Source organism: Megalobrama amblycephala, linkage group LG5 (assembly GCF_018812025.1).
Source record: "Megalobrama amblycephala isolate DHTTF-2021 linkage group LG5, ASM1881202v1, whole genome shotgun sequence".
Taxonomy (NCBI): domain Eukaryota; kingdom Metazoa; phylum Chordata; class Actinopteri; order Cypriniformes; family Xenocyprididae; genus Megalobrama; species Megalobrama amblycephala.
Genome location: NC_063048.1, coordinates 23,867,769 through 24,142,578, shown reverse-complemented (window position 1 = coordinate 24,142,578; position 274,810 = coordinate 23,867,769). Strand labels below are relative to the sequence as shown.

The window sequence follows — 274,810 nt, the reverse complement described above, 5'->3', positions numbered from 1 at the left end:
GAGTATTTACGACAGTGTGATTCACTGAAGGAAACTGTAGGGGGAGCTTCGCAAATCTTACTGAGTTCCGCTTTAAAACACAAATGCAGCTACTTCCAATCACAGTAACCTAGACAACAAGCTACAACAACCCAATTTTCATCAAATATGCTTTATAATAAATTGGTCTCTATGAGCAAGCGGTGGATATACACGTCTGAAGGGACCGTCTGAAAAGTGCAAAACCCCAAACCCTTTTTCTCATTTTATATTATGAAAAATACTCAATAACTTCACTGTAACACACTGTACTGTCACCATATTCAGTTTATACGTCACTGCTCTCCTGCTGGTTGTACTGGAATGCATAGAAAATGCATATCTTTTATGATTAGCCTATTATTATTATTATTATTATTATTATTATTTTGTTTTTGTTGTTGTTGTTGTTAACAACTGTTTATTGAATTTTCCTCTGTGAACAGCAGTATAAAAACAAAAAGCAACTGTGCAAATTTAAAACCCATCCCACCCCCTGGTAGACTTAAGGGTAGAGAAGAAAAATAATAAATAAATACATAAAGTAAAATAAATAATAATAATAATAATAATAATAATAATAATCATAAATTAAGTAATGTTAATACATAAAATACAATAAAATATTTACAAAGATTTTAGAAAAGAGGACACAACATTAAAAGATGAATGCCATAAATTGACAGTTTTCACATTAGATCCATGCATGCGAGAAGTCGAGAGCTCCATTGAGACAATGTCCAACAAATACACCGCCCAGGTTCGTCTGTCCATTGTGTGAGGAGGATTCCAACGGTTGACTAGCAATTTTTTTGCTGCAGTGAGAGCAGCCAGCAGTAAACATCTTTGTTGGATGGACAAGGTGAGGTCCCAAAAGTCATTGATGAAAAAAATAACTTTTATGATTATTAAATAAAATCAATAACTTCACTGTTATTAGTAAAAATATTAAATAAATTGTAATGCCATCAAATCCAGTAAGCAATTATCATGCAAAAGCTGCTGTAAGTATGTAAGCTGTGTACCAACATCATTTGTGTAAAGAAGGTGCTAAAGTTTATGTGCTACTTGCCAAATTGTACTAATTAAGTGTAGTACCTAACCAGCTGGAGAGCAGTGATGTATGAACTAAATTTGAGGACAGTACAGTGTGTTATAGTGAAGTTATTGAGTATTTTTCATAATATAAAATGAGCAAAAGGGTTTTTGCACTTTTTTAAGACGGTCCCTTCAGACGTGTATCTCTGCCGCCTGCTCATAGAGACCAATTTATTATAAAGCATATTTGATGAAAAAGCAGCTGCGTTTGTGTTTTAACAACGTTTAGCTCACGAGTTATTGATCCGGGAACAGGGCCGGATTATCCATAGACGGGATTGGGCGAGTGCCCTGGGGCACCAGCCAATAGAGGGGCACCAAGCGATTGAGATAATGACTAGACTTTTTTTTTTAAATCATGTTTTGTATATTATTTAGCTGGAAGGATACAGATACAAAATTAACAGTTAATGATACAATATATATATATATACAGTACAGTCCAAAAGTTTGGAACCACTAAGATTTTTAATGTTTTTAAAAGAAGTTTCATCTGCTCACCAAGGCTACATTTATTTAATTAAAAATACAGTAAAAACAGTAATATTGTGAAATATTATTACAATTTAAAATAACTGTTTTCTATTTGAATATATTTCACAAAGTAATTTATTCCTGTGATGGCAAAGCTGAATTTTCAGCATCATTACTCCAGTCTTCAGTGTCACATGATCCTTCAGAAATCAATCTAATATGCTGATCTGCTGCTCAAGAAACATTTAATGTGCACAATTGTACAAAATATTTGTGTACAATATTTTTTTTTCAGGATTATTTGATGAATAGAAAGTTCAAAAGAACAGTGTTTATCTGAAATCTAATCTTTTGTAACATAAATGTCTTTACTGCCACTTTTGATTGATTTAATGCATCCTTGCTGAATAAAAGTATTCATTTCTTTAATTTCTTTTCAAAAAATAAAATAAAAATAAAAATTCTTACTGACCCCAAACTTTTGAACGGTAGTGTATAATGCTACAGAAGCTTTGTATTTCAGATAAATGCTGTTCTTTTGAACTTTCTATTCATCAAGGAATCCTGAAAAAAAAGTACACAACTGTTTTCAACATTGAAAATAATCATAAATGTTTATTGAGCAGCAAATCAGCATATTAGAATGATTTCTGAAGGATCATGTGACACTGAAGACTGGAGTAACGATGAGTAACACAGGAATAAATTACTTTGTCAAATATATTTAAATAGTACACAGTTATTTTAAATTGTAATAATATTTCACAATATTACTGTTTTATACTGTATTTTTAATTAAATAAACGTAGCCTTGGTGAGCAGACGAAACTTCTTTTAAAAACATTAAAAATCTTAGTGGTTCCAAACTTTTGGACTGTATATAGCCTATATATATATATATATATATATATATATATATATATATATATATATATATATATATATATATATATACAGAGAGAATATGCAATTTTGATCGCGAAAGTGAAAGTGCGCTTTGTGGTCCCATCGCGGTAGAGACCTGCACTCCCGGATCCGTGGGACCCAACGCAACAGAGCGCGGCGCGGGGGGGTAAGACACCACTCGCGTTGCGGGAGAATCAAATGATTCCTGCGGGAAGCGGGCGAGCGGGAGCGGAACTGAAAAATCCGTCCCATCCGATGTAGGTCTCTACGTCGCGGTGCCCCCGCGTTCCTATTTCTCCTCCCCCAGAACGCGATTTCGCCTCTGCCCTCACAGAGGTCTGTGCATGCCACTGCGTGGAGGAGGACACCAGGTTTATGCCTATTTATTGGGAAAATCTTAATAAATCCAAAATTATAGGCCTATGTAGTGTCCCATGCACTGACAGACATTCACGGTGCTATCTAGGTAGTCCGGTGGCTGACGATTCTGTCATTTCTGTCAAATGCAGGCAAATTTCGCTGTGTATAAAACATGCAATACGCTTCAAATGATTACACACAGGCCTATGTAAATGTTCATGTGCAATTTTTTTTTACCTAGGAAGCTCGTATTTACGATAATTCCAATATCACGTGAAGGCAGAATTAATTGACGATTTTACATGCACAAATTCTAGAAAAAAGATTGTCTGCTTAAGGCTTTTTTACCATTATTTCTCGGCATTACGCTGTTGACTATTTGAAATTTGTGGAACGGTTTTCTCTTTTAGATGGTTGCTTAGAAGCTTGTAAAGTTCAGTGTGTGTTTTTGCTGCTGCGCGCGTCTGTGGTGCTGAATTCAACTGTTAATATGATTGCTTGATTGCAACAGTCTTTCTGTCTTTCTTGGGCTTGCTTATGTATTCACTTAAAATGTGGTCATCCTAGGGCCTAGGGCACTACACTGTGTTAATCCGGGCCTGTCCGGGAAGCTCGAATCTGTGAATATATTGCCAACTTTACTGAACTGCTTGACATGAGCACTGACTGCGTTTCTTTATATTTGAGTCCAACAAGTTCAAACTCTAAGAGCTGCGCATTATTTGTGTGCATTATTATCATATGTTATTATCAACAGCTTAATTTTAAATGCTTGTTGTTACTACTGCATGAATCTCTACATGGACTTCAGGAAAATAAAAATAAATGTTCATTTTTGATAATCAATTTTAACAATTTTCAATTTAACACTAAACTCAAAATACTTACAGCACAACAGATTACATTAGCCAGGGAATTTTTCCTTATTCTGATGACTTGCGCTGAATAGAATCAGACAATTTTACATAATCTTTGTCGACAAAACACAGCTGCCAATGTCTAAACTGGTGTCAATCAACACTGACGGATCACATGCGATGGTCGGCAGTTCAAACGGATTCATTATTAAGTAAGGAGGAGGATGCTTTTCCCAACTTCCTTAATTATCACTGTATTATACACTAACAAGCTCTATGTGTGAAAATGCAGAACATGAAAGAGATCGTGGATGTGTTCATGAAAATCGTCTGCTCAATACATGCACGCTCACTTCAGAGACGGCTGTTTGTTTCGTGCGTATAGAGTACCCCAGGGATGACGTGTTTTTGTAGGCCAACCCGGAAGTTAGCGGCGCACGGGTTCCCTCGATTGAAAGCTTATGCATTTTTCCCATAGACTTTTGGAAAATCGCAGAAAATAAGCTCTGTGTTTAACAAAGGGATATGACACGTACACGTTTTGTCTATCAAGATAATCTTTACAAGTTAACACAACATTTATAGATTTTGAAGCCTAAATAAAGTCGTCAGATATAAAAGGCTAACAGTAGGCTATAAACGAACTACAGCACACCATGGTCGCGGATCAACGTCGTCACCATCAAGCTTCCTCAAACTTTATTTAGAAAACTTTATTTATAAACATGTTTGCTGATTATGATCTGTGCTGTTATTAATACTTATCCACTTTTTCATGAGAAATGCTGTCCATGTCCCGTTTTTAATGATGACGTCTAAAGTCCCCGCCAAAGGAAGTAGTCCCTTTTAGCAATTTGTTAGCAAACACCTATTTTAAGACGCAGTAAAAGTTTAAAAAATCACAAGTGGGTTATAACTGGTGAGTTTTATGTCATAGATCAAAACGTGAAAGTAGAGGCTTTGTTAAACACAGACCTTATTTTAGGCGATTTAGCAAAAACCCATTCAAAAAACCCATAGACTTTACGGCGTTGGAACCGGAAGTCCTAAAATGCTAACTCGCTTCGGGGTTTTGCCTACAAAAATGCGTCATCCCTGAGGCACTCTATAGAGGGTATGCACGTGACGTCACCGTCGACCGTTACGACTGCGGTCACACCCACTGAGTGGCAAAAGACTGAAAGGGGCTCGCACACCGGACGCGAAGCTCAGCGCCTCGCCACGTCTTTAAAATTCGAACGCATTGTTTTCTATGAGTGTACGCACACCGGCGGCGACATTCGGCGCCTGTCCGCTGCGCCCAGCTAGTATAAATCAATAATATAGACCTTATGTAGCCCCGCCCCTTTTCAGCGCTGCGCTCGTTGTCTTTTGACTTCCGGCTTGTATTTCCACAGCGATCTTATGTATTTATGAATGAACTGCTCATTTTAAAATCTTCCCGTTCTACTTACATTTGTTAAGACACCCGCTTTAAACATTACAATGCTCATGATAACTTTTGTTAACTCTACAACACGTAAATCCACTTCACCGGCTAATTATTCTTCAACAGCGATGCCATAGAAATATACAGGGCTACCGCGAAAACGGAAGTTCAAAGACAATATTCTAAAGATGGCGGCGCGCATGTTTCTCTGGAAAATAAGGTCTATAAAACAATGTGTTCGAATTTGAAAGACGTGTCGCAGCGCTGAGCTTCGAGTCCGGTGTGCGAGCCCCTTGAGCGGCAGCATTGGTTTTCAGCGTGAATGTCGTGAAAAACACACAAAACACATCCAAAACGGGAAAGAGCTTTGTGATTGACTGTACAAATGATGTTGACTTTCTTTGATGACGTTTGCAGGGCGTTCCAAATGAACGATTATTGTCAGCGAAGTCCACTTCAACTGATATACCGTGCTCAGGGAGTAGGGAGCACTGAACACTGCGTAGGGACCCTGTCGAATGGAACGCAGCTATACATAAGGCTATACATATACATTAACTTCAAGTCGCTGCAGCAGGCCCAGGTCTTTTTTTTTTTTACAGATGGATGGGTCCAGGACCTGGAGATTGTAAAAGTGGGGCAGAAAACCGTTGTCCGTTCAAAGGTATGCTAATGTTTTAAGCACCACACTCCTCGCTCTCTCTCATCTATCTGCGTGCAGTCAGAATTCAACAGCATGTGTGAGTTTGTGAGATTTTGGTTGGGTGGCAGTTGTAGGTTACAGTTTGACAAAAGCACAATGTTGTGTTTCATTGTGAGTGTACACAAATATAAGTAAACACTTTGCAGTTTGAAAGATGTCCTGTGTAAGGCCCGCCCAATCGGCCCAATGGCGGTTTCCCACCGGGCGGGGAAGGTTTCTTGCGCGTTCCGTCTTTTCAGCGTGGCAAAGTAGTTTAATTCCAAATAATCTCTTATCTGACTCCATGTTATTATGACCTTGAATTTAGTTTAGAATGTCAATTGATCATTGGTCATTTGTATAATAATTTAGCTTTACATTTGAATATTCTATTTAACTCTTTACTCTTACTGTACTCGTTCATTCGGTTCTCAGTGTCGCACAGGGTCCTCGCACTGGCCATTCATTAATATGCGGGCCCACGATCACAAACTCGCCAGTCTTGGTCACTAGACAGAGGTAATTGACTATACTAATAGAGTGCCGCTCTCATGCTTGCTTTCTCTAAAAGTATTTGTGTAGTCCCCATAGATCTGTGTACACTTGAATTAGAGTAACACTAACTCTAGTCAGAGGTCACAACCACTACTACAGTTACGCCGACCAATATTACTTCTCTTATAGTAGCTTTGGTTTGGTTATGCCATAGTTTCCCATGTACACTTAGCTAGAGTAACATTACAATAAACAGAGGTAAGGCTCACCCTATTTAGGTTGGTCGATTAGATGTCCTAAACGGAATTCCCTTTTTAGCCTTTACAGTCTACGTACACTTGAACTAATGCCAAGTGTTAGTCGGAGCTCTAAAATCACAGTTAGTGTGCCCTATGCTTCACTCAACTGGACTTTAGTCCGTTACTAACCTGACGCAGATTTGCGGTAACAATGGATACATCGTAATCTACTGAAGTCAATAATTTCAGAGTAAGTCAGAATAAATCAAATGTGACAATTTATTAGTCAGGTAAATGTATCAAGCCAATTGCATAATCAATTCAAAGGTGATCAATACCAAACATCAAATGCTCAGAAATAGAGTAAGATGCATACCTGACATTAGGAAAATACACACTGCTGAGTGTCTTTAGACACTCAGCAATGAGGGCACGTCTGAATACAGAAGGGCCCTGAGCCTTTTGCCACATTACTTTAAATACTCAGACCAAGACAAAACATCCCCCAATGTGGGGCATGAACTTACAATCAGAATTTGCCTAGGGTCACAGACCTTAGGGGTTTCGGCACCATCTGTAAGGGTGGGACTCCTACAGCGGTTCAGACTGTAAGGTTTGCCGAGCGACTGAAGAAACTTTATCAGTAAGATGTTAGAAAACTGTACATTTCTTGTCTATTACCACCCACTGCAACTTATACCAATGACGGAAATAAGCGCAGTTCTAATAGCAAAATATGTGGGAGAGCGTTGCTATAGTGTGACAATATTGTACTGCAATAGGGAGCACATTAATGTTACTAAATCAAAACTATTTAGCACATCATTTGTAATAGAAAGGGTTTAATGACAATATCTGATTATGGTTACACTTAAAATAATTACAAAATAGATGTATGAGATGATAAAATCATATACCATTAATTGTACACAGCATGTATGAAAAAAGTTACCTGAGAGAGAGAAAGAGAAATAGAGAGAGAGAGAGAGAGGGCAAGGGAGTGCCCGAGATCCAAGGAAGAAGAGCATAGAAAAGAGACCAGAGCAACAGTTAAAATCTTCTTTTATCCCTTCCTTGACCATGTGACTGAAACTCAAATGTGAGACATTCAAACTGACCAATCAGAAGATTAAAACTTCCCCCCACTGTACTAAAGGTGTGACCATTTTTAGACCCCCGATGTACACACATCTTGGCCTACAGGCCTTGATCACTATCACCTTTGTGCCTCCCAAATGGCCCTTGGCAAGAGAGAGGGGTGTGAAACAGTAAAGCAAATGTCTTTGTTCATTTTAAAATATCTTTGGATATTTTCAATTCTTACACCTGTATGAACAAAATGACGGAGTATGTTTTTATGTTTCCACTGTTCGATCGCGCCCGCGCCTCTCTCTCTCGTTGAATTCTGACTGTATGCAGATAGATGAGAGAGGGGGAGGAGTGTGGTGCTTAAAACATTAGCATGCCTTTGAACGGACGACAGTTTTCTGCCCCACTTTTACAATCTCCAGGCCCTGGACCCATCCATCTGTAAAAAAGACCTGGGCCTGCTGCAGCGACTTGAAGTTACTGAAAACTTTGTATGCACTAACACTTAAAGGTGCTAAAGAGGATCTTTTCGTCGACTGAGAAAAGACTTGTTACTGAGTTTTTGAAATGAGCGCATGCGTAAGAACAACCCTTAGGGAGAATCTTCTAACTCCTGACTGCTTTGTCAGACACAATGGCGGATTTGGCGTTCTGATTGGTTAGATTGCTTGTCAATCAAACTCTCTGCGAAGGGTCAATTGTAAATTTCAGTCAGAAAATCCTCCCTACCCCAGTGAAAAAACCTATACCACAATGAATTTAAAATACATTTATTTCATACTAAGTATATACTACAAATCCATTAACATATTTACTGACATCGCTCGAGACTTCAAGGTGAGAATCCTGACTGGTGCCCCAAAATATTGGAAGGAATCATCTGACTCAATATTAATATTAATACAAAATATTAATATTAATATTTAAGACCAAAATCACTATATTTGTGGTGCCCTCATTTGAGGCTAATCCAAAAATCACTACATAGTCGACTAGTCATTCACATTTAATGTTTTGCTTTATTTTTACAATGGCTATACTACATTTAAATTACAATCATGTTAATGTTACATTTTAAAATTAATATATTTTTAATATGTATTTTGAAAAGTTTATATTAATATATTATTTTGAAAAGTGTAAATTTTTCCCAGAACGTTTAGAGACGGTCACTATGTGGAGTACTTTTAAGGTTTGTGGGACATTATTCGGTGGGCCTTCAGGGAACATTCAGGACGTTCTGGGAATGTTTAGGGGACTATTACTATAGGACATTCTTCCCAAATGTCCTCTTTGTAACATTCTCGCTTGACCATAAAATAACCAAAATAGAACGTCCCCCTAAACTCATATCGGGAACGTTATTAAATGACCAACAGAGGACCATGTGGGAACGTTCTGTTAATGTCCCAAATGTCCTCTTTGTAACATTCTTATGTGACCATAAAATTAACCAAATTTGAATGTCCCCCTAAAGTCATATTAGGAACCTTGAACTGCGGCACTTTCATTACCAAAAGGGGACGTTTTATGTCCCAAATGTTTTGAAAAGGTTCACTTTTAGAGAACTTTTAGGCAAACTTCCGCAAGGTCACGAGAACGTCGCCTTCTATGTGAGTGTTTTATAGAAAATAATAAAGTTTGAAGTCACTGTTATGGAGGTGAGTGTTTGCTTTAGATGGGCTCTTGATTCTTGACATTTTAACATTAGATTATCTCTGGCTGCTTTAACTGTGAAAGTCTGAATTTGGTTATTTAATGATGGCACTTCAACCAGCATGGAGTGTCCTGATCATCACCAGAGACTAAATGCTGTATTAAGTTTTCTTTTTTTTTTTTTTTAAATTATAAAATTATACTGAGAGTTTGGAGCAGTATAATTTTGTAATTTATAGACTCACACAGACATCATGAATCAGCGTATGATCCTCAACAATGGTGACACTAAACAAAAATCTTTTTGTGACTTTAGTAGCTTGTTTTGTGATGCTCAGAGTTGATCTGTTTATCTGAAAATTTTGTCACCATTGTTGAGGATCATATGCAGAATCTTGATGTCTGTGTGAGTCTACATGAATAATTATCTGCACAATGATATCAAAGCCAGATTTTATGCACTTATACTACAACATGAAAAAAGTTCAATGTTCCAACATCAGTGATTAGGGCCACTGTATAATGATAAAATCATCAACAAATCAAGCAGCCAAATAGTGATCAGACTTTTTTTCTCACAACTTTTTTTTGGTAAAAAACATGCTTCAAAAACACATAACAATTGGAGAAAAAGTAATGTCAAAATGTCAAGGGTCAGGAGCCCAACTAAAGCAAGCGCTTACCTCTGTAACTGTGACATTTATCAATTTTAATAAAACATCAACACCTCATTAAGAAGATTTGCATGAAAGAAACAAAGTCAGAGTGGTTTGTAATAAGTGAAGATGCAGAGATCTAGAGAGATCTGTTAGTGTTTAATGTTCTGTTTCTGTTATCTGATTTTTGTAAGGTATATCATATCACTATTTGCACTTGTCTTAGTGTAAACCAGATGTTTTAAACAAAATGTTTCATACAACACAGTGTAAATATAATTTAACTTTCTTTTACGCTTAGTAGACTATCATTAGCTGCTGCAGCCAAAGATTTCTGAGAACTGGTGGAAAAAACAAATGCAAAGAAAGCAATTGCTATTGGTTGACTTTACATACAAAAAATAGCACATATTAATGTTTCTCTTTAATCAGAAAATTGCTAAGAAATCACTTTTATACTAAACCTGATGTAAACATTTTCAGTAGACCTAACACATTCAAACAAATTTGCCTCAACATCCTCAACAGTCAGTTTACTTTGTCTGTATCTCTGCAGTATACTGCTATATTGTTCAGATCTATGTTTTCATAAATGCTCAAACAACCACAAATGCATGCACATGTATGTTTATTTTGTTTTACTTGATTTAGCTTGCTTTACACATCGGCTCATTCAGGGTGAAGCCTCGTAAAAAAAAAAAACATTTAAGTGAAAAAATCAGTTTTTGCTGTTCAGGATGTTTGGATTATTCACGGTCCTCAGCTGACTCATGAGAGTCATCAGTAATGACTTCAGGTGAGTCTGAGGAATCTGGCTGATTGGAAACTTCGGGTGTAGCAGGCTCTTCATCACTGCTGAAACACACACAAATACAAGGTCATCTGTAAATTATATGTTTGCATTTCATAGGTCAAAATAATTCTTGAATTATTGCACAGAGCATTAGTGGTTCTTGAAAATGGCACATGCAAAACACAGATACATACTGTACACATTTCATTGATTTTAAAAATGGCATAAGAAAACTTTACAGCTGAATTTACATATTTCCTGTAAAGGTTGTTCAGGATTTTACATGGATGGTTCTTTAAGGCTCTCCGACATAATTCTCAGTGAAAGCTCCAAAGTCATCGTAGTAGATTTTAGGGGTGGTTTCAGTGGTGGATTCAGGTGGGAAGGTGCTGCCAAATATGTCCCAAAACCTTGCACAAAAAAACATAGTGTACTACAAGTGGTAACTAAATACATTTTTTTAATACAGAGATAGTATGTTAAAAGCACATTTTAGTTCATTTTTCATGGTGTCTCAAAATAGCACAGTTGAGTACACTTGGATGTTCTCAAGATTATCTTAAGAAGTGCTAAAGAAGAATTTTAGTAGGCTATATTAACTGCAAAATTAGTGCACGAAAATAGAGCACTTAAGGTACATTATAGAAGTGTATTTTTTTTAACCTGGGACAACAGATGATTCCCATGTCCCCACAGACACACGTTTCAGATTCGGTCTGCCATTCAGAGTCAAATTCATGGAGATTTCCATGATGGTCAGAACAACCTGATTAAATAATAGAAACATACTTCAAATATATATATATATTTTTCCAGGATAATAAATACACACAAATATAGAGATACTTTTTAACTTGATCTCATGAGAAACTCTTAACTGCAAATCAAGGTATCCAAAAATGTCCACTGGGTGGCGCCACAAACAGTTTTTTCTTTAGTAAATGTAATGCTTAAATAGGGATAAAAAGCAGCATATATCTTCAAACTACTGGTTTAGCCATGGACGGTCTTGGAACCCAATGGGTATTTAAGCCCACCCACCAGTTGGTGGACATTTCACCTTGAAATTGCAGCAGTTCGTACCTGCAGCCACATATTTAACATTTTGTAAAAATGTGGGAATAGTTATGTTTTTCCCAATAGAACAGGTAGTAACATCACCTGGACCGTCAGTGGTATATTGAAGGCCATCCATTCTTAATGTACAGGCATAACAGCAGACCACTGCTGTAAGCAACACAAACAGTCTCAACTGAAAGAGAGAAAATACAGACTGAGAGATTAACATGAACTTATTTGACATAGATTTGATGTAAATATGCTGCAAAATATATGTATAAAAAAAATCAACATAACACTGGCAATCCAAAATATATTGTTCAATTTTAAATAATCGCAAAACTGGAGATATATAAACTCTACTAAATACATGTACAACATCCCAGCTAACAAAATTTTGTTATAAGAACGTTATCTAAATATTCAGTGTTGGTTCTGGGAATGTAAAAAACGTCCAGTTTTCTTGACATTACAGGAACGTTTTTATAAGGTATAATGTTCTGCAAATGTTCTTTCAACTTAATTTTGATTTAAAATTCAACATTTTAGGAATGTTGATTTGTAACATTCCAAGAACATGATAATGTCCAGTTTCCTTAATGTTAGTAGAATGCTATTTAAAGGTTAGTGTGATGTTCCTGAAACATTCTTTCAATCATTCAAACACCTGCTGTGAACAAGCACTGAAATAAAAAGAAATGAGAACACAAACTACAACTTTCCTCAGCCACAGCCTTAGATGAACTGAAGATAAAAGACATTAAATCTCTGAAGATCTGATTAAACAACTCCACAAACAGCATTATCAGCTTCACTTATTACTAACCAGACTTTATTTCTGTCACATCTCTACAGAAGGTCTTACTGAGATTTAACAGAAGTTTAGATGTTTCATTTGAGGTCACCATAGAGATTGGTGGTTGCTTTAATTGAGCTCTTGACCCCTAACTATAATAGATCTGCTTCTTTATCAACAATCCCATGTTTTCAGAAAACATTTCTGCATTGATGAAGAAGATCATGTTTGTTTTAATAACTGTTTTTTTCTGTAATTGTTAACTTAAGAAATTTAAATGCTCTATCAAACTCAACCAATGTGAAAAATATCATTTCTAACCCTATCATCAATAACGTTTTGTTTAAAATATGATTTGGGTCATTCATACACTCACACAAATCAACATTCTGCATATGAAACACAACAATGGTGACATGCTTCATGCCAGCATACAAAACACATTCATGGTTCCCAGCATGCATTGTGGCATGAATAAATGCAGCTGATTTTTTTTTGTTGTCACCATTGTTGAGGTTTGTATGATGAGTGCTGATGTCTAAGTGTAATTTTTAACTTATAAATAGTTTTGGACAAAGTGTTAAATGATTTCTATCACATTTTTTGAGTTTACTATTTCCTTTTCGCATTACACTTCAATACCTAAAGAACATTACAAAAAAAAAAAAAAGTTTTTTTTTTCTTAAAACACTTGCAATTGCTGCTAAAGAAGCGACTCTAGCCAGGGGTCAAGAGCTCAACTAAAGCAACCACCAACCTCCACGAGGGTGACCTCAAATGAAACATCTATAACTTCTGTTAATTCTCAGTAAGAAATTCAGTAGACATGTGACAGAAATAATGTCAGTCTGGTTAGTAATAAGTGAAGCTGGTAATGCTGTTTGTGGAGTTGTTTAATCAGATCTTCAGAGATTTAATGTCTTTATCTTCAGTTCATCTAAGGCTATGGCTGAAGAAAGTTATTTTGTGTTTTTATTTCTCCTTCTTTCAGTGCTTGTTCACAGCAGGTGTTTGAATGATTGAAAGAATGTTTCAGGAACATCACACTAACCTTTAAATAACATTCTACTAACATTAAGGAAACTGTACATTTTCATGTTCTTGGAATGTTAAAGATCAACGTTCCTATGATGTTGAATTTTAGATCAAAATTAGGTTGAAAGAACATTTGAGGAACATTATACTAACCTTTAAATAACATTCTACTAACATTAAGGAAACTGGACATTTTCATGTTCTTGGAATGTTAAAGATCAACATTCCTCTGATGTTGAATTTTAGATCAAAATTAGGTTGAAAGAACATTTGAGGAACATTATACTAACCTTTAAATAACATTCTACTAACATTAAGGAAACTGGACATTTTCATGTTCTTGGAATGTTAAAGATCAATGTTCCTATGATGTTGAATTTTAGATCAAAATTAGGTTGAAAGAACGTTTGAGGAACATCATACTAACCTTTAAATAGCATTCTACTAACATTAAGGAAACTGGACAATTTATGTTCTTGGAATGTTACAAATCAACGTTCCTAAAATGTTGAATTTTACATCAAAATTAAGTTGAAAGAACATTTGCAGAACATTATACCTTATAAAAACGTTCCTGTAACATCAAGAAAACTGGAATTTTTTTTTACGTTCCCAGAACCAACACTGAATATTTAGAGAACGTTCTTATAACAAAATTCTGTTAGCTGGGATACTCCACATAAGACCCATGAATGAAATACTGTTTCTTCTCCATATAGGCTCCTTCTACTGTATGTTACAGAATCATTACATTATATAATATTACTAGGGGTGTGACGAGACCAGTATCTCACGAGACGAGACGAGACTCGAGATTGAGTTCACGAGACAAGATGGCGAAATACATGACTAGAAAAAATATTCTGCAGGTGTATTTGAAATGTTTTAACTAATCATTTTGTAATGAATGTCATTTCAGTTCTACTTTCTGAGACTGAATTATCATATGCAGTAAAAGACAACAATACTCAAGTAATGTAAAAGGTTTTGCCACTAACTCAACTGACTGACTTCTCTTCTGTATGATTTCAGTCTCTTCAGATCTTACTGTACATGATTTATAAGCTTCTACAGCTTTTTACCTCCTAACTGAACTCCTCTCCGCAAACTGATCACAGAAATAAAAACAGTATAAATAAAAATGGTAACACTTTACAATAAGGTCTCATTTATTAACATTAATGTATTAACCAACATCAACTAACAACGAGCAATATATTTGCTACAGTATTTATTAATCTTTGTTAGTTGATAAAAATAGTCATTCATTGTTAATTCATGATAGTTCACAGTGCATTAACTAATGTTAACAAATGAAACCTTATTGTTTGTACTAGTAAATAATAAGAAGAGAAAACTGTTATTCATTTTTATGGTAACACTTTACAATAAGTGCAACCATAATCGCACTCTCTCAATATTCAAAGATCAAATAAGACCAAATTTTTCTTTGATACAGAGCTGAGAGATGGTTACAACTACACTGCCCAGACTAAAATAGCTTTCATATTGAGAGATATCTGTATTCATCAGTGAGCCGCTTTCAAAATGCGGGGTATTGAAATCACGTTTGAATGCGTGCTCGCGTTTACTTTCACTTTCAACGGTCGCGCGTACTCTGTAAATATGGAGCGGCGGCGACCGTTATCCAACTGAATTAAATGTTTTTTTTTATTAAAATACAAAGCAAAACGACAGTGGAGGCATAAGGTAAACGTAGCGGTGGCATATTCTTTCCTAATCATCCTAACACTCTGTCATGGCAACATCACGAGACTACTTTTCGCCTCGACGAGAAATCTCGTCACAGTTTAGTCTCGCGAGATCTCGTGCCACGAGATCTAGTCACACCCCTAAATATTACAGAAGAAAACACATGCTGTACAGAATATGCAGTACCAGAAGAGACCCCAAAAACAGCATATTGTGAAAGAGACCCCATAAACCTGATTAGGATGAAAATGATACAGTACCATGGTAAGATGTGGTGAGCAATACGAGAAGACTGTTCAATCAAACACCAACAGGCACTTTAGGAACTCTCTTGAAATTCTGCAATAAATACTACCTCTAAATTCACATGCATGACTCTGACAGACTTTTCCTCCAATCAAAAGCAGCTGTATCGTGGCATTGTAAGGCTTGATTTTCCTGCTAAACGAAAACTGAGATCAAGCATCCTGCAATAAAGCAATAAAGCGTATCTGGAGAGAAGATCTTAAAAGAATAACATAGGACAACGCCTTGCCCCCACACATCTACAGTATGCAACGCCTCCCCCACCACACACACACACACACACACACACACACACACACACCTCCCCTTCCTCTGGCTCAAGTCACTGAAAGTTATTCAAAACATATAATGTAACTTGTGTATCTATTGTTTTTCCCTTTTCATATTTGGTATCATTTTAAAAGTCTCAGTGCGGTTGGTAAAACGGTCTCAATTTCACAGCAGTCACTAGAATTATGAAGAAGATGGAAAACTAAGGAAAATTCTGTCCTCTTTTTGGGTGGTGTCTCTTCTCCTCTCCCCCAAAACAGGTGTTGGTGTAATAAACATTTACGATCCTTTTGTTCTGGTTCTGGTATAAAAGGTAAAGAGCAAAGCAGTCATGGGGGATCATCTGTAGAAGAGGCCCCCCAGAGATGGGTGAATGCCTGAAGACATTCACCCATCACTGTGTATATATGCATTTCTTTGAGTAATCGATGTTATGCATTTATCATTTCTGAATTGGCTTTAATTGGTTATTTGTGTAATTGACACGATAAACTTTTACCTGACAAATAAAATGTTATATTTGATTTACTCTGGATTCTCCTGATATCATTATTACCAGTAAATTATGGGAGGCTAATGCTACCGTAAATCTGTGTCCAGGGTAAAACAAACTGAAGGCGCATGAATGAAGGAGCAGTAGGCACTTCATCTGAAGACCTTTTGATTTCTGTTTACCGCTGATTTAGCAAGTTGTATGGAAGTGGCTAAATTAAAATACACTTTTGTTCGAGTGAGCAGTAGGCAACCGACTAAAGGTATTAGCCAACTTATTACACCCTCTGACGAAGATCAGACTGGCGAGTTTATGTCCGTGAGTTTACCGCGAAATCCCGGGGCGAGTATCTCTGTGCGGCATCGGGTCCCTAATGACTGAACAATTGAAATATGGAATATCCAGAATCATCAAATATCTAAATTAATGCATAACTAATGATGAATTTCTAATTGGAAACACAAAATGTAAGAATCATTTGAAATTGGAGTCAGATTAAGCGAGTGAAATTAAGTGAACTTAATAGAGACGCTGAAAAGGCATACACGCGTTAACCTTCGCCCAACGCCGTCGGACACCGTTTTTGGGCCGATGGGGGGGTCCTTACAAAGTGGCATCTGTAAGGGTGGAACTCCTACAGCGGTTGAGACTGTAAGGTTTGCCGAGCGACTAAAGAAACTTTATCAGTAAGATGTTAGAAAACTGTACATTTCTTGTCTATTACCACCCACTGCAACTTATACCAACGACGGAAATAAGCGCAGTTATAATAGCAAAATATGTGGGAGAGCGTTGCTATAGTGTGACAATATTGTATTGCAATAGGGAGCACATTAATGTTACTAAATCAAAACTAGTTAGCACATCAATTGTAATTGAAAGGGTTTAATGACAATATCTGATTATGGTTACACTTAAAATAATCACAAAATAGATGTATGAGATGATAAAATCATATACCATTAATCGTACACAGCATGTATGAAAAAGTTACCTGAGAGAGAGAAAGAGAGAGAGAGAGAGAGAGAGAGAGAGAGAGAGAGAGAGAGGGCCAGAGAGTGCCCAAGAATCCAAGAAAGAAGAGCAAAGTATCAAAGAGCCCAGAGCAACAGTTACAATCTTCTTTTATGCCTTCCTTGACCATGTGACCAAAACTCAAATGTGAGACATTCAAACTGACCAATCAGAAGATTAAAACTTCCCCCCACTGTACTAAAGGTGTGACCATTTGTAGACCCCCAATGTCTTGGCCCCTCAGGGCTTGATCAATATCAGCACCTTTGTGCCTTCCAAATGGCCCTTGTAGCAAGAGAGAGGGGTTGAAACAGTAAAGCAAATGTCTTTGATTATTTTAAAATATCTTTAGATATTTTCAATCTTACAAAGGTTCAAGATAAACTGTTTTCCCTGTGTGTCTGTTTCCTTTTCAGGATTAACAGCTGCCATGTTAAGGGCCAGATTCCACAAGGTTCTGGTCCCACCTGTATTGAGCCATGACATACAACTTCACACGCAGGAGATGGGGGTGTAGAAACTTCAAGAGGCCATCTCATGACACTAATAGATACATGGCCTCCCAGTGTAAAACTGGAACTAAATTATGCAACACAAATTATGGTAGGATAGACACCACCCATCTTCTACACAAACATACAGAACACACACACTACAAACTCACAACATCTCTACCTGGCATTCACATAATGCAAACTTAACATACATCATTCACCTTCATGCATATAGGACAAAGGAAATTATTGTCATAATTTCTTTTCCTTTTTAACTGTGTCAATTTTGAGGTATAATGGAAACACTGTAATATGCAGGACATGTGCATGGCTTTAGTCACACATCAATTAATAGAATTTCTGATTATTCAAATTACAAATTCAAAATCTAAATGAGACCTATTCAGTAATGTAACTGGTCTCTTTCAGTCCTTGGCATTGTTGCAAACTAGGAGGGCCCCCTAGTTTCCAACATATGACTAATGACAAATTGAACTAAACAGTTAGAACTGAAATGAAGGCATTTCTATAAATCAGTTACTCAATTCCTAGACCTCTATTCTTGAGTGTGGCTTAGCCTGTACATCAAATGCACAGATGATGGTTGAAAAAGCTAAACAAAAGATTTTAAATCTCTGTTTCTGTAAATTCCATTCTCTAATTGACTTGAATGAAACCTTAGTTTTGCATTAAGGATGTGGAGTTAATACAACTATTATAGACCGTTTTATAATTGTAATTATGAAATTGTGTATTTCCATGTTTAAGTATGTGATATATTTAATTATGCATACCACTGGTAAATATACCTGTTATTTAGACTCTTTGTTATTTAGACTCTTTGCTACTTACCTTTAACTCATCCAGACCAAGTCTAAATTCCACTATCATATGTGATAGTGAAGAATCTGGTGATTAAATGAGACCTGCTCACTAAAGATAGGACTCTGAAAGGGAGACCTTCTTTACCACTCGCACTTTTGACATGTTCATCATGTGTTATTTTGTGTTATTCTGTTTTTTTTCCAACAACCCTTTTCCTCATCTTACAATAACACCAAGTTCATCAGTTTTCAAGTATTGAATGGTCACTCAGAGGTTGTTCAGGTGTCCTGCACGCAATGGAGCATCATCAGCTAAATGAATCCTTCACCCATGGAAATTTGACCTGCCCGGCAAACCAGACCTTCTACTTGAAGGTAACCGAGGATTTCTCACAGGATCAATTAAACCTGGGGCGGACAGGTGTTTCCGAAAAGTGCAATGAGACTTTCCTGACATGTTCTGCTCATGCTGACTGTTAGGTTTTTGCTCCTAATTCGTGCCTCATCCCAGACCTCTTATTTGGCAATTGAATGAGCAATCACTCAGCGCAGAGGGAGAATATAGTCTCATTTTATTGATAAGAAAAGAGAAAATATATAGAAAGAGTACAAGGGGTGTAGTATAGTTTCAGCCAATGAGAAAGAGAATACATCATATAGATCATGTTATAGGAATGTGATACATATAGAAAAACAAGTCTAAATATGGTCATCTATTGGTCAGGTACCCATGAGGTCCCTTAGCATCCCAAGGACCTTCTCCTAAGCAGGGACCATTCCCTGTTTCACATTCACTCCTAGTAGAGCCTTATATGGAAATGGTTCTGGTACATAGAAAACCATATGTTAAGACATAGTATACAACTTTGACAGAGGAAAAAAAAAGGAGCCTCAGTCCACATACTTTCAATGCTGAGACCAACATAAAATCTATCAATTGCCCCTTTTGGCAATAAAATTGCCACACCCAAGTCTCAGCATTACTTTTCTCATATCCAAATATAATCACTTTCTTTACTTTCAAAATCATAACATTCTTCAGCAAACATTTCCTTCATTTTCCTTCAAAATTATTAACATTTAACAGGTCTATTTGTGACTGTGTGTGTGTGTAGATGGAATAAATTCACATGGAGATCAGGTGGATGGTCACTCAGGGTTGCTTTACTGTATCTGTGACAAGACGACTGGGAAAACAGGACCAAATGGCTTATCAGCATACAGTATATAGCACATCGATGTCGCATACAACGTCAGCAGGACGAGCTATGAGATTCTGATTATATACATTTTCTCAAATTGAGCGTGAACATATAGTGGAAAAATTCTAAATAAAGCATACATCCATAAAAATAAAATATAAAACACTAATACAGACAATTAACATTAATACAGTGAAAATATAAACTCAAGTAACCATCATTTTACATATTTTATATAAATGAAATGGAGAGAGAATAACGCAGCCCTTAGATGGCGCAGTTACACAGCAGAGAGCACGTGCGAGACGATACAGCACGTGCTAAAAGCTAACATTCAGCTGAGGCTAATGTTTTAACATAGAACATGACAATAACTCGAATAAAACACATACCTGGGAAAACAGGACCAAATGGCTTATCAGCATACAGCATATAGCACATCGATGTCGCATACAACGTCTTAAATGAAATAAACAGTAGTTTGAAGATTACAATCAGGCCAGTTAACACACTGTTCATCGTATAGTCACAAATAATACATATTTGACTCGATTACACAACCAGGAGTTGACAGACAAAATGAGTAACCTTTTGTGAGGTTTATAATTCAAACTTGGGCCTGAAAATGATCCAAATGTAATTATTAAGACAGAGCAAACATTTATGCGACTTACCAGCAGGACGAGCTATGAGATTCTGATTATAGAGCTCCGCCCCGCAATATCATGTGCACTAACGCAAGTGATGTCACAGCCAATGGCGAGTTTCCCAATTTATGCTGAATTTAACTAACATTATTTTTAAACTCCGTTACATACACCCCCCTTAAATTCTGCTAAATTGGGCTAGAACCAGCATATGTAACAAATAGAATACACAGTAAAGATTGCAGAAAAAAAAATTAAAACAGATGTGAATATAAGAGCTTTACAATACAGTACGTCAGAAAATCATTCTCTTCCTAGGAAGTGCGTAAGAATGGAATGGTACCAGGTCCCATACTTAACACAGACTATAGGAGGTGCAGTCTACACACTCCAAGAGGCTACAATTGTATCTCTGCTCTTCAAATTTCAGTGCAACAATGCAAGAAACTCTTTTCAAAGTCAAACTCTTAACATTATAATTGACTCTTAGATATGAATCATCATTCACACTCTGACATATTAAACAAAAATGTTCCTTAACAACTCAACAAAGCTAGTTCCTTGAAAAATAACTTGAGCATCACTGCGTGAATCATTTCTGACAATTTGTTGATTATCAATTTCACAAATAAGTCTGTTAGGGGGCCTAACTAATCTCCCTAACCGTGTAGTGATGTGACTTGTTAGTGTGCTTGTGGGCTGTTCGCAAATAACAGGAACATCTCTGTTATCAGGTTCTTGCACACAACTGGAGGACTCATTGGGCTTAGATGCAGGTAAACTTTCTGCACTCTCAACAGGTTCAGGAACATGCTCAGTTTCTGGACTGTGCTGATCATTATCAGAACACTCTGAAGGAGTAATCTCATCAGGGATGTCCGAAGCTTCATCACAAGTGGCATCCTGCATAACATCACTGTTTTGCGTTCCATTCATCTGCAGTAACCATTCAGATGTCTTTGAAACAGGATCAGTATCGTCCACGAGAGCAGAATCAAGAGCACTGCCACGGGTAGCATCGGTGGAAGCTGATCGAACCGACTGCTCTTCATCATCACCATCCCAGGATAAGAAATTCACTGGAAGTAACAGGTTTCTGTGCACCACTCTTTCTTTGCCAGTCTGGACATCCTTAATTCTGTACACAATCTCTGGTCTGACTGATTGTACTTCATAAAGAACAGAGTCCCACTTGTCTGCAACTTTCCTCATTCCTTTCTCTCCACGGTTAGCCAGCAAAACTCGATCTCCCACTGCTAAGGGTGAACCTCTGACCTTTCGATTGTAAAGAATGGCATGGCGGTTCTGCTCTTTGAGACTGTGTTTGCGGGCAATTTCTGCAGCTGTGCTCAGATCTCTTCTCAGCGCAGAGACAAACTCATGGTGGCTGACCACCCTATCATCACAAAGGACGTGCTGGAACATGATGTCGATAGGTAGCCTCGGGATACGCCCAAACATAAGATAAAATGGGGCGAACCCGGTCGTTTCATGGACAGTGCAGTTGTAACTAAAGGTTAATGTCCTGAGCAGCTGTGGCCACCTCGCCTTGGATTTGACTGGAAGAGCTCTTATCATATTCCCCAGAGTCCTGTTAAACCGTTCAGCTAAACCATTACCCATAGGGTGGTACGGTGTGGTGTGTGATTTTTGAACACCAGCCTTATCAAGCAGGTTCTTAATGATCTTGCTTTCAAAGTTTGCACCCTGGTCTGAATGTATTCTCTTTGGAAATCCATAAATGCAGAAGAAATCATTCCAAAGGCGACGAGCAACTTGTTTAGCAGACTGGTTTTGACAAGGGAAGGCGTGTGCCATCTTAGAGAAATGATCCGTCACTACTAGGACATCAGTGACTTTTCCTGAATTCTGTTCAGCACTCCAAAAATCTATACAAATGAGCTCCATCGGCTCAGAGGTCCGAATGTGCTCAAGGGGCGCACGGGCATCTGGCTCCGGAGTTTTCCCGACAACACATCTCTGGCAGTTCTTTACGTAAAGCTTCACATCCTTGCTCATCCCTGGCCAAAAGAATCTTTCAGCTGCAAGGGAGAGAGTTCTTGCACACCCCTGGTGTCCGGCAGCATCATGAACACCACGGAGAACATCATGCTTTAGAGAATCAGGCACAACATACTGAAAGAGTTTCCTATTCATCAGCCGATCCTTCTTCACTCTGTACAGCACATGATGTAGCATATGCACACGTATCAGGATAATCAATAAACTTGGGAATGTTCAGAACGCTTTTAGCATGCTGGACTGGGTTGTAAAACCATCTCGGCTCCGCATAGTCTGCCATAAGATGAGCCCACTTGACACTTTTGTGGACAAGCGATGGTAAACAGTAAAGTCCAACTTCCTCTCTTTGGTGACTTCAAAAGGAGCACCCCCCCAGAGACTGACCAGATCCACATTCCAACACCCCACACACACAGGAACACACAAAAGCACACACACAGGCACATACAGAAACACACAATCATACATTTTTAACTGTATATGTGAACTACCACTATGCTGGAATATATATATGATATATTTTAGAGCCTATGCATGTTTCCTAGTGTTTAAATGAGTGTATTTGTGCTAGTGTGCATTTTAACGATATAATTTTGTCTGTAAACCATAACTTGGTTTCTATGCCTTTCTGACCTATCGAGTTTGATCTCGTTTCAAAGCTCCGGACTCGAGCTATTCATTGAGACATGTCACAAAATGGACAAATGCATTTTTCTATGTGTTTAATGATCCTGTGAAGAACCCACTCCATCTCGAAATCCGATCTGATGGGCATTAAGTATGCAAATTCAGCTAGGAGACCAAACAAAGCAACTTTGCCCGCCAAATAGTGCTGCGCCTCTATTGGCTGCTACAATTCAGGAGGTGTGTTAGCTTGGGTTTCCATAAAGACAACGACACACACCTTCGCACTCTCTTGTCTCTTCGCGCTGCTCTTCTTCTTCTCCTTTGTCTCCCGACTGACTCACGAGCACCTCGTGCACGGACGCCTCAGGTGACCACGCTTCCCAACCACGCGCGCAGTTCTGGAGGACCACTTCTTTAGACTCTCTCTCTCTCTTCGGCTAAGTTACTTAAGCTTAAACCTCTTTTGAAAACCCCGCCGGAGAAACCCTCTCTGAAAGGACCAACCCAGCCAGGCGCATTGAAACTGCTACACACGGACTTGAACCAATAAGCAAGTATTATCATTTATCTGAATTTGTCTAAACTGATTTCTGTGCTGGCTCTCTCTCTCTCAAAAGGGTTTACGTTAACTGTGTAATTTGCCATCCTTTGATCATCTTTCTTTCCATGTCTTTTCTTCATTCTCACTCGTGTATATATATGTGTATACTTCTGTATATATTTTTGACGTATAATCTCGGTAGCCGTAGCTGCATATATTAAACACATAATTCATGCTCGATTGTTCTGTTGTTCTTTCAACTGAAGACCAAGTCACTTTAACGTTTTTCGATCGCTTTATGCTTTAGTTATTTTCATGGCCAGAAAATAACTCTGTTTATAATATTCTGTGAGGGACTTAGTTTGCTGGACAAACGAACAGTTTCTCTAGATAATTATTAAACCAGAACTAATCATATATGTAATTGATTATAATTCGTTGTAATTGATTCACAATATATGTTTAATTCCCCGTTGGGTTGATATATGAATCATAATTTATTCATAACCTTATGAATTATTATATTCATATTTCATCCAGAAATTAATTAATAACTGTACGAACCGCTACATTCGTTACAATGATTACGGATCTTTAGCTTTTTCCAGTGCTTCAAAAGGTTTGTCACAGAGCTAGGTTCCTTCGCTCTCTCACTCCTTAAAGGACGTTTATGTCTGAGAACATAGTTGATGACTCTACCGACTATGTTGTCCTGCTCTTGAAGACTGGCGAGTCTGGAAAATGGGATTGCAACAGATGGATCTTCAACGGGGAGCTGGAGTGACGTTGGACTGGCTACGGGCAAAGGACTAACTCCACCATCGCAGTGAGCATCCAGGGCAGCAGAAACTTCAGCAGCATCAAAGGATCTGGGACATGAGTCATTTATGTCATCCTGCAGCTCATTCTCAGTTTCACCTCCACTGGCAGCTTGCACATTCTGACAGTTGTTAGTGACACGAAAGGCATCTTGCACAGTACCGGTAACAACACCATTGACTTCATCCAATAGAGAAACGTATGGTTCTTTCAACAGACGATGGCTGACACAAGACTTAACAAAGGGCTCTCTGCTCAAAGCATCTGCAACAACGTTCTTCGTGCCTGACACATACTTCAGGTCAAAGTCGTATGCAGCGAGCTTCGCCACCCATCGCTGTTCACACGCGTCCAATCTGGGTTTGGTTAGAATATAGGTCAAGGGGTTATTATCAGACCATGCTGTGAAATGTCTCCCTTTTAGCCAGTGGCTAAACTTATCACAAATAGCCCACTTTAAAGCCAGAAATTCGAGTCTGTGTGCTGGGTAGTTCATCTGAGACTTCGAGAGTGTTTTGCTTGCAAAAGCAACTGGGCGTGCAATTTTCTCATCAGGGGGTACCTGAGATAACACAGCTCCTATGCCATCAAATGAAGCATCAACAGAGAGAATGAAGGAATGGCTGAAATCTGGGTGAGTGAGAGTCACACTGTGCAGAAGTTCTTGCTTTAAGATTTCAAAAGCGTTTTGGCACTCACTAGTCCAATCTTCAGGCGAAAGCTTCACAACACTGAGTTGCTTCCTCATACGACCACACTTCCTCTGAACTTTATTCTGTGACCGATCTGATAGGAAATTGAACAGAGGTTTCGCCTTAGCAGAACAGTCCTGAATGAAGTGCTGGTAGTATAAAATCATACCCAGGAAAGATCTGATCTTCTTTTGAGAAGGGGTTATACCATCAGCTTCCATGAGATCGACGGTCTGGATGTCATTGATGACCTTAACTTTTTCTGGGTCAGTCTGAACACCATGCTCAGTGACAACGTGTCCTAAGAACTTAACAGATCTCCTGAGGAACATGCACTTCTTTGGAGCTAACTTTAAGTTGTGTTTAGACAGTCGAGAGAAAACCAGCTCCAGTCGATCAAGAGCTACCTGCTCACTTGGAGCGAAAACCATCAAATCGTCTAAGTAGCAGAGAAGGCTAGTGAAATTCTCATCACCGAAGATGGACATCATCATCCTCATAAAGGTTGCTGGGCTGTTGGTCAAACCCTGAGGTAGACGATTGTACTCGTGAAGCCCGAAAGGAGAGGAAAAGGCGGTGTACTTCTTATGCTCTTCAAATAAGGGAACATTATAAAAGCCAGAAGTTAAATCCATGGTTGAAAAGAAAACGTTTCCTCCCAGGGCTGCAAGTGCATCTGCTTGGTGTGGGAGTGGGTGGGCATCTTTTACTGTCTTCGCATTCAGCCATCTAAAATCTGTACAAATACGAAGGTCGCCATTCTTTTTCCACACCAAAACTAACGGAGATGCATATTCACTCTGGGATTTCCTTATAATGCCCTTCACTTCCATCTCATTCAAGACAGTACGCAGCTTTTCATAGTGGCAGGGGGCTACACGTCGATAAGGGAGTCGAAATAGCTTCTCGTCCACCAAATGAATTTTGTGGACAAAGTCGGTGGCTTCCCCACAGTCCATCTTTCCACGTGAGAAAGTCGACTCATACTTCTCAATGAGATTCAGAAGTCTATCCTTCCACTCATCTGAGACTTCACAAGCATCCAAATCCAGATCCTGCAGTCCTAACTTATTCAGAGCGTTTGTTCTCTCATCACTGGTCCGCACATGACTCGCTGGACTCACAGCACACTGAACATTACTTTCGAGGGACTCAGGAGTAGACCACTCTTCAACAGCTATACAAGTGAAAACATCCACAATCTTTGTGTTTTTCTTTAGAACGATTACTTTGTCTGTAGGGTTCACTATTTTGAACGGCACCCATCTACTGCCCCACATAGGTGTGATGACTCTCCCTATGATCACATTTCTTGGACGGCATTTACACAGGGTTGGTTCAACAATGACTGTGCTCCCCACAGAAACAGCTGTTGACTCAGGAAGCTGAGCCCAAGCAAGATGCTCATGGTGTGGTTCTAGAGTTATTCTCTCCTTTAACTTAGCTGTGCCCACCTTGTCAGGCATGTCCTCTCCCTTCCATCGTTCCACATTTCAAAGAAGAGACAGGAATTGGTGACATTCAATATCATCAGAGTTAGCTGGGCTGGACACAAGTCTCCAGTATCCATCAGTTTCCTTCATTTTTTGAATCAGCCACTTGATAGCGTTGCTACCGAGGATCAAATCGTCGGTCTGACCTGGAACGACTAAAACTGGAACAACCATCTTGCAGGCATAAACTGAGAGTTCAAGTTCATACATCACTTTTGGAGTAACACGCTGTCCACCACAGCCAATTATGACAACATCGCTGGCAGGGAGCTTTTGTAAATCAGGCTTGTGCTGCAATAAGCGATGTTCAGCAGCTTCACTTAACGTGCATGCCATGGAGCCGCTGTCAACCATAGCTTTCAGTTGAAGGTCGCCCCATACTGTTGCAGGTGTGTAAAACAGACTATCAATTCTCTGTACTCTGTGCATGTTCTGAAAGATGACAGTTTTTTCCGCAGGCTCAACAGAATTAGAAAGACTATAAACTGAGGTAGGATCATTCATACAACACTGGTTTGGAGGAATATTCTCATGATCTACACTGTCCTCCCTTGAGTGTAGATCTTCTAGTTTCCCAGCTCTTGAGAAGACGGAGACTTCACTCTCTCAGGACAAACAAAGCGTGAGTGGTCAGGAGAGTGACACTGGAAGCATAACTTTTTGTCACGACAATGCATGAGGCCAGAATGAATAGGGCTCGAACAGACAGTGCATGCCAGGTCATTAAGTCCTTTTATTCGAGGTAGACTTACGTTGGGCCTTGAGCGTCGACTTGGCTCTTTGCTAGTGGACTCTTTTATCAGAACTTTTTCCAACAGGCTCATGACTCGCTCTAATGCAGAAGCTTCCAAAGATTTAGACTGCTGGACATCAGAAGTAGATGGAAGTGCTGCTGTCGACAGTTCCACTTCAGCTCTGTTCACAGGAATTTTTGTAGGCGCAACATGACTCACTGCAGATACAAGACTGGTTTCGGAGTGATATTCATTCAAAATATCTTGAACTTCTCGCACAGACCATGCGTCCATTGTTTTAGATCGAAAAGTGATGGCAAGCTCTTTACATGGGCAGTGTCTGATGAACATGCGGGTTACCTCTGTACCTGGACAGTCCAAAACTTTACCCTGTTCTTTCAAACGTTCTGCGGCGACGTCAACTGCGCGGTTTAACCTGAGCCAGTACTCGTAAGCATCCTCATCTGGTCTGGGTAAGGTGGTATAGAAGTCAGCCAGTGGGAGAGAAGAGCATGGAGCTGCCTCAAAGTGTTTCCTGAGAATACTAAAGATAGCATCAGGGTTATGCACAATGTCAATGTCACTGTTTCTTATGCCAAACTTGACCACATCTCTTGCTTTGCCTCTTAGATGGATCAAAATTTCCTCCGCTTGTTGTTCTTTTTTCAAATTATTACGTTTTATGTAATCTCTCATGACATCAATCCATTCACTTAAGTCAATAGTATCAGAAACTTCACCTCTGAAGCTAGGTGGTTCTTTCACATTTCTGGAAATGGACAACTGGCTTTGTAGTAAGTCCAGCATTTGTGAAGCGGTTTCATCTGTCGTCACATTTTTGGAGGGACTACATACTGAGTTCATGTCAACTGTATGTGTGGGGCTCAGTCTGGTGACTATACTGTCAGCAATTTGCTGACCGACTTGGCTGATCATGTCAGCCATTGCAGTGATTACATCTGGAGGCTGTGCGTTAGGGAATGGAGTGGAAGAAAACACACCTTGGTGTACTACTGAAGCATCTGATTCATGACTAGTGGATGGGCCGTCACAAACTAATGGATCTGAATTGGAAGCATGACTGTCTATGAGCACATGCGCTTCACTCTGGGTATTGGGCACACTGAACTGTAATGACTTTGGTACTGTCAATAAACCCCATCCTCTACCTTTACTTCCACAGATTGGAGTGTTATAGTCATCAAAACCACTCATAGTGAATATCAGTACACATAAACAATGAATAAAATAGATAGAAGGGAAAAAAATAATTCTAGAAAGTGCTGTTGAAAAACTGTCCTTCATAAATGTCTCTGAATCTCAGATTCATCAAAGTCTCTCAGTGAATAAAAAAATGAATAAAGTTCCTCTTGTCTTCTTTAAAAAAAAAATTATCAGTGTCTGTACAAGATTGTGTCCACCTGACTCCAACGGAAACTTTAAGATGAACCCTCGGCCGCTTCAGATATCATCTTGATTGAAGAAACAACGAGTCACGGCACCAATGTGACTGTGTGTGTGTGTAGATGGAATAAATTCACATGGAGATCAGGTGGATGGTCACTCAGGGTTGCTTTACTGTATCTGTGACAAGACGACTGGGAAAACAGGACCAAATGGCTTATCAGCATACAGCATATAGCACATCGATGTCGCATACAACGTCAGCAGGACGAGCTATGAGATTCTGATTATATACATTTTCTCAAATTGAGCGTGAACATATAGTGGAAAAATTCTAAATAAAGCATACATCCATAAAAATAAAATATAAAACACTAATACAGACAATTAACATTAATACAGTGAAAATATAAACTCAAGTAACCATCATTTTACATATTTTATATAAATGAAATGGAGAGAGAATAACGCAGCCCTTAGATGGCGCAGTTACACAGCAGAGAGCACGTGCGAGACGATACAGCACATGTGCTAAAAGCTAACATTCAGCTGAGGCTAATGTTTTAACATAGAACATGACAATAACTCGAATAAAACACATACCTGGGAAAACAGGACCAAATGGCTTATCAGCATACAGCATATAGCACATCGATGTCGCATACAACGTCTTAAATGAAATAAACAGTAGTTTGAAGATTACAATCAGGCCAGTTAACACACTGTTCATCGTATAGTCACAAATAATACATATTTGACTCGATTACACAACCAGGAGTTGACAGACAAAATGAGTAACCTTTTGTGAGGTTTATAATTCAAACTTGGGCCTGAAAATGATCCAAATGTAATTATTAAGACAGAGCAAACATTTATGCGACTTACCAGCAGGACGAGCTATGAGATTCTGATTATAGAGCTCCGCCCCGCAATATCATGTGCACTAACGCAAGTGACGTCACAGCCAATGGCGAGTTTCCCAATTTATGCTGAATTTAACTAACATTATTTTTAAACTCCGTTACATATTCATCAAAGCATATTGAGAGGATACAAAGTTGTTCATGGCACGATTAATCAAAGCTCTAATAAATGGAATAATACAACAGATAATAAATGCCATAATTAATAGGATCACACCTATAGGAATCAAAGCAGATACAAGCATTTGTTGCCATCCTGTGAGCCATGCTAAGAACCCACTTTGATTATCAGTAACTTCTCGTTCTTGTAATTCTTGAGCAATTCTAGTCATATTTTTTAAACCTCTGAAATTAAATGACCATCTGCATAATTTTCAGGGATATAAGTACAACAAGAGGTACCAACAATAACACAAACTCCTCCTCCTGCCGCGGTTAATTGATCTAAAACTAGCCTGTTTTGCAGGGCAGTTAAACGGAGCCCTCGGAGTTCCTGTTGAACACCAGCCAATGTGTCTCTTGTAGTATTGATAAATGAAATTAGCTCATATCTTGTAACCTCAACTTCAATTTGAAGACTAGAGACACCTATTCCTGGAAACACTGCTTCAAAGAATCTTTCAGTACCAGTCCAGAGTCGATGTTGCATTGGTACTGGATTATCTCTACTCAAACTACTAGTTGAACCGCGACTAGAGAGGGAGCGTTTCTTTTTCTGTTTTTGTTTTGTCATAACGTGAGGTTTGTGTGGTCTAATAACCATGGAATATTCTTCCAAAGTTACTAGAGCACATCTTCCACTCCAATCTTCTGGAAGAGTAGTGTAGACTCTATGTCCACACAGCCAAAACCAATTTTTTACAGCTCTAGTTCCCCGTGAAGCAGGAGCATATCTGTAGCAATTTTGACCTGGCACAAGTGCACAATATTTAGAACACACATCTTGAATAAAAGGATTAGCCCATCCATAAGCAATCATAGTAGATATAGGATGTGGTGTTCTTTTAGAACACTCAGTCATATTAGCTTTTGGATAATGCAAAATACAACTCATACAACAAGACATATTTTCTATCTCACAATGATGGTATGTTCGATTACATTTACTTTTAGGAATTACCCCCAGTCTCACTGTTCCAGTTTCTCTTTCCATACATAACAGTGAGTCTGGAATAGAGTCAATGGTTGTCACTTTAGCATGTACTTGCGTTGCAAGCATCATTATTCTACTTTTTCCACAACTCCATATTGCACTTCTATGTGGAGCCATCATTCCAGTAATGCTAACAAAAATAGGGCATTCTAATTCTTCTTCTGTCCTTGGTGATTTAACCTCTACATGTGGTCCAGAAACAATATGTGGCATTTTGGTGCAAACATGACAGTCACCTGTTTTTCCTTCAGATTTAGCAGTGTAGTTGGCTAATCTCCACCACATGTTAGCTGCGAAGGCATGTGGTTCTTCTTCATAATGTACCCAAGTTTCATTACCAGTGCTAACAGCAGCTTGTATGTGAATAAACACATTTGTCAGCACAACCAGGTAAAATGTCAATTTAGCAATTATGGCTAGAGAGCTTCAATGATAATTATTGCTGGTTTTAGATCTCTAGCAATCTCTTTCTTCTTCTCCTCGTTGAACGTCTTGATTCACCTTCCTTCGGATCTTTCCTTGGCTCACTGGCTTCCTTCTCCTCATTGACCAGAATGTTCCCCTGGGATGGAGCTGCTTTCAGTCGACTGGCATGGATCCACTGCGGCTGGAAGTCAGTCAGCACTCCAGTTCTCGTCACAGCAATCCCCGTGGCGGGCCCCAGATATTTCGGCTCACCCAGTTTTGTGGGCTTCAGACACTTTATCAGCACCTGTTGTCCTGGAACGACAGGATGAGTGGGTTTTTCTGCAGGAAGAGGGAGAGAGAGAGACACATCACCATTGATGCTATTCAAAGTTTTAATTAGGGAATCCACATAATCCGTGATGATCACCTCCGTGTCACCTGTGGAAAAATTGCCAGCGCGACCTCTGACCCATGGGGTCGGGAAAGGTCTACCCATAAGGATTTCAAACGGAGACATCTTTGTTGTTGCTGATGGTGACATTCTAATTTCTGTCAATACAGCAGGCAGCAGATCAACCCAATTTCTGCCTGTATCAAGACACGCTTTATTGAGACGATCTTTGATAACCCTATTCATGTTCTCAACTTGTCCACTAGATGGAGCATGAAATGGGATATGCAATCTCCAGGTAATATTAAGCTCCTTGGCTAACAACTGCGTGACTTTGGAAGTGAACGGTGTTCCATTATCACTATCGATAACCATTGGTATACCAAAACGCGGTATAATGTCCTTAGCCAGAACTTTAACTACCGTCTGTGCATTTTCTTTTCCACACGGAAAAGCTTCAGGCCATTTAGAAAATCTGTCAACAATCACAAGCAAATATTTATTATTTCCGCAAGGAGGCATATGCGTAAAATCAATTTGCAAGTGTTGGAATGGTAGCTCAGGATGTGGTAAAGCGTCATGTTTAGTTGCCTTGTGCTTGTTAGTTTGAGCACACACCAGACAAGCATCCAATATCAACAGAGTATTTCTTTGAATATTTGCTATGCAATAAGATCAATTCAACATTTGTATCACTTTCTTTTTTGACACATGTGATACACCATGATAATGTCTACATAGCATAACAATCGCAGATGCAGGTAATGCAAGTCTACCCTGTTTGTCTCTCAAGATTCCAACTTGATCTGGTTTTACTTCATTGTCTGACCAGTAAGTCAAATCAGCTTGCGTAGGGTTAGCTTGTAATATTTTAATGTCCAAATCATTAGTCAATAATGAATTCATCATAGGCACATCTGTGCCCCTTTCGCTTACATGTGGACTTAACATTACTTCTTTAGCAGCCCATTTCGCTACTTCATCTACAAATCTATTTCCTTTGGCTTCATCTGTTTCTCCTGACGTATGTCCTGCTACTTTAATAACAGCGAGTTTTGATGGTTGTTGTGCTGCATTAATGAGCTCCGCTACAATACTATGGTGAGCAATTGGCTTTCCATCTGAGGTTTTAAAATTTCTTTCTTCCCACAATTTAGCAAAATCATGTACTATGCTATACGCATATTTAGAGTCAGTGTATATATTAACACACTGATCTTTTGCCAATTGACAAGCTCTCGTTAAAGCAATTAATTCTGCAACTTGCGCTGACTTGTATGGCAAAGAGTATGCCTCAATTACACAATCAGGTAATTCAACAATAGCATACCCACACAAGTATACATTATCATTTGGCTTGAAACAGGATCCATCAATATACCAATTCTTCCCCTCCTCCAGGACAGATGCAGAAACATCTGGCCTGCAGGCAGTCGAAATCTGGATTCTGTCCAGGCACTCGTGGTCATCACTCTCAAATTCACCTTGCGTCAGCAACCTGATGAGAGGTATGCACTATCAATTTATGTGATAACACAATTTTTTCAGCATCTTGCACCATGATCGCCGTGGCAGCCACTGCACGCAAACAAGCAGGAAGTCCCCTGGCTACTGAATCAAGAGTTTTAGACAAATAAGCTATGGGTCAAAAAGTACCCCCATGCTCCTGGGCCAGGATTGCGGCGGCTGTACCCCCACTTTCATGCACGTATAAGTGAAAGTCTTGAGAGTAATTTGGGAGGCCGAGTGCAGGAGGTTTCATGAGGGAGGATTTCAAATGTCTGAATGCTTGATCCATCTCAGCTGTCCATGTAATGTCCTCTGTGTCCCCCAGAGTAGCAGTTCGTAGGATTTTATCATACATGGAACAGTTGGGCACCCATATTCGGCAATAATTAACCAGTCCCAGGAAGCTTTGCATCTGCTTCCATGTCGATGGGTGCTTGAAAGTAGAAATAGCTTTCACTCTGTCAGCAGACAATTGCACTTTGCCCTGTGACAGTTCATGTCCAAGGTACTCGACCCTCCTCTGTACCCACTGTAATTTCTCTCTTGATGCTTTGAAACCAGCCTCTGCCAAAATATTGCAGACAATTTTAGAGGCAGCAGCACACATGTCCTCAGTTGCACCAGTGATGAGGATGTCATCTGCATATTGAAGCAGACAGGTGTTTGGAGGAAGTTTGGCATTTTTCAGCGTTGCGTGCACTACAGCAGAGAAAACAGCCGGAGAATCCCTGAACCCTTGTGGGAGTCTTGTCCACGTTAATTGTGAATTTTCCAAGGTAAAAGCAAACAATGGCTGTGTTTGGCGATCAACAGGAATGCTGAAGAAAGCACTGGAAATATCCAGAACTGTAAAAAATGAATGTTCAGAAGGAATAGAATTAATTATAGTTTGCACATCAGGTACAATAGGAGACAATGGTGTTACCAACTCATTAACTTTTCTCAAATCTTGAGTTAAACGCCAAGAACCATTTGCTTTCTTAATTGGATTAATTGGTGTATTATAAGGTGAATGAGTGTGCACCAGGATGCCTTGAGCCAGTAATTTATCAATAACAGGAAGAATACCCTCCACCTTTTCTTTTGAGAGGGGGTACTGTTTCTGATACACAGGCTTGTCTGTTATTAGTTTAGCAACATAGGGCTGGACATCAATGAATCCTGCGTCATCCTTATGGGCCGCCCACAACTTGGGGTTGACGCCCTCAATTTCCTGTTTGAGCTCAGTTGCAGAATCATCCTCAAGGAGAGCATTTCCTGTATCAACAGTGAGAGAAAAGGCTGCAGGAAAAATAAGTTGTAGAGAGTCAGCATTAAAATTAAGTTGAATACCTAATTTATGTAAGAGATCGCGTCCCAGAAGAGAAAATGGTGAACTCGGTATTATCGCAAAAGCATGCATTTTAAACAATGATGGGATATCATTAGAAGTAACCGGAAATGTTGGTGTCATTTCACATCTCACAGGTACACCATTGATTCCCACAGAGTTTACATGTTTTCCTGTAATCGAGCCCTCATAGACAAGAGAGGATAACGATGACATCGACGCCCCCGTATCTATGAGAAAAACAAAGGGTTTATGGTCAACATTTAACTCAATAAATGGCAAAACAGTTGACACATTCGGATAACTCAAAGAAATCAATGAAAAATTATCAGAAGAGGGCTCAGTCGAACTCAGTCATTGTTGCCAGGAAATGGGATACACTGGATTTTGTCTGTCAGTCTTTGCAGAAGGGAGCACAAGTGGGGGCTTTTGCTTCAAGCCACCACCAGAGCCCTTCTTCTTCTGCTTTCCTGACCTCTGCCTCAAATCCCAAGCCTTTTTCCTACAGTCACGTTCCAGATGTCCTGGCTTGCCACAATAAAAACAGCGTCTCACATTTCCAAATTGTTGTGGACGAGGATTCACAGCAGCATTCACTTGAAGCATTGCAGGAGTTTTGCCCCTGGAGACATCAAAAGCTCCAGCAGAGGAAAGCTCACGCAAGCGTCGTCCCAATTCATCAACAGAAATGGTAGTAATATTCGGAGTTGTTATACGAATTAACTGCGCAGTGTCTTTGTTCATATTATTTAGGAACGTATTTAAGAACAATGGACAATTTTGTTCAATAGGAATCGCAGATTCCTCAACCCATGCATGTTTAAATCTATTAAAGAATGCAACAGGGCTTCCACCAGTTCTCTGTTTGGTATTGGCTGCATGCGAGATGTCTTGTTTAGCAGAAGACACTTTTAACAAAAAAGCAGTCAATTGCTTGAAAAAATCTTTAAGTTTACCTGAGCTGGCCCAAATCCAATCATATTCCTCTTCTTCATCCTCCGAATCAGTAATTAGAAGCACTCGTGAAGGTTTAGACAAATCAAGGGGCTTCGAATCTCCAGCTTTCTGAGATACAACACGACGAACAGGCGGTGTATCGTAGATGGGGTTTAAGTAATCAACTTCTTCAATCATTTCCTCCTCTGTGATTTCCGCAGGCAGTGTTTTAGTCAAAATAAAACGATAATCTCGTCCCGTCAATTGACTGTAGGCAGTTAACCGTTGCAGCACTGCCACAAATTGATGTGGTGACTTAGCCGGATCAGGCAGATCTTTGCAAATAGCCACTGCCTCCGTAACACTCAGAGGAGTAATTTTGTAACCATCTGGAAGCTGTACAAACGGAAAAACTTCAGTTGTGGACGGCAACTGCGGATACAATCGATTGGTCAAGGGCTTTGGAATTTCAGCAGAAACAACGCATTCATATGGAGGAAGAGACGCATCAGGTTTCAGCTGAGACTGAGAGAGAGAGCTGTCTTGTTTTTTCAACTCTGGACCCTTATCCCAATAAGTTTTCATCTTCATCCAAACTTTATACGCATCTTTCATATAATCAATTGGCCATCCTGGGTCACCCCAAGAACCAAAGATCATATCTTTTGCAGCACGCATATCTTCATCTTTAAAAGAACCATCGCGGGGAAACGGATCTAATTGTATTTTCCCTTCTGACCATCCCGCGAGATTAGAGAGATAGGGTTCTGTAAAAAACGCTTTATTATTGCGATTCATGAAATCCCTCGGGGTTTCCCCCATCAACGGTCGACTAATCGTTTCACCCATTTAAAACAGCCAACAAAGATCTCTCCTTTGCTTAAAGAAAAGCCTTACAATTTCAGAAAATGGCCAAACAAAATACAAATTAAAGTCTGCAGCTTTATATTAACTTTTTAGTATTTTTGGCAAAAAGAAAAATTTTAAATTCAGTATTATTCATTCAACTGCCAACAAGGACCCGAGGATATCATCATGAAATGGACTAAGAGAGAGAGAAAAATTTTCAACTCAAACTCATCTATTCCCTTCCCACGTATATAATCCGTGAGGATAACACCAAAAAATGAAAGGGTGATCAATCCTCTTTCACTCTTCCCGCATTTATCAAAATATGAGGATATCCACTTTTAACAAATATGAAAAAGTGCGGCACAAAAATACAAGGATCAATTTCTCAACAGACAGTAAGATGCACTTAAGCATTTTATTTCTTACCTGTCTGGAGAAATCCCGACGAGCCCCCAAATTGTTAGGTTTTTGCTCCTAATTCGTGCCTCATCCCAGACCTCTTATTTGGCAATTGAATGAGCAATCACTCAGCGCTGAGGGAGAATATAGTCTCATTTTATTGATAAGAAAAGAGAAAATATATAGAAAGAGTACAAGGGGTGTAGTATAGTTTCAGCCAATGAGAAAGAGAATACATCATATAGATCATGTTATAGGAATGTGATACATATAGAAAAACAAGTCTAAATATGGTCATCTATTGGTCAGGTACCCATGAGGTCCCTTAGCATCCCAAGGACCTTCTCCTAAGCAGGGACCATTCCCTGTTTCACATTCACTCCTAGTAGAGCCTTATATGGAAATGGTTCTAGTACATAGAAAACCATATGTTAATACATAGTATACAACTTTGACAGAGGAAAAAAAAAGGAGCCTCAGTCCACATACTTTCAATGCTGAGACCAACATAAAATCTATCACTGACTAACACAACAGACTTGGTACAACCAGTCATTCTACAGACAGAATACCACCACAGCCAAGTGCAGGTGGAAGTAAACCTGACCAAGAGGATCACAGACATGTCCAGCGGCTGCAGCATCCAGTCAGCACAGTACACACCTAAAGAGACTGTGTGCCACAGAGATGCATCCTGCTGTACTTTCATCGATTTTCCTGCTAAACGAAAACTGAGATCAAGCATCCTGCAATAAAGCAATAAAGCGTATCTGGAGAGAAGATCTTAAAAGAATAACATAGGACAACGCCTTGCCCCCACACATCTACAGTATGCAACGCCTCCCCCACCACACACACACACACACACACACACACACACACACACACACACACACACACACACACACACACACCTCCCCTTCCTCTGGCTCAAGTCACTGAAAGTTATTCAAAACATATAATGTAACTTGTGTATCTATTGTTTTTCCCTTTCATATTTGGTATCATTTTAAAAGTCTCAGTGCGGTTGGTAAAACGGTCTCAATTTCACAGCAGTCACTAGAATTATGAAGAAGATGGAAAACTACGGAAAATTCTGTCCTCTTTTTGGGTGGTGTCTCTTCTCCTCTCCCCCAAAACAGGTGTTGGTGTAATAAACATTTACGATCCTTTTGTTCTGGTTCTGGTATAAAAGGTAAAGAGCAAAGCAGTCATGGGGGATCATCTGTAGAAGAGGCCCCCCAGAGATCTCATGACACTAATAGATACATGGCCTCCCAGTGTAAAACTGGAACTAAATTATGCAACACAAATTATGGTAGGATAGACACCACCCATCTTCTACACAAACATACAGAACACACACACTACAAACTCACAACATCTCTACCTGGCATTCACATAATGCAAACTTAACATACATCATTCACCTTCATGCATATAGGACAAAGGAAATTATTGTCATGATTTCTTTTCCTTTTTAACTGTGTCAATTTTGAGGTATAATGGAAACACTGTAATATGCAGGACATGTGCATGGCTTTAGTCACACATCAATTAATAGAATTTCTGATTATTCAAATTACAAATTCAAAATCTAAATGAGACCTATTCAGTAATGTAACTGGTCTCTTTCAGTCCTTGGCATTGTTGCAAACTAGGAGGGCCCCCTAGTTTCCAACATATGACTAATGACAAATTGAACTAAACAGTTAGAACTGAAATGAAGGCATTTCTATAAATCAGTTACTCAATTCCTAGACCTCTATTCTTGAGTGTGGCTTAGCCTGTACATCAAATGCACAGATGATGGTTGAAAAAGCTAAACAAAAGATTTTAAATCTCTGTTTCTGTAAATTCCATTCTCTAATTGACTTGAATGAAACCTTAGTTTTGCATTAAGGATGTGGAGTTAAAACAACTATTATAGACCGTTTTATAATTGTAATTATGAAATTGTGTATTTCCATGTTTAAGTATGTGATATATTTAATTATGCATACCACTGGTAAATATACCTGTTATTTAGACTCTTTGTTATTTAGACTCTTTGCTACTTACCTTTAACTCATCCAGACCAAGTCTAAATTCCACTATCATATGTGATAGTGAAGAATCTGGTGATTAAATGAGACCTGCTCACTAAAGATAGGACTCTGAAAGGGAGACCTTCTTTACCACTCGCACTTTTGACATGTTCATCATGTGTTATTTTGTGTTATTCTGTTTTTTTCCAACAACCCTTTTCCTCATCTTACAATTACACCAAGTTCATCAGTTTTCAAGTATTGAATGGTCACTCAGAGGTTGTTCAGGTGTCCTGCACGCAATGGAGCATCATCAGCTAAATGAATCCTTCACCCATGGAAATTTGACCTGCCCGGCAAACCAGACCTTCTACTTGAAGGTAACCGAGGATTTCTCACAGGATCAATTAAACCTGGGGCGGACAGGTGTTTCCGAAAAGTGCAATGAGACTTTCCTGACATGTTCTGCTCATGCTGACCAACACAACAGACTTGGTACAACCAGTCATTCTACAGACAGAATACCACCACAGCCAAGTGCAGGTGGAAGTAAACCTGACCAAGAGGATCACAGACATGTCCAGCGGCTGCAGCATCCAGTCAGCACAGTACACACCTAAAGAGACTGTGTGCCACAGAGATGCATCCTGCTGTACTTTCATCGATTTTCCTGCTAAACGAAAACTGAGATCAAGCATCCTGCAATAAAGCAATAAAGCAATAAAGCGTATCTGGAGAGAAGATCTTAAAAGAATAACATAGGACAACGCCTTGCCCCCACACATCTACAGTATGCAACGCCTCCCCCACCACACACACACACACACACACACACACACACACACACACACACACACCTCCCCTTCCTCTGGCTCAAGTCACTGAAAGTTATTCAAAACATATAATGTAACTTGTGTATCTATTGTTTTTCCCTTTTCATATTTGGTATCATTTTAAAAGTCTCAGTGCGGTTGGTAAAACGTTCTCAATTTCACAGCAGTCACTAGAATTATGAAGAAGATGGAAAACGAAGGAAAATTCTGTCCTCTTTTTGGGTGGTGTCTCTTCTCCTCTCCCCCAAAACAGGTGTTGGTGTAATAAACATTTACGATCCTTTTGTTCTGGTTCTGGTATAAAAGGTAAAGAGCAAAGCAGTCATGGGGGATCATCTGTAGAAGAGGCCCCCCAGAGATGGGTGAATGTCTGAAGACATTCACCCATCACTGTGTATATATGCATTTCTTTGAGTAATCGATGTTATGCATTTATCATTTCTGAATTGGCTTTAATTGGTTATTTGTGTAATTGACACGATAAACTTTTACCTGACAAATAAAATGTTATATTTGATTTACTCTGGATTCTCCTGATATCATTATTACCAGTAAATTATGGGAGGCTAATGCTACCGTAAATCTGTGTCCAGGGTAAAACAAACTGAAGGCGCATGAATGAAGGAGCAGTAGGCACTTCATCTGAAGACCTTTTGATTTCTGTTTACCGCTGATTTAGCAAGTTGTATGGAAGTGGCTAAATTAAAATACACTTTTGTTCGAGTGAGCAGTAGGCAACCGACTAAAGGTATTAGCCAACTTATTACACCCTCTGACGAAGATCAGACTGGCGAGTTTATGTCCGTGAGTTTACCGCGAAATCCCGGGGCGAGTATCTCTGTGCGGCATCGGGTCCCTAATGACTGAACAATTGAAATATGGAATATCCAGAATCATCAAATATCTAAATTAATGCATAACTAATGATGAATTTCTAATTGGAAACACAACCTAAGTGTAAGAATCATTTGAAATTGGAGTCAGATTAAGCGAGTGAAATTAAGTGAACTTAATAGAGACGCTGAAAAGGCATACACGCGTTAACCTTCGCCCAACGCCGTCGGACTCCGCTTTTGGGCCGATGGGGGGGTCCTTACAGCATGATTGATTAAATCCCACCCTCCTTTTCTGCTTCAACTAATTACTTTGTATCTGCTGTTGTTAGAAAACTACAGCACTTATCCAACACCAAATAATTTGCATTGGTGGGGTCAGTGTAGATATTAGATAAATTCCTCTTTGGTAATTTTCTTAAGAACTGGCAGAGGTGTAAAGTATTTGAGTAAATGCAATTAGTTACTATACTTATCTTTTTGGCCACTTTGTAGTTGTACTGAGTATCAAGATATTAGCAACTTACTTGACTACATTTATGAACAAGTAAATGTACTTTTTACTCCAATACATTTGTGATGAGTAATGCAATCACACATTACATTTTGCATGGCACCTAACTTTTTCTGCAGCAGATTATTTCTGCTTTAAAGAAGCAATATTGTCATCTAAGGGCATTGAAGGTACTATATCTTGTGCGTTTTGCCTTTACTCACCCAAACTTGTCAACAAGGCTACTTTACATGAATGTGAGTGCATTAGCAGGTAATTGTGAATCACAGGTGTTTGATTTATGAGATGAGGTCATGACTGTAGCCAGTGATGAGGCTGAAACCAGCACATCTAGTGCAAGTAGACTTTGACTTTTTAATTTTACTTAACATTATTTTATTTATGCTCTATATTGACAAGCTCTTTTTGACAGATATAGGTTTATTTATGGCCTTTTTGAGCAATTGAGCTTAACTGAGACGTGGGAGTTGTAGATGTTTAAGAGGCTGTTGTGTCGACCATGATTTATTGCAATATTGAGGTGTTTAGTTTTATTGTGATTTTAGAAAATAAACATGAGTTCTCATCTTACAAATCAATTGTTTCTTATTTTCACCGACATGTCTCTCAGGTGTTGAGGACTAGTGGATCTCTGAGCCTACATTCAGCACAAGTAAAATACTTAAGTACTGTTAAAATCAGATACTTTAAGACTTTTACTCAAGTCGTATTGGAATTGGTGACTTGTAACTTGTAATCGAGTAATTTTGCTGTAAGGTATCTGTGCATTTATTCAAGTATGGTTTTTAGGTACTCTTTACAACTCTGAGAACTGGTGGAGATTGTGAATGCATACACAATACATGAGCTAAACGATGTTAAAACACAAATGCAGCTACTTCCAATCATAGTAACCTAGACAACAAGCTACAACAACCCAATTTTCCTCAAATGTGCTTTATAATAAATTGTCCTCTATGAGCAGGCGGCGGAGATACACGCCTGAAGGGACCGTCTTGGGTGGTATAATGAGAAAAAATTAATCTGCCCCCTTTGTTATGTGTTGTCAGTTTGCAGAATATAAGTTAAGTATTTGTTGTAAATGATATGTATCTTTATATATTTAAATGTTTACTAAGTAAATATTAAACTAGAAGAACTGTGCACATTTATTTGAAGTTCTCGTTAATCAGATTAGGGATTCTGAGAATGTAACTCAGTCTCACGTCTCAGTCACATGGTAATTGTAACCATTAAAATGCTGAAGAAAGAATAAGAACTTCATTTTTTCATACAGATGATTTATATAACAAAAATCTATGAATATAATTTAATCTTAACACATTTACAAGGCTATCCAGATTGTGATTTTTGCATAAATATGGTTTCAGTTGTCCCTACATTTATTTTGTACGTTTAGAATACTTCATATTGTCTGGAATAAGTCCAGTTTGTAAATATTCTTATGAACTAGAAGAACGGTCTTTATCTTTAGTCAAATTAGAGATTCTCAGGAATTACGTTTTGAGTTCTTACACTGTCCTCAAAACACTGGACAGTGTGCATCGCCAAAAGAGGAAGACTTTCTTATACCTGAGCACCACTTATTAGCATGTCATGCACAAGACACTGCGCGCAATGGTCAAACACTACCACCCTGCCTATGTTTACATAGAAAAACAATAGAAAAGCAACGCAGTGGAATTCAAAAATGTGTTGTGTGTAAACAACCCCTGAAGCCAGTAACCTTTTAACTGCTAAAAATCTTTACATTCCGTGGGGAGAATACAACCAGGTCTTATTCAAAGACAAATCAGAACTATGGTCACAAGAAATGGCATTTCACGTCAAAACAGAGCACCACTTGAATTCTTTGGCCTTAGAAACCTTAGAATGCAACTAGGGTTATTATCTAAAACTAGAAATAATTTAAAAAAAAACTACAATTAAAAACAGAAACTTTGTTTCTTTGAGAAATAGTTAGATTTACTAACATCTACATAATAATGTTTGTAACTTGTGTAACTTGCTCTTCAAATTACTCCAGCATGTCATCATGACAAAATTATACCCCAATTCATTTCAATTCCTGTATACATTTAGTTCTTTCATTGGTGATCTCCTGGAATGTGATGTTTTATTTATTTATTTATTTTTACGTCAGCCAAGTCAAATAAAAGTTAACAATTAAGTAGGCCTAAAAATTATTAAAATTTCATTATTTTTTAAAGACAGTTGCCATACAATAATCATACACATGCAAAATCCTTGCTTTGCCACAAAACATAAAAACAGAGTGAAAAACTTTGCATTCACTTTTATAGCAAAAGCAACAAAGAAACAGAAAAAAACTTCAGTAATGCGCTTAAATAACATTCGTACAGTACATTTCAAATAAATGTCATGAATATTGATATAGAGCCGAAAAATACATTGTAGTGAATAGACCACAAACAACCTAAAAAAAATGTAAAAAGTCAATTCTATTTCTGAACTCAAGCTAGACACTTCAGAACCAGCAAAGAATACTTGCGAAGAAAAATATTTGCAAATTTATAGGTGAATAATTCTGCACATTTACAGTGTATTAAAATCCAGAGAAAGCCAGATAAATCATTTTATTGTGTAAGATTATAAAGTTAAGCCTTTATTGTATTTGTAAGTCTTTTCACCCAATCTGAGACTTATTCCACAGAAACGTGATTGCTTTCAGTTGTGTTAGGCAAATTCGCACGGTTTGCTGTGGTCTGAAACAAGTACTAGGGAGAAAGAGCAGGTTGTTTTGTCAACAACCATCTCGCATTCCTCAGGGTGTTCTATTCCTGTTGGGATCCTACACACACACACACACCCAATATCATACTGCATTATTACTGAATACAGAATGGTTATGAAAGGACTAAATATCATGCCCAACTACTAAACTTACTTGTTACAGCATCTAATGCCAGACTGCGTACAGAGACAGTTGTAACAGTCATTCTGCCACTCAGAGTCGAAGTCATGAGTTTCTCCCTCTGAGTCGACACAACCTAAAACAAGCATGCAGAGAACCATAGAAAAACTGAATGCAAATGTTGTTATTTATTATAATTGACAATCATTATTTAAAACAGGACACTAGATGGAGAGCTTACAAAAATGATCCTTTATAACAGCTGTGGTTTATCCTAATTTGTAAGATGGCACTATGCTCCTTGGTTATTTATAACCTGACATATTTTAATAATTAAAATATTAATCAAGTCAAATATTGTTTAAATGTTAAATATATATAATTCCAAAGTAATTATATAATTAAGAGAAACCTGTTGTATTTGCTGTTGTGAAAGCTCCTTGAAGAGACACCTGTTGTATCTGCTGTTGTGGCAGTGTATAATTTCCCCATTTTCAATGTTGCAGACGCAGTAGGGAGGTGGGTGCCCTTTTGTTTTTACTAACCCCTGTTTTCCCCTGTTTTTGGTTAGTGAGGCAGTCAGGTAAGAGATTTGTTGTTTATTTGATGTTTTGTTTTGATAGGTTATTTAGACTCCCTTACTCCAGTTAGCTTACTCCTTTTGTTTGTTATTTTGGCTTTAACCCCCTCCCGAAGCTAGAAGCGTCTTGTTAGTTATCCTTATTATTTTTGCCTTATCCTTGATTGTTATAAGAGACTTTATGTTAAATAAACCTTTTGAAGAGTTATTTTGTGTTCGTGTGCGTTCTGGGAGTGCAGACTGAACCAACTCTCTCTCATTTTTGCCCTGTGTTTTTGAAGGGACATATCTTTATTACTTTTTATTTCTATATGTTACTCTCCCACCACCCCTAGACAAAAGGGGGACGTAACATATTTGGGGGCTCGTCTCAAAGTTTTTCAAAGAGGCCATTTTCTTTACTCTACTTTGCTTGACTGTTTTCGTTTTTTTGGGGGTGAGAGGAGACGTCTTGGAGGGTGAGTATGGATTTTGATTTAACAGCATTCACTTTAGCTCCTACTATTGAGGTCTTTAATAAGTGTAGAAAGCAGGATTTGCTGTTGATAGCAGACTTTTTTAGCATCAGTGTTCCAAGAGAAGCTGCTAAAGGGGTAATTAAGGATAAGCTTTACTCAGAACTAGTTACTGCTGGAATTCTGCCGACTGATTCGGAAGATGCTTTGGAGGAGAATATTGGGATTGCAGATGAAGGCTCTTTTGCTCCTCTGCCACCCAGTATTGATCCTACCAGTCCGTGTTTTGACCCTGTACTCGCACTCAAATTTAAAGAATTAGATCTTGCCTTGAAAAAGCAGGAACAAGAGCTTCAGCTAGTACATCTTCGTACGGTAGAGGTACAGGCTCACCGAGATTGCGTTCTCTAGATCTAGAGGCAGAGTCTTTACGGCGAAAACCTGTCCCGGCAACGCGTGCTAGACTTCCTTCCTCCCCTTCTAGTGTGCAAACTGCTACTCCCTCAGAAACTCAAGAGTCTCACTCCACTTTTGATGTGACGAAGCACATAAAGCTTGTACCCCCATTTAAAGAAACGGAGGTGGATTCCTATTTTATAGCGTTCGAGCGTATAGCTGGTAAGCTGGGGTGGCCAAAAGATATGTGGGGGTTATTGCTCCAGTGTAATTTAACTGGCAAGGTACAGCAAGTGTGCTCTTCCCTGTCTGTTGAGCAGTGTTTAGACTATGACGTGGTTAAGGCTGCCGTTCTCAGAGCTTATGAGCTAGTGCCGGAAGCCTACTGGCAGCGTTATAGAAAATTAACGAAAACAGTCAATCAAACGTAATGGTGTTGTGCTAGTAAAATTTCGAGTCTTGAACAGCTTCAAGAGCTGATCCTATTGGAAGACTTTAAAAATTGTGTGCCAGAGAGTGTAGTTGTTCATTTGAATGACCAGAAGGTCATGACACTCTCTGAAGCAGCAGTAATTGCTAACGAATTTGTGCTCACCCATAAAAATGTTTTTCCGGTCAGACGTATGATCCCAAACCAGCGTCCTGTAAATGAAAATGGCACAAGGGAGAAGTTTCAAGAGTTATTTTTTGAAGAGTTATTTTGTGTTCGTGTGCATTCTGGGAGTGCAGACTGAACCAACTCTCTCTCATTTTTGCCCTGTGTTTTTGAAGGGACATATCTTTATTACTTTTTATTTCTATATGTTACTCTCCCACCACCCCTAGACAAAAGGGGGACGTAACAATATTCATTGTGATGTTATTCATCTGTTTATTGCAGACCACACAAACAAATACAAAGTAAAGATGAAAATTCTGAATCCTGTGATGTGTTTTTACTGACACTCTGGGGCGAGCACAATTTTCTGATCAGCACATACAGTAGCTTCAAACTCCTCTACAGTGATTATTTCACTTTTTGGATGGATTATCAGTTTTTTAAATGAAATATATTCTAATGGATTTTCACAGTTTAAGTTTGAATACAACAGGTCTTTGAAAAATAGAAAAAGAAAAAATGAAGGCCTAAAAAAGTTTCCAGATTATTTTAATGTGTGACCATCCAAAAATGTTAGGTTAAAGTACAATCCCTCTCCATGGCATAAAAGTACCTGTAACACCTGCACATGTGTTTTTGTGTGACGAAGAGAGGAAAAAAGGAAGAGTGATCTCTACCCTGCTTTACAACCGATATCCTTTTCTTTAATATCATCAAATGTTATTTTTCACCTGTGATAGGACTCAGAGGGTGAGAAGATCACATTATCCTCCTGCACTCTTTCTCTGTCAGTTTAATTCTTTTCGCTCCCTTTCATAATCATCCTAATCTCACATCCTCTCTCCATTCTTCTTCTACAGGCGTGGATTTTCATCTAGACAGTTTACATGTCATACTGACCAAACCGTAAAATACTACTCACTACTAAAATACTACTAAAATACAATGCACACACACATACTGACTGAACTATAATACAAAACCTGAGCTGTAGATTATGTAGTTGATATTAAAGCCTGGGGCATTCTGGGATTCTATGTGGTTTTAGCTATTTACTAAAATACTTTGTAGCCTACATGATTTTCATTTTCAGAACAAACACAGATGCTATTGTGCTGACTTCTTACCTCCTTTTGGTCGAGGGTAATTGTAAATTTCAGTCAGAAAATCCTCCTTACCCCAGTGAAAAAAAAACCTATATCACAATGAATTTAAAATACATTTATTTCAAGTATATACTACAAATGCATTAACATATTTACTGACATCGCTTGAGACTTACTGATATAAACTTTACTTGGAGTACTTCTCTAGTGCACAGTGCACATTTCTTAATATTATGCTTAAAATGTGTTTTAATATCACTGTTAGTAAGGATAGTATGATGACTTTATAATATCAGTCTTTATAAATGCAAGATATTTGAAGTGTACCTAAAGTATACTTGCAATAGTTCCACAATCAAATATACTTATTCTGGATAACAAAAGTACATTAAGAACAGGGGCGAAAGTAACGCGGGACGAAAGTAACAAAGCGATTTTTTCAGAGCCCCGACTACATTTGCATTTCAAGTTATGACAGCATGTTCAGCACGCAATGACGGAGCTGCCAAATATCATGTAATTTCGTCATCGTTTCCCGCGGTTAGGTCCGGAAAACAGTTTTCGAGTATGGTAAATAAATTGCTGAAGCGGTACTTTTTTTGGTAATTACAAGGTGTGTTTCTCGTTTCATGCGTCACCATAATGATCAATCTACAGGTTATTTAGTGCTGTAACACATCCTGAAGTTTGACTTGTCAGTATTTTTCAGTATGAAAGTAATTCGGGTTTAAATGTCAGATGTTCCTGTCGGGACGAAAGTAACACTTGTTACTTTCGTCCCACTCCAGTGACAACAAGCGTTTCTTTTGTCCCATTGCTAATGTGGTGGCTTTCTCTGCATTGCAGCATTTATTAAAACATGTTCATGTTGTATTATACTAGCAGAATATGCCTAGAGTGAGGGTCAGAAAGACAGACAGAGGTCTGATTCAGCCAAATGTTTATGAGAGGGCGTTTCTGGACATATCTGTTGCTGATTTCTGTAATGTCACCATTTATTCACTCAATCTGTTTACATTTACCTTAGTCACATTTAGTTTTTAGCCAAACCTTAGCTTTTCCACACCCACCTATGAATTTGCAGTGTTTCTATTCAGATGTTTTTATGCATATTTTGAATGTATGCATATAAACAGCTGGATTGGAAACATGACTATTGCTACATTATGTTGAGAATTTATATTATGCTAATTTAATTTAATTTTCATATTGTTCAAACTGTTGAAAAAATGTTTTATAAAATAAATTGACATTGCCCCCCAAAAATATTCTAAACAATTCAAGTTTGTACTGTTGGGTTACTTTTGAAACATTTGATGAAACTGAAATTCTCAATTTGAAATGAAAATGTAATTTAATATTTTTTTTTGCAAAGATAAAGGACAAAATATGTTTGCAATTACTTATGAACAAGGTCATGGTCAGGTATGTAGGAACTGTGGACGAACCAGACAAATGAATCATTCAGATGATTCTTTCAAAACGTAATTCTAATTCAGAATTGAGGTTCCGGCTCCGGCCCGTCTGCAGATAAAGCCAGGCTGATTACTTTTACGACACATGCTTCCTGATAGCAGAAGCGACATACCAAAGGGTCACCCAAGAAGACAGAGAGACAATCCAGACCCTTTTGTTTCCTTACTTCACAGGAAAGCCAAAGAGACTGTTGAACAAATAAATCTGCTTCAAAATTGTTCCAACAATTTTAACGGCCTTATCAAACATCTTTTAACTACATACATTTTGCATTATGTGTCCACAAGTACTACCTGTAAACAGTTAGGCTTTAGAACACTCACAAGTCATGTAAATGTGTTAACTCTTGACTGAATGACTGAAAGTATGCCTTATTTGGACTTAATTTGATTCTTTCCCCCTTTCCTATATCCTGACTTGAATGAAATCTGTTTAAAATGTATTGTATTCCATTTAATAGAAATCATGTTAATATGGCACTCTCTGCTGAAGCAGAAACAGGATGTAACACTTATGTTTTATTGGGGGCAGAGGAAGGCCCTCTTGAAACAGGACAATGTCTGATTGGCCAGGACTCCTCAGAGGGGTGACAAACAACTAAGTTTAAATGATCATATTGCAAGATAGTGAGGGGGAGAAGGTGGTTAGTAAACGAACAGGGAGTTGGTTCTGTTCTGGGAAAAGAAGCCAAGACAAGTACCAAGAACAATGGAGTGACAAGAAGAACAGACAAGCCGCTCATTCAAGCCATCCAACCTTCACTCACTTTTCTTTTCTTTACTTAATTTTCCTTTACCGCTGAAAGTCTTGTGTCCTAAGTTTCGCCGCAAAGTTCAACCAACGACTTTTGCCGCTTCAACTCCAGCGACAAAGAGACTTCGTTTCATTGTCCCACACGGACCTGATCTGGACCAATCATCGACTTGGGAAACCCTCCTCTGCACGACGAGGGAAATTCACCTTTAAGTCAACGCAAGCAAGTACCTCCAGATGAAAACTGAACTGGTGCATTTAAACGAATGATTCATGGTTCGTTCTGGTCTTTGAAATGCATTGATAGGAATTCGGTTAATCAGATCACTCTCTCTCTCCCTCTCTCTCTCTCTCTCTCTCTCTCTCTTTCAAAAGAGAGATATCTTTCTCTCTCATTTCCTTCTTACTGCAACGCGTATGAATGTGTGTGTGTGTGTGTGTATGTGCGTGCCTTTGTGTTAGATTAGTTTGTGTTAGAATAAATAAAATCTCTTGTAGATTTTAAAAGAAAGTGTCTTGTATTATGTGCTTTATGATTTAATGTCTTAAACTGTCGATTTCAAGTTACCGTGCTCTAATCAGTGTTTTCACGATTGTTGGATATTTATATCCGCTACAAGAGCTTATTACGGTTCGAGCAAATGAACGCTGGACGACTCAGTTGCTCGGTCGTAATCTAAACAACTCTTTATAATTCCCTATAAATATTTCATTTGAGCTAATTTTACTTCCTAGGGTGTTTTCCCTACAGGTATATTTAATAAAAACAAGACTAGCACAAAAAAAATGTAGCTTGTATTGTTGTGTTACTTTTGACCCACCTGTGTGTTACTTTCGTCCCACCTGACGGGGTCAAAAGTAACAATGTGCAACTTATGTTCAAAGTGAAATTATACTGAAGCCGTTCTACATTTGTACAAAATACCACCTGGTATTGATAGACCACACTTGTGAGTTATTGACCACAGCAAAAATATATCGCTGTCTAAAACATTACCTTTTAAAATTACATTTTTGTGAAAAATGTTACTTTCGTCCCTGATCTCCCCTACTTTAGCGGTTTATTCACATAAACACTGATGAAATCACATATGTAGCACATATCTTATATGGTCAACGGAAGCGCAAACGTGCGTACGTCACACGCAAAAACAAACCTCATTGGTTCTTGCGCGCACGTTTGAGCTTCTGACACAGCCGTAATCATATGGATGTTTTTTAATAAATGGACATAAATGATGAGAGAATATTAAAAATATCTTTATTTGTTATCCAAAGATGAATGAAAGTCTTATGGGTTTGGAACGACATGAGGGTGAGTGAATGACGGCAGAAATCTTAATTTTGAGTAAACTATCAATTTGAGTTTCTCGTCTGGTCGTTCTCTTTCATATTTGGTTTTCTTTTTTGTTTTCCTTATCCATCTTATGTTGTTTTCTGTGAAAACTTACCACGATATGTATTAACAAATAACGTGTCCATGGCAACAGTAGAATTTTATTACGGCAAAACGTCTCAGGTTACAGATGTAACCCTGGTTCCCTGAGTAGGGAACGAGACGCTGCGTGGTAACGCATTGGGAACCTTCTGCGTGATGTCGTCACTGAAGCACTCATGTATCTAGCCAATCGCGAAGCGAGACGTCAGAGACGGGTGACGTCACGGACCAGGAAACTATAAAGCACACTCGGATGCAGAGCACGCCAGCTTCTAAGTAAGTCTGAAGCAAGCACTTGCAAGTGTGCAGGGGTACGGCAAGAGACGCAGCGTCTCGTTCCCTACTCAGGGAACCAGGGTTACATCTGTAACCTGAGACGTTCCCTTTCGTGGGAACTATCGACGCTGCATGGTAACGCATTGGGAACGCAATCCCAACTGAGCCGTAGCTCAAGCACTTGCCACGGTTGTCTTGACAGGACAGAAGACCCCGGAGTGGAGCCAATATCAAGGTTATAATATTTAATAAATGTGTGCTGGCATGACCATCCAGCTGCATCACATATGTCACTCATGGAGACTCCTGACATCAGAGCTTTTGATGCCGCCATACCCCTGGTAGAATGGGCGCGAACATTCAAGGGAGAGGGCTGTCCGGCCGCTTCGTATGCAAGTGAGATGGCCTCGACCACCCACTTGCTCATTCTCTGTTTTGATGCTGGGCCCCCTTTTTTAGGGGACCCATAACAGACAAACAACTGATCTGACTTACGCCACAGGGCAGCTCTGTGGACATAAGTATCCAAAGCCCTTACCGGGCATAACAGATTCAATTTTTCCTGATCCGCAGATTCAAATGGAGGAGGATAGAAAGACTGAAGCACAATGGGGCCTGGGACATTGGTAGGGACCTTTGGGACATACCCCGGTTTAGGATACAGGAATGCTTTCACCATTCCTGGAGCAAATTCAAGGAAAGAGGGAGCAACAGAAAGTGCTTGTAAATCTCCTATCCGCTTCAGAGAAGTGATAGCTAATAAAAGAATCATTTTCAGAATGAGGAACCTCTCAGGAACTTCCTCTAATGGTTCAAAGGGAGCCTCAGCTAACCCTTGTAAGACCACAGCCAAGTCCCAGGTTGGCACCCTTGTGCGCACTGGAGGCCTCAACCTCAGTGTGCCACGGAGGAAGCGTGTGACGAGGGGGTCTCGACCTACCGAGATATTCCCCTCAAGAGGAGCATGATATGCTGAAATTGCTGCAACATAAACCTTTAAGGTTGAGTGAGATAGGCCCTCCGAGAATTTTTTCTGGAGGAATTTTAGCACAAAGCTAACAGAAGAAAGGACAGGGTCCGTATTATTGTGTCTACACCAGGTAGAAAACAAATTCCATTTGTAGGCATACAACTTCCTCGTGGCGGGAGCTCTGGAGTTAAGAATGGTCTCCACAACCTCGGTTGGGAGACCAGCATCTATGAGTCTGGCCCCCTCAGAGGCCAGGCCCATAGTTTCAGTCGTTCTGGGCAGGGATGTATAATCATGCCGCCCGCTTGAGACAGGAGGTCCTGTCTGAGAGGAAGCTCCATTGGGGAGCCGTTGAGTAACGACACTAGGTCTGAGAACCATATCCTGGTTGGCCAGAATGGGGCTACCAGTATTAGATTGGCCCCTTCTCGGCATACTTTTTCCAGAACTCCCGGGAGCAGGGCGATCGGGGGAAATGCGTACAGGCGCAGCCTCGGCCACGTCTGTACCATAGCATCCAGACCCAGAGGTGCTGGATGTGTTAGGGAGTACCAGAGCGGACACTGGGTTGACTCTCCCGAGGCAAACAGGTTGACTTCCGCTCGACCGAAATTTTTCCATAGGAGACTCACCACTTCTGGGTGGAGTCTCCACTCCCCGGGCCTTGGCCCCTGCCTCGACAGGGCATCTGCTCCCACATTTTGATGTCCCGGGATGTAAGCTGCCCTCAGCGAGAGCAGCTTCCCTTGGGACCACAGGAGGATCTGACGGGCCAAGTAATATAGTCGGCGAGACCGCAGACCCCCCTGATGATTTATATATGCAACCATTGCAGTGTTGTCCGTACGAACCAACACATGGTAACCTCTCAGGTCTGGGAGAAAGTGTTTCAGAGCTAGGAACACTGCCATCATCTCTAGCCGATTTATGTGCCAAGAGAGCTGATGGTCTTCCCAAAGACCCTGAGCTGAGCGACCACTCATGATCGCTCCCCAGCCCGTGAGGGAGGCGTCCGTCGTAAGCATTACTCGACGAGTAGGGGCCCCCAACACGGGTCCCTGGGACAGGAACCGGGGGTCTTTCCACATGGTCAGAGAACGAAGACATCGTTTTGAGACTTTGATTATGCGAAAGGGATTTCCCCTCGGGGAGAACCCCCTGGTCCTGAGCCACCACTGTAGGGGCCTCATGTGCAGAAGGCCAAAAGGTATCACGTTGGACGCAGCTGCCATCAGACCCAGCAGTTTCTGGAACTGTTTTACAGTGAGTGACTGGCCTAACTTCACCCCTTTCATAGCCATAAGAATGGCACTCACCCGAGCGGGAGACAAATGTGCCCGCATCGTGGTGGAGTCCCACACTACACCCAGATAGTTGGTGGATTGAGCTGGAACTAGCACACTCTTTTTGGCATTGAGCCTCAGCCCAAGCCTCTTCATATGGGACAGAACAGCATCTCGATGCTGAACTGCTAGTTGCTCTGACTGAGCTAGAATCAACCAATCGTCGATATAATTCAGTATGCGAATGCCCTGGATCCTCAGCGGAGCCAGAGCTGCGTCCACGCATTTCGTGAATGTGCGGGGTGATAATGATAGGCCGAACGGAAGAACCCTGTACTGGTAAGCTTCGCCCCCGAAAGCAAACCTGAGGAACTTCCTGTGAGAAGGATGGATGGACACATGAAAGTAAGCATCTTTCAGGTCTATTGCCACAAACCAGTCCTCGGACCTGATCTGTGGTATAATCTGTTTGAGTGTCAGCATCTTGAACTTGAGCTTTTGTATTGAGCGATTTAGCACACGTAAATCTATAATAGGTCGTAGACCTCCATCCTTCTTTGGAACAATGAAGTAACGGCTGTAGAACCCTGACTGATTGCTGGGAGAAGGAACCCTTTCTATAGCTCCTTTTCGCAAAAGTGTCGCAACTTCTTGTTCCATAACCAGAGACTGCTCGGGGGTTACCACTGTGGGAAGAACCCCGTTGAATCTGGGCGGGCGAGACCCGAACTGGATCTTGTAACCCTCTTTTATAGTGAGCAGCACCCATTTTGATATATTCGGAAGAAGTTTCCATTCTTCCTCGGAGGGTCGGTGGAGACCGCTGCGCCCTGACGCACACTGGTGGCAGGGTTGGCATAACAATCCCCTGAGGGCGCCGAAGGGGAGGGGCTTTTAGATGTATTTTTCGCCGGCTCCCTTCGGAGGGGGCCGCCCTCATCGGTTCCTGACCCACAGACATCAGGACCGCTTCGAAGCCTTCCGGGCCAGGATAACGGCGCGCAGGTCCGTTCTGCCCCTAGAAGGCTTCGGCTGAGCGGGCCGACCCGATCCCTAAGCTCTCTGCGGGGGAGCACGGGCGGCCACGCTGATCTTTTGTTGCGCTCTGTGGTGCGCTGAGGAGCTCGTTGACGGCCGAGGCTGATCCCGCTCATCAGCCTCGGGGGGAGGGATTCTTGGTTTGCGGGGGATGAACCTCTGGAACGCCGCAGATTGTTTCTTAGCCTCCTGGAACCTCTCGACGACTGTTGTAACGGCGTCGCCGAAGAGGCCCGCAGGAGACAGCGGCGCGTCCATAAGGGAGGATTTGTCACGCTCCCTTATGTCCGAGAGGTTCAGCCACAAGTGCCTCTCCGTAGCCACCAATGCTGCCATAGAGCGGCCGATTTCTTTTGCCGTCTCTTTGGTGGCACGGAGAGCCAGGTCAGTTGCCATCCTGATTTCCTGGATGCACTCATACGTGGCCTCCCCGCTATTCTCCACTTCCCCCAGCAGGTCGGCTTGATATGCCTGTAGGAGCGACATGGTATGTAGACATGCCGCTGCCTGACCTGCTGCCGCATAAGCCTTGCCCACCAAGCCTGATGTAGTTTTTAATGGCTTGGTGGGCAACGTCGGGGTTTTCAGCGACGATGCAGACTCGGGGGAGAGATAGCCCGCAAGCGTCTCTTCCACCCGAGGCATCGCCGCATAGCCTTGCTGCTTCAGCCCCACGATGTTACTATACATTGAGGTCTGGGGGCTGAAGACGCGATATGATGCCGGCTTCTTCCAAGACCTCGAGACCTCGGTGTGGAGGTCCGGAAAGAAGGGCAAACCCCGACGCTGAGGTAGTGACCGAGCGGGCAGAAAGCGCTCATCCAGCTTACTCTTTGGTCTAGTATCTGCCCGCTCTGCTGGCCAGTCAATTTTTAATTTGGCCACAGCCCTGGTCACTACCTCCAGGAGCTCCTTATGTGCTGGGGAAGAGGATGGCGGTTCCTCTTCCCCCACGCTCATCACATCAACCTCCTCAGAGGAAGAGAGATGAAGCGCGGGTGCCTCTCTCTGGGGGGAAGAAACCGCAGCGCGTGCTTCCGCCGCCTGAGAAGAGGCACTGGGGCTGGCAGGTAAAGGGCGAGATAAGGCTGGGCCCGTCTCAACCCCCTCTGCCAGCTCCATTTGCGAACCCCACGAATGAAGCCGCCGCTGCGCCTCAGCAACAGCGGGACCCAATCCGCGGGGAACGCCGACCGGAGCACCCTCTTTATCGTGAAAGAGTGCCCGGCGTGATCTTAAAACTCTGAGGGTGAGCTTCTCGCAATGAACACAGACAGCCCCCTCGAGAGCTGCCTGTTCATGCTCAACCCCCAGGCAGACAACACACATCTCGTGAGTGTCCCCATCTGGAATAAACCGTGTGCATGGGTGAACACACTTTTTAAATTGTCTGCCTTCCGCCATTTCACCCGTGTCTTATTCACTATATATATATATATATATATATATATGTGTGGTGCACAGTAACACTCTTGTCCTCAGACGAAGAGATAATGTTTTCCAAAAAAAATAAGCAGGACAAACAACACCAAATAAGACACACAAGATAACATAGAGCGCTTGCTGAAGACACAGAAGCTGGCGTGCTCTGCATCCGAGTGTGCTTTATAGTTTCCTGGTCCGTGACGTCACCCGTCTCTGACGTCTCGCTTCGCGATTGGCTAGATACATGAGTGCTTCAGTGACGACATCACGCAGAAGGTTCCCAATGCGTTACCACGCAGCGTCGATAGTTCCCATGAAAGGGAACCTGGGTTGCTGTCGTGAAACACTTAACGGTTTCCCTTACCTAAGTGAAAAGTTTAAGAGATTATATGCAACACCCTTAAGTCATTCCCTTAGTTGAGGGGAAATCACGCCTTAAGTGTCATACTTAAGGGAAAAACTTAAGGTGCTTTATGCAACCGGGCACTGGCCTTCACACTGTAAGCACAACCCTACATGATTGCATTGTGTTTACTGCCCACGTGTGACATGAACGATGTACGGCATCAGGTTCTTTTTGATACAATTATAAAACAAATTAAGGTCCCTTCAACACATATTTTCCTCAAAAAAAACAAGAAAATTAGATTTAAAAAATAAGACTAAACATGTTGAGGTATATAACAATAATTTGTTTTCTGTCTATAAATATATCAAAACAGTTGTTCCCTTGCCTATTAAAACATGTAAATATTAAAGTGTCTTTGGTGTTTCCATGGTTTCTACAAAATAAAACCGGAAACCAAGGGTAACGCGGGTATGACGTATTGACAGGCGACTCCTCACATGTCCCAGAGCCTTGGTTAAAACTGCAATTTTCTCACGATTTACTAATAGCTTGGGATATTGTAAGTACTCAAGTGAACAAAATATATAACACTGGCCTAGTGGTTTTTGGATATTTACTGCAAAATTCTTACATATTGCACATTTAATGGTAACCTATTATTTAGGCTACTGAAATGGACTTTTCTCATTTTCTTGTTCAATTCTTTTATGGCATAGGCTACAGCACGAATAAAAATTTAACTTAAATTAAAATTGTTTGTGCATGGGTAAATCATTTTGAAATGAGTAAACTGTTTCACCCTTTGTAGATGACATGACTTTTATTTACACACTGTGTAAATATCATCTATCACTATTTGCATTTGTCTTAGTGTAAACCAGATGTTTTTACACAAAATGCTTCATCTACAACACAGTGTAAATATAGTTTAACTTTCTTTTACACATAGTAGTCATTATAGCTGCTGCAGACAAAGATTTCTGAGAAGTGGTGGAAAATGCAAAGAAAGCAATTGCTATTGGGTGACTTTACATACAAAAATCACAGATATTAATTTTTATTATATAAATGTTTCTCTTTAATCGGGAACTTCTCCGCTTCTCTGTTCAGATCTAACTGTCAGGGTTCTGTCACTTCGGTCTAGTTTATTTTCTTGTCGTGTTTTTGTGTGAGCGTACGGTCTCGAGTGTTCTCGGGGCCGTGCGCTCTCTTGTCTGCGTGCCCTGTTTCATGTTGGGAGCGTGGCGTTCGGATCCCGGCACTCGTGTCTAGTTTGGTTTCGGTTTCGTGTCGGGATTCGGACACTCTGCGCTCCCAGTTCTGTCTTTATTGTGAGCGCATGGTTTGTGTGTAGGCTACTTTCACTTGCCGTGCGCTCTTGTCTCATGTTTTGTGTAGCACGCGGTTTATTCCACCTGCCGCGTGCTTTCATGTTGTGTTTTTGTCTTGTGTTGTGTTAGCACGCAGTCTGTGTTTCACAGACTGCGTGTTCTCATGTTGTCTTGTTTTGTGTGAACACGTGGCTTATGAGTTTTCATAGTCACGTGTTCGTGTCTCGTCTTGTGTAAGCACATGGCTTGTGATTTTGTCTTCATTGGCCATGTGCTTGTGTCTTTGTTTTGTTTGGTGTGAGCACATGGCTTGTCATGTGTTTCTTTGTGCCATGTGCTCTCATGTCTATTGTCTTGACCCCGCCCACCTTGTTACCTGATTATTGGTTGATTTGCCCCACCTGTCCTCCCTCGTTACCTGCCTTATTTGCTCTCCTATTTATTCTCCTTGTGTTTGCAGTCCTGTGCTGGTTCGTTGTCGTATTTTCTCTTGTGTGTCAAGTCTAGTCAAGTCCCAGTCTAGTCAGTCGAGTCAAGTTTTATTCTTGTCTGTTTTCCCCCACGGGGTAGTTTTTGTTGTGTTTTGTCTTATTTTTATTGTTTAATAAAAGCCCATCTACCTGCATATTGAGTCCTCACTTCATCCTTCCACCACCAAAACCTGACACTAACATGTTTTCATAAATGCTCAAACAACCACAGATGCTCAGGTATGTTTATTTATCAGTGTAAAGCCTCATTAAATTAAAAAAAAAAAAGTATATATGCAAGAGTATTTTTGCTGTTCAGGATGTTTAATTTATTCACTGTCTTCAGCTGACTCATGAGAGTCTTCAGCTGACTCATGAGAGTCTTCAGCTGGCTCATGAGAGTCTTCAGCTGGCTCATGAGAGTCTTTAGCTGACTCATGAGAGTCTTCAGCTGGCTCATGAGAGTCTTCAGCTGGCTCATGAGAGTCTTCAGATGGCTCATGAGAGTCTTCAGCTGACTCATGAGAGTCTTCAGCTGGCTCATGAGAGTCTTCAGATGGCTCATGAGAGTCTTCAGCTGACTCATGAGAGTCTTCAGCTGACTCATGAGAGTCTTCAGCTGACTCATGAGAGTCTTCAGCTGGCTCATGAGAGTCTTCAGCTGGCTCATGAGAGTCTTCAGCTGGCTCATGAGAGTCTTCAGCTGACTCATGAGAGTCTTCAGCTGACTCATGAGAGTCTTCAGCTGACTCATGAGAGTCTTCAGCAACGACTTCAGGAGCAGCAGGCTCTTCATCACTGCTGAAACATACACAAACACAAGGTCATCTATAAATTGTATGTTTACATTTTATAGGTCAAAATAATTCTCAAATTACTGCACAAAGCATTAGTGCTTCTTGAAAATGGCGCATGCAATGTACACACTGTAGCTACACATTTCATTGATTTTAAAAACTGGCATAATAATAAGAGACATGTTTTCTGTAAAGGTTGTTTGGGATTTTACCTGTGTTCTTCAGTCTCTACGACGTCATTCTCAGTGAAAGCTCCAAAGTAATCGAAGATGATTCCAGGGGTGGATTCAGGGGTGGGTGGGACAATGCCGTCCCCAAACCTTGCACAAAAAAACATAAAGACAAATTAATAGTGTCATAATTTTGGTCATATTCAGCAGAAATAAATTCCAGGGGCCGTATTCACAAAGCATTCACAAGAGGACAAGTCACTAAGACCAAATCACAAACAATCCTAATCCACCCAAAGACACAGTACACCATTGAGGCAATAGCGATAGAGCCTTAGGTGCTGGACTTTTTCTTCATAAATGCAATACATTTTGATTTATAGATTTGAATCTACGATGCGCTGCCAAAAAAAAAAAAAACTTTAACAAATAAATATTGTCTGATTACCTGTGGCAGTGATTTTCATGAGTTCACACTTTGAATAGAGTAATAAAATATATAATAAGCGTATTTGGTAGCTTAGCTTGGAATTTAGCTGAAACCCAAAGTTCTCCCATATCCCCAGCCGAGACTGAGGGACGGGGTGGTGGAAGGATGCAGAAGTAACTATAGGCGAGTCGACTCTCGTCTGTGTATTTATTCCTCCTCTCGAGCTGATTAGAAAGACCGTTTGAATGTGTTCCTCCCAAACTTTGTTTATAAAACATAATTTGTCGCGTGAATTCTGCATTCTCTTGAGATGAAGACATCCAAGAGGCGGTCCATAATTAACTGTATATACTAGTTTAATTAGTGACACTTAGCCTACATTTTAAAACCTTTATTTGAATATGGAAACATGACACCTTATTCTACAATATTTCTATGATTAAATCGCTGACTCCTCCCCCATCAGCCAATCACTGTGTCTATACTCCATAGCAATGAGGTCAACCCTGCCCTTACTCTTAGCTTAAGACTTCAGTCTAGTAAAACTCTTAGCTAAGAACTTTTACTGCTATTTAGGAGAACTCTTAGTGGTAAGATAAAATGTTTTGTGAATACGGCCCCAGATTTCTAAGAGAAAGTTGGAATTACATTTTCAGTAACACTTTAAGCTACAATAAGGTTCTAGTTAACTACATTAGTTAACATGAACTAATAATGAACTGCACTTATACAGCAATTATTAATCTTTGTTAATGTTAATTTCAACATTTACTAATACATCATTGAAATCTTGTTAACATTAGTTAATGCGCTGTGATGTGAACTGATATGAACAAAACAATGAACAACTGTATTTTCATTAACTAACGTTAACAAAGATTAGTAAATACAGTAACAAATGTATTTCTCATGGTTAGTTCATGTTAATTAATACATTAACTAATGTTTAACTAATGAACCTTATTGTAACGTGTTACCACATTTTCTCTATAAATGTGAAAGTGAGGTGGCCTATATTTAAATAAAGATAATTTAATATGCTGCCTTTCATGCACTTATGCCATTTTATGAAAACAAATATGAAAAAGATAATAGAACACAGTCATGCATCAGAGCATCACAATATAAATATTTTATAATAAACAAAAATTAACAAGGGGAAGTGAGGTGTGTGCAAGTAGGCAAATACTTTTCACAACAGATGATTCCAAATTCCACACAGACACATGTTTCAGGTCCATTCTCCCATTCAGAGTGAAATTCATGGAAATTTCCATCAGAGTCAGGACAACCTGAACAAATAATAGAAACGTGCTTCAAATATTATTACTTTGTTATCCGGGATAATAAACACACAAACAAACACGGATACAATTTTTACGGATATACTTATATCACGGATTTAACTTCATAACTGCAAATTACAGATGAAATGTTCACTGGATAATATGGAGCCCCTAAAGGGACGTGGTGGTGGGAAAAAATTGGGATGGGAGGATTTTTTATTTTTTTTCCCCCAAATCTTTTGCGTTCCCCTGAGAAACTTTGCGTCAATTCCTTCGAGAAACTTTGCGTTCCCTCGCAAAGATTATCGTTCCCTTGCTGTGAGCTCGGACAAACACTTAAGTGTCCCGCTGGCTGGCAGTAGTGTTTCAGTCAGCTCCATACGTTAATAATGCACACAAATAATGCGCGACTCATAAAGTTTGAACTTGTTTGAATCAAATATAAAGAAATGCAGTCAGTGCTTATGTCAAGCAGTTCAGTAAAGTTGGCAGTATATTCACAGATTCGAGCTTCCCAGATCAATAACTCTGGAGCTAAACGTTGTTAAAACACAAATGCAGCTATTTCCAATCATAGTAACCTAGACAACGAGCTACAACAACCCAATTTTCCTCAAATGCTTTATAATATATAAATTGGTCTCTATGAGCAGGCGGCGGAGATACACGTCTGAAAAGTGCAAAACCCAAAACCCTTTTGCTCATTTTATATTATGAAAAATACTCAATAACTTCACTGTAACACACTGTACTGTCACCAAATTCAGCTTATACACCACTGCTCTCCTGCTGGTTAGGTACTACAACAATTAGTTTGGCAAGTAGCACATAAAGGCCTTCTTTACACAATAATGTTATACAGTTTATGTTATAATGTTATAACATCAATAATGTTATACAGCTTACATACAACAGCTTTTACATGATAATTGCTTACTGAATTTGATGGCATTACAATTTATTTAATATTTTACTAATAACAGTGAAATTATTGATTTTATTTAATTAAATTTTTTTTTTATCAAACGAAGTGTTCCAGTACAACCAGCAGGAGAGCAGTGATGTATAAACTGAATTTGGTGACAGTACAGTGTGTTACAGTGAAGTTATTTGAGTATTTTTCATAATATAAAATGAGAAAAAGGGTTTGGGGTTTTGCACTTTCAGACGGTCCCTTCAGACGTGTATCTCCGCCGCTTGCGCATAGAGATCAATTTATTATAAAGCACATTTGAAGAAAATTGTGTTGTTGTAGCTCGTTGTCTAGGTTATATTACAATTAGGTATAATTGGAAGTAGCTGCATTTGTGTTTTAACAACGTTTAGCTCACGAGTTATTGATCCGGGAAGCTCGAATCTGTGAATATACTGCCAACTTTACTGAACTGCTTGACATAAGCACTGACTGCATTTCTTTATATTTGAGTCCAACAAGTTCAATGCTGCGCATTATTTTTGTGCACTGTTGACGTATAAGGCTAACTGAAACACTACTGCCAGCCAGCGGGACATTAAAGGGTAAGTGTTTGTCCGAGCTTGAAGCAAGGGAACGATATCTTTGCGAGGGAACGAAAAAGTTTTGCAAGGGAACGCAAAAGATTTGGGAAAAAAAAGAAATTCCTCTCATCCCAATTTTTTTCCACCGCCACATCCCTTTAGGGACTCCGTAGTATGGCGCCAAAACAGGTATTTCTTTAGTGAATTTAATGCTTAAACAGGGATACATCTTCAAACCACTGGTATAGCCATGCGCGGTCTCTGAACCCAATGGGCATTTAAGCACCCACAACAACATCATCTCACAGTGCCGTATATGAGAGGTGCAGTGACAAATTCTGAATCAATCAATCAATCAATCAATCAATCAATCAATCAATCAATCAATAGTAGAGCATAATGGAGATACATGGCGACCAACAATAAAGTTATTTATAATTTTCATCTGCCAAAACATGCATAGTCATGTTATATAGCACCAGTTGGTGGACATTTTTAACTGGAAATTGCAGCAGTTCATACCTGCAGCCACATATTTAACATTTTGCAAAAATGTGGGAATAGTTATGTTTTTCACAGCAGACCAGGGCTGCATTTCCCAAAAGCACTGTAAGCCTAAATTGATCCTAGAACCATTGCCACCAATGGAGCTATGATCAACTTAGGCTCATGATGCTTTTGGGAAATGCTGGTAGTAACATCACCTGGTTCTGCACTGCCAGTGGTATCTTGATTGTTCAACCTTTCGAGTCTGCAGGCATTGCAGCAGACCACTGCTGTAAGCAACACAAAGAGTCTCAACTGAAAGAGAGAGAAAATAGAGACTGAGAGATTCACATGAACTTATTTGACATTAGATTTGATGTAAATATCTGCTGCAAAGAATATACAAAAAAAATCAACATAACAAAGGCAATCTAAAAATATATAGTTGCATTTTAAAGAATTGCTTAACTGGAGACTACCAAATACATCTACAACATACTGCACATAAGACCCTTCCCCATATAGGTTCCTTGTATGTTACAAAAACATTATACATCATATTACAGAAGAAAACGCATACTATACAAAATACTCAGTACCAGAAGAGACCCCAAAACAGCATATTGTGAAAGAGACCCCATAAACCTGCTGTTTAGGATGAAAATGATACAGTACCATGGTGAGATGTGGTGAGCAATATGAGAAGACTGTTCAATCAAACACCAACAGGCACTTTAAAAACTCTCTTGAAATTCTGCAATAAATACTACCTCTAAATTCACATGCATGACTCTGACAGACTTTTCCTCCAACCAAAAGCAGCTGTATCGTTGCATGATTGGTTAACCCCCACCCCTCTTCTGCTTCAACTGGTCTACTTAATTATTTTGCATCTGCGATTATTGCACAATACAGCACTTATCCAAAACCAAATAATTTGCATTGGCGGGGTCATTGTTGAACTAAATTGCTCTTTGGTAAATATACTTAAGAACTGGTGGAGTGCATGAATGCTAAGTAATTAATTAATTTTAATTTTTTTAAAAACCTAAAATATCACTCCACGAATCTACAAACTTCCATCAACAAATTAGAAGCCAATTCATTGTAACTATAATTATTTTGCTTTGTACGGATCACATCCTCTGACTGAACTCTCCAATCATCTTCACTCTTCTGTACAGTATGTTCAGAGCAGTTTCTTGTTTTGAGGTGGCCTGAGCATACAAGACCTCACCCGTGCACGCGATGCACACACGTGGTTTAGGTCAAATTATCAAATGCTGTGTATATAATAAAATTTGTTTACTCAACTTGTTTACTTGTTTGACTCAAATATAAAGAAATGCAGTCAGTGCTTATGTCAAGCAGTTCAGTAAAGTTGGCAATATATTCTGGTTGTACTGGAACACTTAGTTTAACCCTTTCGCACGTAAGTTTAAAATATTCGTATTAGTACTCATGTGTATTTAAATGTCTGAACCTAAAATAAACATTATTTGGTTGAAAACACTGCATATATGTAATATATGAAAAGCGCTGCGCGCGTCCGTCTCTGGTTTAGCGCCAGCCAAAGCGCGCACGCACATTTGAATTTAGCAGTTGATTACGTGATGCACTGAACGTTCTAATCACACCGGTGTGATCGTATGCTCCTGGGGCCAGCCAAGATTGATCACACCGGTGTGATCGTACGCGTCAAAGGATGAAAAAAAAGCATAACTTTTATGATTATTAATTATAAATAAAATCAATAATTTCACTGTTATTAGTAAAAATATTAAATAAATTGTAATGCCATCTAATTCAGTAAGCAATTATCATGTAAAAGCTGTTGTATGTAAGCTGTATACCAACATTATTGTGTAAATGTGATACTTGCCAAACTAATTGTTGTAGAACCTATAACCAGCAGGAGAGCAGTGATGTATAAACTGAATTTGGTGACAGTACAGTGTGTTACAGTGAAGTTATTGAGTATTTTTCATAATATAAAATGAGAAAAAGGGTTTGGGGTTTTGCACTTTTCAGACGGTCCCTTCAGACGTGTATCTCCGCCGCTTGCGCATAGAGACCAATTTATATATTATAAAGCATTTGAGGAAAATTGGGTTGTTGTAACTCGTTGTCTAGGTTATATTACAATTAGGTATAATTGGAAGTAGCTGCATTTGTGTTTTAACAACGTTTAGCTCACGAGTTATTAATCCGGGAAGCTCGAATCTGTGAATATACTGCCAACTTTACTGAACTGCTTGGCATAAGCACTGACTGCATTTCTTTATATTTGAGTCCAGCAAGTTCAAACTCTAAGAGCTGCGCATTATTTGTGTGCATTGTTGACGTATAAGGCTAACTGAAACACTACTGCCAACCAGCGGGACATTAAAGAGGAAGTGTTTGTCCGAGTTCACAGCAAGGAACGATTATAACTTTGCGAGGGAACGCAAATATCTTTGCGAGGGAACGCAAAAGTTTTGCGAGGGAATGCAAATATCTTTGTGAGGGAACGCAAAAGATTTGAAAAAAACAATTTTTTTTTCCACCAGCACGTAAAATTTCTTCCCTTCCCAATTTTTTTCCACTACCACGTCCCTTTAGGGGCTCCGTACTAAAGGCACCTCAAAACAGCACTGAAGCACTGAAGAAAAAAAAAGTAGGCTTGACAACTTTTAAGTTTTTGCCTATTATACATAACAGTTTTGATTAAAAAAAGAACTATTGTAAAACTCACTCAATTTGAGTGGTATAAAGATACATTTAAACAATTAATTCTATTCTCTTCTAGTCTAGTCTCATCTCGTCTTGTCTAGTCTGTTCTGTTCTTCTGAGTCCACATCAGTTCAGTGTGCTGTCTCTCTAGAAACCACGCTGGTGGACTTAAATTTTACTGAAAATTACACTGTATCATATTGCAGGGGGAAAAAAGCACTAGCCAGTCTTTCTGAAGAGACCTCGAGACAGCATTGGAGCATATTGTTGAAGAGAACCAATAAAGCCCCCCTTTAAGATAAGTACCTTGTTGTGATGAGATATGGTGAGCAATAAGAAGACCAATCAAAATGTTTAATGAAACAACAAGTATTCTTTAAACTCTTTTTAATGGCTTTAAATAAACATTCAAAAGCACAGATGTGGCTGACACATTTTTCATCCAATCAGTATACTGCTTTTTTTTTGGGTGGTAAAATTAGAAAAAATTAATCTGCCCCCTTTTTCCTCTGTATAGTTATGTGTTGTCAGTTTGCAGAATATAAGTGAAGTATTGTTATTGTAAATGATATGTATCTATTTAAATGTTTACTAAGTAAATATTAAACTAGAAGAACTGTGCACATTTATTTGAAGTTCTCGTTAATCAGATTAGGGATTCTGAGAATGTAACTCAGTCTCACGTCTCAGTCACATGGTAATTGTAACCATTCAAATGCTGAAGAAAGAATAAGAACTTCATTTATTCATACAGATGATTTATATAACAAAAATCTATGAATATAATTTAATCTTAACACATTTACAAGGCTATCCAGATTGTGATTTTTGCGTAAATATGGTCTCAGTTGTCCCTACATTTATTTTGTACGTTTAGAATACTTTTTTTTTTTTTTTGTATGAAAGGTACTGATGAATCATGATTTGTTCATGAAAGTATTTTATGTAGATTTTACACATAAATTTGAGACAAACAGACATGGATATATCCAGATACATCATTTTTATTGTATTTTCTGTTTTATTACAGCTAAGCCTTTATTTTATTGTAGTGTGAAGTGACGTTGCAAAGTATGGTGTCTCATACTCCATGTGCTCTGCATTTCACCCATCCAAGTGCACACACACCCCCAAAGCAGTGGGCTTTTTCTTTTTTTTTCTTTTTTGTGGCACCAGGGGAGTGATTACTCCCCTGATTATGATTGCTGGTCTTTTGCTCAAGGGCACCTCAGTTGCTATGGTCTAAAACAAGCGCTATAGGGTGAAAGAAGAGGAGCTCATGGAGCTCTATTACTGTTGGGATCCTATGTTGTTGTTGTTGTGTAAAATGTTATCTATGAGAATTGACAATCATTATTTAAATGAATGCATTGTGTAGTCAATTGTGAGAAGAGAGAGCCTACATAAATCTTGTGGTTAAATCCTATGGTTTATCTTTATAAAGCAGCACTTTAAGCACATATGCTACATGGGTTAAAGCTAAATTATATAAGCTTGTCCTCCATTAATTAAACAGGAACTGGGTTTCCTCATGAAAGTAAGATTGGATCCTCATTTTCCATTTAAGCTTTCCAATTGATTCTCTGAAGGCTTGATCATGTCACTTCACTTCATTACATCACAGAATAATAATATATTGTCTGGAATAAGTCCAGTTTGTAAATATTCTTATGAACTGGAAGAACGGTCTTTATCTTTAGTCAAATTAGAGATTCTCAGGAATTACGTTTTGAGTTCTTACACTGTCCTGGTCCAAGGACAGTGTGCATCACCAAAAGAGGAAGAGTTTCTTATACCTGAGCACCACTTATTAGCATGTCATGCACAAGACACTGCGCGCAATGGTCAAACACTACCACCCTGCCTATGTTTACATAGAAAAACAATAGAAAAGCAACGCAGTGGAATTCAAAAACGTGTTGTGTGTAAACAACCCCTGAAGCCAATAACCTTTTAACTGCTAAAAATCTTTACATTCCGTGGGGAGAATACAACCAGGTCTCATTCAAAGACAAATCAGAACTATGGTCACAAGAAATGGCATTTCACGTCAAAACAGAGCACCACTTGAATTCTTTGGCCTTAGAAACCTTAGAATGCAACTAGGGTTATTATCTAAAACTAGAATGATAAAAAAAAAAAAAAAAACTACAACTAAAAACAAAAATTTTGATGCCCTTTAGACATTCTGTTGATTATAAGGAACATTGCACCTACATACCAACACTATACTATACACTATACTATACTAATGCTCTAGTGAAAGTTAGTTAACATGTAGGTACAATGTTTCTTATAGTCTAAAGGGACCATCAAAATAAAGTGTTACCAAACTTAATAATAACCATATACAGGTGCTGGTCATATAATTAGAATATTGTGAAAAAGTTCATTTTTTTATAGTAAATTATTTAAAAAAATGAAACTTTCATTTATACTAGATTCCCTACATGTAAAGTAAAACATTTCAAAAGATTTTTTTTTTTAATTTGTTGATTAGAGCGTACAGCTAATGAAAGTCCAAAATCCAGTATCTCAAAATATTAGAACCCTAGTGAAAAAAAAGTATACTAAGTATACTTGCAGCAAGACTAATTATTAGTATATTTCAAGTGTGTTAATGATTAGTTCATTTAAAGTGTGCTATTTTGAAACAACTAATTTTGTACTAAGTATATTTAAGTTGAAATTAAGTAGTATTAAAATACAACTTTAAGTATATTTAGTATACTTATGTGTACTAAATTGGAACAACTTCAAGTATACTTAGTACACTTTAAGTATATGTCTGTGTAGGGACTAATTACATGCTTGATTAGTGATATTAAAGTGTACTTAATTTGTGTTATAAGTATACTTTATTTGTGTTAAAAGTATAATTTTTTGTTATAATATACGTTGTATTATAAGTATACTTTATTTCTGTTATAAGTATACTTTTATTTGTGTTATAAGTATACTTTATTTCTGTTATGAGTACACTTTGTGTTATAAGTACACTTTATTTGTGATTTAAGTACATTACAAAATAATTACGAGTGTCTTCAGAAAACACAAGCAATATACAATGAATATATTATTTTACAGGTAATAGTACTGTATGCTCAGTACCTTTGGCTTATTCCAAATATTAAACATTACACACTTTGCAGTCAATAACAATACACTTTGTTATTACTTATACTTTGTATAATATAGTCAACATTTGAAGTGGATCAAAACCTTTAATCAAAGTTGTCCTAACTTTTTTGATCCACTTCAAATGTTGATTACTGTACTTTGAATTACATAATCTCACACAATACAGTTGTGCTACTATTTAAATACAGTTTAACACATTTTCCCAAAGTTGAATGAATTTGTTTTCAAGGCCATTAAAACAAATAAAATGTAACAACATCACTAATGAAGAGACATATTTCATTGACAAATCCAATAGTTTTTATTTAAACTTAGATTCAGCAAAACTTACCATGTTTTTCATTAAAGAACCCTAACCCTCTATACACAAATACAAATTACACATTATATTCCATTTTCTGATGAGCTTCTCATTGTGTCTGATGGCACAATGATGACCGCAGAGACTCGTGAAGAACAGCATCTGTTGACAGAATATACCAAAGATATAAGACAGCATGTTCAACTCTTTATTCACGTTTACAATAGTCTGTCTAAATCCTACATTGAACCAATACTATTTTTGAACAGTAAATGAGGATTAGCAGCAGGGAACTGTATCAGAATGGCATGTCGATATTGTTTTCGGTACATAGTCAAGCATAAAACACTTTATGAATTAATATCGTACAGAATACGGGCCGATATGACCAATCATATGAATGTTTTGGTGCTGCATACAAACGTGCCATAAACCACCACACAAAAACTCAAAAAGGAGATATCAAGCCGAAATATCGCTCTCCGTTTGTTAACGAAAATAAAATAAAGTTTGTTAACTGGTAGACTACAACTCACCTCCCAATAGCAGCACTTTTCTCCGGTTCTTTCAGGATCGCGTAGGCCATTAAATTCCCGGTTGTCGTCGCCATCACGGTCAGGCTGCGATGTCACTTGATTGAACTGGTCAGAATCCCCAAGATTGAGCGATGTATTGCGCTTTCAGTGTTTTATTAAATAAATTACACATTGCGACATTATACTTCACCTGACTGACTGAGTGAGGAGATTCAGACGACGACCGTGACGTCAGCAGCTCTGATTGGCTGAAGGCAGTGAGCAACAAAATCTGATTGGTCACAGACCAAGTTGAAGAGACATTTGAATTCCGATAAGTTTAACCACTCGACATATTTTTTTCGCATTACTTGTGCTGCTGGTGTGTTGTTTAATATAGATTTGTGTGTACGATTGTAAAATGATTCTGCCAGTGTAAACTTAATAAACATTTACACATAAATTGTATAGGCTACACTGCATATACTAAATGGGCTTGTAATGCATTCATACTGAAATAAATAGCACAAGTAATATAATGAATTCCAAGGATGAAGAAGTAAACTTAAAAAATATACTCAAATTTAACATTAGATACACTACAACTTCAGGATATTAAATAATGTATTTTTTAAATATACTTTCAGTGCATTGTTACAATGATCATTTCCAGCACACTGTTAAAATATACCTCAAATATATTTTTATAAAGTGCAAATAAATACACTTTTAAAAAATAAACTGAACTTACACTTCAAGTATATTTTTCTAAAATATATTTTTTAGAAAATATACTAAAGTACAATTATTTTAAAGTGTGTTAAAAGTTGCATTGTGAAAATATGATACTAATATACTTTTTATATATTTAATGATAGTACATTTTTTGTTAGTATATTTGCAGTGTACTATAGAAAAAGGGAATATATTTAAAATACAATAAAGTATACTTTTTTTTCACTAGGGAATATTTACATTTGAGTTTCATTAAATGACCATCCCTACAGTATAAATTCCGGGTATCTCTTGTTCTTTGAAACCACACTAATGGGGAAGACTGCTGACTTGGCAATGGTCCAGGAGACAATCATTGACACCCTCCACAAAGAGAGTAAGTCACAGATGGTCATTACTGAATGTGGTGGCTGTTTACAGAGTGATGTATCAAAGCATATTAAATGCGAAGTTGACTAGAAGAAAGAAATTGGGTAAGCAAAGGTGCACAAGCAACAGGGATGACCACAAGCTTGAGAATACTGTCAAGTAAAGCCGATTCAGACACTTGGGAGAGCTTCACAATGAGTCAAATGAAGCCGGAGTCAGCGCATCAAGAGTCACCACACTCAGACATCTTCAGGAAAAGGACTACCAAGCCACTTCTGAAACAGAAACAACATCAGAAGCATCTTACCTGGGCTAAGGAGAAAAAGAACTGGACAGTGAACAGTGGTCGAAAATCCTCTTTTCAGATAAAAGTAAATTTTGCATTTCATGTGAAATCATGGTCCCAGAGTCTGAAGGAAGACTGGAGAGGCACAGAATCCAAGCTGCTTGAAGTCTAGTGGGAAGTTTCTGAAGTCAGTAATGATTTGGGGGGCCGTGACATCTGCTGGTGTTGGTCCATTGTGTTTTATCAAGTGCAAAGTCAATGCAGCCATCTTCCAGGAGATTTTGGAGCACTTTATTCTTCCATCTGCTGACAAGCTTTATGGAGATGCTGATTTCCTTTTCCAGCAGGACTTTAGCACTTGCCCACAGTGCAAAAACCACTTCCAAGTGGTTTGCTGACCATGATATTACTGTGTTTTATTGGCCAGCCAATATGCCTGACCCCTGAATCTATGGGATATTTTCAAGAGAAAGATGAGAAACAGTCGATCCAACAATATGCAGATGATCTGAAGGCTCAATAGTGCCTCAGCAGTGCCACAGGCTGATCACTTCCATGCCACACTTGACTGATGCTGTAATTTGTGCTAGGAGCAAGTCATTTGCTGTAATATGTGCTGCCGACAAAGTATTGAGTGTACAAATGAACATACTTTAAAGAACTTGAACTTTTCTGTTTTGAAAATCCATTTTTTGATTGATCTTAGGAAATATTCTAATATTTTGAGATACTGGATTTTGGACTTTCATGAGCTGTATGCTCTAATCATCAAAATTAAAAAAAAAAAAAAAAAAAAACTTTTGAAATGTTTTACTTTACATGTAGGGAATCTAGAATATATGAAAGTTTCATTTTTAAAAATAATGTACAATAAAAAAATGAACTTTTTCACGATATTCTAATTATATGACCAGAACCTGTAGACATATTTAAAAATAAGACACAAAACTGACTAAAATTAAAATGTAAACAGAAAATATTATACTAATTCAAAATATTAACAAATGTATAATAATATATCTATGATGCTAAATTATTTTTTAAAATACATTTTTGTTTTTTGTTTCTTTGAGAAATAGTTAGATTTACTAACATCTACATAATAATGTTTGTAACTTGTGTAACTTGCTCTTCAAATTACTCCAGCATGTCATCATGACAAAATTATACCCCAATTCATTTCAATTCCTGTATACATTTAGTTCTTTCATTGGTGATCTCCTGGAATGTGATGTTTTATTTATTTATTTATTTATTTTTACATCAGCCAAGTCAAATAAAAGTTAACAATTAAGTAGGCCTAAAAATTGACAAAAAAGACAGTTGCCATACAATAATCATACACATGCAAAATCCTTGCTTTGCCACAAAACATAAAAACAGAGTGAAAAACTTTGCATTCACTTTTATAGCAAAAGCAACAAAGAAACAGAAAAAAACTTCAGTAATGCGCTTAAATAACATTCATACAGCACATTTCAAATAAATGTCATGAATATTGATATAGAGCCGAAAAATACATTGTAGTGAATAGACCACAAACAACCTAAAAAAAATGTAAAAAGTCAATTCTATTTCTGAACTCAAGCTAGACACTTCAGAACCAGCAAAGAATACTTGCGAAGAAAAATATTTGCAAATTTATAGGTGAATAATTCTGCACATTTACAGTGTATTAAAATCCAGAGAAAGCCAGATAAATCATTTTATTGTGTAAGATTATAAAGTTAAGCCTTTATTGTATTTGTAAGTCTTTTCACCCAATCTGAGACTTATTCCACAGAAACGTGATTGCTTTCAGTTGTGTTAGGCAAATTCGCACGGTTTGCTGTGGTCTGAAACAAGTACTAGGGAGAAAGAGCAGGTTGTTTTGTCAACAACCATCTCGCATTCCTCAGGGTGTTCTATTCCTGTTGGGATCCTACACACACACACACACCCAATATCATACTGCATTATTACTGAATACAGAATGGTTATGAAAGGACTAAATATCATGCCCAACTACTAAACTTACTTGTTACAGCATCTAATGCCAGACTGCGTACAGAGACAGTTGTAACAGTCATTCTGCCACTCAGAGTCGAAGTCATGAGTTTCTCCCTCTGAGTCGACACAACCTAAAACAAGCATGCAGAGAACCATAGAAAAACTGAATGCAAATGTTGTTATTTATTATAATTGACAATCATTATTTAAAACAGGACACTAGATGGAGAGCTTACAAAAATGATCCTTTATAACAGCTGTGGTTTATCCTAATTTGTAAGATGGCACTATGCTCCTTGGTTATAAATAAACCTGACATATTTTAATAATTAAAATATTAATCAAGTCAAATATTGTTTAAATGTTAAATATATATAATTCCAAAGTAATTATATAAATACTAGCAGAAACATATGTCAGAAAGAAAAGGCTTTGAACAGTTTTAGTCACCTTGTAGATGGTCTATTATGTCTTCGGGGGATAACAAATCAACTTCAGGTTTCTGAATGTAGCACTCGGCGCTACAGGAGACCACCATGAAGAGGAGAATACACACTCTCAACAAACACACCTGAGAAGATGAGAAGTTACTGGACAGTTAAACATGTATGTATTTTAAAAATGAATGTTCCAGCAATGAAATATGAATGTTATTTTTTGTGTAATTATTAATTACAGACACTCCCCGATTGTAAAAGAAGACAGAGCTAATACCATAAGTAGTATTTGCTTGTGGTAAAGACTTCTAAAAGGCTGTATTATACTGTACCATGTTGTAAATGTTTGCAATATCCAGCTAAAGCAGGTGCAGATGCAGGAAAGGTAAGGACTTGACCAGTGGCTGAACAGACAATCTTACACCTTTTTATATCATACCACTGCTGTAATAAATCAAAAAATGACAAGTTTGTCCTGGATTAATAAACAGGAACTGGTTTTCTCCTATGATGGGAAGGTAAGGTCATTAATCTAGAACAATTCATTAAAACTTTGAGCCTATGTTTGATCATGTCACTTCTTATGTGTTGGCATTAATCATAACTGCATAAAAAAATAAAGAGCCTTTTTGTTCCCTCTTCTGGATCATAATACAGTTTAGCCAAGAGAAATGTAATATTTTGATTGTACAACTGAGTTAAACAAGGCAACATTGTTATTATCTTTAAGTAATTTACATATGACTTTAAGTATTAAAATACTAAAAACAGAATAAATAAAAACATTTCATTTAAATCCTATAAAATGTTCATTAATGTCTTCATGTGAGGTTTCTTGGTTTATTTATAACATCTACAGTGATGCCAATGTCGTCTGGTTGCTCACAGGGTTCATTCACGAGTTAGTTTGCCCATATAATCTTTAAGCTATGGTTAAATGTATTTGGCTATAGCTGTCCGCAGTGGAGGGGTTCGAGGAAGCAGCTTCAACTCGAGCTTAGATATACCCCCAGTGGGTCTACTAATGCTTGGAAGACGAGTATGGTAGCAGGATGTCTAAATTATGTTGGTGGAGTTGGGGAGGTGGAGGAATGCCAAACAGCTCACTCCTCCCAAAATTACGTTTAGGAACTTCACTTGTTTTCTTGTCTCATCACAAAGATCCTCTATCCTCTTCCTCGTGATCAACATCCTGATGATACATGTTAAACAAGATATTATATTTCATGGAATGATTCCTGACACCAATATAAACAATACTGAAATTAAACTGCATTCTCTTCTAGTTCTCTTTAATTTGTAGTATGCTAGATTAAAACTAGTTGGTGTGACTCTTGTAATCTACATTACACACGTTGAACAGTTAAATCATTTAATCTTCAATCAAACAGTGCAGTTTATTCTAAGCTACTTTATATATCACACCTAACTGCATAAATAGAAACTGTCATAATACGCTAATATACAACACACTGGACATTTGTCATGCTGCTAGTTTGGTGTATAAAAACACACATAAAAGGGGTTAGTGAGTCTGTAAACTTTTATTTTTCCAGTAAGTATCCTCTGGGTACCCCAATTGATAAGGCAGAAGTCGAGTTACATTTAAATAAAACAACAAAAAAGAAACGGTACTAGAATTTTTTGTTACATTCACAAACACCACAACTCGACAATACAATAACTTAGTACAATTGGTACAATAACTTATTGTATGCACAAACATACAAAAAGAAATCATAAATGCCCTCCCTTTAAACAATAAAGTTCATATAAAAGTGCTGAATGTGTCTTTGATACTGATATTGGCAAAACATTTCATAGTAATCCATCCCTGGAATCACATAAAAAATTCAATCTATTTATACAGTCACATATTAATTACAAAATGTCAAAAAAACATGTTAGCAAAACAAGAATTATCTTTCTGTGGCTGTAAGACTTTAAATACGCACCATTATGACATAGAATAGGCAGCATGAGGCATAATTATTTAATAAGGACTGAATGTATACTAGCACTTTTCCTCTGTTAAACATACTGTTAGTGTTCAGGAGTTGAAATACTATGTGCTTAACGGTTAGAGTAACATAAATCTGCAATTGTAAGCACTCAAAACTGCTTTACCAAATAATAGAAAATATGATTCTGCAGATTAAGGTATCAAAAAAAGAAAAAAGAAAAAAAGCCTTTCGAGGTGTATATGTGCTTTATAGTTATTCAGGCAAACATAGTGAAATTATAAGAAGTTAAAGTCACCAAAACCATGTTCTGATTTAGAGAGAATACAGTATTACAAATAACGGTTTCAAGAAAGTGACCAAAAGCAATAAATAAAAAAAAAAATAATAATAATAATTTCCCCAAAACTCCAAATTTGAAGACTGTGGAACAAAAGTCTAAGCTAAACATAAACACAGACGGCCTATCCTAGAAGTTTCCTAATGAAGGCAGGTTTGGAGAAAGGCCAGCTATACTCGTTTGGAACCGGTCCGGTCACGTTGCACTCAAAGAAAGAGAAAAGAGGGAACCAGATACGCGCTCGCCGGCTGTGCTGATAGGCCTGCGTGTTTGCCAGCGTGTGGTAGTACAGGAAGAGTCTGGTGGTGATGTAGAACGCGATGAAGACGTCGATGGAGTAGTGTTCATGAGCCGCTAAGATGAAGAAGATTCCAAACAAGTTTAGGACCCAAGACATGGTGTGGACGAAGTTCCAGTTACGTGGTGTGTCTAAAAATCACAAAAAGACATTGATCAAACCACTGAATCACAGATGATAAAGTTTATATGCAAGTGCTAGATATATAAAATGAGCTATTTGTGTACACTCACATTCAGTGACAAAAAAGTTGAGCATGGTGAGAACAACAGTGTGTCCGCTGAACATGTAATCGCCACATGTTTGAACACCAGTTAAAGACATGCCGAGCCCGCTCCAGATGTCCAGTGCACGCTGCACTTTTGCCCATGTGTCACCGTACATCTGCAAAACACAGATATGCATGTTAAAGGCCACACACACTGCACAGATTGATGATCGTCAGGCTGAAGAGGAATATAAATAAAAGGGAGAAACAGAGAGTTTACATTTTTTAATAGAAAAATAAATTAAAATAATAAATTTTATTATTAAAAACGCAAACTGTAAAAAAAGGGAGAAACAGAGAGTTTACATTTTTTAATAGAAAAATAAATTAAAATAATAAATTGTATTATTAAAAATGCAAAATTAATTAAATTAAACTAATTAAGTTAAATTAAGTTAAATAAAACTAAAAAAAAAAAAACATTTCTGTTAACTGAAATTGAAATAAAGCTGAAATAAAATAAATAATAGCTGAAAAAAATTTAACTAAACAAAAATTAGAAATGTTGCCTTGGCAATAAGTTGAAATAAGTTTAAGCTGAAGCCCTAAAATTATTAACTGGAAATAAATAGAAACTATAACTAAATATTTTAACAAAAACTAATAAAATGACAAAAGCACATAATCAAATGAGTACAAATTAAACTAAAATTAACACGAAAATGATAAAATGATAAAAATGATAAATGATAAAAATAAAAGCTAATTATTTAAAGCTTTATTAATTATTTATTAATCATTTAAAGCTTTATTTGTAGCTAATTAATTAAAGCTAAAAATAACACTGGCTCAAGCAAGACGGTCCGATTAAGAAGGATTGTTTGTACATATTGATATTATACTGAAGTAATGACATAAAGACTTTCTTTGTACCTTGCAGATCAAATCAAGAGTGCATTGTTTAAATTATCAAGAAAAATTCTTGTAAAGAGATATGTAAAAGAGAGAATGTAAACAAGACTAGTACATGAAATGAGATCTCTAACATGACACAACATTTCAAATAATACCAGAGAATTGCACTAAACGCCTTGACTCAACATATTTCCACATCACCCTATTCCACAATGACGCATTCAATTGATCAAAAGTGACAGTGAAGATATTTGTAAAGTTACAAAAGATTTATTTCAAATAAATGCTTCTTTTGATCTTTTTATTCATGAAAAAATGCTGAACAAAAATGTATCACATTTTCCACAAAAATATCAAGCAGCACAAGCAGAAATATTTCTAGAGCAGCAAATTTAAAAATGTTTGATTACAATTTATTACAACAGAAATCAGTTATTTAATATTGTAATAATTTTTCACAATATTACTGTTTATGCTGTATTTTTGATCAAGTAAAAACATTAAAAAAAAAAAAAAATTCCATACATGATTTATAGGTAACACTTCACAAAAAAGGTCTCGTTTTATATTTCTACTGTCTATCCCTAAATGCTAAACCTATAAATACTTTCCAAGGAGCTCTAGAGTAACAGAGTGACCATCTACAAAAGTCTTGACTACAATACATGTCTGTTTATCTCTACAATCCAGAATGAATATCCTTAATTTGTGCATTGATTATGTTACAAACTGTATTATATTACATATAATATGACATATTTCAACTCTAATTCTGTCCAAAGCAATTTAGTCACCTGAGAAACAAGATTAATATGGTGCATTTGTCTTGTTTTCAAGAAATATTAAAGAATTTTGCAGGGGCTACCTACAGTAAAATAATTCTTACTTCATTAAAAGGGTAGTGAACCCAAAAATGAAAGTTTTGTCATCATTTACTCACCCTCATGTTGTTCCAAACCTGTACGAGTTTCTTTCTTTTGTTGAACACAAAAGAAGATATATTAAAGAATGTTGGTAACCAAACAGTTGATGGCACCTGTTGACTTCCATGTATTTTTTTCTTCTACTATGGAAATCAATGGTTACCATCAACTCTCTGGTTACCAAAGAAACTCATACAGATTTGGAACCACTTGCAGGTGGGTAAGTAGTGAAAACATTTAAATTTTTGGGTGAACTATCCCTTTAACCACCCCAGATGCACCTTCAAGACAGAGAATGGGAAAGACATATGCATACATGTGTCTATATATACATGTTCCTCACCTTGCCTGAACACTGTAGGTGATGACCAGGTACAGACAGTGAAGTGACAAACATTGTGACACAGCGGAGCAAGAATACAGTGCCTGTCAAATTACACAGCCTGCGAAACAGAATGGACCTAACACACACACACACACACACACACACAAAATGACAGAAGTTACAGTAAGATGGGAAAATGAAAGATCATGGGTCCACAATGAGCAAAATAACAATAATATGAAATTCACTGTTTTACCTCAATGAAAACAAAAACAAATCCAACTCTTAAATGTTACTGTAAACCCATCAGCCAAACACTATAGTCTACATAGTCAAATTACATCTAATAAAAGGCTCACTGTCTGATATTGACTACCTCCATCAAACATGACAATAACATTTACATGAGATTTTCATAGTAATGAAGCATTTTCAGTACCAGCAATAGGGTTGTCTATGAGAAGATTATAATACACACAATATGCAACAGTTGTGAGACACTTTATAAAGTGTCTCTAAGTTCTGGTTTGCATTTTCTGTTTGTTTACCTGTGTTTGTGCATCAACAACACCAGCATTAACATGGAACCCAACACCACTGCACATGCTTCAGCCATGGCGAAGGCCCAAGGAATTCTGGGAACACTGACACATAAAAAAATAAATAAAAAGAGTTAGAATGCTTCATGTTAACACTCTCAAACCATAAGAAAAACAAGGTACTGAGCATAAACACAGATTAAAATGAAAAATTTGAAATAGCCAAAAAAAAAAAAAAAAACAGATTAAAATGAAAAATTTAAAATGGTCAACCAAAGGCGTGATTTTTTTTCTTGGTCAGAAGAATCATCATTTTGACCTCTGTCGCTAAGCACATTCAAAATGTTTACTTAAAGAAGTAAAATAAAATAAAAAATAAATAAATTTAGAAGACAAAATTAAGCAAAATTTTCCATTTTTTCCACTAAATTAATGAATCATTTATCATTTAGATTTAATTTTGAAATTATTTGATAGAGTTCATTACTAACTGTTCGATCATTGCACAGTAACAGTTATATTTACATATGCAAATAGTATTACATATGTTTATTGTTTTATTTAAAGAATGTCTGATTCACAGTCATGGAAACAAAGTTTTGCAGACGAGGTTTAAATAAATGCTATTAAAATGTATGTCTTAAAGGGTTATGTGGGATTACAAATTTAATAATCTGTTTAAGATCTGTTGATCCTACATACTGACATCACCTCACATGAATTACTAAGGTGAAGTATATTGTATTTAGCATGTTATGGTAAAGATAATGACATTCTAAGGAGATCAAGGCAGGTAGCTCAGGGGTGTGTGACCTTTTGCACTTCCTGACCATGTGGCATGACCAGCTCAAGATACAGCTGTGCTTTTGTCTCTATGATAATGTAAAGGTATAGGTGATACTGACAGACTGATTGGATTAGCACCTATGCATTTGAATGACACAGTTATGCTGATTAGACCATGGCTGGGAAATGTAGGGAATGATCTGATTCCTGTACTGCATTTGCATCCTTTGTTTAGATGGTCTCCACCCCTACTCTATGTATCCCTCCCCCTTGAATGTATATGAACTGCCAAGTACAATGTCTTAGTCAGATTTGAGATGACCACAGCGTGTTTCTCAATAAAGAGTAACTTCTGCTTCAAGAGATCCCAAAGTCTCCTGGTCTATGCTTCTGAGATTTCCAACAGTTTTGGTGCCGTGACCCGGATAGAGCTTCTCACCTCAATCCAGATTGAAACTTCAAGCACAACAAAGATCTGACCCAAAAGAAGATCCAGGCTGAATTTTCCTGTACACCCAAGGGTTGGTGAGTGATACTCTATCCAAAAGGACCATTAAGACCAGTACAAAATTGTTATCCTCTGCGCCATCAGAGAAGAGTTAACAGACAGCTGTAGGGTTTGGTTAACTAAGTTATCCTCTAAAATGTTCTTTTAGAGATTAAGTTTATCCTCTGTTTAGGCAGGGAAGATTAGCATTAAGTGCTAATATTGGTAACCTCTGTTCAGGCAGGGAAGATTGGCATCACATGCTAATATTGGTTTATCCTCTGTAAAGTTAAGGAAGTTCTATCCTCTGCTTTATAAGGGAAGGTTGTTTGTCCTCTCTTTAATCAGGGAAGGTGCTGTGTTAACAGAATAGCCATCCTCTACTTTGCTAGAGAAGAAGGTTCATCCTCTGTTAATTCAGGGAAGGTTACAACTGTTACAGTGTGTTAGCAAGTTGGTTCTACTCTGCTCACCAGAGAAGGTTGAATACATTACGATGTGTATTAACTAGGTTAACCTCTGCTCTGTCAGGGAAGTGTTGAAGTGTATTGTTGTGCCAGAAAGACATTACAAAATGTTGAGAAAGAACGCTAGACTAATTTCAACAACTGAGAAAGGTGGACTAGCTACCCCTTTATGGACAGATAGTGAGTTCAAATCATTGTTAGGAAAGCACATGGACTCAATAGTGACTCAATAGAGTCAGTCAGATTGGATTTGACAAAGAAATTTGGGATTCATCCAGAAAAAGTTTGGTCCATTGAAGAATGCAAAAAGGTACTTGGTGCTTGTATTCGGAAGAAAAATATGAAGGGCATTATCTGCTGCCACAGAGAATTTACTCTATCCATTGCACAAGACCAAATTCAACGTATTGCTAAGTTAGAAGAGCAGAACAAACAGTTGCACACTCGAGTGTCTCGTCTCACTCAGAAGTTGGGCCTTAACAAAGCCTCAACCAAATGTGACTCAAAAGTCCAACAGTCAGATGAAAGCTACATCTGACTACAGTCTTTCTGTAGACTAGAGGGCAATAGCAATACTGGATTCATGGATAAAGATGTAAATGCAGTTGAAGTGTGTGGAGCGAGACAAAAGGCTCAGAGTAGGGCAAAAGGGGTTGACACAGTTACATCTGTAACCCCCATACTGCAGTTACAAGCAGTCAGTACTGCTATAGGTCCTGAAGACATAGAAAGAATTGCTGAGAATTTGCCATCAGTGCATAGAAACTTTTCTGAGTTTAGGACAGAGTTGTCCAGAAAAATGAAGCTCTATGATATGTCCCTAGCTGACGTCACCCAGCTAATGTCACAAATCCTGAAAGAGTCAGAATTCAATGATTTTGAAAGTGCTGTAAATAATTCTGAGTTTCAGCATTCCAGCAAAGGTGAATTGAGAGAAGGAGTTCTGAGAGTGTTACAGAACCTTGTTGGACCAAAGGTGGACTGGTCAAAGATCAGTAGTTGTGTACAGAAGAAGGATGAAACTGTAAGGGAGTACACTGAAAGATTTTGTCAGTCAGTGGCAGCATACAGTGGAATAGCTGACACTCCAGAGAAGGTGTTAGAGGATAATGGACCACTGGTCCGCATGTGGTTTGATGGGCTTTCATCAGAATACAGAAATGCATTGCCTTTCTTAGACCTCACATGGTCCAACAGAACTCTGCAAAACAACTTGGATAGGTTAGCTATTTGGGAAAGAGACTCAGATGTCAAGACAAGAGTAAAGATTGCAGCAGCATCCTTTAAGGTCAACACAGAGAATCGACAGAAACGTAAATGTCCTAAGAGAGAAGGTACTTGTCATTACTGTGGTAAATCTGGACATTGGATGAAAGAGTGTAGGAAAAACAAAAAGACATTAAAAGAAATGAACAGCTTTACTCAGCTCCTACTCTGTCTACTTGCTACATTGAAACTGCCCCTCCCCTCTTCTCCAAACTCTTGGAGCAGCAGCTTGCTGACATGCTAACCATTTGGGCTGTGAGTGCTTAATTTCCCCAGTCATTTACAAGAAAGCTGAAAGACTCATTCTGAACAAAACAAAGTTGACTGTCACTTCCACCATTCGGGGACACGGGTTAAGTACACTCACAGCCTTAAATGTTATTCTACAGCACACTCCATTCACTTATCCATCCTCTATGGGTTATGATGTCTGCTATGACTGATGTTTCAATGGAAGATGGAGATGTAGCACCTTAAATTTGGAAATGAACTACAGGGAGAGAATAGGACACACAGACCAGTGAGGAGCCCAGGGAAGAACCGAAGTGCATAAGGCCTCGGGGGCTAACCCTGTGGTGAAGACTTCCTCATAGGTTTCCCCCTCTCTCAGTTTATCCCCACCTTACTGGTCTATAGGTGTCAAATTGATTAAGACTAGGTTAAGAAAAAGAAGAACAAAACCACTATACGATCACTAGAAGTTTATGATGATCAGAGTTAGACAGAAAAACTATAGGATCATCAGAGGTGTAACGTACTAAAGTCTATGCATGAATACTGCTGGTCTGCTTTTTCTTTGTTTTCTTGTGTGCAGGTATGTGTATATGCCATGACGTCTCAAGCAGCACCTGGTGTAAAGCATCACCTCAGATAACCATGAACAACCTTCATGATGACAGAGTCATCTGAGCAACTCAGAGTTGCACAACGACAAAGAATCATCTTGGGACAAACATGGAAATGGACTCTACAGGGAACAGACTCCACAGCTATTCAGGCGCCATGGACTTTTAGGACTTCCACGCTTATGCTACATGGTTTTCTGTGTCATCATGTAGTTTATACAACATGTTACCACCCTGCGTTGTATATGTGTGTCAACAGTATACTCAAGTTAAAGAACAACACTTATGTAAATGTTGGACACGACACAGAATAAGATGTATGTGCCTGTAACTGTTACAAGTTGCATGACTGGAAGATGGAACTTATGTTAACAAACATATGTTATAGAAGGGATTTAAGAAGGTTTAAATTTGTATTATGTGAGAGTTATTAGAACTCTCAAAGGGGGAACTGTGGGATTACAAATTTAATAATCTGTTTAAGATCTGTTGATCCTACATAATGACATCACCTCACATGAATTACTAAGGTGAAGTATATTGTATTTAGCATGTTAAGGTAAAGATAATGACATTCTAAGGAGATCAAGGCAGGTAGCTCAGGGGTGTGTGACCTTTTGCACTTCCTGACCATGTGGCATGACCAGCTCAAGATACAGCTGTGCTTTTGTCTCTATGATAATGTAAAGGTATAGGTGATACTGACAGACTGATTGGATTAGCACCTATGCATTTGAATGACACAGTTATGCTGATTAGATCATGGCTGGGAAATGTAGGGAATGATCTGATTCCTGTACTGCATTTGCATCCTTTGTTTAGATGGTCTCCACCCCTACTCTATGTATCCCTCCCCCTTGAATGTATATGAACTGCCAAGTACAATGTCTTAATCAGATTTTGGATGACCACAGCGTGTTTCTCAATAAAGAGTAACTTCTGCTTCAAGAGATCCCAAAGTCTCCTGGTCTATGCTTCTGAGATTTCCAACAGTTAGTTCACACAAAAATGAAAATTCTGTCATTAATTACTCACCCTCATGTCATCCCAAACCCATTAGACCTTCGATCAACTTTGGAACACAAATTAAGATATTTTTGATGAAATCTGATAATATCTGAACCACACATAGGCATCAACGTCATTGCATTACCACTTTTCCTGGCAATAAAATATCTTAAACTGTGTTCTGAAGATGAACGCAGGTCTTACGGGTGTGGAACGACATGAGGGTGAGTAATAAATGACAGAAATTTCATTTCTGGGTTAACTAACCCTTTAACACTGGTGAAGGAATGTAACACACCTATCCCAAAAATACATCTACCCCACCCATCCAGATATAACTTGCCTGTCTAGAAATATGTCTGGAAGTGGCGGGTACGTCCTCATGTCAGGAACCCTCTCATGCACTAGCACCATGACGAATGATGTCACTCCGCACACCAGCATTGCGTAGAGTGCGCTGAGGGTGGTCTTCCAGTACTCCGGGTCGAACCGACCACAATACTGCTTACGCTTCCCGTTTGAGTAACTGTGTTCACCACCAACAGTAGTGACTGCCCCATTACAGTGTTGGAGGTCTCCTGACACTCGCTCTGTGAAGCCATTAGAGACGACGAGGTCTTTTCCGTCAGTGTGTATGGGAGACGATGCACTGACCTCTAACCCTGAATGCACGTGGACTGCGTGTTGTCTCTGTAGTCTCCGCACAGCCAGCATCAATCTCTTGATATCACCCAGCACCTTAAGCTCCAGCGGAGGAGACCGCAGGTCAGCCTCAGTAAGACACAGCAGGCTGGCACCATCTAAACGGTGTTTAGAGCACAAGAGATCCACATATTCACGAAACCCCTGTTCTCTGAGCCAGCCAGCTACCTGCTTACTGCTCCAACCCTCCACACTGACAAACCTGGAGCCTGGCATACCTGCAGAGACAGATATGAATACACATGTACAAGGATAAAATGTAGAAACACACAAACAAACATGAAGAATTTTCTTCGAACATTCTATAACTAAGTCTTTTATATCAAATAGAAATTCTGAATTCGTACTAAGGAAGGGTCCCAATGGTCGTCCAGTAGGTTTTAGATTTTTAATATTTTTAGCAGTGGTGTTTTCAGTTAAAGGGAGAGTTCACCCAGAAATGAAAATTCTGTCATCATTTACGCACTATCAAGTTGTTCCAAACATGTACAAGTTTCTTTCTTCTGCTGAACACAAAAGAAGAACAAACAGACAGTTGACGGTAACCATTGACTTCCATAGCATTTGAAGTCAATGGCTAATGTCAACTGTCTGGTTACAAACATTCTTTATTGTTCAACAGAACAAAGAAACTCAAACTTGAGGGTGAGTAAATGATGACTACATATTTAAGAACCATTACTCAACTAGTCATTCAGGAAAGTTGCTTTTGAAAATATGTAGTTTTGCACATCCCTAAACCAAACAGTGACGATAAATCCAACTGAATAAGCAGACACTCACTTTGTACACTCCTGGTCTCATTGAATCACTCTCTACAAGCTCAACAATTTTAACTTCTCTCTCGGACTCCAAAGGTCTGTGTACAATCAGTACTACTTTTATCCGAGTACATTCATGCAATCTTCAGTGCTAAATCCTGCTGATTCTAGGGCTTGAGTGCTAAAGTGCAGAGTTTCTAACAAACATAGGACATTTTCTTATCAGTGACTGTAACCTGTAATCAGTTGAAACAATGTCTGAAATGTGATCAGTGTGCTAGGCTAAATTATCAAACCTAATAACAGGTGCTTGCAGACTTGAATTACATTGTGACCTTTTAGTCACTTCATTTGCGTGATCTCACTAAATACTCATTTAAACAAGTACACGGAACTCAAGATCTTGATCTTATGGAGATAACATCTTAATTTGAGTTCAAATGTTTACACCTGTCATTGGGGCAAAACACTCGTACACAGATAGAAAGGATCTGATAGCACTGATGTTTTCTTAAACATGCTGAACTACATTACACAGACCCTTATTAGTTCTCTATGTTAGACCTATTGGCACAACAGGATGGGCTAAAAATAAACCAACATTTGTAGCTATGCTAAATAGATGATGATGACAAAATTTTAATTTTTGGTTGAACTATCCCTTTAAATGTTCAATAAGTAATGTGTATGACTGGTGTGTGCTGTGTGTACATGTTTAATGTCTGCTATTTACATTAGTGATCTCTTGTGAGCCTTAATGATGACAGACTGTCAAACATGTGACATTCCTGGAACTAGACTAAAACAATGTAACGACATTCAATGAGGAGCAACTTAAATCAATAATACTAAACTAAAACAGCCTCAGTCTATTTGAAATTAACAACAAAATGATTACAATCACTGGGTGTGAACACACACACACACACGAATACTGCCACTCTCCGTACCAAGAGCAATTATTGATTCAGGGACGCTACAGCTAAAACCAAGCATCTGTCCTCTTGCACAACACTGCATGAACAAACAGCTTGTTGTTACTAAATCCAGAGGAGTTTTATCTGATATACATCCACTGATGCACATCAGCAATTTTGGTTTGGTAACAAAGTATTATTCTAAGTGTATAAGAACATATACAATCCTGGAACTCACATCAGCAGAATTAAGTTAATAAATTAAATGTCAAAAGTTCATTTCGAGCACCTAACTATAAACAGAAAACTGTGTTAAATGCTTTCTGTATAACCTAATTAATATTCATGATATAATCCTTCGCCAGATTCATTTAGCAGAACAATATAAATTGGGCCAACATATGAATTTCTTCACAAAACTGAAAAAGTAGGCTACAAACAATATAACAAGCAAAACATTTTAATGAGTGATTCGGGCCAGATAGCGATGGAAAGGCAGCCAACAAGTTGGCATCATTCATGGAGACTCTGTTAATACAGTTTAAACTGCAAACACAAACAATGTTTTATCATTCAAGCAGGATTGCGCAAGACCACGAACCTCAGAGAGTGGCGTCATGAAAGTTACTAACAGACATTTAAATCTTCAAAACTGAAAAGCCATCACCGATTCCACTTTCCGAGCTGTGAAACTAAACCTGAAACTAAACTAAACATTTCAAAATAACATCAAATGGTTCTAAAATGGATACCTCACCAAACAATGAACACAAAAGGAGATGTCAGACAAAATGACAGTGTTAGTCACCATTCATTTTCATTCTATGGAAAAAGCTATGAAACTGAATGGTGACTGAGGCTGTCGGTTCCTAACATCTCCTTTGCGTTTCACGGGAGAAAGAAAATCATACAAGTTTGAAAGAACATGAAGGTGAGTAAATGATAACAGGAGTTTCATTTTTGGGTGAACTATTGCTGTGGAAAAGAATAGCAAATAACCCCATAGAGTAAAGAAGTAAAGCACTGCCCATTTTGTCTGTACGTAGGAGTTTGAATGAACGCATTTATTCTCATATGACCCCCGTATAAGAACCCAGACAACAAGAAATGCTCAAAAGACTCTACAAATAAATAAAGGGGGGAAAAAAGCATTGACAAATCTGACTTTGGTTCTCTGTCACAGTGGAAGAGTGTGTGTTGTAGGGATGGGAATTGCTTGTAATATGAGCTATGCGCCTGTCTTACCCTGTTTATCCGTGTGGTTATTTAAATGATCAAGTTGTTTAAAAATCCTCACCTTGCGATCTCGAGTCACATCAGCCTTCGGTTTCTGAGTCAGTGCCATGCTGTCAGTGACGCCCAAAAGCATGTAAACAGGAATCGTCGTCACTCATGACAAGCTCCTTGGGTGTGGCTATGGAACTCCATATATGGAATTGTTCGAGGAAGTTCATTGCTTTAACGATTCCGACCAAACCCTCATTACCTGGTGGTTAATACCCACATTTTCAATTGCTATACTGTTAGTTTGTCTTTTTTTTTTTTTTTTTTTTTTTTTTCCAATGAAAAAATAAAAATACAAAATGATATCATCCAGGAAGTGGCATCATTTATGGTGGGAAAACAACACCACTAACATCAATATTGATGCAAAATGAGAAAATGAGATCCAGGTAGTCCAGCAATGATTATGTCAGAGATTAAATTTAAAAAAAGTAATAACAAATTTATTTATTAGAAATTATAGAGACAAACAAATGCATTAAGTAATTAATAGTTAATAATAAAATTTAGAGTAGCCTATTGTAAAATCCAGAGTATTGTATCTAATAGATGAAGATCAGAATATACAGAAAGAAAGAACAATAATTAAGACATTTGCAGATAGGAGAGATGAAGCAGAAGAGCAAGGGAAAAAAGGCTCCACTATCAATGACTCAGTCCGTTTTATAATAAGAATAGGGAAATTTACATCCCACTCAAACTTATGTTTCAAATGGATTTACCCATTATGTCATAGACTGGTCAGATGTCAAAAATAGATGAAAATAGATATAGGGGTTGTTTTGACCCCCTTAGGTAATTTTGCAGATCTTACATTATCACATGTCAGCAGAAATAATATGAAAACATCACTTCTGCAGTACTTGGCAGGCGTCCAATATCTAACCACAAACGTGTCAGCATGACCTGTCACATTGGAACACTTGAAGAACAATTGAATTTAACAAGCATACATAGCCTACTCTTAAATATAAAAGAATAATGACCATAAGGGTACAATAAAGTGTAAATACTTGAAAATGTGATGAGAATTAATATATAAAGTAGGAGTACATATGAAAAGTAAAATTGATCAATCATAATCCATAAATGATTAACATAAATATGAATAAAAATGCATGAATATGAATATTGACCATTTTGGATCCACCAGTATTAACAGCAGAAGGATAGCCTTTGTGAAAAATAAAGCTATTAAAATCCTTGACCACTGCAAAGTGGTTAATAAAAATAAATTAAATGACAACACAGACATACTCATTTAAGATGCAGAGCTCAAAAAGATTTGCATAAAAGAACTGGGCTACATTTAATGCAGTAAACTTAATTTGAGGCTCAAAGTGTCCTGTGAAATAAGTTTGCAGTCAGTGGCGTCACTAGGTCCATTTTAAGAGGCTGTTAACCCCTAATCACACCTCCAGCGAAAACAGAGCGCTTTACACCCATGAAGGAAAAAGATCATGATGCTATTTTCATTTCAAAATTTAAAATTGGCAATTTAAAAATAAATGATTAAATAAATAATAAGCCTTTCCAGGGGACCTTCAAGACTGTGACTTTTTCTGCTCTTGCTTCATACTTAAAAAAATTGTTAAAATTTGTTATGATATTCATTTGATAATAAATCCAAAAGCAAAACACATGAAAAGAACTATAAAAGGGAGTGGAAATGGTTTAGAAAAGTTCTGTAGTGCCGCTCAAAAACTTTGTAGGGGGAGACCGGGGATGAAAGTAACACCTTTTGTTTGAGCATCAGTAACTCGGTGTTTGTTTGTGCTATATTTCTCAAAATTTGATACATGGTAGCTACATTTGTCTGGTACAAATATTTTTTTTGGGGGGGGGGGGGGGGTAACACTAGCTGGGGATAGATGTGCATAAATGTGCACAAAACAAACAAACAAAAAACCCCAATGTGCTCAATTGAGGTGGAGAATGTTCATATCCGGTAAGAAGTCATGCGCATAAAGGATGGAAACACATTTACCACATATATCCCTCAATGTCCAAACACAACAACAACAAAAATTCATGTGACTTAACAGGGGATGTGATTGATAACTGGAATCATCATAAGGGGTTGGTTGTAACATTTTTAATGAACATTGAACAACTGTCCCTACAATGAACATCCATAACATAGCAAACTGTTTTAGCATGTGGGTTTGAACTGTTAGCATGAATGTACATCATCAAATTAAACTAGAGAAAAGTCAAATAACTATCTACAATACAATGTTTGCTAGGCGAAAAAAATAATCATGATAAAAAAAATTGACTTTTCTTTCTGAAAATTTTTTTTTTTGGGTCATAAAATCTACAGTGTTGCTCACATTCACATGGCACTTCTCCTCCTGTGAGCTTAAAAAGATGATGGGAGTGTATGACACTGATGACATCACCACAGCTCTTTTTTCTGACTTGTCTGACAGTGTTACAACTGACCCTGTGTTACAACACTCCCCATCTCCTCCTGTACAAATGGCAGTAGTTCTGTTATTGTGAATCGGAAACATGGTGTAACCCACTTTTTTGAAGTTTCAAGGGGAATTAGGCAGGACTGTCCCATTTCGCCTTTTTGTTCTCACCGCTCAGCATCTTTAGGCCAGAACACACCAAGTTTTTCTTCGTTGGCCGACTAAGTTTTCTCAGTGTGTTCTGCACCGTTGGCTGAAGTTGGTCCTCGTCTACTTTTTTTCGGCCGATTCGAAATGTTGAATCGCCGTCGGAGCTTGTCGGTCCGTCGGGCCATCTGATCATTCTGATTGGCTGTTCAGATACTGCCACCTGCTGGTACAGAAAGCCATTTCATCTCACGCAGGCGCAGAACAGACGTGTTACTTGGCCGTCGGCTGTTTAGCGTTGGTTTGGTGTGTCAGGCCAACTTTGGACACAGACGCTGCCGACGTGAGCCAACCAAGCAGTCTGCTTTCGTCGCCACTAGTTCGTCGGCGTCGGCTTGGTGTGTTCTGGCCTTTTCACATAAAAGCCAGCAATCTGAAAGGAAGAGCTATTGTTAAAGGAGAGGTGATCATCAGTCAGCTTGCTGATGATTCAACCCTTTCTTAGGGATGCTATGCAGATCCCTCTGGCAATAAATATTACTGATTTTTTTTCTCCAGATCCTCAGGCCTGCATTTAAATATGCTAACATGTGAGATTTTGGCCATAAAAAATGTAAAAACAAATATGCAATGACTCCTTTATTCATGATACTCCAGTGAAAGAAAAGCACCGAAATAATAGTAATAATAAAAAAAAAAATTCTAATTTTCAACCCCTTATGGATAAAATTCAGATAAGGTTTAATCAGTGGCTACAAAGAGATCTTTAATAATAATAATAATAATAAGTTTTATTTATATAGCGCCTTTCCAGAGCTCAAGAACGCTTGAGCTTGATCTCTATTTGAGAAGGCCTCTCACGGCTTATTTATGCTGCACAATCTGTTCATTTGGAGCCAAAATTTGGTAAAATTATTGACCAGATAGTCTGAAAATCTGTTGTAGGGTCATTCTAAAGAAATATCCACTTTTGGTATGGCAAGGTCATGGTCTTAAATGGTCTTAAAATGTATTTCTTTTTCTAACATTTAAACTTAGACCACATTATTAGATTACCCTTTGACTTTATGAATACACATAAATGACACTTAATGAAGCTTAATGATTTTTTATGGTTTTTTTTGTGCATTTATTTAAGACCGCATTTTCCATTTTTTGTCACTGGTTATCTTACTTCTCTGGCGATTTTAAAGGTTTTTATGAAATATTATTTCTCAATTTTTCAGCACATGCAGCCAGAATTACAGAAAATTATGATAATGAAGAGATTATGTGTTATTTATTTTAATCAGGTTTGTTAAAAGTGTGATTGAATGATGTTAGTTCATTTGCATATTTGCTATAACAATAAAATATTTGAAAAACAGTAATAAACAAGTAATGATGAAATCCTTTAAATCTTAATTCTTGAGTGTAGCATAATTCAATGGATGTATCATGTCACAATGACACATTTTATTTAATGCGACAGACAAAAAACAGTAACACCAGTGACACAATGAATCACCAGTGACGTATACATAAGACCAAAGATCCTTATTCTTTAACTAAAATTAAGTAGATGGGACTAAATTTTTACATTTGGTATATATCAATCAACACTTAGTGACGGCAGACATTAAAAGATCATAAACAACATTTTAAAGTCGCTGCTTCTCAGCTGTACTCAGTATAGCCATACCTGCCCAAAAGAGGATTAACAGTGAGAAAGAACAGTTAGAATCACATAATCTCGGTGCTATTTTATGCAAAATAACTAAATGAACAGCTCTGAATAAAGTTTATCTATAAATGGGAGTCACTGGTGTTACTGTCTTTACTGGTGTTACCCATAAAAAGGTGACACCAGTGACAGTAACACCAGTGACAATTTTCATGAAAAATGCATTTTACAAAATGGCTGCTGCAAGGTATCAAACCACATGTTGTCAGTCATGGTACACTCACTAAATTAAGTAGTTCAATCCATTTGTATTCTATTTTAAATTCCCTAACAATAAAGTAGGTCATACCAATGAGTTCAACTAAAAGCTTCATATGAAATTATGATTTTCTGATTAAAATTTCTGATAACTGAAAAGAGATTGTGGACTTTCCATGGGCCTTTCTTCATAGATCTTCAAGAAATAGGAAAAGGGAAGTCAAGTGATGTCATCATTGTGATTTTTATTTCAAAATAAGAGATTTTTGTTAAATGGTAACACCAGTGACACAACTCCAGGGGTCCACTACATTCATTATATATTTTATAATATTTTTTTTATGTCATTTACATTATATATTTGATAGTTATGTATATTGTATATTAAATGGTAGAAAAACCTGTTTCTGGCCTCAAAATAAAGCACTTTCTCTCTGTACATGACTGTGGGGACGAGCACTTCTGTGGTGCTTGGAACTCTTATACTTAATAAAAAAACAAATTGCCACATTGATGGCTCAAGAAGGTGTAATTGTTCAAATAACATATTGTTTCATTTTAAAATATAAACAAATTGTAATCATAAAGTGTTTTTCGAGTGTAATATTTCTGTAAAGGCTGGGGACAGAAAAGTGTACGTTTCTGTAGAATGACCCTGTAATGAAAATTTCAAAGCTTCGAATCAAAACCAATTGCTTCTCAAAATGATTCAGTGTTTCGAAACGTTCGAAACGCTACACGCTGGTGACCCCTGCTGGTCAGAACAGTGTAAATGCAACAAAAAATCAGGCCGAACATGCATAAAACACCTTTTACAAACCCATTGCAAATGTTTTATTGAAAGTAAAATTTGTATATATATATTTGAAATAAAAGATATATATTGTACTTAATGTCAGCTTGCTTATTTTGCTCAATGCTTCTAACCAGAGCCGTTGAAAAAATTCATTTTGGGAGCGACGGCTGAATGTATTTTTAGTAAAATGCCTGTATATAAGATAAATATTGGCAAAGTTTAGACTCTGTCATATATGTGAATCAACTTACTTTGATGTGTATTTTCAATTTGAAAAATAACTTTTATATTGATGGATTAATTGCATTTTGCGGTGAAAAGGCAGTAGGAGTGCTGTTATCACTGAAATATCGAATGGCTATCAGCCAATCAGATTCGAGAACCAGACAGAACTGTTGTATAAAACTGAATTTTGGACAACTCAACTAATGTAGTAGTAAATTATACTTGACTGCATTAGGTCGTCACAAAGACATTAATGATACCAATGAGCCAATATTATTCTGGGGTCCTTGAGGACGGTTCTAAATATGACGGTGGTCCATTACTCAAAAAAGGTTGAGATGATTCACTGCTTCCAACCACACACGTTTGCGAATGTTCGTTTGAACTGTGGTTTCGGGAAACACCTGATCCCTGAACTATATGTTAGTTAGCTAATGATGCTTTTGGGAAACGCATCCCAGGCCAGTATGAGACTATTAACTACTATTACTCCTTTTAAATTATTCACATGTCTACAAAAATGTATAAAACTGATCAGAGATCAGGAAAAACCACAGACTTGTACAATGGTTCGCCGCTAGGGGGCGATCTCAGTCAATTCGCAATGACTCATGTGTTCAGAGTTTTTGATGCAACTGATTATAGATTCATGTGGTTATTTTATTATTTTTTTTATAAAAAAACAAAAAGGGAATGATTTAATATGGGACAGATAATACAATCGAGTAACATAAGGTTTGTATATATTCTTAATGAATATTAGCTGGTTATTTAAAATGATTTGAAATGAAATCAATATTTAAGGAATGACTTGATAGGTAGTGTAGAACCTACTGTATTGTTCATGCCTATCCTAGTATACAAATAAAATATAAAATAACTTTCTTAAATCATACCCTCATTCGGGGGCTGAGCTCCCCCTAATACTAAAATCCTAGAATTGCCCCTGCTTGCAGTTTAGACATATTCAGTGATTTAGTTTTGTTGCATTACTGATTGTGTAAATGGGGTGATATGTGAGATGCACAGTACTGATGTCTCAGTGTTATTGTTCAGCTCTAACAAGATTGTGACAGTTCACTTGGTCGCTAGGTTTAAAAATATATCCAAGTCTGCAAGTAACAAGAAAATAAAACTTTTTTTCTAAACAAACTACTCCTATGACTTGCATTTTTGCATATGCAATCTTAGAAATTATAACTAGAGCCTGACAAATACCACAACCAACCGCAAATTTCCTCCCTACTGCTTCACCATATTTATTTGCGAGCCATATGCTTTACTGTGGAAATGCAAAATCTTCCAACTGGTCCCAAACTCTCAATTATTATGATGGAACTGCATATGATCCATTAAGGGACATTTAGTAAACAAATCAACCTACTGGTTTCTCAACATATTTGACTTTTTAGTGGCTACAGTCTTGGTTGCCATTTTTAAAGCTCTGCAATTTGAAATATTGCCCTTTGTGAGGGCAGTTTTTGCACTCAAGACCAACACATCAAAGGGGCAGATAACAGTAGAGGATAACAGTAGTTATTAACCAAATGTATTTATTTCTGCAACAACACATTCTTGTCCTCCCCATTAGCACGCTCACACACACACACACACGCACATCCTTGCAAACTCCATTTAAATACATGACGTGAGAGCCAGCATTACCTCACTTTTTGCTGCACATGCTTTAATAAAATGATACACATATTTACAGAATCCACAATTTTTGAATTTCTCCTCATCCCCTCCCCAGCAAAGACAAAATATTCTTCCAAACTCGTAGTTCCCCTCTCCAAAAGAAAAAATATAACACTTAAGGGTGGATTTGAAAATTACCCACAATTAAAAATAAATTTAGCAGAGACAAAAAAAAAAAAAAAAAAAAAAAAAAAGAGGGGAAAAAGAGATGGAAACAAAAAGAGAGAGCAATGGATCTTTTGGCCAGTACAACACAGCAGTGCGTGGAGTTTAATAACAGCGCAGATATGGCAGTAACACTGAAATAGCTCATATAGTCTATGTACAAGGTCACGATAATGGCGGTCAAGCCTCCCGTGTCTGATTCGCTCACAGACGTGAGCGCGCCTCGTCGTACGAACTGCGAGGAAACGGAGGGGAAAGATGCCTTGGCTTCTGAAAAAGCCCCTACGAGAAGATAATGTGGAAAGGGCAGAGCAGAACATGTTTTACCTTTGCGTTTTCTCCCTCTGGTTTTCATACCTGTAGCTTTCTACATCTCTTGACTATTCTGTAGTAGACTTAAACGGAAATAAGGCACAATAACTACGCTGACTGTTTCATTAACAGGGGGGGAGTTGTGTTGACCGATGAGCAGACGAGCTGATCCAATTCAACTACCCTACTGATCTTCCCTTTTCATCCCAACCAGCCATTCAGATTCATACAATTCAAATAAAACAACAGTTTTATGGCGAGAATGCTAACGATATCCAACCCCCCACAAACATTTCCCATCCCTAATGTTTTACAATCACATTGTGACAAAAATCGCTACACACTAGTGGTGCACACAATACAAAAATTGCTAAGAGCACCCGCCCACCCCAGACCCTCCCAACCTTTGGATTGATTGGCTGATGGCAGACAATCTGGCTTTTGGATTGTTTACAATTTCCGTTCGACATTTACTTTGATTTAAAACGACAACGTTTCCACAGTCAACGAATAAGCATGAGATTTTAATGCTCCAGAAGTGTTTGAGACGTACGTTGTGGTACAATAACTACACGTACAACAACAAAACAAAAACAAAAAAACAAATGGAAAACAAAAAGAATTAAAAGAGACCCCAGTTGCAGTTTTTAACCTGTTGTGTACTGAACTCCAGGCATCTGCCCTGCTCTATGTACGTGACCTATGAGGTCATGAATGAAGTCCCCAAAGAAAATGAATGTGTATTGAGTGTTTCCTCCTTCCTCCTTTTTATTCATCTCTTCACATTGTCAGTCCAAGCCTGAACACACAAATGTGCAGGATGCTATAAAAGCCTCAGGCCGTTTCACTTTCCATTGGACTGTAGTGTAAATGACGGAGGATTTGGGGTTTATACTGCATGACTGATGATTTAGGTATACAGTAGTGTTTGATGGTATTTATGTTTTAAATTGATGCGACAGGAAGATGGAGGGGCAAGGACAAAGGAGCTGGATTAAGGAGAAGTATCAAGAGCAGACAAGAAGAGTACAGGAAACTCTGACAGGCTATTGGTCTGTTTTGGTAGAAGAACAGTCAGGACAGCAGGGGCTTTTAGACAGGCGCGTTTATCTCCGCTGTGATGGAGCAGTAGGGGGACACCGTACGACTGAGGTAAAGGGCAGATTCTGAGGGGGTTTTCTTGCTGGGGTTTAACAATTCTGGATGGTGGCCTTCTCAGTCCTGGGCTTCAGCTGCTGTAATAATTCAGCAGATCATTCGTGTTTTTGATGATCCTTCATGTCCTCCTCATCCGTGTATTCAGACGGCTCGTCTCCCGGCTTCAACAAACGGCCAACGTAGTCATATTTCTCTGGGAGAGACAGAGAGAGAATGAGAGGAAAAATAATTCATTAATGATGCCATTTTTAATATAAGATTGCATTCATGCCATTTCTTGTTCATGCATAGTGCATATTTTAACTTGTGCACACATTTTATCATTTTTGGAAGGATCTGTTAGCCCCTGTTGGCTGTAAAAAGATCATCTGGCTGCAGATCATCATTCTCCATCCATGGTGTTAATAACTAAAACCAAAACTAAAACTGAGATTTGTTTGTTATTTGAAATAAAGCTAAAATAAAAATATATATTAAAAAAAAAAAAAAAATACTAGATGTTCCAGAATGATTCCTCTGGTAGCAACAAGGCAAACAAACAGTTTGGTTTGGTTGAAAGTGTGAAAAAGTTGTGTGCTTTATCATCAGAGAACCTCATTTGTCAAACAGCATTAATCTGTCATATTACAGCCCTGCTTTTCCCCACAGGCGAGTGACAGGAGAGTCAAGCAGCTTATCACACATTCCCTCATCTCACATGGCAAAACAAACAGATATGAGACTGTGCTCGAATCATTCTAGATCAGCTCAATGTAAACTAGGGCTTGCTTGGCATTGACACATTTCACATTTAAATTTGATTTCAATTCACAAGCTTGCGATTTGATTCTATTTCAATTAAATTTGATTCAATATCAATTCATTGGGGACTATCAGGTACAGTACAAATTTTCACAAGGAAAAAAAAAATCTCTCAAATGCTGTAAACTGTACAGGGAACATCACTCATTTAATCTGCACATAAGACAACATTATAACAACAACATTATAATAATAATACATTTTTAATGACTTAATTAAAAAGATATTTTGAAGAATGTCAGTAAACAAACAGTTGATGGGCCCCAATTGACTTCCATAGTATTTTTTTTTTTTTCTCCATACTATGGAAGACAATGAGGCCCATCAACTGTTTGGTTACCCATATTCTTCAAAATATTCTTTGCCATGTTTTTTGTTCAGCAGAAGAAAGAAATTCATACAGGTTTGGAACAACTTTAGGTTGAGTAAATTATGACAATTTTCATTTTTGGGTGAACTCTCTCTAAGTATGAGCAGGTCAGCAACATGATTTGAGGTCTCGAGCAGTCACGTACGCTGCAGTATTTTTAAACCCGTTTGATACCACCACATGATCTTGTAGTGTATGCAATGCAATGACAAGATGGAACTAATCCAACCAATCAATGCAGATGGTATAAACAGAAAATGTTTTGAGAAATCTTTTTCTGCTATTGATCGGGACTGCCTCTTGACCAAATGTCTTGTAGTTTGTGAACCTCGTCACTGTTGTGTTGTGTAGTATGCACGCTGCTATGACAATGTTTTGTAGTGTGAGCACCACAGTCCTGTTGTGTGAGCTTGCCTTAAACAGTTGAGAAAGACAACGCATGTGTACAATATCAGCATTATAGATCCATACATTGCCTTAAAGTGACAGCAAAGTGCTGTGGTCTGTGTTTTTAATGGTAATCAAACAAAATAATTTTTTTTAAAAATGTTTTAACTTAATAACATGTTGAACAGATTGATTAATTAATCTATTTAAAGGCCAATTCACACCGCACAGACAACAGCCAACAAACGGCAACAAACTCGTCTGTTGGAGTTTGTTGGATCGGTGTGAAACCCCTGTTGGCGTCTGTTGGCGTTGGTCGGAGTGGGTTTTCACCCGACTGAACATGTTTAATCGGCGTTTGTCGGGTCGTGGAATGTCTGCGCGGTGTGAACAGTTTTCCAACAAACGGCAACAAACTCTGTCGTAATCTGACCTGGCTACGAACCAGGTCAGATTACGACAGGACTTGTCTCATGACGACGAGACAAGTCCCCAGCAAAGACAGCTGTTTGATCGCGCCCGCGCCTCACGCACACACAACAAAGTACTGGAAATGTGACATCGCAGCTTGTTCGTTATAAAAAATAAAATACAGTTAAAAAAAATAAAAATATACAAAAAGGTACAATAGTCCATAGTGCAATCCGTGCCATTCAGCAAGAGCAGCTGCTCCACTTCACCGAAAGAGAGAGGTAACGTTAACCACTATGAGAGCAACGCAGGTTTACCTTCAGTTTCGTTTTTAATAATTCGTTTTGGCTTGTTTAGCTACATGGTTGTATATGCTTATGGGTCTCGTTAATAAAAAGGGTCGCACTAAAAAAAAAAGTTTAAAAACCGGTGTATACCAACCAATAGGTTGCGATCAGGACGATGGCTACAGCGCTTCGGATTTCAGTTTAGTATTTTTGTTTTGCCTCAATACTTTAATACAATGAAAATATATATGATACTATATTATTAATTTAATAAACTTGCCTGACAATATTGTTAACATGGATGTGGAATTTTCCCAGTCAGACGTCACTCGTTTGTTGGTGTTTGTTGGGGCGGTGTAAACATGACAGTTTTTTCTCATAGAATTCTAAATCCAACGGCCAACTTGTTCGTTGGCGTTTGTTGGTGTTTGTTGGCGTTTGTCGGTGCGGTGTGAATTGGCCTTAACTGCACATCAAATTTGGCTAAGAAATTAGCCATATAATTTAAAGTCATTATTGTGTTAAATGAGAAGAGCATCAAATAGACATTACAAAAAGTAGTTTTAGAAATATTTAATTTGATGCAACAGACTATTACACAAACTTTGAGGGAGCAATGGCCATGATCTTTTTCAGAAGCTACATTTGAATTGGTATTTAGATATATTTACAGACCAAAACAGTTTGGTTACCAAGTTACCAACATTCTTTAAAATATCTTCTATGCTGTTCTGTAGAATAAAAGAAAGTCATACAGGTTTGAAACTACACAACGGTGAGTAAAAGGCATATAAACAGAATTTTCATTTTTGGGCAAAATCTCCACAAAATATGAAATTATTTTTAAATATAATCATACACCGATTGGTCTGTGGCTTCAAGTCGAACACACTTAATGGCTCTCTTTATAAATGGGCCATTGAATCATTGGTTTATCTAATTGATTTGCTCAAAATGTGGATTCATTCAGAAACTAAACACAGCTGCGTGCTGCTCTGAGACACAACAGTTCCGCTCTGGCTTTATCCACATTTTTCCTGCTGAGCCTACTGCGTTTTAGATTATAAGGAGGCACTTCTGTTTTGGGTTCCACTCAAAAAGAATAAAATCATTTCAAATCATATGGTTGCATTACAAATACTCTTTATCCGTCAGTTTGACTGAATGAGCTGTAAAATTTCCTTCATGTTCTATTTTCAGAAGTCAGGAGAATAGTGTAACGCTTTGTATTTTAATGCAGAATGGTGTAACAAGAATATCTATGGCAAGAGCTCTTTTCAAACACTGATTCTTTTCCTCCTGATTATTTTCTATTTTTCTTTTTCTCCCCTTTGTATTCTGCTGTAACAGTATGAAAAATACAATATACTGCGCATTCGTGGTCTGTTCTCCCGATTTAATTTACGATATATCCTATAAATGTTTCACTGGAATGCACTAAGGATCTCTTGTTTTCTCCTAAATCCTCACGTCTCTTTCCAGGTTTGTTTTCACACAGTTGCTTTAAAATGGTTCTAGTTAGGCCAGGTAAGGATCCCATTAAAAGTGATTGTTAAATAATCAGCCTATTTCACAGGAATTACTGAGGGAGGCAGACTGCTGTTTATACAGATGACAAAAAGCAGAGGGGATAAAAGACCCCCCTGGGGAACACCAGCTGGAATTGAATAGGAGTTAGACACACAAGATCGCCACTTCACTTTGCTCTATTACTCATATAACTCCTTACAATGAGCCAAAGGGGATGTGTGATATGCATGTCAACCAGAGCATGAAGCAATTGACAGTGCGTGTCAAAGGCTCGAGTCAAATCAACCAAAACAGCATGAATGTTCATTTTAGGGTGGCTATTAGTTGCTTCATGCCTGTATTGCAGAATCTGAATCAGAGCAGTGTCAGTTGATCTGTTCACCATAAAGCCATGCTGTGATGGTCCAATCTAGTGACTATATCCTCCAGAATTTAATCTCTGAGGATTGCTTCATATACTTTTCCAACACAGCTGATTAATGAGACCTGGCAGTGATCTACTGGAAAACTGGGCGTTTGTTTTTTTTTGGAACAGCTTTAAAATTTCCCGATAATTTACTCACGCCCATGTCATCCAAGATGTTCCTGTCTTTCTTTCTTCAGTTGAAAAGAAATTAGGGTTTTTGATGAAAACATTCCAGGATTTTTCTCCAAATAGTGGACTTCAATGGACCCCAAACGGTTAAAGGTCAAAATTACAGTTTCAGTGCATCTTCAAAGCGTTCTATCTAGAGAAACCATCACTCATTTTCTAAATTTTTTTTATACGTTTTAACCATAAATGCTCATCTTGAACTAGCTCTCTTCTTCTCTATTTGAATTTCAGCAGTGTAGACACTGCTAAGTGTATTACTGCCCTCCTCAGGTCAAAGTTTGAACTAAAATTTTCATATACAATATGCTAGTGCAAGTATATAACAATTAGTTTAAACTTTGACCTGTGGAGGGCAGTAATACACTTGGCAGTGTCTACACTGCCGGAATTCTAATAGAGAAGAAGAAGAGAGATAGTTCAAGATGAGCATTTATTGTTAAAACTTCTATAATTATTTAGAAAATGAGCGATGGTTTCTCTAGATAAGACCCTTATTCCTCGTCTAGGATCATGTAGAATGTTTTGAAGCTGCACTGAAACTGTAATTTTGACCTTCAACCGTTTGGGCTTCACTGAAGTCCACTATATGGAGAAAAATCCTGGAATGTTTATCAAAAACCTTAATTTCTTTTTGACTGAAAGAAAGACATGAACATCCTGGATGACATAGGGGAGAGTAAATTATCAGGAAATTTTAATTTGAAAGTGAACTAATCCTTTAACCATAGCCTACTTCCATTGTTTTGGGAAAATATTATGTTGAATGCATGTGTTAAAGATATCACAGAACACAGGTGCCAGTTCTTCATGAGAGGTCTTTAAGACCCAAGGAGGAATACAGTCGAGACCAGCAACCTTCGCTGCATTCATTTTGCGAAGTCTCACTTTAACACGCCCAATACTCAGGTGAGGTATTCTACCATTTGACAGCTTATGAGTAACATCTTCCTCAGAGGGAGAAGTGTAAATCATGTGATCCCACACAGAAGCAAAATGCTGAGCCAAGGTGTCACACTCATGTTGCAAGATGTTATAATCCTGAGACGCCACATCTCTCCTATCTCCTTCCATACCCATTAATGCCTTCACAGACTTAAACCACTGTTTTGGCTTAGTGCAGCGCAGTTCCTCCAGTGGAAATAAAGGCACTATCCTTAGCCTCAGGGTAAGTATGAATGAATGTGGGAAAAATCAGTAGTATTCAAGAGAAGGCCAATTTGTCGTTGTTTTCTACAAAATAAATAATGAGTGGGCTCGGATTTGGTCTCATTTACTCAAACTCAAGTTGTTTCAAACCTGTATGAATATCTGTATGTTTAGTTACAGAAATTCTTCAAAATATCTTTTGTAGTGAAGCTAGTTGATGCAACACAATGCAATAAATATAAGTTATTATTTTTGGCTTTATTTTGTGGTACCCACTAAACAGCCTTTTTTATCTCATCTCATTCATTTAGACTGTCTGGCATGCCACCTCTGAATAACGGTGCAGGAAACACTGATAAAATATTGCCATATATTTTCTCAAGCAATTAAATGTTACTGTCACTCTTTTAGAGAATTTATACTACAAATGCACCAGCTATCAGATTATAGTAAATATACAGGGATGTGACGATACACTTAGCTCACGAGACGAAACACGATATTAGGTTCATGAAAACAAGACAAGATTTTTAAGAAACACTATATTTAAGAAATCTTCAATGACAAATTTTGACTGGAAAAAAAAGTTAATCGACAAAGTCACATAATGAAAAAATGCAGATGCATTTTACTTATTTAACTAATCTAGGGCTGTCATTAAATTATTATTTTGGTAATCGAGTAATTGGTCAATTATTTTGACAATTAATGGAGTAATCGGATAATATTTTTTGTTGTAATAAAAAAATAAGTGAATACCCTTTAAAATAACCTAAAATACATATAATAAAAACAAGGCAATAATAATTGGTTTATATAAAGTATCAAAAGCAAGAAATTGTATGGTTTCATTGAACAGCACTGTTATAATACATAATGCATTATACATAATATTATAAACAATCAACTTATGTACATTATGTATTATAACAAATGCCTGCAGAGGGTGCCAACGGCCTGGCGATTGTTGTTGTTACCCTTTACAGCATGATAAAAACCTTGTTTAAAGCTGCAGTCCGTAACTTTTTTTGGTTAAAAATGATCCAAAATCAATATGAGCAAGTACATAAACAGCCAGTGTTCAAAACTATCTCCTTACTTTAGCCCAATTCACAACAGTAAGCTTGTAATAATGTTTTATAATAAAATTATACTGGTGGATTTCCGAGGGAAATTCGAGCATGCTGCAGTTCGTCTTTGCGTCATTATGGAAGGAGTACCAGCTAGACTATGCATATAGGATGCTGCTGATAGCGGATCATTTATAGCCTTTTCTCACAGCAGCTGAAATAATTAAACTTATTTTGATGGAGGACTGTAATCCAGAAAGGTCCAAATGACAATCATCAGTGACAACTGGAGATTCAGCCATGGTCAAAAAGCAAAAGACTTCTGACTGCGGAGTGGCTACATAAATTGAAATCTACAGGTAACGCTAATACACACTAAATAACACGTAGTCACACAATGCTGATGTTGTTAACATTAACAATTTGAGAACAAAGTATTACAACAATAATTTGTAGGGTTCGATGCGATATGAGCCAAGCGATCGTTAGATTTAAATCACCACTGGCAGCGCGATTTATTGTAGGCTAATGCTTTTCCCCTCAGTTGGACAGAACAAAAGTGGCAGACGTGTTACTTGTTCAGATGACATTTTCCAGTGAAAATTCCTACTTTGGTCATACTTCAAGATGTAGAATCTGTTTTTCAGAAGTACAGTATCCACACCGGTGCGGTGACTGACAGCAAACATAAGTTTCATCCACGCTGAGGAGCTGTGCCGATGCACAACGCATGTAAAGATAATTCCGCATATCACTGCGATTGCAGGTTGCAAACAGAGATGGTGACTAAGAGGCAAAACTTACAGACTGCAGCTTTAAAAACATGCAAATTCAGAGCGAGGGTTTAAACTTATATTTTAAAAATCACGATGAACAACAGTACGCATATTAAGAAACATACTGATGCATTCTCCTGTGTTAGTGTAGGTTTATAAATGAAAGCGCTATGCTATATTATGATATTATGATTTAATATATCATGCAGCCTTAGAAAATGATCTAATAATGTGGTTCATGGATTCTCATCCGTCGAATGCACCACTTCCACTATTTAATTTATATCTTGTAATGAATGTTACTTCAGTTCTACTTTCTGAGTATGAATTATCATATGCTGTAAAAGACAGAACATTATAATGCAAGCACTGTAAAAGATTTTGCCACAAACTCAACCCAGTCATGCTGATATCGCAAGACAGCTTTTCACCTCGACGAGAAATAGTCACATTTTAATATTGCAAGATCTCGTTCTCGTGGCACGAGAGCTCATCACATCACTAACATGTACAGACCAGCCCTAACCAGCACAACAGGTACAACATGCAAAGCTTGTGGACAAGGAGGAGTGAGAGATAACTACCAACATAACTGCATAACTGTCCAACCTCCATCTATCCTAGAGGCCCAAAAAAATTCAAGACATTGTTAAGATTTGATGACATGATTTCTTTCTGAATTTACAGAGGAATTCTTTTGCTTACCCATGAACTGCATCTCCCATTCTCGAACACTTTCCATCTGTACAGCATTCAGGTCTGAAAGGTCATCATACTCGTCCCGTAACGCATCCTTCTCTAGGCAGAATGTTGCCAAACCCCGAGAAGCATCACGTCCCGCAAAGATCCCGTAGGGGCCCTCTGGAATGACAGACATATGGCGGGTATAAAGATCAGCAAGACAAATTTAAGAACCTCTACCATTATAGGTACAGGGACCAGAAATGAAAGTGCAATACTGCCAGGGCTCCAACAATTATTGTTTGATCTGAAATTATTTTGTGAAACAAATCTGGGAAAAATACGGTAAAGCTAAGCTAAATGTTCCTCCCACATTAAAATATATCTTTATAAAGAATAAAGTAAATTAACTTACATTTAATAATTATTTTACTGTCTTTGCAATGAAGTATGTAAAGTGGTTAAAATATATGTATAATTAATTATTACTCATAATAAATCAATAATAAACATTAACAATAAGGATTATTAACACTACTAATCAGTAGTTGTATTGTAGTAGTTAGGGGTGTCGCAATATACCGGTATTGACAATAACCGTGATATTCAAAGCATGAAATATCGATATCATGTTAATTTAGGGTGTGACGATATACCGGTATTGACGATAACCACAATATTTAAAATGAATAGGACGCTTATGATATCATGACATGTACCAGCGCCAGTACCTGGTTGAGCTCTCAGGTGGCAGTATTGCACCTTAACGCTGACATCTGTCAAACAAGAAGAAGATGCAGCGCGCAGCTATTCCGAGCGGGAGAGTGAGAGGCTCTGTCCACAGTCCACACCCGAAAAAAGTAAATAAGCTCGACAGTATGGGAGTTTTTCGGCTCCTTAGATAGCTCAATCCGCAGGATTTGCCTAGCTACAGTCAGTGCGAAGGGTAGCAACACCACCAACCTTTTTACCCACCTCCGTGTCCATCACCCTGCCATTTTACAGAGAGTAAGTTGCGATTATTTTACTAGTCATGGAATGGGAAATGTTATATTTACCTTATATTTACCTGTTAACAGCAATTTTCTGTGTTCATATATTTAAATAAAGGGTGATTCCTTTAACGCGGTAGGCTTATTTTCTTTACTCGTCTTATTCAGCGTGATGTAGCTATGCATGCAGTTATATGCCCTCAAAATTCAAGATACACGGGCATTTTTTTGCCCCGACAATTTTTTGTCATTATATCATATTATAAGATGTAGTTATATTACAATATCGCACGAGCAAAAGCAGCACAAATGCAATGTTCCTTTAGCTTATTGTTAAATGAACAATGTGAGTTACATTTTAGACACAGTATTGTTAATATTGTTTTTTTTTTTCCCCTTTATTCCGCCAACGAACATTTCAAAATTATGAACAGTAGAACAGCCCCCGTGCGACGGAAATGTTTTTTGTTATTCTGACTGAATCAGTGTTTAGAGTGAATGAATCCTAGCTTCGTTCCTGAAGGAATCAGTCATCTGAACAAATCAGTTGAAAATTTAGTAAATTTATGTAGACAAATTGTAAATGCTGTGTAAATATATTAATGCCACTTCTCATTCTGTCTCACCTCTGTATTGCAGAGATGGATTTTGTTGATGATTTAATTTGACTGGCAACAGCCATAATGTATAGGCTACTATGCTAGTATTAAATTGTATTTCTTCAGGTCTTAAAAAGCCTTAAATTTGACTTTAAAAAAATGTGCAGCAACCCTGAAAGAGAAAAACTAAAAGTAAAAATTATTTAGACTGATAAATAATTTTATCTGTCTAAATTCTATAAATATCGCGATATATCGATATCATGATATTTTTTGGCCACAATAACCATGGTGTGAAAAATCTAATATCGTGACAGCCCTAGTAGTAGTATTAATAATAAAAAAAATTATAATTATTATTCAATAAGTCTGATAAAAAGTTAAAGACTCCAGCTGAATTTCAATCAAAACAAAACAAACAAAAAAAAAAGGTTTTTGAGTCAGTGGGTCAGACAATCCCAGACAAGCTGACACCAAAGCAGAGCGTTGCCTCAAAAACAACCATACAGCTGGGATGAATGGAGCTGCTCACGCAAACCAGAGGAATGCAGGTACACACAAAGGTACTTCAAAACAGATGTGAAAGACTCTGTAAATAACACAGCGCTGAATAAGGAAATGTATGTGAGGCGTCAAGACAATACACACCACCCCAACAAGAATCAACTCCAGGTGTGCAGACTGTTCAGGCCACACCTTTCTTCCCAAATCTGAGACATGAGAAAGCGGAGCACAACAGACTGATGAACTTCAGTCACCTAATCGAGATGAGATGATGTAATAAAAGACAACAAGAGGAAGTGCACGTCTCAAAGACTTGTTTTACTTCATATAAGCTCCTGAACAGGAACTAGAATCCATGATTTATAAATAATAAGACGGCCAAAGCCAGATCAGGCCTGACGATGACTTCTGTTTGCTTTCATTTCATTGTTTATTCAGAACAGAAGGCAATAGAAGAGGAAAAAGGCCTCTTTCGATACTTTTTTTTTGGTTCATCATCTGATCTTCATGTGCAAAAGCATGCTAGCTCTCTCTCTCTCTCTCTCTCTCTCTCTCTCTCTCCAGCAGTTGAGCAACAATAGTCTTACAAGGTACAAGAGGTCCAGCCAAACATTGACCAAAAAGATCAAGCTGCCCTATGGTCCAGTGATGATAACACCACATCTGCCTACAAAGTTCAAACCTTTGTCACAGTCTCATTAGGTTATAAATGAAAGCAGCAACAGGTAAATAAAACTGATATCATTTTCTGCCTGTGTGGAATGCTGCAAGACGACACAAGTGTCTATATGAATGACGCACTGGTCAGAGTCTTGTCTACTGCTGACACCACACCTTGAATGCCCCGCGCTGCTCCATAAACACCACAGATGGTCAGATAACATCTCGTATACAAATATAGCCGAGGGAGATGTGAAGCCCAATCACAGGCCCTGGCTTGGACTGTGAATCAAAACTTGGTAAATGCAATCAAAGGCCATGATAATCCAGATTTTATGTGCACTCTCAGTTTCACTTCTGAGCTGGCTCTCCAAATATAGACTCCAGACAGACAAAAGACTGCTGTTCTGGCATTGAGGGCAAAATATTTCAAATATCATTTGCAGCAGACAGCTGTTTTGCAAAGCAGCTGCAACTCTGCAAACCACGCTTAAAGCACAGGGGAAAGAAACACGCAGGGGAGGGAGAAAGGAATGAGGCTCAGTGCTTGATTTCTTAACCAAGGCTACTGCTAAACTTAGCTGACCTTATATCCATCATACCAAATCAAGCTGTTCACTTCACAGGTTTAAAATAAGCATATTGATTATTGTACAAATTAATGTTCTACCAGTACAGTACATACCTGTTGGGTGTGCCAGCACATGGCTCTCACCCTGTTTGTCCACATCACATATGGCTCTTGTTCAAAAATGCACTGACATGACAGGTTGATGCCTGGGAAAGAGTTCACCAAGGCAAAACAGAGCAGGATAAAGGTGACCGCAGATATGAATAAGACAGAAAGGACCCGTCAAGAGGTTGGCAAACTCCGATAAGACATCGGACCAAACTGTGCATCACAACAGAGGTCACTGGGAGAAAGAGGCTTTGTGTGAATTTACTCTGACCAGTATTTACCAGTATGAGCTGCTCATTAGCTTTCCTCTGACCAGAGTATTGGCAAATATAAGCTGGTTAACACACAAGCTCTTCACCAATGGCAAACTACTGTTTCTGAAAACCTACTAGTATTTACTTTTATGTTACCAATTCTATTTTCTAGTAAATAAGTATTATCAGTAATCTAATTGTATCTTTTATCATTTCACTTGTACCCACTGCAATATTGATAAGTATTTATTCAATATATTCCTTAAAGGGTTAGTTCACCCAAAAATGAAAATTACGTCATTAATGACTCACCCTCGTGTTGTTCCGCACCCGTAAGACATTCGTTCATTGTCGGAACACAAATTAAGATATTTGAATCAAAAGATTCGTTAAGCTTCATTAAGCAGTGTTTTGAAATCGCCAATCACTAGATATTGTTGAATTCGTTATTTAGTTTTTTTGGTGCACAAAAAGTATTCTCGTCGCTTCATAACATTAAGGTCAAACCACTGTAGTCACATGAACTGTTTTAAATATGTCTTTAGTAGCTTTCTGGGCATCTGAAAGTGTTAATTGTCTTGCTTGAAATGCAGGCCTCACTGAGGCAATGGATTTTATCAAAAATATCTTAATTTGTGTTCTGAAGATGAGCAAAGGTCTTACGAGTGTGGAACGACATGAGGGTGAGTAATAAATGAGAGAATTTTAATTTTTGGGTGAACCAACCATTTAAAACTAACTAGTATCAATTTTTGTTACTTGTACAATTTTTCTATAAGTAATCCGGTTACACTTTATTTAAGTACTGAGAAATATTAATTAACAACATGTACTTACAATAGGTTTATGATAGTTGTTTGTAATCATGCATAGTTTACTATTATTACTATAATAAGTACATGATTAGTAAGTAATCTAATGGCAACTTTCCCCATTTTACTAGTAACTAGTACTGCTCATTAGCTTTTAGTATATATTCCAGTAGTGACTAAGATCTATTGACTAGTGACTAACTGAATAGATACTGGAGTAAGTACTAGTATCCAAGCATTCTCTAGTACTTAATGGATACTACCAACTACCCCAGCTGTGAGATGTAACTATAGGATAGTTGCATGTTTACTATAGTTGCTTGTAATTATGCAAAATTTACTGTTAATACTATAAAAATTAAAATAAAGTGTTACCTTAAACATTAATAAGGTACGAATACTTGTTTAGTATTAACCATCCCAATAGATACTAACGTTAGTATGTATTACAGGTTTACTAGACTTTTGTTTACTGGATACTAGCATCTTCTCCACTGCTCAAGTTAAAAAACACACCGCTTGATTTGAGTGTGAGCATGAGCCCTGAGCTCTCCTTACCGCGTCCGTAAAACTTTTTACCGCTGGTCACATCGAAGACCTTGGTATTGACTGCCATGAGGATGCGCGGGTTCTGCACCCCGTCGTACTCGCGCAGCTGCTGCAGGGTGAAGTCGCGTCTCCTCATCTTGGGCAGCGGCGAGGCCTCGCTGCCCTGGCCCGCGTTCGCACCCGCCCTCCTCCACCACCGCGCGTAAAACACGTAACACGCGGCCAGCACGAGCACTAAAACGCTGAGATTGAGCATCATGCCGCTTATACCGAGACCGGCCCCCGCATCCAACTCCTCCGTCGTCCCCTGCTCGTCACTAGTGTCCGCCGCTGCACTCCTACCGTCCCCATCGTCCGCCATACTGCAACGATAGCGCCTTCCCACCGCACGCGCCCGCCCAGCTGGCACGTAGAATCACGTCTGATTGGCTGACCGTCGCCGGAACACCGCGTTGGCTCCTGGGATTTGTAGTTTTCTGTCAGCATGGCGCCTACAAGACGACCGAGCAGATGCGACCAGACAAAGGTTTCAGATAATGAAAAGGCGGTAACTGTTATGATTATGTTTATCATTAGCTAACCGCGATAAAACACAACGGTATTCACAAATATGCTTATTAATTAATCTGAAACTCAATTATGTTTTAAATTGAAAAATGTATCACACACATTAAAAAAATTAATGTGCATTAAATACGAAACTGCTTGAAATATTACATATAATATCACTTTTTAAAAAAGAAAAAAATAATCTAATTATAATTCAACAAAGATAACAGTATACCTTATCAGACCTTTGTCTTCACGACCTAATTTCCAAGCTTACACAATTTGTTTCCATGTCCCTTGACTCCCAGTTTCTGGATACTTGTTTTTTAAGTGTCTCAAGTAATTATTTACTGTGTATACTAAATGTATTTTTTTACAACAAAGCAGCTGCATTGCTCTCAGTGTGTTGTGTTCATAATGTCTTTTTAAGAAGGTTCCACAATCACAGAAAACCTGAAAATGCCATGGAGTTTTAAGAGGGCTTGCAGGCCTGGAAAATCTTCCAAATTCCTATAGCAAAAACACATGCTTCAGGTTATTCTTTGCTCTTCTTTTTGAGTGCAAATTATTATTATTGCTATTAATTTATTTTATTCTTTAAAAATCATTATCCAGTAATCCAAATAACTGGAAAAAGTTATGAAAATTCATCGTTGAAAAACTCTTACTCAATACTCAGTATAACAACATTACACTGCACACTTTGTCTTTGAATTGAACTTGACAAGAAATACAATATATATTATTTTGGGGTTTTATAAACAGATTTTAATATATTTTGTGTTTTTTTTACATTTTACAATTATGAGGAAAGAAAAAAAAATTAAACCGACATGCATACCAACACACAAGCGCACACAAACAAAAATATCACAATAAAATGAATCAATAAAAATGAATTGATTGATATTAGAAAATTGCTTCTAATATTTTTATGTACAGTTTTCATAAGCAAATATGATACAATCGGGACATCAATTCAGTGTCTGATTAATAATCATAAGTGAGAGAAAAAAACACTGATTTAAATGTTATCAGCAAAGTTCCAACCTGCAAAATAAAAATGAAAATAAAAGTATTCTCTGGGCCACCACGTTTGCGGTCATCTACACTCTGTCTGTAATTTCAATAAAAAAAGATTGTAATCAATTAAGTCTTCAAAAGAGAGTAAAACAATAAATTATCTCAAACTCAACTCCAATAGGATTCAAAATTTAAAAGGAAGGATAATTCCTCTCAAAAAAGATAACATTTCTTAGAAACTTAAAGTACACCGATGTTTTCCAATTTATGTCAAAATTAATAAAAAGTTCAAAGATGTTTTCTCTTCCTGTACTCTGCACCTAAACTAGAGATGTGGCGTCTTTGAGATCAGCACCTCCATGGCGTGAACGGCACAAAAAAAAAAAAAAAAAAAAGAAGAAGAAAAAAAAAAAAGCTTAAAAGCAGGATCATCGTGTATTTCCTGATGATGTTAACACTTTTTACAATCCCTCACCACTTTGGCTTGATATCTATGTACTTCTCTGATACTCAGCTCAGACACTCAGATAATCATAAAAGCATAAAGAACTTAGTATTCCATCACTGTCATATTTTCTACATAAGCTAAAAGAGCAAAAAATGTAAAAAGCTATATAGTGTGTTACCTTGTGTCAACCTCAGTTCAAGTTAGAGATTTTTTTTGTTTTTGTCTGATGAACTTTTTTTTTTTTTTGTGAGTTTTTAAAATAAATGAACTAAATATATGTGTGATGTGCAAGACATGCACACACACAAATTAAAAACACTTTTAAACACCAAGAGATTATTAATTATTTATGCTGACAATGCTTTAAAATATATATATATATTTTTGTTGCTTTTGAAATGTAAGGCATTTGCAAAGGTAAAATAAATTTTTAAAAGTGATAAAACTGCATTCGATGTAGGAATGCATCTTCTGTAAACTTTACATCAAAACAAGTTCACCATGCGTACTCGATTCTGAAACTATTAACTGCAGAAAAAAAAGGAAAAAAAGAAAAAAAAAAAATCTAATGAAAGTTAACCTGTCCAGAAAAAGTGTCTTGTACAACACAAAGACGTCTCTGGTTTACTCTTCAGTTTGTGAATGCAGCAGTCTGACAGTTGGTCTTTGCTCTAACGGTTTGACTGGCTCACTTCCGAGGTTACGGTGTAAAACGTAAGCCTGCACCAGCACTGAAAATCACAGCTCTAGAGTTAGAATCACACTCAAATACTGTATATAGTGTAGTAAGGGCCTCATTTCTTTGGCTGTTGGGCATCTTTGTTTTTGCTGGTCGCCGCCTCTCCTTTGCGAACATCTGATGAGGTATTCTTCTTCACATTCTCTTTGGGTGGGGCTTTTGTAGACGGGTCATTAGCCGAGCTGCTCTTGGCGGTTAGAGGTGCTGGTTTCTGATTGGTTGAGGCTGCCTTGGCTGATGGTTGACTGGTGGTTTTCGTTGTCGTTGGGGCAGTGGCCTGATCAGATGTGGCTGTTTTTGCCATCCCTCCAGAGGTTGGCTGATTGTCTGAAGATGTCTTGGAGACGGGGGTCTGTTTCGATGATGATGTCGAGTTGTGTCGCCTACGTTTCACTTCATCTCCTGTGGAGGACGAGTGTGCTTTCCTCCTTACTCCTTCCTCTGTCATTGGTGGCTAAGAACAGGGAAATTACATTTGATTTAGATTGCAATAGACTGATATTAATAGTTAGAAAGCAGTTCAATGCACATAGACTAATCCTATTAATATCATATTCTGGACTCAAAACCTCATTTCCCTTTGCAAGGGATGATGCCTATACTCACATCTACTCTGAAATCATCAATGCTCTTGAATTTGCTGAGGTATTCCTGGAGTTTGGGATCAATGGGCTGATTCTTCACCTTTGCGTATTTCAGGAAAGCCCAGAATTTCTCCAGTCCATACAGCTGACCTATATAAACCCCACAAAAACATCAGCATGTAGAGTGAAAAAACAACATCACATGACTAAATGATCAAGAAATATATTCAGAATTGGTTTTAGTGATTGACATTTGATGTAAACATTTAAAACAGAAATACAGACATTGCAGTCACGCAGAGATGGTGGTTCAAGAACAAGTTTCCACCAATGGGAAGTGAATTTCACCAGCAAAACACTAGAAACTGATTGTGGGTGATATGCAAAGTTGAAACGGCAAAAACATTTCTGCCTTTGCATGTTTTTTTTTAAGGTTTAGTGCACAAAAATGAAATTTCTGTCATTAATTCCCCACCCTCATGTTGTTCCAAACCCGTAAGACCTTCGTTTATCTTCTGAACACAAAGTTATTTTTGATGAAATCCAAGAGCTTTCTGACTCCCCAATAAACTGCAACATTATAACCACTTTCAAGGCCCAGAAGGTCTTACTGGTTTGGAACGACATTAAATTCATTTTGTCAAAAATTATGAGTGACTGACCTTTCTCATAGTCTTGCATTGTCTCCTCCTGGAAGTCCTTGAAGATGTCCTGTCTGAATCGCCGCTCTAGTCCATAACTATAGAACCGGAACAGACACTCCAGTCCATACCTGTGACAAATATTTGAACACACATTAGGAAACTAGTGTTGGGCATCCTTTACCAGTGTAATCATTTTCATGTCTAAGAAAAACTGAAAAATACTATAAATGCAGGAAGTCAGAGCAGGTAAAGTTTGAATTTGTCTTAAGGCCTGTTCACACAAAGTAATTTTTTTGTGCACAAAAAAAAAAAAAAAAACATGCACAAGATTCTATGAACTAATATTGTTCTGCAATGATCTGGGTTCCCAGACAATTTATCAAGATTTAATGTTATGAATGTTATAAATGTTTTGTTGCAGGGTTTCTGCAGTTTTTAAAATCAAATATAAGATAGAAGACCTAGGACCTACACAAATAAAATGAATACCACAGTATATTGTGTAACCAAATATAAATATCAACAATAACAAAAAAAAGAAAAAAAGAGGATTTTCTGGATAATGCAGGAGTTTTAATTATAAACTAGCTCATAATACAACGGGACTCTTATTTTGAAACTCTGAAACTCTAAGCCTGTAGAACTTGCATTTTTACTTTGAAATGGGGAGTTTTGAGGTTTAATAATCACATTAGGTCGTATCATGATTCATTTTCTGTCCCCAAATTTAGGACCTCTTAAAATGACAATTAAGACTTTTGATATACCATTTAAAATATTTAAGACTTAAGAAATTATTATTATTTATGGCCTTAAATTGGATCAAATTGAATTTATGACTTTTTAAGGACCCACTGAAACCCTGTGTTGGTAATGTGTTTAATGTGATATGCTCTTATTAAATAGTTTTTATTTTCATTTTGTTTTATTGCTTGAAACATGATGACCTTTATTGTTTGTGAATCTGCAAGATTTGTGAATTTGATAGCATTTGAAGTTCAAGTTCCTTTCGATATGGTGAATAATTTTAACTTTCCATTATGAGATTTGTTAATAACTTAGAAATAACTTAGTTCAATAGGAGTGCAACACCTCTGCATTCAGGACTTTCCCAACAACAACAACAAAAAAATCTAATTCCTCTAAAATTTCTTGCCTCTTTGATAAGAACCAGAACCGAAATCAAGAACAAAATGTGCATACCAATTCACATACTTATGAACTATTCTATGACATTTTGTAGTATAGTGTGAGTAGTGTGTACACACTGAGGGAAAAAAAACAAAAAACAAAAAGCATTTCAAAAGATGCACTTAACCAAAAAAATGAAGTGTGGAATGTTGGGCACTTAAAGCACTCAACTTTCACAACTTTAATCACGAACTGGAGGGGGATGGGCTAACAAACTGCAATGGTGGATGACAAAATAACAACCGTATAAAATTCATTCACTAGACAGTTGACTACACAGTGCATAGTGTAAGTGCATACTGTATAGTATGTCATTTGAGACATAACTAATGTTCAGACTTGGCAGCCATTTTGACGTGGGTTTGTATGTTGTGTAGGCTCATGAGAAACTGCTATTATATATATATATATTTCATCGTTATTTTTAATAGACATTAGCCATTTTCTCTTCTGAAGCTTATTCAGTGATACAACTCAAAATCAGGAGATTTTTTTAAGATTTAGAGAGAACTATAATACCTGTGGCTAATACCATTGGTTGTGTGTATAGTCACAAGGACTCAGCAGAAACCCTTTTTTATTTCGGGTATGTCATTTATGTACCCTCTTGCTAAACTGGGAGGCACTTGAGAAGGGGTCAAATGAACCTGGTTGACTTACTGCCTGCTTAAGCCTCTGATTTCTCAAACTTCTCCAGACAAGATCTGCAGATAAAACACAGAATTCAGGACCATGACTTACCTGTAGTTCTCCTTGGCGTCCTCCAAGGCAAACTGCTTGAACTCCTCATACATCTTTCTGTTAAAGTTGTCTCTGAGGAAGAAGGACCAGAATCTGAAGAGGGTGTTCATCTCCTGAGACTGACCCACACCTAATCGCTTCCTCTCTGAGGGGGAAAAAAAAAAAATATATACAAACATGAGAAATTCATTTAAAGCAAGTATAGTGTGGTATAAAAATAAAATAATCATTGTACCATTGAGGCAGCGTCGGCGGTATTTGTGGTAAACTTGCTGTGTAAAGCCATTTTCTTTCAAAAGCTCATGGGATGGATGCCAGAACTTGGGCAAGGACTGTGGGGTGCAGCCGTAACTGCCTGACAGTGCGGGGGCTCCTTCTGATGGAGACGCATTAGAGCTGCTGTACAGAGGACAAGGAAGAAAAAGAAGAAAGAGACACTGTTGAGCCAACTTTCACCTCAGTGCTGAGGGGTTGTGGAATAAAGAAGCCACAAACCTGATAGAGGAAGTGCGTGGTCTGTGTTCTCGTGAGTCCATTACCCAGCCTACATGGCATTCCAGAGGAGGGTTAGAACTGTGACGGGTTTTCCTCTTTCTGGGAGTCTAAAAGGGTGAGAGAGAAAAAAAATAATGCAGAAATAAGCACCTGGTTAGAATATACTGTATATATATATATATATATATATATATATATATATATATATATATATATATATATATATATATATATATATATATATATATATACACATACACACACAAGTCATCCTGAAAATCATGAAATCTGTTTGCCTGGTACAAACTTACTTTTCCATCAAGGTTGCCACTATCTTCTTTGATGACAGGGTAGAAGCGTGGGGTTTTGGTGGGGTCCTGTCTTCCAGGGGTGCGTGGTGTGCGTGGGGTACGGGGGACACTGGGGGATTCTGGGACATCCGTGGGGAGAGAATGAGCCATGCTGGAATCATCTACAGAAAGAACCAACATTAAAAAATTAAATATCTGGAAACATTTTTTATATATAAAATCTTGATTGATTTCCTGAACATGTCTGTACAAATGTGTGACATTACACAGAAAAAAATTTAAATGAGTAAAATTAAATAAATTACACTGAATAAATAATTTAAATAAAAATAAACAATTAAATAAATAAATGTATTTGTTTATTTAAATATTTGTTTAATTAATAAAACAAAGAGAAACAGACATTCCATAGTAGAACAGAGATTCCATAGTTATCTCATAGAGACATGAAGTGCACAATCACCTGTTTGACATGGTGGAGGGGGTGGGACCTCCTGGTTGGGGTCAATGGGAAGTTTAGGGGTCAGAGTTTCAAACTCATCTTGGCTGATCACGTTGAGTTTTTTAAAGTTCTCCACATCCTAAAAATGTGAACCATATTGACACATTATACACAGAGCAAGAACATTACTACAAGAACAAGATACAAGCGGAGCATCGCACTCTTCATTTAAAGACAAATGAGAGAGGAGGAAGACAAAGTGCCCTGATGGGCTTCCTGTTTCTGCCTGTATGAACAATGAAGTCATATAACTGCTCTGTATATGTGCAGGCAGTGCACTTGAACAGGTTTATCAGCGGCTATTACTTGCAGCAGTTTAGAAATGATAACTTTATTGTCCATCATAAAGACTTCAGTCCATTTGGCCGTTTGGCATAAAGTCAGACATAACGTAGTCAATCAGAAGTTTTCCAAGAACATATTTTGCAATAACTTTTCTTGATACAGATGACTGATATTATGTTCTTAAAGCTTAATGTCAAATTGATTTATACAAATCATTGGCCACCATGATACACAGAAAATAATAATGCAAAAATTCCACACTAACATCACAGCTCTCAAAAATGAGAAATTATTTTATTTGACTTCATTTCAGAGTGACATCACAAACTGATTTGAAGCAAACCACATGTGCTCATTTCTGTCATTTTGTGCAGCTGTTTATCAGGTGTCTGTACTATGAACTCCAGCCCACAGAGACCTTGGCACAGTTAACACAGGTGTTATGGCTCCCATGAGCAGGAACAGATGGGCAACCTCGATACCACTGTACAGTTTAAATGCACTCAGTGTCTGACTCATTCGATTTAAATTTAACAGCCAAATTCTTTTAGAGTTTGCTAAGGGCTCAGATACTGTTAGTATGAATGGACTCATACATCTAAATAAGTCATACTAAGTTTTTAAACCAGGAGGAGCCAATTGAGACCAGAACACTTCCTCTAAAAGACATACACATATTCTATCAGAGAGCTCTTGTCTGAATGGCTGACTGTAAAGGGTACATACAGGTATTTGTCACTGTACTGTTAAAAACAAATGATAACAATTATGGAGTCTAATTAACCAAATGCAATTTAATCCCAATACTGTGATAAAATTGTAATGTACTAAAAAGCTGAATATGATAATATTGATAATACAGATATTAGCACATATCAAACCCTAAAGAGGTCTGTGATCACATGTTGAATCCTCGAGTGCACAGGTTGTTTGGGAAATAAGTCAGCGAAGACAAAATGTGTGATCTTCAGCAAATATTTCAGCATATTTTTGGTAACCTCAAAGCAATTCAAACATTTGCAATGGGAAAATTCCCATGTTACTGCTGAGTATGGACATTTATCTGAAGCCAACAGCTGCTGAACTAACACCACACTCAGCACAATCTTCTGAGTTACTATTACTCACTCTTTAAAAGAAACTTTTTTGTTTGCACTACTGTTCAATCAGTAAGCGTTTTTAAGAAATTACTTTTATTCAGCCAGGATGCACTAAATTGGTCAAGCTACAGTAAAGACTTTTACATTGTTACAAAAAATATATATATATAATCAAGACATTTTAACATTAAGACATTACACAACATTTTAAAAAATAAATACATTTTTGAACGGAAGTGTATTTTAGGGAATGACGGGGGAAACACAATGACATAAGATGTCAATATATGGATCAACATGCACATTCCCAAATGTCTATATATCCTAATTATTGTTAATATGTAATTAATTATTTGCAGGAGCTCATTGCTTCTACCTTCAATTAAACTGCTAACAGTGATTGTAAATTAATTGCCTAAATTATTACATTATTAGCTAACTGCATTCTCTAAATTGTAATGTTGACATGCATTCTCTGTAAAGCTGCTTTGAAATGATATGTATCATGAAAAGCGCTATACAAATAAATGTGAATTGAATTGAATATGTCGAACTCACTTTGCTCATATGATGGCAACTCCACAGTACCATTGTAAAAAATAAAACTTTTCAACATAAGTTATATTCAGCATTCAAAATAAGGGGGAATGTTTATCAATTATGTAGTTAAAGGGAGACTCTCTTCCATACAACAAAAAAATGGATGCTGACCAGTGATAGCCGTGGTCACCTTTCACTTTCACTACATGGAAAAGAGTATCTTGTACATTTTATTAAACTTAATTATTAATTACATTAAAAGAATAATTCTCAAAGCACAGCCACTCTTACCTTGGCATTGGCACACTCTTGCAGTCCTTCTTCCTTTGTCCAAAGATCCTGTTCATAGTAGAACAGTCCATCGTTAATGGCTTTGGCGAGGTCAGCTGTAATTTTGGCACGTGACACACGGTTCCCCGTCCGATCGCCCCCAGGGTGTTTCCGCAGGTGAGGGGGGGTCTGTGTAACAATCAGGATCTTGTTAACGTCTCGATCATCGAGTTCATCATCAGAATCGTCATCTGACCAATCAGTAAAGGTGTTCTTGCGAGGCGCTGCGAGCCGTTCTATTTCTTCATCAAACAGAAAGTCCAGTTCTTCCTGGACTGCCTCAGGTGGCTGCTTTGGGCTGGACTGAACCAATTCTGTGCTCTCCTGAAGCAAACACAAAACAGGTCTTATTTCCTTATATAAATGCGAACAAAAAAAAAATTATGCAAACAGAAAGCAGTAAGCAGGACAAATACTCAACTGCACATGGGAACAACTCAAGAAGGGGAGGAGGAGGAGAAGGAGGAGGAGGAGGAGAAGGAGAAGAAGGAGAGCTAGGAGGAAGAGGAGTTACTGAGGTCTGCACACCCACAGGACAGGAGATGGAACAATGGATGGAGAGAGGAAATGATGGATGAAGAAATATGGAGGAGGAAAAGGAAAGAGGTGTTTGATCAAACTGTGCTAGAAATTCTCTAGCAGACTCATGAATTATAAAAGAACATGAAGTTTTATAAAATGATATATGGCCAAAAACAAGAAAAAGTTTTTTAGTTTTAATATATTCTACAGTTGTGATGACTTCACAATGAATTAAGCAAATTAATAGGGATGCACAACACATCGGTGTCATGCTGGCTATTGGCCAATACTGAGATTCAATGTCTGACGTCAAAAGTTGATCAAGTAGTATATATTTAATTGGGCATGCTCATTTCCCATAGTTTTTTCATCACCTCTGTGGTCATCTAACACTCCCTCAAACACTGACTATTGGATCTTTTTTTAAAACACTCTTTTAATCTAATTTAATAACACAGTAAAAGTATTAGTTCACCCAAAAAGAAAATTACCCCATGACCCTCAAGCCATCCTAAGTGTATATGACCATCTTCTTTCAGACAAACACAACAAGAGTTACACTATAAATTATCCCAGCTCTTCCAAGATTTATAATGGTAGTGAATAGCGCTCCTGATTTTGAAGCCCAAAAATCCATCATAAAATCAGGAGCGCCATTCACTACCATAATAAATCTTGGAAGAGCTGGGATATTTTATAGTATAACTCGTGTTCGTCTGAAAGAAGATAGTCATATACACCTAGGATGGCTTGAGGGTGAGTAAATCATGGGATAATTTTCACCAAATCTCTAAAATGAACATTAATTTTTCATACCTGTATGTTATAATGTTGTGTTTCCTAAATTAACTTGATTTAAAATGACTGATTGTAGATTTTTGTTCCATTTTTACTTTATTTAAACAAAATATTATTGCATTTTAATTTAAAATCAGCTATTACATATAAACTAATGTTGGCTTAATGTATCAGTAAAAATTCAGTGCATCCTTACAAAACACTCTGACATTTATCACTAGACTCTGAAACGGATCCGGAAGTACCTTATTTTTTCCAGAGGAGTTTCTGTGTCGTTTTTCCACCTGTATCCACGGCTGGGCATCTGGATCAGAGAGACTGCTGGAACGCTCTTTTGGGGTATTCCCATCTTCACTAGAGCTGCTTTTTGAGTCGGTATGAAAGGATTCTTTGGACTGAGGTTTAGCTGTGTCTGTGTCATCGCTAGTTTGGCCATTCACCAGAGCAGGTTCATCGATGTGCTGACTGACTGGGGAGGACGATACTGTGACACATGTAGAGAGAGAAAGTGTGAGTGTGAATGTTAAAGTCAGGGCAATGGTAACAGAATAATTCATCAATGCAAAACAACAGCAAGTACAATAAAAAAAGCTACAACAGTAGAACACATCAGAACCTGTGCTGATGGAGGTGAACGTCTGTCCTGGGACGAACTCGGGGCAGTGAATGAGCTGGGAGAAATCTGTGCGCGGGGAGTCTAGAGGGGGACCCGGGATGGGCCAATGCTCCGGCTCTTCTTTCCTACGGATCTGCTCATCAACTAGCTCCACGACATCACTGTTCTTCACCGCCTGCTCATACACATAAAAACCAGATATAACACAGACTAAAGATGTGTGTCCAGAAAAAGAGGTAGGTCAGAGGTCAGTGTCACCTCTTTAATGAGGTTGATATCAGTGGTGAGGGCCTGGACTCTGTGGAAACTGGCGATCAGGGAGATGGGCAAAAAGCCTTTTGAATCCATCTTTCTCCGCAGGAAGAAGTCACGCTCCAGGTTTGGGAGACTGAAGTAGTATTCACTGAAAACAAACAAAAACAGCAATCTGTAAACTCCAAAATAATAATTAACAGTAGAGTTTCACATTTTCTGCTTCTAATTATTGTGTATTAAAATAACAACCACAAAAATAGCTAGTGCATGTCACGTATGCATGCAAATAAGATATAATTATAAGAAAGTCCCTTTCAGGCAAGTCATTTCACTTGGCGGCCATCTTTGAAACACCTCTTGGGCAGCTATTTCAGTCATGCAAGTACAGCTATCTCTTTGAATGGGGAAACATCAAATTCTCCAAAGCTGTTCACCAAGCTTTCAGATTTTAAATTACCAATGAAATCTGACAACTACGGTCTCATAAATTTAGTATCAAAAATCTCAAATCATGACAAAAAACTAAATTTTTCAAGCTAGACCAGCCAATGTACATGCGCAGTCATAATCGAGTGTCTCAGAACATTGATTGTTTCTATAGCAACCAGAGCTTCTAATGGCAGCCGCAGTGATGCAATGACTTTACCAATTGGCTCTTTCTCCGATTCATAGTAATACGAGTGCACTGTCTTTCTGTATATAAAGTCTTTGATACAACTTAGATATCATTATTACACATCACATATTTAAAGCCATGTATTTAATACACATAAATATAAATAAATGACAATAAAAACCATAAATATTACCTCTGAAAAACAAATATATTAGATGTTCATTTAATTTATTAATTTGTTCTATTCACATCTGATATAATGGCAGTGAAATTTTTATTTTTTCTGCAATTATTTTCATGTGTACAAAAAAACCCATCAGAAAACATACGAATAAAACAAAGGTCTGAGATCACTAAAACAAATTTTGCATTTTACTAATTTAATACAAATATTTTTATTACAAATGTTAATAATTTGGCACGTGACACACGGTTCCCCGTCCGATCGCCCCCAGGGTGTTTCCGCAGGTGAGGGGGGGTCTGTGTAACAATCAGGATCTTGTTAACGTCTCGATCATCGAGTTCATCATCAGAATCGTCATCTGACCAATAATATCACCATAACAAATCAACTTAAATGTTGAACTGAAATATTAACATTTCAGAACATAGTATTTGATGCATCGCTCTTGCTTCAATGACATCAGCACTTTTGTTGGGTATTACAGTCTTGTTTTGTAACTGCTGCAGGCAAAGAGAGAACTGAATGGATGTCATGGGAATAAAAGACAGAAATCTCACATCCCTTTAGTTATCCATCTTTTTTCCAGCAACATATGCATTCACGGATCAGTACCCTTTCTCTGTCTGTCTCTGTCCTCTGGGTTTTGGGTTTTGTGTATTGTTTAAGGTGAGGAACAGAGCAGTCCCACTGCAGACGGCACTGAGTCGCCCTCTGGCTGGATTCCAATGAGACCAGGTGCAGCGAAACCAAACTGCAGACTAAACCTCCACTATCACAGATGAATTTCACAATTAAATATTGTACACTAAACATTTGGAGCCTCTGTGGACAAGCGGTTTGGAGAAAAGTTGATCAAATTTCTACTAACACAAGCAAGTTCCTAAAAAGTACCTTGATGAAGCAACTGAAGTTGGAACTTCAAAGACATAACTGATGATAAAATTCAACCAATCGAAAGCCTCCCATGCCCATTAAACACTTCTTTGCATACATGAAGATTTGTTAAATCCTCCCATATGCAGCAGATGTATTCTGGGAAGAACGGTGCGGCCTCCACCCAGAACACACCTTACATTCCAGCAGCTTTACTCAGCCGAGGTTGAGATGCCCCATAAGCCACGCTGCAAATGAATCTGGGGAGTTTCAGCCGAGGTGTTGTGCAAGTTTCACTCGCTGGTATATGCAGGTGTGAGGAAAAAACTGGTCTGGGACATCATACAGTAAAAGTAATTTAGAAATGTGACAAATGACGACACTTTACGCTTTCATATTTATATCCTCGTTTCAAGTGAACAAAATATATATATAGGCGATGATGTTGGGATGGAAAACCGTTGAAATAATACTTTTGTCCCATTTTGTCCCAAATTGTGAATGGGTAATAAACAGAAAGCAAAAGAAGAGGCTCCCTTTATAGCCACTGTGGCTGTCAATCTCTAAAGTGTTAGCTCACTAAATTCAGCACTCTTGCAAAAACTCCCCTTATAAGAAAAAAAAGCTGTCTTAATTGTACAATGAATCTCTTACATCGTGTTTACACTTTGTTGGTTAAAACCTTGTGTGTTTTCAGTTAGGCCTAAGCGGATTCTGTCTAACTTACTGACTAGTGTCTCTGATAGGCTATTGCGTTCATGCTTTCAACAGATAATATAATATAATATAATATAATATATATTTTTTTTAAATAAAGTGCTTTCCATCTCTTTCCAAAACAGACTCAACAACAGTTTTTATTTTACTAATCTATGAGCAGTTTTTTTAGTAAGCACAGATCTTCACTGTTTTTGAAAGACTTCACGGTTTCAGATCAGTGTTAAACAGTCAGTCATCAACCACATGTCTGTGTGTGTGTGTGTGTGTGTGTGTGTGTGTGTGTGTGTGTGTGTGTGTGTGTGTGTGTGTGTGTGTGTGTGTGTGTGTGTGTGTGTGTGTGTGTGTGTGTGTGTGTGCGCGCATGTGCTCCCTGTGGAATCTCAGCTCGTTACTTTCACAGTGTTGAGTGAAGTAAGCTTGGCTGAACTCTGTGAAAAAGATTACATGGGCAAGAACGCACACACACAAACAATAAACTCATGCTGGGTAGTAGAGAAAAAAACCTGAACACACAGACTTTGACTATATGCATACAATACACATTTTCTTTTCCACATGAAAAGCAAAAGTCATTATTTCTGACTAAAAATGAAGCCACACGCACAATGCACCTAGTGTCCTCTGCCCTAATCTTTCTGACCCAGATCATCTGACCCCTTCCACATCATCCATAAGGCAGAGGAGCTATATTAAGGACACACATAGACAGGCAGTGCCAGGCCGCCTGGTTCTGTAGCTGCTCCCCCTGCTGGTGTTAAAGCATTAAACACTTTAAAAAGACAGTGACCATATAATACTGAGGTGCCCAATCCTGCTCCGGGAGATTTACCTACCTGCAGAGTTCAGATGTAATGATCCAACACATCTCTCTGTAATTATCATGTGCTCCTGAACTTGAGGAAGGTAGATCTCAAGAAACAGCATTGGGCACACCTGATATAATACAACCATTCTCACCCTGTTCGGCTTATTTTACTAAACTAAAGATAAACTTTGAATGTACAAATTCATTAATGTGTCAAAATATGACCAATAAAAAAAGAAACCAAGTGGCACGCTGACAGCCGGAGGAGCTGGAAAAGCAAATGGTGTGCTGTATTTTGTTTAAATGCAAAGAGAAGAGAGATATGTAACTTACATTTGGCGTTTGATGTATTCTTTAAGCAAACTCTCTTCAATCGTATACATCTGCACACGATTACCGTCGTCATAGTAATAGATCATGTTAGTGCCGAACTCGGCTGGAACCGTGGACCTATCCAGGTAAGAGTCCCGGTAACTGTGGGAGTAATCATAGCGACCTGGAAAGAAAAAGATAAGATGTAAGATTATTACATGATGTATATTTTTATATAAAGTGCTTAACAAATTTATTAGACCACCACCCAATGTAAAGTTTGTGCCACACCTGCCCAAAACTAACAGTATTGGTGATCATGTTCATGTTGACCAAAATCATGTTATGTTTCTGTAATGGTTAATCCACACCAGTGTGTGTAAGCTCTTTACTCACAGTAGTGTTTCTAATGCTAAAATATAATTATTGTTGGAATTTAATGGATTCAAAGATAGATCACACAAAAGCAAGTCTTTGGGAACAACTAGAAACTATTTGGAAGTCAGTTACAATAGAGAATGTGGAAAAGTACATAAAAACAATGCCAGCAAGAATGCAAGCTGTTATCAAGGCCAAAGGAGGCCATACGAGGCCATACAAAATAAAAATAAAACATTTTTGGGGGGGTTATTATGTGTGATTAAAGACTATTTTGTTGTTTCAATTTGTTATCTGCCTAATAAATTACAATAAAATGTTTAGGTTTAAACAAGTTTGACAGATTCCCAACATATTTGTGTTTTCTCTTTATGACAGGTGGTCTAATAAATTTGTTAAGCACTGTATATATACTTGATTTTGAATAAGTGAAACCTACAGAGGGGGAAAAAAAAAAAAAAAAAAAAAAAAAAAACAGAGTTGAGGGCACCTTGTTCCATTTTAAAAATGTAACCCTATATGACAACAAACTCCCAAGAACGAGGGAGGAATGCGGAAGAACATGTAAAAGGTCAAATAATATTTATTACATTTACGAGCACCACAGTCTGAACAAACGACACACAGAAAGATTAAAGGCATAGTTACTTTTTTGTCCATTGCTCTTTGAATTTTCGGACAGTCTACATCTGTGTATACTTTTTTGTCCATTGTTCTTTGAATTTTCGGACAGTCTACATCTGTGCATCTACTTCTGTGTATCAGAATAATTCATCGTGTCATTGCTTTCATGATCGGACGTACGGCTGTATCAATGTCCTTATTTGCTCATATATTTCATTTGAAGAAGACGTGATTAAATATGTGTGCATACATGGTGCTGGTTCATGTTTAGAGCACTACAGTATATGAAATACGTCCGTAAAAACTTGAAACACGCTTATTCCAGTCCGTATATGATCTTTTATCTGCAGTGCGATCATTGATAAACTTATCGCAGTGTTCCAAGCATAAACCTCTCTCATGTTAGATTCATATTTTACCCCATGTGTTGGTAGTCAAACTCCAGCTCTGACAGCATCTTGCAGAAAATGAAACAACACTTTTGTGCTACTGTGCTGAGGAAACATACATTTAAGGCACATGTGTCTGCATGCAACGCTGAACAGGCAGAGGTGAAGAAACAGCGCTGAAATGGTCTTTCGTGATGTTTGAATTTTCTGCTGTGATGCAATCTCATGAATACTACAGTGCAGTGACTGGATTGAATGAGCGCTTTCTCATGAATAAATGCAGAAAAGCTCTCAAAACAGGATGATGTACATTCGTGCTCTCTAGCCCCGGCAGCCAATCACACACTCCGGATGCACGCTTCTACCAGAGACTTTGAAAAACGTCTCCGGCGTCTACCTCAGATTCAGTGACGTTGCTTTTCAAACTGGAAGAAAGAAATTGCTCTGAAAAACGCAAAAATTATTTTTTATTTTTAACCAAACTTAGTGATAAAATTTATGGAGGGCTTTTAGTGTTCTTTTAGTGATGTGCCGCCTGTACATATCTGTTGACATCTAAAAAAAAAAAAAAAAAATTATATATTTTTTTCCATGACCCTTTAAAGTTTAAGGTGACTCGGTTCCATTTAGCTTTGAGTGTGAACTTTAAAAATGTAAACACCACTCCAAATTCACTTTAATTTTACATGACATCTATAATTTCTATGTATAAAACTGATTTAACAGACAGTCTGACTGTGAGAAACTATGTTTAGGTTGTTTAGGGATGTTTATTGGTTACCTCGTCCACGACCTCTGCCCCGGCCGCGACCTTTGCCCCTGCCCCTCGGGCCTCCACGGACATTGCTGCCCTCGCTGCGAACACTTGCTGTGTCATCAAAGAAATCTCTCTCTCTTCTCCAGCCTGAGGGACACATGAAAGAAAAGTACAAAATAAGAGTTCAAATTAACACTCCAGGGTAAAACATTTCCAGAGGTCTGGAATTAAAAAAATTAACACTTATGTCTCACTGTTTGGTTTGTCCCTCTATTGCTTTAAATGGCAGCAGCACTTGAGCTGCATGATCATGTTTTCCATCAATGGGGAAGAAAGGTGACTTTGAAAATGGATGTTGGTGCCAGGCAGGCTGATCTGAGTATTTCAAATTTCAGGATTTTCACACACAACCATCTCTAGGGTTTACAGAGAATGATCAGAACAAGAGAAAATATCCAGTGAGCAGCAGTTTAGAGGAGAACATAGAAGAAAGGCAACATTAACTAAAAATATATCCACTTGCTACAGCAGGAGAAGACTACAACGGGTGCCACTCCGGTCAGTTAAGAAGAGGACACTGAGGCTACAATTAGCACTGGCTCACCTAAACTAGACAATAGAAGATTGGAAAAATGTGTCCTGTTCTGATGAGTCTTGATTTCTGCTGCAGCATTCAGATGCTAGGGTCAGAATTTGGTATAAACAACATGAAAGCATGGATCCTTACTGCACTGTATCAACGATTCAGGTTGATACATATTCATAATCATTACTTTTGCCGGTTCTTTATGGCAGGCGTTATGCGTGCGCTTGAGTGCATATAGCCTATATTACATAAACGCTCATTATTAGTTTATTCTCTCCAGTATTTAAGAAATTAAATTAATATAAATGTGATTAGTCAACTAATGGCTTAAATGAACAACTACTAGTCGACTAGAAAAACTTATTTCACATATTTTCGATCCAGCATGTCACATGTTTATCGCAGTAGATAGGACCTTCGAACCAGAAAGACACTGCTTACATTTGACTAAAATATTTTTGTCTATATGCTCAACTAAAGTGAAATAATGAGCATATTTCCACTTAGAGAAACTCGTCTTGCTCTCGCCTTGACTCGCCATGACTGCCGACTTACTTGAATAAACGGAAACACGCCCACAGTGCGTCTTCGTGTTTACAGTGGTTGGCATCCACCAATCCTACAATGCGTCGCTGCTGTAGGCTACTTCAGCCAAAATTAATTAATTTAAAAAAGTAACGGACAACGCACCATATGGTAACGGTAACGGAGTTAATTTATTTAAAAAGTAATGCGTTACAGTATTAGTTACTGTCAAAAGTAACTGCGTTACAGTAACTGCGTTACTGCCCAACACTGTTTAACGCACAGGTTATGCAAGAAACAGAAACAGAAAGAAGCTTTCCTAAACCAGTCTGAGGGCTTTTAGCAATGTCTTATATTCTCCTGCACATGTCCTGCCACAACATTTAGACAATAATTCATAACAAATTACCCCACACTAAAATTTAAAAAGATATAATATGAGATTTATGATTAAGGAACCATTTAATTAAGTAATCAGTTGTGTGTAATACTTCAAGGATTTTGTCTGAATGTGTGTAGCTGTGTGCATGTGTTAAGACATGCGTGTGAGATTTAAAGCATTTACGTGTCCAGGCATCATGAGAATTTCTAAGCTCTCAATCCTTTCAGTGAGTATTTTCTCTCTCTCTTTTTTTATCTGGAGGTTGCTACAGACACATGTGATCATGTTCAAGTTTACAATTGTTTGTTTGAGTGTTTGTAAGGTGTGCCAAGTAATTTTTTTTCACTTCTTGTGTAATGAAACGTGTAGTAATTTTGACAAGTTTGTATAACCCTTTGAATACAGCGGACAGATGTTTAAAAGCCATTTTTAACCACTCAGGGTTTTATGTTACATTCAATTCAACCTGGGTAATTACCTTTGACCCTTTACCCATAATTCTATATTACTGTCTGCTTTACATACCATTGTGTTTACGTTTTTTGCTTGTTTGATTAACAAAATACATAATTTTACAAACAAATTTAGGAATGATCTTAATCTTGTTTAATGAATTGTGTTATTAAGATTTATTAATATTAAGAAGTATAACTGATTTCAACATTGATAACAGTAATAAATGTTTCTTGATCACCAAATCAGCATGTTAAAATAATTTCTGAAGGATCATGTGACACTGAGGACTGGAGTAATGATGCTGAAAATTCAGCTTTGCCATCACAGGATTAATTTACATTTTAAAATATACTGTGGCTATACTAAAAAAAAATGGCTGTTCAAATTGCAATAATATTTTGCAATATTACCATTTAACTGTATTTTTGATCAAATAACTGGCATTACTTAGACATCTTTTATACTTTTGAACGGTAGTGTATATAGCATATAGTTCTTAAAATAATTTGATTAAAAAGGGAAAACAACTGAGTTTATTTCCAACAAGATAACTGGACAGTCTCAACCATGCAATGTGATGAGGTCATGACAAATGACTCTCTTCCTCTACTCTCTGAAATGTTTGTGTAAAACTGTCAACTGTTGTTTAAGTTTTTTTTTTACACAGTAACACAGTAAGTAGCACACACTACACAGCTTGGAGTAATTAGTAAGCTTGTATTCTATTATGAACACATCCATGGACATCAAATATGGATATGTAGCTGACTGTGTCAAGGCTGTCAGTCTGTCTCACCTCCTCTCCTGCGGGGGGCACTGCTGTGCGTTTCCTCTCCATCCTCTGTCTCTTTCTCATTCGACAGTCCAGTTATCGGATCCGGCTGTGCTTCCCTGTTCTCTTTACTGTCACTCCCGTCACTTCCACTCTCCTTCTCTCTCTTCTCTCCCCCATGATCCTTCTTCCTCTCCCTCCATCCGGATGTCCCTTTTCTCCCATGTGCATTTATCACATTCTGCTGCTGCTGAGGAGTGTAATAAAATCAATCTTAGTGAAATAAATCTTAACTCAGCATAGTAAATCCAGCAGTCCAGTGAGTGAAACCCAAGACAGATACATGATATGAACACTGTTCATGACGATGCTTAAAAGTTTCTTGATTTCATGAGATTGTAACTCTGAACCTGAACACTGACAGACAAAGAGAGATTCAAGATGCAGGAATAAGGCTGGTCTTAAAGGCATAGTTTATTTACTTTTCCTCATGACGTTTCAAAGATGCATGCTTTATTTTTTCTTCCAGGGAACATCAAAGATGACGTTTAGCTGAACCGACTGGTTCTTTTCCATACAAATGTAAATGAATGAGGATCTATATTATCATGATCAAAAAATTAGATGTTCAAAAATAGTATTATAAAAGTGGTCCATATTATTTGTGTGCTAAATTTCAAGTCTTCTGAAGAAATATATATATATATATATATATATATATATATATATATATATATATATATATATATATATATATTTCTGCTGTACTGACAAAGCTGCTTGTTTTAAAACAGTTTTTTTTTTTTTTTTTTTTTTTTTTTTTACAGAAACAAGGATGGGCAATATTTATAAAATAAATAAATAAATAAAAATCAAATAATAATTTTTTTTTTTTTACATTTTCACAATTCCAGACATTTCCCATCACCATATAGCAGTTCTTGCTTGATATAATTTTTCACATATTTCACCTGTTATTTCATATTCATTATAGATTTATTTAGTTATTAGTTTTTTATTTATTTTTGACTTTTCAGGTTTGGAAAAGTCTTTTAAAATTCCTTCAAATATAGTATCCAGGTTTTCTAAGACAGAGGGAACAAATTAAAGGGGACCTATAATGCCCCTTTTACAAGATGTAATATAAGTTTCTGGTGTCCCCAGAATGTGTCTGTGAAGTTTCAGCTCAAAATACCCCACAGATCATTTATTATAGCTTGTCAAATTTACCCCTATCTGGGTGTGAACAAAAACACACCATTTATGTGTGTGTCCCTTTTTATGCAAATGAGCTGCTGCTCCCGGCCCGCTTTCCAAAAGAGGGCGGAGCTTTAACAGCTCGCGTTTTGGTTGCTCAACAACAACAAAGCTGGAGAATCTCACGCAGCCAAAATGACGATTGTCAGTAACTGTGTTCGGCCTTCGGACATTCGGACATTGATGGGAGTCACTCAGGAAGAAGTTACAACTTTTAGAATGAAAATGGACATTTCTGAATGGTTAGTGGATAAATTTACATAGTTGCTGTGGAGTTGATTCAACTCATCGACTAGCATGTTTCATCATTTTTTGTGCAAATCCAGCATTGAACTGACGTAAAAATGACGGCATGGTAACAACACTCTATACAACAACTCTTCCACTTCTCTAAAGCAGCCTAGCATGGCCTCAACCCCTTTGTTGCGTGTTCTCGGGTGCGGGGTTTATGTAAATTTTAGGGTTAGTGATGTCACTAACCCAGGAAGAAGCTTGTTGTAGTCCCTACCAGCTGTTTATTGTAGTCCTTAAACAGAGAATTCTTTAAATTCTTTAATTCTTTGCATTGAACTTTGTAACTTTGCAGACATTGTTTATGCTCTAACAGCAACATTACACTAACTAAACTTAAAAAAAAGTGAAATAATAATCAACAACCCCTTTAAAATAAGAAATATGTCTTGATTTTTAGATGTTTCAGTTTTTGTTTTGTTTTTTTTTAAAAAAAAAGCTTGTTTTGTCTTATTTTAAACAATTTTAAGCCATTCTGAGGTCTCCTTGGAAGTGGGACGAGGACCCTTAGTGTGTCTCGGCCCTCTGGTTGAGAACCACTGCTTTAACATGTAACACACCCAATTTCAACTAAAACACAATTTCATTAATAAGAGACAATTTGTGACTGTAGAAAACATGCACAGCTGCCCTTTAAGCAGGACATATGGAAAAATTGTCATAATATGCCCTTCTAGGCAAAAAACGATAACAGTAAACCACATCAGAATCATATAGAAACTAAAGAATGTGACACTGTTTATAATATAGTCTTAAAACTAAACAAAATTCAATATCTATCAAGCTAAAACTAAATAAAGTGTCTGGATTTAAATTTAAATGCAATGTCTTCCTCACCTCCTTATTGGCGAGTTCTCCTGGGGTAGGCCAGTTTGTGATGTCACTGAAGTCACTTGACTGCAAACAGGAACGAAGGAAAGAGAAAAACAAAAGTTACATCTGAGTTGATATTAATCAAGTTCCCATCCTTTATCACGATCAACTTTCACTTCCTGTGCATGGACATAAGCGCAAAACGCACAAAACGAACAACCCCTTATTTGATTTGAACATACATGATAACTAACAAACAACATTATTCCCTAATGATTCTCAACTGAAAGGCGATGTGCAGATGCATGCCATCTCAACGCCCAGTTTGAATGATTTATGAACGGCAGCTGCTCCACTCCACTGACGTCTCCGTCTCAAATACTCCTCAAGTTGAGTTTCCAAACTACACATCAATTTTGTCACAATTTAACACAAAACATTATTCGGACACTGTGGGGGAAGTGTGTCTGTTTCTTTCTCAGAGATCATTTCACCTTCTATTATCGGAGGAACGTCAATCATTTCTCAAGCCGCAAAGCAAACCAGAATTCCAAGCAGCGTATCGGATTCCACTATCGCCTTGAAATGGGTCCTGGGTGTCCCAGATGCTAAAGCTAGACGGTACAAACTAAATTTGTAAAGGAGTGCCTTGAAATTAAATGGTGTAACCAACGTGAACTATCAAGGCATAAGCCAAACGTGTCACATTCTGCTCAAAAAACTAATACGTGAGGGATGAACACCAAATAACATGCTAGGGGTCACGAACATACAAGAGAACCTGTCAAGTGTTGTATGTGTGTGTAAGTAGAGACAAACTAACATGCCTTGGAGTCAGTCATGGGGACAACTCTACTGCCCCTGTTAGGACTGAACTTGAGCCCTCTCTGGAATGTCCCGCTGAGGTAAAAGTCAAAAACTCAAGTGCTGACTCTCTGTTGACTATCACCCACAAAAAACACAGAACACAGCGAACAAATATCCACTTAAATACAAACACAAGCTGAGCTGCCGAGCTATGAGTGGCTGCAGCTGACCCCTGATCCAGGACATCCAGAAGCTAGACTCTCTTACACAAACAGACTGGAGGAAAACACTGCCGATATACAGAAAAAGACAGACAAAATCTGTCCAAATAGATTAATGTAGCAGGGATTAAAGTTTATTATTTTTTCTTCATTAAACAGATAAAAGCATGTCACATTGCCTCAGCTGGCGATAAACTACATAAAAGAGTGCCTTACCTTACTGGTCTTCCTGGTTCTGGGTTTGCTGGCACGGACAACTTTGGCAGGACTCTGGGGTTCTGTTGACAAAGAATAAAAACAGGAGATTGTGATTTGATTATGTTTGATGTAGTTCATTAGATGAAGTAAAAGAAAAGACTTTTATTAAAATAATCTTATTTATATTGTTGCTTTTATTAATGTTATCATTATTATTACTACTACTACCATAACTTTCATGTTAGACTACTGCAAAGTTTAGAACAACTCTACATAAATGCAGAACAACACCAGTCAACCACCTGGCTGTGACGTCTGTCATAAATGCTTAAATGCTCAAACCACACTGTTATATATTACTATATTTAATTCATCTTTCAAAGGCAATTAGGATGCTTTCATTAAATTTAACTGCCATTGTATGAACACCTTAACCATTCATAAATAGAGTTAGCATTTTTCTGTACGGTATAATGACTTTATTGATCATTCATTCAATAACTGAAGACAACCACCCTTACTGTATACCTCCACAGCGGAGGAACTCTGGATTTTTGGTCAATATGGAGCTAGGTCCGTATTTGCCAGAGGACACGTGCAGTATGAACTGAACCTTCTAAGTTTAACTGAACTGATAATGAATCTTTAAAGGCATTTACACATTAAACCAACTCCTACTTATAATATGCATGCACCTGTACAGTAACCACCAGTTAAAATGACTTGCGCACTGACACAGCAATACCTTGTGACCAGGTCCTAAAATTAGCACTCGCCAAGCAGCAAATGCGAGTAAAAATCTGCGTTGACAAGCACATGAAACAGTGTCAATCACCAGTTGGACGGTAACATTTTTATGAATTCTAACATTGCAATGTTGCGAGAACATGAACTTGAAGAAATGTGAAAGATGCTCGGGACAGTTGACAGGCCAGTGCTGTCACGAACGTTTAAGACGGGAAAGGGAAGTTAATTCGTTACTCGTGCTGTGTGGGAAGTTTAAACATCTTAAGTGCGTTCCCAGAAAGCCATGTCTCAAACAGCGTATACTAAGTTGAGCTCTCTTTCGCGTCCTCTTGCACTTAAGCAGAAAAAAATTCACACAAAATTAAAAAAAAAAAAAAAAAAAAAAAAAAGCCTGTCTCGGTGAGTATCCTAGTAATAGTCATAGTCAGTCTTAAGTGAACGTTAACAGTTGAGAAAGAAAACATGTACATGTATCAGTATATTGAATCTGAGCGTGCATTAGATCTTTAAGTGACAGCATCCTAATAATCTTGCTGCTGTCTGCATTTTTAAAGGGTTAGTTCATCAATCTTTTGTTTCGAATCAGTAGTTCAGAGTGTGTATCAAACTGCCAAAGTCATACCCCCCAGTGGTGAACCATTGAAATTTCGAAACACTTATGATGTAACGAAGCCTCGTTTACTGAAATCACGTGACTTTGGCAGTTTGATACGCGCTTCGAACCACTGATTTGAAACAAATGATTCATTAAGCTTCGAAGCTTCATGAAGCAGTATGTTGAAATTGACCCATCACTAGATATTGTTGAATAAAGTCGTTATTAGTGTTTTTGTGGTGCACAAAAAGTATTCTTGTTTCTTCATAACATTAAGATTGAACCACTGTAGTCACATGAATGGTTTATATATAATTTTAGTACCTTTCTAGTAATTGAAAGCGTTAATTGTCTTGCCGGCAATGCAGGCCTCACTGAGCCATCGGATTTTATGAAAAATATCTTAATTTGTGTTCTGAAGATGAAAGAAGAACTTACGGGTGTGGAACGACATGAGGTTGAGTAATAAATGAGAGAATTTTCATTTTTGGGTGAACTAACCCTTTAATGTTGTTCAAACAACAAAGTGTGGGGGGGAGATGCTCACTGCTCTTGACTAATACTTATTGAAGTTACAAAAGTTATTCAATCTGTTTAATATATACAGTGAAGAGTGAAGACTATGCAGTGTTATTTTACATTTGATTTCTTTATTAAATTTCTGTACTTAAAAACTACTGTTAGAGCTGAAAAGGACTGTTAATTTCATTTGTATCTTTGCACTATTGTATTTATTTGCGCTATTGCTTGTAATTTGATTATTTGTACTTATTTTATTACTGACTGTTTACTTATCTTTAATAATGTTTTAAATGTATATTACTAAGGCTAGTAGTTTTAGCTTTTGGTGTCATAACTGCCTATTTTTGCAAAACCAGTTTAATGGCCAGTAGATTTTTACAGTAAAAGTCACCGGCCATTGGCAAAAAGTTTTAGGCCCTGCTTGTAACACTTTTTTCCCCAGGCATTTTACAAACTGCATTATTTCAAAACATCTTCTGAATACATGAGCACAGAGTCTAGATTATCTATAAAACACCTCCAGGATACAAAAACAATATAACTTGAGTTAATTAATAGCTCAAAGTATGACCATAAATGCTGCATTTCTTTATTCAAGTGACTCATGAATGAACACTGTATTTTGGTCCTCTGAATATCACAGATCTGCACTTAAAATCTACCAATATCTCTTATGGTGCGTCCAGTATGGCAGGTCAATACGGACTAAGTGCTGTGGTCAATTATCTGGGAACAGCTTCACTTAGATTGTAAAGCCACACGCCAGCACCTGCACAGCAAGGTCATGCATCCACACGTGTAAAACATTAACTTTCTCTTTGAGATGGAGCAGCAAACAACATTTCTATGAGAGCCAGTGAAAGTGGAGTCATCCGTGGTATTCAAATCCCCACCAACACAATGACATGGCCTCATATGGGTATTTGTACCGCTGTTCACACAACCAACAAAGCACTCTGCCTTTTCCTGACAAACTGCCCCTATCAACCCCACCAAAATAATAGCTCTAGAGAGTCACACAAGCAGATATAAAAAGCATTTTTTGTTGTTTTAAAATAGCAAAAGGAATAAGAGTGCTAAAAACATTAACCATGGTGTAGTCTAGCCAAATCTCTGGATTTTTAAAATACAAGAACATTCTCGCAAAGGGAGTTAGCACAATGTATGTGACAACCGTCTGTTTGCCTTTTGATGAACGTCTATCCATTCATTGCAACATCAGGGGCTTTACATTTGCACAAGACGAGATTCAAATTCTTTGTAGTTGTGGAAGAACAACCATAAAACAATTTGAGTGTGCCATTCTGGCATTAAATGATCATCAAACCAAACCAACTTTATTCTTCAGAAATACAGCAAGATTCAAAGCTTTTTCCTGTGGGAGAAACAAACACTACTTTATGTTATAATTGACAACAAAAGTTAACTTTTTTGGCACTGTTGGGATTAAACAGGCAAAAGAGAGGGACGCCCATTTCTGGGAGTGTCTGGGGTCCTTTATCATTACTGAAAGGATGGCCTGTATGATAAGGCACTGGGCGCTTGCCTTCAGTGTGGGGTGTGACCATACATACAGGCTTACTGATACTGTCCCGCCAACACCTTTCTGTCAGTAAGTGCTGCCTTGAGGCTGAATAAGTTACTTTGATGCAAACAATAATTTAAATCACAAAAATGTCAAGCCAGAAACATTAAGAAAAGCCAGTCGGACTGCTATTCAAATCAAAAGCTGCCACTGAATAAAAGAGGAGCAAAGGTAAAATAAGTTGCGTCACTGACATTTAAGATTGTTCACGATAAGAAAATAAAGTACATTTTAAAAATCTTTTAAAACACATTCAAGGCATATTCTTTGTATTCATGTTGGTTTCAAATGGTTTTGAAAAACTTACCATTTCAAGAAAAGTTCAAACTTTTTTTTTAGTTCACCCAGAAATGAAAATTCTGTCATCATTTACTCACACTAATGTCGTTCCAAAGACGTAAGACTTTTGTTCATCTTCGGAACACAAATGAAGATATTTTTAAAGGTGCCCTAGAACCAGTTTTTACAAGATGTAATATAAGTCTAAGGTGTCCCCTGAATGTGTCTGTGAAGTTTCAACTCAAAATACCCCATAGATTTTTTTTAATTAATTTTTTTAACTGCTTATTTTGGGGCATCAATAACTATGCACCGATTCAGGCTGCGCAGCCCCTTTAAATCGTGCGCTTCCTGCTCCCCCGAGCTCTCGACTATAATACAGTGCATTTACAAAGTTCACACAGCTAATATAACCCTTAAATGGATCTTTACAAGATATTTGTCATGCATACTGCATGCATGCGTCGGATCATGTGAGTATAGTATTTATTTGGATGTTTACATTTGATTCTGAATGAGTTTGATGGTGCTCCGTGGCTAAAGCTAACATTACACACTGTTGGAGAGATTTATAAAGAATGAAGTTGTGTTTATGAATTATACAGACTGCAAATGTTTAAAAATGAAAATAGCGACGGCTCTCGTCTTTGTGAATACAGTAAGAACGATGGTAACTTTAACCACATTTAACAGTGCTAACATGCTAACGAAACATTTATAAAGACAATTTACAAATATCACTAAAAATATCATGATATCATGGATCATGTCAATTATTATTGCTCCATCTGCCATTTTTCGCTATTGTTCTTGCTTGCTTACCTAGTCTGATGATTCAGCTGTGCGCATCCAGACGTTAATACTAGCTGCCCTTGTCTAGTGCCTTGAACATGGGCTGGCATATGCAAATATTGGGGGCATACATATTAATGATCCCGACTGTTACGTAACAGTCGGTGTTATGTTGAGATTCGCCTGTTTTTCGGAGGTCTTTTAAACAAATGAGATTTACATAAGGAGGAGGAAGCAATGGAGTTTGAAACTCAATGTATGTCTTTTCCATGTACTGAACTCTTGTTATTCAACTATGCCAAGGTAAATTCAATTTTTGATTCTAGGGCACCTTTAATAAAATCTGACCAATTTCCGTCCCTCCATTGACAGTCCACTCAACTACCACTTTGATGCTTCAAAAAGTTAATAATGAGATTGTAAAACTAATTCATATGAATTTAGCAGTCCAAATTTTCTGAAGAGACATGATCGCTTTATATGATGAACAAATTGAATTTAAGCTTTCATTCACTTATAAACTTTTATAAACTCACATATCAGTTATGGTAAATGTTATGTTCATCATATAACGTGATCGTGTCTCTCCAGAAAATTAAACCGCTTATTTCATATGGATTCATTTATGATCTCTTTGTGAACTTTTTGAAGAGTCAAAAAAGTGGTAGTTGCATGCTGTCAATGGAGAGTACAGGACTGGCTCAGATTTTCCTAAAAATATCTTCATTTGAGTTCCGAAGATGAACGAAAGTCTTACAGGTTTAGAATAACATGAGGGTGAGAAAATGATGACAGAGTTTTAATTTTTGGGTGAACTAACCTTTTAATTAGTCTAAAAATACTATCAACTAACTATCAATTAAAAAATATGTTTTCTATTCACCTTGAATAATTGTGTGTAAACATCTTAATTAAAAAAACATTTTAAGTGTATTTTTCAGTGTGTCTTTTTACAGATAATATTTATGAATTCATAACTGATAATATGTTTTTGGTGTCACACCACACATAAAGATACTGTCACAACAAAAACAGGGGACAGGGGAGCAGTCTATTCTGAAATGTCAGCCAAGAAGTCATGTGTACAGACTCTGGGAGCAGTGTTGTGGTTTTTAAAACACAGCCATCAGTCGATACATCATCTGACAGCATTCTGATCATTCAAATTGAAACACACATTCCTGATTTTCAACATGGATCACAAAGGATCATCCTGAGAGCTGCTTTAATATCACAGTCCTAAATACTTGGAATTATGACATATGTCCCACATTGCAGAAAGCACAAAGACCCTTGGCTTAACAAGGTCAGCAAGATCTACAGCTCTGTTCATTCATCAGAACAATGACATGTGCAATGCATATGGATTGACATAACTCACACAACAGACTGTATTGGTTTGGTCAAACCACAAAGGAGAAATGCTCATTTATGACATCTCCATTCATACTGAACACATATGTTTTTTTCATAAGGAAAAACAGGAACTTGATCATGTAATTCAGATGCCCAGATATTCAGTTGAAGGTTTTCATCATTCAAAGATTGAAACAGAGGAATTTAATCACCATTTACAACACTGATTGCCCTGGAGTAGTTTGAAAATATCTCTATTTGACAAGATGCCCATCACCCAAAACAGTTTCAACCAATAGTTTTGGATGGCCAAAATCATTGACCGAAACAGCAGCGTTTAATTAGCGTTTTTCCAATGACGTGGTTTTTTACTGTGTTAGTGCCCATTTCATGCCCACAATGTGAGAAGGCAATAAAAGACAAACATGTCAGCAGTGTAGATGCACTTCACCATCAACAAAAATGATGCCAGGGAAACAATATGTAGAATTTGTTTGGTTCAAATATCGAGAAGTGGCTCGTCTTAGTCTGGTTTAATTTATCACCTCAGAACACAGCACATTTAATTACAGAAAATTTATTTTCAATTTTTATATAAAAAAAGTACATTTCTACTGTACTTTAGGTATCAGATGGGAACCCATCCAACCAAACTCATACTAGTCCAGCTGGTAGCCAAAGATGCATTAAGGTGTGGTCACATTTACTATTACTCAGCTAAATTATCTGGGCAAAATCCAGTCATTCCAATAGGAAACATAAAAAAGACAAAAAAAATTCAATGCCGATGGCTCAGTGAGGCCTCCATAGCCAGCAATGACATTTCCTCTCTCAAGATCCATTAATGTACTAAAAACATATTTAAATCAGTTCATGTGAGTACAGTGGTTCAATATTAATATTATAAAGTGAAAATATTTTTGGTGCACCAAAAAACAAAATAACAACTTATATAGTGATGGCCGATTTCAAAAATATTTTCATCACTTTATAATATTAATATTGAACCACTGTACTCACACGAACTGATTTAAATATGTTTTTATTCCATTAATGGATCCTGAGAGAGGAAATGTCATTGCTGGCTATGGAGGCCTCACTGAGCCATCGGATTTCAACTAAAATATCTTAATTGTGTTCCGAAGATGAACGAAGGTCTTACATGTGTGGAACGGCATGAGGGTGAGTAATAAATTACATTATTTTCATTTTTGGGTGAACTAACCCTTTAAAGTAAACTGATGACCTAAAGAAATCAAATCTTTTTTCTGAGATGCACAATCTCAAAGTTGTTTTGACCAGACCCTGACATCCTCAACAACAATCATATTATGAACAAAATCTGTCTATCTGTGAATAAAAATCTTGCTCTTTTGGTTTGCAATATTTCAAGTGACTTTTAGCTATTTAAACCAAGTTATTTAAAGTGCACTTTTTTTGCATTAACATTACCTGTTTTCAAATAGGTTTCCTTAACGTTTCCCATGTTAACCATAGCCAGACAAACAAACAGTGTCATCAAAAATCTACACCAGTGTTGAAGCCAATCTATCTAAAATTAATTCAGTTTTAGGGAGTGGTCTAATATTACATATGTTACTATAAAACTACACCATACTGTCATAGTCAACTCAACAGGTGAGCTGCACACTACCACAAACACTATGAGGATCCAAGAACCAAAACACAATGCGTTTAGCAGCTGTATGAGGTTGAAAGTAACGTCAGTGTACGGTAGTGCCTGTGTAAAGGCCTCTCATGAGCTCCTGCTGGAGTTGCAGTGCTCAGCACTGCACGTGCTCCCGTGCAACTCGATCAGATGGGATGGGGTGGGGTGAGGAGGGGGGTTGAATTTGCCCACATCAGCAAGTCTGTCCAAATACACCCAAATGATCGAAGCACACACGAGTCTGTAGGTAGAATGATGTGGGAACGGGCGTTTTGATGGGCGTTTATTCCCACTACCACCATATTTGGTCACATCACAAATGGCAAAATGAGCTCCGGGCTTCCTGACAGCAACATGCAATGCGTTTAAACAATTAAAACAACTTGAACTAACCCAAAACCTATTAAAATACCATCTATAAATAAACATGAGTAAAAGAATATGGCCAGGGTCTCCTATATGTGTGTTTTATGTATTCTTTAACAACAGCAGTGTTTTTAATCAGGCGAGCCAGGACAGCAAAGCATATGTTAGCCAAACCGCAAACGCTCCAACACTAAAAGCATAAAACACCGTAGTGACAGCCACTTATAGAGCATTTTAAATGTGTGGATAAAGCAGAGCATTTTGATTCCCATTGTTTTCTACCGCTTTAGGGGATTAAACTAGCTCTGGGTTTAGCGAGGTGCTAAATAGTGGTGTCCGATTCGTGAATGAATCGTTCTTTAGAGTCGAATCTCTTCAATGAATCGGTTGAAGAGAACAAAGCGATCTCTGAAAGATTTGTTTACAACTCCGAATGTTACACATAAAACGTACTGGGCAGAGTTTCCCAAAAGCATCGTAAGCTTAAGTTGATCGTAGCTCCATTGAAACTACGATCAACTTAAGCTTACGATTGAAACCAATGGAGCTACGATCAACTTAGGCTTACGATGCTTTTGGGAAACGCTACCCTGGGGTGCGTTTCCCGAAAGCATCGTTGGTGAACCATGGTCGTAAGTCCCATTGAACTCTATTGGTAACGACGGAACTTGCGACCATAGTTCGCTTTGGGAAACGCACCCCTGGACAGTTTCTTTCCAACTTTACCTCACAACAGTTTTATGAACACGCATACGAAGAATAGTTGCTTTCAATAAACAGTGTTTTATTCGGTTATTATGAGCAAAGGCTGAATTATTAAAACTGGTTAATGTAAACGCTAATTATATTTAAGTTCCATATTAGCTAATAATAATAATAAATAAAATTACAATAAACTCCCTTATTAATAAAAGTACATTAAACAGCAATAAGTGCCCATGTTAAGTCTTTAATAAAAAGATTATAAGGGATAATTTCACGCCAGGTTGCCAAGGACGATGTCATAATTCACAAGACTGGCTGAATCAGTCCGAACTGTTCGAAAGAACCGACTCGCTAAAATGAGTCGGACGTCCCATCACTGGTGCTAAAGCTAACAGGCCACGCCCCCGTCTCTGATTGGCTCGTTTCTCTGACCATGTATGAAAAACACACTTTACGGATATGGGCACAAAGTTTATGAATTATCATTAAATGAGGGAATAGCCAATGTTACCGTATGTTTCAAAGCACAGGTGCACGAGAATGCAAAAAAGACTATTAAAGTGATCTGAAAGGAGTTTAATGGCCGCTCCTGACTGCAGTAGCACATGCGAGCTAACAGAGCACATGTGTGCATGAGAATAAATGCTGTTGGAGGTATAAATGTGTGTTGTGGGCATAAACTCTCTACCTGTTTGTAGCGAGCTGTTGGTGGCATTATTAGGAGGGCATGCGTTCCTCTTCGTCCATGGGTTCACTTTCGGCGGAGGAGCCTCGATCACTTTCTTCTTGGCAGTTTCTGCTTTCTGACTTGATGCATTCTGCTCGTTCTCCTTGTCGTTCGTGCTGTCCGTGCTTAACCCATCCGCTTTGCTTTCCATGTCCCCCTGTTTTTGATGTTTAGAGTCGACCTGAGGAGGATCCTGCTGCCCCTCCTCGTGGCTCGCTCGATCAGGTTTCTTGGGTCGATCCGCGTCCGACTTGTTTTGATTCCCTTCGCCCAAACAACTGACTGTCACGTCCAAGTCACTCGCAACTTCAGTGGTCATGGTTCAAAAGCGCAAACGCCCACGCGTTGTTATTTTTTCACTATCCCGCAATATTTGTTTTCCAGCGCAAATGAAGAGAAAGACTCGGTGAAAGCTGTTGCAGCTAGAGCGCAAGTTGACAGCCAGCAGCTTGAAACACGGCGGAGAGCTGCATCGGACTTTTTCGTGCTTTTAAATGTCAAAATGCTCGATCTCTTAAAGAAGCCATGTTGTGCGATCACACTAACTGATTATAGTAAGCCAAACGAAGGAAATAAAAACTTTGCAAATGTTTTCAACCCACTTCACGATTTGGCTGATCGGCAACTCACCTAAATAAAAGGAAATACTACGAACGGCCACGAGTCATTGGACGAGTGTGTGGGCTCTATGTCGCCCCTCGCGGTCACACAGCGGTACTGCAGGACAGTAGAACGTGGTTCATTAGAGTCAGTGTTGCCATGTCCACGTTTTTTGAACAAGGCTTGTTTTATTGCTTGTCGATAGGGGCAGTCGCCAGTGCATGATATGACTGACCATTAAAGGATTAGTCCACTTTTAAATAAACCTTTCCTGATAATTTACTCACCCCCATGTCATCCAAGATGTTCATGTCTTTCTTTCGTCAGTCGAAAAAGAAATTAAGGTTTTTGATGAAAACATTCCAGGATTATTCTCCTTATAGTGGACTTCAAATGGTTGAAGGTCAAATTATAGTTTCAATGCAGCTTCAAAGGGCTTTTCGTTCCGTAAGTAGAATAGGGAAGGCGTAGGACATACAGCGTAAGCGTTTTGAAGAATGCGGAAACCGGAAGTACGTTCAAGGCGATATTTTGTGTTTATAAAGCATACAGTTGTATTTTTTCCTAAAATGACCGATCGTTTTGCTAGATAAGACTCTTATTCCTCGTCTGGTATCGTTTAAAGCCTTTTGAAGCTGCACTGAAACTGTAATTTTGACCTACAACCGTCTGGAGGCCATTGAAGTCCACTATAAGGAGAATAATCCTGGAATGTTTTCATCAAAAAAATTAATTTCTTTTTGACTGACGAAAGAAAGACATGAACATCTTGGATGACATGGGGGTGAGTAAATTATCAGGAAAAGTTTATTTAAAAGTGGACTAATCCTTTAAGCTGTCTAATTTCTTTGTTTGTGTGCCTGTTTTGGGAAAGGTTGCATGCTGTTCAATGTTAGGCTATGTATAGGCTATACGATCAACTGCAAAGCAAACAAAAATTACAAAAAATCCACAGAGTATTCCTTACATAAATCCTTTCCCTTGTTTTCCTTTTTCCCCAATTACGTGTAAGTGCACATTTTTTTTTCGCTTTTCTATAAGTGGAAGAGTGAGATGTATCCTTTATTCTGATGATCTTTGTATATAATAGATACAAGATGAAGTTTTAGTTTATGTGTTATGCAAATTAATTGTACGATATATCAGATCAATGAATTAAAGCAATTTTACTTGCAATTCTAGTTAAGAGGTTTTATGCTTTTTTTGAGTTTGTTTTGTCAGGTTGCTGTTTTTTCTAGCGCGATCTGGCAACACTGATCAGAGGCAGTCTGACGTGGCCTTTCCCCCAGTCAACACAGTCTCTCAGACTGTTACAAAAACCGAAAAAACACTAAACGTAACATCGCATAGATTTAATCAGCTGGTTTAGAGCCTTTGCCAAAATAAAATGTGAACATGTTTACAGAACGGTATAAGTAGCACTGAATTGAGTTTGGTTGAGCATCACACCGAGGGCACACTGACAACTAAAGTTATTATTTATCTATCAGAACTCGTGCTATTATTGGAAGAAGTAACAATTATTTAAATTAATTATTTAAATCTCGTTTCCGACTCAACATTGGAAAAAGAACATAGTGGTTAGAAGAAGATGTCTTCCTTACATTTGTCAAAGTAAAGAAATTCGGAGATAATAATAATGCCTATGTAGCACCTTCAAATGACTGATGCGCCTCCAGCGGCCACACTCTGCAACTACAGTCTAAAATGTACAGGTGAAGTGTTTAATTTAATGAACATACGACTGTTAATCTACTGCTTTTTAAATAAAATAAGGTGACAGATGATATGAAAGATTATTTATTAAAAAATCTGAAACCACCAATACATTAAAGTACAATCATGTATTTAAAAAAGCAGTATATTAATAAGCTATAATTATGAGGTATTTACTGGATATAAAGCAGTTTCTTCAAAGATGTTCAAAGTGCTTTAATCATGAAACTTAACGTTAAATTAGTTACTCAGATTCTGCCATTTATTGTACACAACATGGTAAAGAACAAAAAAAGGTCCAATAAGCTTGAAGACAGCGTGCTGTTGACGACTCTTTGGATTTTTTGTTTATGTAAGAGTGATGATGTACCATGTTGTTCCAGAGTCTGCTCCTCGTGACATTTCACAGTGAAATGAAAAGAATTAGCTGTGAGGAAACTACTTACCCACCCCAAAGGTGCTGTTGGGTAATGACATGTTATGACATCAGTTCCAATTTCATACTTTTGAGACACATAGCAAACCCAAAAATTACAGTGACAAAGGTTTAAAAAAATGTTGAATAATTTTGGACATTTTGGATAAAAAATTTTATTCAATAAGCATGACAAAACCCCCAAAACTCTTCCTATCACCAACGATTTTATACCGTCTTACATTTCAGGCTCAAATCCAGCAATTCCTACAGCTCAGTTGTGGAAAAGTTTAGCATGGGGGAGATGGAAAAAAAAGGTGCAGTCTAAAGATCAATTTAAAGCACTGCAACAACCTCTTGGTATTTGAAGATAATCCTAATCTGAGGTCGTAAATTTGTAGGTCAGATCCAGGACACAGGACAGAGGGTATTGATGCCCTCTGCTGGCCAAATCAATCTGCTAATTGTAGCTGGCTTGAAACTTGTTCTAATTCTAGACTAACCTGGGCTGCGTTTCCCAAAAGCATCGTAAGCTTAAGTTGATCTTAGCTCCATTGAAACCAATGGAGCTACGATCATCTTAGGCTTACGATGCTTTTGGGAAACGCTACCCTGGCCTATACACCATGAAGCCAATTTAGGTGGCTAGCCAGGTAGGTTTCAGTTTAGTTTGCACCAGCCCTGGGTTTTATCGCCATAGCATACACTCTTAAGATCCATGTTCCAGGTAAGAGATCTCAAATGAATACAAAGTTAATATAAATAAGCTTCAGAATCAATAAAAATGACTACACGAGAGCTTAAATGTTCAATTCTCTCTATACCTATATCAACTAACTTCACAACTTGCACCGATTTTTTAGTTGTCCTCTTTCATAGACAGCTCTTTTCTTCTTGCTGTGTAAATTTGTTTAAATTCTTAATATTTTTCAATCTCTTAATATTCTGCAGAAGAGAACTGAATCGCAGTTTCACTGTTCCACAGCATGTGATGAGATGGGATGGGATGTTCGCTATTGATGTTTAACCTTAACTCAGGATCAAAGCCCAGGTTGACAGAGGAAGTTGATGATCAGCGTCATGGTACTAACAAAACCTGACTGAATTGGTTTGGATTTGGCAACTCGAAACTAATCCTGTAACCCTGAGTTTGTTCAAATACCATCATGGTACAGGCCCCAGGTCACTCAGCTAACTGAAACACTACGAACAAACCATGATAAACTCTCAAAACATTCAATTTAAAAGAAGACAGAAAGCTTAAAATGTAATCATTTATTCCCCAAATCATGGAAAAATACATTCAACAATACATAAAAATAAATAAAATCTGTTTTTTTTTTTTTTTTTGTTCTTTTGTTTAGCTCTTTTTCAGAGAGATTAGTTTCTCTTGGTTGGTGGTCAGCGATTTCTGATCTCCAGAGTATTATGGAAAAGGTTTGGATGGCTAGTCCTCCAGCAAGATGTCCACCTCCTCCATGGGCACTCTCAGACGCAACTCCTTCTCAGTCATAAGGTCTAAAAACTCTTCCACACGTTCAGGAAACAGCTGCACAGCATCCATGTACAAGCCCTGCAGATACACACACAGACAGATGCACTTAAACTGTAAATTAATTGTTAATTGTGGAGACATTTTCATAGTAACATACTTTGAATTGCCTGTGTGAGTATATTGAATCTTACCTTTACCCAGGGCACATCCTGTAGAGCCTTGTAGAAGATTCCACTGGCCCTCTCTGCATTCCCATCACATACCTGTGGAAAACACACAGGGCATCAAGCGGTTTATTGCTGGGTATTTCTGAACATTTCTAAATTGTCATGTTTATAACTTTACCATGAAATTCAGATACATCCTCCACAGCAGAGGACAATGGGCCCCATGTTCTGTTGCTGTAGCAGTTTCAAACAGACAGCGGATACGGTTGCTAAGACCATTCAATTGAAGGGTGGGCAGAGCTTCTCCAGAAAGACGAGACCTTTGGATAAAGAAGACATCAGTTTGTACTACTAAACCAGGGGTCAGTTGCATAAACTTAGCCACTATGTTAAGACCGTCTCTTAAGAACTAGTTTGACCAACTAGCAGTTAGCCAAGGGGTAATCAGTCTTACTTTTCTGATTCAATGTAGACCAAACTACCTTTTTATGTAACTGACTTTAAAAAGTTAGGACCAGTCTTGAAGAAAACAAAATCAGGTAACTAACTTACAGTACAAGGCTAGTCTTGGCAGTTTATGTAACCGGCCACAGATTATTGTAATTATTCAGGTAGCTAGCTATAAGCAAGTCGAGCAAGGCTAAAATTAAGTTGCGTTTCCACTGTCGGCCCAGTAGCCCAGATGCGCTACCCTAAATCCTGTCCTTAATACGCCTCCATAGAACGACGTCACACAACCTCACCATTTCACCAGCTGACTGAAAACTAGCAAGATCGCAAAACTTTTGGTCTTCACTTAAAAACTTTAGATTCCAGCATTGATATTTGATCAATGTTTTAAAATAAAAATAAGTTGCAGCGACAGAAATGTATTAATTTGTGTCAGGAGTGCACATCAATCATGCTAAATCACACTGGTATTTACCATTTCACATAAAAAGAGAACACTTACCTATTCAGCTGCATCTGCTTACATTTATTTATGCTCACAGGAATGCACAAAACAACCCCATTAAAGGATTTATTTCACTAATTCCATTCAAAAAGTGAAACTTGTATATTATATTCATTCATTACACACAGATATATTTCAAATGTTTATTTCTTTTAATTTTGATGATTATAACTGACAACTAAAGAAAATCCCAAATTCAGTATCTAAGAAAATTAGAATATTGTGAAAAGGTTCAATATTGAAGACACCTGGTGCCACACTCTAATCAGCTAATTAACTCAAAACACCTGCAAAGGCCTTTAAATGGTCTCTCAGACTAGTTCTTTAGGCTACACAAGTTGTCCAAAAAACGACCATTGACACCTTGCAACAAGGAGGACAAGACACAAAAGGTCATTGCAAAAGAGGCTGTCTGTTCACAGAGCTCTGTGTCCAAGTACATTAATAGAGAGGCAAAGGGAAGGAAAAGATGTGGTAGAAAAAAAAGTGTACAAGCAATAGGGATAACCGCACCCTGGAGAGGATTGTGAAACTAAACCCATTCAAAAATGTGGGGGAGATTCACAAAGAGTGGACTGCAGCTGGAGTCAGTGCTTCAAGAACCACTACGCACAGACGTATGCAAGACATGGGTTTCAGCTGTCGCATTCCGTGTGTCAAGCCACTCTTGAACAACAGACAGCGTCAGAAGCGTCTAAAGACAAAAAGGACTGGACTGCTGCTGAGTGGTCCAAAGTTATATTCTCTGATGAATGTAAATTTTGCATATCCTTTGGAAATCAGGGTCCCAGAGTCTGGCGGAAGAGAGGAGAGGCACACAATCCACGTTGCTTGAGGTCCAATGTAAAGTTTCCACAGTCAGTGATGGTTTGGGGTGCCATGTCATCTGCTGGTGTTGGTCCACTGTGTTTTCTGAGGTCCAAGGTCAACGCAGCCATATACCAGGAAGTTTTAGAGCACTTCATGCTTCCTGCTGCAGACAAACTTTATGGAGATGCAGATTTCATTTTCCAACAGGACTTGGCACCTGCACACAGTGCCAAAGCTACCAGTACCTGGTTTAAGGACCATGGTATCCCCGTTCTTAATTGGCCAGCAAACTCGCCTGACCTTAACCCCATAGAAAATCTATGGGGTATTGTGAAGAGGAAGATGCGACTCCATGCCATGCCGCATTGCTGCAGTAATTCAGGCAAAAGGAGCCCCAACTAAGTATTGAGTGCTGTACATGCTCATACTTTTCATATTCATACTCTTCAGTTGGCCAAGATTTCTAAAAATCCTTTGTATTGGTCTTAAGTAATATTCTAATTTTCTGAGATACTATTTGGGATTTTCCTTAGTTGTCAGTTATAATCATCAAAATGAAAAGAAATGAACATTTGAAATATATCAGTCTGTGTGTAATGAATGAATAGAATATACAAGTTTCACTTTTTGAATGGAAGTAGTGAAATAAATCAACTTTTTGATGATATTCTAATTATATGACCAGCACCTGTATATGTCTTATAATAAATATCCTGACTCATCTCAGCTTTATAAGGGCAGTGAACAGATCAACGAGTATGAAGCTCAAGAAATTGCATCCATCCAAAGCAAAACATTCCATGCGGCTCCGGGGGGGTTAATAAAGGCCTTCTGAAGCGAAGCGATGTGTTTGTGTAAGAAAAATATCCATATTTAACAAGTTATGACATAAAATAATCTTGCTTCCACCAGACCGCCTTCTGTATTCAACTTAGGAAGAAAGTGTAATGCCTCTCACAGTTCAAAACGCTTCATAGTCATTGTTTCCCTTCACCGCCATTATAAAGCTTGGACACGTCAGGATATTTAATAATAAATATAATTTATTAATTAAAAATAATTAATGAATTAATTTACATTTGAAAGTGAACTACTTTAAGGCTTTTAAGTTCAAAGGCTTACACATTTAGAAAAATGTTGACAAAATATCATATGTTTGTATCACATTTCTTTACAAAGAGTGAGCATTTCTATTAATTTTTCATGAAATTATGCGACCTGAGCCGAACGTGTTTTTTATGACATATATGCGGATGCTTTAGTCTGGTATCAAAGGCACAGTGAAGAGACACAAAACATGAAACTAAATAAATACACAATAATAATCACATATGTTTTGTCTACGTCATCTATGTTCTTCAAGCAGTCTCTGAATGGTCAGTACCGCATATATTTCTGCCTCATACGGTGATCAGAATCCCCATCAGATCGCGAGGAAATTATTTAAAACACTCGCTGGTGTCTGAAAGTGAGTTGAGCTGAAAATTGTTTAAATGTCTAAAATGTTTAAGTTAACTGGTAGCCTGATATAATAACAAGGGAATGAGCAGCGCTGTTGATCGTTTCCTGCCCCAAGGTATTTTGTGGGCCAAAAATCCCTGGCCGTTGACCCCAATGAGGCCCGATCAAGCCCCGGAAGTAACAGTGGAAACACGGCTACTGACTGTAGGAGAAAATATAAAAAAGGCTATAGTGGCCCTTGCTGCAACACTCAGAATGCAACACACTTGTGTTGTGTCACATTTTGAAATCCATTTCAACACATTAGCTACAATGTGTTAAATTGAGCATTGCGAGATGTGTACTAACAACACAACACCAAACAAAATCAAAACCAAATCAAAACATGAAAAAATGGAAATGGAACAAGAAAACAAAAATGAAAAGGGAACATAAAAAAGGAGGGAAAAAAAGTACAGAAAAGCTCACAAGAGCTTTTTTGTTCCTTACCTCTGCACAGAGTCAAGTTGCTGTTTGAGTTGTCGTTCTGCAGTGATGGCAAACAGATACGGCACAACACTGTCAGTTTTCTTTGCCACACTGTGGAAAAACCTTCGGGCACGGCTTGCACTGCAATAGCGATTCTCTGTTTGCAGGTAGAGATGCCATAACGAGGCACTGGAGGGCAGTAAGGAGATAGCATCCGTAAGTGCCAGTCTTAACCGGGAGAGAGGAAACACATTGGTGTTGGTGTGGTGGCGCAGCAGTGCTACATGCTGCATAGCAACAGACTCCCAGTCTGCAAAGACCTTGGATGTCCTCAGAGATACATCTGTCACTTCTGAATTCAAGTTGTTGGGAATCAGTTTTTGGATGGCATGACTGTACACGGCATCAGCTGCATCTATCCCCATTGTCAGGTACTGAAAAAGCCCAAAGCATCCAACCAGGCTGGATGTCCTGTGCAGTTTCTTTGGAGCTCCAGAATTGCTGCCTGTGCTCTGCTCAGGTAAAAAGTTTGACAGGGCCAGTTCATAGGCCTTTCTGGCCTTTAGTATGGCCACTGGGTTGATCTGGCCAGAGAAAGGAGTGTAAGCAGCACCCTCGGCTAATTTAGTGAGAATGTAGACAGCTTTGGAGGAAGTGGAGACTGTCCCACCATTTAAGGCCTGCTCAACCTCTAACTGGGCATAGAGAAAGCAGAGGTTGCAGAGAACAGGGTCATTAAGTCCTCTAGACATGCCCATGGCCAAGGCAGTGTCAAATACTTTGCGTGCCTCTTCCAGGTTACCCAGAAGCCACTCCAGATAGGCATACTCTCTCCAAAGTGCCAGACTGCCCCTGTTATCTGGCTCTTTTAGCAGCCGCTTAGCTAGTCGTTTACTACGCTTCCCCTGAGACTTCAGTTGCCTTTTATTTCTACTGCGTAAACATCTCAGCACCTACAACAGAAAAGCAATGAAGAAGGTTGACACAAACATTGAATTTAAGTAGTACAAATTATGGTAAATTTCACAATAATTTTTAAGAAATGTCAGGAATGTAAAATGACAATTTATATATTTATATTCATATAATTCAGATTAATCACATGATTATGATTATACATACATTATTCATTTTTTAATTGTCATGAACAGAGTTTTTTTTGTTGTTTGTTTTGTTTTTTAGATTTTGTATGTAATGTGACTTGGTCGATTCTTTCTGAGCTTGTATAATGACAAAAGTATATGAATGCAGAAATTATGGTTTTCTCACACATACAGACCTTGAGTTTCTCATACTGCAGCCAGCAGAGTGTAATAACAGCTTGATCCTTTGCAGAAACGAGCGGGAGAGTTTGCTGTAGAACGTTCTGGAGAAACTCCTCCCCTGCCTTACACAGCCCTGCCTGCCTCCTGCAGTCACCCAGAAATGTCATGTGACCTACTGCACAGATCCCAGCCATTGGGAGGTCATAACAGGTCAGAGGTCGCTCCGGGTCTGGGCCCTCTTCAAGGAAGGTCAGATCATCCAGTAGAATGTTTGAGGAAGAGGTTGTAGAGAACCTTCCTGAAGGTCCAGGCAGACCTAGGAACTGCAGGAATGACAGGATCAACTGCAGCTGGAGATCTGGTCTGTCCACACGAATCACAGATGGGCCGATATCATCAAACAAGACCTGCACGGAGAGAGGGAGAGATTTATGCACAATTAGAACATTTATTATATCTTGCAAATATTATGGCTAATTTTGACTGCATTAAACAATAAAAACAGAGTGTTAAAATCCACAGGTTAAAATCTATTTTGCAGAATTTTCCCTCAACAAAAATGCAAAAACATCCGCAGATTTTATTTGGGCCTACTCATCAGGTAGTCAACAAACAAACATCGCACCTGCCTGTCAGGATCCTCACAGTCCTCTTCTGATTGGCCCTTGGTTTTATCTGGTCTCCATGGCAACCAGTGATTTGCCTCACGGGACGCCTCTACATCTAACCAGATCTTCCATTTAGGCCTGGTTTTGTCTTTGATCTCAGAGTCCTCAGGCTCTTCTTCATCATCATCATCTGCAGGCCATAGATTTCAATGTAATTTTAGCTCTCAAAATCGATAAAAAACATCATATATTTTACTGATTTTTTTTTTTTGTTGGGGGGGGGGGGGGGGTGCTTTGATGTCTTGGAATTGAGCATCAGTTCCACAGTACACTATAGTACATTGGCAATTATCTACATCTATGTGTGTGTTTGGTTTGAACACCTGGCTCAGGTGGAATCACCCATCCTCCTCTCTCCTGCTGATGCATCCAAGCATTCCAACCCCGAGCCCCCCGCTCCCCTATCCTGGGCTCTCCACTGTCCCAAAATGGCTCAAAAAATTCCACCTGGACACACAAAGAAATAGAAAAGATTATAAATATCCTAAAAACACAAGTAGAACAACAAATAAAAGCAAACAATACATCAAATTTTACACATATTTAAACCAATGGATTTTCATGATTTGTCCATTCATTTAGAATTACTAGAATTTTTATAGAATTTATACCCTTTCTTTATGAAATATTTAGTGCTAAGCATATATAGAAAATTTAAATTTTCTACAAAAGGTTGGTTCATGCCTTTTTCGGTCTTGGATTTTAAAACACTGATACTTTCCGGGTTTTCACAGAGCGATCCATTTGTAGAATCACTAACAGCACCTCTCATTCACATAAAAGTGCAATAAAGTGTGTACTGAACAAGCTGAATGTTGTAATCTCATTTAATTTGCAGTTATCACCCACTAAAAAACTACCTCTTACTGCAGTACCAAACCTTACCAGCACTAAGAACTTACTCAACCAATCACAGAAAGAGACCAGGAGTGGTCAGCCCATCACAGGATGACAGGGTTATTAATACAAGAGTGATGTGCGTGTCACTGATTGATATCTCCTAAAGTTCAAGGATAAGAAGAAATGAAAAGGTACGAAGGTTCACAGTTATTTATCATGAGTAATAATGTAGGATGGGTATAATAGGAGAAATCAATCACAAATTGAAATGAAAATCATGTTTTTAATAAATCACCAACAATCAGATTCTGAGCATATCAAGTTCACATTAAAAGTGTCTGTGATCTGACTTTCTAGGAATATTTAGGTCTTGCTCAGCAGAATATGTACGTGTTTGTTGACAGGACAGATATTTCTGCTGTTAAAAAAAGTGTTTTAAAAAGCAACAGTGCATGTGAATATGCCTTTTCAGCAAATCCTGCGACCGAAAAAAAGAGGCCAGAACGGCCAAAGTTTCACATAAACATGCAAATACCTTCCTTTATTGTATACTGTGCAATATAGTATATATAGTTAGTCCTCTGTTCTATATCCTTGTATATTGTTAAATATTTTTTTACCACAGATCCCATGTTTATCTTAAACGAACTACAGGGTTACAGTTTCACTACACAGTAAAAGCAGCTACATGTTTTGATTTGGTGGGCTGCCTGAATAATTACTTGATTATTCTGTTTTTACCTGACCCCAACTGGACACATTTCTTGGGGGAATGTAACAGAATACCAAAGACGTTCATCTTAACTTTTATGTCTGTAGCGGCAGTGCTTCAAAGGGGATGAATTAAAAGGATGCAACTTTTACAACAGGGTTTTAATACTTTTGTATTTGTGTGAGTACCTGCTGTCTAGTGGGCAGATCTTTCACACTGTCTGGCTTGAAGAAAGTGAAGTCCAGCAGGGCTTGGAAGAGACACACAGCTTTCTCTGTGTGACCTGCTTGCCGCAGGAAATGGCACTGCTGTAGAAAGATATCTGCCAGACAAGAGAAAATACTTTATTTCTCTGTAAGTTTGATCATTTGATCATGGATATTAAATATATATATGAGAATAAATGAATCAAATGAGGATTTAACCTAAAAACACTGAAATACTTAATATTGCACTGCCACCTCTGAGCACAAGAGGGCAGCACAGAATCACAGAGTTGTTGGCTTCCAGGAATAATTTACCCCAAAATAATCTTTAATTCACCCTCATGCTGTTCTAAACCTGTAAGACTTTTTTTTTTTTACAGAGAAACAGAGAAAGGATTTAGAACATCATGAGGGTTAGTAAATGATGGTAGTTTTCCAGATAAACTATCCCTAAGATGTGCTAGTATTCCTAAATTATTGCCTAAATTATTACATTATTTGATAACTGCATTCTTTAAATTGTGATGTTGACATGCATTCTCTGTAAAGCTGCTTTGAAACGATATGTATCGTGAAAAGCGCTATACAAATAAATGTGAATTGAATTGAATAGTATTCAAGTATTCAACACTGGCCCCTCACATCAAAATGACAATGTCAGACCTTTATTTCTATTTCACTATAGACCTCATAATCAGTCTGGTTCATTCTGTGTAAAATTAATTGCAAAGTTTGAGTGTAAATTTCAGCTCAGCAAACGTGGGCCCTGGGACTGCTGATCCAGATACACGCTGCACATTGACCAGACCTATCAAGGTAATTGTTTAATTAGGCTAATTGAGAAGCCAGTGACAGAGAGCACAGAACAGCAAGGGGTCTGGCTCAAATTCTGATCATTCATCCACACACACAATGTCACAGAGATTTTAACGGCTGTTCATTTCGGCAAATCCCAGTGCGGGGAAACCCAGGACAGTGATGTTTGTGTTCTGACTCACTGTCTGTCTCTCTCTAAACAGACCCACACAATACACCCTCTAAACTAGCTGACAAACAACATGCCAATCCACTTCAAAAACACCACATCATCACCTTTTACTGTTGCTGCCCGCCAGTCGATCCCTGTCACACACACACACACACACACACACACACACACACACACACACAGAGGGCAGGCAGCCCAAACGTACTCCAAATTGTTCACTTGCACAAATTGTACATGAGCTGCTTAACTCTACAAATATTTATGCATGTAATCAAAACAAGTTTACAGTTTCCACACAACTGCTGTCACAGCAACATGAGGGGAGGGAGAGAAAAAAAAAAAAAACCCACGGCTGCAAAAAGAGGTGAAACCCAAACTATGACAATGCAAAATGATCTAAGGACACTAGGAGACATTAAGAAGATTGTGGTGGAAAATCTGGATAGTATTAAAATGCTAAATTTGGCAAGTATCTACAATTGACAAGTATAAAATATCACTGTACCCAAGAGGTCTTCCTGTGTGCCTGGAAGTGGAGGGTGAGACACCATACTGCCATCCTGGACTGCACTGAGCGTACTCAGACACTTTCCGAATACGCTGTTGACCTTTGACACAGAGAAAGTGCTGAAATGACTCTGTGTGAAAAGGAGGTACTTCCTCCATAAAGGGGCACTGTTTGGATGGACAAACACTAGTTTCTTCCACTCTTTCTGCAGGACGGCAGGCTCCCATAGTTCCTTGCACAGGCGGAGTTTCTCTAGTTTCAGGTCCACGTTGGCAGGGTTACTTTCCACCGCCTTGTCCACTATGGACAGCTTCTTCTCCAGCACAGCACGAAGAGACATTTTTCTCATGTCACTGTCACTGGCAACAGAGAAAGACCCAGAACCGAAGGCCAGCTCATCCTGATCAGAGACAAAGAGAGAAATGTAAGTTAGGTAAAAAGAAACAATAAAACTGATACATTTCACCTCTGGAGGCCTACCTGGAAGTGTATGAAGTCCAGCCACATCTGGATGTCTGTAGGATTCTCCCGTAGCTTCCTGTTAAACTCCTCCACTCGTGCGCTCAGAAGGGTGGTGCTACTTCCTTGAAACTCAACGTCCTGCTGATCTCCCTTGACCTCCGATTGACCCTTGCCTTCCAACCATAAAGACGTTCCAGGGTCATAGATGCCCAGCGGATTGACCCATGATACGGGTGCCTGGGCGGAAGAGCCCTGCTCTTCAGTGCAGGCTGGGAGCTTGATGTAGGAATCAGAGTTGGCAGCACTGCCCTCAGAGAGTACGGGCAAAGCCGGCAGACTATCTGAACGGAGACGCTGAAGGGTGGAAGGACAGAAATAGCGGTCAGGTTTCTTGACCATCCGCTTCTTCTCTGGGCCACTGTCGTCCCAGTTTACAGCCTGCATCCTATAGTCCAAACCTAGGCACGAGTTTCCTTTCCTCTTATACCTGAAAAGCAAAAGTTAACATAAGAAAAGTGATGAGTTTGAATTAAATTGGTGGAGAACTATGCTTTCCCCCCCAAAATCAGAGCAGAAAATATGAAGAAACTTTTTAGATTCCATCTGGGCCCGCTGACAGATGAAGGACAAAGTAAAAACAAGAGTTGGCAGGTGACTGAGGGAGTATGAGAACTTGAGAATGTGAAGGAAATAGATCGAAGATGAGGGATTCGTATCCTCTTCGGAGCAGCACTTGACCTTCTCAAGAAAAGAGTGCTGGGATGCACCTCTGTAGAACACACTCTTTGTGCGTGATACTGATCAGCTTTAGAGCAGTGTGTATGGGGGCGATGTCGGGAGAGAGGGACAGTGAGAGAGAATGTGAGTATTGATTGTGGTCTCTTAAGTTACAGATGGCAGCTCTGACACCAGATTAAAGCTGATAGAAGCTGGAGAACTGCCAGGCGTGAGATTTGTTGCCTCAGAGCAGCTAATAAACCTTGCACTCTAGCCAGCAGTGCCAGAACACCGGAGTAAATAAGACCCAGAATGACACTTATGGAGAGCAGGGGCGCAGAACTTTAACTACAGCTGCATGCTGACATCAAAGTAAAATAGATTTACATTTCCAGAAGGAAACATCAGTGCTTGCAAGGCAGCAAAACAAGTTTTAGGCTTCTGCACAAATTAAATGAGCCATCAGAGCCGCTTTGCCATTGTCACCGCACTCAGTACGCATCTTGATTTCTTACAGTTAAGTACAGGAATCAACACGTAAAGTGATATCACTTTTTCAGTGTAAAAGTGGCTATAGAAGTTTGAATAAATGCAAGACAGAGAAAACCAATAACAGTTTAGCATGTAAAATCACAAAGATTTTAAATGGCAAACATTTTAAAAGTGAGTGTATTTACACTGATAACTACCAAAACCTATGAAAAAAAAAAGCATAAAAACCAGACGATGCAAGAAAATGGCATTGAGCTTCATTTTTTCCAGGTTATAGCACCAAACCATAAACAGACATGCAAATTAACAGATTACCAGTAGAGGTGTTTACATGCAGCACAAAACTGGGGGAATAGGTAAAAAGCTCATCTCTTCCATGAGCACTTAACTGCAGCCTGCTAAAAGAAATAAAAATTCTATTCTACTTCACTATTCCTTCATCTATGCTCTCACCATTCCTTATTCCCTCCCTAATCTAACTTGTACTATTCTGAACAATGGCAGAAACTTTGTATTACTAGGACTTCTCGTGTTTATTGCCTCTTTAAGATCAATCGCTTGATGTATTCCTTAATTGTAATTCGCTTTGGATAAAAGCATCTGCTAAATGAATAAATGTCAAATGTAAAAATCTAGGTTTTACTCAGATCATTAAAAAACATTTACATAGCTTCACACGTCATCAAGTTATTTAGCATAATTGGTGTAAGATGTGCATGTAAACACTCTATGCACAACTTTAGTCTTAATTACAAAATAACTTATTATTATTAAAAAAAAATACAATTCAATTTAGCAGATATTCACAAGAAAACCACTTGTGTACATACAAGAAACTTGCATTTGCAAACAAGAAGTTTCCTGTACACATTTAGATGTTTTCCCCCTACAAATAACACACTTTAGAAATGTGTGCAAACCAGTGACGTTTCCTGTCCACATTTAGATGTTTTTTCCCCTGCAAATATCACACTTTTAAAATTTAGTAAGTAGAGGTGTAACAATATATTGTGTCACAATATATCGCAATACAAAAATGCAACAATCGTGGATAGTAACAATATGTGTTGTGTATAGTTCACCCAAAATGAAAATTACTGTGTGAGAAAAAAATTTAAAGTTTACAGAGTTTTAGTTTCAGTATTGCATTAATCTACTATATATAATGTTAAATATAATGCATAATAAAGCAATGGGGGAATATTTGTGGGTCCTGATAATGCAAAATGTCTTATGTGACCACTAAAAAGTGGCCTACATTATTTTAAATACATCTAGTCAGTGACAGAATGCAAACATATTCATCTAAAATAAATCTGTTTCAGTGTTAGAATCATGAATATTTTTATTCTGGTGTCACCATTGTCCTGTGCATTGGGTTACCAGCACCAAGTCCAAGACATAGGAGGCCATAAAGTGCTTTTGGAGTTGGAGTTGCAGACGATTTCATGTGGATTACAAAGGGTCTTTGCAAACAGAAGCTTGGTTATAAAAGCAATTGTAAGAGACACAATACACACTGCAGCTCGCTCGTATGCACAGTCGCAGTGCTCCCCTGGATTATGGAGAGTCTGGCACCTGCTGCTGCTGCCAAACAGCCAAACAGAAAGAATGAAAGAGGAGAGCATCTATGTGTGAGACAGACAGACACACAGAGATGGTGAGTAAAGTTACCTGGCTATGTCTCCTCTATAGAGGGATTTGTATTCCCAGTTGGCACGGTCAGCTCTCCTGTCGATACAGAAGGGGGAGTCAGTGGGGGTCTGGAGGTCATCCAACCACATAAAGGTCTCGCTCACCCGAACCTGAGCTTCCTCTCTGCAGCAAAGAGGATGGAAAACAAGGACATTAAAACACACACACACACCATTAGTCACAAATCCGGGGTTAAATGTGTCTCGGACTGTCTAGAAATGTGTCTGAAGTTTTGTACATTACAAAGTTCTAAAATACAATGCAAACACAACAACCTTTGTAAGGTACTTGCAAATCTTTTACATTTTGTTGGCTAGAAAACAGCTGAATTATCATTCTACTTTAATGTTTAATGGAAGAAAGTAAGGTGAGTATGAGAGTACATGACATCATTTTTATTTTCTGGTGAACTGTCCCTGTTAAACCGTTTATAGATATACATAGGATCAGAGACTAACTGTAGTAGATCAACATACTGCAGGATTTTTCTATGAACACACCTGTCAGCATTGTCCTTTTTTAGCAGGTCGCTGGGGTAAATGGTGTCTGATTCAGAACCACTGCTCTCCGAGTTATCTCTGCTCCTCTTCTTGTGTTTTTTCTTCTTTTTTTTCTTGCTCTTCTTTGATGTGCCATGGCTATCTTCTCTCTCTTTACGCTTCTGCCCACTAAATAGACATAGAAAAGAAAATTATCTTCACTGATAAAGACACTTTTTTTTTAAACATGAAAGTTAATACGATAATGTGTTTAAATGCATATATGTGTACATAATTATAAAATTGTGTGCTGCATTTAAAGCCTGGTCTGGCATATAGTACTTTAATAATGAACATGCATATTTAGTCATGAAGCTTAAAAAGCTATTAAAAGAAACATTATAATGTGGGAAGGACAATGAAATATGTAGCTCGGCTTCAGCTTTGGCTGAAAATTGTATTTTTGTTTAATACACATTTTATTTTATTTGTTTCACAAGATTTACTCTGAAATCAAATAATAATTGACATATCCCCTTTTGTAATCTATTATGCAAGTTGTTTAATCACACATGAAGTTCCACACAGGTGATAAAGTGAATATTGAGTCAATAACTGCACTGTGGTTTAAAGGATCAGATGACCTTGTGCCTGCTGGTTCCTCTGCTTGCACTCTTTCTGTGGCACGCCTTTGAGTCTTCAAAGCATCTTCTGTGAAGCTCTGATTACTCAGCCATTCCAGATCTGCTGGAGCTGAGAGAAGAAACATTCAGTCAAACCAAATTAGCTCTGCTGCCTCTTAAGAACTGAATAAATCAGTCAGTCATGACAGACTGCCTGTCCAAATGAAGCGAATCCTCAGAGGAGCGCATCTGATGTGATTTGCACGCAAAAAAACTGTCAGTTAAAGAGGGTTGATTCCCTTAAGCAGTGAGAAGGACAGAAGCATGATGCTATCTGTTACTCAGCCTGGGAAGGAGCCAGATGCATTGCTGACCTGGCCGATATTCTGCACAAATCCCCCACGGCAGCAGAGGTGATCTGCATGCAAGAGCAGTTTGTTCTTTTCTACTGTACTCAGTACGAAAATGGTCCTTTCTCAATAATTTGATATTGATTAGTTGGGATGTGCATCTTCATCTAGCTAACTGCTCAAAGATGGGAACCACTCATACAGAATGGCTGACTGATTAGTGTGTTGAACTATTGCCAAATCCATAATGGCCCAGTTTTCAGCATACAAGATCATTTGTTTGTGCAGAATATGTACTATCTAGTGGAGCGTCACTCCAACTATTGCTCACTTTGAACAAACCATACGCATTAAAATTTGCGGTGTAACTTGTCCAGAATGGTTGTGTATAGAGATGAACGACAGGTGTGTTTTGGCTGGAAAATGATAAAAAGTGAAATATCCCATTCACTTACATTGGTATATTGTCTGTACCCTGGCTGCCTGGCCATATCTGGGCACCCAAATATCACAGAGACATGGAGGAGGGAACTTTGACGTGGGTCAATGTACACAGGCCCTTTTGCACAGGCAAAATTGTTTTCAGAAAAAGTAAAAACCTAGTTTACATATTAACACTGCTAAAATTAAACAGGAGACAGATTTATTCTTAAAATGATGCATGTTTTTAGGTTTGAAATGGTTTACATTTTATAATAATCTATGTGATACTGTTTTATATTTGAAGAGGATCGAAGAGTAGAGATGCTTCATAAAGGATTAGTATCATCCAACAAATTCACCAAAAATCACTGATCTAGAAGTATAATAATACAGATGCTTGTATAATTAATTTAATATAAAGACTACTATAGGCTACTACATGTTATGACTGTTGGTAAACTGTAATGCAGTTGCACACTGCTATAGTAAATCAAGCAGAAGTTGTAGAGTAATCAACACAAATGTTAGGTTTCGTTTACAGGTTCTCTTTTGATAATGCAACATTAGGTACACCTGACCTGAAGTTGTATGAAGACTTAGAGCAGGTCATTGAAAGCTTACCTCTATCCTCAGCAGAGCTGTTACTGCCTGACAGTCCAGCGAAGGACGGAAAAAGAGCCATGTCGCTTCACTCAGATCAAAACAGACGCGCGCCGATTACGTCATCCATCTGCGACCTGGCAGGAAAGCATGCAGTGATGAGAAGTCCGACTCATTTTTGCGAATCGGTTCTTTCGAAGCAGTTCCAAAAATGATTCAGCAATTCTTTTATGCCATGACATAATTACAACATACTTGCATTCTTGATTCAGCTCATTTAGAACATAAAAATAGTTTACAATGATTAAAATTAGCAAACAATACTTAAGTTAATATCTTATCTGAAACAGTTTTTGCATGTTTTATTAAAATACTATTAGTTAAACACAACTCTATTTCTTATGCGTGTTGATAAAAATGTCACACATTATGTCATTTTTCGATTTAAGTCATATTAAGTCGTAAACGTATTTCCAGTTCGATTAAACTGCAACATTTTATGCCATTATAGTATTATAATAACCGTAATATCAATTAAATCCCATTACGAATCGGGCTCGAAAGAAACGGTCCTGGATTCAATGAATCGGTGACTAATGCTGAATTTTGGGGAATTCTTTTTCCATGGCGATTAGGACATTTTACGCACTTTTGTTTTGCAGTAGAATAAGAACAGAAGTTCGTCTATAATAGTAACTTAATAGTTTTTTGCATATATTTAGCAAAAGTTTGGTCCTAATAAGTATTACTCTTTAATTTTTTATCATAACAGATCGGTATTTATTTCCGCTGTCGCAGCCTTAATTTCATCCTGTTTAAACTGTTATTTATTTTTAAATCTACGACTGTATATAAATCGGTTTATGTACAAAGAGGACAGCGCTCTTGTGCTTACCACAGCTTTCTAGGAAAACTCAATTAAACCTTAACTTTTTTGATGTAAAGAAGGCTCACGGTGAGTCTATATTATGAGATCTGATCCCGGGAGAGAAATTTAAGCAGCCCTGTCTTGTCTAAACGAAGGGCTTGTTGGCCCGCCGGTTCCAGTGCTGCGTGATCCGGGACACACTGAGCGCAATGGCTTGACGCATTGCAGGTCTAACGTAACCAATCATAGACGCCGTTACAGTCACGAGCGGATTGCAGGTCTCAGCTGGCCAATCATAAAAGCTGTGACATGCTGAGCCGAAATCTCTCTAGCGTCAACAAAGACAGTGGACTTGATGCAATAAGTAATATTCCGACGAAAGAAACTAGTGCCGTTTAGAGAAGTAGTCCCTCAAGATGTAAAGTGTTCTTAAACCGTTAATTGTAATGTGATCATCATAAATTATTTTTACTAGTTGTCGACTTGTCCTTATTTTTTATTTATAGATTCGGTGATTTTTAATTAATAAGTAATTTTTAATTCGTATCCTATATTCCTAAATGTATTAAAAACACGTTATTTTAACTTGGTGTGATAAAGAACAGAAATAAAGTTAAGACAATAGTTATTTATAATATTATATTAATATAACTTTTAATTATTTTCATGTTTTATTTAAAATTTAACTGTTCACTTGGAATTATTTTAATTATTAAATTAATTAAGAGACCAAAGGAATCCTTTATGTAAGATGACTTTCTACTGTGACAATAAAAAAGGTCTTAATTCACAAAAAAAGCTAATTCTTGAAGTTCATTTTTGAATGTGAATGTTGAATGTGTTTATTCTTCTTGCTGTACATTTTGCCATAGTCTTGTCTTATGCATTACACTTAGGCCTATTTTTTGTGTATCACATTTATAGTTTTAATAGTGGCCCCTGCATTTTAAAGGGGCCACAGTATTCCTGTTGGTGTTATCCTCCTCATTACAAATGTAGGCTACTTGATGAATTTACTTTAGATTTTATTCAGGCCAACTTCTGTGTTTCTACACAACTTATAGAACATATTGATAGGTCATTTTGGGGAAGATTTTTGGGTCTGCGTAGAGATAAAAACCAGAATTATCAGCATATGAGAATGTACATGAGCTGTGAGATGTTTGTAAATAATCCCATATTTTTATCTGTAAAATATCTTTGTAGGCCCACATTATTTTTACAACAATGAAGTGAAAATTATATAGCCTACTGAATATGTGAACCTTTATGAGTGAGATGCATATTTTGTTCATATTATACTACATGTTAGTATAATTAGTTCCTACAATAGGACTAACAATAAGTGATCCAAGAAATAATTACATTACATCAAATACACATTATTGATCTGTATTGCGTGCTCATATATTTAAATTATTTTATAAGAAAATAATACATAATATTACTATTCTGATAAACTTGCTGGCTAACATAAAAAAAAAACATTTAGTAGGATGTAAATATGCTGTTTTCTTGCATCAGTGCTGAAAACTTTTTATACATATAAAATATGTACTACACACTTTTCCTTCTCGGGACTGGAGTGGTTATGATAATTAGATGGGCGGGGCTTGTGGCTGCACTATGCGGAAGTGAGTGATAGGGGTCCGTACGGCGGAGGAATACACCAATGTATATAGTACCGGATCACCTTCAATACTCTGCGAGCGACAGTCTCACGGTGGAGCTTTCAACTGAGAGCGGAGCATCACCGCAGTCTAGTGTAGATTAACAAACCTAGTCCACTCTCCACCCTCAGATATGGTACGTATAGGCGTTTGCCATACACTACTTGTTTATGAAACTGTGTTAATCTGTCTTGTATTTAACGCATTGCGATTAATATACACGTACAGGACTAACCACCTGCTTGCCTCTGTTGCGTTTTGCGCTCGTGCAACAGCAAATTTGATTTCATATGCATTAGAATCTGTTGTGTATTTCAGTGCACTTCGCAACGATGGTTGCGTCTGTCTATTATTTTGAACGTGTTGCAGTGTTATTGATGTCATAGTGCGGCAGGAAATGTGACATATGCGTTTTATTATGGTTGGTGTGATGTGCTGGACAGAAGCAGACAGATGATCAGTGCTGCTCAACACCTATTAAATAAGAACACCTTGTGCTTGCCTTCGTAATTGGCGTTTGAGACAATATTTGCTTTGCTTTAGCAAATTATTTAGACATAATTGACAGTGCCTGTGCAAATCAGGCCAGTCTGAATAGAGAGCAAGACGTAAAGGATTAATTCACCTAAAAAATGTAAATTAATTAATGCATACTCACCCTTATGTCGTTGCATTGCAAACCCGTAGGACTTTATTTCTTACCTGGAGCACAGACGGAGATTTTTAGAATGACTGGCTCAGTCACCATTCACTTTCGTTGTATGGAAAAAGATGCAATGAAAGTGAACGGTGACTAGGGCTATTAGCCTGTCAGCATCTCCTTTTGTGTTCTTGGAAAAAAAAAGAGAAGTCATAAATGATGACACAAGTTCCATATTTGGTTGAAATTTATTTCTTTAAATGTTCAGTCTAATGAAATTATTGAGATTTATTAAGCAGTTGTCATGTGAGTTGTGTTGCCTGTAGATGGTCATTGTTTCATCTTTGAAGATAAAGCATTATTACATGTATGTATTACCATGTTATTTATCTCAGCTGCTCTTTTTATTGAGCTTTTTTAAATTAAAGTTTGCATAACTGTCAGATCTGTCAAAATAAGCACAGTTAGAATCACACATTGGCTTTATTCATTGGTTTAGGTTGGCAAAAACATATTTGATTCATTTTGTGCTGTATTAACATGTTAATGCAACAGGTCTGTTTGTTATCTGTGCTCTGGACTTTCTTTTTTTTTCTCATAAGAGCTCAGAACGGAGTGCATAAATCATACAGCTGGATACCAAATGAGAAAATAAGCAATCCTTTGTTTAAATGGTGTATTTTAGCTCAAGAAAGCAAACATTGTTTGTGAAGCATGGAAAGAATGTCCTGAGTGAGTTCAACAAAAGTCAATACTGACTCAATGAGTCCATACAAACGTTTCTGCTTCAGCTTCTCCACAGCATGTTGTCAAAGGCGCAGTATAATTTTTTTCTGGGTGTTATTTAACCCTGTGATCTTTGGTGAGAATTATCTCAGTTCTGTGGTGAACTATGAATGGTAGTTGCTGTGTGAGGGGTCTGTTTCCTCTCTCAGTTGCGTCTTTAGGATCTTTCTGGCCCGGTTGCAGCTCTAATTTTGTTGTGCTGCCTGTACAGGCAGCCATGCCATGGGATTCATTGGGCACTTGTTGGGAAAATAATCATGTTTTTCTCACCCATCATGTAGAATGGTCTAGAAACAGTCTGCACTACTTCATATGGGCGTCTCTGGGTTGAAACTGCTTGAATGCTAGAACAATAACGACATGGTCTTTTACTGTGTGTATATATAAGCTGTCCAGTATTCTGTATTGGATTAAAACACTTTTAAAGTTATTCTAAGGATTTTTTTATTGGGAAACTTGGGAAATAGAATGGACAGATTAGCCTTAATAGTATGGCAATTTCAGGGCTCGCTGACTTGACGGCAAACAGTTGGTTTGGCGCTCACAAGGAAGCTGCCTTCACAGTTGTGGTCATGAGTTTATATTCAGCCATCTTCCTGTCTTGGGTGCTAAGTTGTGGGTATATAGTGGTGTTTGTTTTGTGCAGAAAGATAGTTACTGGAACTAGACTCTGAAGAGCATCTGTCTGGCGGCATGATGGTTCAGGGCTTTGGGGACTCCCATTTACATGGTGTGAAAGTGGCAATACCACACTTATTATCGTACACTGGGTGTCCTGAGTGCCAGGCCAGCCTTCTCTCAGCTGCTTCTGCCGCTTGGCAGCTCATAATTCAAGGCCAGATTCCAGGCAACGTTGCACAGCATTTCAAATCCAGGCCAGATTCCTGGCAGTGGTGTACGATGTTTGAAGCCTTGCTGGATGGCAAACAGCCTGGAAGACTTCCAGTAGAGGTGCAGGATCTTGTTCTCCCCTCAACAGCTCAAGAGAAGTTATCCTTTATGGGCAGGGCCAATGGGGAATCTGCGGACGGTGCATTTTTCATGTTGATTTTGGGGAGATAAATAAAGCTTGCCACACACTTGAAGGTTTTAAGCCCGATTTGCACCCCCGAACGATTGGGGTGGGGGGGGTGTTGGCCCGATTCTAGGCTTGTCGCAATTTTTTTTTTTTTGTCCAAAAAATCCTCCATTGTGTGGTGTCATTACGATTATTTAACTGCTCCTGATTGAGAAGGAGTGTCGCCGATCTCAAAATATGTTTGATATTTACGACTCTTGATTGGCTTCCTCTGACATGATGATAGCCAATGCAAGCGAGCAAGTGTCACCTACTGGATGTCGCATGCTTCTTTTAGCTGAAACTTGGCAGCCACAAACATGCCACGAAAATGGAGTATTGACAAAGAAGATCACTCATATATATAAATATTTAAACATTTAAATATATATATATATATATATATATATATATATATATATATATATATATATATATATATATATATATATATATATCTGTAAAACAACTCGCTCAAGGAGAAACCGCTGACAACGTCGATTGTCCTCCACTTGTTTTTCTTCTCAAGTCACGTTTGATCTTGTGAGTCTCATTGAGATCTCGTCTCACTCTGAAATCGTTCATGCATTCGACAGGTGTGTGGTCTCACAGTCCGGTCGAATATCTAATGTGTGCGTTTAGAGGTTTATAATGTAAAACTGTCATTTCGTCTTCAACAATTTTAAAATAGGTTAAGTTTTCGAAAATTGTCTAGTGTGTGCCTGGCCTGAAAAGAGTAGTACACTTTTATTGGTAGCTGAAAGCTTCAAGTAGCCGAAATGTTTATTAGATGAACACTCATATGGATATTGTTACAGATTTCTTTATTAGTTTTGATTAAATTTGATTAGACAATTCCAATTCTATTTGATATTGATTCATTTGGGTAGATTTGACATAAAATGTTCTTTCCCTCTCTAATAATGCTATAAATTATACAGGGCTGTGTTTGAGTGATTCAAACCAGTAACTATTTTTAACTATTCAATAAAGTCAAAATTTAATCAAAGTCGACCATTCCTTTTTTTAAGCATTGTTACTTTAAGCAGTGATTTTTATATAAATTATTTAGCCTTGCTCATCATCATCATCATCATTATTATTATTATTATTATTATTATTATTTAAAAGAAAAAAAGAAACAAACAAACATGTGACTTTTTGTAAACTTTCAATTGAAAATATTAACTCACCCGTCCCTCGTAAAAGTGTATATAACAGTGCCATTGCTGGGCAGTGAGGTTGTCCAAGAGCCAGAGGAGTTTCAATCCCTGCCCTCCAGCAATTAGGGCTGTCAAAATGGCAAATGGCTGAAAAACCAAATTCACATTTTTTTTTTTTTTTTTTCATTCGACAAGCCATATCACTTGAATATAGCCTATGTCTCAATAGGAAATAAAAGACAATCACAATTTCTGTTTCATGTTGACTTTAAAAGAATGGCCTCATAAGAATAATTTTGAGCAGTAAGCTACCAGAGCTTTTTTTTTTTTTTTTTTTTTTTTTTTTGCAGAACTCTGCAGGGATACTGCTGGTGCAACCAATAATTGAGTGGATTCATCACTCTTGCACATATCATATCACAGCGTTTGACAACAAAGTTTGTTGTTTAAAGGGATAGTTCACCCAAACATGAAAATTCTGTCATCATTTACACACCCTCAAGTTGTTCCAAACCTGTATGAATTTCTTTCTTCTTCTTAACACAGAAAAATATGGGTAACCAAAGAGTTGATGGGCCCCACTGACTTCCATAGAATGGGGGGAAAAATACTATGGAAGTCAATGGGGTCCATCAACTGTTTTGTTACCGACATTCTTTAAAATATCTTCTTTTGTGTTCAGAAGAAGAAAGAAATTCATACAGATTTGGATCAACTTGAGGGTGAGTAAATGATAACAACATTTTTTGGGTGAACTATCCCTTCAAGTCATTACAAAATGGAAATTCACCCTATTTATTTTCTAAATGCATGTTATCTTATTGTGAACTATTCATCCACGCATTTGTTTCATTTTTGTTGTTGTTGTTGTTGTTGACCTCATAATTTTTATCAGCATGTCGATTTTATTCTGAAACTTGATCTTCCCGTGAAATTATAGACTTTTCTGGTGACATGCGGGACATCAATCATCTCATCCTCATAAACCCCACCCCTTTTTTACAATTCTTCCAAGCTTATATTCAGATCTCTATCCAATCAACAACAGATGAATTGAACCCTGCACTGCTCTTTTTCCCCCCAATTATCTCTTTCACCCATGTACAATAAAGAAAAGATGTTACTACTTCTGTTAGATTGTGACTTTACTAGCCAAGGATTTAAGTAAGGATAAAAGATGTATGTTCATATTTAGGTTACATTTCAAGGGAGTTCGGATAGCACACTAATTGGAATAACATGTGCCAAGATCTCTTGCACAACAGCATAGTCATAATAGGGCAGGAAGGGACCTTTATAACTCTCCAGGTCATAGTTTGTCCCTACCTGGATTTGAACTCACAAAAACCCAGATTCTTAAACCTCAGGCTAAAGGACCCTTAGGGAGAGATGGGGGGGAGAAAAAATAAATTTGGTCACAAGGACATTGAGACAGATGAGATAATGCATCCACGCAGGGAAAGGTAAACCCTGCCGTTGTGCTTGCAGACAGAGAGGTGTTGGTACAATTAGCAGAGATGCGATGCCACTCAGATGATCAGAGATATAAACGTAAACCTACGGCTTGCTGTAAACTGAGATGACCACAGGAGCAGGTAAAGTGATGAGCCGCTTGATTTTGACAGACGGACCTTAATACCCTCCTTTGATTTAGCTGTCACTCTGTGTACCTGCCGATCTATCTCAGAATACGTCCTACTTTGCTTGAGTGACCCGATGGGACACCCATTTGTCTAATCTCAAATAATGGAAACAATCCCTGACCCTCGGCTTTGTAACCGTAGTGAGCTGCTGACGTTAAGCTTCTCAAAAAACAGCCCAATATCTTGCTGTACGATACCCAATGCGGCCCAGGAGGTTGGTACAGTAACATCGGCCTCAAGGGTCAGGTGAGCTCTCTCGGGGTCTGTTGTTCATCAGCCTGATCAGCCAGACTCACAGCTACGTGCTTCAGGTAACGTCTACTCAAAGAGACCAGAATGCCTCCAAAGAGACCCATCGTCTACCCTGAGGAGAACTCCGTATCGTTATCCATGGTCTACGATCTCCTTGACCAGCAGCAGTTCTTTTATAAAGAGCTGATCGAGCTACAGGAGAGAAACTACAAGTCATTCCTGCACATGCTGGTGGACTCCACCAACAGCCGCATTGACAGCGTGGTCCGAGATGTACAAGATTTGAAGAACTGTCTGCAGCAGTGTAGGACTGAGCTCGGAGATGTCAGGCGCCAGGGCGCACAAAACGCCAAGCGGGCCGAGTGTCTGGCAGAAGGACTGGTGATTGTTCGGGGAGCGGTGGATGGCCTGACCTCATTGAAAAGCCCTAACGCTGAGGTCAAACCCAGGAAAGCACCGGTAAAAATGGACAGGCAAGATGTAAAGACAACTTATGGCTGGGAAAACGCACCCAAGGCAAAGAGGCTGGTGGCTGACCTGACTGATATTCAGTTTGATGGCATAAAGGTTGCGATAGCATTAAGACATTTTGTGTGTGTGTGTGTGTGTCTCTGAATAAATGTAACTGTTTTCATTGTGGCCTTTAAGGGGATATTTATTCACCATTAGTTTTTGAATTAGAGGTCAAAGTGGTATTTTGTCTTGTATGCTGGAATTGATTGGTTAATCTGGGACCTTGAGATTCTAAGTGGAAGCTTTAGAAGTGACGGTAGATGAAAGGGTTAGTTCACCCAAAAATGAATTACTCGCCCTTATGTTGTTCCACACCCGTAAGAGTAAGGCCCCGTTTACACTAGTGCGTTTTCGGCCGTGTATCGTTTCTGAACCGCTGTGGAAACGCCAGTGTAGACGACGATCGTTTTCATTTTAAAACGCCGTGTAAATGGGGCCTAAGACCTTCGTTCATCTTCGGAACACAAATTAAGATATTTTTGATGAAATCCGAGAGGTATATGACTCGTCCATAGACAGCAATATAATCACCATTTTCAAGGTCCAGAAAGGTAGTAAAGACATCGTTAAAACTGTCGACTTGACTGCAGTGGTTCAATCTTATTTTTATCAAGCGACAAGAATACTTTTTGTGTGCAAAAATAATGACTTTATTCAACAATATCTTCTCTTCTGTGTCATTCTCATATGTTGTTTACATGCAGCGCTTCCAGGTTCTGCGTCAGAACGCCGACTCATTATTGGCTGGCTCCTGCGTCAGCATGCGTCATGCTGCTCACATGAACAGCGTCGGCCAATACGGAGTCAGCATTCGGACGTAAACACGGAAGCCTTCACCGTGCTTACTGCGTCAAACTACGTAAGGATAATGACAGGGAAGAGAAAAAATTGTTAAATAAAGTCTTTTACTTTTGTTTTGTTTTTGCGCACAAAAAGTATTCTCGTCGCTTCATAACATTAAGGTTGAACCACTGCAGTCACGTCGACTGTTTTAACGATGTCTTTAGTACCTTTCTGGAAGTTGAAAGTGTTGAATATATTACTTTCTATGGACAAGTCATATACCTCTCAGATTTCATCAAAAATATCTTAATTTGTGTTCCGAAGATGAACAAAGGTCTTAGGGTGTTAAGGGTGAGGAACAACATGAGGGTGAGTAATTAAGGATTATGGTGCTGTTTTTTTTTTATTTTTTCTTCTTATGTGTATATTCACATATATAGCTCTTCTATTGTTATTTTTTGATATCTTAGACTCTGGGTGTGCAGTGATTTGATCTTTCTTTTGTGACTTGTTTTTCTTGATGACAGGACATCTGTGGCATTAGGGTTTGCTCAGTTTCACAGTAAAGTGTACAATAAAAATAAAACGATGAGTTATATGTTTATGACACCTGTTTTCTCATCACTTTTTTTTCTTCTCTATTTCCAGGCTGACCAACTCACCGAGGAGCAAATTGCTGGTAAGCCAATCTGTAAGCTTGTGTTGTATACAAGCCCTGAATTAACATCAGTGCAGAGGATGAAAGTCACATATTAGCTACTTACTATCAGCACACCTGCTCTTCATTCAGCCAGACACTTGAGAAAGAACTGATCTTGTGAAAATAGTTTCAAACGGTCATATATGTGAAGTTTAAATACTGTTTTCATTAATTTCCTCACAGAGTTTAAGGAGGCTTTCTCCTTGTTTGATAAGGATGGTGACGGTACCATCACAACTAAAGAGCTGGGCACAGTGATGCGTTCGCTCGGTCAGAACCCCACGGAGGCCGAACTGCAGGACATGATCAACGAGGTGGATGCTGACGGTGAGTTGGATTAAGTTCAGACTTCAGAAATCCTTGATGGATCTGATAGCGACAAACCGTCATGCTATCAGGGTGTGCTACAGATGCTATACTGAGGTTTTTGTATCAGTGTAGTGTAGGCAAACAGCTAAAGGGCAATTTTTGCACTTAACTGATTTGGGGAAAAATCACAAAACTCGCATTTTATCGAAAACATTTTTAATGTTAATTTATATATTAAGTGTCTATCAGCAATATCAAGTTTTCAAGTAAACATCCAGATATACAAAAGATTTAAGTATAGTAGTTCTAGATCTTATTTTGACGCACATTTGATTTCTGTTTTATGTTTGACCTTACTTAAGACTACGTTTCCTTTTTGTTTGATTTTTAAAAAATATAATAATTCCTAACACCTCTGTAGATAGTATCTCACCTAACGTTCCTGCCTCGTAAGGTTGAACTTTGACCTGTCTCGCTCTGTCTCATTATCTTGTTATCTTTTGTAATTAGCTTGTGTGCAAGCAAGCTTTCAGATATCACCAAATGTACCGGTAATGTGCCTGTGATGCCTCTCTTGTTACAGAGCTGATGTAATTAGTGTTCCAGTATGCTATGGTGTCTTTAGAGTGTCTTTTAACGCTAGTATCATTTAAACGTGTTGTTAGATCACGCAGAGCGCGCTAGGTTTCTGATATACTGATTATTTGCAGATGGGATTGTGTGGTATGGAGTCATTTTTATAGGTCAGACAGCAGTAAAGCCCGTTGAATAACAGCAGGTAATAAAGACCTCATGGAATCCTTTATATAATCCACTTTGGCAGTGGCGGCGATGGAATCGAGAGTGTGTTTGTGAAGAGCTCCAGTAAGGAGAACATGTAATGTGAAGAAAAACACATACGCAAGCACGTGTCTACACCCACATTGTCAGATTACACACGCAGTGTGAACCCTCTGGGAATGGCTGTAGTGATCATTTTCACACACACATGCACACAGGAGGACGTCATATTTGTTCTGTGTAATGGAAATGTCCCACCTCAGCTTGGTGAAACCTCAAGGGAAGCAAAACACACATTTCAGCCTGAACTCCAGAACTGTTATTTTTCCTGTCTTGTTTAGATTCAAATTAGAAATGCTCCAATATTAAGATCCTGGCCAGAAAGGTTTTATAAATGGCTGATAGTAAAATTCTGCATTATTTTGTCTAAATAAATAAAACTTAAAAGTCTAAACACTAAATGGTACAAGTGAATTTAGGCATAACGTTATAATGTACAGTACAGCTAGTGGTTGAAATGGGTACTGCAGTCCGAATTCAGAATATTAGAGAGAGTTGTTTCCCCTGCCCCTTGCCTGGAAAATCCAGCCTCACCACTGTACCAGCGGATGAGTCTGGTCGGCCATTGAATCAATTCGATTTCTAGGGCAGAGCAAATCCGAGCAAACAGGAAGCGGAGTAAACCAATCAGAGAAGGGCGGATATGACGTTAGCAAAGCAACAAGAGATTCAACAGCGAAAAGTAAATACTTAATGTGTTTTTGGTCATTTAAAACTGATTTCACGGCTGAATAGAACAAACTCTCGGGTCTCCCGTGCGCAATCTTTGTTGATATCGAAGGGACTTCCGCCACATTAGAGTGACGCTGAAATAAACAAATCTGATTGCACGGTACAGTTTGGAGTTGACTCGAATCGCGACGGAGGGCGGACTGACCAGACTGATATATCTTGTAGAATATACCTTGCCAGGCAACCCTGCCCTCTCCTTCTCAGACACAATGCTCATGCGGGTTGCCAGATTGAGGACAGGCAGCAGGAATGAGCACAGTTGACAATAGAAAGCGACAAGCCATACACTGCAAGTTGATCAGCTAATGTGCATGTTTACAATGTTTTATTGCCGTTGCTTTTTAGGTCGGGTAGAATCTGCGATATCTGACCCAGTTTGTTTGCTGGCTTCCATGGTTGCAATACGCTGTGTTTTCCGCCAACTGGCAACCTGTGGTGTTGAAATACTATTGGGTAAATTGAGAGTGGGACAGTGGAACAGAAACATGTTCCAACACGGAACACACATTTAATGTAGAATAACTGGTTGTTGCATTGTTTTTCATAAAAAACAAGTATTCTGACTTAGAATGTTTCCTAAATCTCTGCAAACACATTTTTTATGCTTTAGGACAATAAAAAAAAAACTACATACAGCACCTTTAAATGAGTGTAAGATTACAGCAATGGTAATAAAAGTAAAGACAGAAGGAATGAACATGAACAATTAAAATATAGTCTTTATATATATATATAAACCTCTAATATTAATTTGTTGTGCATCCATAATATAATGATTTATCTCATAACATAAGATTATAAACATGACGTTCATTCCTGATACCTTGCCTACACAGTGTTTTGTGCATCCGGGAGAGTGTTTGCTGTGGTTCAACTAGACTCAAACACACGAAATATGTGCCATTAGACCTCATTACTCCTCATTATGCCCTGTTGAATTTCCCCCTTTTCCTCCAGCTCTCTGCTTCCTGGATACTTCATCCGAGTTTTCAAACATCTTGGACCAGATCTGATGATTTTTTTTTCTGTTTCTTTCAGGCAATGGAACCATTGACTTTCCTGAGTTTCTGACAATGATGGCCCGGAAAATGAAAGACACAGACAGCGAGGAGGAGATCCGCGAGGCTTTCCGAGTGTTTGACAAGGTCAGTGCTGAAAACAGGGAAAGATTATGTTTTTACATCCATGGAAAGTATGAGGATGCAGGGGAAAAAAAAAAAAAACCAAACTTGGAAAACTAAATAATAAGCCCTTATTCCACATAAAGTGGGTTTCAAGCGATTCATGGTGCAATCATTTCCACATTCAGACATATTTCCCTATAGGTTTGCAGGAACATTTGATTGTCAAACGTTTAAGAAAAATCACCATTGGCCTCTTTTGCTTCCATTTGTTGAATTTACCTGTGTTGCCCATTGTTCCTCTGCATTACACCTCCACGATACATTATTACTGATTTCAAAATCGCCAACTTTGGATTTAGTGCTTTAATATTTTAACAGCTTGACACGGCTGACTTATTGATCTTGTCTGTCTCTGTCAGGATGGGAACGGCTACATCAGCGCAGCAGAGCTTCGCCACGTCATGACAAACCTGGGCGAGAAGCTAACGGATGAAGAGGTGGATGAAATGATCAGAGAAGCTGACATCGATGGTGACGGTCAGGTCAATTACGAAGGTACATCGCAGCTTTGTGCTTTCCAGATTACCTGAAAAGGGGTGCCGTTTTATGCAGATTAAAGATTACTTTTATAAATTGCCAATTCAATTACAATAATGTAGTTTGGATTTGGATGACGCAAGGTTATTTGAGTGTGTGTGTGTATATACAAAAAAAAAAAAAATGGAGATTAATTTAAAGGGGCTGTCTGGAAGCTAGTAGGTTTTGTAATATTGTGTCATGTCTGATGTGTCCACTTCTTTCTGTCCACAGAATTTGTACAAATGATGACGGCAAAGTGAAGCTCTTCTGTTCTCTCCTGACCTCTTTAGAAGACAAAAAAAAAAATCAGTCAAATGTTTTACTTACCTCTTACGCAAAAATATTCATTTATTCATACTGTTTCTGTATAGAAAAAAAACTGAATGTTAAAAAAGGAAAATGTCCATATATAGAAAAAATATATGAAAAAACAAACAAACAAACAAAAAAAAAGACATAAACAAACATAAATGACCTGCATGTACTGGTTAGTGGTCCTGTTCCCAAAGAACTGCTTAGACATCTACAAAAAGATCAATCAATTAATCCTGATATCAAACCTTCAGAAACTAAAGTAAAAGCATCTGGTGAACTGCTTAACTGGTTCCATTTGCTAGTGGCGATGTTTGGGCTGGCCAATCATCTTCTACTTCCTGTTTCTGTTCTACATGCATGCAGCTTGAGTCCGGAGCCGCTATTGGGGCGGAAACCTCAGCGATGTCTGTCGGAGTGTTCTGGGGGTGAAATTAAAAGAGGGTTTAATATTGTTTGGGGGAGGTGGGCTCGGGAGGTGGGCTTGGGAAGTGGGCTCGGGTGGCGGGCGGGTTTTCAGAATCTGCATAGAGGACGAATGAATGGGACCTTTGCAGTTTGCTTCAATAACTAAATAAAGAGATATTTTTAAGAAAAATGAGCGGTTAAGAGATTTTAAACTATGTTTGGCATGTCAAGATATTTGGAGTTTTGTTTCTTTGTGCACTGTGCCCGATAGTAGGGGCGTTTAGCGGGAGGGAGTGGCTTTGGAGTTTCAGGGCGTGACCTTTCACCTTACATGGAAGCGTTTTTTGGGTAAGGGCAATGGTGACTGTATCATAAATGTTTTATCTTTTAGTTTTTCTCTGGGCTCTGACTGTGAGCATGTTGATTACTCTGGAGAGTGCAAAAGAGGGCTTTGGCCGCCAGGGGTTTGTTTCGACTGCCCACCTTCAGTTCTGTTTATGTTCATTCCAAGTTGTATATGCTCGTCTTTTTGATTTTTTTTCCAATAAAAGAACATGAACTTGAAGCTCTCAACCTTGTTTGTCCTTTTTGTCGTACTCTATTGAAATGCACATTTAGGGAAGCTTTTGCAGCCAGCCTACAAACATCACCATGGCAACCGCTCTCTTTTTCTGTATGTCTCAGTGTATATGTGTCATATTGCATGAGCACTGATCTATCCAAGCGCAGGCTTGAGCGCGTCTGTCTTTGGGGATTTTAGGGTTGCCTGGCAACCTGGATCTATGGCTCTGGTGGATGAGGGAGATATCAAAAACCATGTGGGAGCTGGAGAAGAGACCCTGGAGAGATGGAGAGAGAGAAAGAGAGTGTGTGTGAAAGTCTACAGCTGATTAGATCCACCTCCAGTAGTCAGGCAGAGTTTATTCCTGCAGCAGATCTACAGCATGTCCCTTCGTTATTGCAATTATTATTTTGCATTTCTCCAATCGATCACTTTACCACATCATTCGCATCAGATGTATTGTGAGTGTTTTGCGCACAAATTTCAGACTTGCTCTTAATTCACAGCTATTTAAAGTCTGAGCTCAGTGACAGTGTGCTTGGGGGGGGTGTGGAGATGATTGTGCGTCTACTATGTGAGAAACAGGATACAGTGACATGCGTGTGGGAGGAGAGAGAGAGAGAGAGAGAGAGAGAGTGCTAACAGCCCACGTCTCTCTGCCCTTCTGACTTATGAGCTGCACGTGGCTAAGAGTGTGTATGTGTATTAAATACATCACTTAATCCAAGAAGAATCAGAGAATGGTTAAGGCTTCAGAAAATCTTCAGCTGAGTATGCAGAATAGTCGTTTAGATGTGCCCTTCTCAGATATGGCAGAATGCCTTTTTGTCATTTGGTTGCAGGCGCTGTTTGGTCACCACGCAAAGATAAATCACACACATCATGTAGGCGGGTCCAAAAGTCTGAGACCACATTTGAAATTGTTTGTTTTCAATTTAAAAATATTTAGCATATCTTTAATATTTATTTTTAAAGGGTTAGTTCACCCAAAAATTTAAATTCTGTCATTAATTACTCACCCTCATGTGCACAAACCTGTAAGACCGCTTATCTTTGGAACACAAATTAAGATTTTTTTGATGAAATCCGTGAGCTATCTGGCCTCCGATAGACTGCAACACAACGACCACTTTCAAGGCCCAGAAAGGTAGTAAAGACATTGTTTAAAATAGTCGACATGACTAGGTTCAACCTTAAACCCTGGGTATACTTAGTTTTTTTACGTTTACGCTAGTGTACACGCACAGTCGAACGTACAGCGTTGCAAAGCATACTTCATTCAACTCGTATACATACACGTATACTCTTCTGATGACGAAATTCGCGGCATGCGCACACTGACCCTCGCGTACATGTAAAAAGTGAACTATACTTTAGGCTTTAATGTTATGAAGCAACAAGAATACTTTTTATGCGCAAAAAAAAATGAACAAAAAATAATGACTTTATTCAACAATTTCTTCTCCCATGTCAGTCTCCTGCGCTGTTTACGTTGCATAGACAGTGCAGAGCTTCCGTGTTCTACATCAGAATGCTGACTCATTATTGGCCAGCCCCTGCATCAGGGGAGAGAAGAAATGGTTGAATAAAGCCATTATTTTGTTTTATTTTTTGCACACAAAAGGTATTGAACCACTGCAGTCACGTGGACTATTTTAAATGATGTCTTTACTACCTTTCTGGGCCTTGAAAGTGGGCGTTGTGTTGCAGTCTTTCGGAGGCCAAATAGCTCACAGATTTCATCAAAAATATCTTAATTTGTGTTCTGAAGATGCACAAAGGTCTTATGGGTTTGGAGGTGAGTAATTAATGACAGAATTTTCATTTTTGGGTGAACACTTTAAGAATATATTTAAAATTCTACACAATTTCACTAATCAAATGTTATTTTTTCAAATAAACTTCTCTCTCCAGTTGTTATGTTGATAATATCATTTGTAAGACTTTTTTGCATTAAATTAGAAATACTCAAAAGATAAGCTTGCTCACTAGTGGTCGATGGCTTATTTTTCATTTTCTTAATTTGCATAATCTAACTGATTTTGGGGGATTTTTTTATTAATTTTGTGTAAAAGTCAAGTGTCAGCCCTTGGCATTTCAATCAAATGATGAGTTAAAAGAGATTTTCAAAATTGCAGCTGATGTTACTTCTGGTCCATTCATCCATTACATAACATGAGGTCAAACTGAGTGCATTGCATTGTGGGATATAGTATTACACACAACTAGCAAATACTAATTGCAAGTCATTCAAATATTCCATGCATATAGAAATTTGAATACTGCTGCACAATCCATGTATGAACATGCACGGAGGTGCAATTCTATACATAGTCACAGACACAAAACATTTGTAAAGAGCTTGTTAGTGGTGTACACATATGAAAGGTAATACTGAAAACACATTGATTCAGTTGCCTTCAGCAACGCAAGTGAGCTACAGTGTCCTGCTGTGACCTCAGCTGAGCACAGACAGTGAGACTCACAAACACATAGTGGATTAGGACATATAATGTGGTTCTATGTAGATTTAAGATGGCAATTAGAAGGTTATAGATTCAAACTCCGCTGTGATGCTGAAATTCCACACGGCTTTAACTCATGTTGCTCCAGGGGTCTTGTTGTGTGGCATTATCTATTCAAAAAACAAGCTTACTCATTTATGGGTGAACAGAATCCATCTAATGCTTTTTACCTCTTAGGACCCAGGCCCCTCCCCCTTAGCAGTGCTGAATATTGGTATCTGTCTAGTGTGCTACTTTAAACCACACGGATAGACGACAATCTAAAGACCTGTCATTCATTCATTTACTCTATATTCACACAGTGCCAATAAGGTCATATTATCCCAATGGCTTCCTCCCGACCCCTGAGCTGGCAAATCATCCAGCAGAGGATTTTTAATTTATAACTGATCGGGGGGTTCAGCACCTCCTCTGCAACATTAAAAGCACCTACAGTTGTCCAAAAAAAAAAAAAAAAAAAAGTACTGCAACCCTCCAGCTGTCCAGAGAGATGCATGAGAGAAATGTGTCACATGCCTGTTCTGAACAACTCACATTGCAACACAGCATGAAATGTATCAGGAGCATTTGTCATCTGTTAACACCCAAAACTACTCAGATGAAAAGAAAGGGATTTCAACCAGGGGTACATGGAGGTACCCCAGGGGCTCTGTAGAAAATCTGCAGTAGGAAAAAATATTTGGACACTTCAGTCACACTTAAAAATGCATGAATATCAATAAATTATATGACAAGTTATATAACAAGATATCAAACCAAACGGAAGTGTGGCGTAACAAGGCAGGGCCAAAAGCCGTGGGAGCGAAGCAAGACCGGTGAAGAGAATGTTAATCAATACCTGTGAGACACACCGGTCTCGAGTCCCACGTAGGAGCTCTGGAAGGATAAAAGGAGGAGTGACGACAGTGGAAGGTGAGAATGGACCAGGCCTAGGACATTTAAGTTGCTGTTTTGTTTACGTTTATGCGGCAGTCATCTGTGAGACTTTTGTTTTGTTGTTTGTTTATTTTGTGGTTAGGGAGGTTTATACTTCCCTTCTCTCACCACAGAAGTCCGTCATTTCACCAGAAGTTATGACATTCTGATTAAAAATTACAAGGTCAAACTATTTTTGTAAAAATGAAACATGCATGGATGACTTGTTCACAATAAGATAATAAAGATGCATGTTAGAAAACACATGAATTTCCATTTCATTTCATTCAATAAGCAGGTGATTGGTTAGATGTGACATTTGGGTCAAATCTGTCCAATCAGCTGCTGATCAAATCATATCAATAATTTTCATTTACGTCACTGTTATTGCTAGACTCCTGTATTGAGGCAAATGTCCGAAAGAAATTACGATAGTGGTTAAAAGAAGGTTAAAAGAACAACGTGAACAAGACATACTGAAAAAAATCCCAAATTGGCTTGATACTTCAAGGCATTGGATACAAGTCACGCAGTTCGTGAGGGAGAGATCGTTATCAGAAGGAAATCCAAATATTCGCCTATCATTCATCGACCTCAAATATGGCTTATCATTTGAAACATGTAAGTAGAAACTTTACAAGTCTGCTAATGTTAAAAACATTATCAATAAATTATTAAAATGTTTAGAAAGTCTCCTTGCTGTTTTTTCACTACATTCATAATAATAGAGTGCCCCAGGGATGACGCATTTTTGTAGGCAAAACCCGGAAGCGAGTTAGCATTTTAGGACTTCCGGTTCCAACGCCGTAAAGTCTAGGGGTTTTTTGAATGGGTTTTTGCTAAATCGCCTGAAATAAGGTCTGTGGTTAACAAAGCCTCTAAATACTTTCACGTTTTGATCTATGACATAAAACACACCAGTTATTACCCGCTTGTGATTTTTTTAAACTTTTACTGTGTCTTAAAATCGCCGGTTTCTAACAAGTTGCTAAAAGGGACTACTTCCTTTGGCGGGGACTTTAGACGTCATCACTAAAAACGGGACATTTGGACAGCATTTCTCATGAAACAGTGGATAAGTATTCATAACAGCACAGATCATATTCAGCGAGCATGTTTTTAAATAGAGTTGTTTTTTAAATAAAGTTTGAGGAAGCTTGATGGTGACGATGTTGATCCGCGACCATGGTGTGCTGTAGTCCGTTTATAGCCTACTGTTAGCTTTTTATATCTGACGTTTTTATTTAGGCTTCAAAATCTATAAACGTTGTGTTAACTTGTAAAGATTATCTTGATAGACAAACCGTGTAAGTGTCATAACCCTTTGTTAAACACAGAGCTTATTTTCTGCGATTTTCCAAAAGTCTATGGGAAAAATGCATAGGCTTTCAACCAGTGCCCAAGGAAGTCGACCGGAAGTTAAAGTCGGCCGCGTGCCGCCATCTTGTAGCAGAACTTCACTTGCGTTAGCATCCCATTGACTCCCATTCATTTTGGTGTCACTTTGACAGCGAATAACTTTACATCTGAGGCGTTTAAAGACTCCATTTGTCCATTATTTATTTCTAAAGATACACGACAATGTATAAATGGCTCCATTACCTTCTATGTTACATTATGGCCCCATAGAAACAGTTTTTGTAAAAATAGGCTAACGATTGCGTCATAACCACTCGACTCTCTGTCGCACAGTAGAGAAATTACCGTACAGACAGGAGGAGAAGCTCGCAGGCAATAGTATGCATTAACTTACTATGGCGTACTGGCGTTACATTTTAAAATACTATACAAAATAATTAATCAGAATACTTACTCCTGCTCACTCACGCCAAAGAACTCCCCGCTCAAGCTCGCCGTCTCTGCAAGATTAACGATGGCAGTTTGCACGCACAGCTACTAGAAGATTTACATCTGTCAGACAGGTTGCTGACGTCATCAAGCTTAGTTTGAGTCTGCGCATCAGAAACGGAAGTGCTAAAAATCGCTAAAAATGGGCTTCACTTGTCTCAATTGAGTTCCAATGGGGTCGCTGTGTCCATTTCTTTTACTGTCTATGCTTTCAACCGAGGGAACCCGTGCGCCGCTAACTTCCGGGTTGGCCTACAAAAACGCGTCATCCCTGGGGCACTCTATTACGTTTGCCGGTGCGCTGTGGCAAGTTTTATGTGTGCGCTTGAACGCTGATTAGGCCAGGTATTAAATATTGGTCTATTATATATGATTATGATTTTCAATTTCCCATTTTACCTATGTGGTGGTGGTAATTTTCTTACTGTGGTGGTCCACCAGTTGAAGGAATGTTGAAGAAAAACTGTAGTATTGGTTGTCTCAGTGTGTGTGTAGCCTATGCCAGTTAACCTTATTTGCGTGTGGACCATGTATGGCACTAAATACATTTTTCCAGTAAAGCATAATTATTAAGGGGGGGCCTCACACAAAGAGCAGCCTAGGGGCCCCTGACCACCTTAATCCGCCCCTGGATTCAGGGGATAAAAACGATCATTGTTTTGGCAGAACATAATAGAAAACTGGAACAAAATCACTTTCAAAGAGGTGCCCTATGCAGACTGCAAGGGTCACTTGTTTTGGACGTTTCCAAACCTCTAGCGAAACTTGGTAACACTGGTGGGATAATGTCTACTCTAGTCAGTCATGATCACAAAAATAAACCCAATATACACAATGTCTTGTTAGGCTCTGACCGGCCGACTGCCTTAAAACCTTTGTAAAAATGTATCTATGTCGCTCATAAAAAGATTTCATGTCAACTCAGTGACCTTGTGAATTTCCCAAAAACCATAATTTATTAGTCTATTTTGTGTCCTTTACCGCTTGTTTTTCTTTATCTGTCAGGGCACTCGCAGACACACTCATCGGTTCAGTTCGCGTGCGTTGCAGGTTCTGCTCTACGGAGCATCACTGTAGAGTTGAATAATCAGTCAGTGCACAGCGTGTATGAACGTTTGGCACATCTCCAGAGAGGTCTGGGAAAGCCGTGTGTGTGTGTGAGAGAGGTGGGGAAGCCCATATGGCGGAAGAAAAATGTACAGCGGGGGAACGAGATATGAGTGTATAGCGAGTGGGCAGTTTAAGAATGCAGCCATCAGCATTTGATCTGTTCCATCTCGCGCTTCAATGTCTGCCTGTGTTTGTGAGGGAGTCCCTGCCCTGCCCTGCCGCACCGCCAAAAACAGAGAGAGTGAGGTCATCCTACAGAAGGGACGGGGCTTATTGATTGACAGGCTGCTCTGTGGGGTTAAATGATGTTGAAGTGAAGTGAAACTGCATTAATATTTCACACACACATACACTGCAGGGCAACAACACACTGGCCACTGAAAGAATACTGGCTTGCATTACAGTAACACGAGAAACCGATAACAACCACGTAAACGCACACTATAAAGCAGCACAAAGGGTACTTTGCAGTTCACGCTTCAGGCTTCACACACACGCATACATGGCGAGTAAAGGCTGTGTGTTGTTGATTGATATTGTAAAACGCATCCACATTTAGGACAGGTCACATTGAACAGCACTGTTGTAGGATCTCAAAATAACTCGTGACAGGCTCATGCCATGACTGATCTGTATCTCTTCACCTTTAAAGAACTAATTAGGTTATAATTCAATCAAAAATGAACATTCTGTCATCAAATACTGGCACATTCATTGTTTATATCCATAAATATTTAGTTTTGTTATTTCATGACTAAAATTATTATTTGCCTATGTGCCGTCCATCCTCATCATGATAATTTTTTCTTATTTTAACCCATGCATACTAACACCAAAACACATTTGTTTGATATAATTATTATTTTTTATTTTAAAAAAAGCTTAATATGATTGATATTATATAGCCACAACCTTTGTTATCGATCATTCACCTCTGCTAAAGAGCCTCAGTGAAAACTCAAACACAGATTGGTCTCATGAATTTCTTCTGATGACCAGTATTCCCTGGAGTCTTTGGTCCCTCGGGACTACTGCACAGTGTCTCTTTGATCTATTCTCTCCATATTCAGCTCAAGCAGCTCTTGCCACGATGTATTCTTGTGTCAGCCTAAGTGCATTTCTTTGCTTGGTAGCTCACTTGGGCCTTTAGTCCTGCCACTTTTGTAAAGCTGCTTGGAGACAATCACCACTGTTATGTGTGCTATAAATAAAGTTAATTAACTTAAATTGAATTTTCATTTTTTTTAACAGAGTACAGCGAGTCCTTCCCGTAATCCCCTCTCCCTCTCCCCCTTCTCTCTCTCTCTCACTGGGTGTTCCTGCTATGTCCGTCTCTTTCCCCAGTCTCCATCTGTTCCTTCTCCTCCCACGCTCCCAGGCGAGGGATGGATGGATGGACTGATATATGGATGAGGAGATTGTGAGGGTTTCGATATGTGTATGTTTGTTTTTGTGTAGGAGGGACGTGCTGATAGGACAGTCATCTGCTGTAACAGTTTGCTACAGACTGAACACCCCTGTGGGAAATACATAATTTGTACCACCTTTGTCAGGAGTCTTGAGCAACTTCAGAATGGAACAGCAGGAAGAATTAGTGTGTGTATGTGTGTGTGTGGTCCTGGTAAACCTATCATTATGCGGACAAAATATCCCCACAAAGACAGCAATATCCGAAATTCTTGTCTTGGAACATTTTTAGTCCCCATGAGGAAAACAGCTTATAAATCATATTAAATGATGTTTTTTTTTTTTTTTTTTTTTTTTTAATCTAAAAACAATTGATGGGTAGGTTTAGGGTTAGGTGTAAAAGTAAAATTAATTTTATGAAATTTACAAATATTAGGATTACACAACTAATTGCAAAGTGAAAAAATACTGGCACATTCAGTGTTTATATCCCTAAATATTTTCTTAATTTAGTTATTTCATGACTAAAATTATTATTTGCATATGTGCCACCATCCTCAGTGTGATACAATTTTTTATTGTAAGCCATGCAGACTAACACCAAAACACATAGTGATAGAATATACAAATATAATATAGTTTGTACAGTAAAAAAAATCATTATGTCTATGGAATGTCCCCATAATTTTGCCAACTTTAGTCCAATTTCTAATTTACCATTTCTTTCAAAAAATATGGGAAAAGATTGTTGCAGCTCAGGTCCAAATTCAGTCTAGTTTCCATCCATTACATAGTCCAGAGACTGCCATGGTAAAAGTTACCAATGATCTCTTGATGGTGGCTGATTTTGGACTCTTGCTTGATCTGAATGCAGCCTTCAATACCATTTTTCATCAAGTTCTTTTAGATAGATTAATTTTTTTATTGGTATTACTGGAGTCCCCTCTCACTTGGTTTAGATCCTATTTCTCTGGTCGCAATCAATTTATCCAACTTAAAAATTTCAGATCATATTCCTCATCTGTTACCACTGGTGTTCCTCAAGGCCCTGACTTGGGTCCTTCTTTATTTATAATCTACTTATTACCTCTTGGTCATATTTTTAGGAAATTTGGTATTAATTTGCACTGCTATGTAGATGACACTCAGCTCTATTTGTCCTCTAAGCCTTCTACTCTTCTTTCTTCCCTCTTGGACTATTTAGATGAGATCAAATCCTGGTTCTCGTGCAATTTTCTCAAGCTAAATACTGATAAAACTGAGGTTCTTTTTGTTGGCACTAAATCCAATTTGGCTAAATTCGGCAGCGTCTTCTCAGGTTAAGTGTTTGGGTGTCATCTTTGATAGTAGCTTGTCTTTTGAAACGTAATAATAATGTCAGTCAGTCCACATAATTCCACTTCATCTTCATCCATTCCTTACACCCAATACCACAGCCATTCTTGTACATGCTCTAGTTACTTCACGCATTAATTACTGTAACTCTCTTCTATATGGGTTACCTTTCAAACTTCTCCATAAACTTCAGTTGGTCCAGAACTCAGCAGCAAAATTACTAGAACCTCTTCCATTGAGCACATCTCTCCTGTTCTTTATTAATTACACTGGCTTCCTGTTAAATATGACATAGAGTACAAGATTCAGCTTTTAAAGCTCCACACAATCTCTGACTTGCTTCACATTTATACTCCCACCTGCACTCTTAGATCTTCATCAGCTGTTTCCCTTGTAATATATCCAGAGCATTTAGCTGTGCTGCTTCTTGTCTCTGGAACTCTCTTCCGCAATTTGTACATGAAAGTGATTTTCCTGATTCATTTTAATTTATGGATGATCTTAATATTGAACAGATGTTGCTTTGATTGTATTGCTGTCTTGTATCTTATGTCATTCAGTTGTAAGGCGTCCTTCAATGTTTTGAAAGGTGTATCTAAAAAAAATGCATTATTATTATTAGTAGTAGTACATTTTAACCCATTTATGATGATTAATTAAATATTCAATAGTTATATTACAGAGTGCTATTAGTATGTATACAGTTAGTATGTAGCCTATGCTTTTTTTACTTTGAATTACATGTATATAAAAGAACATTATGAAATGTCTTTATATACATAGTATATGTACACATGCAGTTTACTTTTCTGTATTATGTAATGAGAAAATGTACTGAATTGGAAGACACAATAAAGTACCAAAGATAATTGTAAAATAATTTTTATCATATATGATAATTATTCATTATTATCCAATTTAAATTATTTGTTAACGCAGTTTTCACTTTGATATTGATGTTAACACATGGACAAAAGTCTCTCTCAGTAAATAAAGTGTCTCTGCTGTTTATTTTTTATTTATAAATCATACCCAAATGGGACATGTAACAAAAAGTTGGATTTGAGCTTGGGCTGAAAAAAAAAAAAAAAAAAAAAACAGAAAACAAACAAACAACAACAACAACAAAAAAACCCAGATTACAATTCTGTTTGGTGTCACCTTTAAGCCATCGAAAATCTCTGAAATAATGCCTAAAATCCTAAATATGAGGAAGACATTTGGTTAGGCCCTGTTGTAACAGTGATACTGATCCAAACGATAACACAAGACTGCATAGACCGCAGAACCCATGAAATGAGTGAAGGGTCACAACCTCCGAGAATGCTCAACGTGTGACACTGACACCATGTTACAAAACAATGAACAACATTTCTATGTCTCTCTTGCACACATCTACTGACTAATCTGCTGGTGATAGATGACACATCGCTATCAACACTCTAAGTCTGTGAAACAGCAGGAGTCATGGCTGGAGGTGTCACCTTACACATTTCACTAGCTCACAAACTTTCATTAAGACATGCTTTCCCTACATGTCCAAAAGCCAGTGCAAACTATGGGTACATTATATGCGAAGCTAATGCTGTTGGAACAAATAACAGTAAGTGTCCTTGTGCAATGTCAACACCCCTCACTGGGATAATCGCCAGCGAACATGTGGACGGGCATGTGAGGAGAGGGCATATGGATTCTTGGGCGATCACTATTTCAGATTTTCTTGAGAAATAACTGAATGTGCCAGAAACATCTGAGTATTGGCACCAAAATGAGGGGTTGTTAAGTCTGGTGTTCCACAGAATGAATAAAGCCATATAGGTTTGAAACAACACAAATTCATTTTTGAACCTTTAATGCTTCTAATGGTTCTGTATATGCTTCGACAGGCATATTTTCCCATTGCTGTGTGAGAATGTGAGCTCACCCTACAAAAATCAAACTCTCTGGAGTCTCTTGTATTGATTCAGTGTTCTCTGATGTGAGAATTGAGCTGAGCCGCCAATCAATGACAGGATCAGAGCAATAATACCAATGAAACACGAGCCACCGAGAACAGAGAGAGACCACTGCAGAGATGAGATTAAAATGAAAGCTTATTCTGGATCACATAAATGAAATTTATTTATAATCACTAGATATTCACAGTTTCTAAATACTTGCAGTGAACATTTACATTTTAGCTCACATTAAATCAAAGAAATTTAATGAACATCACATTGCAAAACTGGCTGCCACAATGCGAGGGTGTTCTGGGAGGTCACCAGGGTGTTGCTAAGCAGTGGCTAAGGCCTTCTAAGAAGTTTTTAGGTAAAGTGTTTGGTAGGACATTGCTAATTGTTTGTTAGGGTGTTTTTGGTGGTTGCCAGGGTGTCGCTAAGTGTTAGCTAGGATGATCTGTGTGGTTGCTAGGGCATTGCTAAGTGTTAAGACATTTTGAATGATTGCTAGGGTGTTGCTAAGGGTTTGTTAGGGTGTTCTGTGTGGTTTCTCTGGCATTGCATAGTGTTTCTTAGGTTGCTATTTGCTAGAGTGTTGCTATATGTTGGTTTGGGTATTTTGGGTGGCTTCTAGGGTGTTGCTAAGTGTATTACTAAGGATATTTTGAATGGCTAGGACTTTGAAATGTTTGTTAGGGATGAGTTACACAATGAAGTTTAAAATTTAAGGTTAAGGATGTGGACAAACCACAAGTATGTGCAGAAATAATAGCGATGGTTGCCTTAGTAAGCACTTCAAATTCAGTGTCTTGTTTGGGGGCCTGGTGTACAATCAGGTACCACATTACACAATGGTCAGTGAAATACAGCTCAAACCTCTGAACCATCCTTCAGGCCAAGTTGATGCTCTGCAGCTGAAAATGATCAAAGGAAAGCCCTCAGAGATACACTGGTCAGGAGGACTAGTTTGTAGTGTTTACAGAAGCCAGAGGAATAATGCTGTCACTGAAAGCTCATTAGGGTTCAACATGCTCCTGACCCAGATCAAAGATTCAGCATGCGGCCACGAAGGGCTGTTTACGAAGTTCGCCTCTTTACAGCAGGAATGAAGCAAAGAAGAGGTCTCAAGAGACATAAACACTTTGGCAGACACTAAAGCACACCTCTTTAATAACAACCAAACTCTTACTGAAGCTCTTTTTATGTCCCAGATTCCTCCTGGGAGTGCGGCCTGTCCCGGAAAGCAGCAAGCGGCAAGCACTCATTAGTATAAGGCAGGCCTGTAAGTGCATTAAATAATTCACCTTCTACATTTCCCACCTCCTTCTTTCTCCATCACTCCTTTTTTATTAGACCACATCATTCATTTGCTTTTCAGAGGCAGCTGCTCTCGCCCTTTCTCTCTCTGTATTATTCTTTTCTGCTTGTGAGCTTTTGGACCTTCATCAATCTTTGAGAGCTTTTTAAGGTATTCATCCGTACCACAAGTCTGGGAAACAGTGGGCTCATCTAACATGCATGAGCTGATGTCAGCAGAGCATGCAAGGAAACAGGCGTGAATGACAGGAAAATAAACTAAAAGGGAAAAGTAGGGTCCGACACATACACTAAGTTTTTAATACGCCAATGCAAAGGCGAGCTTGGTTTCCAGCGTCATTGCGTTTCGAAATGTTTCAAATGCAAGTCATAACGCAGTGTATGCACTACACGGCCACAAGGGACGCTATAGCGATATTAGCGCAAATAGAGGGTATGCATCGACGTCACTTTCCCGCCGAAAACGCGCTCCCTCAGCTAGACTGAGTGGCTAAAAAACCTGCCGCGTGACTGGATTTAATAGGGGAAACTGCGAAAACTCGAGTAAAACAAACGATTACACTAAAGGTTGGACTCGAAAGTGTTTCTTACAACTTGTCAAATAAACCTAATCCATGGATATTGACATGCAGCCAGGAATCGTGTTTCCTGACATTTATATGTGCCTGATTTCAACGCCGGGAAAATACATAAAGCAAATCTGCCTGTAAATATTTTAATATAGGTAGGTTTAAATCCGAGTAATCACTTCAGTGTTTCCCATACATATAGACTGTGGCGGCCCGCCACATTCTAATTTGTCCCGCCACAGTCTCAAAATGAAACGGAAATTATGTTTGTCGCGATATTTAAATTACCGTCTGATAATTGCGCTCTTTTATATGTCAAAAGTGGGAGTCATAGAGCAAAATAAGTAGAATAGCACCAATTAAGTTTTCGTGCACTATATTCAAAGTCATCTGAAGCCATTCCATAGCTTCATGTGAGGGACAGAAGGATATGTAACGTTACATCAATAAGATCACGGTCAGAAACTCGTCTTCCCTCCGCAGCAGCTGTCAATCATTCTCTGTTCAGCACTCAAACAGTGCGTCGCGTTTGGTAACGACAGTCAGCACGGTAAAACTCTCCAATATGATATATTCCCATTATAATACTTGTAGATGTAGATAAAGGGCTGCGGATTTGCATAAAATGACTTTATCTTGCTGGAGTTTATTGCTGTTTCTGAACGATGTCATCATATTGTCTACAGGGTGTCTGTTAGATCGCACAACAAAAGGACTATGAATTGGCGTCACACGCACAATAACTGAAATTTAAAAGTGAGAAGAAACATATGATTAATAAACTGTTAGATGCAGATATACACAGGGATTCTCTTTGAACTTTTCAATGCGCAATGAAACTGCGCGCTCTGACACGATATTGTTTCAAGCACATCATTCTGCACCCGGGATGCGAAAAGATTGAAAGATTATTAATAGTCTATTTTGTTCTGTCGTATCTATCATATCTTGTTGCCCCATTAAAAAGCTGCACAATACATTTAAAATAAGCATATTTTAATCTTAAATTAATATAAATACATATAATTATTTACATATAAATCTAATATAAATCGTTTTTTCATTTCATAAGAATACAAATAGTAATTTTAATTTTTTTTATTAACATTTGGATTTATAAAATTACTGTGCAAAGTCCCCCCCCCCCCAAGAATTAGGCTAGAATACTTTTTGCTGCTGAATTATACACTCACCTAGTTTACTTATTTATTGGTCAGCTTATGATTATGTATTTTTATTCATTTGTTATTTTTCATTTGCATTCTGGATTGGTTAACAAATCAAAGAGTGACCATTAGTTCCACAAATACAGATACAGGCTCCCACTAATAAATGAATTCAACAAAGGTAACCTCTTTTGCTACATATTTTTAATGGTTTAAATGGTTTAATGGTTTAAATGTAGCCTACTATATGTTGTGTACATGTGCCCTACCATCACCAATAAATAAATGACTTTTAGAGCACAAAATTGTTTACAAGAGAACAAATTTCTTCATTGATCTAGTCACTTAATTTTGCTCTCAGAATGCCCCAGATTTATGCATTTAAATTTAAAATGTACAAAATTTTCCTCCGGGGGGGCATGCCCCCGGACCCCCCTAGAGGAGCCGATGTCCGCCCACCACAGTGTCACAAAATCCTGTGGGAAACACTGCACTTATATCAATGTTATATCGTCATATTGTCCAGCCCTAAAACTTATATAGTTTTATAGAATAGTTTTTGTCAGTGTTGTTTATTTAAAAACACCCAATTATGCAGAATATAAGATGGAAAATATTTCATTGAGTCGTCAACATAATATATAACAATTCAATATGTATGATTTTACCTCAAAATCCAACAATTCCACACAAAATGATAACTGCAAATCCATGTTTCTCTGCTGGAGTCCAGCTGTTTCTGTGAATTGCAGTGATCCATTTGCTTCTTTTTTCTGTAGCTTTCGGCACTCTTTAAATATATACCTCGGGTTTTGTGTCAAAGCTATTTGTACAGTCAGTCGCAAAGCTCTTTCCCGTTTTGAATGTGTTTTGTGTGTTTTTCGCGACATTCACGCTGAAAACCAATGCTGTCACTCAGAGTGTGATGATGCCACTCAGTGGGCGTGACCGCAGTCGTAACGGTCAACGGTGACGTCACGTGGAGTACCCCAGGGATGACGTGTTTTTATAGGCCAACCCGGAAGTTAGTGGCACACGGGTTCCCTCGATTGAAAGCCTATGCATTTTTCCCCATAGACTTTTGGAAATCGCAGAAAATAAGCTCTGTGTTTAACAAAGGGTTATGACACTTACACGTTTTGTCTATCAAGATAATCTTTACAAGTTAACACAACATTTATAGATTTTGAAGCCTAAATAAAGTCGGCAGATATAAAAGGCTAACAGTAGGCTATAAACGGACTTCAGCACACCATGGTCGCGGATCAACATCACCACCACCACCAAGCTTCCTCAAACTTTATTTAGAAAACAACTTTATTTATAAACATGCTCGCTGATTATGATCTGTGCTGTTATGAATACTTATCCACTTTTTCATGAGAAATGCTGTCCAAATGTCCCGTTTTGACGTCTAAAGTCCCTGCCAAAAGAAGTAGGCCCTTTTAGCAATTTGTTAGCAACCGATTTTAAGACACAGTAAAAGTTTTAAAAAATCACAAGCGGGTTATAACTGGTTCGCTGTCATAGATCAAAACGTGAAAGTATTTAGAGGCTTTGTTAACCACAGACCTTATTTCAGGCGATTTAGCAAAAACCCATTCAAAAAAACCCATAGACTTTACGGCGTTGGAACCGGAAGTCCTAAAATGCTAACTCGCTTCCGGGGTTTGCCTACAAAAATGCGTTATCCCCGGTTATCCCTGAGGCGTCTGTTCCTAGGTCACACCTCTGTTTCAGGTCAGATAACGTTATGGCAGAGTTAGAGATAAGCCAAGGTGTGGTCACATTTACCATTCTTCAGCGAAATTTTGCAGGCAAAATATTTACAAACGCAAATTTCACTTCAGGTTCATGCAAATTTGCTGCGTTGACCAAAAGAAAGATGTTTGGTTTGAGCATGACTTGCGCGAGCTGTGCTTCATACATCGCTACAGTATTGACAATAGACAGGACCTAGATATGATAGATAGGACCCCTTTTTGCCCTTGAAACTTAGCTACTGCGAATGCACCTTCAGACTGTTGACATATTTATACCTAGTAGTTAGTTATCAGAATAATATATACAGCTTACTGGCACAGTCAAGAATGTATCTATATCACCTCCTTGAGGACAGACTGCGGTTTGTAGCGAAGTCAATTTCCACCTAAAATGACATTTTGAGATATGTAGTCGCAACTATGAAAAATATTCACAATTGTGAAATATAAATATGCAATTGTATGAAAGTCACAATTAGGAGGAAATTCTCTGATTGTCAAATCGATATTAGCTGTCCTCAAAAAATAGGGAATAACAAACAAAAACACAGACTTTTCACAATTTATCATTTATTGACATCATAAAACAGCTTTTCCAGTTGTGTTTGGCCCTGTGATTGACACTGCTAAGATTTCAAGTACACACATACAATCTTTCACTTTCTCTCTCTTACATGGCTGAAATCACTTTGACCATTATGAAGATAGTTTGCATATCTGAGAGTTCAACGTGTCTGTCCGTAACAGTCCAACACCCCTCATGTTGGTTTCTCAGGAACACACACACACACACACTCACACACACCCTTCACCCATCTAACACATGGCCACTGGGACACAGATAAATAAACATCTATTATAACACATCTCTGATAAATCAACCATATAAATCTTGACCTCTGAATCAGGATAAATGCGGAAAAACAAACCAACAAACAAAACGAAATGTCCAAAACTAGATTTATCTTCTCCTTTAATGAGAACCAAGATAAAATATTTGTTTTTAGAATAGTTGTTCTTTTGGCATCTGTTCCATTTACTCTAGGTGATTCTTTTGTACATACAGTATATAAACAATACAGTGTTTGATCAGAGGGGGATGTAATGTTTCTCTAGGAGTCATAACAAGGGTGACACGCCTGCCCTCAGGAACAACAGCATGGAAACACAATCTTTATTACGCATGTGTGTAACAGGGATCCACTGTCAAGTATTCCATTCAAAATAAACAAGCGCACACACCACATATTCTGGATAATAACAGATATAAAGGACACACACACACTCTGACCGTCCATTTAACTCTGCACAAACACACAGCACACGTATAGACACTTTTGACCGTCTCTGCATCAGTGTTATTACGGGTTCGTATGACACACAGCTACTAGAATCTCGAGATTGTATGTTTCTGGACATGTTTTAGGCAAAAAGGAAGCACTGTGGTTTGATGAAACCGCTGCATCAATCACCCGCTTCAATGTGACAACAGCTTGTACAGGTTTCTCATTGGTCCAGTCATACAGTGGAGTGAAACTGACCAATGAGGGTACTGAAGGGAGTGGAGATTTAAGATGGGCGGCACCACTACGATGTACAGAAGCAGGAGGACATTCTAGCAGAGAAAGAAGGAAGGAAGAGGGGAGGGGAAAAAAAACTAGAGTGTGAAGCAGTCTAGAAAAGTTCACACTGACAACTGTGTTAATCTGAGTTCTTTTTCTGCAGATCCACGTCTGAGAACAGATAAAAAGTTTAGAGGGGTGGGAAAGGCATTCCAGGATAGAAGAGAAGTTTCAAGTTGGGCGTTTGTGTGTGATTAAGGGCTGTGGTTCATGCACGACTCTCGGACAGAGGTGTTTGTTGGTGGTGAGCACGCGGAGTGTCTTAGAGGGTGCGGGGAATGATGGTGAAAGGTAAGATGGGGCAGCTGGCCTCCAGCTCCAGGGCAGTAAGGAAGCATTCGGTTGCGGCGGCGTCGTTGCCTTGGGCTTGCAGCACCTCGCCCAGACTGTTCCACACGTCATGTGCCGTGCTGTTCACCTGCACCGCATCACGCAAGATCTTCTCCGCAAGGCTGTACCTCTGTAGCTGATGCAATATCAGACCCTGCAAAAAGACAGACAAAGAGACAAATCAAAAGAGAAAGAGGGTTTTCAACTATTGTTGGTAAAAAAAAAAAAAAGTTACAGGTGCCAGGAAATATAAGATCAAGATCTGGATAAATTTAAAACTTAAAAATGAAAAAAAAAAAAAAAAAAAACTGCACATACCTTTTAGCCTCAAATTTGACCCACATTAAAAATCATTATAAATTCATGAATTAGAGTACATCATTGCCATTTCAGAAAAAGAGAAAATCAACATTATTTGATGATAGACAAATGACAAGGGCTATGAAAAAAACTCTAAAATAACTGTAAAATTGAAGTAAAATCACCAGCAACCTTGGGGTGATGGTCTCACAATCTGCTGTTCACAGGAGACTTCACCAACAGAATTACAGAGGATACACCGCAAGATCAAACATCTGATCAGTACCAAAAATAGGAAAGCCAATTTGAATTTGTGAAAACACACAGAGATGAGCCAGTAGAGTTTTAAAACAGTTTTATGGACAAATGGACACATATTAACCTTTATCAAAGTGGGAAAGCAAAAAGTGTGGAGAAAAAAAAAAGAAACTGCAAATGATCCAAGGCATACAAGCTCATCTGGAAAGCATGGTGGAAATAGTGTCATATCTGCCTCTGGAACAGATTCACTCATCTTTATTGATGACTTATTCGATGATGGCAGCAGAAGAATGAATTCAGAAGTGTACAAAAGAATCTTGCCTACCAGTGTTCAAGAAAATGCCACCAGACTCACTGGAAAGTGCTTCATATGGAAACCGGACAATGACCCAAAACACTAGTACTGCCAACTCAATCAAGACTATCATGGTAAAGAAATTTTGGGTCTTAGATTGGCCAAATCTACAGATTTAAATCCTATTGAACAAGCATTTCACCAGCTGAAGAGAAGACTAAAGGCAGAAACTGAATATACACGCATGTATAAACACACACACACACATATATATATGTATACATACGTGTATATTCAGATATTATATTATATATATATATATATATATATATATATATATATATATATATATATATATATATATATATATATATACACACATACATACATACATAAAGAAGGGTTAATGTTGTGTGAGCAGCTGTGCGAGTTCATATTGTCCTGCTGTTAGAACAGTGTCACACACACACACACACACACACACACACAGTCAGAGAGAGAGATTTGACAGAGAGAGGGGCAACAGTTTCTCTTGCTGATGTCTACTACAGGGGAGTTCTTTAATGAGACATGACATTTCTGCTTACTATTAAGACACACACACACACATCCAGAGACAGCTGCACACACATACACATTTTGTCTGACAAGTCTCAACATACTGGACTCACTGTTTGCTAAATACTGACACAGGATGAGATCTTGTCTCTCTCCTCAATCTCAGCATGCCAATCTCATACACACACACCAAACATTCCCACAAGAAGAGTAAAACCTGAAGTCATTGTGGGGAGAAGCCAATTAATGGCTAAATAAACATACTAAATCATGCCTTTACAAATATATAAAACTGCAAAATGGTTTGTGTTAGTGGATAGAAAATGTGCTCACCAGTCTCTGCATGGTCTTGACGTGGGTTGGGCTGATGGACAGCGCCTCCTCGTACCAGCGCTTGGCCTCGTCCACATTCCCCCGCAGCTCTGCCACCTGACCCTTCATAAACAACACGTTATGGGACATGGGGAACAGGTTGGCTGCTTCCTGCGTACACGCTGTCGCCTCTGCCGCCTTTCCCATTCCAATATACACCTCCGCTATGGAGAGACAGAGAAAGAAAAATAAGAGATAAAGAGGAAACGGAGAAAGAGGTATTGTTGGGGTGACCGATTGAATTTATATCTCGAGTCACACAAGAAATGGGATTCTCAGACAGGTTCAAGTTGTCAGCTACATTATCAGCCTCAACCGTTTATAGCTCATAAACAGTGATGAGACAGAGAAACTGATGGGCTGTCCTCACGGGGTGTGCTCTTCAGCCAACAAATTCAGGGAAAGTGACTACTAAGCATGCTTCACTCTTAACACCTTTCTCACCCTGCCAAGTCCCGCTAAGGCTCTCCTACTTGGCTCAGCGACAGTCAAGCTGATTAAAGAATAATCAGTCTTAGTAGTTGATTGCCTTATTCTGAGGAAACAAATTAAAGGATTTTTATTTGGGAGGTGTTTTTCCCAATTTTAGCATCTCAATTTCCCCCAAATTTAGTATTGTTTATATACTATTATATTATTTATTCATATTTTGACTTTTTATATTCTCAGTTTTCATTTTAAATTAGTTTGAATAATTTTGTTATATGCTTTTGAAATTGTATTAGTTTTTATTTTTAAATATTTGTTTAACTTTATTTTTATTTTAGTTTTCAATAATTTTTAGAACTTATTAACTTTAGCACTTCAGCATTTCAGTTAGTTGCCAAGGCGACATCTCTGCCTTGACCCATTCATAAAGACTGTGAGCTGCTTAATTTTCTTTTAATGAATCAACCATTCTTAACTAAATTGAATTTGAAGCAGTTGAATGATTCATTCAATGACTCACTCTTCGACAGTGATGTGCTGCCACCTACTGGTGATTTTAATTTCATTTTTAAATATTTGTGTGAGATGGGAGTTGCTAGCATCATCTCCATGAACATGCGTAACTTTCCTAAACTCTGTTGCATTTAATTCAGCCACAATCACAAATATGCACAAATGCTTGTCTATCTATAAATGCTGATTATAGACAGAAGGCAAAAGTATCCAGATGGGTAATTTGATCCTGCTGGAGGTGGTTTTCCTAATGTATTCATTTGGACAAAGAAAGCTATTAATAACAACACAAAGCAGTGAAGAATAAACTTTCTATATTTGAACACAGTGTACTCTTACAGTTTGTTAATAAATGATATAGGTATTCTATTGCAAGACTACAGCATATGCCGTTCATTAAACCTGGACCTTATACAGTGTAAAAAATATGATGCGGGAGGGGCTTATGTTAACAAGATGCAAATGAGGGCTGTGGGTGTGGTTTATACCTGCATGCAGCCAGATCTGGGCGAGGGTCATCCAAGGGTGGAGGGGTCCCTGTTTTGGAGCGCTGCTCTGGAGGGAGGAGGCCACCTCAGACAGCGCCTGTTCCACTCGTGATGCTGCTATGGAGGTGGCATGGACGGAACCTGCAGTGGAAATACAGACAGTCAGCAACGACGACATGTATATTGGAGCCTCTCTACATATATGGCCAGCCCATATATGCCATAAATCCACAACACACCAGCCTTTAGGGGTGATGCCTCTCAGAGTGAAAACATTGATCTAGTATTTTGTTTATATTCACATTTATATTCAAGGCCAAATAGCAGTTGATCGTAACTAAACTAAAGCGATTAAAAATTGTTAATTGAAACAAATAATAGATTGAAAAAAAAGAAAATGAGAACTGTTGTCTTGACAACTGAAATAAAATGTTTAAGCTGAAGTACTAAAATTACTAAAAATTATATAAAAATAAAGCTAAAAAATATATAATTAAAATGACACAAGCACATTACAAAATTACTACAACTTTAACCGAAAATAAATAAAACCAAATAAATAAAATAACAACCAATTCAAAATATCAATAAATACTATACAAATGTAGTAAAATAATAGTAAAATAACACTGGTTCTTATATGTTTAACACACAAGAGTCCAGATTTGAAAATATCTTGATTCCAATGGGATGCATATCAAGAGGATCATCTTTAACAGTGATTTGTCATTCTAAAAAAAAAAAAAATGGTTAAATGGACACCAGTCATGTCTAATCTCTAGACACGTCAGAATGAGAGGCCTTTAGGAAACACAAAGGGTAAAAAAACAGCATGACAAAGATTCAGAGACCCAACACTGTGGACTCAACTCTCAGGGTCCCAAAATGTGGACAAAAACAAATTTAAGGCCCTAACACACCAAGAAAGATAACTAATGTATATTAGCGTCCATACCAAAGTATGAGAAAGTTCTGTTTATTATAAGCACGTGCTGCAGTTTGGTCATCTGCTGCTTTAAATGCTCAGGTTCTTTAAAGCAGGATGGATTCTGATTGGCTGTCAATGTCTGTATCGTTCATCAGCTAGAAACAACTGTTTTGAAAGTCATTCCAAAAATATTGTTCCTCTGTGTATCGTTATAGTCGTGATGTGGACACTGCTATTCTTTTAAAATTAGAACAATTTGTAAAACTATATATTTATCGTTATAGTCCTTGGTGTGAATGGGCCTTTATACACACACACACCACTTAAAACACATACAAACAGCATAAGAAAATAATAAAGCACATTTGCTGCAACTTTCCACAAATTTACTCTACCCTGCATTTTAAAAGTGCTGGCTGCAACATACAAATTTCACACTAGAGCAACAGATCAACAGAAATGAGGTTGTTTCCTCCTGTCTGCGCCTTTAAAGGCCTTAAAGTGCCTTTAATTAAATGGATAGTTCACCCAAAATGACATTTCGATCATCTACAATCATTTTCAATTTGCGAATCTGATCAAATGTTTCTCTGAAACGATCAGACTCAAAAGAACAATCCATCCACAAAACAGTTATTCATAATTTTCAGTTCCCCACCTATAGGTATCATAAAGTAAGTTATATAGACCACTTCAAAAGTACCCATCATACTTTTATAGATTTTCTGATTAAAATTATTCATTTATTTCAAATAAATAAAAATTAAAAAATCTTACTGAACCCAAACTTTTGAACAGTAGTGTAAGCCATTTGGGTTTGTAAATGAACTTTCAGTTCTGGGTGAAGTATTCCTTTAACCGTTTTAACAATAAATTCCAGATTTGGCCTCAGTTCCTTTTCAATTTGCCAGATTCAGGAGATGAACTAAAGACACCACATCGGTTTCCTGAACTGTGAGAACTGAAATGAAATTGCCCCCCGCAGTTCAGCGATCACAGAGACCCTATTTGTCTGGATGTGCAGTGCCCTGGACATGCAGAGCTGTGGTCTGGGCATCAGTGTGGTCATTAAAGTCTCTGTCGGGGTTCAGAGGAACATATTAGGATCCTCAAGAGTCTCTATGAGTCATAGGCTGGACTTTATCGACCGGAGCAGCAGGACATAAAACACATTCATACTGAAATCGATTCCTGTACATCTCAGCTTCTTTCTCTTAAGCAATGAGCCTATTGAGTCAAAACCATAGCTGCTGCTCCTATGTTTAGCGTTTCTATGGTGACAGTGGACAAAGCCATGGATCACTGGAAAAAACACTAAGAATCTGACCCCATCTGTACTGAGTTTAAAAGGCTTCCAGGGGATCTCTTCATGAATGTCTTATACCACAGCCTTAAAAAACTCATGGAGGTCAAAAGAATAAACAAATTTAAACCGTGAAATAGAACATTTACTACATGAGCAAACGGCTGGCTCATTAAAGGGTTAGTTCACCCAAAAATTCTGTCATTAATTAGTCACCCTCATGTTGTTACAAACCCGTAAGACCTTCGTTCATCTTCTGAACACATATTTTTGATGATATTTCTGATGAAATCCAAGAGATTTTTTATCCCCCATAGAAAGCAAAATAATTACCACATTCAATATCCAGAAAAGTAATAAAGACATCGTTAAAATAGTCCACGTGACTACAGTGGTTCAACCTTAACCTGGAAGCCTGCACTGTCTATACAACGTAAACCTCATAGGTGACTGACAGGGGAGAGACGAAATTGTTGAATAAAGTCATTATTTTTGTTTTGTTTTTGCACACAAAAAGTATTCTCATCGCTTCATAACATTAAATTTGAACCACTGCAGTCATATTGACTATTTTAACGATGTCTTTACCACTTTTCTGGACCTTGAATGTGGTTTGCTTTATATGGGGGATAAAAAAACCTCTTGGATTTCATCAAAAATATCTTAATTTGTGTTCTGAAGATGAACGAAGGTCTTACGGATGAGGAACGACACGAGGGTGAGTAATTAATGACAGAAATTTCATTTTGGGGTGAACTAACCCTTTAATGGCTTTCCTAGGTTGTATTAATATACAAATCTCTTGTTAAAAGGTAGTTAGTTCACCCAAAAATGCTGATTCGAAGTGAGACTAAATATATTTATAATGTTACAAAAGATTTCCATTTCAGACAAATGCTGTTCTTTTGAATCGTGAAGAAATGTATCACAGTTTCCACAAAAAATATTAAGCAGCACAACTGTTTTCTACTTTGATAATATAATAAATGTTCCTTGAGCAGCAAATCAGCATATTAGAATGATTTCTGATGCATCATGTGACTGAGTGATGATGCTGACAATTCAGCTTTACCATCACAGGAATATGTTACACTTTAAATGATATTAAATTAGAAAGATTTTCTAAATGTAATAATTAAAAGGTCAAATGGACTACTTTTATCATGCTGTTGGAACTTGACAGCATCTGTCCCCATTCATTTTTATTTAATGGAAGAGCATCTTGGTCATTCAACTAAACTACTAATTTTGTTTTCTACAAAGTCATACAGGTTAGAACAACATGAGTAAATGAATTTCTGTGTGAACTATCCTTTCAAGTTTCTATTTAAATCATTCTTATACTTGACTGAAGTAGGGGAAGCTGTCAAGCCGTTGAGAGGTCAAAGAGCTGCCGTCACTCTGTAGGGCTGAAGCTGATGACTGACAAGTTTCCAGATAAACAGTCAACAACTTCGCATCTCTCTTAAGCACATGCGTGTGCACACGCAAACTCAAACAGACACCCATGATGCATCACACCAGGCTGCAGAAAGAGCGTGACCATGAAGCCACATGCTAAGAGTGAGAAAGCATCATCACAACCACACACACATAAAAAGCAGATATGTTTTTAAAGAGACAGTACTTTCTTCACCAGAACCTACTATAAATTACAGCAAGTCTATTTTGGTTTGTAATGCAACCCCCCTTTTTGCATTCCTAGAAGATTGCGATAACCTGTACACAGCATATGTCCGCTTTTTATTTTTTTTAAATTCATAATTAAGTTTATAATAATTTAACACTATGAATTCATTTCTGTTAAAAGAAAGTTTTTTCTCCATTAATTCAGCTAAAAAGTTAACTTTTCAATTCAAAATATTTTCTCCGGCAAATTGTCAAGCCCCTAAAAACAATGAATTACCTATCTTAGATTTTTACAGGCTACGATTCTTTCTGGATATTGTGTCCATCACAATTGGCTCTAAACGAGCAGCTCTCAGCACGATCATGACACTAGTGATCCCGTCCTCTTAAACGTTTCATCGCTCTGTTAACAGAGCCAGGAGTTTAGAAACAGCTGCTAAATGTGAGACACTAAATGAAATTAGAGCTCGTGATCTACGGTCCAGAGACCTGGGTGCTATTCCATCAGATACCTCACACACACTTTATATCAAATGACAAATAATCAATATTTAAATAATAACTGTTAAAATAATTAGAGGATCAGTAAAAGTCCCTTCAAAATGTGGTTGACTTCACTCAGGTTTCAAATAAAATGAAACAATAATCTTAAACTGGGATTAAACTGTGGACTATCAGATGGAATTAAAAGGGCTTAAATCTAATTTTAGATTAATGGTTAAAAAATTAGAACACATTTCAGACAAGGTCATTGCTCTCTCGAGGCACCAAATCTATTTAGAATAATTTATGAATTTTTAATCACAGAACCGTCACTTCATATTAAAATTAATGTTCTGCTTCAATGCAAATTAAACTGAAAAACAAATAGTGTTGATGTTGGACAACTGTTATAATGCTATTGTTATGATAAAGGACAAGTAGTGTGTGGACTTATACACTAATGTTCAAAGATTTGGGGTCAGTACATTTTTTTTTGCTTTGTTTTTTTGAATGAAAAGAATGTTTATTCATCAAGGATGCATTAAGTTGTTCAAAATTGATGGTAAAGACATTTATAATATTACAAAAGACTTCAAATAAATGCTGTTCTTAGCACTGTTCATAATACTAACACTAATTAATAATAGTAAAAATACTTGCCATACCATTAATAATAATAAATTCAAACAAAAAGTATCATTAAAACTATTAAGTCGTACCCATAAGTGTTTAGCTTTAAGCAGCTGTACAGTATGTGTTAAACCCTGTTTGAAAGGCCTGGAGGAACACAACTGTCTCTTTAATTATTAAGAACTGAGGCCAAACGAATGCACTTATGTCTCTCTCCAGCACAAAGAGGCCTGGGACACAAAACGGCAGGAGAGGACACACAATAAGAGGGCAAAACAAAAGGTAAGACGCAACGCGCCCATTGAACACATTATGCCGGAGTGTGTTGGAGTGTCGTAAGACAAGTGGTGGGTGCACTCTGCCAAGGGGGAGAAGGCCAGCGAGGCAAAAAAAGCAGGTGTGTGTTTAAAAGTGTGTGTAGAAGTAGAGCAGTAACAGCAAGAGCTACTTACAAACCCCAATAAATGAGTCAAAACCATGAAAGAAAGCATCTGGAAGGTTGCCTTGGAAACCAAAAAGAACAACAAAAAGGGGGCAATTATTCATAAAAATTTGGAAAAAAACAAAAACAACAACAACAACAAACACAACAACAGAAAGTTTACAGAAACACAGAGAGAAATATAATAGAAAAAAAAGAAACTGATTCCGTCTGACTTTCTATATACCACAAACCAAAGTGTCACGAGTCCTGAGCAGGTAATGGCCCTGTAAACCCTGTATCTGTGACACTGCGTGTCGGGCTATACGTGTGTTAATACAATTATTTCAATGCACAAACACTGCACAGTGAGAACAGTTGCAGCAGATCACATGCACAGCATTATAGAAGATAGGCGGAGAGAAATAAAGACCCTGTTTACACCTGGTAATGTCGCTCTCAGGTGGTCTGATCATATGTGGACAGTGCTGAATTTAGGCTTAAATGGAGTGCAAAACCAAAAGGTTATTCATCCTGCATACTGCGTCTTAAACAACAGTGAAGGACTGCCGATCGCCTGTCGGTTATCTGTTGGGCTGCAACATTTACACTTGTCGGTTATCTTTCACTATAAAATAACCAATTTTAGGCAGTTAAAGGGATAGTTCACCCAAAAATGAAAATTTGATGTTTATCTGCTTACCCCCAGAGCATCCAAGATGTAGGTGACTTTGTTTCTTCAGTAGAACACAAATGATGATTTTTAACTGCAACCGCTGCCGTCTGTCAGTGGTATAATGCAAGTCAGCGGGAACTTGGACTATAAGAGTAAATAAAACACGATAGACAAATCCAAATTAAACCCTGCGGCTCGTGACGACACATTGATGTCCTTAGACACGAAACGATTGGTTTGATGTCTCGCGCATACTTCAATGAGAGCGAGACATCACTGCCGTTGTCAGACCAAACGAATCGAGTGATGAATGCCGTTGGACATAGTGGTGTATTAGAGGTAAAAAATGATATAAATACTGTTCGGTTTCTCGCACAAACCGATCGTTTCGTGTCTTAGGACATCAATGTGTCGTCACGAGCCGCAGGGTTTAATTTGGATTTGTCTGTCATGTTTTATTTACTCTTATAGTCCAAGTTCCTGCTGACTTGCATTATACCACTGACAGACGGCAGCGGTTGCAGTTAAAAATCATCATTTGTGTTCTACTGAAGAAACAAAGTAACCTACATCTTGGATGCTCTGGGGGTAAGCAGATAAACATCAAATTTTCATTTTTGGGTGAACTATCCCTTTAATTTCAAACGTCTGAGTCCATTGGTTATTCTTCTAATTTAATAGACTTTTCAGGACAAATTATATTTTTAACATCAACTTGCATGAAAAGTTAACAGTTAACAGTCAATGTCACAAATTCAATTTTCGAAGTATATTTGGAACTATTTTTATTATTTTAAACCGTACAAAAGTTTGGGGCTGATAAGATGTAAACGTATGCTCACCAAGACTACATTTATTTGATCAAAAATACAGTAAAAACATTAATATTGTGAAATATTAATACAATTTCAAATAGTTTCGATTTCTCAAACAAATTTTCTATTAATTTATATGTTAAAATGTAATTTATTCCTATGATAACAAAGCTGAATTTTCAGCATCATTGCTTCAGTCTTCAGTGTCACAATCCTTCAGAAGTCATTCTAATATGCTGATTTGCTGCTCAAGAAACATTTATGATTATTATTAATGTTGAAAACAGATGTGCTCCTTAATATTTTTGTGGAAACACTGATACATTTTTTCTTCCTTGATTCTTTGATGAAAGTTAAAATAACAGCATTTATTTTAAATATAAATCTTTTGTTACATTATAAATGTCTTTACTGTCACTTCTGATCAATTAAATGTGTCCTTGCTGAATAGTAAGTATAAATTAATAATTAATATATTAATAACAAAAAAAATCTTACTGACACCACTGAATGGTGTATACCGCCACAAAACCAAAAACACTCGCATCAAAAATCTTATCAAAAGTGGTTACAAAAAATATGCATGTAATTACCAGATGTAAACAGCAATCTGTCTTGTCTGACTGGATCACCCAAAACAGATGTTTAGAAAAAATATAAACAGGGCCAGAAAAGGAAAGCATCTTAGATGAAGAGAAAGGTGACAAAACTCCAGTATGAGTGAGTTTGAGTAACATGAAATCTCCTGGTGAACTCTTTCTCTCTCTCTCTCTCTCTGATGATACAACTGTGGCTATGATTCCAGGTCTTAAACGGCTAGCCGATAGCAAGTGTCACTGCTTCTTTGTCTTTCGTTTTCCCCAGGAGACCGTGGAGATTAAGAGCTTAGTGTCAGTCTCACGGGCCACTGGATCTCTGAACCCACACCATCAACTCATCCTGCCAGTGGCATTTAGAGACTTATAACAGCACTGTACTCAATTAATGTCCTTTTACAGCTGATATAAGCCATAACTGGACACATCATAAAAATAGGGTGAGCTACTTCTAACTCCTCTGCAGATCTTGGAACAATAGTACAAGTACTTAAATAATTATTCACATAATAACTTGAGTATTTTCTTCTTCTACTTGCCATCAGTGCACTGTAGAAAAATGTAAAGTGGCCTGAAAATTGCTGGTAAAATTGCTTCTTAGAATGGTTAAAATCACATTACAAACCCATTAGTGCCTGATGGTCTTTAGAGACTGAAATCTTCAAAAAGAGGCCTCCATAAGGCAAACACTGCTTCAATACCAATTCAAACCGCAGCAACAAACAAGTTACCAAACACTTAACCAAATCCCAAATGAACTGGGCTGGAGGGTGGGGCTATTCAGGCGGAGCAGGGCAGTTAGTGGCAGGGGATTGGCTAGTGAGAAGACACTCATGCCAGGCTATTGGCCGAAAAACACACACAAGGTGCACAGTGCATTACTGGCAGAGGAGAAGCGTCGGCGGGGGGCGTGGTCACAGAAAGCATGGCTGCTGCGCCTCTGAGTGGATTCAATCTTGGGTGGAGGTGGAGAATAGAAGGATGGAAGAGGAAAAATAGGAGATACAGGTTCTGACCCCGAGAGGGAGGAAGAGGCATGAGAGGCTAGGAATAAAAATAAGAAAATGAAAAGGATGTGATATTTAAAAAAAAAAAAAAAAAAAAAAAAAAAAAAAAGAATACAGAAGGAAAAAGACATGAAATATTTAGGGCTGTCATAGGGAAGCGTTACTTCAACATGCATCTTAAATACATTAAACATCATGTTAAAAATAATCACAACTCCTATTCTGTATGTAAATTATAAATATTTAATTACATTTAATTCATTTAAAATGTTTAATTGATTGACAGCCCTAATATAATGGAAAAGATTAAAATAATGATAAAAAATGTAAAAAAAATAAATAACCAGAAATGAACAGCTGGAGCAGGAAGATCAGATTGTAAAGAAAATGGGTAACTGCTGAATCACGGAGACATGATGACATGTTTACTGTCTGCATACACAGCACAGAAACCCTCCGCCATCACTGCTGTGCAAACGCAGCAAATAAACACCTGCGCTCATCTCAGCCCTCTTTATCTAATTACTCTACTCACTGCACAAGGGAACCAAATTCATGTGAATTTAGCTGTAAACTGAAATGAGTCAAAGCAGTATAAAATGCAGTATGTTTTCATAGAAAATGCAAGTAATTCAATATGACCCATCTACAAGGATTAGAGCTTTAGAAATGAAAAAAGTAAAGAAATAAATAAACAAAATGTATTAACCCATCATCTCTTTAGGCCATTTATTCTAAATCTAAATTTGTGCATTTGAGAGAGAGAGAGAGAGAGAGAGAGAGAGAGAGAGAGACATATGCAGGAAAAACAGATAAAATGACAGCAAAGCTGATGTCCATTGTCATGGTTATGCAACTCACCATAAAAGGTGGGTAAAAATACTGTTACCAATTATAGAGATATAGATATGGGGACATTAATGTGTGTGTGTGCTCACCTGTCTCTGGATCACTGAAGTCAGGTAGTGTCATGGCGTTCAGCTGTCGACGGTCAGCAACAGCTCTGTCTAACAGACTGCTCCCCCTCCCAGAATCACTACACACACACGGACATACACACACAGAAGATATGAAGAGGCAATTAAGACAATAAAATTAGAGACTGAGTCAAGCACCCAGACAGGCAATGTGATACTTGCACATCAATACACACAGAATGATGAAACCCTCAGAAATTTCACTATGCATCTCATGGCACTGCAATAGCGCACACACAACCACAATGCTCCAGTAACACAGCTCATCTGAAAAGGAGCATAGAAATAAGAGAATAAATGAGAGAGAAAATCAGAAGAAAATGCGAGCTTGAGTAGACTTGGCAGCATGATGGTTATCAGGATGTTGCTATGTGGTTGCTTGTGTCTTCTGAATGGCTGCTAAGTGGTTGATTACTGGCCCAAAGTCATGATGATGACATGATCCCTAGATGTGAGATCATATGGGAATGTAAGTCTAATGAAATTTCACCCATTTTATAAAAATAAATAAATAAAAAATAAATAAATAAATAAATAAAACAGCCGAAAAGTTGATGTAGCGGGAAACCAAAGTTGCTTTAAGGCAAGTCAGTTGTCAGTTTACTCAGCGGCCATTTTGGAAAAAAACTATTCTGTCTGCTACTTTTTTTTATTTAACAAGATTCAAACAAGGAAAAGAAAACAAACTGTGAACACAGAATGGTCACCATAGGCAATATCTTATTTATCCCATATACAGTATATATTATACATTAAAGTATGTTTAAGTATTAGTTGTGTTTGTCAATCCAAGTTGTATTAATGGTTACATAATTATTAGTGTTTTTAAAGATTAACTTTAAGTGAGCGTTAGATGATGGCAATCTAAATAAAAAAAATTGTAAAGGAGCATGCACAATCAAATAACCAATTTCAACTAATACTAAATTAAATTAAAAAATAAAACCCAACTATCATCCAATAATGAAAATAGTACTAATATTTTGTGCATCCCAACTGTATATTCTATGTAGGAGTAAAGTTTTTGTCTGCTTCAATGGGAAAAGACCCAATCTCCAGGCAAATCTAGCGTTTCAATAACATATTTCAATTAATTCTGACAAGAATGATTTCAAAACATGCACACACACAAAAAAAGGTGAAAGGTGGGGCTTCTATTCCAACAGCTGTCAACAGCTGAGCATTAATGTGCGGTCACATTTACCAGCCAATAGGAACCCACGTGATCAGGAATTTTGTACAGATTTCGCAATAGGTTCAAGTTGGTTATGCGAGTTTACCGAGTTGACCAAAAGAAAGCTGTTTGGTTTGAAAAAGACTTTATTGTGAACTGTGCTTCATGCGTCGCTACACTACTGGCAATAATGAATGGACTTACAGTGCCCTCCACAATTATTGGCACCCTTAGTAAATATGACCAAAGGTGGATGTGAAAATAAATCTGCATTGTTTATCCTTTTGATCTTTCATTCAAAAAATTCACAAAATTCTAACCTTTCATTGAAGGAAAACAGTTGAGTGGGGGGAAACTCACATTATGAAATAAATGTTTTTCTCCAATACATGTTGGCCACAATTATTGGCACCCCTAGAAATTCTTATGAGTAAAATATCTCTGAAGTATATTCCCATTCATATTTACATTTGAGGAGAATGAAATTGTCCAGCCATGACTTCCTGTTCCACAGGAATATAAACATGAGGAAACACAAATGCCAAATTCCCGTAATCATTCATCACAATGAGTAAAACCAAAGAATATAGTTCTGATGTGCAGCAAAAGAACATTGAGCTTCACAAAAAAGAAAGTGGCTATAAGAAAATACCTAAAACATTGAAAATCCCCATTTCCACTATCAGGGCAATAATTAAGAAGTTCCAATCAACTAAACATGTAACAAATCTGCCTGGAAGAGGACATGTGTCTAAATCGTCCTAATGCGCGGTGAGGAGGAAAGTTTGAGTGGCCAAAGACTCTCCAAGGATCACAGCTGGAGAATTGCAGAGATTAGTTGAGTCTTGAGTCTCAGAAAGCCTAAACAGAATTGATCAAACAGCACCTACATCCCCACAAGTTGTTCGGGAGGGTTTCAAGAAAAATCCTCTGCTCTCATCCAGAAACAATCTCCAGCATATTCAGTTGTCAGACAAGACTGGAACTTCAAACAGGACCGGCTTCTATGGTCAGATGAAACTAAAAAAAAAAGAGCTTTTTGGCAGCAAACTCACCAGATGGGTTTGGTGCACACATGGATAAAAAGTACCCCATGCCCACGGTTAAATATACTGCTGGATCTTTAATGTTGTGGGCCTATTTTTCTGCTGGAAGTCCTGGACATCTTGTTCAGATAAATGGTATCATGGATTCTATCAAATACCAACAGATAAAAAATCAAAACCTGACCGCTTCTGCTAGAAACCCAATAATGGGCTGTGGTTGGATCTTCCATCAGGACAATGATCCAAAACAAACATCAAATCCAACACAAAAATGGGTCACAGCACAAAATAAAGCTTCTGCCATAGCCATCTCAGTCCTCTGACCTGAACCCTAAAGAAAATGAGTGGAGTGAACTGAAGAGAAGAAACACCAACATGGAGCTGGGAATCTGAAGGATCTGGATAGATTCTGTATGGAGGAATGGTCTCTGATCTCTTGTCAGGTGTTCTCCAAACTCATCAGGCATTATAGGTGAAGATTCAGAGCTGTTATCTTGGCAAAAGGAGGTTGCAAAAAGTTTTGAATAAAAGGGTGCCAATAATTGTGGCCAACGTGTTTTGGAGAAAAACATTTATTTCATAATGTAAGTTTCCCCTCACTTTCAATTATTTCCTTAAATGAAAGGTTATAATTTTGTGAATTTTTTTAATGAAAGATCAAAAGGATAAACAATGCAGATTTATTTTCACAGCTGCTTTTGCTCATAATTACTAAGGGTGCCAATAATTGTGGAGGGCACTGTATTTTCATGCTAAATTTTACTACATTTTTACAATTTCTCCAATCATATTTCTAGATGTGGTCCATCTCTTCCTCCTCCTCATCATACAGTCTCTGGAGTAGCAACTGTTCGGTGTTTAAGTATGTATTAGCTGTGAGGTTTAGGGTGGAAGAGCTTAAGTGGTCCTGACACAATGGCGCTACCCAGGGTTTGGAGGGAGGGACTCTGAATATGTGGCAGTGGCAGAGTTTGGTTACAGTGTCCGGACACTAATTGGTCTCTTGTGGATTGTCACCAGGTATGGAGTTCAGGACAGTTTGACAGGAAGAGCTGGAGTGTTCTGACAGCAGGGGGCTGGTATTTCAGCCATTAGAACGAGAGAGCGCACGAGAAAGCAGAACTGAATCATAGTATGCAGCACTGGTACGAGCTGTGCTTTTATTTATTTTTAATGAAGGTGTGGTTAGCTCCTCACAGTCAGAGAGACATGCTGTGCTGTCTTATGTGTGATGGTGAGTGCCGACACTTGAGCTTCTAGCATTCATGTGTCAACAGCTGGAGAGAGAGAGTGTGTGTGTGTACCTGGGGTTGGTGAGGTTGTAACAGGATTTCCAAATCTGCAGCATGCGTTTGCAGGAGAGTAACGCCTCCTCTGGGCCTCGACACAACGTCTCCAACTTCACCTTTGTGAATAAAAGACTACAAAGACAAATAAAAAAAGTTTATGTTCACTCTCCTTCCATCTGAAAAGTGTTTAATAAACAGAGAAGAGCAGAGTTTATTGAACACAGATAAAGATGAATCAGTGTAAATCTCCTTTGAAAGCCCCAATTAAATGCCAAACTTTAATCAGAGTCAAAATGATTCTACCCTTTCAGCTTGGATAACTTTCAAACATATCAAAAGAGCAGATCAATAGATTTCTCTCTATGATACAATAAACTGAATGATGAGAAAAAAATCAGAATAAGGAAAAAGTCTAAATTATGAATACTGTGTTCAACAGTACATTTGTGGAATATTGTGTGTTGTTTTGTATATTGTGAGTGTATGATGTATTGTGTTGCATATTGTATATATGCGTTATGCATTTGTTATATTGAGTGTTGTCTTGTATATTGTTCATATGTTTTGTGTATAGAGAAATCAATTCTGATTTCTGGTCAATATTGATCAGGCGATTTGTCAATCCATAATTAGTCGATTTTAAAATTGTACACAATTTTGTCTAAATACATTTAAAATAAAAACATTAAACAACAAGTCAATTATTTTAAATGCTTAAACTGAATTTAAGCATCACAAAATTAAAATGTACAGCCCACTACTGTTCAAAAGTTTGGGGACAGTAAGATTATTATTATTATTTTTTTTCAAATTTAATACTTTTATTTAGCAAGTACACATTAAATTGTGACTATTAGGACATTTATGTTAGAAAAGATTTCTATTTCAAATAAATGCTGTTCTTTTGAAGTTTCTATTCATCACAGAGGGATCATGTGACACTGAAGACTAGAGTAATGGCTGCTGAAAATTCAGCTTTGCCACCACAGGAATAAATTACATTTTAAAATAACAATTTAGAAAAAAGTTGGAAGTGAGCACAAGAAAACAGCAAAGATAATCTAAACATAAAAATAGGAGAAACCCACAATTAAATACCCAATATATCCAATAATCCATATGATGCGTCTGTGTTATATTGCGTGCTGTGTTGTAAATATGTGTAGGGGTGTTTGGGGTGTATTGTATCCTGCCTAGCGGTGCAAATCTCTGCTAATGAGTGCACACAGAATCTCTTGGTAACACCTGGATTTCACACACATTTCTGCAGATAGTAGATCTGCTCGCACTGAGTGAACGTCCCACCACTGAGAGTGCGATGGGCATTTCTATAATCAGATATGGCAGCGTGTGAGGAGATCCAGCTGGTGTGTGTGTGTGAAGCAGATACCATTTCTTGAGGCTGCTCTTCAACAGCTAGTTGTTGTTGCAGCCCGAACTGAGATCAGTTTGAGCTTTAAACATGCTCTGTGGTCTCTGAAGGCCACGCTGATCTGAGTTCAGCCAATTCAAAGAGCTGAAGGCACATTCTCATCAGCGGTTCTTTCATCTCTGCTGTATTTGCACACTACACCGCTAGGACACCCACACAAGCACTGAATTAATCCTGTCGCGTGTGTCTGTGTGTGTGGAATAAGGAGGGCTGGATGTTCTGGCGCATTTCCTTTCAAGGCAATGAAGCAAAATGCATGGAAACACACACACACACACACACACACACACACACACACACACACACACACACCCCCAAAACCCTTCAGGGAAAAACAGGGTGAAAAAGAGGGCCATAGGATTGAAGGAAAAAGAAAGCTGTTGTATTTTTTTCTATTATGTAAGTGGCTGAAGCACACACCCGGAAGGACGACAACACACACACACACATAAACACAGATATGGGGGGGGACTCTGATCAAATCGAATGCGAAAGGAATTTGCGTGGGGACTGCCCAGTGCCCCAAACATCCAGCACACACACGCATACTTCCAACTCGTCTAATTGAAGATGCCAGCAGCAGATATGTACCCATCTATCCCAGCTGCTACAGCGAACACAAACATTCTCATTAGGGTGGGCATTGTGGCATGCCTCTAAATGTCTAAACACTGCCTGCTGCTGTGTGTGCATTTGTGTGTGTGAGGCTTTAAAAATGCTGGGCAAAACAACGTGGAATCATCTGATTGGTCCTCTGATCCAACAAAAGCCTCCTTCCCCTTCTTTGATTGGCTGCTGACAACTGTATCGACTCAGTGCAGTCAAAAAACAAGGCTACATCCAACTATAAGCTTGAGAGGTTAAATAAAGTGTGACAGTGACTGTGAGTGTGTTGGACTCACATGAAGTTCTCAGGGTATTCGCTGAGGGCCATCTCGATGATGTTGAGAGCATCGTGGTAGTGTTTCTGAGCTGACAGCAGCAAGGCCAGCAGGTGCAGTGAATGAACATCATCGCCCTGCAGCTGTAACGCCTGGCGTACATAACCGAGAGCTTCTGGAATCTGACATACACACACACACAAGAGATGCTTTTATTAGATGATTGTTTAAACAGGGTGAGAGACAAATGAGAAGGAAAAATAACAGACTGACATCTGGGGAGAGAGACAGACAGAGGGAAACGAGGACAAAACAATCTTCTTTTGCTAAGAACTTGAAGAGTGTGATGTAGTTAGATGTGTACCAAGATCCATGTTTTAATTCATACAAGCTTGGTTGTAAAAATGCATTTTTGTTGTAAATTGATTGAAAATTAAAAGATTGGCTAAATTGTTATTTATGCAAGTTTACTTTGATTAGACACCATTTTTGATAATACATTTGTATAATACATCACAAAACTCAAAATTTGGGGAATAAAAGAGATTAAAATAAAATAAAATAGATTAAAGCCCTAAATTAAAAGGTAAAAGTTAGGTAAAAGCAGTAAAGTTATGTTTACATTCTTTCCTGAGGTCTAACAAACATGTGTACTGCACATTCTTCCTCATAAATGGTATTAAAATATTGTGATAAATATCAATATTGAATGATATGGAAAAAAATATTGTGATAATATTTTTGGCCACATTGGCCAGCTCTATGTGTGACTTGAAGCAGATGAATTTAGCCATATGGAAATGCTTATAGGTGTCACCTAGGTATCAAGAGCAAACTGGAGGAGAACTCTATCGTCACAACAACCAGTCTGACCAGATTTCCGTCATCTGAGTGTTGAGATGTTTTAATTCTCACAACCTGTGTGTAAGAAGCAGATGTTGATCCTCCTACCTGTCGAGATACAGCCAGCTGCAATGCCAGGTAGAAAACAGCCAGATGATCAGTGGGGGACAGACTCTGTGCCCTGAGAGAGAGAAACAGAGTGTTTCATCAGTGTGTGAGAGAGTGTGAGAGAGAGAGAGAGAGAGATAGAGAGAAATTTAGGACAGTCTGAAAATCACCTCTGGAAAGCGCTCAGTGCTTTTTTCTGATACTCTTCCTGCATTCCTCGAAGAGATGCTGTAAAGACAGATGACAGAGAGAAGATGGTTAGGACAAGATAAAGCAACTTATGAGAAATCTTTAAGGTTTCAGATACCTTAATATTAGAGAAAGGGTATCAAGGGATCATAGAGAGTATTAGAGGGAAGAGATAATGTATAGAGCATTATAGAGTGATTATAAAGAGATTATGTTGAGAGCATTATAAATTATGTAACTGTTACTTCAGAGATGTAAAGAGTGTGTTATGTAAGAAAAGAAAGCGGTTATAAAGTATAAATGGATTATAGAAAGGGTACATATAGAGCATGTTATAGAATGTAGAGAAAGCATATAGCACATTACAAAAGGCATTACAGAGAGGTACAGAGTGCTTCAACAATGTGTTATATAAGAACATAGAAAGAGAAAAGTACAAATCAACTGCAGAAAGAGTTTACAACAGTGGTTCTCAACCAGGGTCCCGGGCCACAAAAGGGCCACAGGATGACTTAAAATTATATATTCATATTAAAAAATTAATCAAGTCCTAATTAAAATGCTAAAACACACACACACATGAATCAATAAAAAAATATATTTCTTCCCTCAATAACCATTATTTTTATAAAAAAAAAAAAAAAATATGCAGAATCTTGAATCTTACAGAATCACAAACTGAACCTGGTTTAACTAATTTAATATATATCGACACTTATATAAATATAGGAATTATAGAGGGGTACAGCGCATATTATATAAGGTAGAGAAAAGGTACAGAACAAAAATACAGATTATTGAGAGAGTGTGTTATTGAGAAATTATTGAGAAAAAGTATAAAGCATTATAAAGAAATGCTATTAAAGAGAATAGAAACAGGGTATAAAGTATTAAAAATGGATTATAGAAAATATACAGAGTGTGTTATAAAGGATATAGTAAATATTACATTCTTGTAAGGTTATAGAAATGGTATATACAGTGTGTCCTAGTGCATGTATGCTCACCATCTGTGGCTTTCAGACTGTAGACGAGACCAATAGCTAGATAGCCTTTGGCCCTGAATTCAGCCGCCTTCTCACCCATATCAATCACTATTTTAGCGAAGCGCTCACCTTCTTCCAGCTAAAACACACAAATACACACCCCATGTCATCACCATCTCACTGTTCATGGATGGTCTAACAGTAATGGATTTACAGAGTCATAAACAGGTCAGTGTCAGCTCTCCGGTTGAGCCTGTGCATATTTCCCATGATTCCGCTTTCATTACCCAGTGCAGGTTTCCAATACACAGCTTGACGGCCAGCAGAGGGATGGTGGGATCGTCCGGTTTCAGTCTCATACACTCCTTCAGCACTTTTACTGCTCGAGCAGACTACACACAGACAAAAACACCAAGACTGCACTCATAAAGAGTCATTTCTGGCAGAAATATTTGATATTTTATAAAAATAGTATATAAGGCTGTGTTCAGACTACAAGCAAAAAGTCAGATTTTTTTTTTTTTTTTTTTGCATATCCAGATGGGCTTTTGAAAGTTTGGACAGCCAAAAAGCACACATTTTCAAATCTTATTAAAACCACATTTGGAGGTGGTTATTTGGAGAGTGAGATGATGCACCTCCATTTTTCCTGCTCCGTTTTGAAAGCCTCGTCACATACGTGGATACGCCTACATCGTTACCAAAGCAACCCATGCAGATAGACTGGGTATGTCTGGACACACATCTTTTTGGATTACTTGCAAATAATAGAGCATGAAAAGATCTGATTTTAGAAAAAAAAAATCTGATTTGCCTGCAGTCTGAACATAGCCTATTTTTGGGGTCAGTAAAATTTTTATTTTATTTTATTTTTTAAAGAAAACTGTACTTTTATTCAGCATTGACACTTATTTTCATCAAAAGTGATAGTAAAGACAATTATAATGTTACAAAAATTATATTTTAAATAAATCCTGCTCTTTTAAATCCTTTCTTTATACAAACTTAATATTTCAATAAAAATATTAAGCAGGACAATTGTTTTCAACAATAAGAAATGCTTCTTGAGCAACAAATCAGCATATTAGAATGATTTCTGAAGGATCATGTGACACTGAAGACTGGAGTAATGATGCTTAAAAAATTCAGCTTTTCCATCACAGGAATAAATTACACTTTGAAATATATAGAAAACAATTTGTGACATTATTTTGCAACATTACTGTTTTTACTGTATTTATGATCCAATAAATTGCGAGCATAAAAGACTTCTTTCAAAAACGTGACCAACCCCCTCCCCCAATATATATGAGATATTATTTTAAATCTTTATAAAAGAAATTTTCATTAATTTTCAACATTATTAATTTTCATGATTTTTATAGGCCTTGAAATGACAACTTTACAATTGCCTGATATGACCATGGAAACTTTGGGGTACACAGGAATTATAAAATGGAACACTAACCTTCCCAGCAGCCATCAGGGAGAGAGCGAGCTGGAACCAGAGATGAAACTCCTCAAAGGCAAACTTCATGGCTCTTTCGAGACACTGTGGAGAGGATACATTAAGATAACCTCAGATGAGATTTGAGAAGAATAATTATTACCCCAACAGATACACACTCAAAGGTCAAACACAGAGCCAGGCCATGTCGCCTGCTGTAGATTACCACAGGCTTTCAGCGTGTCTCTGAGGCTTTACAGTTAATCACACTAGGAGCTTAGCAGAGAGCAAATCATTGAACAATTAGATCTATATAACAAACAGCTACACAAACACACATGACCCTGCAGAGGGCACACACAATAAATATGACAGGCTCCTGGGGCTCTGCGGTAGCACAACCGCGAAATCCTTGAATACAAAAGACACAGCAAAAGTTAAGCTGAGTTCAACATTAACAACAACAGCAGGATCAACAGATGGAGATGGAAGAGAAAAATCTGTTCAGGTAAACTAATGAAAACATCAAACTGCAAACCACATACACACCAAAAATGTTTTTTTTTTCATCTGCCTGTTCTGTCCTAAATAAGCCAGGCTTCTGAAAACAATAATTTCAGGTTTGTATGTGGCTAAAATTAAACTAAGTAGAAAGTCGTTAAATAATTCTGTTTACTTAAAAGATTTGGACAAAACTGTGACATGCAGACTTCTGCTCTACTAAATCTGCATTAGTTCTGAATTCATAATATAATATAATATAATATAATATAATAGAATATAATATAATAGAAGCAGCATTCAGTTTTTTTTTATATGCTCACAAACTCAAATACACGTTGTGCATAACCTCTAGACCAGTCACAGACACACACACAGAGGGAGTGCAGTCTAGAGTGCATGTCTGGTCTCGTTACCACAGCAACCACACTAGGAGGTTTAACTCGTCCCGCTGAGGGAGTATTCCTGAACGATCCCATAGCGATGAGTGTGGGCAGGACCTCACCTCTGAGAGCATCTCATACTGTCCGCGTCTGCCAAGCGCAATGGTTAGCAGGTCGTAGACCAGCGAGGCGCTCTGGAGGCTGATGATTCTGTCGTTATTGTGTTCAGGGATTCGACTCAATACTGCGTCTCTGTTAGCCTATGATAAATAAAGAAATGAATATACGCATTCACACACACAAATCTTTTATGCTCACTAAGGCTGCATGTATTTGATCAAAATACGGTAAAAAGAGTAATACTGTGACATATTACAATATTAAAATATTTACAATATTTTCCTAAATTTTAAAATGATGTCATTACTCTAGTCTTCAGTGCCCTGTTGATATTTGTGACCCTGAACCATAAAACCCGGACCATAAAACATCATCTGAAATCTGAATAAATAAGCTTTCCATTGATGTATGGACAATATTTGGCCGAGATACAACTGTTTGAAAATCTGCAATCTGAGGGTGCAAAAAAATAAAAATATTGAGAAAATTGCCTTTAAAGTTGTCCAAATGAAATCCTTAGCAATGCATATCCACACACAAAAATACATTTTTGAGATATTTACGGTAGGAAATTTACAAAATATCTTCATGGAACATGATCTTTACTTAATATCCTAATGATTTTTGATGTAAAAGAAAAATCGATAATTTTGATCCATACAATGTATTGTTGGCTATTGCAACAAATATACTCGTGCGACTTATGACTGGTTTTGTGGTCCAGGGTCACATTTGTAATAATAAATGTCTTTAATGTCACTTTTGATACATTTAATGCATCCTTAATCAATAAAAAGGTATATATATATATATATATATACACCTTTTATAAAGTAATTCTTTCTTTCAAAAACCTGACCCCAAACTTTTGAACAGTAGTGTATACCAGAACTATCAATAATAGATGCCACTGATAATAAGGTCACTTTGCAGTTGTAAAACCTTATTTCTATGACATGAAACACTCGTATTCACACTGTGCCTAAGTAAAAACTAATTATAACTGAATACAGTCAATCCCTGAGCTGTTGAACGGTCAGTTTAAAGAAAATTAAAGAAAAAGCCACATGAAAAAGAGAGCTAATGGTTTAATTCTGCTGAGTTAAAGCTAAAGGCATTTCTGATTCTCCAGCTGTTTTTATTGCTATTATGATGTTCCAAGCTGAAAAACCTGCAGCAACAGACCACGCTAACTTCATTTACATGTTCTAGCTTCAGTGTTGGTGGTCAAACCACAGCAGTTCAGAGGGTCACAGAAGTTTTACTGCTACTTACCATGGACTCACTGATTAACAACAGAAGTAAGGCCTCCTCTGTGTTCTCCTGTGGACAAAACAAACTAGATAGAAAGAAAGAAAGAAAGAAAGAAAGAAAGGCCATCATGAACTTTTCTATCCATGACATCATGAATACAGTAACAAGAAACAAACTACCAGGATTCTGATCAATTAATTGTTCCCATTTTTTCATGCTACATCATAAAAATAAAAACAAAAAATTGTCCTAACCTGGCGAGATGCACAAGAGCAAGAAATCTAATGGCTCTGTCCACATCGAACATGAAACAGCTGTGCCAATCGCAACAAATCCAGTGTTTATTAAATATTATTTAAATGCTACTATTTAAATAGTATTTTTTTATTAGCTTTTATTTTTATATTTTCAGTTTTCATTTCAATATTAGTTGAAGTTTTTTTTGGCATTTTTATTAGTTTTTTTCTTTAAATATCTCTATTCAGCATTAATTCATTTTTATTTCAGTTTTAGAAATGAAAGGTGGTGCATTGGGCTGTACATTAAGTGTTTGCATCACAACTTAAGTATACTTCGGGCTTTAGGCATGCCACTATACAAATGGGAGGAGAGAAGCACAGGCTAGAAGAGCTGGAGATATGTCCTACTTCTCTCCTGAGTAGATGCGTGGGCGGCGGCTGAGGGCATAGTCCTTTGTGTGTGGGGTGTGTCTTAGAGGATCGTCCAGTGGGGAGTGGTGAGGGGGGTCTTCCAGTGGGTTCCAGTAACTCTGCTCACACATGCCCCTGAGCAGAATCTCTGCAAGCTGCCTGGCAATAGTCTAAACACAAACACACATAAACATATACCTTTAGTGTGGTTCTCAATCAGTGGGCCTCAGCAAACTTCCAAGATGACTTGGAAGGCCACATACACACTGTAAAATTTCAGGAATGACAACTACATTTAAATACATAAGTGAATCCCCTAAATTATTGTTTGCCGTGTCACATGTTTGGTATCCGCTATGGTATCTTCGCAGACTGCGCACATGAAGTGTTGCCATGTCCACTTATTATAAGCATTTTTGGGCTTGTTGTTTGAGCTTGACTCAAAAAGCGATCTAATTTATGAAGTTGATTAAGTAGGCAGTTGTGAGACGCTATATTTTGGTCATGTTTTCAATATTAAGCATTTGGATTTATCTCGGTTTATAATGGGCTTGTTCTTGCTCGCTGTTTTTTTCTTTCTAGGAAGATCTGGCAACATGAATGAGTCAAAGCTTGTACCGGTTCCCCTGTGATTTTCTTGCACTGCAAACATACAGAAGAGAGACACATCTCTGATGCACATTTAAAAATCTAGATGAAAACTGACATAAAATTTCTTATTTGTATTTGTTCCCTCAATACCTGTCATTTTTATTTAAGAACCAGGCTTCTCAAAGTCTTAGCAAACCTGGATATAAGAGATAATTAAATATATAATTAAATAATATATAAATATATATTTCTAATTAAGTCAAACTCTATGGAGAAATTGCCATATTTGTGAATTAAAAATAATTTAAAAAACCATGTCCCATAATCACAAACAAGTGGAAAAGTCAAATAAATATATTAATATTAATATCATTTTAATATAATTATTTTAATTATTAAAAAACATTGGCACTCCTGAATTCTGTAAATGAAAAAGTTTGAAAAGAAGCAGCTTTGTCATTATAGCAGAAGTACCAGAAATCTGCACAGGGACTCTATGTCATTGTCATGCATAATGAGAGGACTTGGGGTCCAAAAATGTTGTCAACCACTGTTCTAGATAGAGACAACAATACAAAGCCATAAACACACAAAACTCACCATACGTAGGTTCTGAGTGGTTCTGGTCTCAACGGCTCGGAGAATCTCTCGGAAGCGGCCGACACCACGGGTCAGGTTACTGCAGCACCGGGAAATAGAGAGAAAAATGACCCATTAATCACCTCTAGAGAGCCGAAGAAACCTGACGGCTGACGTCAACAAATTTCACATCGACTCAGGACAAACTTCATACACAGACACATGGAAACACACGCAAAGACACCCTCAGGACAAGTCAGACCTCTGCCATGATTTAATGAGCTCTAGCATCAAGCAGTCAGACTAAAGCAGTCACTTATCAGTGGACAGGAAGTTATCAGGGACTGTAGGGCACATCAGTTACAGCTGTTCTGGATACAGTGCAAGTCACAATTGACACCTATATGAATGCTGCAGAACCTGTAAATGTGTTAGAGCCTGTCGAATATCCTCCTCAGACTGCAATATTCCACACACCTGACAGCACACGAAAACACACACACACACACACACACACACACACACACACACACACACACACACACACACACACACACACACACACAATGAATGGACGTGTATGAAAAGAACAGAGAATATAGCTTGAGGCTGTGGAGGTATGAAGCATTGCAGAGGCGCACGTGAATACACAGGGAGACGCAGTACAGAGTGTCAAAATAGTGATAAGAGCGAGCCACATAGAGAGAAACAGAAATAACAGACTAATCGACTAGTCGATTTTAATGCTTTGCCATGAAGCTTTAAGCTTTACGTCGACTAGTCTCTGATCATGGCCTACAGAGGGCACAACAGGATAAGAAATCTTTGAAGTCCACATTTATGCTCCGTATCCAACAGTAAATGACAAATAAATGTATACTCCGAGAACGTTGCACAAGATATGTTTGATTATACCATCTAGATTCTCAGTATTGATTGGGTGAATGCATGTTTTAAACAGCTTATTGTACACGTAAGTTGATCGCTGTTCTAAACTAATGCACTGCTACATTGTAACACGCACGCACATACAAAAAGTAGCATGCACATCACGTGCAAATTGTGCACTCACAGAAACATTCAGTGTTCTGTGATTTATCAATAAAACAGCTTAGAAACTGAAAAGTTCTAGCATATATTTCTAACCCACGGCTTCACTATTAGAATAGAGAGATGCTGCCAGGTAGAATTATTTCATACACGCAATCACTCTCTCACTAATGCATTCATATAAATGTAATCTTTACTGTGCTACTTTATCTGTATCTGAATTAGAATGAGTAGAAATCTGTGAGAAATATGATGACACAAAAACAAAAGAACTGTTAAAAATAAGCTGTTATGTAGGAGCAATAGCCTTGTGGGCATCACATATGCCATAGCTGTGCACAAGGCAACCCGTGTTCGAGTTTCAGCTCGAGATTCAGGCTTATTTGTTCATTAATGACGTCATCAGCGACTAGTCGACATCGACTCAAATTTGATCACATACATGTAGACTTTAAAAAGTCGTTCAACCCCAAATAGGTGTATATATTGTTTGTTTCCAAATATCACAATTTCAGAGTTCACGTTAAACGTGAAGTCAAAGTTTGTCCAATCAATTCCCAATGGACAAAATCAAAACCCGCCCTACATTTTTTCTTCTTCAAGAAGCCGTTTCACTCGGATACACGCCACTATAGGGAAGAAAATACTATAGCAACTTTCATTTAAAATTAATCTTTAAAACACTAATAATTTAATAAACTATCTTTAAGAAATGAATATCCATTTTTATACTCTACATTAAAATTTTGTTATGCCTAAATTCACTTGAAGCATTTAAAATGACAGATTTTTCGTTTTTAGCAATTTGTCTTTTATTTATTCAAATTCTATCTAAATATCAGTTAGATCATATGAAAATAATAATAGGTAATAATCATCAGCTATAATTTTAATACCTTTAAACCAGTCTACAGAGTTTTTATAGCACACAGACTGAGCACTGAACATTTGTTGTCCTGTAAGTATTGAATGTTGCATGAGGTTTAAAGACACTGCTTTCAATCATTTATGAGCCTAACAGATACATTACCCACAATGCACTGCTGCAGCGGTCATATTTCACATAGATGCATTACAAGCACTGACAGATGCCCCACCTGCATCCATATGGTAGATCCTTCCCCAACCACACACTCACTGCACAATAATGACAGACATTCTCATAAACAAGCTCAAATTGGCATGTGTAAGGTCACCTCAGGTTTCACGCTAGTGCTGCAAATCACTAAAAGAAAGAAAAAAAAGATGTACCTCTGGTTAGAACGAAAGATTAGGTTATAGTATGAACTTGTCTCCTACTCCTTTCCCATGCCTTCTCTTCCCCTCCTACAACAGGAAGATCACTGACTAAATCTGTTACTCTCTGCAAAAGATCTTTTACTCTCTTAATCTCTCTGCAATCAGAAGGTCTATCGGAGTAAACAAAATCAAATTTTTCCTGACAGAGATTAATCCACCTGTGAGATGCTCCATGTTAAATTCAACTGGGCATCAAAGCAGCACTATCTAGACACTCTCTTTTTCATTTCCCTCTCTCTGTTTGATTCGTTTTGCTCCAAAAATAGTTGCCTACCTTGTTGTCACTGTGTGACTCAACTCACAATTGGTATCTATAAAGTTTAAAGTTAGCATGTTGCTAAGCTAACAGCTTTATACATTAATATGCAAAAAATAGACAAATGTTGAGTAACAACTGAAAAATCTACATTACTGTAGCTCAAACAGGTGATAGCAACTGCAATGTCATCATTTAGAATCTCAGGAAATGTACAGTGGCATGAAAAAGTATGTGAACCCCTTGCAGAATCTGTGAAAATGAGAATTATTTTAATAAAATATGAGGGATAATAAAAAATGCATGTTATTTTTTGTTTAGTACTGTCCTGAGTAAGATATTTTACATAAAAGATGTTTGCATTTAGTTCACAAGACAAAACAATAGCTGAATTTATTAAAATAACCCCATTCATAAGTATGTGAACCATTGATTCTCAATACTGTGTGTGGTTACCTGATGATCCACGACTGTTTTTTGTGTTTTGTGATGGTTGTTCATGAGTCTCTTGTTTGTTCTAAGCAGTTAAACTGAGCTCTGTTCTTCAGAAAAATCCTCCAGCTCCTGCAGATTCATCAGTTTTCAAGCATTTTTGCATATTTGAACCCTTTCCAGCAGTGACTGTATGATTTTGAGATTCATCTTTTCACACTGAGGACAAATGAGGGACTCAAACTCAACTATTAAAAAAGGTTCAAACATTCACTGATGCTCCAGAAGGAAACATGATGCATTAAGAGCCGAGGGGTGAAAACTTTTGAATTCAAATATCAAGGTAAACTGTAATTAATTTTTCTGCCGGGAAACATGCAAGTATCTTCTGTTGGTTCCGAAGGGCAGTACTAAATGAAAAACAATGATACTTAAACAAAATAAGAAAAATTGTGACATCTTCATCCTGTTCAAAAGTTTTCACACCCCAACTCTTAATGCATGGTGTTTCCTTCTGGAGCATATGTGAATGTTTGAACCTTTTTTAATAGTTGTGTTTGAGTCCCTCAGTTGTCCTCAGTATGAAAACACAGGTCTCAAAATCCTACAGTCACTGCTGGAAAGGGTTCAAATATGCAAAAATGCTTGAATCTGCAGGAGCTGGAGGATTTTTCTGAAGAACAGAGCTCAGTTTAGCTGCTCAGTATGAACTGATAAAATGTGTACCTTGAATGCAATGTAAGTTACATACAGTCAAAACAAAATTTATTCAGACACCTTGAACATTTCATTCATTATTACAGTTTATTCACTATAGTTTAAAAAAATGGTAATAAAATAAAAAAAATGGTAATAAAATATGACAAAATCTCAGAGTTAAACTGTGTCAGAAAAAAATAATCTTAATTATGTCAAAAAAACACTTAAGCAAAACATGGTCAGGTCAAAGTGTCTGAATAATTTTTGGTCCCAAATTTGTATCAATTTTACCGGTAGTCCACTGTATGAAGAATTTTTGTGTATAATATGTCACAGTTTACTTAATTTTGCTATCCTCACTTACATAAATGAACTATAGTGATATCTAGTGTCTGAATAATTTTTGGTTTGACTGTATGCCAAATACATATAATACTTTGTAACATTATAAATTTCCTTACTGTTTTTTTCTTGACGAATCTCGACGAAGCCATAAACGCACACAAACTTTTAAACAGTAGTGTATATTCTATTGTAATATTTATGAATAGATTTTATTTCCATTACATTTCATTAGACTTAATAGATTTTATTTTTAATAGCTTTATCAATTTGTTGATGCTTTTTGGCTTTGAATAAATAAGTATTTATAATCAACATGTTTTGCAATGTTTATCATCTTGGACAGTTTTTTTTTCCATTTGTTTCAATGCATTCTGGGATTTTCTTATCCATTAAGGATACATACGATGCTAACTTAAAATTAGAATATTGAATGCAGCGTAAATTGCAGCCTTCATGTTGAGAGCGTGCCTATGCTGCCTTAAAACACTGCTTATATAGGCAGCTCACTAGGTTTTTCACTAGGTTTTCTTCTGTGTGAAGCTCCTACAATAAAAGCAAGGCACTACTCTACATGAAGAACGTGTAGGTATACGTACGAGTAGTCGTCAAACACACAGCTCCATGGTGCAGAGGTCGTGGTGCAGGTGGAGAGTGTGGCATCAAAACACACATAAATAACATGAGACGCACAGACATACACAGGCTGATGATGTTAATGAGGCATTTGACACAAACAAACAAACAAAAAAGGCACAAAGACAGACAGGGAGTTAGTTGGCAGACAAAAAGCTCAGCAGATTCCTAGACCACTCACTGTAGCACATGTCTAAGGGAAAGAGGGGTGGAGAGAGAAAACAAGGGATGTACAAACTGAAGGATTGATAAATGAATGGACACCATTGTCTCAGGTGTCTCTAAAGGAAGCCTTTATGAGCCGTGAATCATAATGTGCTGTGTTACTGACAGGGCTGAGTGATATTTTGAATTCTATATAAACACAAAATATACATAACATATTTGAGATGATTTTGCAGTGATTTAAATCTACACTGATTATCACCATGCTTTTAAATTTTATTTGACTATTACGTTTCATCAAGAGTGTGTCATTGAACTAATTTTGCAAAACCGTGTTTATAGTTTGATTAATTTGTGTTAATCAGTTCAAACTGTAAGTTTCAATGATTTAATTCAAAACTCTGATTTTCTAAAAAAAAAACAAAAAAACAACAACAAAACTCTACCATTAAAAGGTTTTGGGTTGGATTTTTAAAATATTTGCTCACCGACGCCGAATTTCTGTATCAAAAATACAGTAAAACCGTAATATTTAAAAAGTTTTTTTTAATTGTAATAATGCTGAATTCAAAGCTGAATTTTCAGCAGCCATTACTCCAGTCTTCAGTGTCACACGATCCTTCAGAAATCATTCTAATATGCTGATTTACTGCTTAAGAAGCATTTTTATTATTATCAAAGTTGAAAACAGTTATGCTGACTAATATTTTTGTGGAAACAATGATCGATATTTTTCAGGATTCTTTGATGAAAAGAAAGATCAAGCATTTATTTGAAATACATATCTTTTGTAACATTACTGTCACTTATGATGCTTCCTTGCTGAATAAATTATTATTATTATTTTTTTTACTTTTAAACGGTAGTGTATACGTAAGTAAATGTTGTTTATTGTTTTATTAATGCATGTAACTTTATAATAAAAATATTTATTATACATTTTCATTTATAATACACTAGAGTGGGTGCCTTCATTTTTATTACTTCTTGCATTAAACAGTTTGAATCTAATTTGTTGTTTGTTCGAAATAATGATTCTTGAGACCCTTTTCAAAACAATATCAAATATTGTCAAAAGGATGAAAAAATGGAAATATCTATTTTAGTTACATATTTTCAGTTATATCACCCAGCCCTAGTTACTTAGAATATAAACACACACATATACTCACCCATTTTTGAAATGAATAACATGAGCCCTCTGAAGTCCAGTCTCTAGGAAGTAGCCAAGTTCCTGTTCCTGTGTGACCGGGCCAGGCTTTGGGCTGCGGTTCTGAATTCCTGCACTAAGAGCCTGAAGACAGTACATGACACATCATCAAATACTACTGTCAATCATAACTGAAACAAGCTCAAACTCTTTTTCTCGGTCACTTCCTGTTAGTTATTCAGCAAATTCAGACCATATCTTCAAAAGAAGCACAGAGTCATATTTGCTATATTTCCCCGGAGAACACTTTAGAGAGGACGGCGGTTAGGAGGAGTGTGCCATGCATGAAGGTCAACCGTAAAACTTCGGCTGCACCCAAAAAATGCAGCGTCAACACTGCAGCAGAACACAAGCTCTGCCGTTCTCCTCTCCTGCCATCATTCACTCTCTCTCCCTCCCTTCCCGACCAACACTAAATCACAAGCAGTAAATACTGAACACCGTGCAGAGGAATGAATCTGTGCGCTACTACTGCAACAGAATCAGTGCAAGAGAATGAACTTCGACCTGTAAAAGGCTTTGATTGTGATTTAAAGTTCACAAGTAGGACAGGAAGAGATTAGTCTCACGGATGGCTGACCCTCTGCAGCAGCACTGTCCTCAGCCACAAAATCAATGTACATTTGACTAAAAAACAAAACATGATAAAACAGTAGTGCAAACATTTGGAGATACCTTTTCTACCTCTTGAAGATAGAGCAGGGCAATGTCTCCAGACTTCTCATAGCAAGTGATGATCTCCTGGTCTCTGTCTGCGTTACGATTGGACAGTGATGGGGACGCCATGGGCACTTTCTCCAGACAAAGACCTACGAACAAACAGCAGATGGATGAGATGCCTTACACATGCCAGCAGCAAGAAAAGTACACAGAGCTGTCCTAGCACTCTGCCAGATTCAGAAGGATGTTTATGACTTATGACAGCTCATTTCAATAAAGATAATCTGATGGGTGAAAAAAGGCAGTAATTGATGCTAACTTTTGTTCCCTTTTAGGACTATATGGCATAGCTATACTACAAATGTATCATTGTACCATACCATCAGGATTTAAATACACTCAGGAATTAAATAAATTATTAAATATGATTTTTAACACATTTACCAAATTCAACACAACTATGGAGAACTAGAAGGGTCACTTAAAAGTAAAATGAAGGAATGCACTATCAATTATTTAGTGAAAAATAAAAATGTAAATATACATATTACATTATGCATCACTGCACTGTTCTGATCAGGTTGGAATGAAAAATAAAATTAAATAAAAAAAATAAAAAAAAGTTTTTTGAAAATAAATGTTTTAACTAGTTTTTGTTTATATATTATATATTGTTATATATAATATATAGAATTTATATTATTACAATTTATGGTCTGGTTAAAAAAAACCAACTCACTCCACACAGCTGTATATTGAACAACAATTTTGCATTCAGTAAGGTCAGAAAAACACTTGATTGCAGTTGGTGATTTAATTTTTCAATTATTTTCCAATTGAAAAACATTTAAAACCTTTTATTAATTAATGTTTATAATGTTAGTTAAATGTAATAATTAATATCTGTATTTCTATCTTATATGCACATCGTCCAAATCAACAGATTATGGATTGACAGCCCTTACATTTCATAGTTGTTTTTTTTGCTTGAGGCATCGATTTAGTTTTTGATATGTAGTTACCACAGGCTGGTAAAGTAACAAAGCCAAAGTTCTGGCATTAATCCAACCCTATTCCTTTCAAAATCCTAGTTCTATTCAATTTCTAATGAGCCACAGTATTCACTTGTGTGAAATTTAGTGATGCAGCATTAAACATCAACAGCAAAGCTTGAATTTCGCACAGCGTTTCTGTCAATTCTGATTATTGTTACCTTGAGGTTTGATATTCATTCAGAAAGGGTCAAACTGAACGTTGTTTGTTGCTGCAGGTCAGAGGAAGTAAGACTCTAAAATATACATGTGTGAGAAAATCAAAGACCTCAGACAAACCAGAAAAGCTTTAAATGTTTTAGCAGAAGCTGATGTCTGTTCCACTGCCGTATCTTCTTGCTACGTCTGGGTCAGCTGAGAGCCAAGTAACGCGGCAAAGATACAAGCACGGTTTCTTAGAGATGTCACACAATCTGTGGCCAATCTCTGTCTACTGGCTTCAACTTCCTAAGACACATCTTAAATCTCTCATAGCATGAGAAAAACAGGCCAGACCCGGCGCTCAGGTGGCCGGTGAACATAATGAGAGTTGTTTGTTTGGCTGCCGTTCGTATTGGGTTCTCCATGCAGATAAAGTTTTCATGACAGTATGGCTATGTGACAGGAAACAGAAACTGTAGCCCTCCTAACTACTTTTCAAACTGCTTCAATAATAGATAACGACTTATAAACGGATATCACTGGATAAAGAAAACGGTCTGGTACCGAGTCACAAAAAGATTCCAAAATGAAAACGGAGCCGAATAATCCATCACGAGCAAGAAAGTAATGATGAGACCCTGATTAAAAGTGCACTGACTGTGAAGTCTTAGTAAAACAGGAAGAGAACAAGAGTGGACTGATTGGAATTAAATTTATATTAAAGGTTTAATGCATCTGCACGACTGTTCAAAAGTTTGGGTACAGTAAAATTTGTTTTTAAAAAAATGAATACTGATCAAAAGTAACAGTAAAGACTTCCACATGGTTACAAAAAATCTTTTTCAAATTAATGCTGTTGTTATAAACTTTCTATTTATCAAAGAATCCTGAGAAAATATCATGGTTTCCACAGAAATTTTAAACTGTTTAACACTGCACAACACTGCTAATAATAAGAAATGTGTCTTAATCACAGAATCAGCATATTAGAATGATTTCTGAAGGATCATGTGACTCTGAAGACTGGAGTAATGGCTTCTAAAAATTCAGCTTTGCCATCACAGGAATAAATTACATTTTTAAATATTTTCAAATAGAAAACAATTATTTTAAAATGTAATAGATACTGTCTTTACTGTATTTTTGATCAAATAAAAGCAGCCTTAATGAGCACTTCTTATTGACCCGAAACATTTGAACGGTATTGTATGTAATCCTAAACATTATTAAAACATTTATTTATGTATTTATTTTAGCAGATATACACATTTTTAATGGTCAGTTTTTCTCTATTGAGAAAACCAACCAAAAGTATTGATTCATCTTGCATTAAAAAGCCACTAAGTGTTAGGGCTGGGTATTGACACAATTTTCACGATTCGATATCGATTATTTTGGATGTAGTATATCAGTTACAGTACATGGCAAATTTTCTAGAGGAAAAAAATCTCTCAACTAATGCTGTAAACTACACATGGGAGTCAGTTGGTACTACTTTACTATAATATTGAAGGTTAAAATTAACTTATTTATATACAAACAAGACTTAAGAATCGATATCGGTTCGTAAAAACGAGAATCGAATAAAATCAAGAAATCGATATTGTTTATCCAGCCCTACTAAGTGTCCAATTATTTTTTAATTAAATGCTCTCTAAAAGTAGTATGTTTTTAGAACAAAGCTAGGGTTGGGGACTTTTGAATATTGTTATTGACAATGGGGGCCTTGGAGCTAAAATAGTTAAAGAACCACTATCATATGGGCACAAAATTACACACCGTAGCTTTAAGGAGAAGTCATATTTTATTACAAATAAGGGCAAAGGGATTTTCTATGGCCTTGTTGTTCCACACTGATGCCCAAAGAGAAAAAGGGGTGAAAAAAAGAATAAGAGAGAAAGAGAGAGAGAGAGAGTGTGTTTACATGTTGTAAATCCCTTTGCCTTATATAGACCTGCTACACTGGAGACCAGACAAAGTCTGGAAAAGGCACATTGACTTCTGTTCTGATACAGATAAAAAATTAATCAGAAATCTATTCCTCTCGACTGCTGTGTTCCTCTAAACATGCACATATCCCCGTTCTCACAGGTTTAAAGGCCTGTTAAACTAGCCAGATCCAAGACAAGCCCCATTATCGTGATTGGGCTCTTTAATGACCTGCGTAACGGCCGCAGTAAATCTGACGCCTCAGTACAGTCTGTGACAAGCAGCTCACGGCGGCAAGAGGGAGATTTTTATAATTTAGGACGAGGGTTTAATATACACATGAGACGAGGCAGGAAGTGCCAGCAAGATGACACACACACGTGTGTTCGTGTGTGGTAGCCGGGGCTTGATGGATGATTAGGGTCAAGGGAGAAAGCTGCCCCCCTGTAAAGGCAGTTGTCAGTCACAGAGATGCTATGAGATGATTGGACGAGACAGGCTCTGTGCCACCCTGCAGTTTTCCCCCAGAGCCCCACAGTACCGCCGATCTGTCAGAACTCTGATCAAAGACCTCATGCTGCGGTCTTGGCAAACACATTCACTGTGCTCAGAATTAAAAGTGTGTGTGTTCAGAGCAAAGGATTTAGTTGCGAACACTTTTCTCTGCAGAGCATCACATAATAAATCAATGCTGCCACCCAAAGGTCAAAATGTGAAGCGCAGGATACCATCTTTACACTGATCTGGGGTGCGTTTCCCAAAGCGAACTATGGTCGCAAGTTCCGTCGTTACCAATAGAGTTCAATGGGACTTACGACCATGGTTCACCAACGATGCTTTCGGGAAACGCACCCCTGACCAGCTGAGCGTGAAAAATTCAGTAAAAATACAAAAGCATTAAAATGAAATAAATGTACAAAAATGTATAAATTAAATTATATATTTTAAAATTACATAACTGTGATTATATTATAATGAAATATGACTATATACACTTCCATTTAAAAGTTTGGGATTGGTAAGATGTTTTTAAATGAAAGAAGTCTCTCAGGGCTTGTTCACACAGAATGCGGTTTTGCTTTGAAAACTACGAGACGCGGGCTGTGTTTTTAGGACGGCATGTCATGTGTGAGAAGCTGCAAAAGACACAAGCGCAATGGTCATACACATCCGTCTAGCATGTGTTTGCATACAATACATAAAAACACGTCTGTGTTTTACCAAAGCTGAACTTTTTTGATTAAAAATAACAGTAATATTGTGAAATAAATATTATTACAATTTCAACAATCATACTGTATTTTTGATCAAAATAATGCAGTCTTATTTCAAGAATAATTTTAAATATCAACCCCAAACTTTTGAACGCTAGTGTATGTACTCCTAAACAATGACATTTTTTTTTTAACACATATACACAATCCAAATGTAATGCAGCCATTACTCCAGTCTTCAGTGTCACATGATCCCTCAGAAATCATTCTAATATGCTGATTTGCTGTTCAAGAAACATTTATTATTATTACTATCAATATAAAAAACAGTTGTTACTTAATATTTTTGTGGAAACTGATTTTTTTTTCTTTCAGAATTTTTTTTGTAACAGTATAAATGTGTTTACGGTTACATTTTATCAATTAATATGTCCTTGCTGAATAAGAGTATTCATTTCTTTAGAAAAAAAAAAATCTTTTGAACAGTAGTGTAATCTATAGAATTTACACTGTATGTATAATGAAATCTCACTGATCCACTCAAAAAACAAAAACAAAAGACAAAAAAACCCACTCCATATAGCTGTATATCAAGTAGCTTACTGCTGTGATTGCCTGTGATTTTGTCGTTTTGTGCAGCAGTTTACTTTCAGTGAGGACAGAAATATGCACTTGATTGCAGAAACTTGGAGTTTCGGTTATAGTTAGATGAAACTTCCTTACAGAAGCAAATCACAAGTCTGTTTCAGAGCAGTGTATGTGCTTCTATATTGATAGCATTTCTTCTGTGTAACAGACTCGTAGCTGTAAACAGATAATACTGTGATTTCTGGGTTACTACACTGATTATTTACCTTTGGTGGCGTAGGCCTCTGCGATCATGGAGAGTCTGTACACTGGAGCTCCCACCAGCTGCATCTCATCCAGATTCACACGGGCGTACTGATTCAGCGCTTCCCTGTAATCACCCTCCACATAGCACAGCTTAGCCATGATCAGACTGGCCTCCTGCATGTATTCAGGCTGGGAGAGAAAGAGAAATAAACAGACCACTACAATATCGTACACGCACTTTAAGTCATGACAACATATGTTTTTACATTACTTTAACTCATCAAAATAAGTTTTCATCAATTTTCAACTTCTTTTTCTTCAGTTTAATTTGATTGTACTTAATTTATAGCAGCAATTTTTGTTTTACAGTGAAATCAAATATATCTCCACAATCACCTCACATTTTTAGATACAGAACAAGAATATATTAACTACATTGCTTAACACTCATAACCACAGATAAAGACTTACGACACTGGAATGGCTCCAATGGACATGCATAGTTTCAAGTAAATCCGAGAATTAATTAGCACTTCATTAATCCATAATCTTAAACAAAGGCACTTGTCTTGTCCTTTTAACAGTTAAGGGGTTTTCCCGTGACTGACAGCGCAAGTCAAAGCATTTGTCAGTTGCGTCCTGTTCCGTGTTCACAACAATTCAGTCTTTTTAATCTAAAAGTCTTTGCTACTGACTGAAACACTCATAAAGACAGTCTTTGCTGCCATCTAATGGCATAATAATGTAACTTCTGTTGCTGTTCATGGTCAGGGACTATTTTTTCTGGCAGAAGGAAGGCTTTTAGTGAAAGTTTACTTCATGAAAGTTGCATTGATACATATTTTTGGCTTTAATATATTTGTATTGTGTGGTAACCGTTTTATAAAAGCCATAAGGTATTCGAGGCTAGTGCAGTATCATGAATAAGTCATGGCTAAAGGGGTTTCAACGCCCTTCAGCTGTGACTTATTCACGATACAGCACAGCCTCTTGTACCTTATTGCTTACATGTAGTTTTTATTCATTTTTATAGTAGTTCTGTTATTTTAGTACATCAAGTTCAATTAAATAAAAAATTTAATCCTTTTGCTAACTACCTGAAATAATTTTTATTTTATTTCAAGTAACAAAAAATGTTTTTGGGTAAAGAATTTATGGTCCTGACTGTGCAAGCTTACCTTTAAGTTACCCCGATCAAGCGCAGCCGTCAAGTGTTTCCGTACCTCCTGGAGGCGGGGCCGGGGCCCGCGGGGACTGGCTCCCTGTTTGATGGGGTTTTCTTTGAGGTACTGCTGGAGTTTGGCCTCCCCCAGCAGAAGTTCCCCGAGATCATCTACAAGAGAAGCAGAGATTCAGTTCTGCACCTGAATTCACTCAAATAAGCACACACAGAAAGCCAATGCCATAACAACTCATAAACCAGGGGTGCGTTTCCCGAAAGCATCGTTAGCTAACTATGGTCGTAAGTCCCATTGAACTCTATTGGTAACGACGGAACTTGCGACCATAGTTTGCTTTGGGAAACACACTCCTGGACTATACTGAGGAAATTTGTCACATGACATTGTCTAAACTTTATATTTCATCATAATGTCAGTCAGCGAGACCATGTCTGGCAGAAATTTCTTTTTTCTGTGAACTATCCCTTTCATCTTTCCCTTCTGACTGAAATAGTAACTGTGGAGATGTCACCTACACTATATCTGGACTGTAAGGTCAAAACACAAACACTGACTGTGAAGTGCTGATTGTGAAAATAGCATTACATAAAGCCCAGATATAATCCAGTCTTGCACCTGAACACATTCTTACAGGTCTTAACACACGCGCAGCTCTCAGAACAGTCACGTGTGTTTTAATCTGCTGCCTTACATGCACATCTTGAGTCTTTCATTAGTTTGTATGAGATAAATGAATAATGCTTATAAATATGTACCTTTTAATGAACGAGTCAAAATGTAGAGATGGCAACGAGCAATTTAATCCACAATTGTATCAGTGTAGATTCATTATAGACATTAAAACAACCTTTCGGACAGGCTCCTCGAATTCATAAATTATACCCAGTCAAATACATCTAATATTATATTGAGGTAAAATGTCCTTTTTGTGAAAACTTCCCTTAAACAATCCCTCACTTATTTTGGTCTTGACAATACTTAAGCATAATGAAAATAAAAATAATCATAATTTTTTTTTTTGCGTACTATATTTACAATAAAGATGGAACTTAAATGACTATGATTTATTACTTACAACTATTACAATTTTTTTTTTTGCAAATTTATTTCTTTGTAAACTTGAAGTTTACCCCTCTTAAAGTTTTTTTTTTTTTAAAGAAATGATTAGTTATAAAAATCTAATCATAGAAAGATTAATATAAAAATTAAATAATGTAAATTATAAATTATATTAAGATTAATATAGAAAAATTACTATAATATAAAAATCTCTCAACACAAAAAGCATTCAAAACTCTTTACTTTAAACTGATCTCTGGTGATATTTCTTAACCATCCTATTCCTACTCTTTATTATTTATTACTTTGTACATGTCTTTGTCTGTGTACGAGTTCATGAATTTTGTTTACGTTTGTATATGCAACATTTAACTGTATTTTTTTAACAAATATCTGAATCTGTGTTTTCAGTTAAAGCAACAGACTCCTATAAATTGATATTACACCTTCACATGATAATAAGCCAAATAGTGACTCTTCATAACATCATAGACTTGATAAAATAAGAATTATAGAAATTATGAAGATGAATGGACACAACTGTATGAGGAATCAGGAAGTGTACTGGACATATGAGCGGAATACTACCAAAAGGGCATTCATAACATATTTTATACCCCTGAAATGAAATATAAATTCAATGAATCGTTAAATGTATAGTTAAATGAACGAGAATAAATCAGATACGGGTCCTGCTATCAGGCCTGAGACACACACTGTCCGAGCTAACGCGTTAGCCGTGAGAATATATACAGAAAACACACACACCGTTTGAGATGAGTTTCGCAGACAGCTGTCGCACGAGTTCTGGTATCTTGTCCCATTGTGTTTCTGATCGACAGCGCTCTATTTCAGACTCTAATCGCGACCCGGACTTTCTGGCTGTCATCTTTCTACCTCCTGACCAAAACACGACCGGAGCCGGAGCACAGAAACATCAAAGACCTGGACAGGAGCATAAAAACATGAACTGGATTACTCTTCCGGGCCATGGCACTGAACTCTAATTGGACAGACGCCTAACATGTGACTATTTTTGTTTTGTTCTCATGTCGAAAACGTTTGAGGTATGACTTTATTTTAATTTATTTTATTTATATTTAATTTTTGTATTATTGAATTTTGACTGGTGGTCAATCATAAAGCGTTGTATATTTCTGAATAATGATGTCCAAGAATCGTGTGCTCTATGTTAAGTGGTCTAGACTCTACCAATAAGCCAACAACAAAATTAAACTCAAATCAATACTTAATTTCCATGTTTTGTATTGTAATAAGTTTGATAATGTAAAGTCAGAGACAGTCATTACAATTTTAAACAACCTTTATTAAACCTTTTCAAATAACAAACTGGCATTATCATTATACTGGGTTAACTGACCCAGAATAGGTCCAACTTCCAAGTAGCAAGCAGCATACATGATACTAGATTGATCTGATCAGGACTGAATGGGGAAATAAATCAGATTGAGTTACACTCTGCAGTCATTTAATAAAATCATTTAAACGCAACTCAAAATTTCATTTCTCATATTTATTATTATTTATGCAACAAGTCATGTAATTAGCCGTGTCTGTCGGGTATTAGTACACACTACACACACTGAACTGAGCAGCTCTATCCTTGTCTTAATCCTGACTAAATGAAGTTGCCCTTCCAGGTTTTTGTAGTTCATCTGCCAACAGAGCGCGTTGCACTGCAGCCTCCAGTGCTGTAGGTGGCGGTGCCACAAACGCACCACTCATATTCTGCATCAGTTGTGTTTCTGCGGCATGCTGGCCTCGGATTTGGAGAGAAGATCGTGTAAGTAAATAAATGTCTTAATTATTATTATTGTAAGGAGTGGACTGGTTGTAATCCTTAAGTATTTAGATTTATAAGCACATTTCGTTTTCGTCGTTGTTTTACGAATATAGTAGTGCGTTTTAATCGCTTACAACCTGCATGCAAGTCTATGATGTGATGCAAGAAACATTAAAATATGTTATTGTGAGTGTTTACATATCTTAGATGGACTAATAACATATAATTATTTGACGTTGCTCCATTTAAAATGCTGTTGATTTCATTTTAATGGCATTTTAAGTCAAGGTCAAATTGGTCTGTTTAGACTTAAAAGTTCAGGAGTACATTTACATCAGATACTTTCAGCACTTTATAGTTTATTAAAACAGTTTAGGATTTTAAAGTGATTCATTTTGAATTTGATCAATTCAAGATTCAAGTCTGAATATTCCCAGAGAATGTACATATACAGTACAGTCTTGTATTGTTTACATGTATGTCATTTTAATACAGTTTAAAAACAGTTTTTGCTTGATCTGTTATAATTAATAATTTTTTTCACTCATATCAGCATATTTACATGTAAATTTATAATTTTCTGATCTGACATCGGATCTGAACTGCTTGGGGATATTTTTCCACAGATTCACACTTGTAACCCGTCACTGGCTGCAGGATGTTCTTGACTCTGGCACTTTTGCGAAAAGGGATCCCAGGAAAGCAGTGGATCGGGAAGTACCGTCGACCACGAGCAGTCACCTGGCAGATGAAGCGGAATATGATTAAACGTCTGGAACAGGAAGCAGAGAATGAATACTGGATCAGCCGGCCGTTCATGACGCTGGAACAGGAGCGAGGCCACGCGGCGCAGAGGCGGGAGTGGATGTGGCAGCAAATCAAAGCTGCACGACAAGCCAAGTTTCCTGAACACAAATACATTGCAGACCATCTCAACCACCTGAAAATCACCAAAACCTGGCCCAGCTAACCGGAACGTCAAAGACTGGTGGATCTCAGAGTTTGGAGAGAAATATGTAAATGAAATGATAAAAACTCACTGTGTTTGATATGATACATTCTGCATTGTACATCTGTATGTGTTATGTCTATAAATGATTTCAATCATCACATCTGGCCCCTCTCCTTTTTCTGATTCAACTGTAACTAATGTGTAACTAATTAACTGTAATGTGATTAAATTATAGTTAACATGGTCAATTCAATCTAAGTGACTTCCAAACAAATTTGTTTTGTTAAAGGTAACAGAAGCAAAGACAAAATGGTATAAATAAGGTGAAAAAAGTGGTCACTCTTTCTCCATCAAGAAATTAGATTATTCTTTTGAATCAGATCTTAAATGATTCATTCACAAATCAGACATGCTGCCTGGCTCATGAGCATGCCACAGAGAGCTTGGGCAGGTGTCGAGATACTGTAACTGAGTAATATCTTAAAATGACTATGAAATGGATAGTTCTGGTCCTTGATTATGATTGGCTGAGCTGCACTGGAAGCCACTGTAAAATATTATTTACTAAACATTTCTGAAGAACTGCATTGCTTGGTGGAAGAATGAATATAATTATTATTTGTTATCAATAATTTATTATTATTGATATGTAACATTTTATAAAAGTGATAGTGATTATATCATATACATGGTAGAAAATGCAGACAATTATACATGCTATATATATATATATATATATATATATATATATATATATATATACACACACACACACACATACATCGCTTAAAATCTATAATATAATGGATTTTATAATTATATTATAATATAATATAATATAATATAATATAATATAATATAATATAATATAATATAGTACTCCCATGCACTAGAGAGCAGTGTACACGTCGTGACACGCAAACCACGTTGAAAACTACACTTCCCATAAAACAGTGAGCTCGAGCACCTCGGTCTCCATGACAGTCTTGTTATTGTTGTTTAGTAGATAATCATGGATGGATGAAGAATACAACTGCTTTTCTCTCCAATAAACCCTTCCTAATATATAAGTCGACGATATGGTGGAATAATCCAAATTTTCATGTTCTCGGACTCTTTTCTCTCATTCACACAAGGTTTGATAGATCAGGTTCGGCCCAGCTCAGTGCTGGAAACTGCACATTTTCTCACAGCTCAGTTGTGATCCAGTCCGTGTGGTTCCTGTTTATTTGTGAAGAATGAGAGAGGAGCGGCGGTGCAGCGGTCGGGTCCGGACACAGGAGGCTCGGAGTCGGATCACAGGCTTGATGGAGGAGATGCGCCTGTAACAGCATCAGGAGGATGATTTCACGATACAGCCGTCGGCCTGTATCTCACAACCTAGAGATGTGCGTATAAATTACACAAAAACGATCTTAGCTGCCTACTTAGACATGGTTTGGTTTAGTCGCATCGATAGCCAGCTCACAAGGTTACTGTGAACTGTTGTTTAAATACATCTGGTTTAATTGTTACTAAGTACAGTGTGTAAACACTCAGGGAATACTTTAAAAATCATTCATTTTTTCCTAGATTTATGTATAGAAAGACGTTTAGATAGATAGATATAGATTAGACACAGATAGATAGACATAGTCAGATGGTTGGACGGATAGACAGATCTTTGGATTGATCCTTGGATGGACAGACAGATAGATAATCTGATCGACAGACAGATAGATCAATAGACAGATTGATTGATTTGATTCATTGATTGATTGATAATCAAGCTGGCCTGTCATTGTCTAGTAAATCCTTCTCTCTCTCTCTCTCTCTCTCTCTCTCTCTCTCTCTCTGCTGGTTTTGGTAGTCGTGGTTTGTCCCGCAGTGGTCTGGACCAGCATCCTCTTCCAGAGGAGGCAGATGATGATACTGTGCATCCTCCCAGACTCCTGCATGATCTACGGGAGGACATGTCCTCATACAGCAGGTGAGAGGCAGGTTGAATGTGTCTGTACAGGTATATATTAAAAGGATAGGCTTTCATCAATGTTTATATCGTGTGAATTGTCAGATAATGTTTCTTCTTGTCTGTAATATTCACTCTTTCCAATCTGACATTTGAATTGATGAAATAATGACTGTCTTTCTCTCTTTCTAGGTCTGAGGAGTCCTCTGCATCATCCATCAGATCAGGATGTCAGACACTCACCACAGATGACACAGCTCAGTCTTGGTCTGGTATCCATAGTTACACAGGAACTGGCATCTCTACAGAACGCAGCTCTGTCTTTTCGTGGGGCTACGATGTGAGTCGTAGAATGATGACTGTGATTAGTGATTATTCTTGAATTCTACACCAGATGCATTCTTGTTTTTAGCTTTACACCGCATCTTTAAAATGGGGTGCTGACAGGTTCAAGTTCATGTCTTTGTTCCTTCTCCCCATTTCTTTTTCTCTTCTCTGGTAGGAATTTGATAAAGCCGCTTCCAGGCAGGTCCAGCAGATGTTTGAAGAGATTGAAGAACTGTTGTATGAGAGGAAATGTGAAACTCAGCTCAAAGGCCTGCAGGAAGAGTGTCAAGAGTGGGCTTCACGATTCCCTCATCTACGGTACGCACACGTATACATGCACACGCTCAGATCTATGAACATCAGTAATGCCTTAGCAGTCTCTGGTTAGGGCTGGATGATTAATCATATTTTAAATGCGATTTCTGCTTCTCTCAAATAAACATCTGCGATAGTGATCCACTGTTTTTTTTTTCCTGAAAATGTTCTCCACAGTAATACCAGATCATGTTCACAACACAGCTGGTGCTATTTGCTGTGACTAAATCTGTGAGGAAACCTCTGTGATGAACTGTAATAAATCCAACATGAATTTCGACTATATTGTTCGTGTTTGTGGTTGCTGAATAAATCTACTTATGCAACCTCTTTGTTACAGTCTTTGCTTTTGCTAAGTCTTTTTTGGCGTTTTAATAGAAAAAAGTATTAACATAATTGAAAATAATTGAAAATAACAGTTTTTTGCTTTTGAGAGAAGCTTCTCAAAGTCATCATGAAATCAAAATTGACTATCACTTGTATTTTTTTATGGAATATTGCAGTTTTTATTATATATTAATTATAAATGATTTATCCTTGGAGATCATTATTTTTGTAATTGGCCTCGTAATCTTTAAAGTGAATTCAGCGACATCTCTTCTTTTTCGGCATGAGGGCATGAAAATCTGTCACTCACATAAGATCACAGCAATACCAAACCACAACCATGCAATGATCCAATCCATTCCCAAAGAAAAATTTTTTTTTTCATGTTCGAGAAGCTTATGTATAAGCTCATGTTTCACTCGCTTATACATCACAATAGTTAAGAAGAGCCGATCGAGACAACTTCAGTTTTATTACCAGTAAATAATGTAGAGAGTGTGTTAATGTATATAATTAACTAGGAAACTTGATGAGGTAAAATACACCCTGCATATTAGTTGATGTTCTCTTGATATGTATGATTGTATCTTATATGTAGAATTCAGAAACACTTGTTATTAGCGACACCGGTGGCCGTTAAGTGAACTGCAGCCAACAACTTCGTGCGCACGTAATGCACTGAACGTGATTCATGGCGAAGTTCTTTTTCGTTCTTTGTTTAGAAGTAAACGAAGTTGGAAATACCTTTGCATCGATATACTGTTAACGAACATCCAGACCCTGTCTGCACTGCTGAGAGCAACATTTAGATGAATATGTAAATATGTGCTACACTCTTTCCTCTCAATAAAAAAAAACAACCAAAAAAAGAGAAACAAATATGACAGCAGTAAGAAAGCAGCAGTTAAGAAAGCATCTGATCATAGTGATGTTGATGTTTGTACAAGCTATGCAATTCACTGACATTATGTCGACAGATGAGATCATTAAAATGACACTTTTATGATAGTTTGATTATAAAGTATATTTGAGACTATATAGTGGGTATTTGAGACTATAGTTTGAATTAATCCCTTTTCTTTGCATGACACATTGACAGTACAGAATAGTTCTTTTGGCATTATTTTGAGCATAAGCATTTTTTCATGTGTCACAGAACGGCTTTCAGGAGCTCGCGTAAACATCACGTCCTTTTTATTTTCTCAGCAAAAATGAGTTTTTCACATAAATATCAGTCTGCATTCTTTCATAGACAACCAAGGAAGTTGGGAAAAGTCTTGTTTTTTTAAGTTTCATTACAAGCTGTTCACACATTGCCAATAAAAAAGTGATTACTAGATAAAAAATTCTTACATATAGCCCCTTTAAGGGAAAGTGCAATAATTCTGATGAAAGTAAAAAGAAATTTCTCAAATAAGAACAATAATGATTAATTATTGAGATAAAATAATCATGATTATCAGTTTAACCATAATTGTGCAGCCCTATGTTTGGTTATTAAACCTGATAGGGGCTTTTGTGTGTGACAGGATCCTCGGAGCGCAGCTGGTGTGTCCTACAGATGAAGGATTCCAGTGGTACGCCACACCAGCTCTCACGCCCATCCCCTCCAGTGGCGGCCAGAGCAAAGAGATAACCGGCAATGAGTGAGTTCAGTTTATTGATGTGTACGTGTGAAATTATAAGTGTTCTGTAAAGTCTCATTTTCAAGCCACTGTGTTTGCGTGGCAGGTTGTGTGTGCAGGGTCGGAGGGCTGTTTTGTGTCGGCCCTCTGTGGAGGTGACCCACCCTAGTGTCACGCCCAGCTGTAACCATGGAGATGAGTTGCCCAGGGTGATTGAGGCCGAGGGGCTGATAGAAGAGTATCTCGCTTTCGACTGCAGGGACCTGTGAGTGTGTGTGCGTGCTTGTGTGTGACAGATGGGAGTTTGTTATTTGAACATGATTTATCTGACATTTTGTCTGAGATTTTTATAGATACATTTTTGTATTTATCTAGGGACGAGGAATGGGAACGTGAGTATGTGAGCAGACGGCGGAGGCGCTGCCTGCCCCCTGTCTCGCCCTATCGCTGTCGTCGGGAGGCGGTTCTTGATCTGCTGTTTGATGATGTGTGGCGTGAGCTCATTGGCTGGATGGAGGAGCTTGTACGTAGGCATTGGGAGGGTTCTGTGTCAGGTAGGATGAATTTCAAATACTTGTCTAAGTGGTTTTTTTTTTTTTTTTTTTTTTTTTGCACACTTCACTGCTTTTTATTGATCAAAAGGTGGTTTCAAAACATTCACAAGATATTTTTTTTATATATATATATATATATATATATATATATATATATATATATATATGTGTATATGTGTGTGTATATTTACTGTCAAACCAAAAATTCTTCAGACATTTTTTTTATATTTTTTTTATATATTTTTACTAGTGGGTGCAGGACAATATAGTTCATTTATATAAGTGAGGATAGCAAAATAGAGTAAACTATGACATATTATACCCAAAAATTCTTCATACAGTGGACTACCAGTAAAATTGATACAAATTTGGAACCAAAGATTATTCAGACACTTTGACCTGACCATGTTTTGCTTAAGTGTTATCTGACATAATTAAGATTAATGTTTTCTGACACAGTTTAACTCTGAGATCTTGTCATATTTTATTACCATTTTTTTTAAACTATAGTGAATAAACTGTAATAATGAATAAAATGTTCAAGGTGTCTGAATAAATTTTGGTTTGACTGTATATTTCATACTACACAGCTCACCAAATAAATGAAGTTTTTATTTTGTGAGAGGAGACTGAAATATACAGTGTAGCGGTCATTATTCACTACTATTTGAGAGCAATCAAGTATTCCATTGAGTCATTGATGAAGAATAATTTCTCTTTGAACTTCTCTGTCCATCAGATGATGAGAAGAATGCCGTGGCCCTCAGCCCTGCGTGCCCCGATACCCAGAATCCTTTTTTGCTGCTGTCCAATGTCTCACCAGTGCTTCCTCCACTGTCACAGAGCAGAACACAGCAGCTCACAGCCAGCTTGCAGGCCCAGGTTGGTCAACGGCTTCAGAGATTGTAGAACAGATTTGGATGAAGTTCTTTTTGGTTGCTCATATTTCTTTTGTGGCAGATGGATGCAACAATGATTTCATCTGAAATCCTGTCTCACTGATTTCAGATATCTGTAACCCTTCCATCCCTTGCCATCTGCTTAATGATATTGTCCAAATATATTTAAAAAACAGGATTCCCACGGTCATAGAAAACTGTAATTTCCAGGTTTGAAAAAGTCATTCAAAATCTTTTTTTTTTTTAAAAATCATGAAATTTCCATAGTAAATAGGTAATTGAAATGGAAAAACTGATGGGTAGTTGCAGTACTGTGTCCAAAACTATTTTAAACACCATTTAGCTATTTTTTAAAATCTAATTATGCATGCATTTTTATGATCTAAATATTAATTGTGGTAATTAACATGACATTTTTGTACATTTTAGAAATTTATTTGTCATGCCACATGACTATTTTATAGGGTTAGTTCACCCAAAAATGAAAATTCTGTCATTAATTACTCACCCTCATGTCGTTCCAAACCCGTAAGACCTTCGTTTTGACCTTCATTTATTTCGAATCGGTGGTTCGAAGCGTGTATCAAACTACCAGAGTCACGTGAACTATTGAAGTTTCAAAACACTTATGATGTAACATAGCCTCGTTTACTGAAATCATGGGATTTTGGCGCTCTGAACCACTGATTCGACACACATGATTCATAAAACTTCGAAGCTTCATGAAGCACTGCGTACCGTAGATGAGGGAATCGTGAAGCCCACTCTTGACACTCTTCCTGCAGGCCTTTGAGCTGAGTTTCACATTTCCTCTCATACAACAGTTCTTCATCACTAGATATTGTGGAATAAAGTCGCTATTTTGTTATTTTTGGTGCACAAAAAGTATTCTCGTCACTTTATAATATTAAGATTGAACCACTGTAGTCACATGAACGGTTTTAAATATGTTTTTAGTAGCTTTATGAGCAAAAAAAGGGAGTGTTATTGCTGGTGATGCAGGCCTCACTGAGCCATCAGATTTTCTCAAAAATATCTTAATTTGTATTCCGAAGATGAACGAAGGTCTTACGGGTGTGGAACGACATGAGGGTGAGTAATAAATGACAGAATTTTCATTTTTGGGTGAACTAACCCTATAAATCAAGTTATAAAAGAGAATTTATGTTTTGCTTTAATTTTTTTTTATTTCGCTAGAAAACGCATTATCTCCATAAAATAATTATTAAAAATCCTGGAAATTACCTGGAAATTTTGAATAACTGGAAATAAATTCCTCCAAATCTATGGGAATTTTGTAGATATAAGCCTAGATCTTCACTGCTTTGTGTCCTCTCTGTCTTTACACATTCACATACCCCAAAAAAAATACACACAAATGCTGTTTTTCACTGCTGTCAGCATTTGTTTTTCAGCTTTTTTTCCTCAGGCTTTCAATTCATTAACTTTTTACCTCCTTTTTCTGTGTTTTCCTCATTGTCTCTGTTTCTGCCTTTCTGTCCAATCATCCATCTATCATCTGTTTTCTTCCTTTCTCTTTCTTTACCTTTCTATTTCTATCCTTTCCCTCCATTTTCTTTCCAAAGAGCTCAAAGTCATGGGGTTCAAAGCACAAGTCAAGACGGAAATCCAAAAAGCAGAGAAAGTCATCGACTGTATGTAACTCTATCCTGATAACGACACTTAAACAGAGAGGGCGAGCGAGTGTTTCTGTCTGTGTACCAGTTCCCCTTTTTCTTCTAAAGTTTAACACTCATCTTTGATTTTTAACTCATAAATCACTGGCCACTTTTTTTAACATCCTTTTAAAACGTCTGAGTTTATTTTAAGCTTGCGTTCATTTTTTAATCTTGTGAAGGTGTTTATAATGTTCCCGTTGTCAGTTTTGTTTCTGTTCTGTATGTTCTTTTCTGTGTCATCGCATGCTGTACAGATGATGGATGTCAGATGCTGTTTTTTTTTTTTTTTTTTTTTTTTTTAAATCACTGAGATATACACTTGTGTAATAAAATTAAAACCTGAATTAGCTTAATTATTTTTTTTCTTTCCTCTTCCTCTCTCTGTCTCTGTCCCCACAGACCAGTCGAGTGCCTGTAGGGGCGGCGGTTGCTCATCACAATCTCAATGACCTCATCATGATACATGGCATTCCACTGCAGCAGAGGAACCTGGGAACTCTGGACCGAATAACTCAGTATGAACACCACAGAGGAAATAAACACAATCTAATACAACCTTTACTCTGCATATTTAGTGCTGTAGTTCAGTGTTTAATTCTATTAATCCACAATAAGTGGCCCAAACTAGAGGTCAGCAATTTAATAGTATTTTGCCTCTAGTGCCACCTATGGTAAAAAAGCTAGACAAACAATATACCAGAGTTTCAAAAGGTTGACTAATAAAACAGTAAATAAAGAAAACATTTTTAATAATCAAAAACACTAAATTGATTGACCTATAAAAGCTAAAAAAAATAAAAAAGAAAGTGTTTTCAAAAGTTTTCTTAAAACATGTTTGTTTGTTTGTTTTTTTTTTTTTAAATAAATACTGTTTAAAAGTAAAATAACTGTTTTCTATTTTAACATATTTTTATATTAAAAAAAAATATATATATATATATATATATATATATATATATAGCATTTTTTTGACCAATTCATTATAAGAACCAGCTCATATTTGCTTGTCTATCAGACTACAGTGGTTGCATTGTATGTTTTTGCAACCAGTGACACAATTGAAATATGTACTGCCTATTCATTGTCTTTGTATTGTTTTGCAGTACTTAGACTTTTTACTCAGACTGAAAACTTTTTTTTATGTGCTTCCATAGAATAGCGGTGCAAGAAACACTTCTATATCTCTATGGTTTCTCTAAGTGAATCATACTTTCTTTGATTAATCCTCTTTCCATCTTTGTGACTGTAGGGAATCTGAGGAGAAAGTTTCTCATCGTCCCGGGTCTAGTGTCATTCCCACCAGTAAACCTCGGCCTCGTCGTGCGCTGGAACAAAGCACTTCCTCCTTGACTCGCCCCCCTCAGTCGGCACGGCGACGGAACCCACCTCCTCGCACTCTGATGCCATTGACGTCCAGTGTAACGCAGCCCATCACAACTGGCTCCATGGAAGAGGTGGTTAGAGGCACAAGATTGTAAGAGCACCTTCGATTTTTACTCAATTTCCTGAAAAAAAAAAAAAAAAAAAACATTTTCTTACAATATTGCGACTGTGTGCATGTTTAAGGACGACCGCCAGCGATCGTTTGGCCTCTCCTCCAATGCCTCTCAGCAGAAACACACTTCTCCCTCCCATCGGCACAGGAGACACAGACCACACCTACCCCGGGCAGCACTCACGGCTTATGCAGGTACAACCAGACATTAGTAACAGTTGTTTAGTTGTTTTACAAGATGAGTCATCAATATTTTTTGGTTTGTTTTTCTTTGTGAAGAGAAAAATGCTATTTATTGCTAAATGCTAAATTTATTCCTGTGATGGCAAAGCTGAATTTTCAGCATCATTACACCAGTCTTCAGAGTCACATGATCCTTCAGAAATCATTCTAATGTGCTGATTTGCTGCTCAAGAAGTATTTCTTAATATCATCAATATTGAAAACAATTGCTGCTTAATATTTGTATTTAATTGAATTGAATTTTTGTGGAAACTGTGATACTTTTTTCAGGATTGTTTGATGAAGAGAAAGTGCAAAACAACAGCATTTCTTTGAAAAATAAATCTTGCGTAACATTATGGATGCTTGTACTGTCACTTTTCTGTGACTTTACTGACCCCAAACATTAGTAATGTATATACATATACATATTTCATTTGTGTTTGCAGAAGCAGAGAGGCTCCTCCAGTCGTGCACATAGTGCAGTGACTGACGAGGGTGTCAGTCTGCAGCCCCGGGACAAAATGCACTTGCTGGATGTGTTTTCCAGACCCAACACCACACACACCTTTAGGGTGAATCTCTCCCACAAATTTGTATACATAAACACTTCATCATGTTTTTGTCTTTATGGGTGTATTGATCATGGCAAACCTTGTTTTGCAGTCAGACACTCCTTACCGCCGTTCATTTACTGGAATAGACAACGCCGGGCAGGGACGACCTGGCAGAGCGTCTGTTGGCGTAGGTGAGTGCACACGAACACGCATCAGAATGGTAGATGAACACTGTAGTTCTATAAACTGTCCCATTGACTGTGTTTGGGTGTGCGAGTGCAGATTCTCTGGGAATTGGTGTGACTGGAATCAGTTTGGGCATCAGCAGTTCCTCCTTCATAGACTCATTTTCCCATCATCCCCTTGGCCACTTCCCCATTGAGCATGAGGAGGAGTCAGATGCAAAAGCTCAGCCCCCGGGTAAGTGTTTTAATGAGCTTTTTTGCATTAAAATAATTAACATAAAGTAAAACCATAATAGTATTTTTGTCAGAATAAACTAGATTTGCATTTCCTGAAGGAAACACCAGTACTTCTAAGGCAGCAAAAGTTTCTGATAAACTTAGGTTGTAGGTTTTTGTTCTTTGTAAATGAAATTTGTTTGCAGTGTACAGTAAATGAGGCAATAAATAGTTAAAAAGATATAAGAAAGAAAAGATCAATCAGTTTAATATACAAGTACACTACAGTTCAAAAGTTTGGGGTCTTTAAGACGTTTCATGTTTTTGAAAGAAGTCTCTTATGCTCATCAAGGCTGCATTTATTTGATCAAAAATACAGTAAATACAGTAATATGGTGAAATATCATTACAATTTAAAATATCTATTTTCTATTTTAATATATTTTAAAATATAATTTGTTCCTGTGATGTCAAAGCTGAATTTTCAGCACTCATTACTCCAGTCTTCAGTGTCACATGATCCTTCAGAAATCATTGTAATATCTGATTTGGTGCTCAAGAAACATTTCTAATTATCATCAATTTTTTGGTGATTTGGTGCTCAAGAAATGCTTCTAATTATCAATTTTGAAAAATTACCTAATATTTTGTGGAAAGCGTGGAACATAAAAAAAAGACCTCATACTGACCTCAAACTTTTGAACAGCAGGTTAATCATAATTCAGCATGCTAATATTAATTGTCTTTGCTGTCAGTTAGATTTTTAATTCTGAATGTTTATAAACAAAATTAGCACACCAAAGGCTGAAATGAGCTGTATTAATTGCATAAAAATGTGGAAAAGGAAAATATAATAGGATATAATGCAAGAACAGTAACAATATGTAGATGCTTGGACTCCTCAAATTTGCACTTTCTTAGTACTTTATATTTATGAATATTACATCATTTTTTACTTTAAGAATAATGATGAAAGAGTGAAATGTGGAAAGGAAGTAATTTAATATTCTGATTTATTATCAATTTATTATTTAATATCAGTGATTAATCAAGTACCATGTTCAAATTCAAGCGCCTGAGTGCTAAAAGTCTAAACTTTTTCTTTAGATGTAACTTAAACCTCATACAAATATCCTGAGTTTGTATTTACTAACTCATCTTGGATATATAATAGATACCGATATGATTGGATGATCTTTATACTGATTTTATGCTATTAATTTTTAGCATAAAATGCAAGTCATTTTGGTAAGAAAGCAACCACTAAGAATTTAAACGTAGTGTTCACACTTTGTCTCTCTCTATCACTGTGTCTGTTCCAGCACGTTCCCACAACAAAGGCGGTACGACGGCACGCAGTAGCAGACCAGGGCTTTAACACAAAATACATGTACACACACACACACACACACACACACACACACACACACAATCTCCCTCACCTTCTTGAACCAAACTCACCTCAGCACTGACGCAACTTTTCTTCAGTACTGACAGACGCTTTATACGTCTGCTGGACTTTTGTATGACATGCCGTTTTGGCGTGGACTTTATTTATGGCCGCTGTTGTTATTATTAATAGTATTGTTATTCATGTTGTTGTTTGAAATTTTCTAAAATCCTATTTTTGTATATTGGACTATTCAGCTTCATATGGCTGCCAAATACAGGAAACTGTCTATCCATTACATCTGTAGATGTACTGTACATGCTGTACTGTATGGAGTAACAACTTTTGGTTTTCCCTAAAGACGTCTCTATGAGGCCTACATGGAGTTTCTATGCAGGTTCATACAATCAGGGTGTTTAAATTGCTTGAATGTTGCCCGCACCGGATTGTTTAAAACTATTAGATTGTGGAACCTGCTATGGAAGATTATACTGTCTATATCCTAGACGGATGTTCATCGTGATGCAATCCCAACAACTTTATCCACAATCATGGACAATAGGTGTGTAAGAATTCTTATGAAGATTCCAAGGTTATAAGCCTTTTTTATCATGATTCCATGATCATGGAATGTTCAATAGCATTCAGACTGACTCCAAGGTCTTATTCCCAGCAGAGCTTCAGTGTAGAACCTCCATGACCCTGTTTTTCAGAGATACACTGAAATTCTGGAAGTATATCTGCAATACGAGTGCGGGACAGTACAATTGTACAGCCTACATAATGACGGGTGAAAAGAGGATTAAAAGTTTCAAGTTTCTTATTAAAACATTTTGTTATTGAGAAAATGAGCCTTAAGGTGGGTTCATATTCGCGGAATTTAGGTGAAATTTTGCGGGCAAAAAAAGATCAATTTTCCATTTGTAAATCCTGTAGCGATGTATGAAGCACAGCTCACACTTGCAAGTCACTTGCTTTCAAAAACGCAGTTTTCTGCTGGTCTGCATGGTGAACTTGAACATGAGCTAAATCTTGCATGGGGAAATTTTCCGCCCATACGCGAAACTCCCAATTGCACGGATTTCTATTGCAATGAATGGAATTTGCCCGCAAAAAAAATGCACGGAGAAACGGTAAATGTGACCGCACCTTCAGTCCTGTGAGCCATTCAGAGCTTGGAAAGTGATGGACAGGGTAGTGTGTATTATTTTTTTTACACACACAAAGACTGCAGAGGTTTCAGGGTTTGTTCAAACAAGCGTACTGTAAAAATCAGAAAAAAAAAAAAAAAAAATTGTCTGCATTTCACAGGATTATTATAGGATTTCACAGGAATATTATAGGGAAAGTCTTTAATTCAGTTTTTTAAATGGCCATTTGGTTCCTTTGGTGCCAGGAAATCCTTAAATATTTAACACTGACTGGTAAAGCACATTTTGACGTACCATTTTACTGGCAGATATTGAATGTGGCTCTTACAGGTTTGTAATGTTTATGTGGCAGCTTCACTGTAACAGCATTTATTGAAATCGTACCGACTGAACATTTGCATTTCTCCGATTTGATTAACGTGTTGATCTCAGTGAGTGAGTATTGCTTTTAATTGACTTTTTTCCTATCTGGAGAGTAACCAAGCTCAAAGCATGTATTATGAGTGTACAGGCCATTATAATGTTTAATGATCAGAAAGATGGATTCCTCTACAGCCATAATGAAGGGATGTCACAAGAAGACATCTCTTCATACCCCAGCCTAACGCCTCCGCCTCTAAGACAAATCCAACTATTCTTCACTCAGCTCGGCAAGGACAATCTAGAGTTGCAGAAGTTGTAGCCATATTTGACTTCTAGAGTTTCTTTGTTATTCAACAGAGATTTCTAGAGTTCCAGTAGACATTCTGCTGTCCGAGTTTCATTGCTGCTGATTTGAGTGGGCAGATTTCAAGGGCCATGTCACCTGAATCAACAGACCATGCTGGTCTTTTAAATACAGATGCAGATCTTGTGCAAGTGGACGTATTTTCTATGTGGAAATAATGGCTTATCTGCTTTGAATTTGGTGGAGATGACAGTGCTGGATGAGTGTGTGTGTGTATGTGTGTGTGTGTGCGTGTGGAGGTGACAGCTCTTGGCAGGTGTAGCACTGCTATATCTAAGATTCCCCCTAAATGTTTACCTCTGTAACATAAATGAGAATGGCAAATGAAAAAATAAAGGTAATTCTTTGAATAATATGGTGTTTTTCTTTTTTTCTTTGACACTGTAACAGTACTGTACATTCATGTGGCTCTATCTTAGTAACTATACGGTTTTGAGTCCAAATTTCAATTCAATGTTTTCTCTTGCAGTGCTTTTGTATGTTTGTTTTAGACCTTAAACTTATCATCATCATAAACAAGTGAACAATAAAACCATTGCCTTCATTAAAAAAATTTAAATACAATTAAAAAATTCCCTTATTCCCTTATTAATTGTATTAATGTTTGATTTTATATTTTTGCTGAATTAGATTAATTAACAGTAAATTTTGTTGTCTCCCCATTATAGTTAGTCTCATTCACAGCAAGGACAGAAAAGTCAAGGAAGAATTATTAAAGTTCAAAATGACTGATGACATTTAATATGCTGTCAAAATGACATAAAGACATTAAACCTCAACTTTTATTAGGGAAATTATTTATCTTTTTTCCTTTATAGCTTGATAATGTCTAGTTGATGGAGGTAAAATGTTATAGAGATGGTTGATTATGATTTCACTTTTAACTTTAGTTACTTTGGGATATATTTTCTTTTAAAGAATTCTCTATTTAAGGACTACAACAAGCTTCTTCCTGGGTTAGTGACATCACTAACCATAAATTTTACATAACAAAGGGGGTGAAGCAATGTTGGGCTGCTTTAGAGAAGAGGAAGACTTCTTGTAGTAGAGTGTTGTTGCCATGCCGTCATTTTATGCTGGACTACTTCACAAATGAGGATCAATTCAATGCTGGATTTGCACAAAAACATGACGACATATGCTAGTCGATGAGTTGAATCAACTCCACAGCAACTACATAAATTTATCCACTAACCGTAAATTGCAACTTCTTCCTGAGTCTCTCCATCAGTGTCCGACTCCGGTTTGAACAATGTAAAGCTGAACACCATCGTCATTTTAGCTGCGTGAAATTCTCCATCTTTGTTGTTGTTGAGCAACCGAAGCATAAGCTGTTAAGCCGTGTGTTCACCAAGGCATTTTTTCCAGTGTCTAGCATACTTTTCCAATTGTTTTCAATGGGAGCACTGCGTTTTTTTAAATGCCAGGAGCGTAATGAGGCACTGAGCATATATTTCACGCTGAAGCGCGGGCCGCTCAGCGTTTTTTACTGGTCGCGCTCATCACTGTCACTTTTTAGCCAGCTGTCCAATCAGAGTGGAGGAGGGGCGGGACAAATACAGCACTGACCAACCACGACAAGCGTCTCAACTGGAAAAAAAATGCCGCTCTGGGCCAAAGCGCTCTCAAGCGCTGACAGGCATTTTCAGCAGAGCGCCTAGCGTTTTCAGCTGGCTAAAAACACTTTGGTGGACACACAGCCTTAAAGCTCCGCCCTCTTCTGGAAAGGGGGCCAGGAGCAGCAGCTCATTTGCATTTAAAGGGACACAAAAACAGCATGTTTTTGCTCATACCCAAATAAGGGCAAATTTGACAAGCTATAATAAATGATCTGTGGGGTATTTTGAGGTGAAGTTTCAGATTCTGGGGACTTATATTACATCTTGTAAAAGGGGCATTATAGGCCCCCTTTAATGAATTGTCACTAATATTAACGCAGGCTCTTTCTGAAGGTTTCTGGTAGATTTGTATACACACATTTTATTAATTAATAATAAGACTTGTTTCAGTCCACATAACAGGATAGTTCACCCCAAAGTGTACTCACTCTTATATATTTTGGGTAAACTAGCCCTTTAAGTTTTGTTGCCAACTACTGGCACAACAATCTTACCAGTAGAAATGGCCACTGAACTAATCTACCAATGAACTACTCATCCAGTAGCTGTCCAGTGATTTTCCTCATTTGGACAGCAGAGGGAGCCACTGGAGCACTTTTAATATCTGTGGCACTGCAGCATCCAAAGTTCTTTGTAAATTTGTTAAATATTTAATAAGAGCTCACAATGTCTGTTGATTATTTGTGTAATCAATATTATTGATTGTCATACTTTTATACTGTCACAGTGATGAACTCATTTTAGCAACTAACGTCTCATTGAATTGCTTTCACATGTATAACCTTAATTCAGTCCATTTTATGTTCAAGAATATGAACAGCCATTGCCCTTGAAGAATGTCAAAGTGTGACACATCTACAGATCATTTTCATGTCTGGTTGGTAACTGTGTCTTTATTAGTGCGCACAAGCGCAGCACAACAATCACATCACAGACATTGAAGCGAACTGCTAACTCGTTTTCCCTGCTGCATGCTTTAGCAGAGCATAATCAACACACTGACTTCACACAGCTCCTTTCGCTCTCTCTCGCCGCTCCCTCACTTGGTGTCTTTCTCTGATACTGGTGGCAGATTGAGAGATCTGATACAGCTCTGGTTAGCACTGGAGCTCAAAGCCCTCCGGCTGTTTCTCTTGCATATTTTGGCACGGTCCTCTTTTGTGTAAGAGACGAGAAAGTTTCTGTTATTCAGACACTCAATACGTATAATTAACAACAGAGACGGCATCACGCACAACAACAACACAAACATTAATACGGTAACATCGTAAAGTAAATTAATTTTTGCTGGTGTGAGCTTGGTCTCACCTCTCTTTGTATTTGTGTGTCTGTGTTGGCATATTAATGTGTTTATGTCTTTCAATGGTCACATTCGACCTCCACCATACCAGATCTAGGCCCCCAGCAGTTCCCTCTCTGGCCTTACATTGGCTTCCCTGTGGCGTATTGTCTCTCCATTGAGTCCTTCTCCACCGAGAGCAAGATTCTGAGATGCCCACTCAACATTCACTCCTGGTTCTCACAGTCTTGCTGTGGTACTTAATTGGAAGCCCCCAGCGTCTCATAAGATAAACGTCAAACACATATAGCACCCCTGATTCCAGTTCACCAATCACCGCTGTTGTGACCGCCCGACGTGGGTTTAACTCTTGGAAATACTTACAGAGGACTCTCTCATTGGCTGGACGGGACTCCGGGTCGATGCAGCGATCCGTCAAGATGTGTTTGCCTTCAAGCGGGATCTGCCTCCGATACACACAATATAGACTCCGTTCTTCGGTCCCCATCCAGGCAAGAGTGACTGAGTTGCAGGTCCGCAACTTGTTGAAAGACTTAATCTGCAGTGTGGAGGGAAACACCGGCACAGCTCGGCGGTGGTACGCCGACGATGCCTGCATTTTGAGACAGAATTTGGACTTCCCGGAATTGCCTTTAGGGATTGACGATGAGGCCAAGGCCTGGAGCTGGATGAGGTATGACGGTCCACCATGCAACCAAATCTGGGCCAGCTGGTGTCCCACCTCCTGAGACGTCAAAGTCTGTCCTTTAGTAGAGACGGTGACCTTGACTTTACTAGTGCCGTTACAGGTGTGCAAGGTAAGGAGGCCATTTTGCTGCCACCCACGTGGCTTAAATCGGAACTTATCCCCCTGTAGATTGCTTGCATCCCCGCTCAGGGTGACCCATTTGACCTGGCCTTCCCGTAAGGACGTGACAGCTGGACGAGCCTCCTCGTGTGTGCGGGCGAAAGTGCCTGTGTATGCCGCACTTGTGCCGTTAACCCTGTCCACTACGAACACGTCAAAATAGTACTGTGTATCCGGAAGCAGGTCCGATACCGTGCACACGCTTTCGACATCCCTGCACACACATCCAGGGTCCTCAAACTTATCAGTTGTAGATGATTCCCGATCCTTGAAGGTATCTGGGTGCCGCCACCACCAGTCTTTAAATGTTGCCCACACAATCTCCTTGCTTTGTTTGTCCCTCCTCTGTCTCTTCTGCACACTCTGTATCTCCTTTCGGATTCCCTCACGAGCCGCACAAAGACTTCGGTAATTGTGTTTGTGGTTGACTAACACGCAATATTCATGATGTGGCTGGTGACCATCTTTAATAACTATGGATGAACTTGGAGCCCAGTTTAAGGTGACACTGGTCATGCCCACCCCCAGTGTGTGTACTCTGGGGTCTGATGGCAGCTCCGGGAAAGCCCCCGAGGGACCAGGACCTTCGTGGAGGTATGCCGACACCTGCGTGTTCTGCTCGTTTGATTTCAGCCGCAGGATGTAGATGGACGCCGGAGCGTAGGCAGGTCCGGTGTAGGTGTCTACAGCATTGCCGGTGTAGGTGTAAATCCTAACCTCTCTTCCTGAACCTCTCCACCAAACCTCGGGCATGCTCTTCTTTGAGCTCCCTGCAGAAATGAAGCATTTCAGATCAAGATCAAGCATATTCAAAAGCTCTAATCAAAAGAGAGCTAAAAAACATGGGCTGCATCGACGCCTAAGCCTGTTTTTCATGCAAACCATCATTACTTTTGTCGGCACACTTTTAGAGGGAACATTTGGTAATCAAAGTGAATAATTTAAAGGTGTAGATGGGGACCCCTGAGTTCACAGTCTAAATGATTTATATGTCACTTTATGACTTTATAATGCTGCTTTGCCTGCCAGACTACCCCTTCATTTCAGTATTTGCGCATGATTACGAAAGCAGAGTGCAGAAATGTATCACCATAAAACAAAAATCATCAGGATTATTCTGGCACTGTTAAAACACATGATGCAGAGGTGCCTTCCAAATATGAATTAAGATAACTGTAAAATGCATTTTGCAACAAAATAGTTTAAAAATGTATTTATCTGTCTAGCATTATGAATGAATAATAAATATTTATTAAATTATTTTAGAATGTCAAAAAAATTGGTAACACTTTACGCTAGGGTTTAATTCGTTAACAGTCAATGCATTAGGTATTTATTAATCTTGGATAATGTTAATTTTACATATAGAAATATATTTTTTACATTTAAAGTGTTATAAATTAACATCTAGCATGCACAAATATGAATTAACAATGAACAACAGTATATTTATAATTAACATTAAAGAAGTTAAACTTGAAAATGTAAATTCTGTGGTCATTTACTCAGCCTCATGTTATTCTAAACCTGTATCACTATTGTTTTTCTTCTGTGGATCATAAAAGAAGTTTTGAAAATCATTTCCCACTGTTTTCATCCATACAACGAATGTCAGTTGAGTTCAAAACAACATTACACCTCATTTTTTATTTTTCAGTTAATTTAGATGAATTAATGCTACCATGTTAATAGTTTATTGCTGTACATTATACGTTCATAATACCTACTTCATTATCCAATGTTAACAAATAGAATCTTATTGTAAAGTAATTATTCTAAAGTACCATTAAAATTAGAACCAGACGTTAATGTTTATCCATCCAGACTGTGCTTGCATATGTTGTGTCTCTTTGTTTCTGTTTGAAAATGCTTTCTCTCTATCAGGGAAACAGCCTGGAGATTTGGAGATGGATAAGAGGAGAATCTTCTGTCCACAGAGGCCCTAAAGCAACACAACAGCAGTTTTACACCTGCTAATTAAATCAGTGAGCCTCAAGCGACTGCTTCGCTTCTTCATTAAATCCTCTGAAGGGATGTAACCCGTCCGCCCTTTGGATACAAAATCCCTGAGTAGTCTGTTAGCCCTGGTTAGGTCTATGCCAGTACTCCCCAAACACACAAGTACGTGTTTGCATGCATGCACAAATATACCTTCAAGCAGACACAAGTCCATGAATAAGCATACATACACACACACAAACTCACAGTGTGCTTTTTTAGGTGGTTTATCCTTCAAGGTCCGAACAGCCAAGCTCCATTCGATGGGCACTGCACAGGGGCTCACAGTAACCGACAGCAAATCAGCTTTCTTCTTTAGCGTGAAATACAGTCTGAAACACAGATCCATATCTGTATGCATTAGACACAGCAAATATGATATGGTTTGGTCTAATTGTTCATAAGACCTCTCAAAAAATCTCAAATTAATTGGTCAAACAATATCCTTTAACAATTTGCACCAGCCTAATCGTGTCTCATTAAAGAATTTAATCTACTCTATTATATTCATTCCTTTTTAGAATCAATTTTTTTTTAACATAACTGTAATGTAATTTCTCACAAATGTGATTAATTCTCACAGTTGCGACTTTGTATCTCACAATGTGGCTATATTTCCTATTTGAAAATTTATCTCAAAAATACCGGTTTAGTTTTTTACTCTGAAGCAAAAACAGGCTTCTATAAAAGACCCTCAATTGAAATTAAGCTGCTTGTTACAAAATCATTGGATTTATGACTCTGAGATCAGAAACCCAAATACTTTAACACATGACTGCCCAGATTTCTGAGTAAACCCCTTGTTCAGAAACTTGATCTGCTCAGTCATATTATTATTTCTAAACACCAGGGTAAAATTTAGCAATGTCCACCCAACCCTGTGCTGTTCCTGTCTCTGCATATCATTCAGAAGGATCTCAATATTAGAAATGAGTGGCTGAAGTTTATTTTAACAAACATGTCTTTGTATCATGAACATTTGGCATCTATACTGTACCAGCCAGCAAACCCACTTGTGAGTAAGGCTGTTTCTTATATAAAGAGGGTGTTTACATTAAAGGGTTAATTCACCCAAAAATGAAAATTCTGTCATTAATTATTCATCATGTTGTTCCAAACCCATAAGACCTTTGTTTATCTTCAGAACACAAATTAAGATTTTTTTTTTTTTTAAACCGAGAGCTGTCTGACTCCTCCATAGGCAACAATTTAATTACCAACCACTGTCAAGGCCCAGAAAGGTACTAAAGACAGTTAACGTGACAGTGGTTCAACCTATGGAGCGACGAGAATACTTTTTGTGCGCAAAAACAAAACAAAATAAGGACTTTATTCAAAAATCTCTTCTCTGTCATTATCCTTAGAAAGCTGACGCAGTAAGCACAGTGCAGGCTTTCATGTTTACGTCCAAACGCCGGCTCAGTATTGGCCGACGCTGTTCATGTGAGCAGCATGACGCATTCGTGTGATGCTGATGCAGGAGCCGGCTAATAATGAATCGGCGTTCTGATGTAGAACACGGAAGCGCTGCACTGTGTTTACTGCATCAACAGCATAGGAGACTGACAGGAAAGAGAAGAGATTGTTGAATAAAGTCATGATTTTTGTTTTGTTTTTGCACACAAAAAGGAACCACTGTAGTAGGGCTGCACAATTAATCTAATTTATAATCACGATTACAATTACGGATGCCACGATTTCGTAATCGTTCAAAGGCGCGATTACAAGGAAAAATATCCCCTAGATTATTCTGCATGTTTAAGAGATGTGTTATGAGCATGTCACGTTGTGAGAGGCGAATCACAACTACTTCAGAGTGTAAAAGGTCTAACCCAGCACAAAAGGAGCTACCAGTGACATAGGTGTACACTGATGTCGAACGCACACGAAACACCAGCTGCGCGTTCTTGCTCTCCTCTCTGACAGCGAGTTGTGACGCACGCGCCTCTTCTCATTCAATCGTCTCATGTTTAATAGTGTTGGTGTGACCGGGTCTGAATTTTGGCGCGGGATTGCGCATAATTATATTAATTCCCGCAGATTTCGCGCTCACACGAAGCACAGAAACATAATAAAGCCGCCTTTGACATACAAGCGCCAAAATAAGCTCTTTTTCGCGGATTATTAATGTTCAAATACACTCAGAAACAATATCACAATGCCAATGGCTCTGGTGAGTATCAACATAAAACAGTTCAGGAAGAATGTGTCTGTCAAATCTTAAAGGGACAGAAGCCGAATAAACATGCGCTCTATGTTGTTAATGTTCATCAAACAACGAAAGACAAAGAAAAATCACTTACTGCTCTTGACTGATTAACTTCTGTAACTTTAATTGATTAATTTTTACAATGAAGATTATCCAATGTTATTTTACATTTGATTAGTTTGTCTCTTTATTCAGTTTCTTACCTGATCACTACTGTTAGACCTACCTGAAAAATAGAAAGCTGTCTATTTAATGTCTGTCTTTATTCTTTTGTATTTATTTGTGCTATTGTTAGTAATTTGTTCATTTTTTTCTTATTTTATTACTGTTTACTTGTTTTTTAAAACTTCAATTTACCATTTGAAATCAAGCAGACCAAGTAAAAAAATATTATTGCTTCAAACAATGGTATAAAGCTATTCAAAACATCATTCAATGTAAATTGTAATAATCATGATTAATAATCGCAATTACAAATTAAAGGGAATAATCGAGAATTATGATTTCTGTCATAATCGTGCAGCCCTACACTGTAGTCACGTGGACTATTTTAATGATTTCTTTCACATTTCTGGACCTTGACAATGTCAGAAAGTTCTCGGATTTCATCAAAAATATCCTAATTTGGGTTCAGAAGATGAATGAAGGTGAATTAAGAATTTTATGACAGAATTAATGACAGAATTTTCAATTTTGGGTGAACTAACCCTTTAAAAAGTCCCAAAAAATTCACCCAAAAATAAATATTGTGTTATATACTCACCCTCATGTTGTTCTGACTTTTTTTCTTCAAGGCAATTTAAATATACATATTTTGAAATGTCTGTTTTGAGAAGTTTTTGTTTTTTTTGTCTATACAGTAGAAGTCAATGGTCACCAAAACTGTTTGGTTACCAACATTCTTCAAAATATCTTCTTTTCGGTTTCACAGAAGAAAAATGCATATAGGTTTAGAACATGAGGGTGAGTAAATGATGACAGAATTTTCATTTTGGGGTGAACTATCCCTTTAATAAGGATAAGTCCAGGATATGACTGTTCTGGAGCAAAAAAACGGAAACATTATTTAAATGGACCTCAAGGGGGGAACATTATTGCTAAAAAGTGTATGACATGACACCTTTAAATAACATGCCGCAGAGCTTCCTTGGGGACTGTTTGACTGCTGATGTTTGCACAGGTTGATCTGCTAATGAAGGTGAGGAGAAACAAAAGCAATGACTCCAGACTGATCTCTGATAAGCTTCTATCGATCCATCACCGTCATTTAGATATGCATCTCCACAAACCCTAATGTTTACAGATCACAGCTGATGCCAGATGCACCATCACTGTAGAGTGCTTTGCTCAAGCAGGAAACACATTCACTCCCCCTCCGTGAATAACATCACACTGGGCAGAATCTGGTGAACCTCCCTCTGTGCATTCTGGTAACACCAGCCATTTGGCAAGCACCACTTCCTCTGACCTTGAAAACAAGCTTGTGATGCTGCCTTCAGTCAATGGTGTTCTGCATCTTCAACTGCTCATTATATTATTTCTATGGAAATAGTCAGACATTAGATTTAAGACTCAGCGTTTGTTTAATGCGATTTAGATCTCTTATTTGCATGCCGCTGGCTCACCGGCATAGCACATTATCATAATATTGATTTCATTCTTCTGGTAATCAGGTTTAACTTTGACCTTGACAATAAAATAAAGGGTCATAGTTTTAGATTGAGGGATTACTGGCAGGTACACTTAAGGTGTGTCCGTCCCTTACCCTTTTAATGCAATTTTTAGTGAGAGATTCTGTGTGGAAGGCACAGTTACAATCTTTTAATAGATTAATTAATTTGATTTATGATCAGCAGCTCCTGCCCTGTGGCTGCGCACTGAAACTCACTCTGTTCTTCTCTCTCTTTCTCGCGCTCAGTCTGAAGCCTGACACCACCTCTGTTACGGGTGAGGGAGCAGTTCTCACTGTGATTCTCACTGGCTAGTGTTGCTAATGGAAAAAGAAAGCTGCAGTTTTAGCTGGATTTGGTTTTAGCTATATATTGGGTTTGATAGAGAGGAAACTGAGACATTTGTGGCATGATTTTAAGCCCATTAATGAGAATAAAAGATAGGAGATAAATGACTCACAAATGTCACGAAAATAGTTTGTGTTGCTAGTATAGTGAAGCATAATGTGAATGTCTCTACTACAGACATGAAGCTAGACACAAGCTAAACACAAACTGTTTACAAGGTGATATTGTACATTCACATGGACTAGGTTTCTATTTGTGAGAAAAAAAAATCTTCTGGATCAGAGTTTTTTTCCAAAAATGATTTAATATTTGCACCCTAAACATTTATTATTATTATTGATATACTATTTTAATATGTATTCATATTTTGAATTAGCTTTTATTTTTATATTCAGTTACATTTTGTTTGTAATTTTATGTGCTTTTGTCATTTTTATCATTTTTTTATATTTCTATATAGCTTCTATATTTCAGTTTTTGATTGATTAATTGTTCTTATTAATTTTTATTTTAAAGTTAAACATTTTCATCTAATATTTTAATATTTTATTTCACCTTTATGCCAATTATCAAAATGTTGAATAGTTTTGGTTTTAGTTAAAAATAACAACACTGACCCTAAATACTAATATTGTATATTACTAATAAGTAATATACTTTATATTGTGAAAAATAGGAATATTATAAATATGTTTAATACTAAATATTAACAGTAGTAATAATAATAATAATATTGTGGCTGTGTTGATAATTTAAAGATGATGTGTGATGCAGGATGAACGAAAAATTATAATACTTTTAATGAACATGAAGAGAATACTACACATACACAACATAACGTTAACAAAAGACAATGAACCGAAGAAGACAGAAGGCTTAAATACATGAAGAAGGTAATTAACAGAACAGGGAACAGGTGAGGACTAATTAGAAACTAATGAACGACTACAACTTAAGCAATGACAAAGACTAAAGACATATTTGGACGATAATTGATTCCCATGTGGACGCCCGTAAAAATTAATTTGCATGGCAACTCAGTGATAAAACTCATGCATTCAGATGGCAATTTATTCATGGTGAAGGAACGAGTTTTGTGATCCAACAAATCCTGAAACGCACTGCTCAAGTGGTCAGTCGCATGATTTTCTGCTGCAAATAAAATGTCATATGCATGGAATAATTTGCATAAATTCATATTTAATTTAATAAGAAGAAAATAATATCCTATTTATTATTTGATTATTTAAATCTCCTGTGTAAAAGTAGAAAGACAGACGTGCTATAGTTAAAATGGTGTTCTGTCTTGTATTTTATCTCAAAATGATGTCATTTTAAAAATGTGGAAATTAGCGGAAATAAGTTAACACAGCCTCTTATTTACATGCGGTAAACAAAAGCTGCTTGGTTTATATTTTCAGTGTATATAATTGCTGCCATAATAACGGCTCATTTTAAATGTTTAAATGTTTTTCTTCTCTTTCTCCTTTGAGCGGTGATGAAATATTTTTCTTGTAAATACTTTCCAGCATTTCAGTAATAAAAGTGAAGGCTAAATCTTTAAAATGCATCCAAATTTCAGTGAAGCACAACAGTTATTGTATGGTGCTTGGCAGTGGTCAAAAAGGATTTAAACAGTGAATTTTTAATCGATCTCTTCTTGATTTGGATGGGAATTAAATTCCAGCATGACCTAGGTGTTTTTCAAAAAAACAGTGGGTAATTCAGCTGGGGATTTTTACGCGGGTGGTGGGAGAAAAACACTGACATTCTGGTTTCGGACAGCAATAAATTCACCAACTAGCCCCTGTGCATGTTGAAAATACCTTACAACCCCATGAGAAACAAACTAAACAACTAAAACTAAACAAGACAGTGAGAACTAAACATGACTGTGACAAATATCAGGAAATATTTATTAATATTTAGTTAATATTGTATATATTTTTTTCTAACCACCATTTTGTACCCCACCCCCTGCTCTGGAGGACAGATATCAGTTTACAGTGATTTCAGACGAGTCGATTCCCTGCTAAGTGATTATTCAGTATTAGCTATCTTTCTTTGGAGGACTACAATGTTGATCTAAACTCTTCCACTCTTCCATTTCTTCTCTACTTGAGTTAGAAAGCTGCAAAACATACACAATCAGTGTTTCTCTTTCATTCTTTTCCTTTCTGATTGGCCCACTTGACCAATTTTAGTGTACCTTCCCCTTATTGGTTAAATTCTTTATTGTCTATCGCCCACCAGAACCCCAAGGTGTCTTTTACCTGCGAGCACGTCCTTTAGGCAGATGTACTGGTGTGACCCTGTTCTCACTCAGCCATGTTGTGGGGTGTAATGTCACTTCATTTTCAGGTGCCAGGGCATCGATGGTGCCAGGACAAGAAAAGAGGGCTATGGCCAGGCAGAGACACCAGGAGAGAGCCATCCTTGTCCAACACAAACGGCCACTCACTTGCCTGGAATACAAAGAATGTCATTTTTAAAGAGGTAAGAGCCTTTAACTGCATTTTTTCACCAGTCTTTTGATAGGTTTGAATATTTCACTAAAAACCACAAGAGTGACATCAAAGGACAACAAGGATTTCTTAAGTTTTAACTTTGAAAACTATTACATTAAAAGACTTTTGGTGGAGAAAGATTTTCATTGACAACTTAAAGCACATCGAGAAAGTATTAAAAGGATAGTAAATGAAAATTCATTTAATCACCCTCAAGTTGTTCCAAACATGTATGAGTTTCTTTCTTCTGTTGAACAAGACAGTTTACGGTAACCATTTACTTCCATTGTATTTTTTTCCTACTATGGAAGTCAATTTCTACTGTTACCAACATTTTTTTTTTTTTAAATATCTTCTTTTGTGTTCAACAGAAGAAAGAAACTCATACAGGTCTGGAACAACTTGAGGGTGAGTAAATGATGACAACATTTTCATTTTGGGGTGAACTCTACCTTTAATTACATTTTATAGAACTTTTTATAGAACTACTGTGATCAGTTCTCCTTTCATGAAGACAATATGAAACATTTGAATTCTCATACTCAGTATATAATAAATTTGAATAAGAAGTTTAACTTCTTTACATGATTTATTGAGCATATGCTACATCTGCCATGTTGTTGACCTGCCTGACCTTTGACCTATGGCATACTAACAACACTGTTAGAAAAAATGTGCAAAAATGGTACCTTTAGGGGTACAACAGCTTGTCACTGGGGCCAATAGCTTTAAAATGTGAATGTTTTTTGGTTTAACAATTAAAAAAGCAGTCTGGTCTGACTCAGTTATTTGCTATTTTTGTTTTTTAACTTTTAGAAACCGATGTCCTTTCAGCTCCAGTGGCCACACTTCACAATCTCCGCAGACACAGTATTTCATCCAGATATCGTTAGTCTACAACTGTTCTACTCATTTGACACACTGCTATTTGCATACTATGTTATAGGAAAGTACGCATATGCGTACTACAGACTGTAGTAAAAAGTTAATTTATTGTATCTTGTCAGTCAGTCTATCTATTTAGATAACAAACGTCCCATGCCTTGGCTAATGAAAGCTCTGAGACAAACGAGGACATCTGGAGGTTTCAAAGGAGCTGATTATTCAGCAGAATTTTGACATTATCTCATTTCACAAAAAAGTAAATCCATCATACTTAAAACATTTGCCTTGTCCTTGATGTGAATGTTGGAGATAAACTGCCAACTTTAAATTGAAATTAAGATTAAAATCTTCTAAAACCTGTCAAAATCCAACTCCGGCGGCTGAAACTCACATTCTTGGGTAGATCTGCACTCAGGGCTGATGTGTTAGATGACAGTGCTGTTATTTATCTCACAAGGTGCTGACAAACTCACTGGTGTTTCAGCCGACATTCAACACAAAGGTTATTCATTATGGCTGACAAGCGAAGAACCGAGCTATCAGTCAATCAGTTAATTCTCACACTCCATCTGTTGTGAGGGCAAGATGAGAGAGAGAGAGAGAGAGAGAGAGAGAGAGAGAGAGAGGAAAAACGCGAGAGGATGAGGGAGAGAAAGTTAGCCTCATCCCAGCTGATGATTCATTGATAGCAGGAAACATTTGCCTTTATTCAGAGAGAATTATTTATATGAGCAAAGAAAATTTGCTATCCACTAACACTCGCTGCTCTGTGCTTTGACACTCCACACAGAAACCTCGCGCTGCCTGCGAGACGAGAGCGGCACTTCAGCGATGCCTGGCAAAAACTCACTTGAATTTATGTCTCTATTTTTAACAGGCGACATCAAATTGGTTTACTGTGGAAAAAGAATTCAACTCCTCTTATTATGTACGAACAGCAGGCTGCTTTGGTAGTATAAAAACCCATCGACAGAAAGAACAAAACCGACCAAAACAGCACCTGGAGGTAATCTGAACACCGCCGAGCAGCGGCTGTGGGGGAGAGTTGAGAAAGTTTGAAACTCTCAGATGTTCAATCGGTGTTTATCTGCAGCTGATGGGCCCAGTGATGTGAGTTCACGTCCCCGGGGAGAGAGAGGCAGCGATCAAAGCCATCGTGCTGAAAAGTGTCCCCATAACAACACGCATGGTTGTCGCTGGGGAAACGTTTCTCCGTAGATCAGATGACAGGCTGTGGAGTGAACGCGCATGAGACGCGTCGCGCGCTCTCATCACCCAACCTCTGCTCTGATTATGACTGCTGAACGGGCCCTCATTAGAAACAGAAGAGAAGGATGGAGGGGGTGGAAAAGGAGGATGCAAGGAAAGTGTGAAGAGAGGAGAGAGAGAGAGATCGGAGCGGGAAAATGTCCAGGAAGATGAAGAGAGGGATTAAGAAAGGTGAAAAAAAGACAGTGAAGGTGAGAAAGAGAGGATCGGAAGAAAAAAAAAAGAGGTAAAAGGGAGAGTGAAGGTGGGAGGAGCCGAACAAGGGCGTAGGAGGTGAGAGAGAAAGACAGGAGGAGGAAGGGATAGAGGGAAGTGTAGAAGAAAAATGGAAGACTAAATTGACACGTGCACATAAAACGATAAAGAGATGGATGGATAATCATAAAACCTCCGGGTGAATCTCATAAGAAGTCAAGAACATGTTTGAATTAAATTAAATTTCATCCCAAAATCAAAATAACTATTTTACATTAAGAAAAAAAGCTATTAAAAAGTTTTGTTTTTTTTTTTGCATTGTAAATTGTTTACATGCCATTTTCTGCCAAAATTCTCATTAATGTAATGCAACAAAATCAACAGGCTACTGCAATGCTAAAAATATAATATATATTATTTAAATGATTAAAATAAAATATTTATATTATTTAAATACTTTTTATAAAGTATACACCATTGTAGTGTTTGCTGTAGGCTATTTTATTTTATATGAATTAAAAAAAAAAAAAGTAATGAGAATTGCCATTGAAAATAATGGGATTGAGATTACACATTACGGTAATGAAAATTCATAGGGAAAAATGCTTAATCATAAAAAAATAATGTCATAATGCAAAAACATTATTTGTTTTTATCCCCCAGTACTAAGTCTGTCCGTTCAGTAAATCTCACACCAGTTTTATTTCTCTCTTTATCTCTCAATCTCTGTGTTTACTGTGTTTGGCAATCTCGTATTACTGTACACACTCTCTTTTACTCTCGATCTGTTAGAGAGCTTGTTGATGGTGTTGGTGGCTGTGGTGTCATGTGACACATGCTCTTTGCAGGGGTCCTGACTGCTCCCAGGGGAGCCAGATATAAAGCGAGAGAGAAAAGAAGGGGGAGAGGTAGAAAAGAGAGAAGGAAAGACAGAAAAGGACTCCAAACTTGAATGGTATAGAATGAAAACTGAGAACTCATGCAAAGATGTGGGCCGTAGGGGGGTAAATAGACAGAGACTTACTCAGATGGGGAGAAAGAGGGCTTAGTGAAAGATTAGAGAAGAGTAGAAATATATTATGGTCAAGATCTAATGGCTGACTTTAACAAATCACGTAACACTAATTGCTTTGTCTTTCTTTCCTTTCTGTCTCAGTCTCTCTCAGAATTGAATCAAGCTGAATTCAGTTCAGAGACGCATTACTGTCATGGTCATGCAGTTACAACACTACCACAGCAAGAAAAATACAGAAGATGTGTTATAAACTATGCACAGAAGATATGTGATCATAAACAAAATGTATTTTTTACATTTATTATTATATTTTCTTTTTAGTATTTTAATATTTCATATATTTCCTATTTTTATATTATGTTTTTAGATGTTATATGTTTTTTAATTGTAATATCAGATTTTATATATATATAAATGATATATATGTGTTATTCTTTTCTGATATTTTGATTCATTTTAAGTTTCATCTGCACTGCAGGAGTTTCTTTCTTTCTTTTTTTTCTTTTTTTTTTTTTTTTTGCCCTGTTCTGGATCACCACCATCCTAAACCACACACTATCTCACTGCTGTACTTATGGGCTATTTAGTGGTCAAAGAGACATGAGTAAGAGCTACACAGTAAGAGAGGATGATCACAGTCTCATGTAACAAAGTAATAGGAAAAAAAAAGACAGAGATTTTTCCCATATACTAAACATTACTACTTTTATCTAAAGCAACTTGCATTCAAGATTTTCGTATCACTTTGTGTTTTCACAGGGAATCGAACCCATGACTTTGGCGTTGCTAGCACCATGCTCTACCAGTTGAGTCCCTGACATGTAATCACAGACACACAAACACGCAATCACACGTACTTACCTCAGCCAGCGCTCGGGACCTCCACTCTGAAGAAAGAAAGGAGGAGAGGTGAAGAAGAGCAGAAGTAAATGGGTCTGATGTCTTCTGCACTGGTGCTCAGAGTCACAGAAACTCCCCTGTCCTGCTGGAGTCCTGAGGATAGAGGGAAAGAAAGAAAAAAAGAAAAACCCTCCCACCCTTCTCCTCTCCTCTTTCTCCCTTATCCTCTCTGTTCTCTCGTTTCCACTCCTTTTCTCTCCTCTCTTTTCTCCCCCCCGACCCAGATCGGTGCAGTCTGATAACTGAGGCGCACTAGTCAAACAGACACATGCGCGTGTGAACTGTGTGTATGTGAGAGAGAGAGAGAGAGAGAGAGAAGAGGAGGAAGAGATAGATGATGGCTAGAAGGATGGAAAAAGTCTCTTGGTGAGGGCTGTCATTGCAAGAGGGTTGGTTGAGTGTGTGTGTGTGTGTGTGCGCGTGGAGTAATTGCAGAGAGAATTGGGGAGGGTGTTTGGAGACGTGTGTTTTTGAAGATTGCATAGGGATGTGTTAATTACTTTTTGGGAACTAGATAATTTCCATTAATTCTCATAGAAACCCAAACTTTAAACTTCATTATAAACAGTATATATATATATATATATATATATATATATACTTCATGTGTATACTAAAAATAAAGTTTCTTTACTGGCATCAATGGTTCCATGAAGAACCTGCTACATCCATAAAACCTTTCATTGCAGAAAAGGTCCTTTAGGGTTCTTTTAGATTTCGAAAATGTTCTTCACACTAAGAAAAAATGTTTCTTTCAAGAACTGATCACTGAAAAGTTCTTTGGGGAACCAACAATGGTTCTTCTACGGTATCGCTGTGAAAAGCCCCTTTTGGAACCTGTGTAGTTGTTTTATCAAAACTAGAGATATATATAAATATAGGCCTATATTTTTCGTAAATACATCAGCACTGAACATAAAGTCCCTCCACAGCAACACCTGAAGCGTAGGTGTGTGTGTGTTTGTGTACGTATTGTTCTAAAGGTCAAGTACTCTTCTCAAAGAGATTGAATATGTACATGTAATTGTAAGTGTTTTTCCCGAACTCGACACTGTGCCTCTTTCCTCCACACAATGCTATCTCTCCATCTTCCACCCCTCCCTCACATTCTGTCCATCCTCCACAGCAGAATGAAAAGGGCTATTTGCATTGTGTGTGTGTGTTAAGCATGTCTCTTGGGCCTTTTTGAATGTATTCTATGGGTGCTTCAGCCATGCTATTGAAGTAATGAGAACACTCCACCCATCTGGTCATTGTGTGCGTGTGTGTATGAATGTTTGTGGCTCCAGCTCCAGCATCGCTCACAAGTAAAACCAAAGCTCATCCAGGATTTGATTTCCCTAAAAAATTGATATGTCTGGCCAGTAAGACGTGATTTCTGTGGCTGGTCGCCACCAGTGGCTTTGGTTCAGATCAGAACAGCAGCTCAGCAGTGACGAGAGGAACCTGAGATGACTGACAATCAGAGTCCTAATGAATCTACAATGTTCTTGACAGTCACGGTCATGCTAAATCCAATGTAGAAAGAGGAAATTCATCCTAAAAACCCTTCAGATTTTATTTCATGTTGTCCTTGATCATTATATTTTGTTTGCTCTCGGCTTCAGAAAGTTTTGGCTCTAAAAGGGAGTGTTTGCAGGAATGTGGGTTGTAATGCTTGATCATTAGTGGTGAGATGTGTAAAGTGAAACTTTGGCCTTAGTTTCTAACCTTCATTTAGACAAAATTACTCTTTTCAGTAGGTAAATGTGAGAAAATGAGAATAAACAAGTGAGCTGCCATGCTTTCTTCTGACAGCCTACACAGACAGCTGCCTATGAAGTGTGGCCCTGTCCCAAATGACACATTTGTGTAGTTGCAGACTTTTGATGATCAGTTTACATGATGAAGTCCATGAAACTGTAGGGTGCTCAATTTGTCATTTTAGATCCTGTTTGAGGACAATATTAGATTTTTTTTATTTATTTTTTTTTTTTTTATTTATCACTATCACTTAAAATTGAAATTGGCCATCCATCATCTAACACTCATTTAAAGTTAATCTTTAAAACCACTAATAATGTAATAACACTCTTAAATGTAATCATTAACAAATCTAAACATAATTATCTATTTTTCATACTGTACATTATATTGCTGTGATGCCTAAATTCACTTGTACTATTTATATTGATTAATTTTTGTTTTCTGTTTTTTAATGTTAATTTATATTTTAAAAAATAGTGTAGAATCTTAATGTCAGCTATTTATTAGTTGTCGTTGTAAGTGAATTCCTCTTTTTTGTACTGAATGAAACAGAACTATATTCATAATCAACAAGATGTGTTTTGGTCAATCAAAAGTGGACGAGGGAGACACATACCTGTTTCTACCTGGTATTTTATTTCATCTCTTTTGTCTACTTTGAACCACTTCTGTCCTGATTTCTTCTAGGGGAGGGTCTATGGACAGGTAAATGTAAGGGTTTTTTCCAGATCTTTCGATCTAATGAACAAAATGTACATATGAACTTGCCCAGAGATGACGGAAAAACACACGGAGAGCAGCAGCTTTTGTTTCTGCTCGGACAGCCGCAAGACAGGCCGAATGCTGTGAGTGTGTGTTAGAAATCAGGAATGGTGAGCGAACATTGTGATTGGTACATTTTTTGTCTTCAAACCGAACTTGGGTCTTCAGCCGGCAAAGTTTAAATTCCATCTGGCTAGCGTGCTTCACATAATGTTTATGCATTAGATTAGTAGGCGGAGAGTAGGTCTTTTGTGGATGTTCGAACGCATTCGACCACGAGCGTTTACAACACGAAAGCAATCCGAAAGCAGAGGCTTTTTCGACAGCCTCTGGAAGTGGTTAAGCTCAAAATGTTTTAGACCCTGTTTATACCTGTATTTAGCACCATCCACTTGTGATCTGATCTACCGAAACGCATCTTATGCTCCCTTTTTGTGCTATCACAAATTTGATAATTCCCACTTCTGAAGTCGAAACGGAAGGGGATTCATGTGCAATTTTTACCTAGGTAACTCATATATACGATAATTCAGAGAGCACGTGAAGGCAGCATAATATCAGGTGTAAACAGGATCAGAGAAGAGTGAATATACTGCAATATTCAATAATAATAATAATAATAATAATAATAATAAAAGAATGGTCAATTCTGATTTCATGGTGACTTTACATGGTGATATTCATGGTGACAATATTTCAGGAATGAATTTCACCAACTTACTCAAAATATCTATATTTTAAAGTGTGATATTTTAATCGGGCCAGTGCTTAATCTTTGGGTAGGAGGTGGGCCCCACACTCCTGTCCCCCCTGGAGAGCTGGGTGAGTGCCTTAAATGGGTCTGGCCCACTTCAAAATCCCTTTGAACTGCCTGAAGTCTGGCTCTCTCTGATACTGCCGGGGTTTTGAAGTTTTGATTTATAACTGATTAATCTTTAGGATTTTGCCAGAAATACTAAAAATGACACACATGTACAAGAATGCACACACACTCACAGTCCACCAGCTTTCTCTTCCTCTGTCTTTCTGACTGGTGTTCCTCTTACTCGCTCACTCGTTCTCTTTTGCTGGTTAGTTTTTTTCTAGACCACGCAGAATTTCTGTTCTCTTGTGTTCTTCTTAATAATTCATTCACTATATTTGCTGGATGCTTCTGTCTATGTAGAGCATGCATTCACACACAAACCTACAATGTATCTTTAATTAAAATAATTGAATTTTCAGGTTTTATCAATTATTCATGTCTGGTTAAAGGTTTCTCACAAATGCAGCCCATTAGTCCTGTACAGATTGTAAGCGTATTAATGTAATATGGTTCCAGTTCAGTGGTTATGATGAGAAGACCTCTGTGGCTCAGTGCAAACTCCTGCATTACACAACACTGACAGAGAGAGAGAGAAAAAAACAACAGAAAGAAGAACGATGTGATAGTGGTCTGTTGATAGTGATCCGAATTTTAGCAGCAGATGACAAACAGTTGCCCATCTGCCCATATAAAACTGGATTCTCTCCAGGGACGGCTATATGAAAATAGCATGATGTCACTATTTTGGCATATATAGTGTTATTCATCTTTACTAAATAATGACTAAATCAATTCAGCTAAATCAATTAATCTTAACTTTTTAATTCATTCTTTTATTATGCACTACCAGCATTTCCTCTTTAGTAAAGATTTTCTGTAAGGCTCTTTTGAAACTATATTATATTGTGTTTTGAAGCGCTAAACAAGCTTGGATAATAATTAGTTAATGACCTTTAACTTGAGTTAATGTTACTAATTAATTTGCACTACTTTATTTTTACATTTTACATTTTTCATTGGCAATACTAATATACAGTTTTTGACAGCAATAAAGCACATAAAAAAAATACAATAAAAATTAAGAAAGTAGCAAAACAGAACAGAAAAAAACAGAAACACAAATTAAAGTGATTGAGAGAAAAAAAAATTCTCATAAATCTTCATGCTGTCATGTGTATTGTCTTTTTAACCAGTTAACACGTCACTTTTACCCAGAGTTTAGCTTGACCTTCCAGCGCGTGATGTCATGGCTGTGGCAGGTCATGCATGGAGTCACTATGATATCGCGTCCAATGGGAGTTTAGTGCATGACACATGTACATGATCTCATCCATACAACAATTCCATATGGAACTGTTATTTCTGCATCTGTGTCCATTACAACAGCAGGATATCTGTCTGTGTGGCCTCAAAGAGACAGAGATGTGACCAGAGACTGGGTGTAAGGTTCAAACGTGTGTGTGTGTGTGTGTGCTGTCACACAGTCTGAAGCAGAGCATATGACAATAGATCTGTTAATGAGATGGTATGTGTGTGTGTCTCCCTGAAACAGTTAAAGCTGATTGAGGGGGAGGGTCCCGAGAGAGCTGAGGGGGGCCTGATTTGACCCTAGGGGTCGTGTCTCTCCACTAGACCACATTTCATTTCATATTTTCAGATAAAAGGCTCTCGCTCTCTCCTTTTTCTTTCTGACTTACACACACATTCATTAAAGATCTGCCAAGCTTTGAAACGTTACTGAAAATAGATCTATTATAATCCTTTTTATCTCCTTAAACACAGACAGGACTCATTCCTGAACACACGCACACCCATAAATGAATATTCAGGGTTAAATACAAGTTAAGTTCTATTGACATTAGTACAGACAATAATTTTGACTAACGCACTGGAATGGAAGTGTATGGGGCAAACATACAATTGTTCCATTGACTTCCATTAAAAGTGCATTATGGTTAAGTTTTTTACATTAATGTTTAAAAGTTTGGGGTCAGTATTTTATTTTGAAATTAGTAGGCCTACTTCATCGAGGATGCATTAAATTTAATGGTGTTCTTTTGAATCTATTCATCAAAGAATCCTCAAAAATATATCACGGTTTCCACAAAACTGTAGTAATATTTCACAATATTTAGTTTTTTTTATTAAATATTACATAAATGCAGATATTGACCAAATAAATGCATTTTTTTTTTAAACTAAGTAAGAAAGTAAATTTTCTCTGATAATAATACACAGACACAGACATTTTATGTAAGAGATTAGAAAGTATATAGTATGCCAGGCAGCATAAATTATTATACTTGATTCTGATTGGTCAATTGCTGCATTTACATACACAACATCTTACCCAATATAATATGGACATGACATTTTGAGTTGTCTTTTACCATCCTGGTCATCTATCAGTTTTATGCTTAAAATAAATATAGTATATGTTAGAATTTGTACATACATTTGTACATTTTTTTGTACATTTGTACAAAAAAAAAAAGAATTTATACATACACTGAAAAAAAAAAAAAAAATCCCCGTAAAATATACGGTAAAAAAATGGCAGCTGTGGTTGCCAGAATTTTGCCGTAAAAAATATGGTAGCAACATTTTAGCTTTTACGAGACAGCACTCAGTTTACTGTCTATTTTACGGTTCAAAACCATATAATATAAAGGTTTATTTTGTAATAATTATGGTTCATAACTGTTTATTTTACACACTGTAAAAAAGAATATGTTAAATTTACGGTAAAAAACCTGGCAGCTGTGGTTGCCAGAAATTTCCCGTTAAAAATACGGAAGCAACATTTTAGATTTTACAGAGTTAACTTAAATTTACAGTAATAAACCGTATTTCATTAACTGATATAATGTTAATTTACCAACTTATTGAAGTACTAATATCTATTTTGTACCTTTGTAATACAATGACAACCACCAAACATGAGAGTCACATGATGAATCAAAGTTCATCACAAGCAGCTTTTTCAAAAGTTGAGAAGGACAATACTAATATACAAAAGGTGTCATTCACACAAACACTATCAAATGTTATACATCAAATGTGCAGTGTCACACGGAATTACGGGAATGTCAATTTACATTTTTTAACTGTAAATTATACGATTTAATTTTCACTTCCCAAAACTGTAAATTTAACAGTATTTTACTGTAAAATTACATTAAATGTACGGTTAGATCTATTACAGTTATTCAGTGTATGTATATGCTGCCATTGGCCATCAGGTATTCCACAGAGCAATACATTTTCTAAGACAACACAGACAACACTACATTGCGTATTAAGAACACAAAGACACAAGAAACACACAGCACACATTAAAGACAACATAACCCCAAAATGTCACAACACAGAATGATCACGCAACACGATGACAGATATCAAACCGCACCATAAACCAAAACAATGCAGAAGAGGCTGCCAGATGAGATGATTCTTGACTGCACTACTGCTACAGGAAACCAAACCCACTTTAAAAGCTACAAATGTAATGAGATCTGATTATTGTGCTGCACTTCCTGGGGTCATATATACATGGAAAACTCGATCTACTTGTTTTCAAATGTTGAGAATCAATTTTTCACACTTGGCAGAAATGATTGGAAGCATTTAGTGTTTGGAAAAGTGGAAGACATCAATGATGTACTGAAAGGGGAAGTTACTTTGTGGTGGGATGCCATTTAGTTACTCTCCTCTTTTTCTCTTTCCATCGAACAATCTCTTTCCACCCTTTATCGCACCCTTCCGCAACTCTTTCTCTCTCTCTCACACCCCTCCCCCAGTCGTCTCTCTCTTTCTGATCCATTTTTCATGCTTCAATCTATTTTCTCTCCTCCATTTGCAATGGTTTACTGTAACTTGTCCCCCTCCCCGTCCCATTCTGTGAGTGCATTACGAGATTCTCTCTCTCTCTTTTGGTGTCCTTCACTTTCTCCGTCTCTCTCTGCCATATTATCTATTCCTCTCATCCCTGCTCACGTAGTCTTTTATCTCTCTCATGGGCCATCCATCTCTCTCTCCATCTCTCTCCTATTAAACACCACCCCTCAATTAATCTGCTCTCCATCCCTCTGTTTAAGGTTATAGCCCAATCTCTCTCTCTCTCTCTCTCTCTCTCTTGCTGTCCCTCTGCAGTAATTGCTTGTGTGATCCATGATACA

General features: G+C 37.7%; 12 protein-coding genes and 1 long non-coding RNA gene across 30 annotated transcripts; 3 read left to right on the top strand and 10 right to left on the bottom strand.

The window, feature by feature from the left end:
* Nucleotides 1-10,570: 10,570 nt before the first annotated feature.
* Nucleotides 10,571-15,781, bottom strand: si:ch73-288o11.5. Of its 2 annotated transcripts, none has more exons than XM_048191380.1 (5): nucleotides 15,616-15,781; nucleotides 11,914-12,004; nucleotides 11,416-11,518; nucleotides 11,036-11,162; nucleotides 10,571-10,811 (listed from the first exon to the last, which is right to left on the bottom strand). In XM_048191380.1, the coding sequence occupies exons 2-5, from the start codon at nucleotides 11,941-11,943 to the stop codon at nucleotides 10,706-10,708; spliced, it is 366 nt and encodes a 121-aa protein (XP_048047337.1). In that variant the 5' UTR covers nucleotides 11,944-12,004; nucleotides 15,616-15,781; the 3' UTR covers nucleotides 10,571-10,705. The 2 variants fall into 2 exon arrangements, with proteins under 2 accessions (XP_048047337.1, XP_048047336.1); XM_048191379.1 differs by having other exon boundaries at nucleotides 10,571-10,814; nucleotides 15,616-15,766.
* Nucleotides 15,782-29,088: 13,307 nt separating this feature from the next.
* LOC125268841 lies at nucleotides 29,089-30,198 on the bottom strand. Its single transcript, XR_007184980.1, has 2 exons — nucleotides 29,823-30,198; nucleotides 29,089-29,607 (listed from the first exon to the last, which is right to left on the bottom strand). It is a non-coding gene; the product is annotated as an uncharacterized LOC125268841 (long non-coding RNA).
* Nucleotides 30,199-58,095: 27,897 nt separating this feature from the next.
* LOC125268837 (chitin biosynthesis protein CHS5-like) lies at nucleotides 58,096-63,356 on the bottom strand. Of its 2 annotated transcripts, none has more exons than XM_048191377.1 (5): nucleotides 63,206-63,356; nucleotides 62,749-62,845; nucleotides 60,451-60,553; nucleotides 58,874-58,981; nucleotides 58,096-58,665 (listed from the first exon to the last, which is right to left on the bottom strand). In XM_048191377.1, the coding sequence occupies exons 1-5, from the start codon at nucleotides 63,206-63,208 to the stop codon at nucleotides 58,194-58,196; spliced, it is 783 nt and encodes a 260-aa protein (XP_048047334.1). In that variant the 5' UTR covers nucleotides 63,209-63,356; the 3' UTR covers nucleotides 58,096-58,193. The 2 variants fall into 2 exon arrangements, with proteins under 2 accessions (XP_048047334.1, XP_048047335.1); XM_048191378.1 differs by having other exon boundaries at nucleotides 58,096-58,662.
* Nucleotides 63,357-71,816: 8,460 nt separating this feature from the next.
* LOC125268225 (beta-microseminoprotein-like) lies at nucleotides 71,817-73,658 on the bottom strand. Its single transcript, XM_048190296.1, has 4 exons — nucleotides 73,348-73,658; nucleotides 73,029-73,149; nucleotides 72,607-72,709; nucleotides 71,817-72,510 (listed from the first exon to the last, which is right to left on the bottom strand). Exons 1-4 carry the CDS (start codon nucleotides 73,348-73,350, stop codon nucleotides 72,396-72,398), a joined length of 342 nt encoding a protein of 113 aa, XP_048046253.1. The 5' UTR covers nucleotides 73,351-73,658; the 3' UTR covers nucleotides 71,817-72,395.
* Nucleotides 73,659-74,540: 882 nt separating this feature from the next.
* Nucleotides 74,541-87,665, bottom strand: samd8 (sterile alpha motif domain containing 8). Of its 2 annotated transcripts, none has more exons than XM_048191366.1 (6): nucleotides 87,009-87,665; nucleotides 83,727-84,303; nucleotides 78,534-78,629; nucleotides 78,004-78,121; nucleotides 75,848-75,998; nucleotides 74,541-75,745 (listed from the first exon to the last, which is right to left on the bottom strand). In XM_048191366.1, exons 1-6 carry the CDS (start codon nucleotides 87,130-87,132, stop codon nucleotides 75,441-75,443), a joined length of 1,371 nt encoding a protein of 456 aa, XP_048047323.1. In that variant the 5' UTR covers nucleotides 87,133-87,665; the 3' UTR covers nucleotides 74,541-75,440. The 2 variants fall into 2 exon arrangements, with proteins under 2 accessions (XP_048047323.1, XP_048047324.1); XM_048191367.1 differs by having other exon boundaries at nucleotides 87,061-87,661.
* A 6,549-nt stretch (nucleotides 87,666-94,214) lies between these two features.
* On the bottom strand, nucleotides 94,215-109,428 carry pgrmc2 (progesterone receptor membrane component 2). Its single transcript, XM_048191364.1, has 3 exons — nucleotides 108,999-109,428; nucleotides 103,965-104,120; nucleotides 94,215-96,079 (listed from the first exon to the last, which is right to left on the bottom strand). The coding sequence occupies exons 1-3, from the start codon at nucleotides 109,348-109,350 to the stop codon at nucleotides 95,982-95,984; spliced, it is 606 nt and encodes a 201-aa protein (XP_048047321.1). The 5' UTR covers nucleotides 109,351-109,428; the 3' UTR covers nucleotides 94,215-95,981.
* Nucleotides 109,429-110,283: 855 nt separating this feature from the next.
* On the bottom strand, nucleotides 110,284-142,660 carry larp1b (La ribonucleoprotein 1B). Of its 3 annotated transcripts, none has more exons than XM_048191361.1 (19): nucleotides 141,933-142,660; nucleotides 132,647-132,708; nucleotides 131,427-131,486; nucleotides 129,066-129,291; nucleotides 126,345-126,467; nucleotides 124,194-124,356; nucleotides 120,666-120,810; nucleotides 120,408-120,582; nucleotides 120,037-120,275; nucleotides 118,893-118,991; nucleotides 118,433-118,795; nucleotides 116,178-116,295; nucleotides 115,715-115,875; nucleotides 115,404-115,510; nucleotides 115,144-115,307; nucleotides 114,909-115,053; nucleotides 112,995-113,104; nucleotides 112,355-112,482; nucleotides 110,284-112,202 (listed from the first exon to the last, which is right to left on the bottom strand). In XM_048191361.1, the coding sequence occupies exons 1-19, from the start codon at nucleotides 142,288-142,290 to the stop codon at nucleotides 111,804-111,806; spliced, it is 3,345 nt and encodes a 1,114-aa protein (XP_048047318.1). In that variant the 5' UTR covers nucleotides 142,291-142,660; the 3' UTR covers nucleotides 110,284-111,803. The 3 variants fall into 3 exon arrangements, with proteins under 3 accessions (XP_048047318.1, XP_048047319.1, XP_048047320.1); XM_048191362.1 differs by having other exon boundaries at nucleotides 129,066-129,288; XM_048191363.1 differs by lacking the exon at nucleotides 118,893-118,991 and having other exon boundaries at nucleotides 141,933-142,659.
* A 3,302-nt stretch (nucleotides 142,661-145,962) lies between these two features.
* On the bottom strand, nucleotides 145,963-162,187 carry nrde2 (NRDE-2, necessary for RNA interference, domain containing). Of its 3 annotated transcripts, none has more exons than XM_048191358.1 (15): nucleotides 161,982-162,187; nucleotides 161,108-161,223; nucleotides 159,735-159,843; nucleotides 159,112-159,279; nucleotides 158,591-158,734; nucleotides 155,726-156,194; nucleotides 155,243-155,645; nucleotides 153,732-153,865; nucleotides 152,315-152,438; nucleotides 151,949-152,121; nucleotides 151,338-151,730; nucleotides 150,080-151,011; nucleotides 146,543-146,684; nucleotides 146,389-146,460; nucleotides 145,963-146,275 (listed from the first exon to the last, which is right to left on the bottom strand). In XM_048191358.1, exons 2-15 carry the CDS (start codon nucleotides 161,166-161,168, stop codon nucleotides 146,150-146,152), a joined length of 3,450 nt encoding a protein of 1,149 aa, XP_048047315.1. In that variant the 5' UTR covers nucleotides 161,169-161,223; nucleotides 161,982-162,187; the 3' UTR covers nucleotides 145,963-146,149. The 3 variants fall into 3 exon arrangements, with proteins under 3 accessions (XP_048047315.1, XP_048047317.1, XP_048047316.1); XM_048191360.1 differs by having other exon boundaries at nucleotides 162,041-162,185; XM_048191359.1 differs by having other exon boundaries at nucleotides 162,017-162,170.
* A 1,429-nt stretch (nucleotides 162,188-163,616) lies between these two features.
* calm1a (calmodulin 1a) lies at nucleotides 163,617-176,030 on the top strand. The gene is made up of 6 exons (XM_048191357.1): nucleotides 163,617-163,760; nucleotides 171,110-171,140; nucleotides 171,345-171,488; nucleotides 174,081-174,187; nucleotides 174,586-174,721; nucleotides 174,977-176,030. The coding sequence occupies exons 1-6, from the start codon at nucleotides 163,758-163,760 to the stop codon at nucleotides 175,003-175,005; spliced, it is 450 nt and encodes a 149-aa protein (XP_048047314.1). The 5' UTR covers nucleotides 163,617-163,757; the 3' UTR covers nucleotides 175,006-176,030.
* A 16,442-nt stretch (nucleotides 176,031-192,472) lies between these two features.
* On the bottom strand, nucleotides 192,473-235,159 carry ttc7b (tetratricopeptide repeat domain 7B). Of its 6 annotated transcripts, XM_048191349.1 has the most exons (23): nucleotides 234,953-235,159; nucleotides 233,123-233,277; nucleotides 231,965-232,133; nucleotides 226,790-226,923; nucleotides 226,077-226,198; nucleotides 224,921-224,932; nucleotides 220,047-220,125; nucleotides 218,853-219,025; nucleotides 218,227-218,290; nucleotides 216,954-217,091; nucleotides 215,969-216,052; nucleotides 214,788-214,892; nucleotides 214,522-214,639; nucleotides 213,496-213,553; nucleotides 213,326-213,398; nucleotides 212,396-212,556; nucleotides 210,077-210,193; nucleotides 206,514-206,611; nucleotides 205,451-205,612; nucleotides 202,513-202,563; nucleotides 197,088-197,228; nucleotides 195,619-195,821; nucleotides 192,473-194,025 (listed from the first exon to the last, which is right to left on the bottom strand). In XM_048191349.1, exons 1-23 carry the CDS (start codon nucleotides 235,071-235,073, stop codon nucleotides 193,804-193,806), a joined length of 2,760 nt encoding a protein of 919 aa, XP_048047306.1. In that variant the 5' UTR covers nucleotides 235,074-235,159; the 3' UTR covers nucleotides 192,473-193,803. The 6 variants fall into 6 exon arrangements, with proteins under 6 accessions (XP_048047306.1, XP_048047307.1, XP_048047308.1 ...); XM_048191350.1 differs by lacking the exon at nucleotides 224,921-224,932; XM_048191351.1 differs by lacking the exon at nucleotides 205,451-205,612 and having other exon boundaries at nucleotides 234,953-235,158.
* A 1,455-nt stretch (nucleotides 235,160-236,614) lies between these two features.
* Nucleotides 236,615-237,098, top strand: mrpl57 (mitochondrial ribosomal protein L57). The gene has a single exon (XM_048191355.1). The coding sequence runs from the start codon at nucleotides 236,647-236,649 to the stop codon at nucleotides 236,956-236,958; it is 312 nt and encodes a 103-aa protein (XP_048047312.1). The 5' UTR covers nucleotides 236,615-236,646; the 3' UTR covers nucleotides 236,959-237,098.
* A 780-nt stretch (nucleotides 237,099-237,878) lies between these two features.
* Nucleotides 237,879-250,910, top strand: fam149b1 (family with sequence similarity 149 member B1). Of its 2 annotated transcripts, XM_048191343.1 has the most exons (16): nucleotides 237,879-238,328; nucleotides 238,790-238,909; nucleotides 239,081-239,228; nucleotides 239,391-239,533; nucleotides 241,387-241,503; nucleotides 241,589-241,747; nucleotides 241,858-242,036; nucleotides 242,776-242,918; nucleotides 244,522-244,590; nucleotides 245,014-245,129; nucleotides 245,864-246,088; nucleotides 246,181-246,304; nucleotides 246,781-246,906; nucleotides 246,998-247,079; nucleotides 247,171-247,308; nucleotides 248,612-250,910. In XM_048191343.1, exons 1-16 carry the CDS (start codon nucleotides 238,282-238,284, stop codon nucleotides 248,665-248,667), a joined length of 1,992 nt encoding a protein of 663 aa, XP_048047300.1. In that variant the 5' UTR covers nucleotides 237,879-238,281; the 3' UTR covers nucleotides 248,668-250,910. The 2 variants fall into 2 exon arrangements, with proteins under 2 accessions (XP_048047300.1, XP_048047301.1); XM_048191344.1 differs by lacking the exon at nucleotides 244,522-244,590.
* A 2,141-nt stretch (nucleotides 250,911-253,051) lies between these two features.
* Nucleotides 253,052-267,680, bottom strand: ndnfl (neuron-derived neurotrophic factor, like). 5 transcript variants are annotated; one of them, XR_007184972.1, is made up of 6 exons: nucleotides 264,698-264,928; nucleotides 264,332-264,509; nucleotides 262,822-263,013; nucleotides 256,529-256,653; nucleotides 253,485-255,093; nucleotides 253,052-253,331 (listed from the first exon to the last, which is right to left on the bottom strand). XR_007184972.1 is itself a non-coding variant. In XM_048191345.1 (6 exons), coding segments are annotated over exons 3-6 (1,737 nt in total). In that variant the 5' UTR covers nucleotides 264,334-264,509; nucleotides 264,698-264,836; nucleotides 264,941-265,764; the 3' UTR covers nucleotides 253,052-253,675. The 5 variants fall into 5 exon arrangements, 4 of the variants coding, with proteins under 4 accessions (XP_048047302.1, XP_048047303.1, XP_048047304.1 ...); XM_048191345.1 differs by adding an exon at nucleotides 264,941-265,764 and having other exon boundaries at nucleotides 253,052-255,093; nucleotides 264,698-264,836; XM_048191346.1 differs by lacking the exon at nucleotides 264,698-264,928 and adding an exon at nucleotides 264,941-265,764 and having other exon boundaries at nucleotides 253,052-255,093.
* Between the last annotated feature and the right edge of the window lie 7,130 nt (nucleotides 267,681-274,810).

What these genes read in the sequence shown, in the direction of transcription:
- ndnfl (XM_048191345.1), bottom strand. An exon ending in CCTAAAGGACGTGCTCGCAG is followed by an intron (nt 256,654 to 262,821) that starts GTAAAAGACACC and finishes TCTGTGTTTCAG; the next exon opens with ACTGTATTTCACGCTAAAGA. An exon ending in ACCACCTAAAAAAGCACACT is followed by an intron (nt 255,094 to 256,528) that starts GTGAGTTTGTGT and finishes TCATTTCTGCAG; the next exon opens with GGAGCTCAAAGAAGAGCATG.
- LOC125268837 (XM_048191377.1), bottom strand. An exon ending in GGAATCATCTGTTGTGAAAA is followed by an intron (nt 58,982 to 60,450) that starts GTATTTGCCTAC and finishes TTTTTGTGCAAG; the next exon opens with GTTTGGGGACGGCATTGTCC. An exon ending in GTAGAGACTGAAGAACACAG is followed by an intron (nt 58,666 to 58,873) that starts GTAAAATCCCAA and finishes TGTATGTTTCAG; the next exon opens with CAGTGATGAAGAGCCTGCTG.
- mrpl57 (XM_048191355.1), top strand. Translation starts at nt 236,647, where the DNA reads ATGTTCTTGACTCTGGCACTTTTGCGAAAAGGGATCCCAGGAAAGCAG.
- larp1b (XM_048191361.1), bottom strand. Translation starts at nt 142,290, where the DNA reads ATGACCACTGAAGTTGCGAGTGACTTGGACGTGACAGTCAGTTGTTTG. An exon ending in CCGCCGACGCTGCCTCAATG is followed by an intron (nt 115,054 to 115,143) that starts GTACAATGATTA and finishes TTTCCCCCTCAG; the next exon opens with AGAGGAAGCGATTAGGTGTG. An exon ending in AATGCAAGACTATGAGAAAG is followed by an intron (nt 112,483 to 112,994) that starts GTCAGTCACTCA and finishes GGGTTTATATAG; the next exon opens with GTCAGCTGTATGGACTGGAG.
- pgrmc2 (XM_048191364.1), bottom strand. Translation starts at nt 109,350, where the DNA reads ATGGCGGACGATGGGGACGGTAGGAGTGCAGCGGCGGACACTAGTGAC. An exon ending in TAAAAAGTTTTACGGACGCG is followed by an intron (nt 104,121 to 108,998) that starts GTAAGGAGAGCT and finishes CTGTCATTCCAG; the next exon opens with AGGGCCCCTACGGGATCTTT. An exon ending in ATGGGAGATGCAGTTCATGG is followed by an intron (nt 96,080 to 103,964) that starts GTAAGCAAAAGA and finishes TGTCTCTCCCAG; the next exon opens with AGAAATATGACTACGTTGGC.
- fam149b1 (XM_048191343.1), top strand. Translation starts at nt 238,282, where the DNA reads ATGATTTCACGATACAGCCGTCGGCCTGTATCTCACAACCTAGAGAT. An exon ending in GTATCTCACAACCTAGAGAT is followed by an intron (nt 238,329 to 238,789) that starts GTGCGTATAAAT and finishes TGGTTTTGGTAG; the next exon opens with TCGTGGTTTGTCCCGCAGTG. An exon ending in CAGCCAGCTTGCAGGCCCAG is followed by an intron (nt 242,919 to 244,521) that starts GTTGGTCAACGG and finishes TTCTTTCCAAAG; the next exon opens with AGCTCAAAGTCATGGGGTTC.
- ttc7b (XM_048191349.1), bottom strand. Translation starts at nt 235,073, where the DNA reads ATGACAGCCAGAAAGTCCGGGTCGCGATTAGAGTCTGAAATAGAGCGC. An exon ending in CCACTCAGAACCTACGTATG is followed by an intron (nt 219,026 to 220,046) that starts GTGAGTTTTGTG and finishes GTTTGTGTTTAG; the next exon opens with ACTATTGCCAGGCAGCTTGC. An exon ending in CCGACGCTTCTCCTCTGCCA is followed by an intron (nt 202,564 to 205,450) that starts GTAATGCACTGT and finishes TTGGTTTCCAAG; the next exon opens with GCAACCTTCCAGATGCTTTC.
- si:ch73-288o11.5 (XM_048191379.1), bottom strand. Translation starts at nt 11,943, where the DNA reads ATGGCCTTCAATATACCACTGACGGTCCAG. An exon ending in ATATACCACTGACGGTCCAG is followed by an intron (nt 11,519 to 11,913) that starts GTGATGTTACTA and finishes TTATTTAATCAG; the next exon opens with GTTGTTCTGACCATCATGGA. An exon ending in AGCCTTAAAGAACCATCCAT is followed by an intron (nt 10,815 to 11,035) that starts GTAAAATCCTGA and finishes TGTGTGTTTCAG; the next exon opens with CAGTGATGAAGAGCCTGCTA.
- calm1a (XM_048191357.1), top strand. An exon ending in CTTTCCGAGTGTTTGACAAG is followed by an intron (nt 174,188 to 174,585) that starts GTCAGTGCTGAA and finishes TGTCTCTGTCAG; the next exon opens with GATGGGAACGGCTACATCAG. An exon ending in CGGTCAGGTCAATTACGAAG is followed by an intron (nt 174,722 to 174,976) that starts GTACATCGCAGC and finishes TTCTGTCCACAG; the next exon opens with AATTTGTACAAATGATGACG.
- samd8 (XM_048191366.1), bottom strand. Translation starts at nt 87,132, where the DNA reads ATGCTTTTGGGCGTCACTGACAGCATGGCACTGACTCAGAAACCGAAG. An exon ending in TAACCACACGGATAAACAGG is followed by an intron (nt 84,304 to 87,008) that starts GTAAGACAGGCG and finishes CTGTCTCTGCAG; the next exon opens with GTATGCCAGGCTCCAGGTTT. An exon ending in CCAGACATATTTCTAGACAG is followed by an intron (nt 78,630 to 83,726) that starts GCAAGTTATATC and finishes TTTATGTGTCAG; the next exon opens with TGTTCCCAGAATTCCTTGGG.
- LOC125268225 (XM_048190296.1), bottom strand. An exon ending in CATAATAGACCATCTACAAG is followed by an intron (nt 72,710 to 73,028) that starts GTGACTAAAACT and finishes TGCTTGTTTTAG; the next exon opens with GTTGTGTCGACTCAGAGGGA. An exon ending in GGCATTAGATGCTGTAACAA is followed by an intron (nt 72,511 to 72,606) that starts GTAAGTTTAGTA and finishes GTGTGTGTGTAG; the next exon opens with GATCCCAACAGGAATAGAAC.
- nrde2 (XM_048191358.1), bottom strand. Translation starts at nt 161,168, where the DNA reads ATGGCTCTTTTTCCGTCCTTCGCTGGACTGTCAGGCAGTAACAGCTCT. An exon ending in GAGGAACCAGCAGGCACAAG is followed by an intron (nt 159,280 to 159,734) that starts GTCATCTGATCC and finishes ATGTCTATTTAG; the next exon opens with TGGGCAGAAGCGTAAAGAGA. An exon ending in TGGACTTCATACACTTCCAG is followed by an intron (nt 155,646 to 155,725) that starts GTAGGCCTCCAG and finishes GTCTCTGATCAG; the next exon opens with GATGAGCTGGCCTTCGGTTC.